At 41.4% G+C, this 288,358-nt stretch overlaps 4 protein-coding genes across 12 annotated transcripts in view; all 4 read left to right on the top strand.

Annotated features, from left to right (window-relative positions):
- Window positions 1-813: 813 nt before the first annotated feature.
- dagla (diacylglycerol lipase alpha) lies at window positions 814-183,792 on the top strand. Of its 2 annotated transcripts, XM_003224134.4 has the most exons (22): window positions 814-1,004; window positions 92,032-92,152; window positions 96,413-96,612; window positions 98,228-98,366; window positions 102,458-102,669; window positions 106,286-106,387; window positions 106,915-107,053; window positions 109,210-109,297; window positions 119,991-120,125; window positions 121,854-121,931; window positions 125,233-125,357; window positions 136,836-136,992; window positions 138,375-138,458; window positions 138,609-138,686; window positions 141,019-141,099; window positions 141,928-142,070; window positions 144,628-144,696; window positions 146,941-147,013; window positions 167,760-167,956; window positions 169,513-169,642; window positions 171,727-171,908; window positions 172,125-183,792. In XM_003224134.4, the coding sequence occupies exons 4-22, from the start codon at window positions 98,272-98,274 to the stop codon at window positions 173,050-173,052; spliced, it is 3,096 nt and encodes a 1,031-aa protein (XP_003224182.1). In that variant the 5' UTR covers window positions 814-1,004; window positions 92,032-92,152; window positions 96,413-96,612; window positions 98,228-98,271; the 3' UTR covers window positions 173,053-183,792. The 2 variants fall into 2 exon arrangements, with proteins under 2 accessions (XP_003224182.1, XP_008114077.1); XM_008115870.3 differs by lacking the exon at window positions 96,413-96,612 and having other exon boundaries at window positions 815-1,004.
- LOC134295334 (uncharacterized) lies at window positions 80,429-85,708 on the top strand. The gene is made up of 2 exons (XM_062967457.1): window positions 80,429-82,198; window positions 85,427-85,708. The coding sequence occupies exons 1-2, from the start codon at window positions 80,651-80,653 to the stop codon at window positions 85,466-85,468; spliced, it is 1,590 nt and encodes a 529-aa protein (XP_062823527.1). The 5' UTR covers window positions 80,429-80,650; the 3' UTR covers window positions 85,469-85,708.
- Window positions 183,793-202,903: 19,111 nt separating the features above from the next.
- On the top strand, window positions 202,904-203,218 carry LOC103279660 (acanthoscurrin-1-like). The gene has a single exon (XM_008115892.1). It carries the CDS (start codon window positions 202,904-202,906, stop codon window positions 203,216-203,218), a length of 315 nt encoding a protein of 104 aa, XP_008114099.1.
- myrf (myelin regulatory factor) overlaps window positions 203,041-288,358 on the top strand; it is a 121,798-nt gene continuing 36,480 nt past the window's right edge. For 2 of the 8 annotated variants that reach the window (XM_008115871.3, XM_008115873.3), the window contains exons 1-10: window positions 203,041-203,294; window positions 260,746-260,833; window positions 262,030-262,404; window positions 269,148-269,209; window positions 273,453-273,774; window positions 275,901-276,082; window positions 276,468-276,591; window positions 286,063-286,258; window positions 287,236-287,312; window positions 288,273-288,358. The exon at window positions 288,273-288,358 is cut by the window's right edge and continues 25 nt beyond it. In XM_008115871.3, the coding sequence (XP_008114078.2) occupies window positions 203,249-203,294; window positions 260,746-260,833; window positions 262,030-262,404; window positions 269,148-269,209; window positions 273,453-273,774; window positions 275,901-276,082; window positions 276,468-276,591; window positions 286,063-286,258; window positions 287,236-287,312; window positions 288,273-288,358 (1,558 nt within the window). In that variant the 5' untranslated portion in view covers window positions 203,041-203,248. Of the gene's footprint in view, window positions 203,295-219,889; window positions 220,073-260,745; window positions 260,834-262,029; window positions 262,405-269,147; window positions 269,210-269,416; window positions 269,637-273,452; window positions 273,775-275,900; window positions 276,083-276,467; window positions 276,592-286,062; window positions 286,259-287,235; window positions 287,313-288,272 lie in introns of those variants that run through there. The other 6 variants (XM_008115872.3, XM_062967459.1, XM_062967458.1 and 3 more) reach the window with 5 other exon arrangements.

The following is a 288,358-nucleotide window of genomic DNA, read 5'->3' on the forward strand; positions in this document are numbered from 1 at the left end:
TGTATACACACACACATATATACACACACACCGGTAAAAGGACTATTCACTATTTTTGAGATAATAATAATAATAATAATAATAATAATCAGAAAAGTCTGGAGTAGTGTCCTTCAACTGCTTTGAACGTTTCCCCAACTATGGAAACAGCTGGGGCTGCTTCCTTGGCTTGGCAGCTGATCCAAATAGCTGACAAGACTATTCAAGGGGAGATTTGTGGAGGTGGGTTGAGGGAGCATTTTGTGGGGGTGGGGGCAATATTTTCACACAACACACCTAGGGATTACATGCAACACACCCATGCGTCACGATGCAGTTTGGAAAGCTCTACACTACACCATACTGGCTGTGACTGTTATCGACCGCGATTTCATGACTAACTACTGTCAACCCTCTGCATTTGCTGTTAGGAATTGCAGGAGTTGAAGTCCAAAACACCCGGAGGGCCCTTGCCTGCACTAGAGCACGAATCCACTTTAAATCCGGTTTCTTCCTCCTGTAGAATTCTGGGGCTTGTAGTTTGGTGAGGCCCAACTATTTAAAGCCCCCTCCCTAACGTGGATTTTAAGTGGATCCAAGCTCGAGTGTGATGAGGTAATCACTTAACTGCATGGCATGCGTCCACACTGAGGGTATAATGTAGTTTCAAATTGCCAGTGGGGCTGGGGAAGCCTGAGGCGGCCTTCAGCCCGGCAGCGCCTTGAGGCCTCCTCTCCCTGACAGCGCTCTGGGCCTCTTTCAACACCAGGGGGCGCTGAGGAGAGAGGGAGGGAGAGAAAGAAAACCCACCTCAGCTGTCTCCATGGTTACCGCTGGGTGCGTACGGGGCCTTACGAAGCTGACGCAGTAGGCGGCCCGGCGAGCGGAGGCGGCGGCGGCGCGGGCGGAGGCGGCGTTGGAGAATCGCGAGGAGCGGGGGCAGGCAGCCAGCCCCGGGATGGAGGCAACGGCAGCGGCTCCTCTGGCCAGCCGTTGGCGGCGTCGCCGGAGACGGCGGCCAAGGGGTGAGTAGCGGCGAAGACGCCCCAGGACGGGCGGAGACCCCTTCTGGGAGAAACGGGGCACCCTCCTCATGCTCCCCTCCCAAACTGTCTTGGTGTGTGGGGCACCATGAGGAGGGGAGGGAAGAGCTGCCCTCCTCACTCACTCAGCGGGGCCTTTTCCTCACCAAGATTCAGCAGGCCGCGTTGCCATGGTGAAGGGGATGCATCCCTCTCCCCTTCCCCTCCACAGGCAAGGACCCTTCCCGCCCTCCCCTCCAAACAGGTGCCTCCTCTTGCGCAGGCGGAGGGCTGAAGGGAGGCCAGCGTGGCCTGGCGGCGGGATCAGGGGTATTTTTTTGCTGCATGTGCCCGCCTTGGCTGCTTGCTTCCCGGCTCGCCCCTCTTCCCAGCCTCCGCCTCTGCCTGTGCTCCTTCTTCTCGCCCTCGCTGGGGCGTTATTGCGGGATCCAGTGCCCGGGGGAAGCCCAGAGGCGCCTCTGGAGCAGCCTTGGGTGCCTTTCTTTCTCTGCCTCCCCTCCTCCGCGCATGACTGGGTGTGTGCAAGCAGGAATGGGTGGCCTTGGGTCTTGAAACATTCTTCGCTACTCTCAACCTGGAGGGTGGCTTTTTTCCTGTTTTCTTGAACGAATTGGTGACACTTTGCCGTTTGAGGTCTTGAAGCTCCCTCTGTCTTTGAATTCAGGAGGGATTGGGCGTTGTGGGGGGAATGTCCTTTGCTCTTTGAATGTACATTCTGGGAACCGGCTTTCTGTGCGTTAGCGTTTACTTTGCACCATTCTAGGAGATCTTCCTATATTTTGGCAAGAGGAGGGGGGGTTGTCATTCCTCTCTGAATAATCTCTCTGTTAGATCAGAATATTATACAGTAGACTCTCGGGCCCCATCTGCACTGCCACATAATGCAATTTGAAACTGCTTTATATGGTCAGTGTAGATTAGTGGTTCTCAGCCTTTTTTTGACCAGGGTCCACTTTGACCAAGGACCACTTAACTGGGGACCACTTTGACCAGGGACCATTCTTCAACATTAGTAAAGGTAAAGATTTTCCCCTGATGTTAAGTCTAATCCTGTCCGACTCTGGAGGGTGGTGCGCATCTCCATTTCTAAGCCGTAGAACCGGCATTGTCCGTATACACCTCTAAGGTCATGTGGCTTGCATGACTGCATGGAGCACTGTTACCTGCCCGCCAGAGCAGTACCTATTGATCTACTCACATTTGCATGCTTTCAAACTGCTAGGTTGGCAAAAGCTGGGGTTAACAGTGGGAGCTCACCCTTCTCCCTGGATTCAAACTGCCGACCTTTAAGTCAACAAGTTTAGCAGCTCAGCGGTTCAACCCGCTGTACCATCAGGGGCTCCCAACATTAGAACCAAAAGGATTACAAATCAGTTTTTGGTCAACTTAGATTTGGTTTAGTTATTTGGGGTGCTGATTCAGAAAATTGCATTGGATAGACCACATAGGCTCTAGTTTCTAATACAGAACATATGCCATCCAGTAGTTGCCATCTGCTCTCCCACAAAAAAAAACCTTAATTAATAATCTAGAGCTGATGTGGTCTATCCAATGCAGTGGTCAGTTCTGCAGAAAGGAGCAGAAATAAAATAAACCAATCCAAAGCCAATTCCAACTATATTGCATGAATAATTGTGCTGGTAGAAATGCTTGCATTATAAGTCTTCACTGATCATATAATGCAGTTTGTAGATAGGGCCTCAGCTAACCAGAACTCAAGCAACCAAAATTCTCAAGCAACCAGCAAATACAGTAGAGTCTCGCTTATCCAACGTTCTGGATTATCCAACGCATTTTTGTAGTCAGTATTTTCAATACATTGTAATATTTTGGTTCTAAATTCTTAAATACAGTAATTACTACATAGATTACTGAGTATTGAACTACTTTTTCTGCCAAATTTGTTGTATAACCTGATGTTATGGTGCTTAATTTGTAAAATCATAACCTAATTTGATGTTTAATAGGCTTTTCCTTAATCCCTCCTTATTATCCAACATATTCGCTTATCCAACATTCTGCCGGCCCGTTTATGTTGGATAAGTGAGACTCTACTGTAATAAGAATAACAACAAAAACTTTATTTTTAACACACCCCTCTCCCCGAAGGGATTCAGGGCGGTTTCCATAAATAAATAAACAAAATCAAAGAAATAATACTTTTTACCAGAAATGTTCCATTGAGTTTTATCTTTATTTTTCTGTATTTTATTTACTGCATTTCAATATTAATATCAAGTCAATACAGAATGTATGGTATGATATAGTATGGGGTAAAGTATTAGGGATGCTTTTAATAGTAACTCTCAAGCAACAAGAAATTACATTTATCCAGCATCTACCCATCCCCATGGGTGTCAGCTGACTGAGGGCCCTTCCACACAGCCATATAACCAAAATATCAAGGCAGAAAATCCCACAATATCTGCTTTGAACTGGGTTATCTGAGTCCACACTGCCATACATTCCAGTTCAAAGCAAAAAATGTGGGATTCTACTCAGCTGTGTAAAAGAGGCCTGAGAGTGTACTGTATAATATTACTGCACAGGACACAATCTATGGAAAGTTAGGTGTGTTTAGATATATTGAAATCAATAAGGTCTTGTCATATGTAAAAAGTGTCTATGCATGTTTATTAATAAATAATGGCAGCAGTAGGAAATTTCACCCTGCTGACTGGATACAGTATGGCTTGTGATGGTTTTAAATAATGGTTTTAATGTGGAGATAACTGATTTTAGTGTTTATGTACATTTATGGTTTATTTTATGTTACGGCATTGAATTTTTGCCATATATATGTTGTTCTCCGCCCTGAGTCCCCCTCAGGGTGAGAAGGGCAGAATGTAAATGTTTTAAATAAATAAATAAACCCTGCTTAGTTCATTGGTACTTTTTGGAGCGTGCATAGGATTGCAGGCTTATTTTCCTTGATTTCACTGGAACTTAAGCATGTTTGGTTTTTCACAGGATACTGTATTTCTGTTTGGATGGTTGCCTAGTGGTCAGATAGTGAGCTGGAAATGACAGATTTTGCAACAAACTGCTTCAGGGGATTTATATCTTAGGAAAATGCAGACAAAATTGGTAAAAGGGCATAAAGGGATAAGCCTGTAGCCAGCTTACCATTATGTGCCATGTGTGTGCCTATCACCCTTGCTGTGTACTTGACTGGGCATTTCATATTCCTCTTAGATGTGCTTACTAAATGAAACAGTTTGGGATGAAATGTATGGATCTGAAAGCAGGTAATGTAAGCCTGTGAAAATGTGCATATATTGGATGGCTTGGATTAGAATTTTATTGGATGGAGTTCCAATCCAGTGCACTGGATTATCCCATGTTTTTGGCTGAATATGAAGTAGTATTCATTGAGATAATCATTCTCGGAGTGGAAATATATAGTAGATCTCCTCGCTAACGGTGTTAATAGGTGACATTGGATGCAGTGGTGACTGCATTAGATTAAACTGTGTATCACAGTTGAGGATTTGAAACAGTTGATTAACTCAGTTAATCAAACTATTACCAAGCAGAGCAGATAATGAAATTCAGTATTACAACACCTAATTGAGAAGACTATGAATACGGCGTGTGCAATTGTGCCAAGTCTCACAAACCTTATGAATTTACATTTTGCTTCATTCATCTGTTACAAAAATATCCCCTTTGGGGAAATAAAGTGAAGTATAAATAAATAAACATAATAATAATAATAATAATAATAATAATATTCTTATGGTGATATTTATCTTTGTGGAGCCGTTTATTTTTGCCTTCTTTAAGCATGTCTCTAAGGATTGTACTGTCAATTATGCTATATCTATGCATATAAAAATGGAAAGCATTTGGTATTTATTTCAAGCCTTGACAACGTTATTTCTGCCTCAGTTGCAAAGTGGCATATAAGGTCCATGAGAATGACCTGGGAAAACAAATCTCTGCCAATTTGTTATTCTGTTTTCAAATCATTCCATGTTGCAGAGTGAAATGCATTCAGACCTGTTGGCAGCAACAAAATAACCATGTAAAGTTTAGCAGTTCTCTTCTACAGGACCTGTTTTGGATCCTTCAAGTGGTGAAATACATTTTCAAGTACTGATTAGGGTTAATTACAACATCTACTACATTATACTGTGATGTCATTAGAAAAAGTTTTTCATACTCTTTAATTGTTCTAGTTGTTGGCAGAGACAGTCCTGATTAAGACTCTATCACAGGCATGGGCAATTTGTTTTTGCTTTGGGGCCACATTGTGGGTCCAGCTGGGAGGGCTGTTCGCACGCTGGGTGGGACGGGCCCGTGAGGAGAGGGCAGAGCCAGGAGGAGCCAGGGCAAGGCCTGGGTCATCCTCAGGTTGTCCTCATAACATAAGGATGGGGATGCCGAGGAAAAAGGGAGGACATGCAGTGACTGCCCAGGTCCTTCTCCCCCGATCCTCAGGCTGTCCTCTTGACATTATGGAAGGCAAGACAGGCGGTGGCTGAGAGTGCTCTGGCAGGCTTTCAGCCATCACGCGCCTTCCTTGAGCTATCCTCCCAGCATAAGGATGCGGCCACTTGCACCGTCCTTATGCTGGGAGGAGGGCGAGACATACAGTGGCTGAGAGCGCTCCAGATGGCTCCAGCTGCTGTGGGCTGCCATGTCCTTATGTCAAAAGGACAGAGTAAATGAGGAGGGCCTGAGGTAAAAACACCTTGGAAGCCACATCTGGCCCCTGGGCCTTAGTTTGCCCATGCCTGCTCTATCATCACACTTTATGCTTTTAAAACAGGCATGGGCAAACTTGGGCCCTCCAGGCGTATTGGACGTCAACTCCCACAATTCCTAACAGCCAGCTGGCTGTTGGCAATCGTGGGAGTTGAAGTCCAAAACACCTGGAAGACCCAAGTTTGCCCATGCCTGTTTTAAAAGGTCTGAATTTCTCTCTCCTTGCCCGCTTTCCTCCTTTGTCCTTGTCTTATTTCTGTCCCAGGCTTAGCTCCAAGCACAAAAGTAAACTCTGTAAACTCCATCTACACTGACCGAGTAATCCAATTTCTGAATGCAGATTATCATCTTTATACTGGATTATATGAGTCTACTCTGCCATATAATCCATTTTAAATCAAACAGTCTGCATTCCACTAGATTATATGGTAGTGAAAATGAGACCTCAGTGGGGGAAGAGGGCAGGGGCGGAATCTTGCCTTTCCTCATAGTCTCTGCAGCATTTATTCACTTGTGTGTTGTTCTTTAGTAATAGCCTTCTTTTTGGCAATACATATGTTACTTGACCTCATAAGTCCCCATGACCTGTTGGAGAGCATAAGTTTTTTTGCAAGATATTTTGGGTTGTAATCATAGTCCCATACCTTTTTTTAATCATTCCCAATATTAGTTCCTCCTATTCCTCTTGGTGAATGTCTTCTTAAAAATGAAAACAATTTATTTAAACCTACTCCCCTGCCATAGTGTTATACGTAAATGAGACCATACCCGGGGCTTAATTTCTTACAGGCTCAGTTCTGGAATCTGTTTTTAGTACTAGGAGTACTGATGTTGTGGAGTAGGAAATCTTCTGTAAATTTTAATTCAGACAAGAGGAACTATCCAGAGTTCTGATATTAACTACTGGTTGGGGTTTAACCTCTTGAATTGCTACTTTAAAGTTGGGAGTGAAATCCAAGGTAGATTCACCACACCTCTGATATAGAAGGTGTCACTCACTAGGACTGAGTCTTGTAATATGTACTGTAATCCATGTTATTGCTTCTAAGCATGTGCTTTTACATCAGTACTAGGAAGGTTAGTACTTGAATGGGGGACTGCCAACAAATGTCAGGTGCTGTAGGCTCTATTTCAAAAGAAGGAAGTGGCAAAACCAACTCTGTATTGTCTAAGCTTAAGAAATTCATAAGGTTACCATAAGTTGACAAGGTAACTTGAAGGCACATATACATACAAAATAATGTACAATTTGTACTACATATAGAATATATCCACGCTATAGTCTTATTACAGTTAAATATCATTTTAGTTGCCATAGATGAGAGCTTTGTATTGTCTGTGCTAACAACTTCTATGATACCTTGATTTAATCAGTTCTTTTTTTCAAGGTATTTTGGAAACCATATCTCAAGCAAAGCCATTAAGGAATTTTAATTTTCTGGTACCTAATACTCTGCAGGATGGACCCATGACTGGTTGAATGGTATCAAAGTGATAAATGTCTCGTGTAGATAACACTTTTAGGCTTATTGCAAGGATCCCATCCAAGCTTATGTCTGAGCCATTAATCACCTTGGTCACATGATTATTAAGAGATTACAAAAATTTGGCTGTGATTGATTGACAAAAATTTCAATTGATATTGAGACAAGCTACAAATCTCTTAATGCGTATGTTATTATTTACAACTTATCATCTAATATAAAAATGGAATCCATTGTGCAGTTTTTAAGCTAACTTCCTCTTTATTAGTGTTAGAGCATAATTTACTGCTTGATGGGTAATTTTTATTAACAATGGTAATTTCTCTAAAATATTGTTACATACATGTTTTTATCTACCAGTTATCATAATTAAACCTGGACTTTTTGCATTAGACATTTTAAATTCATTTTCTTATTATGGAGTAAATCTCCCTTATCAGAAATGCCTGGAATCAGAAGTTTTTCATATTTCTTTTTGGATTTTGGAATACCTGTATTTCCTATGCAAAGTGAATGAGGAATACCTGAGGTTTTTTGTAGTTCCTCTTTGTTCCTTTGCATGGCTTCAAGCAGATCTTATTCTGTTTTCATTTAATTGGGATCTAGAATTGATGGTACCTATGGGTTTGTTTGTGAATTAGCCAAAATAACCACTCAAGGCCTGAGGCTGCTTTCTTTGAACAAACCATGGTTAAACCTAACCACCATTTTCTGAGTTTGGAATCAATGACAAATGGTGGCCATGTTTCTGATCTCCCTTTGCAGACAAAAGAGGAGTGTGTAAACATAAAACTTAGTGGTCTAGTACTACATGTTAACCAATACATTAACTATTAGGATAATATATTTATACTCAAACTTAGGTCTGATTAGGAAATGTCTGGATTAGGAAATGTTATTTATTAGAAATATTATTTGTTTGGTTTTGCAATTGATGTAGTAGGAATACATATGGCTCTCTGGAAGTAGGATATACATCAATGGAAAGTACTGCAAATCCCACCATCCCCGAAACTGCACCAGGATGTAAAGTGGGTCATGGGGGTTATGTGTGCCAAATTTGGTCCAGTTCCATCGTTCGTGGGGGTCGCAGTGTCCTGTGGAAATGGGAACCAATCAGAAAGCTGCCACATACATACATACCCACCCACATACATACATACAAATATACAAACACTAACTTTTATTATATAGATAGATAGGTATAGATATAGATGAGGTAGTCAAGCTGTTCTTTAGAGTGTGTTGATGGCTAGACAGCATGGTTGAAATACGGCCTATGGGCTGCATATAGCTCCCAAATCAAGCTGCTAAATACCCTACATTCAGAAGGAAAATAGATCATTACCATTGATTAATGTCTGCATTTTCATTTATCCAGGTCTGACAAAATATGTCCTCTAAATATTTTTAGGTTCTCCATTACAGTTCTATGATATTCTTGGGTTAGAAGTCCTTCATGTCAGAAAATACATATAATTAATCAAAGGAAAGACAAGTATCTGAATAGTTACACAAAACAAGACTGGAATAGGAAATGGTCTATTTTAATCGACAAAACAGATGGAAATGATAGGTATAGAGCTTTGAACCCGGTTTTCCACACGGTTAAATCAATGCAATGATATCATTTGGAATTGCTGTTCCAGGTGGGAGGGGGAAATGAGAGGGGAGGGTGTATATATCCAAGGAATATATAAAATGCTAATATTGCAAAGCGACACTTGGAACACTGTCTGTATTGTCTGTATCGCAAAAGCCTGTTAAATGTTTTGATGTATCAATAAAACATTTTTTAAAGAAATCCTTCATATCAATAGGGTTCACTGTCGTCTGCAGTTTAGTTTATTCCCATGAAATCCAGTAATGCTTCCATGGGTATGGGGATTGCACTGTATTTCTGTACTTAAAGAGTTTGTATATAAATTAGGAGGTCCATATTTATTGAAAATGTTTATTCATAATGTTTTGTTGCAAACTCTATAGAACTTGCCTATTAGAAGGCCAAATTCATATTCTTGCTCACCCTTTTCTATGTGGCCTTGGACTGTTAGTCTGGCCAGCCTCACCGGGTTCTTGTGAGAAAAAAGAAGATCGTCCTTTTAAGCTCCCCTGAGCTCCCTTGAAGAAAGGCTCCAGGGATTTTGAGACAGAGAGAGCGAACATGGAAGATGAGAAAGTTGTCTTACTTCTCAAAGCCATTATCCAGTCTTTCCCTCAATATGCACATGCCCTTGCAGAACTGCTTCTCATACTTTTCTGTACTTCTTTTCATGGTGCAGCTTGGAGTGCTATTGAGTATGCAGAAACTGAATTGGTCAAAGACTATAGTGAGATTAAATAAATATAGATCATGAGGCAGTGAAAACTATAAAATGCTATGACATTTTCCAAAAGCTGTTCCACAGAGAGCTGATGCTAGAATTATCTCATGTGATAACGAGATTGTTGCATTTCATGTCAAGTAGAAGGAGGAACCATCAGTGTTTGCCTCATTTTGTTGTAAGTTAAAAAAAAAAAGTGAAACGTGGCAGCAGAGGGATGACTGAGCCACAGGACGTCCTTATGAAATTCTGTTGGTGGCTTTGTTAAATTTGCAAGTACAAATTATTGTTTTTCCTATTATTTGCATTTTTTTTGCTCCAACTTAGTAACCAAATGATGTCATGGTCAAATGAATCAGTGTTTTTCTATAACTAGACAATATGGTTGGAGGCATGATCTACAACACTCAGTCTGCTATTTCAGGAGGTGCAGATTTTGTGCTCAGCTGGAATGTAGGTTAATGTTTTTAATGTTTTGAGATGCAGTGGGTATACAACTTATTGTTATCTCTGTTTAGGCAGCAGATATCATTGCAGTGAGAAAGTATCTTCTTTTCCATACCAAAGCATGATGAACCTCATCTGCTGGATCCAAACTTGGAGGCCTCTGTTGGAAAGGTTGAAGTGCAGTTAACTGACAGTCTTATTAAACCCTAATATTGAGCTCTAATCCAAAGTAACAAACTACTCTGCAAAAATGAAACCGTTTTGTATTTGGAGCAAGCCTGTTTCCATCCAATTAAATGCCATGATTCCCTGTAAATGAATTAAAGCTTAAATGTGAAAAAATACATTGATATATTAAGATATGTATAGCATTAGTTTATTCTTACTGAATAATATGAAGTCAGTAGTCATAACTTCTAGAAATCACAATTACATGTAAGATTGAATATGCAAATAATATGACAGTTGAACACTTGGGACAGTAACTTCATTTCTCCGTTACTGAAGAGAAAAATACTTCCTCAAATGATTAGAAATGAGAAGTGAAAAACGCAGAGTAATTAGGGTGAATGATGACTCAAGCAGATATGATATCTGGATATATAACTTTCTGTTATTAGATCAGAAGTGATGATGATAAATGGGTATTGAAAACATCTCCCACTTTTTGTAAAATAAATATTAGAGTGAAGACAAATATGATATTCAGTGTATCAAATTATTTTAGAAATGACTTTCTAGTATTATGCTAATGGAGATGTTGAGTGTTTGCTAAGGTTAGGCACATGATTTATTCCTGCATATATTGATGTTTGGAGTTGAATATCATGGGGAATATCATGATATAGCAGTGTTTGTCAGTCAGTCATGTAAATATCTGTTCTTACTGAAAGCTAAAAATAAAAATTGAGTAACTCTGAGTCTCTTTCAGACATTTTCTTAAAATATTGCATACAAGCAGTAGCAGAAACTTACCTTAGAAATTCGTTTGGTCCTTCTGAAAGTGAACAGTGTGGTGTTAGTAGTATAACTCAAGTCATCTTAACAGTCTAAAAGTATTTGTTAGAGTATTGTATTAGACTCCAAGAAACACATTAACATGGTCCCTTAGAAACACCAAGGTTAACAGCCTAGGCTCAAGTGAAATGGAAGGTAAGTCTTTTCTGCATGTTTTACTATGAGAGTCCTTCTGGAATGATTGTTGAGGCAGTGCACACAGAGAGAACCCATGTTGAAATTGGTAATCAGTACAAAACAGGCAGTTCTCAAGTTATGAACAAGGTAAGTTCTATTGTTGAAGTTTTTTAAGTCCAGAATTATTGGAGTGTTGTATGGTTTCTGGGCTGTGTGGCCGTGTTCTAGCAGCGTTTTCTCCTGACGTTTCACCTGCATATGTGACTGGCATCTTCACAGAAGCTGAAGCGATCAAGAAAAGGTGGCGAGAATATACAGAAGATCAGTATAGGAAGGATAATAATATAGAGGATAGCTTTGATGATGTGGTGAGTGAATTAGAACCAGACATCCTGAGGAGTGAGGTTGAATGGGCCTTAAGAAGCATTACTAATAACAAGACAGCAGGAGATGACAGGATTCCCGCTGAGTTGTTTAAAATCTTGGAAGATGATGTTGTAAAGGTGATGCATGCCATATGCCAGCAAATATGGAAAACACAAGAATGGCCATCAGATTGGAAAAAATCAATTTATATCCCCATACCCAAAAAAGGAAATGCTAAAGAATGCTCAAACCTCCGTACAGTGGCACTTATTTCCCATGCCAGCAAGGTAATGCTCAAGATCCTGCAAGGAAGAATCCAGCAATACATGGAGCGAAGTTGCCAGATGTACAAGCTGGGTTTAGAAAACGCAGAGAAACAAGAGACCAAATTGCCAATATCCGCTGGATAATGGAGGTAGCCAGGGAATTTCAGAATGTTCTTGGTGGTATGGGGATACCAAGTCACCTTGTCTATTTCCTGGGATATCTGTATAAAGACCAAGTAGCCACAGTCAGAACAGACCATGGAACAACAGATTGGTTCAAGATTGGGAAAGGAGTACGACAGGGCTGTGTACGTTCACCCTACCTATTCAACTTGTATGCAGAACACATCATGCGACGTGCAGAGCTTGACAAATCCAAGGCCGGAGTTAAAATTGCTGGAAGAAACATTAACAACCTTAGGTATGCAGATGATACCACTCTGATGGCTGAAAGTGAGGAGGAGTTGAGGAGCCTTATCACCAAGGTGAAAGAAGAAAGTGCAAAGGCCGGGCTGCAGTTAAACATCAAGAAAACCAAGATCATTGCAACCAGACCGATTGACAACTGTCAAATAGAAGGAGAAAGCATGGAGGCAGTAACAGACTTTATATTTCTAGGCGCAAAGATCACTGCAGATGCAGACTGCAGCCAGGAAATCAGAAGAGGTTTACTTCTTGGGAGGAGAGCAATAGCCAAACTCTACAAAAAGTGAAAAGCATAGACATCACACTGGCAATGAAAGTCCACATAGTTAAAGCAATGGTATACCCCATAGCTATTACTGTATATGCATGTATGTGACTAAGTTTCTGTGGGATCACTACTTGTGTAAGTGTGTGTTAAGAGAAAAACACCTGGTCAATTACAACTCATGGTTGAGTAATTGGAACAATCAGGGCTAACAGGCTTGAGCCACTCCCTGAATGGGGTATATCTGGGAAATGTTTGCAATGTCTTTTGGGGACTTACTGGGGACTTACTGAATGCTTGCTGAGAGCCTACTATGAAGATGCATGAATTTAATGCAAGAGACTTTATGTGAGTTTTTGTTGCTGGAAGTTTTATTATGATTTTTGACTCTGCTACTTAAGAGTAAATTTTTGATTTTTTCTCTTCCATTTTCGTGGCTTGTTTTTCTTTTGCTCATTGTGGATACAACAAAGGACTGGATAAGTGTGGACAGGACTGCACGCAGTTTGTTTTTCTACAAACCTGTAACAATAGCAACCTATGGATGTGAGAGCTGGACCATAAGGAAGGCTGAGCGAAGGAAGATAGATGCCTTTGAACTGCGGTGTTGGAGGAGAATTCTGAGAGTGCCTTATACTGCAAGAAGATCCATCATGAGAAGACAGGAAAGCTTGGAAAAGATCATGATGCTGGGGGAAATAGAAGGAAAAAGGAAGACAGGCTGACCAAGGGCAAGATGGATGGACGGTATGCTTGAAGTGACTGGCTTGAACTTGAAGGAACTGGGGGCGGCAATGGCCGACCGGGAGCTCTGGTGTGGGCTGGTCCATGAGGTCACGAAGAGTCAGAAACAACTGAACAAATGAAGAAGATAGATAGATAGATAGATAGATAGATAGATAGATAGATAGATAGATAGATACAGTAGAGTCTCATTTATCCAACATTCACTTATCCAACGTTCTGGATTATCTATCGCATTTTTATAGTCAATGTTTTCAATACATCATGATATTTTGGTGCTAAATTTGTAAATACAGTAATTACTACATAGCATTACTGGGTATTGAACTACTTTTTCTGTCAAATTTGTTGTCTAACATGATGTTTTGGTGCTTCATTTGTAAAATCATAATCTAACTTGATGTTTAATAGGCTTTTCCTTAATCCCTCCTTATTATCCAACATATTCGCTTATCCAACAATCTGCCGGCCCGTTTATGTTGGATAAGTGAGACTCTACTGTGTGTATGTGTGTGTGTGTGTATGTGTGTGTGTGTATATATATATATATATAGAGAGAGAGAGAGAGAGACAGACAGACAGACAGAGAACCTCACTTCCTGTCTCTGTAATAATTGATTTTCTAAATTTGGCTTGTTGTGGAAACAAGGATTGATGAGAAAGCTTCAGTGGAGGCACCTTTTCAAACTTTCTCAGAAGAAATTGGAAGCTGGAGTATCTTACTCACAATTAGGCAGTCCCCAAGTACAAACATCCAACTTAACAGATGACTCATAGTTACAAATGGGGGTGAAACAAGATGTGAGAGAAATCTACCCCAGGTATTTTGATAACTCTTCCAGGGGTGAATTTCCTTTCCTGGGGTAGATTTCTCTCATGTCCTGTTGTCTCACCCCTGTTTGTAACTATGAGTCATCTGTTAAGTTGGATGTTTGTAAATTGGGGATTGCCTAATTGTGAGCAAAATACTCTACCTTCCAGTTTCTTCTGAAAAAAGTTGCATGAAGAATCAACTGTAATGCAATTAGAAATAGAGAAGCTTACATCAAAATGAATTGGACTCCCTTTAATGCAATGTTGAAACCCTTCAAAGGTTGTCCTCCACAGTGATGAGTGGAAGTTGTAGTTCAATCCCCATGATTCGAGTTGGAAGATGCTGCAAAGTAAGTGTACCTTTGTTTTCAAAGAAGATAAGTATTAGGGAAGGAAGAGGGCCAACATTGGACCCTTTCATTCAAAAAGATGCAAGAGTTGCCTTCTACCTAATCTGGGCTCCCTGGTCAGCCTTTCACTTTAGGGACATGGCTGGGCTTGTATTATACCGGGACTGATAGCCTACCTAGAGAGGGACTTGCTTTGTTGTTTGCCTCAACTGAGTTTGCACTAGTTGTGCAGGGGTGTTTTCTTATGTTAAATTCTTGTGAAATCCCTAAACAGAATATATGTTTACAAAAGGATGTGTGCTGAATGTTGGGCTTTCTTCCTTCAACTCCCCTTACAAAAAACAGTGGCACAGATATTAACGGGTACAGCAGATTTCCACAAAAAGGAATTTCATGTGTATTTCATTGCACCATCACAAAAATGCTCTGTATAAGTGTGACAATATTTCTCTAATGGCATTAGTTTTTTAAATAGCTGACTCATTGTAAAAGTAGCAGATCTGCATCCGATTAAGGCAACAGCTTGAAGAAATGTTAATACAAGTTGAACATTCCTTATCTGGAATTACAAAATCCAAAATACTCCAAAATATTTGTTTCATGCACAAAATTATTAAAATATTATTTATAACACTAGCTGTCCCCGGCCACGCGTTGCTGTGGCTGATGGGAATCATTTGTTGACCAGGTGGAATAGCAGTGAATAGCCTTGCAGCCTTAAAGTCTGGGTGTTTTTTGCTTACGTGAATCCTTGTTTGGTGGGCTGGAATACAATGGAATAGGTTTGGTGCTTGGAAGGCTGGGTAGTTGCGTTGTAGGGAAATGGTTTTTTAGCCAATTTGAATTGCAGTGAATAGCCTCGGTGTTTGAAAGACTGACTGCTTTCTACATAGGGGTATCCTTTCTTGGGTAGGTTGAATGAGACGGAATAGCCTCATGGCTTGAAACCCTGAGGGTGTACTGTCAAGGGGAAATGTTGCTTGGTTAGGTTGAATTGCAGTGAATAGCCTTGCTGTTTGCAAGCCTGGTTGCTTCCTGCCTGGGGGAATCCTTTGTTGGGATGTTAGCTGGCCCTGGTTGTTTTTCTGTCTGGTATTTCCATTTTCAGAGTGTTGTTCTTTATGTAATGTCCTGATTTTAGAGATTATATTGTTTTGTATTATTACACCACAGTAATTTTAGGTATTATATTTGTTGCCTGAGAGTACAGGCAGGTGGCTCCTTTTTCCAATCCCTGGAAGAGAGAGAGAGGCCCAGGCAGGTGAGGGTGGGAAGGTAGGGCCCTCCTTTGAAGAGGGGAAAAGGGGAGGGCGGGGGTGTAAGGAGTCAAGGCCCTGCTTCCGGGTGGCCCTGCCTAGGCCTTCACGGCCTTAGGCTGCCGTTTGACTCTGCAGGCCTGGCCCATGTGGCAGGGCTGGGCCCTCGCCAGCTCTTTAGGGCCTTCAGGACAGGGCGGGGGGGGGCTCTTCCCGGCCTTGCGGCCACCCCTGGCTCTGCCTCTGCAGGCCTCCATTTCAAACAAAAAAAACCCCAAAATCTTGGGGCCTCGCGGCCTCCCTCTGGCTCTTGGGGGAGGGGGGGCGGCGGGCCCGCCTTTTTGGAAGGTCCCCCCCCACCTTCGGCTCTGCAGGCCTGAACGTTAAAAAAAAAAAAGAAACCTTGGGGCCTCGTGGCCTCCCTCCGGCTGGCGGGAGGCTGAGGTGGCTCTTCGGGGGGGTGGGGCGGCCTCTCTCCGGCCTGTGGTGCATGGAGGAGGCCACGGTGGCTCTTTGCGGGGGGGGTTGTTCCACGCCTGCTCGGGCCCCGCCACGGCCCGACAATTCTTACTCCGCAGCCCTCCTCTTTGGCAGGCGTCACAGGCCCCGCCGCATGGAGGCTCCTCCTCCGACCACCTTCCGGCCAGGCTGACGGGTAGGTTTTTAAGGCCCAGTGGAGGTTCTTGACGGGATTTTTTGTTGTATCAACCTAGAGGCGTGGATAATGGGTTGTGTTGTCAAATTTCAAAGTTGGGGGGGCCTTTAGTTTTGTTGTTTTGCTCGGTGCCGCGATTCCATCACTCTTTTATATATATAGATTATCTTCAGAATATGTGTATAATCTATATCTATATAATATAACAATATAATAAAAGTGAATATATGTATGTGAGTGATGGTGTATGTATGTTTGTGACTGATTTCCCATTGGCTTCCACTTCCAGAGAGTCCTGTGACTCCCACCAATGACGGATATGGACCAAACTTAGCCCCCCACCCCACCCCCACCCGTAACCAACAGAAAATATTGGAGGTATTTGGGAGGCATTGACCTTGAATTTTAGAGTTATAGTTCACCTACATCTGGAGAGCACTGTGAACCTAAATGATGATAGACCAGGAACACACTTGGCACAAATACCTGACATACCCAAATTTGAATACTGGTGGGGTTTGGGGAAATTGACCTTGAATTTTGGGAGTTGTCATTCCCCAAAGTTTGGATCTGGACCATACTTTGAATACTGGTGGGGTTTGAGGGAATTGACCTTGAATTTTGGGTGATGTAGTTCACCTGTATCCAGAGAGCACAACGATGGATCTGGACAAACGTGGCACGAATACTCAGCATGCCCAACTTTGAATGTTGGTGGGGTTTGGAGGGAATTGACCTTGAATTTTTAGAGTTGTAGTTCACCTGTATCCAGAGAGCACTGTGAACCCAAACAACAACAAATCTGGACCAAACGTGGCACACAGACCCAACATGGCCAACTTTGAATACTGGTAGGGTTGGAACAGTGACACATGTTGATGGGAGTTGTAGTTTACCCATATTCTTATACATTTTCTAATGGGCCCATTCTTAAAATCCAAAATTCACCAATGAATAATAGTGTGTATATAAAACATATATGAATTTTGTATTTTGATTTAGGTCTAATCTCGAAGTTATATACATACAGGCAGTCCCCAAGTTGTGAACAAGATGTCTTCTATAGGTTTGTTCTTAAGCTGAATTTGTAAGTCAGAACAGGTACATTCTGTAAGTTTAACTCAATCCATATATATACGCATTGTGGATAGTATCGATAAGGGTTAACACCCCTGCGATGTTTGTTTTGCTTTCTGTGCTCCTGTTCAAAAGATTTCACCTCATTTTCTATCCCTGTGATAATTGGATTTTGAAAAATTAGGCTTGTTTTAGAAACAAGGATTGGTGAAAAAGCTTCAGTTGAGCCACCTTTTCCCCGAAATAACGCTTTCAAGAGTTAATTTCCCTTCCTAGGGGTAGATTTCTCTCACTTTCTGGTGTCTCACCCACATTCTTAACTATGAATAGTTTGTAAGTCAGATATTTGTAACTCGGAGTGGACTGCCTGTATATACAATAATAATAATAATAATTAATAATAACAACTTTATTTTTATACCCCGCCTCTATCTCCCCAAAGGGGACTCAGGGTGGCTTACATGGGGCCAAGCCCGAATAAAAACAATAGCAATATAACAATATAACAATGTACAATTACAGGTATTCAAAAATAAAAAACACAACCAACCATTTTGGATAAGGGATACTCAAGCAGTTTTAGAGACCATGATGAGGTATCATACATAGATATGTTGGCTCTTGGAATTGTGTCAAATAGGTTGGTGCTGGAGAAGGAACACAGATTTGTCCATAACGTGCATTTTATTTCAGTCACTTACTTAGACAATCTGTTCCTCAGCTTTCACTCGGATCAATATATTCTCTAATCACCTAATGTATGTATTTCGAACACGAGTTGACCAGTGTACCATTGTACGACCATGTTTGTCTCTCACATTATACGCCATACGGACTGAATCAGACCATCAAGTGGAAGGACGACCAAAAGATCTAGTCCATCCCCACGGGTACCACATGGCATTGTTTCAGCACCCATCTGTTCTGCGCATCACGTGGCCTGCAAATTTGGGCAATGTGGTGTAGAGGATCTTTCACTTTTGATATTTTTGAACATCCTTGTTGTGCAGACTGTGTTCTCTCTGCGTTCAGAGAGACATCCCAATGAGCCATCTTTCAAGAGAGGCATGCGTGACCCATAGTTTTTCCGAGACAGCCTTCGTCATTGTCTATGTCTCTGCACCATAACATAGGGCAGGTAGCACGGTCAAGTCGAACAATTGAGCTCGTGGAGATGTACTTCTGGTTGAGTCTGCAGTGGCTTTAATGGAATTTTAAGCGGCCCATCCTGGTTTCCTGCGTCAGTTCAACTCCGGCTTCAGTTCATTTGACTTTATTCAATTTATTTCAGAGGCATAGAAAAAGGCTCCTGCCCTAGAGCAGGAGCAGAGCTCTGGTAATCATAAATATTTGGTTTGGCAAGGCCATATAAAATATATGGACCCCTGCCAAACATCCTTTTGTTCTGTGTGTATCTTCTTTACTTGGGCCAGTGAGTTTGATTCCCCCACCCTCCTTACAAACATTTTACATCTCCGTCCATTTCTAATTTTTCTCTTGTTCCTGGTGTATTTGTTTTGAGAGAGAAGGCAGTTAAATTCCCAAGGTTCTCTTGTAGTTCTTTAAACAGTTTTTCAGATAGGGTAATATAGTAAGGTGTGCAATTGCAGTGCTGTCAACACATGTACAGCAAACTACATAGCAGCAAAAACTTTTAGAAAGCAGATAACCTTTTTCTGTCCAGGTACTACTAGAAAAGTGCAAAAGTTAAAAATTGATTTCGTTTTGGACTAGGAGGAATTCACCCATTACTAAACTATTATAATCAAAGTATAGGTGTACATCACCTATACTTTTGCAAAGGAGGTTGAAGGAACAGCTTATAACTTTTATTTCACTTCACCTGTCATATGTTAAAACATCAATGTTTCTTGGATTATGTAAGATCTATACTATAGTGATCAGATAGAGTGGCGGGGTGTGGGGGCGCGACGGCTTGAATCTCAGCTGTAAGATACATGCAAACCAGAAGATAGTGATATTACGTTTCTCATACAGTTGAGTCATTTTATGTGATTAGTCTATCTTTTCTTGTAAGATTGGTGCCAGTATGTGAACATTGTTGGGGGGCAAATGATCCCTGGAAACAATTGCTAGGGAGTTTACAGTCCCCCTTCTTTCGTTTGATGTGAATCAGTGCTCTGTGACATGAACATCAATGAGAAACTGCTTGGAAAATGTAAAGAGTGATTCTATTTTATGATTGAATGACTTCTTACATAACATGCCAAAAGGAAGCTTCCTTGAACACCTTGAACTTTAATACAAGAGTGCTTTTCTCAGAAAATCACGTGGGGTTGGCAGGTGCTGTTTAAGCAGTCTTATATATCAGACAGCATTTGATATACTTAATATGCACCATGGAGGTTACCCTTTTCTTTCCTCTTATAGTCTGTTCTGCTATGGCTTTAGGTATGAAATGGAGCAAGTATTCGATTGAATCTTTAAGATCTTTGTGTACTCCCACTGGCATTTCTTTAGAAACCATTGAAGTATATTCAGAATTTGAAGTGAACAGCATCATTTCATTTGGGCAAGCAGTAATGGAGAAGAATAGTCTAGTCTTAATGTAGGTAAACATGTATGTTTAAGATTTGTTAACTAGCTGTTTAGAAAATATTTTAATTGGGGAAGAGTGCTGCCTTTTTATTATTGCAGATTAAGCATCCTTTATCTAGAATTTCAAAATCCAAAATTTTCCATAGTTGTCCACATGACTGGCTGACACAATAACACCTTTGTTTTGTGATGGTACAAACTTGTGCACAAACTTTATTTTAACAAATTATTACAAATATTGTATACAATTACCTTCAAGCTATATGTGTATATGGTATTGTACTAAACGTACATGAATTTCATCTCCGAGTTATCTCATTATATATGTGTAAGCAAATACATTTATTGAAATCCAAAACACTTCCGGTCGCAACCATTTTGCATAAGGGATATTCAACCTGTATTTTAACTGCTTTTAAACATTTTAAATGGTTGTTGATTTAATTGCAAATATCTATACAGAGTGAATATCCCTAATCTCAGAGTTTCTCAAACTATGCTTCTCCAGATGTTGTGGAGATGTTCAGCTCCCACAATTCCTAACAGCTGGAATGCTGGCTGGGATTTCTGGGAGCTGAATTCCAAAACACCTGGAGGAGCACAGTTTGAGAAACACTGCCTTATCTGAAATGCTTGAGACCAGAAGTGTTTTGGATTGCAGATCATTTTCAGATTTTGGAACACCTGTATTTACTATTTACATATATGTACATAATGGGATATCTTGGAGATATCGCCCACTGTGAACAAAGCATAAAATAATGGAAGGAATCATAATCACAGCAGTAATCTGTGTTTGAAATAAATCTATTACCCTACTAGCCTGGCTGAAACTGGGATCCCAAAAATATAATCGCATTTAAAAAAATCGAGTTGAGACTGCGCATGTATTTGTATGTGTATCTTCAAGTCACTTGACAGAGACAAAGAAACAACATCTTATAGAAAAGATGAGCCAATGAAACCCTTTTTGTCTCATTGGACTCCTTGGAGATTGGAAAAATCAAGAGCTTAATATTCTTGGTATTTATAAACTAAAGACGATGACAGCGTGAGGAATTTTAAGGTCTCCTTCATTACTGTGATTTTGGCTTTTTCTAAGTTACTGGCTGATTTACTTTAGTGTGCAGCCAGTTTCATTAAACAGAAATCTATACTAAAATATTTAGAATTCCAATTTTATTTTCACACATTCCCAGAGTATACAGTTGGTTAATGTTTTCATCTATACATTCAACTATGTGATTGCATGCAGTTCGATATGAGTGATAGTGATAGAACGGCCAGTAATTATCACAGATAAATATTTTAAAGTTTTGAAAAAAGATCTGGCAAAAAAACTCCTTCTTTGGTGAGCTAACTATGGTAGTCACTTCTGTGTTCCCATCTTGCATTCACAGCTTAGAAATTTCAGGAGCGAAAATTTCAGGTACCTCACAACCTCTGAGGATGCCTGCCATAGATGTGGGTGAAACGTCAGTAGAGAATACTTCTGGAACATGGCCATACAGCCCGGAAAACATACAACAACCCTGCAATCCCAGCCATGAAACCCTTCGACAGCACATTGAAAATGTTGTTGTTGCTGAGCAGCAGAGATGGTATTACTGAGGCAACATAACATGATGGACTAAAACATTTTTGAGTCTCCTTTGGGGTTTTTTCTGAATAATATATTTCTGTCATGACTTTTTGTGTCATATTTGTCGTAAAAGCGTGTAATGAGTTCTTCAAGGGAAAGATGCCTTCCTAGTCCAGGAAGTCTTCCCTCCTGCTGGCACCAGAGTAAATGTTCATAAGAAAGATGGGAAACAAATGGAAATTCTTTTTCAGACCAAGAACTCTACGTAATATGCTTAACTTCTTGCATCCTAATAGCTCCAGGATACAGGTTTTCAAACAGAGCTTGATTAATTATCCAAGCAGATGTCTCTGGCACTACCAGTCAAAAGACATTGAGTAGCTCTTCTGTCTTTTCCTTCTTAATTAATTTTATGCAGCAAAAAGGAGGGTTGGAAATGGAAGATGTTGGCAGCTGGACGCTACAAAATATAAATGAATGAAGCCGGGCAGTTGCATAGTAGAAAGCTTGTATGGAAGGTACTTCTCTGGAGGAATTTACCTCCAAACCAGTTGTTTTCTGTTACTACATTAGTGATCTTTTTATGTTTTCTGATTAATACTTTGTAACCGCCAGCACCAAATTCTAACAATGTGGTGGTTAGACAATAGTTACTAGGGATGTACAATCCATAAAAATTATTCAGAAGTCATTACAAAACTGGGTGGCGTTTCATTTCTAAAGTGTTTCTAAAGTATAGTTAGTGAAAAATTTGTTACTATAACGAGAGTAACACAATTTAATTACTATTTTGTTACAGTAATTGCTCATAATTACAATTACAATAATTAGGGAAACTTCAGGGGCTCCTTTCCCCCTCATTTTTATAGCTGTTGGGGTGAAACTCGCGACAATGGTACAACAAATTTTCTACTCTTAGTCCACCAGAACATTTCACTTAGCCATGAATTTTTGGGGAATTTTCAAAGTTTTTATGAACAACTTTTTAAATAATAAAGACAATATGTTCCTAGTTTGAAAGTATTATTTCCTGGTTAGTTGTGTATTCCTAACTTTGAAAGTAGTGGTCCTACACTGAAAATTTTGTTTTTGCACCAAAAACTTTGTTAAATGGGTGGATGACAATGTTAAATTGGTGGACTGGATAGCAAAACGTGCTATAACATGATGTCCCTCATGCAAAGACAAAGTTTTTGCAGTTTAATAAACTTTCACCATGTTTTTATGGTAGAACCAATTAGGAAATGACATTTATAACCCAGGAACAAAAATAGTATAGAATAGTATAGAATAGTATAGAAACCATCAAAGCACCCCTGACAGATGGCCATCTAGCCTCTTAATAATAATAATAATAATATCAGGACCGCAAGATTGAACTTCAAAGACTCTGGCAGAAACCAGTACAGGTGGTCCCGGTGGTGTTCAGCACATTGGATGCCATGCCAAAAGATCTCAGCCGGCATTTGGAAACAATAGACATTGACAAAATTACGATTTGCCAACTGCAAAAGGCCACCTTACTGGGATCTGCGCGCATCATCTGAAAATACATCACACAGTCCTAGACACTTGAGAAGTGTTCAACTTGTGATTTTGTGATACGAAATCCAGCATATCTATCTTGTTTGCTGTGTCATACAATGATAATAATAATAATAATAATAATACACAGTCCTAAACACTTGGGAAGTGTTCGACTTGTGATTTTGTGATACGAAATCCAGCATATATATCTCATTTGCTGTTTCATACTATATAATAATAATAATAATAATAATAATAATAATAAAGAAAACATGTTCCTAGTTTGAAAGTGTTATTTCCTGTTTAATTGTGTAGTCCTTACTTTGAAAGTAGTAGTTCTAACCGGGAACTTTGTTTTTGCACCCAAAACCTTGTTAAATGGGCAGATGACGATGATAAGTTGATGGACTGGATAGTATACTACAACAAATTGTGCTATAACACAATGTACCTTGTGCAAAGACAAAGTTTTTGCAGTTTAATAAACTTTCATCATGTTTTCATGATAGAACCAATTAGAAAATGACATTTATAACCCAGGAAAAAATCATAGTGTAGAATATTAAATTTATTGGAACTCTGACTAGCTATGTCGGAGCAAATCTCTCTAATGCTGAGCAGTGCACTGCGTTCTGGAAAATGCAGTTTAGGGCACGGCCTTTTGAATTCTGTGGCAAAGGGTTTTTCCCTTCTCAGACTACATTTCCCAGGCTACATTTCTGTTCTGTTCCCAGCAAACACTGCTCCCTCTTTTCCCCACTCCTAATGGCGAAACGCCATTAATTTATAGAGGAAAGGCAAGGCACTAAGGCAGCTTTTTTAGCTTTGCTTTCTTGCACAGTTGCATTGAATATGAAACTGACTTTGGGAGCCTTCCGAGATTTATAAAACTAAAATGAAAAAGTATGGGGTAAGTTTCAATTCTTAAACTTTTGGCGCAGGCCACACCCATGTATCAGATACTGCCTCATAAGGATGAATTCAACAAATTTGATATGACTTACGAGGACTAATGAAAAAAATTGTACACCTCAATGTTTACTATAACTATCCAAGCATAAATGGAACTACAGTAGAGTCTCACTTATCCAACACTCGCTTATCCAACGTTCTGGATTATCCAATGCATTTTGTAGTCAATGTTTTCAATAAATCGTGATATTTTGGTGCTAAATTTGTAAATACAGTAATTACTACCTAGCATTACTGCGTATTGAACTACTTTTTCTGTCAAATTTGTTGTATAATATGATGTTTTGGTGCTTACTTTGTAAAATCATAACCTAATTTGATGTTTAATAGGCTTCTCCTTAATCTCTCCTTATTATCCGACATATTCACTTATCCAACATTCTGCCGGCCCGTTTATGTTGGATAAGTGAGACTCCACTGTATTGCTTAGCCCTGAGAAACCCTGCAGATTTTGAATTAGAAAAGGAAGATTCCCACCCAGTTTTCCTTTATTAAAATGTCTGTTCACAACATATTTTTATTACATCATCAGGGGACCTTTAGGGGCCAAGAACCATTGGTAGGTGGTCTGTTGGTTCGATACTCAAAGTATGTTTTCATAATCAGATTTTCTTTTAATACTGCCACCCTACCACAAATTTATTTTCAAGCAGATATGTACTCTTAATTGATTTCAAAATAGAATTATATGAAATCTAGTATAGAGCACCAAACAGTTAAGGCTCGTTAAACGATCAAGAGTTTCAGTGTAACCCAAATTAAGCTAATAATGTTTAAAACACCAAATGCTTATATTGTATATATAAAATCAGACACATAATATAAATACAGGATAAAATAATTATATAAACATGTCAGATACATTATCGGTAATATATTAATCATTTTATATAGTTTGCATATAGTTGATATTTCTTGTATTTTCACTTACATAACTAGTATATACCTTTATGTACATAAAGATAATCTTGTAGACACTCTTATTCTACATTTCATGTGTCTGCTTGTGATGCTTTATTTTTAGTCAATTGAGTGCCATTTTACAGGAGTAGGAGAACCAAAGGAGAGTTGGACAAAGGTTTCTACTGAGGAAAGAACAGACGTGTTACCAGTTTTGAAGAAAATTCATGCCTTGCTCCTACAATTGTCTTCCAGTATTACACTTACTATGTCCTTCCACTGCAGTGTTTCTCAGTCTTTTTTTAACCCTCTGTAATCTGTCTTCTTGCTTCTATTTCCAAAAGATGAAAAGAAAAAAGAATTTAAGATTTTTTCTGGCCTTACAGCAATAAGCTCTTAGCCTAATTAAAGCAAGCTGCAGAAATTGGCACAATAAAGATTTCCAGAAGCCCTGTAGAAAGACTTTGCATTTGGGAATGGGGCTGTGGGAATTGGCTTTCTCTGCCATAGTTATGTGTGAAAGGTGAATTAATACTGAATTTGAAGTTATGCATTTAAGAGTCACTCCTACTTATTTAAGAGTCACACCCTTACTTTCCCCCTCACCCCTCTCCCTCATGTTACCCTTGTTGTCTTATATGTGTTTTATTGTATCGAGAAATGAGAATCTTTGTTGTAATAAGAAATGTATGGAGTTGCTTGGAAACCTCTCAATAAAAATGATAAAAAACAAAACAAAAAACAAAACAAAAAAAGAGTCACTCCTACTGACTATATCCCTATTTTATGTACTACACTAGTTTTGAGCACGGCTTTACTGTTCTACTTTACAAGGTAATTACGTGTAGTATGATGAACTATGCTGCTTTACAAATAGAGATGTTGGTACTTCATTGTTAATTGTTGTTTTAATAATTTATGTTTTAATTGTTCAGTTTTAACTGTGTTTATTGTAATATATTTGTGTATGGCATCAAATTACTGCCTGTTGTAAGACCACCTTGAGTCCCCTCTGGGGTGAGAAGTGCGGGATACAAATGTGGTAGTAGGTAAAGGTTTTCCCCTGACGTTACATCCAGTCATGTCTGACTCTGGGGATTGGTGCTCATCTCCATTTCTAAACCGAAGAGCCGGCGTTGTCCGTAGACACCTCCAAGGTCATGTGGCCAGCATGACTGCATGGAGTGCCGTTACCTTCCCGCTGGAGCGGTACCTATTGATCTACTCACATTGGCATGTTTTCGAACTGCTAGGTTGGCAGAAGCTTGAGCTAACAGCGGCCGCTCCCACCGCTCCCAGGGTTTGAACCTGGGACCTTTCGGTCTCCAGCTCAGTGCTTTTACACACTCCGCCACCGGGGCTCCGGTGGTAAATAAATTGGATTTCTATAAATATATGTTGTATTTTCAGTATGTGTATATTTGTACCATAGGCTTTGAAAGTTGGCGGGGGGATATGTTATCCTAAAGCAATTGTTTACTCTGAAAGTACACTACTCTGAAAGCTATATATTTGTTCTGAGAGGGATATGAGACTAAATCTGAGGTGCTTGCTATTCTCTATTCTCTTAAGACAGTTTATTATAGATTTGCGTTCAGCTGCTTTTCGGAAGATTGGTTTTAAGAGGTACATGTATAGTTTTTCCAATTCTGGCAGTGGAGTTTATTATATGAAAATTTTAAGCAACATTTTATATCACTGTGTTTCAACTCTGATATGTCTTTTTAAAATCAATTGAGTCATTTGAAAGATTTATTATGCAGAAACAGATCCATCAATCACTTAAGCCCAATTATAAATAATAAAATACAGTATTACACATTTGCTCTAAATCAAGTTTATTTGAATTGATATTCTTGATTGAAGTGTAATATTTTCCTTGATTGACATTAGTTTGAGGACTGCTTTTCTTTATTTTAACCTGGCATTTGCAGGTTCACAAGATGTGCATAAATGAGAGACTATAGACATATGTCCCGTGTTCTGAAACATGGATAAGGCAAACCTGTCCAGCATGCAATATTGTTGTGAATGTCTGTGACCTAGATAATCATGTTTTGTTGCCTTCCCTCTTATGAGATAGGGAGGAGAGAAAGAACCAGGCAGGCATTCTTCACTGGAGAGAGTGGGTGGAGGGAAGAGTATGTGTTTGCTGCAAGACATGTTTTTGCAGCTAAATGATGGCTGATGGTAGCCTATTATATAGTTGTACTTTTGAAAAAGATATGCACAGAGTGGTGCACAGAACATTTATCTAAAGCCTCTACCTAATTTCTGGAGAGCTGAATATGTCCTGAAATTTGCTCACTATGGGCATTTTATTCCCATGCAAGGAAGCACTAATATAAACATAGGTAGGGACAAGTGAGTGAGACATTCTTTGTGGGCAGGTGGTGACAGTATTCAGTATCTCATGAAGACATACATATTTGTTTTGACTATTTTGATGATAATGGAGAAGGTGTTGATCATGTCAGCATCTGCATTTTCTTTGTATGCTTTTTGTATTGCTTTGCATGCAGGTACCTTTCTGTACTGATATTCTCAGTCTTTTGGTGTGCTTGTATTGAGTGGATAGATGCAGAAACAAAAAGGACTGCTAACCTTTGATTACCTCCAAAGAAGAAATGACACCTAATTCATCCTTAGGCACTATTGACAAGTTGCACTTGTTAAAATTCTCCATTATGTGCAAGGAACAGAAGATTGGGTTTTGTTTGTAATTTATCACTCTTAATTTTCATAGATAATATTTTGTACTGTTCCCTTGTTTGAATTTCACAGAATGTGTGTAGAGGTTCATGCAGTTGTGAAAGGCTGCTTCATACACTGAGGTCTATTAGACAGAAACTCTTATCTGCTTTAAAAATGTTAAGGCCATTTTGTGTGGTCTTTGAGCTTCAAAATACATTGTTCACCTTTGAAAAAGAAAATTGAAAAAGAAAAAGGAAAAGGAAAAAGGACTTATTACAAAACTAGCATGTGTTGGCTTCGACGCGGTCTGAATTAAGGCTCTTGTATAAGGTCTGGTGGATGAATGGCATAAGCACTTTACATTGTTTTAAACTTTGTATATTGTATTTTATGACTGTTTTAACTGTTTTAACGTTTTAGTTCATTGGATAACAGTGTAACGGCATCAATTGCCATTTGTAAACCGCCCTGAGTCCCCTCGGGTGAGAAGGGCGGGGTATAGATAATTGAAATAAATAAATAAATAAATAGTAGGGGGAGAAGTAACGGTGTCACAAGATGAAGAGATAAGAAGAAAATTTAAGGAATTTTACGAAACACTTTACCAAAATGATCAAATTAACAAGGAAAATGTAACACAGTACCTATGTAAAAATAAGTTACCAAAAATAACTGAAAGCCAAAGGGAAGCACTCAATAAAGGAATAACAGATTAGGAGATTGAAAAAACAATACAAAATCTGAAAATTAACAAAGCACCGGGCCCAGATGGACTATCAGCGATATATTATAAAGGAACTAACACCCTATCTGAAAAAATTGATGAATGAATTAAGAGAGAAACAAGATATGCCAAAATCATGGAACCAAGCAACTATATGTGTAATTCATAAAGAAAATTCAGATAAAGAGAAGGTAAAGAATTATAAGCCGATATCTCTACTAAACGTAGATTATAAAATATTCAGCAGCATAATCGCAGAGCAACTTAAAAGTTTTTTAAATCAGTGGATAAAAGAAGAGCAATCAGGGTTTCTCCCCAAAAGGCACCAAAGTGGAAATGTCAGAAACGTAATAGATTTAATAGAATATTATGAACAAAAAAACCAAAAGAAAGTCCTTTTCCTCGCTTTGGGTGTGGAAAAGGCTTTTGATAATGTAAATTGGGAATTCTTCAAATTGATAATTAGTGAAATGGATATGGGGTACTACTTTCAAAATATAATAGGGGCTATTTATAAAACACAAAAAGCAAAAATACTAATAAACGGACAGGAAACAGAAACAATAAAAATAGAAAAAGGAACTAGACAGGGATGCCCCCTATCAGTATTAATATTTATTTTAACACTAGAAATATTATTAAATAAAATAAGGGAAAAAACAGAATTAAAAGGGGCATCAATACAAAATCAGGAATATAAAATCAGGGCCGATGATGCTGATGCTATAATATGTATAATTGAAGAACCAGAAAAAAAATAGGGAATTGGCTTGAGACAATAAGAGAATTTGGGGAGGTAGCGGGATTCAAAATTAATATGGACAAAACAAAAGCAATAATAAAAAACATATCAGGGAAGGAGCAAGGAAAGATAAAAGAAAAATGGAATATCCAGAGAGTCAAAATTAAAATACAGTAGAGTCTCGCGTATCCAACCTCCACTTATCCAACATTCTGTATTATCCAACGTAGTCGGCCTTTTAGTAGTCAATGTTTTCAATGCATTGCAATACTTTGGTGCTAAATTAGTAAATACAATAATTACTATATTTCATTACCATTTATTGAGCAGTTCTTTTTGTTGATTAGTTGTAAAACATGATGTTTTGGTGCTTAATTTGTAAAATCATAATTTAATGTTTAATAGGCTTTTCTTTAATCCCTCCTTATTATCCAACATTTTCACTTATCCAACATTTATGTTGGATAAGTGAGACTCTACTGTACTTAGGAATTATACTAACCCCTAAAATCTACAATTATTACAAAACAACAATATGGTAAAATGGAAGGAAATAAAAAAGACTTGGGAAATTGGAAAAACCTAAAACTATCCCTACTAGGTAGAATCGCTAGCGTAAAAATGAATATCCTACCAAAAATGATTTTCTTATTCCAAAACCTCCCAATAATAAGAAATCAAAAACTCTTAAATGAATGGAATAGAGACATAATGAAATTCATTTGGCAAAAGGAAAAAACAAGGATAAGATTCAAAGATATGATTAACAAAAGAAGGAAAGGTAGACTAGCTACCCCAGATTTAAAGCTATACCAGTGATTCCCAAAGTGGGCACTACCACCTCCTGGTGGGCGCTGCAGCGATCCAGGGAGGTGGTGATAGCCACAGGTGCTTTTTTTTGTATTACCTTTCTATTCTGAGTTCAAAAAAATAGTTTCATGATTTCAAACTTCAATGTTTCTAATTTACACCTTTCTTTACTATATTTTATGAAAAAGGTAGAAACATTAATACATATATCTTTCTGTTTAATTGCTATTAAAATTTTTAAAAAATAATTTTCAGGGGGTGCTGAGTAAAGTTTTTTTCTGGAAAGAGGGCAGTAGGCCAAATAAGTTTGGAAACCACTGAACTATACTTTGAGGCTTGCGCTCTAATGTGGCCAAAGGAATGGACAAAATTAGAAAACCGAAAAATATTAAACTTGGAAGGGTTTGATTTAAGACAAGATTGGCATTCCTACGTTTGGTACGGAAGGATGTCAAAAGAAAAAAAAATTCAGAAACCATTTTGTTAGGTTCACTGTGCTCAAAATTTAGGAAAAATACAAAAAGAAATTATATGATAAAACATCCTTATGGATATCACTGCTAGAAGCCTCACAAAGGACAATCCTAGGATGGAACAAATGGTTAGGGTATAAAGATCTAGAAAAACAGGGAGGAGAATGGAAAATGAAAACAAGATAGACAAATGAACAAGATAGACAAAAATATATCATGAACAAGATAGACAAAAATATATCATGGTACCAGTACTGGCAGACAGGAGGATATTTTTAAAAAGATAAGGAAAAAGGCTTTGCAGAACAAAACAATTTATGGGATAAAATAATGCAAACAGACAAATATATAAAAAACTATTAGAATGGGAGATGGAGAATGAAAAAGAAAAACACTATATGATTAGATGGAAGGAAAATTTAGGCAGACCAATCAAACAAAAAGAATGGGAAACAATATGGAATAAAAAATTAAGATACTGCTATGCAATAGACTTAAGGAAATTGGATAAAAATGGCCTACAGGTGGTATATGACCCCTCAGAAATTAGGAAAGTATTCTAAAAACTTAAATTCAAAATGTTGGAAGTGTGGGAAGAAGGATGGAACGTACTACCACATGTGGTGGACCTGCGAAATGGCCAAAGAGTATTGGGGAAAAATACAAAACATATTAGAAAACATATTAGAAATTAGGATACCGCTCAAAGCTGAAATATTTCTACTAGGGATACACAAATTAAATTTAGAAAAGAACCAAGACAAATTATTATTTTTATTAACAACAGCAGCAAGAATTTGCTATGCACGATTCTGGAAGAAAAAAGAAACTCCGGACGAAGACGAATGGCTAACAAAAGTGCTAGATATAAGGAACATGGATAGACTTACCTTTCTATTAGCAAAAAACAAAGGAGAAGCAATAAAAGAAACAGATTGGAGCAGAATAATGGAATACTTAAAACAAAATGAACGTGAGTAGAAGGGGAAAACAGAAAAGATTAGCTTTAAAGAAGAAAGAAAAGGTGAACACTTCAAAGAAGATGTTAGAAAGTTCTTTTTAAATATATGTATATATATTTTATCTTATTCTTTACCCCCAACCCTTTGTTGTTGTTTTTTCTTGTTCTTCTTCCCCTCCTTTCCCCACCACACCCCCTTCCCCCCTATACTTTTCTATACACCCCGACCACTTACTTTATTCCTTTGTAGACACATTCTGAATCTACTATTATTTTAACTTGTAGAAAATTACCGTATATACTCGAAGATTAGCCGAGTTTTTCAGCCCTTTTTATCAGCTGAAAAAGCCTCCCTCGGCTTATAATGGGGTCAAGATCAAGCTGGGCAGCAGAGCCTGGAGGCTATTGCTTGCAATATATGATATATTTCTCTCCTCCCTTATCAGTGTGCTAGTTTTTCCAATGCATCTCTCGCTCTTAACCAAGAGAATGTTTTGAAAAGGAAAATATGTCCTTGCAAGTCAGGAAGAAATATGAAAAAAAAAAAAAGGTAAAGGTTTCCCCTGACGTTAAGTCCAGTCATGTCTGACTCTGGGGTTGGTGCTCATCTCCATTTCTAAGCCGAAGAGCTGGCGTTGTCCATAGACACCTCCAAGATCATGTGGCCGGCATGACTGCATGGAGTGCCGTTACCTTCCCACCGGAGCAGTACCTATTGATCTACTCACATTTGCATGTTTTCGAACTGCTAGGTTGGCAGAAGCTGGGGCTAACAGCAGGCGCTCACTCCGCTCCCGGGATTTGAACCTGTGACCTTTCGGTCCGGAAGTTCAGCAGTTCAGTGCTTTAACACACTTCGCCACCGGGGCTCCCAGGAAGATATATATGAAATATTTGTTAATCTCTGCTACAGATATGTAGGCACTTTCCCGTGCAAGCCTTTGCAATCCTTATGTACCTAAATATTTGTATCTCTCTATATACAGTAGAGTCTCACTTATCCAACATTCGCTTATCCAACGTTCTGGATTATCCAACATATTTTTGTAGTCAATGTTTTCAATACATCGTGATATTTTGGTGCTAAGTTTGTAAATACAGTAATTACTACCTAGCATTACTGCGTATTGAACTACTTTTTCTGTCAAATTTGTTGTATAACATGATGTTTTGGTGCTTAATTTGTAAAATCATAACCTAATTTGATGTTTAATAGGCTTCTCCTTAATCTCTCCTTGTTATCCAACATATTCACTTATCCAACATTCTGCTGGCCTGTTTATGTTGGATAAGTAAGACTCTACTGTATATTAATTTTATATATGAATTCCCCCTCAATGTTTCAAATGTTTGCAAATCAAATACACATATAGATAGCTAAAGATTTCCGTATACCTGTATATCTGTGACTATGTATATACATTATCTATATATATAAAAGAGTGATGGCATCACGGCAATTCACAAAACAACAAAAGTACAGGCCCCCCAACCTCAAAATTTGACAACACAACCCATCATCCACGCCTCAAGGTTGATACAACAAAAAGAAAAGAAAAATAAAGTCCTAATTAGAGGGAGAGCAATATTTTTTTTATCCAATTGCTGCCAGTTTAGAGGGCTAATCTCTGCCCACTTGGTCGCCTAGCAACCAGCCAAGGGACAGCCAGGTTTCAGTTAGGGGACAGGCAGATTTAGGCCTCACTTAGACTTCTTCCACAGATTATCTAATTTGCACTGGATTATATGGCAGTGTAGACTCAAGGCCCTTCCACACAGCTATATAACCCATTTAGAATCTTATATTATCTGCTTTGCACTGATTATCTTGACTCCGCACTATCATATAATCCACTTCAGTGTGCATTTTATACAGCTGTGAAGAAGGGGCCTCATATAATCCAGTTCTAAGCAAATAATATAAGATTATCAATATACAGTAGAGTCTCACTTATCCAACGTAAACAGGCCGGCAGGATAAGTGAATATGTTGGATAATAAGAAGGGATTCAGGAAAAGCCAATTAAACATCAAATTAGGTAATCGTTATACAAATTAAGCACCAAAACATCATATTATACAACAAATTTGACAGAAAAAGTAGTTCCATGCGCAGTAATGCTATGTAGTATTTACAGTAGAGTCTCACTTATCCAACACTCGCTTATCCAATGTTCTGGATTATCCAACGCATTTTTGTAGTCAATGCTTTCAATATATCGTGATATTTTGGTGCTAAATTCATAAATACAGTAATTACTATATAGCATTACTGTGTACTGAACTACTTTTTCTGACAAATTTGTTGTCTAACATGATGTTTTGGTGCTTAATTTGTAAAATCATAACTTAATTTGATGTTTAATAGGGTTATCCTTAATTCCTCATTATCCAACATATTCGCTTATCCAACGTTCTGCCAGCCCGTTTATGTTGGATAAGTGAGACTCTACTGTACTGTATTTACAAATTTACCACTAAAATATCACAATGAATTTAAAACACTGACTACAAAAAACATTGATTATGAAAAGGCAGACTGCGTTGGATAATCCAGAACATTGTATAAGCGAATGTTGGATAAGTGAGATTCTTCTTTAATATGAAATAATTACTGGGATAGAATAATGCAGAACAATATAATCTCTAAAACCAGGACAGTAAATAAACAGGGGAATTCCACACAGGAAACAATCAGGGCCAGCTAACACCTCCCAACAAAGTATTCCCATCATCAAAGTCTGGCAAATCCTCTGTTTTCTCAGGGCCACAGACAGTAGAAGCACATAAAATATCGCAAACAACATCACTCTGAAAACAAGGGAATTCCAGACAGGAAACAATCAGGGCCAGCTAACACCTCCCAACAAAAAAATCACTCAGGGAGGAAACAGCCAGGCTTTAAAGCTGAAAGGCCATTACATCCTAATCATTTTTCCTAATTGCAGCATTCATACTTGCCTCCAACAGACAAAAAAACCAATCAGAAATATTGTATATTCACAAGCTTTAAGAAATAATATCCCCTGATGGCGCAGCGTGTTAAAGTGCTGAGCTGCTGAACTTCTGGACCGAAAGGCCACAGGTTTGAACTAGGGGAACGGAGAGAGCCCCCACTGTTAGCCCCAGCTTCTGCCAACCCAGAGGTTCAAAAACATGCAAATGTGAGTGCATCAATAGGCACTACTCTGGCGGGAACGCCGCTCCATGCAGTCATCCCACATGACCTTGGAGGAGTCTACGGACAACGCCGGCTCTTCGGCTTAGAAATGGAGATGAGCACCAACCTCCAGAGTCAGACATGACTGGACTTAACATCAGGGGAAAACGTTTACCTTTACCTTAACTACCACCAATTCCTCAATACTTTATTTCCCATACCACCAGACTTTGCCACAGCAACGCGTGGCCGGGCACAGCTAGTTTTTATATAAAAGATTTTGCCTCACATGTTTGCAAGTCTTTGCAAATCCTATGCAGATATAATTATCTATATATAGAGAGATATCTAGCTAGATATATATGAATATAGATATATAGGGCTTGGAAATACTACAAGGGAAATGCAAACACAAACATATAGAGATTTCTAGATAGATGCAGGAGGGAAATGCACATATATAGAGAGGATATACACGCGTTTTAGGGGGAAATGCATATGTGAAATTAGTATATATAATTACAGATCTATATCTAGCTCTGCATTGTTTATATAGGCATTGAATGTTGCCTGTTACTATGTTGGAAGCCAGCATGAGTCCCCATCGGGAGACAGGGCAGGGTATAAATGAAGTTTTGTTGTTGTTGTCGTTGTTGTTATGTTATTGTTAATACCATATTGTTTTTGTTGACCCTATTTTTTCACTTAGAGAGCTAGTTTACTGTTTTTCTTTGAAATATGGTAAATATTCAAAAATGTTTAACTTGCTGGTGCCTCAATTAATGTAATTTTATTGATATCTATTTACTATTATTGTCATCTCACTCGTTCAGTCGTTTTCAACTCTTTGTGACCTTATGGACCAGTCCACGCCAGAGCTTCCTGTTGGCCGTTGCCGCCACCAGTTCCTTCAAGATCGAGCCAGTCACTTCAAGGATACCGTCCATCCAACTCGCCTTTGGTCGGCCTCTCTTCCTTTTTCCTTCCATTTTCCCCAGCACCATGATCTTCTCCAAGCTTTCCTGTCTTCTCATGATGTGGCCAAAATACTTCAACTTTGCCTCTAATATCCTTCCCTCCAGTGAGCAGTCGGGCATTATTTCCTGGAGGATGGACTGGTTGGATCTTCTTGCGGTCCAAGGCACTCTCAGGATTTTCCTCCAGCACCAAAGTTCAAAAGCGTCTTCCTTCGCTCAATCTTCCTTATGGTCCAGCTCTCGTATCTATAGGTTACTATGGGGAATACCATTGCTTTCACTATGTGGACCTTCGTTGCCAGTGTGATGTCTGCTTTTCAGTATTTTATCGAGGTTGGCCATTGCTCTCCTCCCAAGAAGTAAACGTCTTCTGATTTCCTGGCTGCAGTCTGCATCTGCAGTGATCTTGGCACCTAGAAATATAAAGTCTGTCACTGCCTCTACGTTTTCTCCATTTGCCAGTTGTCAATCGGTCTGCTTACTATTATACTCGAGTATATACGAGTAATAAAGTGTGTGTGTGTGTGTGTGTGTGTGTGTATGTGTGTGTGTATATATATATATATATATATACACACAGTAGCGTCTCACTTATCCAACATAAATGGGCCGGCAGAATGTTGGATAAGTGAATATGTTGGATAATAAGGAGGGATTAAGGAAAAGCCTATTAAATATCAAATTAGGTTATGATTTTACAAATTAAGCACCAAAAACATCATGTTATAAAACAAATTTGACAGAAAAGTAGTTCAATACACAGTAATGCTATGTAGTAATTACTGTATTTACGAATTTAACGCCAAAATATCACAATGTATTGAAAACATTGACTACAAAAATGTGTTGGATAATCCAGAACGTTGGATAAGTGAGTGTTGGATAAATGAGACTCTACTGTATAGAAGGAAGGAAGGAAGGAAGGAAGGAAGGAAGGAAGGAAGGAAGGAAGGAAGGAAGGAAGGAAGGAAAGAAAGAAAGAAAGAAAGAAAGAAAGACGGAAAGAAGGAAAGAAGGAAAGACAGACAGACAGAAAGAAATTGTTCACATGGTGATGTAGCCACCTGGCTAATAATTGTAATCAGGACAGTGATGATTAAGGTTGTGCATGATAGCTGGAACATGTACGTCATGTTGCCTTTTAGAAAATATATCCTGGCTCTATAATTCAGGACTTTTGGATACATGTTAAAAAAAAGGTAAAGGTTTCCCCTTACGTTAAGTCCAGTCGTGATCGACTCTGTGGGTTGGTGCTCATCTCCATTTCTAAGCCGAAGAGCCTGCGTTGTCCATAAACACCTCCAGGTCATGTGGCCGGCATGACTGCATGGAGCACCATTACCTTTTCGCTGGAGTGGTACCTATTGATCTACTCACATTTTGCATGTTTTCGAACTGCTAGGTTGGCAGGAGGGATACATGTTAGTATGTTATTTATTTCTTGGGTTATTCTATAATCATTATTCTGCTATATCTACTGGCAAAACTGGGAGCAAACTTTAGGGAAGAAAGTTTAGGTAGTCTTAAGGCCTGTGCAAAACTAGTAGCCTATTGAACTCCATTTTCCCAGGGTACCCAGTGATAAATCAACCATTTCCAAACAACAGTGAGTCATAACCTACCTGTGAGTCATGAGCTCTGTATCCATTTGTAGGTGTTAGTGACGCTTGCAGTATAGAAAATTAAGAGGTTCTTGTTTCTGTATCAGGTGCTATGCTAGGCTGGTTCTCTGCAAAGATGAAGATAATTTAGTTAATTACTGTTAACAGTACTTCTGCTAGTGGTAGCCATACATCTTCCACTACAGACTTTACTTCTGGTAGGCCTGTCATAACTTACTTTATGTTGCTGTTTGGTACATCGTATGTTGAGAAAATGTCAGTACTGTGTTATTATGCAAACACTATATATGTTTTATGATTGAGCAAAGCTAATACAAACTCATTTGTCATTTGCAAACAAAATGTATTCAGTTTGGCCTTTCTTGACTCTTGAAAGCTTTCTATTTAAATATTTAATGCAAAAATAAAATGGTTGGCAGTGAAAATGTGGCTGCACTAAAGTTATATATGCATTGGATTGAAATAAAAGTGGTTCGACTATTTCATGGGAGAGAAACCCCAAAAAGTGTTGAAACTGAACTTACATTATTAAATGTTTACCATAATGGATTTATCTTGGTATGGATCAGAGCAGTTTGTTATATTGGGTACCTCATAGCTATTTAACAAAGATCTACCCTGTCCTCTCATAATGTCCTTCATTTTACTAATAAATTAATATCTTGCTATTAATTTAAAGATATTAATTTATATCCTATGTATACAGGAAACACACAGAGACATCACAATGAGAAGACCAAAAATTCTTGGAATGCAAATGGCAGTGGAATGACCTCACAGACAATATGGCAGTGCCATTTTTGTACAATCTGGTGTAGCAATCTCTGCAACTTCCCTCACAGAAGTAAACAACATTGAAATCTTATCTGTGTAACTTGAAAGTTGCATCATATCATCACTCTATAAACCACCTGGGGCTGATTTCTATTTTACGCCCCCAACCAATTGCCACAATCATGAAGCCCATTTTGTTGTGGGAGATTTCAATAGCCATAGCTGTGTCTGGGGCTATGACGAAGATGATAGAAATGGCGAAGCAGTTCTAACGTGGGCCGACAATAGTAGAATGAGCCTCCTCCATGACAGTAAATTACCACCATCTTTCAATAGCGGCCGATGGAAGCGTGGTTATAACCCTTATCTGATTTTTGTAAAGGAAAGCATAAGCCTCCAATGCATCAAAAGGGTATTAAACCCGATATCTAACACACAACACAGACCAATATGCTGCGTAGCATATGCAGCTGTAAGACCAAAAAGTGTCCCATTCCGCAGAAGATATAACTTCAATAAAGCTAACTGGACAGTTTACAGGGAAAGGCTATGAGAAAAAGGAAAAACTGTACAGGTCAAATTCTTCATCTGACTGAGCTTATCGAGGAAGGCTATGAGAAAGGCTGCATTACGGGAACAGTTTTTGTGGACCTTACGGCAGCCTATGACACGGTGCAACATAGAAAAATGCTGCATAAAGTCTACCATATCACCTGGGACTTTGACTTTACAAAAATTGTCCAGACCCTCCTAGAAAACCGCAGCTTCTATGTGGAGAAGGGCCAGAAAAGCAGATGGAGGAGGCAAAAGAATGGTTTACCCCAAGGCAGCGTTCTTGCACCAACCTTATTTAACATCTTCACAAACGATCAGCCACTACCACCACTCACAAAGAGCTTTATATATGTTGATGACCTTGGCCTTACAACACAAGCCAAAGATTTTGAAACAGTTGAAAAACAACTCACTAATGCCTTGAAAGATCTCTCCAGCTACTACAAAGAGAACCACCTGAAGCCTAACCCTGCCAAGACACAAGTGTGTGCTTTCCACCTACATAACCGTGAAGCCAACAGGAAACTGAAAGTTCCTTGGGAAGGCCAAGAGCTCGAACACTGTTTCCATCCTAAATATCTTGGTGTCACCTTAGATCGAACACTAACATATAGGAAACACTGCATAAACACCAAGCACAAAGTAGCTGCACGCAACAACATCCTGTGGAAACTGACCGGCAGTGCATGGGGTGCATACCCACAAGTAATAAGAACATCATCCCTGGCCTTGTCTTACTCAACTGCTGAGTACGCCTGTCCTGTCTGGCAAAAGTCTGCCCATGCGAAGCAGATGAACATAGCACTAAACGAAACATGCAGAATAATCACAGGATGCCTTAAACCTACATCTGTTGATAAACTCTACAAGTTAGCTGGCATTGCCCCTCCTGACGTGCGACGGGAAGTTGCTGCTAACTGTGAGAGAAATAAGGTTGAGCGTTATGAAAGCCATCCACTGCATGACTATCAGCCTCCTCCCACCAGACTCAAATCAAGGAAGGGCTTCATGAGAACCACCACTCCTTTTGATGTTCCTCCAGCAACAGCAAGGGTGTCCCTCTGGGCAGCTAAACCAGGCAATTCCAACTGGAAGGCCCCCCCATGAGGGTCTTCCTCCAGGGGCAAACCAAGAATGGGCAACTTGGAAGTCCCTGAACGACTCAGAAGTGGAGTGGGCAGATCTAAAGACAACTTGGCAAGGTGACACTACCTGGAGGAATCCTCCACCTTGTGTGACTGGAGCAGAACAAACAACTCCGCATATGTATGCTTGCCCACAATGTTCTGCCTCATGTACGGAGGAGGAGTTGTTTAAAGCTACGGACAATGTGGTTGCTGTTGCCCGCTTTTGGTCTAAAACTATTTAGTTGCTTGTGATTTCCTTTTTTTTCATCATTTTAAAATGTATTTGTTATGCAATGCTTTTGACACAAAATAAAGAAATAAATATCTTGCTTGGTTGTGACAGCATCCTCTGAAGCTGGTAAGTGAGTATATTCATAGAGCAAGCTCCAGCTGCAATGTTGCTCCTTTAGACCTTTTATTATTAGTACACTTGCAGCATTACTCTTCCACTTTAAAAAGAGAGAGAAGGAAACTTGCATTTTTTAAAAAGAGCTACTCTGAAACAATTTAATGCTTGAGTTGAACAAAAGACGAGTAACTGTAACCCCTCACACTGTGCTCCAGTGCTTAGAAACAAAGATTTTGAATCATCATGGTACTGGGCAGTGTTCAGTGCTTGGGCAACAAAACAGTTTGGAATGCAAGGAAGGGCATTTTCTTCTAAACCAATTCATGCAAACATGTAACACTAACATGACATGTGATGTCCTGTGGTCATGAAACAACAAAACTTTGCAAATTCAGTTTACTATGGGAGAAGATACTTTACTATCTGAATAGTTTAGAAAAGATCTTGTTTAATTTAGGGATTTTTCTAATGCATGGGTAGGGCCAAAGTATATACATACTAATATAACATATACACATGAAATGTGAAAGTTAAATTTAAGTGGTTTTGTTTCCCCACAGTCAGGGGATAGTTACATCACAATAGGGAATGGACGAACAATAAATAATTACACCTTTATATAGCAACAGTTAAAACATAACATCTATGAGTAGAAGGTATAATTAACTTGTCAGCCAATATGAAAAAGAAACTTAAGTATCTGTGGATATGTCATCATACTTGCTTCTGGCATTATACTTGGCATTGTTTCTTCCTGTTGTCTTTGTTGCCTTTTCAGAGCAGTATCTCTCTTCTAACATGGAACAGTTTGCTATTGCAGTATATTGCCACTGCACTAATAGGGTGAGAGTAGAAGGAATGCCTGCCAAAGAGTGCTAAGTATTTTGCTATATATATCAGCTAAATATATATCAGTATTTACTCAAGTCTAATGCACCACTGAATGTAATATGCACTTCAATTTTCAAAACCTGAAACAAGAACAATTGCTCTCGAATGTAATATGTTCAACAAGAGGACAACCGGCCAGCAGCACAGGAAAGGTCATGTCAGGCAGGCAGGCAGGCAGCGGAATGGTCAACAGGCACGTGGAAACCATACCCCTCTGTCAGGCCAAGGCTGGCAAACTCAACAGCTTTTGTATGGTTCCTAACTGACTTCATTCATGGGGCCTTCAAAACCTTCCCTTCAGCTGGTTTACGTGCACAAATCTCAACTGGATTCATGAAGGCCTCATGAATAAGCCAGTTGGGAACCGTGCAAGGCTGGTGTTGCCTGTTGGCTGTTCTGTTCCCTGCTTTCTTGAGATGACCTTGTCTGCACTGTTGGGCCTGTCATCTTCTTGAGTCCCTTTGGGGAGATAGGGTGGAATACAAATAAAGTTATTTGTTTGTTGAGTTAATGTACCATTGAATCTAATGTGTACCCTAATTTTGGCAATGTAATTTGGACAAAAAGGTTCATATTAGACTTGAGTAAGTATGTATAAATATAGCACAGCTTATATTTAACAGTTTGTGTTGATAGTGGTGCAAAATCATCATCATCTGAAAAATGCTGGTGAGATTTGACAAATATTCTAGAAATGGGGGCTGGATAATCTTAATATTCTATTAGAATAATAATAATAATAATAATAATAATAATAATAATAATAATAATGCTTTATTTCTATCCCACCCCTCTCCCCAAAAGGACTTGGGGCTGCTTACAACATGAAAAAACAATATACATGATATCAATCACACTTACAATTAGAAAATTAAATTAAACAAACAGATCAAAGACAAATTACAATAAAAAATAAAATCCATAATTACTTGCAACTTATAGACATCAGTCATATAAATATAAGACTTTAAACCTTCCCACACAGACCCATTCTCTAGGGTATCTGTTATCATCCCAGTCAGCCTTCCAACTGAGAACTGTACGGGTAGAGAGGTGAATTCCCTATACCATCTCTAGCTAGAAATAACAGCAGAGATTCATCCTCTTCTTCTCATCAACCCTGTTGGGAAGATCAGTGGTATATGTTAGCTCTTATCTCCAGCAATAGCTAGAGATATGAGTTTTCTGAAAGGGGAGACACGTTTTCTTTTGAGTTATTTTTGGAAAAGGTTTACAGATTAAAAAGTCCATTACTTCTGGAGAAACTATAGAATATGTGTGATTTTGTTTGGATTAAAATGTGATCATGTTTGGTATCATAAAGAATAACATAGTCAATTGCAAAATGAATTTCCTTTTAATTTTTTTAACTGTTTACAAATGGAGTTACAACATCCTGAATTATAAGAAATCTCTTTGGTTTTGCCAGTTTATTAAAGGTAGGAAAAAGCAATAAGAATTGAAGAAACTATCACCATTAGTGAAACAGAGAAATTTATAGTTTTAAACAAACATAAAATAGTAATTCTCCAGAAAAGAAAGAATAAAGGAAACAAAGACCAGAAATTACATAAAAACCTTCCCATTACACAGTTTTAAAAAATAAAATTGGAGAAGTAAATATATGAGCACCTTGTCTTAGGCATTTTGTTAATTCTTCAATTCTTCTAATTTTTCTAGTAAATAAATGATTTGAAGGGGGAGTGGGGTAGAAGGCCTTTTTTTGCTTAATGTTTCTATTTTATTTTTTGGGCTTCTGCAGCTTTCACCCATGAGATGCTCTTCCCAGTGTGGAAGTCTGTGGGTTAAGTTTTCCAGGCTGAATTGCTGGTTGCAGAAACACTTCTGCAATTTTTTGCTTAGGTTTGTGGAGGAAGTTAGTAGGATAGGCAAAAATGGAGCAAAGCTGGTTCTTCAAGCCAGTTTTGTGGCTTGAAAAATATACCATCATGAGGCATGGTAATGCCCATGATGGCAGAAGTGTGACAGCATACATCTATATGTTACTTAACCTGTGCTGAGCTAGTTGGTGAGAATGTAGCCTGAGCTCAAACTGATTCTTCCTGCTGCCTTGAAACATATGGGCATGACCTGTTCAGAGTAAGATGGTGGAGATTCCATATAGTCAAACAAAATGTGGAGAAGCTTGATGGATACCATTGCTGAATTCAGTGAACTTCACTCCAGAGAACTGAATCTTGCTGTAGTTGCTGATTCTTGTCTGTCGTACTGTGATTCTTCAGCATGCCGACACTGATAGACCAAGTGAGAAACTCAGGGCTGTTGTTCAACTAACTGCCAGGCAAGTATGAGGCCCCTGCATCTAGGTTTATATAGAGGGAAGAGTTTTCTCAAAAGGAGGGAAAAGATAGACATTTAGACACTGATAAAAAATCTAGTAACATTTGTGGGATCAGAAGTGAATTTATCTTACCTCTAATGTCTTTTCTAAGGTAATTATTCCTTCTGAGTTCTTCGTTTTAATACCTCAGTATGTCTTCTATCGATTTCATGATTTCATCTTCTTTTGGCTATTATATCATTGTGGGTCATGGACAGTCATACACATTTCTGGAAGTTACACTGAGTGCTGTCGCTACATGCCATGGCATCTCTCTGCCTGCTTGTTCCTGTTTCATGCCATTATCTAAGCCAGTGGTTCCAACCTGCGGTCTGTGGACCACCAGTGGCCCCCAAAAACTGCTGCCTCACTGTTATTACACCGTTGCAACGAGAGCGACTGGTTTCACAAAACCCTTTTTTATTTCCTAGGCAACAGGGATGCCGAGAGGGGAGAGGCTGACTGCCCATGAAAGGTGTGACAACAAGCCTCCTGGCTGCTGCTTCTCCCCCTCCCCCTCAGCAGAGCCGTTCCATGTGGCGCCTGGAAGTGGGAGCGCCTTGGTGTCTTTGTTTTTAGGCCTGTTCCTGTGGTTATTTGGGATGCTGATTTAGAAAATTGCATTGGATAGACCACATCAGCTCTAGATTTTTAAATATGGTTTTCTGTTGGCAAGCAGATGGCAACTACTGGGTTGCATTTTAATTTTTTTAACGGTGTCAGAAACTAGAACTGATGTAGTCTATCCAATTCATTTTTCGGGATCTGCACCACAAATAACCAAACCAAATCTAAAGTTGACCAAAAACGCATTCATAACCCTTTTGGTACTAATGTTAGAGAGTGGTCCCTGGTCAAGTGGTCCCTTATCAAAAAAAGGTTGGGAACCACTGATCTAAGCATTGAAGCGGGAGTAGATGCTCTGTTCCATTGTGTCTTTAGAATGATCTCATTTGCAATGCATGCCTGGTTACTGCCCCTGCTTCTTCGTTGTTATCTTCAGAAATTCCTGTCAACCTCTGCAGCTTCCTTTTTAGTCAAGCAATAGTGCCTGTTGCTAGTAAACGTATATCCATTAATCCATGCAATGAGTGCCCTTTCTCTGCCCACCCTACTCTTAACACCAGGACTTTGAGAATGGAGTATAAAAATTAGATGTTTGCTTAGAATGCTGGATATTCAAGTTCAACTTCTGTCACATGCCCATGTGTTCTGTATGTAACACTGACTTCTCAGGAAGCAGATCTTCTTTCAGGATGATACCCTCTTATCCACCTATCCTCTTATCTTCATCTACTTAAATAACTGGTAGTATGAAGGCTCAGATATGATCTTTTCCCCAATTTTTCATTTTTCTATGTGAAAGGCGCTTTTGTTTGTGGAGAAGTATTCAGTCAAGTGATCCACACCTCAATTCTTAAGAAACATGAAAGCCTTTAACTATGTCATTTAAATTGGCTTTTATTGCATCAGGGAAACAAAAGCATTTAGAAGCAAGTCTGCCTGATAGGAATTCAAATTACTAAGTTAAGTATTATCATCCTGGTACTTTCAGTGGATCTTTTAAATCATGTATTAAACTCCTCATTCAATGAGAACTAAGCCTAAACCTATACCTAGGTTTTATTTCTCCAGAATTCAGGTGCACTTCACATACATAACACACACATTTCTACATAGAAAACATGTGGAATTATGGTTTATATTCATGCTTTTTCTGTCTGCTTGTAGGTTTGATGTTCATTTTTCTGAATAAAAATTATCAATAAAAAAAATAAAAGAATTCTAAATAGAATTTCACACACGTTTTCTTAAGTCTATAATCTTGAACTGTCTTGACATTACTGGGCAGCATCTTCTCTTTGCTTGCATTTATTAAATATATCAGCTCTGCCTGGTGTACATTAAGCATGGGATCAGCCTGGCCCCTTCATATATACATTTGTTTTTGACTCTGTTCTTACATTTGTCCCTTTTCATCTTCTAGGCAGTTGCATACAGGCAAAAGCTACTCCTGGCTGACACTTAATTCTTAGATTTACATTCTTTGGAGTAGCCTTTTTTGAGAACTTAGTTGTAGCTTCTGCTACCTCTTGTTCTGGTAAAGCATCAGTATAGCACCCTTGTTGAGAATTAGTTTAAAACAGGCAGCAGTACTCTGTCCTTTTCTCCGCATTTTGTAGGGCAGACTTGTCTGGTTGCAACTTTAGAGAGCTCTCCCACTCTTTGAAAGGCCTGTCTTGCATCATTCCATTTTGCCTGCTTGGAAAATATTCTTCTTCCCACCATCTTTGTCACCCACAGGCTAAGCTGGGCAAAAGGTCTGGGAGACAAAGCAGTGAAACATAGAATTCTGTACTAATTTGCAGTTACAGGCAGCAGAGAGAGAAAGGAGTTCTTTGACTTGTGAAAAGTCTGCTCTCATGCATACATTGTGTATTTTAGAAAATAAATAAAAGAAAGAAGACACTTTTCTGGACTGTGTTGATGGTTAGGTTAAATCTCTCCATCACAGCTGACAGTCTTTCTCTTCTTTCCCTGCAGAACTTCCAGTTTATTATTCCATGGGTTGAGCAGAACAAAAAAGATTAATTAAGTCATATATACTTGTCCTAGCGCAGTACTACAGGCAGTCCTCAAGTTATGAACAAGAAAGGTTCTGTAGGTTTGTTCTTAATTTGATTTTGTTTATAAGTCAGAACATATATATTTTAATGTGTAACTCTAGCCATATAAGCTTTGGATAGCACAGGGAAAGTACAACACCCCCTTGGTGTTTGTTTTGGAGTCTGTGCGCCTGTTCAAAAGATTTCACTTCACTTTCTGTCCCTGTGATAACTGGATTTTGAAAAATTTGGCTTGTTGTGGAAACAAGGATTGTTGATAAAGTTTCAGTGGAGATATATTTTCCCCATGATAACTCTTTTAGGGGTGAATTTCCCTTCCAAGGGGTAGATTTCTCTCACCTCCTGTTGTCTCACCCCTGCTCTTAACTATAAACTGTTTATAAGTTGTATGTTTGTAACTCTGGGACTGCCTGTATATGCTGTGTTTGCTTTTATTTAAAATAATTTTTGTTCTGTACAGAACGTTATTTCTTCATAATTGGAAACTGAAATACAAGTGTCCTGTTTTGTAACAAAAAGCTAACATACAAGGTCATTTTATAAAGTGTTCTGCTAGGATAGCAAAGAATTGTGCATGGTTGTGATTTTGAATCTAGACAGTAACAGACTGAGATCTCACAAACAGGTTCTTCCACATTACACAATGGAAGAAGGAGGTTGTTTATGAAAGTCACTGTTCTTCCTGATATTCTTAACAAGAAATGCGAAAATGTCTCCAAAACTGTCATCTAGCTTGTCTGACTTGTATTAATTTTAGTATACTATACGATACTCTAGTCTTTTGTATCAACATTTGATTGAGAAAGTTATGGAGTCTCTCTACTTTTGACCACATCAAGCCAGATGCCCACATGTCACTTAAGTTTTTATGAGGGATGTTCTATGCTTTTAAGCTCTCATGGTTAAATCTTTAATTATCTGAAGTAACTGAGTGATAGTTATTAGGTTTTTTATTAGGTAGATGACCAATCTATATCTATATATATAATAAAAGTGAAATCGGAGTATGTATCAGCGTTTAGATTGGCCTGGCGGAATATGTGCTCGCGATTTGATTGGCCGCCACTATCCCAGGCCACTGAGACCAACAGGAATGACGGATCTGCACCAAACTTGGCACACTTCATCCCCACGATGCACTTTATGACCTGCTGCCATTTGGGGGAGGATGGACCATGGATGATGGGATTTGCAGTACTTTAAAACACTTTAACTCCCACAGACTACTGCAATGCCCACCAATGATGGAAATGGACCAAACTTGGCACACAGAACTCCTGCGGACCCCTTTACGTCCTGATGTATATTGGGGCAGGATGGACCAAAGATGATGGAATTTGCAGTACCTTCCCTCACTTCTTGAGACCACAGCAACTGCCACAAATCACTGAACTGAACCAAACCAGGCACACATATCCCAAATGACACACTTCACATGCTGCAGCAGTTTGACAGAGGATGGACCAAGGATTATGGGATTTGCAATACCTTCATCCAATTCACCTCCCACAAACCACTGTGATGCCCATGAATGACAAAACTGTATCAAACTTGACACGCACATGCAGGGTAGCCCACTTTACATCCTGGTGCAGTTTGGGGAAGGAGGGACCGTGGATGATGGGACTTACACTATCTTCACTTACTTCCTGGGACTACTGTCACCCCCACCAAGACCAAACTTGGCACATAGAGCCACCATGGCCCACTCTACATCTTGGTGACATTTGAAAGAGCTTGGACCTTGGATGATGGGACTTGTAGTATATTCATTCACTTCCCGAGACCACTGCCACACCCATCAATGTCTCATCAAGACCAAACTTCAAACAAACAACACCCATGACTCACTCTACACCCAGGTGCAGTTTGGAGGACGATGGGACTTCCAATACCTTCACTCACTTCCTGAGAGCACCGCGACCCGCACAAATGACTGATCAAGACCAAACATGGTACATGGAGCCCTCATGACCTACTCTACATACTGGCTCTGTTTGGAGAGGGATGGACACTGGATGATGGGACTTGCATATGGGAGTTGGAGCTCACCCGCACCCACTGAACCCAGCTGACATTGGATATAGGCTACACTTGGAACACAGGCAAACAATGCCTTTCTCAAATGACCCGAGCATCCAAGCTAGTATGATATAATTCAGAGGAAAATGAATGGAATTTGAGAAGTACTATACGTACACATAGACTTTTGTCTGGCTATTTCCATATAGAATCTCTGAATTTTTCCTCTTAACTTAGTATTAGTTTTGTTGTAAATAAAGGAGGGCAGTGGAGATTTTGCTTACTTTCAGGGCATTTGGTTTTTCATCCTTCTAACAGAATTTATTAGGTTTTTATAATATCTCTTTTTAATGATATGCTTCTATGACAGTGTAGATCTCTTTGTGTTATTAAGTGCTACTTAACATAGGCTCTAGCTTGTCAGTGTAGAGCAGGGGTTCTCAAACTACAGCACACTGGCCGAATGCACTTGCCAAGGCCATTTATCCAATCCCCGCCACCATTTTTGTGCCGCCACTATCCCCTTCACCCTGTCCATGCCACCACCCCTTTTCTCTGCCCCTCCTCTTCTTTCTGCCCCTTCCCCTTTGTTCCACCCCTTCCCTTTCACTCCGTCCCATCCTCAAAAGAGGGAGGAAGGAAGAAAGAAAGGGAATGAGGAAGACAGATGAGGGCAGAGAGTGGGAAAGGAAGGAAACTTTCTGATAGAGTCTGAAAATGTGTGCAGTGCGCATAGTGTGCCTTCATGTTTTTTTCAAACTATAATCTGGGCCCCCAACAGTTTGAGGGACTGTGAACTGGCCCTCAACTTAAAAAGTTTGGGAACCCCTGATGTAGACTTTAGGTAGCATTGCTTCATAGACCTGATTAGTATCAAATACAACATGTGTTGATACAAAGCTGGTGCTGCAAGAAAAGGAAATGTAGGCAACTGTGTAGACAACATGAGCAGTTTCTTTTGGTTCTGTATTATATTGGTTCTGAGAGTATTATATATCCTTGGTCTATTCTGAGGAGAGAGGTTTGTGATTTGTACAAAAATATGATTCGTGCTGTGATGAAGAGTAGATGGAATAGCGTGTCTTTGCCTTCATATGGGTTCCAGCATTGGTGAGGTCCTATGTCTGGAAGAGAGCTTGCAGGGAACAACTTAAGCAAAATGCATATTAACTAGATATTTTTGCTGCTGTTGTCAGTGATTGGTTCACTATTTTAAATCACATACCTGTAATGATAATTTCTGCTTTGGTAAATTGATCTAATTTAGCTAGCATTTTAAAATTTAATGTAATGAATACACATAAAATTGAATCTATATTTGCCCTTTTAAAGACTGAATATAGAAAGAAACACAAAGAAGCGCCCCTCCTATTTTAGCCATCTGCAAAGAAAAACTTGTGGCTCAGTACAAGACAGGTGGTTGTAGGTGCTATTCTAGCAACCCTTTGTTTTGTAGGAAAAACAGTTATGACAATCTGGCCAAACAAAGGTGTTGGATGTTGGAATTCTTTTAGTGCTAATGTATGTAATGTTGATAGAAGGAAGATGGTAGCAGACAGAGCAACCATGAAGAAAGTAAGAAAATGGAAAGCAGGTTGCTCAGTGCTGGCAAATTTTCCTTGCAGTTCTAGAAAATTGGAAGAAGTTCAAGTGCTAGTGTAGTGTACTAAGTGGCTTCCAGCTGGGGTGTTTATGAAGATAGCAATCTTTATCTCTGTTGTGCCTATTGGAGGAAGATTACATCAGATTTTATTGAATTTATTACTTTTCTATTTTTAGATATTGATCCCAGCCCTATAAATGTTGAATGAATAAAATTTTAAGTCTACCATGGCAGGGCTATGGTAATGTGAACGTGATCTCCAACAAAAATGAATCAGTCTTAAAACTGACTAAGGAGAAGTCTGAACTGAGGCTATATACTGTGGATCGTGGTGGAGTAAGTCTTTAGGATGTCAATAGTACTGGCAGGAAGCATTATATCACTATGGTGAGCAGCAAGAGTTGTGCTGCTTGAATTGCAGCCAGACTGTTTATGGAGGAATTCATAATGTTGGCAGAAATTATAAAACAATCAACTAAATAAACAAATAGAAAAATTTATGAGGTATCAAGTCAGAGTGGGATGACTTATTTGTTGAGATACATACAAGACATTAGTAGAATGTACGTTATGTTTTGTTACAGTTTGGGGAAATGATCCTTTTTCAGATTTTTAAAAAGTTTTACAGTTTTGAGAAGGACCCATACACGGACCAGGTTGGTCTGATTGCCCTTCAACTTCTCTGATAGATCCATGTGTTTGGTGCCCAAGTTGAGGTATAGGAGTGGTAGAAATGTTTGAGCTTGATGGAATATGTGGTACTCAAAGTCTAACAGGTGTCAAAAATGGAAAAAACCCAGTCCCTTGGGGCAGATTACTATATTCCGAAAGTTATTTTGGTTGTGCTTCAGAGTTTCTGGGATGTATTTATTTCTTTATTTTTGTTAGTTATTTAAAATATAATATCATATATAATCTATTAAAAGGGTTTGGATGAGCATTACTAAACAGTCATACCTTTAGTCTATATATAGAGGTAGTAAAATCCACTACAGCTGCAAATGAAAAACCCATTCATCCCTTCATATTTTCAGCATAAGTGACAAAGTACAACATCACTGAAATCTAGAGTGGGCGAGAGCAGGACTCACTGTGTTTATTAATTTCTTGACACAGTTCCCAGAATGTTCAAACCGTGAGGTATATATCTAATGGATAGTCTTATATAGTGCTTGGGTTTTGGTTTAGTGTTAATGCCCATATTAAGTATTTTCTTCATTGTCATAGAGATGACTGTCAGTTTTACTGTTAGATCAGAGAGTGATTTTTTAGTAATCTTGAGAGTATTTGACAATTTCTTTGAGAAGTAATGTTGATATTTCTGTAACTGAGCAGGAGTTGTTTAAAGCTACGGACAATGCGGTTGCTGTTGCCCACTTTTGGTCTAAAACTATTTAGTTGCTTGTGATTTCCTTTTTTTCCCATCATTTTAAAATGTATTTGTTATGCAATGCTTTTGACATGAGATAAAATAAATCTTTACCAACAGCTAGGTAGTAAAGGAAAGTTTTGAGATCCATAGATTAACAGTGGCCAAAGAAAATGGACTGTGCCTATTATTTCTTCTACCTTTTTTTCTGAAAAAGACTTCAGAATTGTCAACACAAGCTGAAGTTCACATGAGTATACAGTTGGCCACCCACATATGCAGATTTAACTTTTGCAGATTTGATTTTTCATGGATGTAATTAATATTGCCTTTTTTGGAATGTCCAGGTTCTCCAAAGTAACCCTGTGGTCAGCCATGGCAGATGTTGACCACAGAGTTAGTGGCACTGGTGGACCCAGACATTCCTAGAGAGGTGTTCTCTCAGGTAAAAAAAGAAGTGGTTTTTTATTAATGGGTTTTCCGCTTTTGTGGGGGTCCTGCATCCCTGACCCCAGCAAATTTGAAAGGCTGATTGTAGTATATAACCAGTAGGTTTCGCAGCCTCAGCTTCTCTGAATATGATGTTATGTGCACTGCTCTGCATCCTTCTCTTTGCCCTATCAGAAGATGTAGATGTTGCTCTAGATTCCTTTTGTGAATTTCTGCTTTCTCCAAGTGCCTAAAATGCTTTTCAAACTCTTGCTCGGAGATATGCATGAACTCTTAGTGAATTATTGATAACTTTATTCCACTAGCTTTCCTGTTTTTTTCTCAGCAAGCTTTCTATTTTGGCCAGCTAGCATGACTGTTTCCACAGTCACAGTAAGGCTTTGCATGTTAATGCTATCTTTTTTACTGCAAAACACAACTGTCATTGGAAGAATTAACATAGTGGAAGAATGAAGGAAGATAAGCTCTGCTTAAATTTAGATAGAAATCCAATTGTTGAGAAGCATTTCTTTCACCATGAAAGTAAATTTTAGCTTCGATGTGGTGTCCCTATTTACCAAGGTCCCAGTAGCTGACACTCTCACACTAATCAAACAAAACTTCCCAGAAGACATCATAGCCCTGTTTCACCATTGCCTCACCACTAGCTGCTTTCAGTGGGACAATGGATTCTATGAACAGAAAGATGGGGTGGCCATGGGGAGCCCTCTCAGCCCAGTAGTAGCAAATTTCTATATGGAACACTTTGAAAAACAAGCCTTAGAAACAGCACCAAAAAAGCCAACTGTTTGGTTCAGATACATAGATGACACCTTCACAATTTGGAGCCATGGAGAGGAAGAACTCAGCATGTTCCTGGACCACCTTAACAGCATCCACCCAAACATCCAATTCACCATGGAAAAGGAAAAGGAAAAGGAAGGAAACTGCCATTTCTAGATGTTCTGGTCATCCGCAAACCCAATCAACAATTGGGCCACACAGTTTACAGAAAACCTACACACACAGATAGATACCTTCATAAAAACTCCATCACCCAAGTCAAAAAAGAAGCATAATCAAAGCCCTGACAGACCGTGCACAAAGAATCTGTGAACCTCACCTCTTCCAAGGAGAACTAAACCACCTAAACTGGACTCTACAGGCCAATGGATACTCCACCACAGACATCAGAAGAGCTGCAAGGCTAAGAACAAGCCATGAGAGTCAAGACAAAGATCCACCCAGAGGAAAGGTGTTCTTACCATACATCAAGGGAACCACTGACCGCATAGGCAAACTGATGAAGAAGCACAACCTACAAACCATCTACAGACCCACAAAGAAAATCCAACAAATGCTACAGTCAGCGAAGGACAAGAGGGGTCCTCTCACCTCTGCAGGAGTCTACCGTATACCATGCAGCTGTGGACAAGTCTACATAGGGACCACCAAATGCAACGCCCAAACACGAGTCAAAGAACATGAAAGGCACTGCAGACTAACTCAACCAGAGAAATCAGCCATAGCAGAGCACCTGATGAACCAACCTGGACACAGTATATTATTTGAGAACACAGAAATGCTTGATCACTCCAACAACTATCATGTCAGACTACACAGAGAAGCCACTGAAATTCACAAACATGTGGACAACTTCAACAGAAAGGAGGAAACCATGAAAATGAACAAAATCTGGCTACCAGCATTAAAAAACTCAAAAATCAGAACAGTAAATAAGAAGCAACACTCTGAGACATGGAAACTAGGGGCAGTTAACAAAGAATGCCCCCAGGCAGAAAGTAACTAGCAGATGTAGCCATTCAATTCAAATTAGGGTGATTAACTGGAACATTTATGCTGACAAGAGTTCTTCCCTCACCCTGGACTTCCCACAGATATATATAAACATTCCTTGCTTAGTTTTTCCATACCTCACAACCTCTGAGGATGCCTGCCATAGATGTGGGCGAAACGTCAGGAGATAATACTTCTAGAACATGGCCATACAGCCCGGAAAACATACAACAACCCTGTGATCCCGGCCATGAAAGCCTTCGACAACACATTTATCTGTTGTTTTTACTCTGCATTTCAAACATACCATTTCACAGATAAATATTGGTAGCTTTTTGAGGTCTATGGGCTCAGTGGAATACATCAGTTGACCCAGTTGCTATATATGCTTACTTGGTATTTGTATTTGGTATTTGGTGAAAACGTAGGATATAAGTTGTTTAATGATCCAGCACAGTCTGGCTTCAGACAGCCTTGGTCTCCTTGGTGGATGATCTCCGCAGAGAGCTGGACAGGGGGAGTTCTCCTGGATCTCTCAGCGGCCTTTGATACCGTAGACCACGGTATCCTTCTGGGTCGCTTCACTAGAACGGGCCTTGGGGGTACTGCTTTGCAGTGGCTCCAGTCCTTCCTTGAGGACCGTACCCAGAAGGTGTTGATAGAGGACAGCTGTTTGACCCCACAAGCATTGTCAGTACTGTCCCCTTTGTTGTTTAACATCTGTGTGTCATCTGTACGTGGATGATGTCCAACTCTATCACTCCTTTTCTCCAGCTTCCAAGGAGGCCGTCCAGATCCTAAATCAGTACCTGGCTGCTGTGTCGGACTGGATGAGGGTGAACAAATTGAAGTTGAATCCAGACAAGACAGAGGTCCTCCTGGTCAGTCGTGTAAGGCCAAACAGGGTATAGGGTTACAGCCTGTGCTGGATGGGGTCGTACTCCCCCTGAAGGTGCAGGTTTGCAGTTTGGGTGTCCTCCTGGACTATCGCTGAGCCTGGAACCCCAGGTTTTGGCGGTGGCCAGGGGGGCCTTCGCACAACTCAAACTTGTGTGCCAACTGCGGCTGTATCTTGGGAAGCCTGACATGGCCACAGTGGTCCACGTTCTTGTTACATCTCGTTTGGACTATTGCATCGCGCTCTACGTGGAGTTGCCTTTGAAGACTGTTCAGAAGCTGGAACTAGTCCAACATTCCTCAGCCAGGTTATTAACCGGAGCACCATTCAGGGAGCATACAACTCCACTGTTGAAGCAGCTCCACTGGCTGCCTGTTAGTTTCCAGGCATAATTTAAAGTGCTGGCTTTGGCCTACAAAACCTTAAATGTCTCTGGTCCAACTTATCTCTTTAAACGTATCTCCCCCTATGAGCCGTCCCACAGATTAAGATCTTCGAGTGAGGCCCTGCTCTCGCCGTCACAGGTGTGGTTGGCAAGGACGAGAGACAGGGCTTTTTCGGTGGTGGCTCCGTGGCTGTGGAACTCCTTGCCAAGGGAGATTAGGGAAGCCCCCTCACTCATGTCTTTTAGGAAGCAACTGAAGACCTGGATATGGGCCCAAGCTTTTGGCCCATTCTAGGATATGGGTTGATATGACCTGATGTATTTGTTGGATTAATGTGAAGTTGAATACGGACTGGCTCTGACTTTTGGCTCAGTTCTATTGGCCCTGTTGTAACAGTCACACGGTGTTTTACTGTTTTAATTGGGTATGATATTGGTGTGTTCTACGATTGTTGGTTTTTACTACATTTTGTATTATATGTGGCATTTAATTTTGCTATTGTTTAAGCCCACTCTGGGTCCCCCTGGGGGAGAAGAGCGGTATATAAAATAAATAATTTGCCTTTTTGGATATAGCTGTTCGTCTTTTCTGCTTACTCTTGGATAAATTATTCCCTCCCACCTCTCATTTTGGTTCATTGATTTCAGAATCGCAGAAACCTGAGTTTATGTTGTCTGGAAATGAAGAGAAAAGCTATGTTTTTTCTTCTGTATGTATATGTGTGTGTCCCTCTCCATTGGCCTGAAGGAAGGCTAAAGCAGCTGAAAGTTCCTTAGGTGAACAAAATACCTTGAATACATCCAGGGAGGCTTTTTAGAGTTCTCCACCAAGCATTTTGCATTTTAGACCAGTTTTGAAACTCTTGTCAGGTTTAAGAATATCCCAAAGTTTTTAAAAAAGATGTGTGTTGATAAGAGCTTGTACAACTGAAGCTGGCAAAAGAAACAGTTTGTCAAAAAGATGCAAAAGATTGTGTTGTTCATCAATAAAAATCAACATAAAAATACAGAATATGCAAATTAATATAATTATTTATGTGAATAAATGAAATACAGTAGAGTCTCACTTATCCAAGCTAAACGGGCCGGCAGAAGCTTGGAAAAGTGACTATCTTGGATAATAAGGAGGGATTAAGGAAAAGCCCAAGATCCTGCAAGGCAGACTTCAGCAATACATGGAGCGAGAGCTGCCAGATGTCCAAGCTGGGTTTAGAAAAGGCAGAGGAACAAGAGACCAAACTGCCAATATCCGCTGGATAATGGAGGAAGCCAGGGAGTTTCAGAAAAACATCTACTTCTGCTTTATTGACTACTCTAAAGCCTTTGACTGTGTGGACCATAACAAACTGTGGCATGTGCTTGGTGGTATGGGGATACCAAGTCACCTTGTCTGTCTCCTGAGAGATCTGTATAAAGACCAAGTAGCCACAGTAAGAACAGACCACGGTACAACAGACTGCTTCAAGATTGGGAAAGGAGTGCGGCAGGGCTGTATACTATCGCCCTACCTATTCAACTTGTATGCAGAACGCATCATGCGACGTGCGGGTCTTGACGAATCCAAGGCTGGAGTTAAAATTTCTGGAAGAAACATTAACAACCTTAGGTATGCAGATGATACCACTGTGATGGCTGAAAGTGAGGAAGAGCTGAGGAGCCTTATCACCAAGGTGAAAGAAGAAAGTGCAAAAGCCGGGCTGCAGTTAAACATCAAGAAAACCAAAATCATGGCAACCAGTCCGATTGACAACTGGCAAATAGAGGGAGAAAACGTGGAGGCAGTGACAGACTTTATATTTCTAGGTGCAAAGATCACTGCAGATGCAGACTGCAGCCAGGAAATCAGAAGACGTCTACTTCTTGAGAGGAGAGCAATGGCCAACCTTGACGAAATAGTGAAGAGCAGAGACATCACACTGGCAACGAAGGTCCACGTAGTGAAAGCAATGGTATTCCCCATAGTAACCTATGGATGCAAGAGCTGGACCATAAGGAAGGCTGAGCGAAAGAAGATAGATGCTTTTGAACTTTGGTGCTGGAGGAAAATCCCGAGAGTGCCTTGGACCGCAAGAAGATCCAACCAGTCCATCCTCCAGGAAATAATGCCCGATTGCTCACTGGAGGGAAGGATATTAGAGGCAAAGTTGAAGTATTTTGGCCACATCATGAGAAGACAGGAAAGCTTGGAGAAGATCATGATGCTGGGGAAAATGGAAGGAAAAAGGAAGAGAGGACGACCAAGGGTGCGATGGATGGACGGTATCCTTGAAGTGACTGGCTCGACCTTGAAGGAACTGGCGGCGGTGATGGCCGACAGGGAGCTCTGGCGTGGACTGGTCCATGAGGTCACGAAGAGTCGAAAACGACTGAATGAGTGAGACGACGACGAAGGAAAAGCCTATTAAACATCAAATTAGATTATGATTTTACAAATTAAGCACCAAACCATAATGTTATACAACAAATTTGACAGAAAAAGTAGTTCAATACGCAGTAATCTTATGTTGTAACTACTGTATTTATGAATTTAGCACCAAAATATCACGATATATTGAAAACATTGACTACAAAAATGACCTGGATAATCCAGAGGCTTGGATAAGCGAGGCTTGGATAAGTGAGACTCTACTGTACATGTTAGGTTGAACTAAATAGGTGAGGAATGTATAAATAAGTATATTTTAACATACATCAAAACTAGGTTTGGTTGAAGGGTGTCAAAAGGGCATCCCCCATAGGTGCCACCGCACTTATATTCTTCCTGACTAGAGCATATGTAAGGAACATGCGGCACTTATCAGCAGGAACTCTTCATAGGACCTCAGACACCAAATGGATTTGTAAGGGAGAAGGTACTCGCTCCAAATCCTACATTGTTTAGGGCTTTATAAAACAAAAACAAAACCTGAAATCTGGCCTGGTAGCAGATAGGCAGTCATTGCACTGTTGTGTGTAGAAACCTGACTGAAACATTTGGTATTAGTTACAACTAGCCTTAACAGCAACCCCTCTAGAGCACAGCAGAGTTGGCCAGATGGGGGCATATTTTTCTAATGGATGAAAATGTCAAGTATATAAAGTTTAGAAAAGTACATCTAAAATATTCTAAGCATGGTATGCTTGATAGTACCAGTGTTGAAATATTTAATTGTAGAAAGAAACCTCTGTATTCAGGTTAAATGAAAAAGAAATGACAATCAGATACATTGAGCAACATGCAAAGCTAACCCACAAGAAAAAGTGAAATGATCAAGGATCCATAGATGAAATGCTTATGTTATAAGTAACACCCGGATATATAATTTTGGTTAATAAAGCCAGTATGCCAATGCTTTATTGAAAAAAAAGTGACTAAGGAGTCAGAATGTACATTTTTCAGAATGGTGTAAGGATCTGTCTAAGGACCTTATCACATGAACGTTGGGTTTCTTCATGCATCATGACAAATCCGTGGGGTCTCGATGGAGGGCGTGGATAACTTGTCACCCCACACTCTGCATCATCCGACTTACCTTTGGCCCCATCCCACAGGGAGAAGCTTTTGCTGCCCGGCTTCCCCCCATTGTTGCAAATGCAACACAGGAAACTTCTCGTGTTATCACCACAGCGGCATATGCCGCATCCTCTCCCCTTTTGCCACGGAGCCCCACCGGAAGTAGATGTATGTCATGTAATGGGCTCTGTGGCAAAAGGAGAGAGGAGCCAGCATATGAGGGGCAAATTAGTCCGTATGATGAGGTCATAAAGGTGGAATATAGCATTAATGTCATAGATGAAAGCTAAGAGTTACTGCTGCACCCACACCTGCTTGCCTCATTCTTTCTTTCCTTTATGAAAGCATATCACCAGACAGTGGGTAAAATAAGGATAATTTCTCTACCTCTGTGGTGCAGGAAGAGAGATACGATTCACTGGCTCTTAGATACACTATTATTAAATGTCGCCAACATTTGTGGACACCTGAAAATGACAAATTAAGTTAAAGGAGGTCAGTTTAAGGTCAGGATATGGGACACCTTTTGATACATTACTTTTGTGTGGGAGATGAAGAGTTTTGGAAAAAAAATACCTCATTGATTGCATTAGAATAGCACAGCGCCCTGAACTATATCATGAGAGAATCTGGGAATTGAAAGATATTTTTAAAAATGGGGTTATCCAATTAAATAATTAGATGAGAAACAGGTCCTAATTTTCTCCCATAATCTTTTGTGTGGAAAGAACATAAGGAGGGATTTGAAAAGCACATTTTGTGTGATAAGGACAAGTCACAGTTACATTGAGGCCCCTGTTACATGGGCTTATGCAGAAGGTAAGTGCATGCAGATTATGTGCTAGCTGTACATTTGTGCACAATGTACTGTGTGTGGGTGTTGAGTGGGAGGAGTATATGCTGCATGTTAGAAAGTGTAGTTGTTAAAGAGTCTGTATGCTATGAGAGAAGCTGTTTAGCTCTATGTTACTAAAGGGATGAATGTGCAATTTAAATATGACACATGATTGCAGGCACATTAAGCTTTCGTTACATATCTGTGGTGGGACCAAATTCTTGCCATATTCTCTTTGTTGTCAGGTTTTCAGATTGTGTGATCATATTGATTTTCTTCTCTGTCTACATTACAAGTGAATACTGATCTGGTACATAGCTGATATTGCACAGAAGAACAGTAAGATTTTGTTCATATTTTTTTTAATTGTTTGCATTTTAAATAAGTCCTGTGATTTCAAAATATTTGAAAATGCAACTAACATGAACAAAATATCATGCCAGCTGTAAAGTCCAATATTTGCTTCTAATTTTAGCTCAAAATTTAATTTAAACAATTCTTAATAAAATAATTAAAAGTGTTCTGAGAAAAATAACGGTTGGACTTTATTCTTAAAGCAGGCGCATAAGTTTAAGATAATGTGACAGACATAAGAAAAGGTCTGCCACCATTAGGGCTAAAACTCCCGGTAACAATATGAAACTGAACACAATCTATCTATCTGAGCATATCTAAATAATCATTGGCACATAGAATATGGCATTTGACTCTTAAGGTTTGGAAGGATTTACATTAAAAGGGATATATTGACCCTGGAATGCAGATTAGGCTACTGTTTCAATAAAACATTCTTTGTCTCTGATATTCTATTTCTGTGAACAGCTTGCGATGAGGATACATAAAGGACCATTTTTTCTTGTCAGCCAGCTACAATCAGCTGGGCATGACATTTGACATGTTCCATCCATAATCTCTGATGTATAGTAGGTTGGCACAGGAGAATAGTGACATCTATAATGGCATCCAGAATGTGTAAAACATTTTCCCTGGAGGTCTATCTTGCCCTTTGTTTATTAGGCTTCCATGGAACAATGAAGTTGGATTTATTTCAGGTAACCTTTAGTTTTGCTTGTGTTCAATGGTTTTGTTCCTATGGGGTCTTTTTTTTTCATTAGCTTCTGGGGGTTTTTTTGTATCTAAGTCTGGATGAGGTCTATGGAGATTCTGATAAGCTCTAAAGGTTTGGATGGGAAGTAATAATAGTAAGCAGCAGATAAGAAAGTCAAAGAAAGGACATGCAGGAGCTGGGATAATTCCCAATGAGCACAGGCATTACTCTGAAAAAAGTATGGACTTAATTAGGATCTTAAAATACCTAGGAAGCATGAAGTTCTGGTCATTACTAATGGGTTGGAAGGATTCTAAACGAGCAAACCTCTTGCAGGGAGTCTTCTCGTCAAACATTTCTGACAGCATACCTTCTGTTTCTTGGGAAAGTTCCACTTGATTTTCATAGCCTATTCACATAGAAAGTCTGACATTAGCCGGAGCAAAATGCTTTTTCTTCTTTAGTGTATTCTGTTTGAATTTTCCATCAGATTATGCCACATGCAAATATTAAGATGATGGGAATGCTGAGCCAGGTGCCCCTACCTTTTAGGATATGACTGTATTGGACTAGATCTTCAAGTAAGATCAGGGTGTTCAGGGCATGTTTAACCCACTGCACCCCCCGGGGGCCCAGGTTTAGAGTATTAGGCACATAATAACCATACATTGTCACATAAATAGAAATAGTTAACAAAGGGAAGCTGTCAAATGTGCAGCTAATATGATCAAGTTTTATCTTTCAAACTTTGTTATTTTTTTCCTTTCAAGCTCATTAGGGAACTACATGTATTGTAGAGGCAGGGCTGTTCTAATCAGATTAGTAACTTGGAAGCTATATGCGTAAGTTTCACATGTAGGCTGAAGGTTGATGTATAATATTCTAGGATGACTAGATATTGAAAGCAGCAGTAGAAGCTTTAAAACACCTCCAAGTGGGAGATGTGGATTAATCTCCTTCCTCTGATCTACCAATTGCAGGAAGGTCTGTATTAAGTAGTAGAGCCCTACTTTTGCATACATGCATTCCTTCTTTTATTCTCTCCCATCTCCAGTTAAAAGGATCGAATAGCAGACAGTGACAGGCTTCCTGAGAGAGACCCTGGAGAGAGCTGCTGCAGAGTAGATGAAGTTGCTCTGGTATAAGTCAATTTCATCTGTGCGCATGTAGAAAACAATGTCTAATATTTATATATATAGACAATATACTGGACACTGTGTTTTACTTGTGATAAAGAAGAAGTGCCAGTTTTAGTCAGTCTTCAAGAGATGTTGGAGTTCTGTACTCCTACACCAAGATTTGAAGCATGCTATTTATAGCAACTGTAAAATCACAATAAAAAGTTAGCTAAAATACTGTAATTTTATATGGAGAGCCAGTATCGTTGTCTGATTTCCATTTTAATTAGTGAATTACTTGAAGGTCAAGCTGATAATGTTAGGAGTTTCCACTGGAAAATAAACTTAATAATGTGATGAAAATTAATCAAGTCTTAAATTGTCTCTCTAACTTTCCTGTACCTATCTTCCAAGGCAATGTGCATAGCAAAGGTGAACATCCATTAAATGCGGATCTAGTTGAACCTTTGTTTATGTAACTAAAGCCTGTAACTCAATTAAAAGCAATTCCTATGTTCTTAATCATGTTTCATGATCTTTGCCAAAAAAAGATCAAGTGTAGGAGAATGTGTTTGCATATTGGCCCAAACAACTGGTCATAGTGCATATAATTAAAATATAGGTACACATTTATTTTTATATGGTTCAGTTGCCTCGTACTAAGTCTCACTTGCATAACAAGTAAGACATTTATCAAGAAAAACAATGCCAGATTGCAACAACAATTCTGTACCAGCCTTTTGGTGAATGTGAAATGACTTCTTATTTTCCTTGAATTAGATCCAATGTAAACTCTTCTATTCACAGCAGAGACATGAAAGTTTGCAGAGCAGTGTTAAATTCCTTTGTGTGCAGATGTCAGGAGGCTTGCATTGTCATTGCAAATGCACTGCAAATGCCCTTCTCTAGAAACAGTGTTTATCACCCAAACCTGCAGATCCTGCTTCCTCAGTGCTCTGTTAAGAAGCAATATGCCCTGTGATGTTGATATACAGCCTAGATTATCACAGAAAGAAACATTTTTTAAAAGCATTGTTCTGCATAATTTGGGGCAGACTGAGCCAGAACTCCAGAAAATATTGATATGTAAATTAAAATGTTGGAGTATAAGATCCAGATGTAAATTTAGAAACAAAAGGAAGGTATTTAATCGTTGTGCTCATAGCTGTAAATATAAAACGATGTTTTTGTTGTTTTTGCTGTTATTTGAATATTTATCCTCTGCTCTAATATCTAAACATCTCAGGGTAACATGCAATAGTATCAATGTTTAAAATAGTTTAGAAACATAGAATAATAGAGTTGGAAGAGACCACATGGACCATCTAGTTCAGCCTTCTGCCATGTAGAAAAAGCACAGTCAAAATGTACCCCTGACAGATGGCCATCCCGCCACTGTTTTAAAGATTCCAAGGAAGAAGCTTCCACCGCTCTATGAGGTGGAGGGTTCCACTGCTGAACAGCTCTTACAGTCAGAAAGTTCTTCCTAATGTTCAGGTGCAATATCTTTTCCTGTAATTTGAACCCATTCTTCTGGGTCCTAGTTTCCAGGGCAGCAGAAATCAAGCCTTTCACATATTTATACATGGCTGTCATGTCCCCTCTCAACCTTCTCTTCTGTAGGCTAAACATACACAGTTCTTTAAGATGCTCCTCATAGGGCATTGTCTCCAGACCTTTGTTCATTTTAGTTGCCCTCCTCTGGACACCTTCAGCTTGTCAATATCTCTTTTGAACTGTGGTGCCCAGAATTGGACACAGTATTTCAGGTGAGGTTTAACCAAAGCAGAATAGAGACACCATGACTTCCCTCGATCTAGACACTGTACTCCTTTTGATGCAGCCCAAATCCTATTGGCTTTTTAGCTATGTCCTGGCTCATATGTTACTGAATTTCTGAATTTTAGTCAGAAATTCAACCCCCAAAGCCTGGTTGACTTATCTATGGGCCAAAGTGAGTACAATAAGCAGGGTTTTTGAGACTTCTGATTTGATGTATAAGCGGATGATCAAGAAAAATCTTAATTATAAAGGGAGATATCTATTTAGTTAAATGAATGAAATTTTATTTTTTGGCTAGAGAAACATATTAACAAGAGGAGATTGAAGATGTGATAAGCGAGAGTTGTATCAGTATGTTAAAAACGTCAACCAAGGATTACTTTGTGAGGTTATTCTGATTTGTTATGCTAATTTAGAAAGATATTATGTTTATCTTGTGTGGGAGAATAATGTAGTATATGAATACACATTGTTATGAAAATGCGCTGTGTATGGAAAGAAAACAGTTATGACTTTGTTGAATTGAGCAAATTGATTATCTTGACTTGGAAAACTTTAAGGGATTATGGAGAAAGTATTGTTGGTAGAATCTGAAAAATAGTAGGGTTGAGCAATATGAAAAAGTTCATTTTAAGTGTTTTTTTTAATAGTTAGTTTTGTCCCAGCTCTCCAATCTATTAAATGTCATTTTTAATTCTGTTCCTATCCTCTGGTGTCATCTCCAAATCATATCAATATGCCCTCTTTTCCATTGATGAAGATATTACATAGCACTGGACCCAATGCAATTGACCGCTGACTTTGGGAAGTCTGCCCCAGTGAGGGGAGACTATATGATCCCAACAAGGAGGGATTGCTACTTTGGCGAGCCGGGGAAGCCCAATCTATAGATCTATTAGTTTTCCTGAGACGAAATGAAAGACTCAGCCAAAGTTGAAGGAAATGCCACCGAGGTGATCTTTATTGTGATTCAGCTGAAAAGGATGCAATTGCCTCGTCAGGCAAGGCATGTGGATACAGAGAAAAATGCCATTTTTATACAATTTTCAAAGTGAAGCCTCTTCAAATTTCCCGCCCTCTTCCTCCTGCCCACTGGCCGCTGATTGGCCGGCGCGTCCCAGCTGGGAGGAGGCTTGGTCTCCCACCTCGCTCCAGGAACCAATCACGGGCTTTCTTCGTCTCCGTGGCAGCGAATCAGGAGGCAAGGGAGGCGGGACAGGGAGAGACAATGTACTGATGAATGATTCATATGTAATCGGGCTGTCAAATCAACCCCCCGAGGCATTTGCCTACAAGGGGAGTCTAGAGTTATTGTATTTTTGGATGAGACATTGATAGGATTAGGTCCGGCTTTCCTGTCTTTAACGGTTCCTTGATCACCTACAGTGTGAGACTGGGGTGGACGTGCCATATAGAAAAGAAGCTTTTATTGTTGTGGGGATTTAAAAAAAGCTTTCCTAAGGCTCTTTTGGATCCCCAAAAAAAATGACTAAGTCTTCCATGCGGAGGTCCTTGCTGATGGACCAGCTCCGAGATCAGGAGGATTTCCTTTGTCCTGTCCCATGCAAATGTACTTTGGGATTAACTTTGTATGATAAACTGATTGCTCCCTTTCAATCAGCGGGGCGCTTCCTTCCAGGAAGAAAAAAAAGCTGAGGAGAAGGTCAAGGCGAGGTCAGGCACAAGGAAAAGAGATATTGGAATTTAGGAATATAGAGAATCATATTCTAGCAATTTCACCCCAAAATTACCGAAAAAAGTACTAAATATTAACATTTATAGCTTATTTTCCATTCCTACGCTAATAGCGCAAGGCGGGAGGCTGTTTATGCAAAGAACGCAGTTTGACAATCAGCTGATGATCAGAGAAAAAACGGTCAAAAATGATCTCCGATGGTTAGGCGATTCTAGCCATAAATATGAAAAGGGGTGATTCTTGGTGCAAAATTGAGTGAGTTATGAATGAAAGTGCATGCTGGGAGTAGGCAATTCGGCAGTATCGCGGTTCGTCTGAGGACAGGGAGGGAATTCAGATTCCCTCCGGTTTTTAAAGGGAAGGGAAAACCCGGGTTTCTCTATAATAAAATATATGTAAAGGGGAAATATATGAGTTTGGGGGTCTTCCAGGGAACCTATAGACCAAGTTACATTTGGCTAAACAGTTAATAAAAAATTGATTTCAATATTTCATAAACATATAAGCATACAGTTCATATAAAGGGGGAAATGAGAGAAATTAGAGCATTAAGACATAGTGGAAAATCCAGATCTCTTGGCAGCAGGCTGGCAGTCTCCATAGGGTTAGAAGGAGGGTGAATCCCAGGCAAAGTCCGGTTCTGTGGGGGCCCCGGAGCTGGCCCTTGGTCTACACATGCCCCAGAAAACCCATGTTTTTCTGGTGTGGGTATTCAGATTCCCTGCTGAGCTTTCCAGTAGGGCACTGGGACAGAAAACAACCCCCCCCCACACACACACACACAAGCCCTAAAAAGTATTTTTTAAAATGTATAGGTCACCATTGGCCCTTACAGCATACTTCTTAGAACGTACCAATTATGTATGAAAAGGCTGGGGGAGGCAGGAGCGATTTGGCCATCCCTCGTTTCCTCGGTGTAATTGGTACGTTCCAGGAAATACGCTGCAAGGCCTAATAGCGGCCAGTAAGTTATTTTTACTTTTAGGGTTTTTTTAGAGTTTTGGGAAGGGGGTGGGGTAATCTCACATCTTCTGGGTTCCAGGAGACCAGAAGGTGCGAGATTGGTGTATGGGCAGGCCTCATCTCCCCGTGGGCCTGTCCACACAAAGCCATAGCCCATTAGACCCAGGCCTTTCACAAAAGTGCAGGACTAATGAGTTATCTATTTTGGAATAAGGCAAGGTTTTCCTGCTTTGTCTCGAGTTAATCCTCTTTTACTGGAGGTGTCATTTGGACATCCTCCATTTTGAACCGGGAGTTCCTGGGATAAAAGTACTGTCTGGATAGGCCCTGGGTAGTAATTGCTTGGATCCTCTTTTTGTCCTTTTTTGAAGATGGGAACAACATTCACCTTTCTTGAGTCTTCTGAGGCTTTCTTTGTTTTCCAGGAATTCTCAGAGATAATTGCCAGTGGTCCTAAGATTAATTCTATAGATCCCCCTTGAATGCAGGTCATCTGTCCTTGGTGGTAATCACAGGATAATGTATGAAACATAAGGAGAAAGACCTTTGAAGTCAAAATGTACCCTGGGTCCACCGGATTGTTGTAAAGTGCTGAGCTGCACCTCTGTCTAGGTTGGAGCAACATGCATGCATCTCATGCCTAACCTGCTAAGTCATCCAGCTGAAATGAGTATGTATGAACCTGCTCAAAGAGCACAACTGGCCAAGCTGCACTAATTCTGGCTGGTGCAAAATGTGAATGTGTTTTAGTGTCCTCCATTCAGCACTTAGGATACAATTTGACAACCTAAGTTGCAAACTGTATGGCCCATTATACTCCCCCCCCCCCCCCCAGGATGCCAAGTTGCAGCTGAACTTTCCCAGTGGTTCGACAGGGTTTCCAGGATGACAGGGTGAACAGCTGGTGGCATCAGTCTGTGGCCTACCAATTGCTTTTTCCATACTTTAGTAATATGATGTAATGCATACAGCTGAGTAAATGACCCTTTCAATTATTCACAAAATGATCCTTAATTAAATTTTCAGTTTTTGTTAAGAAGTGTTACCTCATAAAAATATCAACTTAGAATTGGAAGCTTATTTAAAATTAAGCATGAAAAGAATGTAGTACTGTTTCCATAATAATATGAGTAATTTAATAGCTAAATTGGGTGTTGAATGCATAACCTACTTGAAAATTAATCCTGTTGAATTCTGTCCAGCTTACTTCTGAGCATATATAATGGGGTGGGCAGTTTTAACTCTAGATTTGTTAGACTGCAACTTCTAATGGCCTCCCCACAACTTCCACACAGATTTCTTCATCCCACAGCACACCAAAATGCTTCTCATTTTGATCCAAGTCCTTCTTAAAATGGGGACCAGATGTGACATTGTGTACTTTTGGTTATCATTTAAAGCGGTTTCCTCAAAATTCGACATACTTGAGGGGGGAGAGTGTAAGGTTTATGATATTTTCCTGCTTTTGACACCTTTACGACAATTTCTGAATGGATTTCCAGCACAAATTTCCTGAAAGTTGTACCAGTTTTTTTTCAAAATAGGATGTTTGGGAGACTAGCAGAAGGACATAGGGAAACACTGGGTCTACATGTAGGTACTAGATGTGTGATCCAAACAAGAATTGGTTCAAGCGTCATTACAAAACTGGGGGGTGTTGGTGCTTCATTTCTAAAGTGTTTCTAAAGTATACTTTGTGGAAAATGTGTTACTATAATGAGGGTAACAAAATTTTGTTACAGTAATTGCGCGTACACATAATTTAATTACTGTCATTGGGGAAACTTCAGGGGTTCCTTTCTCCCTCATTTTTAAAGCCATTGGTGTGAAACCTGCTACAATAGTAGGTCATATTTACTACTGTTAGCCTACCAAATTTCAGAACGTTTCACTTATCCACGGATTTTTGGGTAATTTTCAAAGTTTTTATAAACAACCTTTAAAAAAACTAGTAGAGCTACCTACTTGAATTCATATACAATGCACAAGATAACCAGTGTATCAATCCCAGAAGATTCAGAAAGATTCACACATGTACAGATTTTGAGGAGTTTTAAAAGTTTAGACAAAAACAATTTATCCCCCCAATAAAGCAACAACATGAATGTTTATCTGTCTTTATGACATACAACCATGTAACTTCAACTTAGCACAGATTTATATTATTACTTACTTACTGTAGTCCTCTTTGCAGATTCAATTATTTTATTTAAACAGCTGGCTGCTGCAGTGCTTTTACTTATGGTGATGGAGCCAAAGAAAAACAGGATTGGTTTTTAAAACACTTTATGTTATCTTGGATTTACCAAAGTTGCTTAATGCTTATGTTTATACTTACTTTAGTCCTCTTTGTAGATTCAATAATGTTATTTATTATTATTAAACTGACTCTAAACAGCTGGTGCCATGGGGGCTTTCTGATGCTGAGCACTGCATTATGGGAAATGTAGTTTAGGGCAGGGTCTTTTGCATTCTCTGTCCCAGGGGAACTTGCCTCCCAAATAACATTTCTAAGAATACTGTGTTCTCAGTCTCTCGCCCAGATCAGCTAGTCCTGTCCCCAGTGCCTTTGCGTATAGCGATCAAGCCAAAGAAAAATAGGAAACATTGGTTTTTAAAACACGTTATGTTCTCTTGGCTTTACCAAAGTTTCTTAATACTTATACTGAAAATTAAACTGACCTTGGGGGGGCATCCGAATGTTACAGAATCTTAACGAAAATGATTAGTGAGTGTTTCAGTTTCTAAATTCACCACCACCATCACCACCGCCTTTCCTGCATCTTTCTAATACCGATTTGTATGCACAAATCTAACAAATTTGATCCCAAAAATGAATTAAAAATGAACATTTACGCACCCCTAGTAGCTACAGCACAGCCAGGCCCGGTCCAACTTTGAAATGGCTGAAGCTTGGGGCGCACGTCGAAGCTGGGCGCTGTCGAGGAGGAAGCAGCTCAGAACAGGAGTCCTTCCTGGCTGGGCTGGGGAAAGAGAGGAAGGGAGCTTTCAGACGAGTCAGAGAGAAGGGTCTTGCCTCGCTTTGCTTTGCTTCGCCGTTTCTTTTTCAGTGTCTCTTCCCTCCCACCACTTTGGGGCATGCTTCAACCCACGTCCAGTCGTCATTTCCCAGAAAGCTGAGATTGAATCCCAAATACCAGGGAAATAAAGCTATCCAGTTGCAAGGGAGTCGGATGTCATGGGCTGGGTCGACATTGCCAAATAGTTCTGTTTGAATTGGATTATAAGGTCAGGGTAAACCTGTTTGAACCAGTTAAACCCGCCCTATAATGTAGTTCAAACTGAATTATTTAGCAGGGTCGATCCAGCCATCTCAGGCCCCTCCTACACTGCCATATAATCTGGATTATTAAAGCAGGTAATCCTCATCGGTTTTGAACTTGGTTATATGAGTCTACACTGCCATATAATCCAGATTCTCAAAGCAGATAATCCTTATTATCTGTTTTGATCTGGATTATATGAGTCTACATTGCCATATAATCTGGATTATTAAAGCAGGAAATCCTCATTATTGTTCTGAACTGTATTATATGTGTCTACACTGCCATATAATCCAGATCATCAAAGCAGGCAATATTCATTATCTGTTTTGAACTGGAATATATATGTCTACACTGCCATATAATCCAGATTATTAAAGCAGGTAATCCTCATCTGTTTTGAACTTGGTTATATGAGTCTACACTGTCATATAATCCAGATTTTCAAAGTAGATAATCCTCATTATCTGTTTTGATCTGGATTATATGAGTCTACACTGCCATATAATCTGGATTATCAAAGCAGGAAATCCTCATTATTTGTTCTGAACTGGATTATATGTGTCTACACTGCCATATAATCCGGATTATTAAAGCAGGTAATTCTCATCTGTTTTGAACTGTATTATATGTGTCTACACTGCCATATAATCCAGATTATCAAAGCAGGTAATCCTCATTATCTGTTTTGAACTTGGGTATATGAGTCTACACTGCCATATAATCTGGATTATCAAAGCAGGAAATCCTCATTATTTGTTCTGAACTGGATTATATGTGTCTACACTGCCATATAATCCAGATCATCAAAGCAGGTAATCCTCATTATCTGTTCTAAACTAGTTTATATGGATCTACACTGCCATATAATCCATATCAAAGCAGATAATCTGGATATATTAAGGCAGTATAGATCCAGGCTCAGACCCCTTCTAAAATGCCATGTAATCCAGATTATCAAAGAAAATAATCCACATTATCTGCTTTGAGTTGGATTATATGAGCCCACACTGCCATATAATCCAGATGAAAGCAGATAAACTGGATTTTATATGGCAGTATAGATCCAGACTCGGGCGCTTCTATGTTGCCATATAATTCAGATTATCAAAGAAAATAACACTTTATTTTTAACCTGCCCTATCTCCCCTAGGGGACTCAGGGCAGTTTATATGAGTCTATATTGCCATATAATCCAGATCAAATCAGGTAATCTGGATTTTATATAGCAGTGTAGAAGGGACCTCAAAGGAACAGTGGGTTTAGTGTTCAAATGTTTTTTGCCCACATTCTTCAGCATATAAAATTACATTTATTTATCTTCTTTTTTTCTTCGCAACCCTTTGCAATTTTAAATCCTACATAAAAGGGGTAAGAACTTTGGGTTCCTGTGAGTTTTCTGAGCTGTATGTGAGGTCTGTTGGAGAATAGGCAAGTGCGGTTTATATATCTGTGGAAGGTCCAGGGTGGGAGAACAAATTCTTGGAGGCAAGTGGCCACCTTGATTAGCATTGAATAACCTTGCAGCTTCAAAACCTGGCTGATTCCTGCCTGGGGATCCTTTGTTGGGAGGTGTTAGCTGGCCCTGGTTGTTTCATGTCTGGAATTTCCCTGTTTCTTTTTTTGCTGTCCTGATTTTATTTATTTATTTATTTATTTATTTATTTATTTATTTCCCATTCTTGTGGCCCGCCCTGCTCACTCCGAAGAGGACTCAGGGTGGCCTCACAACTGGCAACAACTCAATGCCCGATTGGTTTGGCGGGGGGGGGGGGGATTCTGTTCGCCTACACTTGAAATTTTCCTTGGGCCAGCCCTGGGCATAGCCAATAGGATAGCCACCCTGGCATAGCCAATAATAAAGTATTGTGTTAGTTGCAATCCATACTCTCTGGAGGGGCACAATTACTCACCTCAGATGAACAGGAAACAATTCTCATACATTTTAAGTCATTTGTTTTTTTTCCTGGCATCATTTGTAATGTTTCTAGCATATATGCCACTCTTTTAAAAGTAAATGATATCACTTAAAACCTCTGCTGCCTGGTTGAAAATTATTGAGAATAAAACAGTTATAACATTCACTTCAGATATAAAATAACTGTGCGGTATTGTGATCTATTGTAAATGTAAGGCATTTCTGAGGTATAAATTTATTGAGAGTAGGAGGTATGTTCTGGCAAATTAAAGGAACACAATGCTAGCATCCATTAGTGGTAAATGTATTAACTTAGGTGTACATTAATGTGTACCATATATATGAAAACAGGCTTGTATTTGTAAGAAAAAGAAAAACAGCCGGCATGGCCTACAAACAGTTTTGTAGGAGTTATAACTGCATTATGATTTTACAGGTGAAAGACAAAAAGGATGTTAGGTAGGTTGATATATGTTTTTGATGGGCAATGGAGAGTGGTGAAGAAGCAAACAGACTGCTGAAGAAAAAATTACATCAGAATTAAAGATTCTTCATCTTGAAATTATATATGGTACTTTTAATCACTCAAGCTGAAGGTAGAACAGAAACTGTAAATTGCAGTGGACTGTTGATACACATTATAATGGGATTTAGTTCCAGGACCTCCCATGGATACCAATACCTGTGGATGCACAAGCCTCATTATATAACAGTGCCATTGTGAAATCTTGTATAAAATAGCAATATTATGGTTGGCTTTTGGATTTAAAAAAAAAATACTGCCATGGCATGGATAATTGAATCAATGGATACAGAATCTATAGGTACTGATAGCCAACTTCATCTGCATTTACTAATATATTGAGGTTTGTTTATGTTTTGTTTGGGATTTTCTTTTGCATTAACTATAGAAGAACTTCCACATGTCTCCTTTTAATCAGATTTTCAAATACTGTATAAGAATGGGAATAAAAAACACTTGGGGTAGAAAATATTTTGTGGGCAAATCAGTGTTATAGGCTTGTATCTCAATATCAGTCTGTTCTATGATATAAAGGTGTTTAGTTGCTTGCCTGCCTCCAATAATTTTATTTTGCTGCAAAAAATGAAAAGAAAAATATATAAAGAAATTAGCCATTAACTTAATTTTTTGCTATAAAAACCGAAACTGCTGTTGAGGAAATTTAAAAAATGTTTTTCAGAGGGCAAAGGAAACTTTTTGTTAACACTGAAAAAGACCTTTCTTTGCTAAGATTTATTTGTGAATAAATGTTGAGGAAAGTTGATTACTCTCCATATGGACATTGCTGGATAATACAACATTGTAATAAATTTTGTGGTAATCTTTGCTTTTAACAAATTATGAACATTTATGGGGAAACTGCTGTAAAGGGCTCAAATACAGGAGTATCCCAAATTGTATATAGAGTAAAAACAATACTTCAATGTATTTTCACTACAATTTTCAAAAATACCTCCATTTGGAGAGCCATGGTGGTATAATGAATTGAGTGTTGACTCTGAGGACTAGGGTTTGAATTCCCACTTGGCCATTGTGTCACATTCTCTTAGCCTCAAAGAGATGCAAAGGCAAAACGCTTCTGAACAAATCTTGCCAAGAAAACCCAATGATAGAGCCTCTGTAAATTGGGAATGACTTGAGTCCCTTTGGGTTAGAAGGGTGGGATATAAATGTGATAAATAAATAAATAAGGCATACAACAACAAAGAAAAATGTTAGGATTTTCCATACTTGTCCAGCACTTTGATAATGCATGTAAGAAGGATATATGTAAGCATCTATTTTGCTCCTGGTATGTGAAATTGAAACGTATTACAACCAAACTTTAAGCCAACATCATTTTACAATCGTAATCTGTTATATATTGAGAATATATGCTAATAGGATAGTGTTACAGGGATGTCAACATGTAACATGATGTTTTTTGCTGTACTTTTATGTTATGTAATTTTGCTGTTTTTAACCATTGTACGCCACTTAATCTCACCCATGGGAGAAAAGAGGGATAAAAATAAATAAATAATCATAATAAGATCAGAGTAAGAGTAACTTGATACTGTTTTATTGTTAAGGAACTGGAGAAAGTGGAAAATTAAAAAGTTTTTAAAATCAGATCTCATATGTCTAGTTGAAAATTGCTAATAGCTGTGAGCAAATGTATCCGCAGTCCTGAGAGCAATAAATGTCAGTGTCATATTTTCAAGCCAAAATCAGTTTATTTCCTAATGGGGTGAAAGATTCTTTAAAAAGAGATTATTTTGTTAAGATATATTATTTGTTTTGTTCTATATTAAAAATTAGATATATTATGCACATGTGATATACATATATAGGTTTTTCTCAGAACTATTTCCAGATATAATTGTTTCTGGAGGATATTAAATCTTAGTAGGAATAGGATTTTAATTCCAAATTTTGTCTGTTGAACATGTCTTCACAATGTAGGAAGATCCCTGCTAGAGCAGAACATCTAGTCCAGTATTCTATATTCTTAGCGTTTAGATGAATACCTATGGGAAGGCCACAAGTCGAACTTGAGGAAAATAGTACTCTCCCAACAATATTGTCCAGCAGCTGGTAAATATATGCATATTAATTTTGTCTCTGTAAGTAACATAAGCAATTTGTAGTCATTAATAACTTCATCCTGCATTCATTTGTTTAGTCCACTTTTAAGACACCCCTATTGGTGTTCATCTAGTAAGTATCATATTTCAGTTTTTGTCAACCTGGTCATGATGGCTAGTTGTTAAGAGAATGGTAGGCCAATAATGGCAGGTATAATTTATTTATTTATTTATTTGTTATTCAAACTTATATGCCGCCACTCCCCTAGGGCTTGGGGTGGCTTAAAAGAACAGGCTAAAATCTAACAATTTAAAAACATCTTAAAAACATCTTTAAAACATCTTAATTATGTGAGGTGTGAAGAGACACTATCTGTGTCTATCTTGAATAATTTTTCATTCAGCTTCAGTGAATGTCCCCAGATACTAGCACTTGGAGCAAGTTTCTCCATACTTTTATGCCCTTAGGCCACATGCTTTGTTTAAACACTCCTTTTCTACTGAACATAAGAATTCCAATCTCATCATTATTTTGGTTGTTATTTTTCTGTACCTTATTTTTACTCTACAGTGTGTCTCCCCCATTTTGAAAGATGTCTTTGACAGCTCCTTTCTGTATAGCCACTCTCAATAATTTGGTGTCATCCGCAAACATGGTTTCTTCATCAATCACCCTTAATGAATGATCACTTCTGGTGTGTTTAATATTACCGTTCTCATCAAAGCTTTTTTATTAATTCGTGTCTTCTCTTCTTGATATAAAAGAACTACAAGTGATTGTTTTCTTTAGAAAAATAATGAGGTATATGTCACACTGCCAGTGTTTTGGGGCTGTAATTCCCTTCAGCAGAGGAAGCTCACTGCTGCTGAGTGCTATGGAGTGATAGGAGTTTCAGTCCAACAAAACATTTCCCCTCCTGGCTTTAGAAGTAAATGTCACATTCCTGCAAAACATGTTTTTTCTTGGATACAAGCTTAGTTCAAGCATTACTAATCTCAATGTTTAGTTTTCCTGTTACAGATGACAATGGGGCTTGGCATGTTGTAACTCATTTTGTGAGATTTACCAATGGTCTGCCACTAATATTATACGTAACAGAAGTCCTTTCCTTTTTGTCTACCTTTTTTGTCGTCTTCTTCTTTTTAGCAAAAAAAAAATGTGTATGGAACTAGGGCTTCTGACATTTTCCATTTTTAAGAAATGTTTTCTCATAAACACAAAATATATTATTGGCAAACAGATATATTAAATTAGCTTCCACAAATGTTTATCTGTTTTATTTCTCAAAATTATACTAAGGATATTGATAGAACAAGTAGTACAATTTTCAGGAGCTAGTCGAGTTATTATTGATGGGTGTTTAAACTCTCAGTGGATTGTCACCTTGTCATGGTGAGGGGGCTTGTATGTTCCAATGAACCTGTGGGCGTAACTGTCGGAGTCATGTACTCCCAGGAGGAGGTATAGGGGGGAATCCAGACCAAGAACAATCTGAAGACCTTATTGGCAGAACAGGTGGATGACAACATGGTACATGTTATAATGGCTGTGAAGGCGGAAGAAGGCTGCAACAGATGAGAAGCGACAGTCGTCATGATAACCATGCAACTGGATGGGCCCTTCATTCTGTGAAGACTGTGTGTTGAATGGCTGTGGACTGATCTCCACACATTTAAAAAAACCTCATCCATTAGAGATGTGCATGAAAAATTTTCCTTCATTCTATTGTTTCATTTCAACCATCCATCTACACAAAACGAATGATGACATTTTCGTAGGAAACGAGAGGCAACACGTAAATGAAAATGCACAGTCATCATGCTTGCTTTCGTTTTTCTTTCGTTTCAGCCCCATAACAATAAGCAGGTACTGATAGAGGGCTGTTTTCCCATTACAGCTGATGTGTACCAATGGGTGTTAATAATAATATTAATATAAATAACAGTAGTTATTCTGGGACCCTAAGCTGAGTCTGGGAGAGGAGTGCCTCCCCATTACATCGGATGTGTACCAATGGGTGTTAATAATAATATTAATACTCATATTAATAGCGATAGTTACTCTGGGACCCTAAGCTGAGTCTGGGAGAGGAGTGCTTCCTCATTACATCAGATGTGTAGCAATGTGTGTTAATATTAATACTCATATTAATAGCGATATTTACTCTGGGACCGAGGGGGGGGGGTGAGCCTCGGAAAGCTCTCCCATTGCAGCCAATGGTCCAAAAATTTTCTTTTTTCGTAAGCCAGACAAAAATTCTGTTCATATAGGTGCCCCATTTTCGTTAGCAGGAACAAATACGAAAATGAGACAAAATGAATGAAACTACACAAAATGAACAGCAATTCAATACAAAAGCACAATACTATCATGCATAGGCATCTTCCAAGAAAAATAAAACCAACAAAAGCGAGTGGCGATAGGGGCAGGACTGTGAAATCCAGAAGCTCCAAGTCACGAACTGGCACATGGGTGGTGGATATGGATTCAGTCATTTTACCTCAAGGTCTGAGGCAGTTGAGTAGTCTGACAGTTGTATCCATGACTGAGCATCCTTTTTTAGGATCTACTCTGCTCATCCCACACGGGAAGGGGACTAGAAAAGGTGCCCTAAACATAGTCTTCTTCTCTCAACCCTGACTGTCTGAAGCACCAGTCGGCATTAACGAATGGCTCTCAACCCTCTGAATTAACCTTGCCAAAAACCAACAGGCAACCATCATAAGTGCCTATGCAGCAACACTAGATGCTGATGAAGACATCAAGGAAAAGGTGTCAGCTGGACACCATTCTGTTGGAGATACCTAAGGAGGACGAAATCATCCTCCTGGGTGACTTTAATGTGATAGCTGGACGAGACTTCGACTTGTGGCCAGGGACCATAGGAAAATATGTGGTTGGAAACACCACCCCGCATGGCATCCTGCTTTTCACCAAATGTGCGGAACACAACCTTGTCATCACAAACACACTCTTCCACCAAAAAAAAACAAGCTTAAGACATCATGGAAGCACCCCTGGTAAAGCATTGGCACTTCTTAGGCTATGTAATTATACGTGCCAGAGACTTCCACAATATGCTCCTCACAAGAGCCTTGATGGATTCTGATGACTGTGTACAGACTCCAGGATAATCCAATTCACCCCCCAGTGCAGACTCCAAGAAAGTAAGGTAAGAAATATAAGGCATAAAATGAACATGCAAACCCTTCAAGAGCCCTTCTCCAAACAACACTGCAACTAGTTGCTCTAGCTACAGTTCAAACTGGGTGTTTCCTTGCGGGGTCGATCGTTGTCTAATTTTAATTGCTGCCGCACAAAACTTAGCAACACTGTAAGTTATTGTATTGTATAGAGTCAAAGAGCAGCAATGTGGAGTAATATTTTTCAGTGCGCCCTGGATATTTTAGAAGCCATGGTGTAATGAGATCAGTTCTAAGGTCTTTGTAGAATGTTCATTGAAGGAGCACATGCTCGGTTGTTTCTATGTTTCTGGACTCACAGGAGCATAACCTCTCCTTGAAGGGAGTCTTCCAATACCTCTCCTCCAATACAGCCAATGGAAGGGCATGGCATCTTGCCAGGGTAAAAGCCCTTTAGTGTTTAGGCACCTCCAGGTTTGTTAAATAAGTCATGGAGGCAGTGAGGTATCTATTAACTTCACTAATGATAAATGCACAGGCTAAGTCCGATTGGTGTTCTATGTCCAGGATTCGTTGCTTGATGAAATCCTTGGCTTGGTCCCATCCCATGTTTAGCCATTGTTCTTGAGAGAAGGCTAGTGTAGTAATATTTCCTGCCACTGTTTAGTCCATGTGGACTGGAAGTCAACCCTCATAGTTAGGGGTGAATGACCATGTGGAGAGAAGAACAGATGTAGCCAGTAGTAGAGAATGGCTTTCCATACTCTCGCCTCCACTTTCACGAAGCCTGTCTCAAATCACAGGGTGGCATTAGACACACATCTGGGAGCCTGTAGAGCTGATCTTAGGAATTTTGATTGAACATGCTCTAGCAGGGCATAATTTGAAAAGGGGCCAAGCTGGGTTCCATACAGCATTTGTGCCATTGGTTTAGCTTCAAAGAGCTTAAGTGCCACCCAGCCGCCTTGAGATATCTATGGTGGATGAGCTCTTTTGTGCTGTCTCTACAGCATACTCTGCATGGGTTTTCTTGCTTCTAGTGCAGTGGAGTCCTTCCAGGTATTTAAAACTTGTGACCTGCTCAATATTATGTCCATCTATTCTCTAGTAGTAATTTTTGGGTTGTTTGGCGAACATCATAATTTTAGTTTTCTGAAAATTGAGATGAAGCTGTTTTGCTTTGCAGTATTTTGTTAATGTTCTCGGGGCTCTTTTCGGTCCAACTTGAATTCTGGAAAGTAGAACTGCATCGTCTGCACAAAGCAGGGTGGATAGATGCCTTCCTGCTAGTTTTGGAGGGTGGAAATCCAAGTTGTAGAGGTGTTCCACCATGGAGGTAATATAGAAATTGAATAATAGTGGGGCCAAGATGCACCCTTACTTGACGCCTTTCTCTGTTTTGACCGCTTAGGTAAGATGGCCCTGGGGACTGCATCTTATTTTAAGTGTAGTCCCTTCATGGAGTGTGCGGATTAGTTGCAGGGGTCATCTGTCTATTGAGGTGGACCCAAGTTTTTCCCATAATTTAGTACAGGAGATGGAATCAAAAGCTGATCTGAAGTCTATGAATGCAGCATATAAAGAGGATGACCTGTGGGAGGAGTATTTTTCTATGAGGTATTTCAATACAATGCATTGATCGATGGTGGATTGACCATCATTGACCATTTTCTGTAGTGCACTTAGAGAAGAAGGCTGAGTTAAAGTCTCCCTTCTGTCTTGACACAAGCAGTGGAAAGAAGGCCCTGAGCTTAGGAGGAGCATCAGCTCTCTGAACTCAGCATCAGCTCTCTGAACTCAGTTTCTCCTTCTTTGAATTTTTTGAGGGGAGGTAATAGGAGGGCTCATTTTCCCTTTGAACATAAATCTGGAGAAATGGAAAAACTATGGAGTGCCTGAAGCTGTGCCCAAAGTCTCTCAGGATGTATCTGCAGTTTGCCTGGAGACATCTTGCCAGTGACTTCTAATGTTTAACTGAATGGAAAACAAGCTGTGCTTCTTGTTTATTCTCCTTGAACTATTATTTCATTCTTCTCAGGCCTAGAGTGTTGCAGCCTTTGGGCTGGAGCTGAAACAATGAGTTGACCCACCCTTGCATTTTCTTTTTGTAAATTGAGAGCATGTCAACCTGCCTTCCCTACTTTTCATTCCCACTATCCTTTAGGTCTGCAGGAGAGTCATCATCCAACTTGAAAAATAGACACTTCCAGTAAAATATTTCCAAATAAAGTGGCTTTCTGAAGAACTTCCTGTGGTAATTCAAGTATCAACCTGTTTGTTTCCCACCCATTTTGTAGAGCAGGCCTATACAACACCAAGTCTTGCAGGTATTTGGGACTCCAACTCCCAGAAGCCCTAACTAGTGGTCAAGAATCGTGGGAGCTGAAGTCCAAAACACCTGAAGGGATGCAAATTATGCAGGCCTGCCATATAGTAAGATTGCTTTTCAGAACTGAGTGTTCCAGTTGCATCGCAAGAATACTTCTATTGATACTTTTCTCTGGTCCCTCAAGGAGGTAGCACTGCCTGTTGTAAACAAACAAGCTAAAGGTCATTGGATATATGGAGTACCATACCATTTTGTTTCACAGGGTCATTCTTTCACTGTTTGATGAGATCTACAATATTTCAGCCAAATTTTCTTTCCATAAGCAGCAATAGATTGGAAAGCCCCTTCCCAATAAGCTCAAAACATTTTCTAAAGATGAAATCACATCCTCCAGGAAAAAACAATACCCAGATTGTGAAGATGCACATTCCAAGACATAAAAAGCCCTAGTTATAGGCTTAAAAATAACGGCCTCAAAACCGATGATGTTTTATGTGTATTATAATTGTTGGTTTCCGTTTGAATTGGGTATGGTAGCTGCATGCCATCTGGTGTACTTGAGAATACAGGGAAGGGTGCTTTGAGTGAGTGTAGTCAGGCTAGTTCAGTTGAAGTGTTCAGTCGTCAGTATCTGCCTGGCATTCTTGTAAGGTGGAGGACAATGAGTGCAGAATGGACATTGTTTGTATTCAAAAAGAGGCCCAGTCCTTTTTGGGATTAAGAGATAAATAAATTCTAATCATGTGTTTCCAATATAATAGGGTTTGTGTTAGAAAATCGTACAGTTATGAATAATAGAACATATTTTAGAAGTGGAAAGGCTTAAAGCTATTTTCAGTAAACTACAAACATTTCATTGAATTTTAAGCAAGGGACAACACCCATTTTCACCTGAGATTAGAGTGCAGCAAGGAGACTTTATATACCATATGTGACAGAAACATTGAAGTATTTTACCAGAGCTTTACACAGTAATGATGGGTGTATTTAGGTTTTTGCATCTGATTTTTCAAAGGTGGATGAGGAGAATTCTACTTTAAACCATCAAAAGATAATGTACAGTTGATCATATATAGTAATACTGCACAGTAACTCCTTTTTCCAGAGCAGAAATGTTTTGTAAGAATTTTGCAAAAGTCCTTTCAGCTCTCCTGCACAGATTTACTTTTGTGATACATTTCGAGCTCATGAATATTCATAGTGGGTCAATTTAAACTGATCTTGTATACTGCACATTTGACAAATACTTTGTTTTCTGTATTATGAATGGCTACAGTGCACACATTCTATGTATATAGCTGTAGCTTTAAGAAATTAACAACTTCATTATAAGGTTTGGCTTGATGATGACTGCCCAGGATCTGTTATACATCTGACGTACTGAGTTTCCCATCAAAATAATATTGTTGGCCATTGCCATAGTTGGTAGATAGTCCAACCTCAACAGGGTTGATTATTTTGTCATTTGTAATGTTTTAAAATATGCCACATTCAGACTAATCTCTTATCTGTAGGTGGAATGGCAAATGCATCAGGAGATATCACTTAAAAACCACAGATGTCCCTAGCATACTGTCACTTTCTGTTCTTGTGTAATTGTTGGCACTACAATGGAGCAGTGTTTTAGACAAATTGCGCTGCTTTTCTGTGTGCTGTTTTGTAAGAGAATGTGGAAGTACTTCAAAATACAAGAGGTCACAGGTAGTTGTATTCAATGGCCCTCACGCAGCTTCACATTTTTGCAAGAATCAGTGCCATGTGCACATTGTCTACAGCATATTATTACTTATATCATTTTGGGATTGGGGGATTAAAACCACAACCCTGCTCCCCTCCTGAGCAGTTATTCGGGAGCATCACATAGTCTAATGCACATTGTCTTAGCAAATAAATTGCAAAGCAAAGCAGTGCATTCTGAAGATAGCCTAAATCCTCTTAATCAGACAATAGCCGGCTCCTTATCTCAAAAGGTTTCATTGGATATGTTCAGATGTCATGGTAAACCATGGTGCTTTGAACAGTTATCTGTCAGAACCCTGCTACTAGAGCCTGGATGTGGCTCTGAGTTTCAGGGTCACTGACATTGATAAGACACCTGCGTCCCAGGACTCGGAGGAGAAACGGCTGATGGACTTGGCGGGGAATTTGCGCGGGTTTTTACTGAGCGGGAAGAGACTGTTCAAATGAGGGGGAGGGTATATAAAGGAGGGTTGGCCGGAGCCTCCCATTCTTGGCTTTTCTGATGTTCATGTTTCCTACAGTAAAAGTTCCTGGTGATACCACAAAGAGTCTCGTGTGTTCATTCAGGAGCGGCTGTGGTGAGCTGACACTAAGCCAAGAGTACGGACACCATCCCGCTGTAGCGGTGAGGTGTAACATGCAAGTGGAGGATGAAGAGCTCTTGGGCGCCGGAGGAGGAAGGTCGGAAAGGGCCACTCCCGAGACGGACGCTGAGTTCCACCAGCTGGCGGCCCTGGCGTCATCCACCGCTTATGCCCAGCCAAATGGGGTAACCCAGAGGCGCGGAGTGGTGCGGGGAGATAGCACCGGAGGAGAGGAAGGTTCACCTTCCCCAGGCCCGCAAAAGATGGTGTTTCTGGAGGAGAGGATGTCGGCGATGGAGACCACCCTGGCAGTGATGTCGAGGGCGATGGAGCGCCTGGCGGTTTTGGCGGAGCCGGAGCGAGGAAGGGAACTCCGGGCTAGCTCAATGTGGGACGTGAGCATGGGAAGCAGCCAGGGCTTTGCAGACCTCCCAGCACCGAAGGGAAGGGAAATGCGAAAGGAGCCCGGTGCCCGGCCCAAGATCCAAACGAGCCTGACGCGGGTGGAGGAGAGTGACGACGAAGGGGAAAAGCCTCAGAGAATCCCGGCTACGCTCCCTACTGAGACCCTGGTGCCCCTGGCGAATGCCGGGCGTGGCACAGGACAAAGGGAAGCAGCAGCGGGGCCCACTGGCCCGCAAGGGGGCTTGCGACGGGCGGAGGATTGGGGATTGCCACCACAGGGACCCCTACCGAGACGAGAGGAACTAAGGATCGAGTTTGGGGGAGAGTCCTCTGAACTGGATTTTTTCCTGACCACGGTGAGGGGCTATATGGAGGACAATGCCCACACTTTTAGAACGGAATCCAGCCGGGTACGGGCCATTGGTGCAGTGTTGAAGAGGGGAGCGGCCAGCTGGTACGTTCAACTACATGCGCGGCGCGACCCATGTCTGGGGTCACTCCGACGCTTTATGGGGGCCCTGGAGACCCGTTTCCGAGATCCACTGGAGCAGATCCGGGCGAGGGAGGAGTTGAAGACCGTCTCCCAGGGGCAGAGGTCGGTATCTGAGTATGCGGAGGAGTTCCAATGCCTCGCTGAAAAGGTGCCGGAATGGTCTGCAGTGACAAAGATAGAACTCTTCAAAGAGGGGCTCAGGCGGGAGATCATCTCCTGGGCGGTGCATCGTGATGAGCCTGACACACTGCGCGGATGGATTCAGCTGGCGGGGCGCATCGAGACATCGCTGGCCCAGGCGAGGAGGCACCGAGGAGGGCTACAGCAGCGGCCGCAGATGAAAGAGGGGAGCCGGAAGGAGGGATCAACCCCAGCCGGGAGGAGAACGGAGCCGACAGGGAACGTGAGCACCAGCAGGAGGGGCTGCTTCGTGTGCGGCCGTTTGGGCCACAGGGCTGCCGAGTGCTGGCAGAGAAAAGGGGAAGGCGGAGGCCCGCCCAAACCAAGAGCCGTGGCAGGGAAACGCGCCGAGGAAGAACCACCGATGAGGCACCACTCGGGGGGGTTGGTAAGTCAGGACAAAGCCATGATAGTGGTCCCCATTCAGCTGGAAAGTGGCAGCAAACAAGCAACCTGCAAAGCATTTGTGGATTGTGGATGTTCCAGGAACATCATCTCCCCTGAATTAGCCGAGGGATTGGGATGCGAAAGAACGAACCTAGAATCCCCAATAGCTTTCTCGCAGTTGGACGGATCCACAGCATCGGGATCATTAGCTAAGTACAGCGCCGAAGATGTAAAGTGTAAGATAGGGAGTTGGGAAGGAAAGGTGTCATTTGTGATATCACAAATAGCCAGCTATAATGTTATACTAGGCATGCCATGGCTGGGGCAGGCCAACCCGCAAATCAACTGGGAGGATAAGAGCATGATTTTCAGGATGAAGTTGGAAGGAGGGAGCCAGGAAGTGGAAAGGGAGCCGGGGAAAAGGGGGGAGGAAGACTCTATCAGGATTGCAGAACTGGCAGATAAATTACCCCCAGAGTATCGGGATTTTGTGGACGTATTTGATGAGAAGGAAGCAGATAGTTTCCCACCGAAGCGGAGAGTTGAAGTGAAGATAGAGCTAGTCCCAGGAGCAGAGCTTCCTAAGGCAAAAATATACCCAATGTCGGCTAGGGAAAAGGAGGAACTGAGAAAATACATTGATAAAAACCTAGCGAGGGGTTTCATAGAGCCCTCAAATTCCCCTCTAGGGGCGCCCGTGTTGTTCAGGCGCAAAAAGGACCAAACGCTGAGGCTCTGCATTGACTACAGGGGCCTGAATGCAATCAGTTCTGGAAATAAATACCCCCTACCTTTAGTGAAGGACTTGATCGCCCAGTTATCGGAGGGACAGATATTCACTAAATTGGACTTAATTGAAGCGTACCATAAATTGCAGATTAAACCAGAGGACAGGTGGAAGACGGCCTTCTCCTGTGCATTCGGATTATTCAATTATCGTGTGCTCCCTTTCGGTTTGTGCGGCGGAGGCGCCGCGTTCATGCAATTAATCAACGAAGTGTTGCATCCATTGTTGTACAAGGGAGTCTTTGTTTTTTTAGATGACATATTGTTAGTATCTCGGACTAAGGAGCAACACATAGAACTAGTCAGGGAAGTCCTGCGAAAGTTGAGAGAAGCAAAACTGTATGCGAAGCTTGCCAAGTGCGAGTTCAATAAAGACCAGATAGACTTTCTGGGGTATAGGATTTCATCCCAGGGAGTGGCGATGGACCCTGCGAAGGTAGAAGACGTGAGGGGGTGGGAAGCCCCCAAAACACGGAAGCAGCTGCAATCCTTCCTAGGGTTCGCAAACTTCTATAGAACATTTATCAAGGACTTTGCGCGCCTCACTTTGCCATTAACGGATTTGTTAAAGACTAAAGGCAGGGGAGAAACAGCCAAAGTGAAGGCCCCAGGGGCCAAACTGACCTGGACAATAGAATGCCAGGAAGCTTTCGAAGCCCTTAAAAAGCGTTTTACGGAGGAGCCTGTCCTACAGCACCCTGATATGTCGAAAGCCTTTGTATTACATTGCGATGCGTCAGACCGGGCATATGGGGCAGTTCTGCTACAGAAAGACGAGGGGGGGAACCTGAAGCCATGTGGCTATCTGTCAAAAAAGTTTAGCGATACAGAAAAAAACTGGCCGATTTGGGAGAGAGAAGCCTTAGCGATTCTAAAAGCACTAGAGTGCTGGAGACACTTCCTGGAAGGAAGTGGAACACCGTTTGAGGTGTGGACTGACCATAGAAATTTACAGTATCTAAGATCCCCTCGTAAACTATCAGCGAAGCAAATTAGATGGGCCCAATATTTCAGCCGTTTTGATTTCAAACTCAGATTCTTCCAGGGGAAACATAATATACTCGCTGACGCTCTCTCTCGAATGCCTCAGCACGGGGGAGGAATTCAGGAATCTGAAGGGAGTATTTTTCTTGATAAGCAATGGGGCCTGGCAGTACTAACTCGAGCACAAGCGGCCAAAGAAAACAAACGTACTGCCATTTCCACGGGGGGAGGAGAAATATGGGAGGAAGAGTTGAAGCGAGCGTATGGAATGGACAAATGGTTACAAACGAACAAAGAAAAGGGAGAATTGTGTGGGGATTTGGTGTTTGTAAATAAGAAATTGTATATTCCTGAATGTTTAAGACGAGAAATGTTAAGGAAGTACCATGATAACAAGGGTGCGGGTCATCTAGGCCCCACCAGGACTATTAAACTGTTGGCCAAACAATGCTGGTGGCCCGGAATGAGGAAAGACGCCAGGGGGTACGTCACGCAGTGTGAATTATGTGCAGAGGGAAAAACACTACCGGGGAAGCCCCAGGGGCTATTGCAGAAGGTGGTGGAGCCCATGAGGCCATGGGAATGCGTAGCCATGGATTTTGTAGGCGAACTACCCCCCAGCAGAGGCCACAGATACATTTGGACAATATTGGACCTATTCTCAAAACAGGCACACTTTGTGGCTCTGCCAAAACTTCCTTCAGCTGAAAAACTTGCTGATTTGTATGTGAAGCATGTATATCGCCTACATGGGTGTCCCGACAAGATAATTAGTGACCGGGGAGTCCAATTTACTGCAAAATTTTGGGGAAAATTCTTACAGCTGTTAGGAGCAGAAAGGAACCTGAGCTCGGCCTTTCATCCCGCGACCAACGGGGGGGTCGAACGTACCCAACAGACACTGTGCCAATTCTTAAGGATGTACACCAATTATAGACAGGATGATTGGGCGGACCTTCTTCCGTTTGCTGAGATGGCTTTTAACGGGGCCGTACATTCGGCCACAGGTCGTGCCCCATTCGAAATAGTATACGGACAGGAGGTGGCACCTTTCCCCAGGCTACCCGAGTGGAAGGAAGGGGAGGGCCAGACCGACGAGGAATGGCCGGCCAAAATCAAGCAAGGGTGGCAAACCGTGGTAGAGGCATTGCGGGAAACACAAAAGAAGTACAAGCTCTTTGCGGATCGTAGGCGCCGAGAGGGGGACAAATTGGGCGAAGGAGATCTGGTTTGGCTGAGCACAAAAAACCTGAAATTGGGGTTCCCATCCAAGAAATTGGCTCCACGCTATATAGGGCCATTCAGGGTAGCAAAAAGAATAAACGAAGTGACCTATGAGCTGAGGCTACCAAAGGACCTAGGAAAGGTACACCCGGTATTCCATTGCAGCCTGTTAAAAAAGTATAAAGGAACTCTGGACAGCGGAGAACAATAGTGGTGTTTAATCTTTTCCTTCCAGGACGAAGGGGAGGAGGACGCCATGTCAGAACCCTGCTACTAGAGCCTGGATGTGGCTCTGAGTTTCAGGGTCACTGACATTGATAAGACACCTGCGTCCCAGGACTCGGAGGAGAAACGGCTGATGGACTTGGCGGGGAATTTGCGCGGGTTTTTACTGAGCGGGAAGAGACTGTTCAAATGAGGGGGAGGGTATATAAAGGAGGGTTGGCCGGAGCCTCCCATTCTTGGCTTTTCTGATGTTCATGTTTCCTACAGTAAAAGTTCCTGGTGATACCACAAAGAGTCTCGTGTGTTCATTCAGGAGCGGCTGTGGTGAGCTGACAGTTATCCTGTAGCTGTGAAACATTGTGGTGCTCACAGTGGAAGCAGATGATCAAACTGGACCAATTAAGATAGAAAAATTAGAATTGTTGTTCACTGTGTACCTTCAAGTTGTTTCTGATTTATGGAGACCCTAAGGCAACGTTTTCACAGTGTTTTCTTGGTATGTTTTGTTCAGAGACGGATTGCCCGCACCTTCCACTGGGTGTGAGAGTGTGCAGATGCTCAAAGGGGCTATAAATCCTGGTGTCCAGAACTATAATACAGTTCTCAAACCACTATACAATAGAACCTTGAAGCATGGAACTCAAGAACTCCTAGTTTGAGGCACAGCTATTGAGCATGATTTTTCAACCAGTTATGGATCCAGCTGACCATGTTCCCATCAATTCCACACTTAGTTTGTTAATCACATTATGGAGAACTTTATAAGATGCTTTTCTGAAGTCCAGATGAATGACACTCCCTCCTCACATGTTCTCCAGGATTTCTCAAAAATTATGGCAAGTGGTTCAGTAGATTTTTTCAGTACTTTGGTATGCAGTTAATCTAGCCCTGCAGATGTGAGGTTAGTTATCAATCTTGATTTGCAATCCAGATCCCTTGCCAAAGTCTCTGCTGCTGTATACAAGTACACATTTCTATTTGGGGGAATAGTAAAGCAAAATAGGTATTGATTAATTTTGCCTTGTCATTGTGATCTCTTTAATATTTTGCCATCCTTATTGAATATTGCCCCCACTATCTCCTTTGTCATCCTCTTGCTTCAGCTATTTCTGAAGAAAAATATACTGTTGCTCTTTGCTTGCATAGCCAATCTCTTCTCATTTTAAGCTTTGTTTTCTTGTTATATTCCTGGTTTGGGTTGTACATCTATTTCTTTGTGATCTGTTCTTCCTTCCATCCCACATATTTCCTTTTCTTTTTATGTCCTCCTTGAGTACCAACTACTTTGATTCTAGTGACCAACTCCACCTTATTTATTCAGATCAAATCCAAGCTTGACATTCCCATTATTCCTTCCTATGCCTTTTGAAATTAGAAATTATCTGCAAGATACATCCAGAATTTATTGGAGAGCTTATGTTTGGTAAAATGCCTTAGTAATGCCTTCTTTGCCTCAGTCTTCTCACAAAAAGAAAGCCAGCCCCAACCTCAGCAACATGGAATGGATGAAGGATTAGGGTAAAATTCAACCCCAAATAGGGAAACAAGTTGTCCAGGAACACCTGGCCACTCTAAATGAATTCAAGTCTCCAGGGCCGGATCAATTACACCCAAGAGTATTGAAGGAACTAGCAGAAGTTATTTCGGAACCTGTTACACCCCAGCCACCTTTGGGTTTTGAACCTGATTCAGAAATGAACTTTGACCAGGATGAAGCTTCTTCTGACTTTTTGCCCAGTTCTCTGATCTCCTTTCAATTACAGACCCCAGCTGTGGATAGCTCAGATGCTTCCTTAATTGGGAGAGATACTGAAAACATTACTCCTGTGGTAGAACCAGATGTCCCGAGTTCCCCAGGGAATGTATCCTTTAACAGAAGGGAGTTTTTGCATTGCCAGAGATCAGAAAAACAGGAGCTTCGAAGGAGTCAACGTTTGGCATCTAGAGGGGATAATGGATAGGAGATTCCCTTGGGAACCTTTGGGGAGTTGGTTTCCCTTCACTGTGATTAGATCTAAGTTCCATAAAAGTGTCTTACACTGTGAACAATTTGTGGTGTTAACGTAGTGACTTCTGAGAACACTTCACCGATTCCAGTTCCCTGATTTCACCAAGCCAAGTCTCCTGTTCCTGGCGGCCAAGCCGAGCCGTGACTCCCGATTTAATCCGGAGTAAATTCACGTCCTTGCCTTGTTCCTGAATCCAGATTGCTTTTAGCTTAGTCTTCTGCCTGCCTTGATATCAAAGACTTCCTAGTGACTTTGGACCTTGTTATCCACTCCTGCTTTCTGGTTGTTTCCCCGCTCAAGAACTCGCCAATAGTTTTGAGCGTGTTTGGGTTTCTGGACTTTGGACAATAATATTGGACATATCTCTTCAACTCTTGGGACTAATTCATACCGTATCATAAAGGACTGTTGCTCACTCACTTTCCACTTATTCTTTCCTGAATTTATAATTGTTTTAATAAAGATATTATATGATTATTGGTCTCTGTTTGGTTTCCAGTGCTCACGCTACCTTGGGGTGCAACAGAACCACTGGCAATCATTTTTGGGAGATCTTGGAGAACAGGAGAAGTCCCAGCAAATTGGAGGAGGGCGAATGTGGTCCCTATCTTCAAGAAGGGAAAAAAGAACAACCCAAACAATTACTGTCCGGTCAGCCTCACGTCAATACCAGGCAAGATTCTGGAAAAGATCATTAAGGAAGTGGTCTGCAAACACTTAGAAACAAATGCGGTCATTGCTAATAGTCAACACAGATTTACCAAAAACAAATCATGCCAAACTAATGTGATCTCTTTTTCCGATAGAGTTACAAGCTGGGTAGATGCAGGGAACGCCATGGATGTAGCATATCTGGATTTCAGTAAGGCCTTCGACCAAGTCCCCCATGACCTTCTGGCAAATAAGCTAGTCAAATGTGGGCTAGACAAAACTACGATTAGGTGGATCTGTAATTGGTTAAGCGAACGAACCCAAAGGGTGCTCACCAATTCGTCGTCTACATCTTGGAAAGAAGTGACGAGTGGAGTGCCGCAGGGTTCCATCCTGGGCCCGGTTCTGTTCAACATCTTTATTAACGACTCAGACTAAGGGTTAGAAGGCACGATCATCAAGTTTCAGATGACACCAAACTGGGAGAGATAGCTAACACTCCAGAAGACGGGAGCAGAATTCAAAACGATCTTGATAGTTTAGAGAGATGGGCTGAAACTAACAAAATGAAGTTCAGCAGGGACAAATGCAAGATACTTCACTTCGGCAGAAAAAATGAAATGCAAAGATACAGAATGGATGACTCATGGCTCGACAGCAGTATGTGTGAAAAAGATCTTAGAATCATAGAATCGTAGAGTTGGAAGAGACCTCACAGGCCATCCAGTCCAACTCCCTGCATGAAGCAGGAAAATCTCATTCAAAGCACCCCCGACAGATGGCCATCCAGCCTCTGCTTAAAAGCCTCCAAAGAAGGAGCCTCCACCACAGTCCGGGGGAGAGAGTTCCACTGCCAAACAGCTCTCACAGTGAGGAAGTTCTTCCTGATGTTCAGGTGGAATCTTCTTTCCTGTAGTTTGAAGCCATTGTTCCGTGTCCTAGTCTGCAGGGCAGCAGAAAACAAGCTTGCTCCCTCCTCCCTATGACTTCCCCTCACATATTTGTTTATGGCTATCATGGCTCCTCTCAGCCTTCTCTTCTGCAGGCTAAACATACCCAGTTCTTTAAGCTGCTCCTCATAGGGTTTGTTCTTCAGACCCTTGATCATTTTAGTCGCCCTCCTCTGGACGCTTTCCAGCTTGTCAACATTTTGTTTCAAATGTAGTGCCCAGAATTGGACACAGTATTCCAGGTGTGGCCTGACCAAGGCAGAATAGAGGGGTAGCATGACTTCCCTGGATCTAGATGCTATAGCCCTATTTATGCAGGCCATAATCCCATTGGCTTTTTCCGCCTGAACATCACGAAGAACTTCCTAACTGTGAGAGCTGTTCGGAGTGGAACTCTTTCCCCTGGACAGTGGTGGAGGCTCCTTCTTTGGAGGCTTTTAAGCAGAGGCTGGATGGCCATCTGTTGGGGGTGCTTTGAATGAGATTTTCCTGCTTCTTGCAGGGGGTTGGACTGGATGGCCCGTGAGGTCTCCTCCAACTCTACAATTCTATGATTCTATGAAAACTAGTCTTCGATCAGATATCAGATAAATTAGCAGTTCTTGCATCTTTGAGGTTTTTGAGATTTGTTTCTGAAAAGCATTGTCCACTACTTCTTGGTGTTGTACAGTTTTATTTCTACCTAAATGCTCTCAGCTGGACTACTCTGATTCTGTACAACTGAATTTGTATTTAATATATGATGCTTCCCTCGGTTTCTATCACATCAATAATTTTTGAATAGACTTCAGTTGTAATATTCCACTCATGGGAGTCTGTAAAGTCATATTTACCTTCCTGAATTAGAACCAAGCTCATGTGCATTGGTATATAGACATTTGAAGCTTTGTTTGCTCTCACTTATTAATTTACTGACAGTTTTTCTGTGGATCCCATTCTTACCCTCAGTTTTCCATCTAGAATTCATAACCTAGTATTTAGAGATTTCCTTTGATGTTTGAATTAACATCTCCAACCTCCCCCCCCCCCCCCCGCCAACCCAATTTAGGACCCAGAAATAGGACCCAACTGCATGTTGTGTTAACGACACTACTTCAAAATGTGTTTAGGACCTTTTATTTATTTTTTCTTATCAAACTTCATCCAGAGGGGAGGGAACCAATCCTTTTGGGATTGCAGCATGGAAAACTTGTGATCCTAATCCAGACTGGAATATCACTGGCTAATAGGGGTGTGCATGATTCCCTTTGGCAATTCCAGTTATGGGAAAATTCGGCGATCCGGCTGCTGGATTGCTGAAAATGGACCAGGCAGGACCCAACTGAAGACTTAGCCTAAACAGATCACAACAGCCGGATCTTTCGGCATTTTTTGAGGAGTCGCACACCCCTACTGGCTAAAAGGGCATGACGGAGACTGCTTATTTTAAACAGTTTTTTCACTCTTCTGCTACAAAATCCATCTCTTGTGTATGATCCTTTTGTTTCTAAAATGTCAACAAAGTAGCCAGTGGCCCAAGGCCTTCCAGTCTTCCTTTCCAGCCATTCTATTTTTGGTGCCATCTGTTGAAAGGAAGAAGAGTTCTGTTATTCAGGAAGATTCTAATGTCCATAGTTATACTGTACACATTTGCTATGTGTGTACATAGTTTTATAGCTCACAGTGGAAGAAGGAAGGCAGCTTATGTGCTATTGCACTTTGCCTATAAGAACTCTCTTCTGTGCTTGCATTCTCTGTCTTTTTTCCCAAGTTTCAGAAACAGTCTTCTGACTTCAAAGACACAAGAATTCAAACATAGCTGTGTTAGCCTGGAATATTAGTTTGGAAAGGGAAATTCTAGCAATTTAGACTAATTGAGAAAACAGAGTTATAGCATAAACCTTTGGGAACTAAGTCTGCTTTCTCAGATGCTTGAAACGAAGTGCCTAGATTGTGAGTATAGTCATGAAGTGACAAATTCAACTGGATTACAAAGACAGGAGGAAATTTGTTACCTAAAGTCAACATAGAAAGATAGCCATATGAATGCTGAAGGGAGTTATCTGAGTGCAGTGTGGTGCCAGAAAGTAAATATGATAATTTAAGCAATAGGGCCCTCATGAGGCTGGGGTGTTAACTACTATCATAATATGTGTAGTGTGCCAAGAAACCATTGTCTCTGTCCAATCCACTGTCAATGGACTGGAATTTTTGGACATATTCCACTTCTGCAGTTTCTCTTTCCAATCTTCGTTGGTAGTTTGGTTGGTTGGTTGGTTTTTTGTACAAGTACGGCTGTTTTGAAATCTAAGGTAGAATGCCCAGGAAGATGGAAGCGTTCTACCACTGGGTTGTTGTTTTTTTTTGTATTCTCATTACTAATATCCGATTTTTGTCCATTTATTCTCTGATGCAAGGATGTTTGTCCATTTATTCTCTGGTGCACTGTTTTCCCAGTGTAGAGTGCTGAAAGGCATCATTGACAGAAGATGGCATATATCACATTAGAGGATAAGCAAGTGAAAGTGCCTCTGATATTGTGGTTGGTGTGATTAGATCCTGTGATGACATTTTCCAACTTGATGTGTGGGCAGAGTTGGCATCTGGATTTGTGTTAAGGTCTTGTATCTATCTCCTCATCCATGTTGTGTGTCCTCCTGTAGATAAGTAACAATTTGAGATTGTGAGACTGGCTGTAGGCAAGTAAAGATCTGCAACGCCCTTTGAAAGAGCACATAATTGTCCAGAATTGGTTCGTTGATTGCATGGTCTCAATTTGAAGCTGTATATGACCACTGCTGAAATTTTGCCATTTCTTGTTTTCAGAAAGTGGTGAAAATGTGAAAAGATTGAAGGACTCAAAGCCTTCTTTCACTTGCTTGGATCAGCTGGAGCTGAACAAATGGGGAAGGTGGTGTTCTAGAAGGAAGACGTTACACTAGTAATGGTTAATGTTATAATAATAACTGGCTTTGTTGGCAGACAGTCACACTGTTTTTTTTTTCTTTCCTGCTTGGTATTTTCAGTGGCTGCAGAGAGAACATGCTGATTCTTCCTTTACTCATGAAGCCTAGATCCATGGACATAGATATTCTCAAGAAAGTTTCTTGGGATGGAAGAATGTGCTTCTACTGGACTACATGCTATGTAAGCATATCTTATTTCCATACTTTCCAGTTTTCTGTATGATCCAAGATGCACAACTTCTGTAACAGACAAGAAAGTTGATTTTTGTAATGCACGGGCCTCTGTTCCTTCAAAGCTTGTCCATGTACTATAATATGGGTAAATGTAGTGAAACATATGGTAATCCTTTTCTGTTTTAACTTGGCAGGTCATGTTTTCATAAAAACTTAACAAATTAGTGAACCATTAATATAAATTAAGTTCATCAATGTATCCAAGTTAAAGTGTGGTAAAAAAAATTTTGTTGGTCTAATGGAGGCATGTATGGAAGTGAGATTCAGTTCTGTATTATTGATTGTAAATACAAAATTAGGGGTATTTTAGGTTAATTAATACAGGGCTAAAATGTCATTGTATGTTTGCTGCCTTCTTCTTGGACTAAGAAGTGCTGAACATCTGGGTTTTTAAAATAAGCACTCCTGTCGTTTTCTGAATTGTTGCACTTCATTTTTCTCTAACATTTGGGATATCACATTCTTTTAATTTTACGTTTGTCTATAAGTAAGGAAAAGCAACTCTCTCTTCATTATCAATTGAAAAAGTAACTATTCCTTTTTGGTTTTTTCATTATGTTCTGCAGTTTGAGCAGCAACATTCAAAAGTTTCTCATACAGAGAACATATTTTCAAAAGCAGAAAGTAGATCCAATTTCAAGACTACTTGTTGCTTCTAAATAACAGCTCTTGGCTTTCATTTTCTGTAAACTGTTATCAGTGGAAAGGGTACACGATGGCAAAATGAAGGACAGGTGTTAGATTGCAACTACTTGTTTCAGGTGCAGATCAGCAAATGTTACCTAATACTACATACATTTTCTAACTTCTATGCAGCATTATGGAAATGAACATGCCTGCTCCTCAGAAAACTGAAGTTAAAACTAATAAAACTTGTTCTTTTCTATCATAAGAATAGGCAATACTGTACAAAAAGTGTGGGACATTACATAGCCCTCCAAATATTGATGAACTGTAACTACTACCATTCCACTAGCTGCTGGGAGTTGCAGTCCAACATGTGGCCCTTTTGATATAAAGAGAGAATTAAAATATCACAAAACATGTCGCTGAAGCATTCGACCCACTCATTATAAGGTTAGCAGCTTGATAGTTCAGGCAAATGATTATCCAATTTCATCAAAATATGTCAGTAACAAATTGAGCCACTTCAACATAACTAAAAAAAATGTGGCCTTGGTTTAAGTTATTACTTCCATAGAAAAAAACATCAAGAAACCACCACTAAGTTACAACAGAATAAAATGTTGAAGGCTTACTTCTGGGTAAAAAAAAACCTGTTGGTTCAAAATTGGCAAAAAAAAAAAAAAACCACGCTGTGGGCCTAAGTGAGATGTCTTATGGATTATGTTAAGTTTCCCAGTTGAAGTGTATTGTTGGGGCTTGGTAGGGTTATCAGGGTGGAGACACTGCTAGATAGGACTGAAGAACACTGGGATGACATGAGCATCAGAAACTTTTTCTCACTTGGCAGAACCAATCTCACCTTGTTCCTCCCAGCTAAATATATACTTCTCTGTCTGGTTGTGCATTTTGTGCCTGCAAAGAGTAGCAAGAAACCACTCATGATCAGCAAAGCAAGATATGTGTTCACAAATAGAGCTATCAGCTAGAAGGGCTTGGCGTCCCACTTGAAACTGATTGGCTTTCATCTTTCAGGTCATGTGTGCATCTTTTTGTTTTATTTCATGCAGCAGGCTGGTGTTTTCCCTGCCAGTAAATTTACTCTTGAGTAGTCCTTTCAGGACTTCTGGAAATATAACAATAGGCCAGCAACACCATCTGTGATCTCTTGCAGATAGCACCATCTCCTCTATAGACACATTGCTAGTGTAAACACTTGATGTATCTTTTGTAAATTATGGGGTACACAGGGCAAAATTTAGAATGAATCCCTGGAATACATGAATACTGAAATGGCTTGCTGTAGGTCTTTACTGTACAATTGCCATTAACAAGTCCCTGAGAAAAATGGGAATGTTAGTGAGAAACAGCTGGCCATTAAGTCTCCAGAGATATTCTGAATAGGCTGCCAAATATGATCTTCAGCACGTGCTATCACCCTGTATGCCTTCAACAGCTGTGTCTAGAAGAGAACAGGGGCTAATTGAAAACTGCAGCTGCCTTATCCTTTGAAGGCATTGAGAATAGGCCTTTTAGACATTGAAACTGAATGAAACTACTATCAAATGCTGTGCTTGGGCTACTTACTGAGCAATCTCATATCAGTTCTAGCAATACAGAAAGAGATATAGGCAGAATTCTTAAGTTTGAGAAGGGAGAAATACATTACTTTCTTGATGGGACACTCAAATCGAAGAATGTGTTTGAATAGTAGATCAGGTGAGCAGAATGCTGGGTTATGTAAAAGTTATGGAATTACTGTATAGCTATTGTGGGACAATGAATAACATCTTTTTGTAGTCAGAGGAGTTAGTATAAATACTATTTCTGGGTAGAAGAAAGAACCAGATTCTGATTGTGAATCTTCCATTTCTCATGCTGAAATACTAGGAGCCCCCTTGAATGGTGCTTAGTATCTCAGTGTAACACACAAATCTGAGATGGCTGATTGCAGTGGTAATATAAATAATATAACCCAGTTGGTCTTTAAACATCTAGATCAAGATGCCTGCCACCAAAACATAATTTCTGTAGAACATCCTTCTACATTGAATGCATGCATCTCTCTTTTGTATGAGAAATCTGTTACTCTAGCCACAAAAAACATAGGCTTTGTAAGGGAAACTGTTGAACTGCTAACTCCAGAACAAAGTTTGTTTATTACTGTGGAACAACCACAAAGATTTGCCTTTCTTTGGCAAATCTTACATGGGGAAAGTGGCCATTTTATGTCTACTTATGCTATGTGACTTTCTTACTGAGATGATGTTAGGAAGAATCCTGGTTTAACTTATAAGGATAAGGTAGCACTCTTCACATAGTCAGTAATAGTGGTACTCTCAGGAATTTCAAACTTATTCTCAAAAGCAGATATCCCGACAAGAACTTGACATTCCCTTGACAGACTTTCAAATATTTAAACATGGCAATCATTTCTCCACTCAGCCTTCTCTTTTGCGGGCTGAACATACCCAGCTCTTTGAGTCTGCAAAAGGTTCCCTTCTTCATTTCTTCACATTGATCCTTTGCTTATTTTATTGCCTTCTGCAGCTGGATAGGCTAAGTTAGAATACAAACCAGTAATTCAAAAGTCCAGTGTGTAATTGCAGTCATGAAAAAAATGAAACTAAGATTGTAGATTATGTATATTCTGCTTTGGTTCACAATAGATGAAGATGGCCTCCTTGTTAGCTAATAACCTGATTGTATTAACTATTCTCTTAAGCCAGTAGCAGTTTTTGCTTTTATCACTCCAATAATGTGTGTGTTGACCTTGGGAATCAAAATCAAGACTTTGATGCTGGGCTGTTGTTGCAAATCAGCATTGTTATTTGTGCTCCAAACAATTCAGTATTGACAGTTCTGTGAACACGTAACAAAGATTTTAGTACATCTTGTCTGTCATGCCTTTAAATAATTACATACAAAACTCAATCTCATAATGTCTCCTCTGAAGCAATTCATTTTATTTTAGAGCATTTATTGTTCTCAGCCCAAAGTAGTTTGTTACCTTTATGTATTTTATATATTTTGCTTTTTCTCTTAGAAATATTTAGTTATATTACTTTTTAAAATCTTAATGCATTGATCTGTGATACAAAGCACAATCATATCCCCTTCACTTCATTTTCTTCTCATTATAGAGTGTAATGCAATAGCATGAAGCATAGCATGTACCCATATCTGAACCATTTGATATTCCTCTTTGATCATTTAGTGAGGTCACACCTTTGTAACTGTAGAAATACCTGAAATATGTAATTGAACTGCACAGGAAATACTGTTTTCCTTGTTATGTTATAATTAGAATGTAAATCAGCTATGTCTTGATTATTACCAAAAGGTCATTATAGTTATTTGTAGCTGGCTACTAAGCTCAGGAGTGGTGAGTAGAACTGACTACCATATAATTCATGGAATTACAGGCATCAACTTCCTAAAGCTAGAAAGACCTGATGGTTGGGATATATGGAAATAAGATGCACTATTAATGAGGCTACAATGGATCTCCTCCTTTCATGAGAATCATTCTATTAAAAAATGGCCACCCACTCAGAAAGTTACATTTCAGCATGTTTGACAGCCTATAGGCAGCCTGGAATTTGGGTCATAAGCACCAAGACATAGAAGTTGACTCTTCTCCAAAGAACGTCAGCTGGACTGAAATGGGCAGATCTTACATGAGAATTTGGAAGAATTCCAGAGATTTTCAAAGTATGTAGAAAGCTGATTTGAGAGCTTTGCAAGAGAAAAGACAACCAGGAATTCTTTGCATGATGGAATGTAAGTTAGTTGTAAAATGTTTATTTTCATATAAACGCTTGTGAGAGTTTTTTCATATGTAGCTGGATAAAAGCTAATCTTTTATGTCTCTGGTTGACATATAACAAATACTTTAAAACAGATTTTACTATATTCTTTATAATATAGACTGTTGGCCACCTTGGCTATCCGTTTTGTACTTTAGTACTTCTAAAAGTTCAGTCTTTTTCCTAACCCAAATTAAACTATAATTGTCTTGTATCTCCTTACCCCAAATTTTGATGCTTTTTATCTACCATGTACTAATTGTCTTGTAAATAATTACATTAAATATCCTAGTAGGTGCCATTTAAAATGTCCAGAAAGTATCAGTTGCCAAAGCAGAGCTCCACAGTAATAATAATAATAGTAATAATAACTTTATTTTTCTATCCTGCCACCATTTCCCTGAAGGGACTTGGAGTGGCTAACATGGGGCCAAGCCCAAAACGAAACATGAACAAAGTTAAAAACATGAACAAACAGCATCAACAAAACAAGTCAAAAAGATAAAACAGATTAAAACACAGTTGTATAATGCAACACAATAACAACAAGGTATCATGGTAAAATGATAAAACAAGATATATCACCACTAATGAGTAGAATGGGGGAGGTCAAGTTGAAAAATGCAAAAGTATATAATTGCAAGATCTTTAATAAAGTGCTTGGACAAAGTGCTGAAAAATTATCTAGGAGAATTTGGGGTGGGGGAAGGGAATCAAGTTGTTTCCAAGTACGATTCCATTTAAAATTGTGAAGTACAATCTAGTGTTGCATGCAGTGTGAGATTATGCACTTGTTTCAACACATATTATCGGAACATGGAATTTGAGAATGTGAATTAAGGAAGCTAGACATAGTAAAATAAGAAAAGGAACATCTAAAAATGTCAATACAAGCAGTTCCTGAGTTATAAACATCCAACTTACAAACAACTAATAGTTTAGAACAGGGGTGAGACAACAGCAAGTGTGAGAAATCTACCCCTCATAAGGGAAATTCTCTCCTGGAAGAGTTATCATTAGGAAAAGGTGTCGCAACTGAAACTTTATCACCAATCCTTGTCTCCACAACAAGCCAAATTTTTCAAAATCCAGTTTTCTCAGGGACAGAAAGTGAGGTGAAATTTTCTGAACAGGGGCACAGACAGCAAAACAAATGCCACAGAGGTATTAACCCTTCCTTGTGCTATCCAAAGCGTGCATGCATGTGTAAGTGTATATACATGTGTGTGTTTGTGTATGTATGTGTATGGTTGGAGTTACACTTTAAAATGCACCTGTTCTAACTTACAAACAAATTCAACTTAAGAACAAGCTTACATTACCTATCTTGTTCTAATCTTGGGAACTGCCTGCACATCAAGTGAGCCTGCTAAAGCAGGCAAGAATGAAACATTCTGGTTTTAAGACACATCTTCTCTTTGAGTGATGGAATTCAGCTGTGAGAAATATATAGAAAAATTGTGCAAAATCTCAGTATAGCAATTATGCTGTTGAAGAACAAAAATGTAGCTATGGAGTTTGTTCCTTTTCCTGTGGTACATGGAAATAAGTTGCTTTATTGCTGTTATGGCTGTTTGTTTCTCTTGTAGGAGGTGAATGTTGTGCCTGGCGATCCTCCTCAGACCCACTAGCCATGCCAGGGATTGTGGTGTTCCGGCGTCGCTGGTCTGTGGGCAGTGATGACCTTGTTTTGCCGGCCATCTTTCTGTTCGTCCTTCATACCACATGGTAAGTGAAACCATACCCTTTAAAAGACATCTTTTGTTTTGCTACTCCCATTTCCAGTTGTTAGTAACATCCTCCTCCCACTATAAAATGTTCAAAATGTGGCATTTCCATATAAATGTGCATTAAAATGTATTAGCTATGTAATTTACTTATTTACTTCATTTATATCCTGCCCTTCTTGTTCCGAAGGGGACTTAGAGCAGCCTTACAAGATAGGCAGCAATTCGATCTCATAAACATACATACAATAAAATAAACAGTTACATTAAAACCAAAGACATTAAAACAACACAATTTAAAGCCAATTATTAAAATTACACCATCCAAAATCATGATCCAAGGCCGTTCCCTTTGTCATTTCACTATTCCTTATTCTCTTATTTCACTAAAAACTTGCTATCCAAAACCTTAGTCCCATAACCATGTTTTTATTTCTTCCTGAAGATCAGGAGGGAGGGGACTGCTCCAATTTTGCTAGGAAGGGAGTTCCATAGCCAAGTGGCCACCACTGAAAAGGCCCTGTCTCTCGTCCCCATCAGCTGCACCTGTGAAGGAGGTGGGACCGAGAGTAGGGCCTCCCCAGAAGATCTTAATATGTTTGGACAGGTAAGCTGGGGCAGAACTGTTTAAGGCAGTGGTTCTCAACCTGTGGGTCCCCAGATGTTTTGGCCTTCAACTCCCAGAAATCCTAATGGCTGGTAAACTGTTGACAACCACTGGTTTAGGGTTTTATAGGCTAATGCCAGCACTTTGGATTATGCTCGGTAGCAGACTGGCAGCCAGTGGAGCTGTAATACATTTCTAAATCATGCCTCCATTCATGGAGTGTGGTAAAATTGTGGTAAAATTTAAACACAGTAAAATACAACAATTCCAAACTAAATTGGAATGGACAGAATATACACTATTACAGTAAAACAGAAGGCTCTATTTTTTAATTTAAACTTCTCCATAACCAATTAAACATCTGGAAGAGCAAGATAATTTCTACAAATTTTCTGAAAGCTAATAATGAAAGAATTACTATACAGACTGACTTGTCTGAGATCCCCAGCAACTTCATCAGGTGGTACATGTAACAGGGTTTTAGAAGGAAATTGGAAGCTCCATGAAGGTTCATACAGATTGTGCTGGTCCCTTCCATAACACGATACTTCAATCTGTATAGGATGTTATTTTAAAAAGCATCCCAAATAAAATGCTTATGTTAAGGGCAGAGTTGACCAAGTATGTGAAAAAGGGCTCTTTCTGTGTGTGTGTGTGTGTGGGGGGGGGGGGGGTTGGCTGTGTATGTGTATCAGGATATGTGCTAGTAATATATTCTGGTAAATACTAGAGACGTGGTATAAGGGAAGAGATCAGTATGCAGTGAGATTTAAAGACAGGCTTTTGAAAGGAGTCAGTGCAAGTACGAAAACGTTTGAATGATGGATTTTTCTTTGCATTACTGTACTTATCACTCACATAGTACTGAGTAAAAGATTGTAGAAGGGGAATAATATACAAAACAGTTTTGCAAATGTTAAGAGACTGGTCTTTGACCTCACTTTGGAATTATTACTTATTTATATATGCCACTTTCACAATTACTGTAGAGGCAACAGCAGTATTATTAACTACTGTCAAAAAATAATACACATGTGTACATGATACTAGCTGCCATCAATTGTAGAATATATCCTCATGAAATATGTGTAAACATGTAACTTTTAATAAAGATAGAGCATGCTTCAGGGCAAATGCAAACATTTGTGTCACTGGAATAGTTCCATATTGTTTGCAGGAAGGGTACTAAAACACCACATTTATTCCTGTACCAACTAAAACAATTAAAAAGCAAGCAATTCACTAACACAATAACAATAAAAATACTAGAAATAGCATGATATCCATAGCCAAATTTCCCCAGTAGATTATAAATTGTCCAGAAATTATTGGAAAATAGAAAGGTTAAATCCTTTAAAATATAGATTTGGTCCAAATCACTCTAGGAAAGTTTCCACCTCATTGGTGCCATCACTATAACCTGAATCAAGCTGTTAGTGACAACTAGTCTAGTCACTGAGTTAATGGAATTTACAGAAGACTTAGTAGGTTTTCATTGATTCACTAGATCTACTATGGTATGTACTTACAAGCAACTAGAGGCCCGAGAAAGCCCTTCCCTTGATTCCTGCAGTTTTTTTCACTTGGCAAGAAATAGCCTCTACTGAGGCCCTTCATGCACTGAGAGCCTTTGTACAAAGAGAAGGGAGTCTCAAGACATCCATTAGGTCATTATGGATTTAAGGCAAAATCACCACTTAAGCAGGCACTCCAAAACAAATTGGAAGCTGCTGTGGGTTTTTCAGTTTGCAGCCACGAAAATGTTTTTATGAGTTCTTTTCAAGATAAGATATGTTTATATTTCTATAATGGTTGTTAAAATGGTTTGCTTAAAAAGTGAAGTTTAAGTATATAAATGAAGTAGGATTAAGTGTGTTTTTAGCAATCTTTTAAAAATAATTTTAAAAAGCACCCCCTTTTAAAATGTATTACAGTAATCCTGTAGGGAGGATACCAAAATATATGTGGCACTGCCTACTTGGTGCTTTTGTGGCACATTGTTTATTTGGATGGCCATCTGTTGAGATTGCTTTGTGTGTTCTTACATGGCAGAAAGTTGGTCTAGATGGCCCTTGTGTTCTCTTCTCGTGCTAGGATTATGTGATTCTACATACACCAAGTTATATTGACTAAAAGCATTTGTAATTGTAGATGCCACTTTGAATACCCAAACCTTTAGCAAAAATACAGTAAAGCTAAAACAAGTAACTGCCTGCCATTATCTTCTCCAAATGAGATTCAGTTCATTCACACTCATCAAATTATTAAATTTACTCTTAAATCAGTATTAGTTTTGTGAAGAGACTTTGTCTTTCTCATAAGTAGCTATTCTTTCTCACAACTGCCAGTCTTAATGCTGCATTCCAATTTAGAAATACTACTTATTGCCATAGCCAGCGGTTAGTAATCACACCAGCATTTTTCTATCCTTTGCTTTAGGGAAGAGCAGGAGATCTCTCATATACTAAAGGGCTTTATGAATGCAGAAGTAGCACAGGAGTGTTTCAATAGTTTCATTGTTGATAGACAATTGCTGTGTTGTGTTGATTGAACAAGCAAATACACATTCTACATACATGGTGTTAAGCTTGGGAATTCTTGATGCTCTGAGTTTAAGCAGTTTCACCTTTTATAAATGTAGGCATGCTTTCACATATCATGTACATATTCTTGTTCTGGCAAGCATGGCAAAAAGCATGTTGGCATAAGAACATTATAATTTTGATGTTGAATTTCAACAGTATCTCAGCCACATTTTCTTCTGCCCTCTGGTGGCAACTTGGGAAATGTGCAGGCTTCTACTGTTCTTTTCTAGGTCTCTTGATTTCACCATTGCCGAAGTAGACAGATCTGTTAAAAGAGCCTCTTTTTTTCTCTGTTGATATAACGGGACACAAAGTAAGTTCTGGGATGCAATCCAGAACTCTGTGTGTAGGTGGAAAGTGGCTTCATTAATTTACCATCATTAACTTACTATGAGCAATATATCAATATGATGTTGTTGTTGTGCCTTCAAGTCATTTCCGACTTAAGGTGAAACTCTATTGTGAGGTTTTCTGAGAGTGTGAATTACTAAGAGCTACTCAGTAGGTTTCCATAGCCTAGCATGAAATTGAACCCTGGTCTCCAGAGTCATAATCTAGAACTAAAACCACTACATAACATTGATTCTTGTGGTACAAATGTATTTCACAAATAAATAGATGTTTGGAAATCACAGCTACATTATGTCATGAATAGATATTAACAGTGCAGCAACACCAGAAGCCAATTGTTTTATTCTGGCATGTGCTTGCACTGATTACTGTATATTTGAATAGGGCTTAAGATAGATACTTTCACAGAACTGGAATAAAATACCCTTTCCTTCTCAAAGGGATACATTTAAAACACTGCCAACATACAGAATACTGTCTCCTTACATCTGTTACCATTTAGTGATTAAAATGTTTCAAGATTTATTGTATGCAGCTTCTTTGTGACAGGTTTATAATCCTTTCTGTTGTGCTGTTTGGACTGGTATACAATCCCAATGAGACCTGCTCTCTCAACCTGGTGGACCACGGCAGAGGCTATCTGGGCATCTTGCTCAGTTGCATGATCGCTGAAGTCGCAATCATCTGGCTCAGCATGCGTGGCAGTATCCTGTACACAGAACCCCGGGACTCAATGCAATATGTACTTTACGTTAGACTGGGTAAGTACAGTGACAAGGGGACTTTATAAATGGTTGACCTTCATGCAGCCATCTGTCACGCTCTCAAAAGATTTTCCTTTCAGCACACTGATATATCAACATAGACACTAAAATCATTCTTTCAGCTGCTTCTACCTACCATTAATATTTATTCCTTTCAGAATGTTTGTATTGCAGAGGAGAATCCAAAATGTTTATTGACTTACTTGTCTTACTACTCATGGATACTCTAATTAGGTGCACTAAGGACACTTTTTAATCTGGGTGCATTCCATGAGAATGAGGTTAGATCAAAAGGAGTATTTGAATGGTTGAAATATGTCTACCCTGTCTTATATCAAAAGAATCTCATGACAGTTTACAAAAAAGAAGAGTACAGGTTAAAACAGTGTAAAACAATAAAAAATAATTTAAATAAGGCAATAACACGTGCAACAAAATAATGAATTTAAACATGTAAGAGATTGATATAATTTAAAGCCATGTACATTAATACTTTCATGAACATCCAGGTTTTAATCTGGCACCTAGGTGCTTGCCATTAAATTTCCTAATCTAGGGATGGAGGTGTGTCAACTACTTCTGGATGGGGTTAACTCTTTTGTCCACAGTGCTCCTGGATCTGCCTCTCAAGTTGATGCGACAATCAGGAGTGCTTACTATGAACTCCGGCTGTGCCCCTCCTTAGAATATGAGGACCTAAATCTGGTAGTGCATGTGCTACCTGTAGGAGTGAAGCTACAGCTTGAAACATTTTTTTGTGCTCCAATTCCCTAATACAGTAGTGTTTCACTTATCCAACGGGCTGGCAGAATGTTGGATAAGCAAAAATGTTGGATAATAAGGGGGGATTAAGGAAAAGCCTATTAAACACTAAATTACATTATGATTTTACAAATTAAGCACCAAAACATCATGTTTTACAACAAGTCTGCCAATTGTTTGGGAGTGTAGCTGCACTTGTGTTGTTGGGCGTGTTGGTCTACTGTGTGTTGCTGCCTAGAGAAACAGCTGTGGATCCGGGAGGGAGGCAGACTGTGTTGTATAATACCTTTAGATAAGCAAAGGTTGGATAAGCAAGACTCTACTGTACTACATTTGTAGAGAGGCCTGTGCATGTCCCAATATGCAGACAACCAAACCCCAAACCGTCTGCTTAAACATTTCTTCTTAGAATCATAGAATCATAGAGTTGGAAGAGACCTTGCGGGCCATCCAGTCCAACCCCCCTGCAAGAAGCAGGAAAATCTCATTCAAAGCACCCCCGACAGGTGGCCATCCAGCCTCTGCTTAAAAGCCTCCAAAGAAGGAGCCTTCACCACTGTCCGGGGGAGAGAGTTCCACTGCCGAACAGCTCGAACAGTGAGGAAGTTCTTCCTGATGTTCAGGTGGAATCTCCTTTCCTGTAGTTTGAAGCCATTGTTCCGTGTCCTAGTCTGCAGGACAGCAGCAAACAAGCTTGCTCCCTCCTATGACTTCCCCTCACATATTTGTATATGGCTATCATGTCTCCTCTCATTATCATGACACAAAATCAGATTCTGAAATGTGAATTTTATGATTATTGGGAGCATTTCAGGTGATGTGTATGGGGACTCCTCTGTGGGAAAATGCAACTTGTGCTTCAGGCAGTTTCTCAGCCAAGAGGAAATGAAAAACACACAGCAGGGTTCTTATAGCACTCCAGGCTAAGCTGCTGTAAGAGCCCTGCTTGCTAGGTTCTTACAGCACTTTAGCCTAAAAGGCCAGGACTAGTTCTAAGAACTGACTTTGTTGCTCTTGCTGTAACTGTTGCAAGTGGATACAACATATTGGCTACAATAAGCAACACTTGTAATCTCTCTCCATTTGATAATTGGGATATTGGCAGTCCTACCCTACTGCCGATGTTCTTGAAAAGTAAGGCATTGCTAGAAGGATCCTTGTACCGTTCCTTTCCTTTCCCATCTTTTCTTTTTATTTAGGGAACACGTTGTGTCAAAAGTAAGTTAAGTCAATTTGTAAACAATATTTTAAATACTTCCTAAATTGTTGTGAGCATCAAATAGAAGGAGATGAATGGTGTTGTTTATAGTAGTCAATATGTTGAATCCACGCGTCAGTTCTTGGAAGTAGTCCTGGGCTTTTAGGATAAAATGCTGTAAGAACGTAGCAAACAGGATTTGACCTAGTGGTGAAAAAAAAACTTTTTAGTGGTGAAAAAAAAATGAAGAATCACATTTTAAAATTATTATGCACATTTTGCAACAAGCATTTCAAGTTTCTAAAATTATCATCTGATCATAAGCTCAAGAGAGGTTCACCATTATCTCTGTGTCTATGATGCATCTAGCCAGTTATTGTACACGAGATTTTGGTTCTGGTCACCTCCAAAATTTTGCCAGAACTAGAATTAAAAAGCATGACATGCTCATGTGTTTCTTTTTGCAAGTCTTGATAGCTGAGGAGAGATTTAAGTGTATCACAAACCAGAATAGACAGTGGGGTGTAAATGCATTTCAGATTTGCCAGATTAACATTTTGAATTTAGGGTCTCTTAAATTGTCAGTATTTATCAAGATTAATCTGTTTTCTCATGGCTGGTGTGGAACACCGAAAAACAGATGTTTGAGATAATTTAGAGCAGGGGTCCTCAAACTTTTTAAGTGGAGGGCCGGATCACGGTCCCTCAGACTGTTGGGGGGCCGGACTATGATGAAATAGTCAAAAATTAGGATTGTTTTTGTGTGCCTTCAAGTCATTTCAGACTTAGGTCAACCTAAAAGGCCAGGTAAATGACCTTGGAGAGCTGCATTCGGCCCATGGGCCTTAGTTTGGTGACCCCTGATCTAGATGATCTCATAAGACCATACGTAAGCAAAGAGACCTCCAAAGACCATCTAGATGGTCTCATAAGACCATAGGTAAGGAAAGGGACCCTCAAAAGCCATCTAGATGGTTTCATAGGACTATAGGTAAGGAAAGGGCCCCCCAAAGACCATCTAGACAATCTCATAAAACCATAGGTAAGGAAAGGGACCCTCAAAGGCCATCTAGATGGTCTCATAGGACCCTAGGTAAGGAAAGTGACTTCCAAAAGCCATCTAGATGGTCTCATAAGGCCGTAGCTAAGCAAAGAGACATTCAAAGACCATCTAGATGATCTCGTAAGACCATAGGTAAGCAAAGAGACCTCCAAAGACCAAGTAGACTTAGGTCAACCTTAAGTCTAAAGTTTAGGATGGGGCCAGGTAAATGACCTTGGAGGGCCGCATCCGGCCCCCGGGCCTTAGTTTGGGGACCCCTGATTTAGAGTGTCTATCACGCTGAAAGGGGATGAAGGATAGGCATTTAAAATCTTTGCCTATTTTCTCAAACATTCCGTTTTAAAAATCTGAAAGTTATCTATTTAAATCTTTTCTCCTAAAAGAGACATATGCATAGTGTTATATTCAACTTAGTTTTGAAACACACTGATCTTTCCTGGAGTGAATTATCAATCACTGTCTGAAACCTGCTGATAAGAAATGTTATGAAGGGATTGACAGCAATATGAATGTCTCCAATATGTTTTGAAACAAAGTATTATTTTATTAGAATAATGCTACTATTCTGCACCATGTTCTTATTGTTTCAGCCATCTTGGTGATTGAGTTTATCTATGCTATTGTGGGCATTGCTTGGTTAACCCAGTACTACAGTTCCTGCAATGATGTTACTGCCAAGAGTGTCACTTTGGGTGTGTATTCAAAAGTTCCTGTATTATACATAAATGTTCTCCTCCAAATGCTATTTGCAGACATAAATAGTGCTAATATACTCTATATGGATGGAAGCACATTAACTCTGTCTCACTGTCATTATCCTGCCTAAACAGATAACTGTTATCCATTATTATAACAGCTTTGGAAAACACCACAAGTATTAATTGGACAATCTCATAGTATATCTCTAAGTAATATAAGTCCCCAGCACTATCCAATGTTTTGTTCAGTTATGTTTGGTTTTGAGATCTCTGGTATTCCTGTGGTTGTAAAATATCTTTAGAAATTGCTCAGTGCCCCCCCCCCCCCCAAATTGCATGGAGAATCTCTTAGGTAATCCGAAGCTTTATACAAAAATTGCTTTCTTGTGATTTGTGAACGTTAGAGCGTTACTGCGGGGGGGGGGGGGGATGTAAACACAAAGCTTTTGTAAACTGAGCAAATGACTCACATCTGCTACATATGGATCACACATTTGAATCTTTCCACTCTCTTTTACTAGGAATGGTGGTCTGCAACTGGGTTGTGATTCTCAGTGTCTGCATCACTGTCCTATGCGTCTTTGACCCAACAGGCCGAACTTTTGTCAAACTGCGGGCCACAAAGAGGAGACAACGTAACTTGCGGACATACAATTTGAGGTAAAGAATTTGTAAAAGAAGCAGTTTGGCGATAATGGAAATGTGACTCTTGTATGCATGCCTCTTTCAGATACTATTTTTCCTGTTTTGTTTCATTGTTTAAACTGAGTCTTTGTGATCTTGTGAATATGTGTATAAAAGGGATTTAATTCTTTTCTACTAATTGCCCATCTACCATATATACTCTAGTATAAGCTGAGTTTTCAGCCCTTTTTAGGGCTAAAAAAGCCCCCCTCGGCTTATACTCGAATGAGGTTCCTGCCCGGCTTATATTCGGGTCGGCTTATACTCGAGTATATAGGTAATCAGAGTTGGACAGTCTTATCTTAAATCACAGTTTTATATAAATATTCAAAAATATTTAACCTACTGATTCCTCAATTAATGTAATTTTATTGGTATCTATTTTTATTTTTATTTTTGAAATTTACCACTAATGGCTGCATTTCCCACTCTTGAATTATACTCAAGTCAGTAAGTTTTCTGAGTGTTTTGTGGTAAAATTAGGTGTCCTGGCTTATATTTGAGTCAGCTTATACTCAAGTATATATGGTAATTCTGGATTGTTTTTAAAGGAGTTTGCAGTACGCTGTGTGGTGATGTTTATGTTTGCTAGGGGAAGGATGGAAAGGAAAACAGTTTCTTCCATCCTCATATATAGTGAGAGAGAGACCTCACAAAACTTAAGTAACAACAAAAATACTCATCCATGCGCAACAAAAGGACTACTAGGCTTTGCACAGAAGAAACAGATCTTTGGGGTTGGGGATTTGTGGAGGGGGAATACCATAATAATCTAGTGAAAACTGGGCATATTTAGTACCAATAGAGTAGGGCCATGTGATTAAAAGTGGTCCATACTAAAACATTTTGTTACAGATTCCATTTGTGCTTCATCGAGGCTAGTGGTTAACAGTCATATCTTTTGTTATGCAAAAAAGTGAAGCTTATTCCTTTTGATGCTGTTTTCACTGTTGGCCTCATGCCATTTGAAAGTTAAAGTTTTGACTTCTTGAGTAGAAGGACTTGAGTAGAGTAGAAGGAGTAAATGTAGCCCATGTACTGCACTTCTTTATCCCTGGCTTACTATTATCACTCATTCAGACAATGTAATGTGAGATTCCTTCTTCTTGTGACATTTCTGGTTACTAGTGACAAATGAATTCTCCCCACCTTTTAGGCACACTTAATCTTATAGTAAGCTGTTTTGAAACCTCATTGTTAGGAAAAGTGTGTGTGTGCATGCATATATATATCCAAAATCACTATACAGTAGAGTCTCACTTATCAAACATACACGGGCCAGCAGAACGTTGGATAAGCGAATATGTTGGATAATAAGGAGAGATGAAAGAGAAGCCTATTAAACATCAAATTAGGGTATGATTTTACAAATTAAGCACCAAAAGATCATGTTATACAACAAATTTGACAGAAAAAGTAGTTCAATACGAAGTAATGCTATGTAGTAATTACTATATTTATGAATTTAGCACCAAAATATCACGATGTATTGAAAACACTGACTACAAAAATGGCTTGGATAATCCAGAACGTTGTATAAGCGAGTGTTGGATAAGTGAGACTCTACTGTACTTACTTGCACTGCTAATGTTTGGTCTATAGTTTGAAGGATCCTGTAATCTGCTCTGACAAGTGTCATTATTAATAACAAACATGTTGAAGTGTTAGAGTAATCAGTATGTTCATTATATTTTTACATTCGTAATATCTGCTGTTTTTGGGTGCTATCTTCCACCATCTTTCCAGAACAGGGTATGAATCTCTATAAAGCAGTGGTTCTCAACCTGTGGGTCCCCAGATGTTTTGGCCTTCAACTCCCAGAAAGCCTAACAGCTGGTAAATTGGCTGGGATTTCCGGGAGTTGTAGGCCAAAACACCTGGTGACCCACAGGTTGAGAACCACTGCTATAAAATATTTGTAGAGTGTAGCTAATATCTCTCATTGCTTTCAGAATAGCTTTGTGATGTTTTAGGGGCAGATACGGTTCAGAATTCATTCACAATTTATGCCATGCTATGCTCAGTTCTTTTTACAGGTGTTAATGCTGTTTTTGTGTTTCTTTGTCCCTTTTGTGTGGATGATAATGCACTTGACTATCAATTTATAAACTTTTCCTTTCTGCTTATTTAAGACATCGCTTAGAGGAAGGGCAGGCTAGCAGTTGGACCCGACGGCTTAAAGTTTTCCTTTGCTGCACACGAACAAAAGATTCTCAGTCAGTAAGTAGCAGTTATCTTTACATCAAAGAGCAAACATGTAAAACAAATTGCATTCAAATTTTCTAAGACCATTGGACTGTAAGAGTGAATGAGATCAGTGGCATATTTGTTTTAGATAATATTTTATGGAACTCTTACCTAGAACATAGTCACCCAGTTCTCTGTGGTCTCATGCACACATATATTTCCTGATCTCATGTATTAAGAGATCTCAAATGGTTCTTAATGCCTAGTTATGCTACCTCCTGTCGATGTCCTGGCTGATCACTATAATAGTGAGCTAGCAAGGGCACTGGACACGATCGCTCCCGAACGTCCCCTCTCGCTGCGTAGAGTCACGTCAACTCCTTGGTTCACTGAGGAGCTGGCCGTGATGAAGCGTACGAGGAGGGGACTAGAGTGCATCTGGAGGAAATCTCAGGATGTGTCCGACCAAGCACGGGCTAAAGCCGCTATTAAGGCTTACTCCGTGGCTCTGCGAGCAGCCAGGAAAGCTTTCACGACTGCCCGCATAGCGTCTGCAGCCAATAGGCCATCGGAGTTGTTCCGAGTTGTTGGGGAGCTCCTGCGGCCTCCTGAGGCCCAGGAGCTTCCCGATGACTTGGCGACTCGGTGTAGCGATTTCGCACACCATTTCGCAGGCAAAGTTGCTCAGATACGTCGTGAGTTGGACTCCAGCTTGACTGTGGTTTCAGCGGAGGTAACCGAGGCACCTGTCGGTTCGATCTTATGGGATTCTTTCTGGCTTGTTCTTCCTGATGACGTGGAGGGGATTCTTGGGTCTGTGAGGGCGACCACTTGTGCTCTGGATCCTTGTCCCTCTTGGCTGGTTAAACTGGCCAAAGATGGGTTGTTGGAGTGGTTTGTGGCTATAATAAATGCCTCCTTGGGTCAAGGGTCATTTCCATCCTGTTTTAAGCAAGCGGTGGTAAAACCGTTACTAAAAAAGACCTCGCTAGACCCATCGGTTTGTGACAATTACAGACCAATCTCCAACCTCCCATTTTTGAGCAAGGTTCTGGAGCGGGTGGTTGCCACGCAGCTCCAGGAGTTCCTCGGTGACACTGATTTTCTGGACCGCTCGCAGTCGGGCTTCAGGCCTGGGCACAGCACCGAGACGGCTTTGGTCGCCTTGGTGGATGACCTCCGCAGGGAGCTGGACAGGGGGAGTGTGACCCTGCTGGTTCTCCTGGATATCTCAGCGGCTTTCGATACCATCGATCATGGTATCCTTCTGGGGAGGCTCTCCGGGATGGGGCTTGGGGGCACGGTTCTGCTGTGGCTCCAGTCCTTCCTGGAGGGTCGTTCTCAGATGGTGAAGCTGGGGGACACCTGCTCGGACCCCTGGCCATTGACCTGTGGGGTTCCGCAGGGGTCTATTTTATCCCCCATGCTATTTAACATCTACATGAAACCACTGGGAGAGGTCATCCGGAGTTTTGGAGGGCGTTGCCATCTCTACGCAGATGACACGCAAATCCACTACTCCTTTCCATCTGACTCCAAGGAAGCCCCTCGGGTGCTGAACCAGTGCCTGGCCGCTGTGGCGGACTGGATGAGGAGGAACAAGCTGAGGATCAATCCTGACAAGACAGAGGCCCTCCTGGTCAATCGTGCGTCGGATCGGGGTATTGGGTGTTGTCACGACCCAGGCGGCAGAGGCACCAATAACCATACACAGAGGCCAGAATCTAACTAATATCTTTATTGAAGGAATATATAAAGTTAATAAAAACAAGTATAGAAAATAGTCCAGAATTAGACCCTTCAGGAAAGGTCAGAATTAGTCCAAAAAAGCAATGTCCAATAAGAAATATTAAGGTCCAAAGTTGTAATCCAATAACCGAAACACTCACTTTGCCAAGCAAAGTGAGGGGAGATGACAAGGTCCTTTAGTCCATAAAACGTGAACGTGGCTAGGAAATAACTTGACACTTGAAACAAGGCTTGAACGTGGAACAAGGTAACTAAGAACAAGAACAAGGTCCGTGGAATAACTTGGTAAAATCCGTGAAACAAGGCAAGGATTAGTCCTGGGAAACAAGGCAAAGTCCGTAGGTAAACAAAGGCTGGGAAGCAAGGCGAAGGCTGGATAGCAAGGCAAGGCTTGAGCTGAAGCGAGGCTTGAATCGGAGCGCGCTGTCCAGACACAACTCGCTCCGTAGGCTGACGAATTGACTCCGCGAAGTTGCTACGCGGGCAAAACACCTATATAGAGTCCAACTTCCTCACCAAAGCGGTTCTCTGGGAATCAGAAACGAAAGCTAAACTCTGAGACCAGATGTTAAACTCCTCAAAGATTCTCACGAGAACCAGTGTTAATTGGCAACATTCTTAGCTGCTATCCTCGCACTCCTGCGCGAAGCTGAATCCAAACTTCTCTGTTGTTTACAAAACTCCCGGCGCAAGAACACGGGAGAAGAAGGCTCTGGGGTTGTTTGACATACTTCTGGGGCACAACTTTCTTGCAGGTGCAAGGTTCCCAGATCTGCCTGGGAAAGATCAGGCTGAGAGGAATCCAGTTCAGACTGGGAAGGTAAAAAACCCAAGTTTTCATCTTCATCAGGAATTGCAATGTCCTGAGCAGGACTACAAGGCCCATGGTTCATCACACTATCCCCCTCCTCAGGGCCCCTCCCAAACTGGGGTCCTCTCCCCGAGGCGCGAGGTCGCGGTTTGGTGGGATAGGTCAGATGGAAGCGACGGGTTAGATCAGGAGCATGGACTGTGGAGGCGTCTTCCCAAGAGCGTTCCTCAGGGCCAAAACCCACCCAGTCAATGAGATATTGTAGGCGGCGGCGATGAAAGCGAGAATCCAAAATGTCCTCAACCTCGAACTCCTCCTCCCCATTCATCAAAACAGGAGGGGGGGCCGGTTGGTCTGTATCAGGACGCACACCATCCGCCGGAAGGAGCAGGGAACGGTGAAACACTGGGTGAATGCGCATTGAACGCGGAAGTTGGAGTTTGAAAGTCACGGGGTTTAATTGCGCCACCACTGGATAGGGGCCAATGAAGCGGGCATCTAACTTCCGGCATGGGCGGTGGGAGGGCAGGAAGCGAGTGGACAGAAAAACCCGATCTCCTACCTTGATTTCGGGGCCCGGCTGGCGGTGTTTGTCAGCGTGGCGTTTATAGTCCTCCTTGGCTTGGTCCAGTTGCTGGAGCAAAAGTTGTTGCACCGCTGTGAGTTCCTGCAGCCAATCCTCTGCTGCGGGAACTTCTGAAGTTTCAATGACAGGGGGGAAGAAACGTGGATGGAAACCGTAGTTTGCAAAGAACGGCGTTTCTTTTGTAGAAGCTTGAACTCCATTATTGTAGGCAAACTCAGACAGTGGTAACAGAGAAGCCCAATTGTCCTGTTGGTAGTTTACATAACAGCGAAGATACTGCTCCAAAGTGGCATTGGTGCGCTCCGTTTGCCCATCTGTTTGGGGATGATGAGCTGAAGATAAGCGAGAGTCTATGCCCAGTAGTTTTTGCAGTGCCTTCCAAAAACGAGAGGTGAATTGAGATCCACGGTCTGTGACTAAACTCTTGGGCAATCCATGTAGTCTGAAAACATGCTGAAGAAATAGATCCGCAGTTTCTTTGGCCGTGGGGAGGCCTTCGCAGGGAATGAAATGGGCTAACTTGGTGAATAGGTCCACCACCACTAAGATCGTGGTGAATCCACAGGAAGGTGGTAGGTCAGTGATGAAATCCGCGGAAATTATTTCCCATGGGCGAGATGGGGTAGGAAGGGGGTGCAAAAGCCCTGAGGGCTTCTCCCTTCGTATCTTGGAGCGCTGGCATACTGGGCAGGTGTTGACATATTTTTCCACATCCTTGCGGATCTTGGGCCACCAAAAATCTCTTAGGATCAAATGCATGGTTTTAAATAGTCCGAAGTGTCCTGCTGGTTTGCAGTCATGACACAGACGAAGCGCTTTTTCCCTGCCCGGTCCGGGTGGGATATAAACATGATTTCTATAGCAGAGCAGCCCATCTTTAAGCGAAAAGGGAAAATGCAGACCTTGGCGAAGTTGGTCCTGCGCCCAGGCATCTGCTTGCTGACTAGCCCTGATTTCTTGAGCACAGATGGGTCCTGGAGTAGGAGAAGTTGAACCAATGGGACTGGATTTGGTGTTCCCCACAGTGAGCGTGGCAAAGTTCTCAGGTTGTAGCAGTTGGGATTCAAAGGTCTCCTTGCGTCCTGCAGCGTATTCCGGTTTACGTGACAGGGCGTCTGCTTGCTTGGTTTGAGCTGGGGTCACATAATGGATCTGGAAGTTGAAACGTTCAAAGAATAAAGCCCAACGTTGCTGCCTCTGATTTAGTTTGCGGGCAGTTCTTAGATGTTCTAGATTACGATGATCAGTGTGGACTTCAATGGGGAATTTGGCCCCTTCTAGCCAATGTCTCCAAGTTTCAAAGGCTGCCTTTATGGCCAGTAGTTCTTTTTCCCAAATGGTGTAATTCCTCTCTGGTGTGGTTAGTTGACGAGAATAAAAGGCACAGGGGTGGAGGTGATCTCCCACCGGTTGTAAGAGTACAGCCCCAATTGCCACATCAGAGGCGTCCGCTTGCACCACAAAAGGGGTTCCAGGATTTGGGTGCTGTAGAATTGGCTGGGAGGTGAATAGTTTCTTCAGTTGCTGGAACCCTTTCTCTGCTTGATCAGTCCAGCGGAAAGGCTGCTTTCCACGGATGCAGCTAGTGATGGGGTCGGACCAGCGGGCAAAATCTGGAATGAACTTGCGGTAGTAGTTCGCGAACCCCAAGAAACGCTGCACCTCTTTCTTGTTAGTTGGCGCCCGCCATTCCAATACTGCTGAAACTTTGGCTGGATCCATGGTAAGCCCTAGAGGCGAGATGCGGTAGCCAAGGAAATCTACCTCTTGTAGATCAAAAGCGCATTTTTCTAGCTTGGCATAAAGTCCATGATCCCGCAATCGTTGCAACACCAATTTGACGTGGTTCTCATGTTCTGATTGTGATCTGGAAAACACCAAAAAATCGTCCAGGTAGATTATCAAGAATCTGTCTAGATAGTCCTGAAAAATATCGTTGACAAAATGCTGGAACGTTGCGGGAGCTCCGCATAAACCGAAATTCATAACTCGGGACTCGAATAATCCGAATTTAGTCTGGAAGGCGGTCTTCCACTCGTCCCCTTCTCTGATGCGAACTAGATTATAAGCCCCCCGAAGATCCAGCTTGGTGTAGACCTTGGCTCCTCGAAGTCGGTCCAGTAGATCCGAGATTAAGGGCAGGGGATAGCTGTTCCGCTTGGTGATATTGTTCAATGCTCTGTAGTCCACCACCAAGCGTAATTCCCCTGACTTCTTCTTCACAAACATCACTGGGGAGGCGGCTGGGGATTGAGAGGGTCTGATGAACCCCTTGCGAAGGTTTGTCTCTAAGAATTCCCTGAGAGCTTCTTGCTCTGGTTCAGTCAGGGAGTAGAGATGCCCTCGCGGGATCGGGGCCCCCTCCACCAAGTCAATGGCACAGTCATAAGGTCTATGTGGGGGTAATTTTTCGGCTTCTTTCTCATTGAATACATCCCAATACTCGGAGTACTTCTTTGGCAAGGTGATGATGGGCTCGGAGTCTGTGGCATGGCATACCTTGGCTACGAGGCAATGGTTTTGGCAGTACGGTGAAGCAAACTGCAGTTCTCTGTTGGACCAGGAAATGTTAGGGTCGTGAAGTGTCAGCCATGGAATTCCCAAAATCACAGGGAAATGGGGAACCTCGGTAACAAAGAAGGAAATCTCTTCCATATGTTCCCTTATCCACATCCTGGTGGGTTCCGACCACTGGCTTACGGGGCCCGTCTTGAGGGGACGGCCGTCTATGGCTTGCACCACACGGGCATTCTTGAAATCATGATATTGTAATCCCAGAGAGTCGGCATACTCTCTATCGATGAAATTGTTGGTAGCTCCAGAGTCTATCATGGCGTGGATCATGACGGGTCCCCTTTTTGCTGACCATAATGTGACCACGAGAAGGAACAGGACCCCGGTTGGCGGCTCTTGGATGGATTTTTTGACCGGGTTGGCGAGCCTCTCTACACCCGGTCGTTGGCTTCCCCCGCCGGCTGTGTGCCAGTCGGCTCAGACGCCTTCGACTCCGTGGAGGACGCCGCCGCAAGACGGGCGGCAGGCTTCCCTTTGGCTGGGCACTCTCTGGCGAAATGGCCCCCGTTCCCGCAGTACCAGCAGAGGTTCAAGCGTTGACGACGGGCCTTCTCGGCGGCATCTAGTCTGGGACGCACATTGCCCAACTGCATCGGCACCTCCTCGCCTCCTCTGGGGTATGGGGTTGGCGGCGGGGGTCTCCACACCGGACGTGGCTGAACACTGGCGGGAGCGGGGGGTTTTGCCCCGGCTCTACCGCCCTGGCCTCGAACCCATTGTTTTCTGTTGGCAATCATGACTTCAGCCCGTAAACATTGATCAATGAGTGCCTCGAGGGTCTGGGGAGGATCCACCTTGGAGATTTCTTCCAGCATTTCAATGTTGAGACCCTCCCGAAATTGTCCTCTGAGGGCTACATCGTTCCAGCCGGTGTTGTGGGCCAGCACGCGGAACTCGGCTATGTACTGAGACATGGGTCTGTCTCCTTGAAGGAGGCGCCGGAGTTTGTGACCGGCTGCCTCCAAATTGTCCTCGATTCCCCAGGTCTCCTTAAGGTGATCCAAGAAGCGTTGTGCTGAATTTAGGTGGGGGGAGGCTTGATCAAACAGGGCCGTCGCCCAGCTAGCCGCTGGTCCATCTAGAAGACTGTAGACCCACGCCACCTTGATGTCTTCTTGGGGAAACTCGGCATCACGGGCCTCTAGATAAGCTTGACATTGGCGGCGGAAAACATGAACCTTAGCAGCTTCTCCAGAAAACTTGGTAGGCAACGCCATGGCCGGGAGGCGAACTCCGCGCTCCCTCAACCCTTTTATTTCTCCATCCTGCGCGTTGAGTCTGTCACGGATGCGGTCCACTTCGTCCTTGCTGATGGTGTAGCTGAGCGGCTGTCCAGCCGGCGCGGCTCCGGTAGACATCCTGGCCTCGGTTAGTTGGTGCTTATGGGTGGCGGAGTCAAACTGTCACGACCCAGGCGGCAGAGGCACCAATAACCATACACAGAGGCCAGAATCTAACTAATATCTTTATTGAAGGAATATATAAAGTTAATAAAAACAAGTATAGAAAATAGTCCAGAATTAGACCCTTCAGGAAAGGTCAGAATTAGTCCAAAAAAGCAATGTCCAATAAGAAATATTAAGGTCCAAAGTTGTAATCCAATAACCGAAACACTCACTTTGCCAAGCAAAGTGAGGGGAGATGACAAGGTCCTTTAGTCCATAAAACGTGAACGTGGCTAGGAAATAACTTGACACTTGAAACAAGGCTTGAACGTGGAACAAGGTAACTAAGAACAAGAACAAGGTCCGTGGAATAACTTGGTAAAATCCGTGAAACAAGGCAAGGATTAGTCCTGGGAAACAAGGCAAAGTCCGTAGGTAAACAAAGGCTGGGAAGCAAGGCGAAGGCTGGATAGCAAGGCAAGGCTTGAGCTGAAGCGAGGCTTGAATCGGAGCGCGCTGTCCAGACACAACTCGCTCCGTAGGCTGACGAATTGACTCCGCGAAGTTGCTACGCGGGCAAAACACCTATATAGAGTCCAACTTCCTCACCAAAGCGGTTCTCTGGGAATCAGAAACGAAAGCTAAACTCTGAGACCAGATGTTAAACTCCTCAAAGATTCTCACGAGAACCAGTGTTAATTGGCAACATTCTTAGCTGCTATCCTCGCACTCCTGCGCGAAGCTGAATCCAAACTTCTCTGTTGTTTACAAAACTCCCGGCGCAAGAACACGGGAGAAGAAGGCTCTGGGGTTGTTTGACATACTTCTGGGGCACAACTTTCTTGCAGGTGCAAGGTTCCCAGATCTGCCTGGGAAAGATCAGGCTGAGAGGAATCCAGTTCAGACTGGGAAGGTAAAAAACCCAAGTTTTCATCTTCATCAGGAATTGCAATGTCCTGAGCAGGACTACAAGGCCCATGGTTCATCACACGTGTCAACCTGTGCTGGACGGGGTTGCACTCCCCCTGAAATCACAGGTCCGCAGTTTGGGGGTCCTCCTGGATTCAGCGTTGACGCTTGAAGCACAGGTGTCGGCGGTGGCCGGAAGGGCCTTTGCACAACTCAAGCTTGTGCGCCAACTGCGACCATACCTCGTGAAGTCTGATTTGACCACGGTGGTCCATGCCTTAGTTACCTCTAGACTGGACTACTGTAATGCGCTCTACGTGGGGCTTCCCTTGAAGACGGCCCGGAAATTACAATTGGTCCAACGCTCGGCTGCCAGATTAATAACGGGGGCAAGTTACAGGGAGAGATCCACTCCTCTGTTTAAGGAGCTCCACTGGCTGCCGTTCATTTTCCGGTCCCAATTCAAGGTGCAGACTATCATCTATAAAGCCCTAAATGGTTTGGGACCCACCTACCTCCGTGACCGTATTTCCTTCCATAAACCTGCCCAATCTTTACGATCATCCGGGGAGGCCCTGTTATCACCACTGTCTTTATCCCAGGCCCGCCTTGTGAGTACAAGGGAGAGGGCCTTTTCTGCTGTGGCCCCCCGATTGTGGAACTCACTACCTACTGAAATTAGGCAAGCTCCCACGCTGTTAGCTTTTAGGAAAGACTTGAAAACATGGCTCTTCCACTGTGCCTTTGGTGAGTAATTTCTGTTACTTCTGTGTTACTCCCACCCCGAACATCTATCCTCTAGATTACCCCACTTCCATATGTCCCTGCCCGCAGTGGAGTACCCCTATGTCCCTCTCACTCCAGGTTTTATCTTTGTGTTCACGTGGCCTGCCACTGTTTTTTGATTTCTTGATGTAATGCCTATTATCATTTATTGTATTTTTAATGGTGCTATGTTATGTTGTTTTATATTTTGTTATATTGTATTGTTCTGGGCATGGCCCCATGTTAGCCGCCCCGAGTCCCCGTTGGGGAGATGGTGGCGGGGTATAAATAAAGTTTTATTATTATTATATTATTATGGCAGTATTTTGTTCATGACAATTTTTTACACATGGATAGTGCACATACAATGAAATTAGCCATATCTTATTGTAAGGAAAAGAACGCAAAGGCATACATCCAGTTCCAATATTTTAGTTATGGGCAGTAGTACATCTGCAATAGACCAGAAGAAAAACACATTATTTTAAAAAAATATCTGAGCATTGTCTTCATAGTTATTGCAAATTGAGCCATGTATCTAAATTGTTTATCCAATTGCAAGGAAATAAAAGTTGTCCTAAAAGTAGTACAGTGTTCCCTCACTACTTTGTGTTTCACTTTTTGTGGATTTGCTGTTTTGCGGATTTTCAATAAACTCTAAAAGACTATTATAAATTATAAAAATTACAATTTACAGCCTAAGGAAGGAGAAGCCAAAGGGAGAGAAAAAGAGCCCAAGCGGCAATGGGAGGAGAAGGAGGCAATTTATCAACACACGATTGGTTGATAAAGACTTAAAATAGTGTATAACTACTAAAATAATGTATAAATATTAAAATAAATATAGGTCCCTACTTCGCGGACTTTCACTTATTGCGGGTGGTCCTGGAACCTAACCCCAGTGATAAGTGAGGGAACACTGTAAAACTATGCAAATTAACTGCAGGTTATAAACAGTTGAGTATAATCATTTTAAATCGTACAAGTAAAAGCATTAAAAGTGGTGAATAGTGAAATAATAAAAAAGTGTATTCCTCTCCCAGAATTAGAGCGGAATTTCCTAAAGAGAGTGATAAATTCAAGATTCTGTGAAACACAAATATATAATAAAAACAGATTAATTGTTATTAAGTAGGGTTTTTTTGTGTGTGTCAGGAGCAACCGGAGTTGCTTCTGGAGTAGTAATCTATGTAGACATTTTTGAAAAGTCGTACCTTATTCAGGTTTCACAGACCTGGTATTTGCTACTTGGTACATAATTATGCAAATATGTTTTTTACCTAATATATGTGCTACAGAAATCATGAGTGTATGCCATTGGTTTTAACAACCATGATTGCTGTATGAAGTGTGGAACTGCCCCGACTTCTGCCTGTACTGTTTTTTTGGGTACTGCCCATGTAGTTCTCAAGGACATCTAGTTTGAGCCAAAAAAGTGCCCTAGATAGATGCTTTATACATGTGAGGCATCAAACAGAGCTTTGGATAAATAGAACCTTGAAGCCCTGAGATCAAATATCTTTTTAGCTGTTAAGCTTGATGGATGCCATTAAGTGTCATTCATATGACTCTAGTTGTTAGTAATAATGGAAGTATGAATATTGACTTACCATATTTCTGTTGATTCAGTACATCTCCTACTAGCAATTAAATATAGGCCATTTCACTTCAGCCCACTTCATAGTGTTACTCTGATAAAATGAAGGAAACTTCTGTATACCACCTGGATCTCCTTGAAGGAAGAATGTTAGAACAGTATGATCAACAGATACTGCAGCTTTAGAAGGAATCAGATAATAACTTACAGGCAATACATTTCAGAGTGAATATTTTGGAAGAATGCCTTGAATTATTTTTTTAAGGATCAGGCTAATGAGTAATTACAGTTCTTTATCTGCTGATTATTGCAAATTCATTTCTCCTTTTTCCCTCTTTGGATTATTTTAGGATGCTTACTCTGAAATTGCCTATTTGTTTGCTGAGTTTTTCCGAGATCTCGACATAGTTCCATCTGATATCATAGCAGGCCTAGTACTACTACGTCAGCGGCAGAGGGCAAAACGGAATGCAGTACTGGATGAGGTGAGTATGCAGGATACTACTTGCACTTTTTTTCACTGGAGAAACACTGTGAATCGGTTGTGATGGGATTTAGTTCTTGACACTCATCCCTAAGGTGTAATACAAAGTGACCAGCTGTCGCCATTGCTGTCATCATCATCAACACCATCACATGCAGATCCTTTCTCTTTCTCTTTTCTTTTTTGCTTTTATCCTCAATTGTTCATTGCTGGTACAAAAAGGATAAGTTAAACAAAGACTCCAATAATCATATAATTAGATTAAATCTTCTTACAATATGGAAGAGATACAAAGGTGGGATGCCAACATCCAAAGAAGAAATATGATCTTATAGGGAATATCTATTTAAAGAAAATGATCATTGGATCCTAAAAGGGAGGGAAGAACTAGGTATTATAGTTTGTTTTTGGTTTCATCAATTACACAATAGATTTTTTTTAAATGCTAAAGTAGGGTTTGAGGAAAAGAAATCTAAATTGGAGTGCATTTTTGATATGGGAAATAAGAGCCTAATCTCCAGGTTATATAAATGCAGTACATTCTAGAATATGCCTCAAGGGGAACTATTTAGGGAACTTATAGGGGTAGGTATTATAAGGTATAGATATCATACTGAGCAGGGATGGAAGCCCACAGTGGGTGGAAGGATGGCGGGAATGTGTTGTCTACTATGTATGTTGCTGTTTTTGTATGTTGTGTGCTTTGTTTGGTTGTTAATGTATATCACTATTTTTCTTTTGTGTTTAAATAATACAAATTTAATTTAAAAAATTATTCATTGCTAAATTGATACTGCTTGCGAGACCTCCAAGTAACCCAATCATCAAACCCTGCTTAGGTCTTGCAGACTCATAGCTTGCATTGGGTTAATGCAATGGTCCGTCCTGTAGCTAATGCAATCTCTGATGTCCCCTTTCTGAAGGATTGGAGTGTATATAGTGTGCTTCCAGTCTGTGGGCTATTGTTTTGTTTTCTGTCTTTGGTGACAGATTTTAATTGGAACTAGAGTAGATTTTGTCTCCATAGCTTAAAGCATTTCTGGTGGTATCTGCTCCTGCTGATTTATTCTTCCAAGTGCAGCTACCACTTCACTCTATCAAATTGTGGGTTCATCTTCAGATGGTTCTTTCCTTGGATGAATTTGTTATCCTTTCATCTTTTTTAATATAGATTTTCAGATGTATTCTTTACATCAGCTTCTTGGATCATGTGATGTATTCACCTGCAGGTTGTTTAGCTTCCCCACTCATGGTTTACATTTTCCTTTAATTTCTTTAATCTTGTGGAAGAGGTTGCTTATTCTTTCTTTTATTTCTCTACATAGAAGTTACTCCTTGTTCTAGCACACATGTCACTGAACAAGTCACCAATCACATTGCACTCTGAATTCTGAACCTATTTCTGTCTCCTTTACTTCTCATCTGCCTTTAACTGCTTTAAGGTTTTTATCAGTTATTCACTGAAGCTTTGCTTTCTTTTTGACTGCATATAGTGTCTTTTTGTATCTGTTGCTGGCTTTAGACTAGAGTTTTTCTGGTTCCCAGTCAATTAAGCTTAATAGTGCAAATCTTTTTTTAAAAGGGGTGGGAGTTGAAGCTAAGGTAGAATGTTGTAAGAATATTCCAGTTCCAAATGACAGTCCATGGAGCAAATACGTTTTTTTTTTCTTTTGTAAAAGCAGGAAGATATCACTTGATTAGCTAATTCTGATTTGTGTTTGATTTACAGGCAAACAATGATATCTTGGCCTTCTTATCAGGAATGCCAGTAACCAGGAACACTAAATATTTGGATCTGAAAAACTCAGTAAGTATCAAACCCTGATGTGAGGTGGATGTAACAGCTGACACTACAGCAGCTCAGTTGGAATCAGTTATCTTTTCTTTCATGTGAATATTTATATTTGTTATAAAGGTCAAATATGAAAGGACATTAAGATATTAAAAGATAACAACACCCACACAGTTTGCTTAAACAGATGTTATTGCACTGTCACCAAACTAGGATACTAGTTCTCCTGTCTAGCAACTTGCCAGCCCCATACCCACTTGTGCCTCCAAAACATCACCTCATTTCTATCTAGATTTCCAAAGTTGGCAACAGGAATTTCCCAGTGTTTAATGTCACAGCTGAACAATTCAACATAGGGTTAGTGTAGTCTTTGAAAGGAGGAGTAAAATACCTATAACCAATAACGCTTTTCATTGTGTAGTTAATCTTGAAATATCTTTACATGGTTATATTCAAAGTGCCCATGTAGGTCAATTTTTCTCTCATATTCACATCTTTGAATTGTTTTTGGTGAATCATTATGGGCTCATTTCTACAAATAACTGTGTGTAGGGGTAGTGAAACATGAAGCTGCAAATTTCCGATGCATCCCCCATTTTTCCTGATTGATGGAATAAAAAGATAGATCTTGCACAAGGCTTTTGTTTCAGCTCAATACTACTGGTATATGTGAGATAACTAAAATGGGGAGGTGTTTGCAGAAGTAAGGAGCTGATTGGTTTTTCGAACAAGCTCTGATATACGTATGTTGTATTTACTCAAATCTAATGCTTATCTTTTTTGGCTAAATGACCTTGCCAAAATTGTGGTGCACATTAGATTTGCATCATACAGTAATGTTAGCTATGAGCCAAAGCTAAAGGGGGATGTGCTTCAGGATGTGCATCTGGAGCTCCTCTTTGAGGGATGTCATCTCTAATTAAATGTCCAGGGCTCAATGCTGTACAATCCTGGGATTTGGAGTTTGGTGTGGCACCAGCATTCTTTGGCAGAGAAGGCTCAAAATCTTGTCAAACTTCACTTTCCAGGACTCCATTGCATTGAACCAAGGCAATTAAAAGGCATTTATTCTACAGGATAGATACACCCCAAAGTTTTGTTTTCCATCACTGGAAACTTGGTGTTCTAACACAATTGTTTATAATGAAGGAATTTTAAGCAGTAAACAACAGTAAAGCATACTTTTTTGGCCAAATTACAAAGAGCACATTTTAATGCTGCTATTCATTACATTCAGCAGCAAATAATTTTTTTTGGTTTCAGGGTTTTGAAAATTGAGGTGTGCAATAGATTAGATGGCACATTAGATTCGAATAAATTCATATAGGTATTGTGTGACACACACACATGCACATGTACAAACACACATACATATAGGCTTTTCTTGGGCTTGTACTTTTTTATTAGTGTCTTGGAAAGGCAAATACAAATTTAGTTTGACTTAGGAACAGCTCTTAAGTAGCTCTGAAACCCAGATTCTTTGGGTCTTTTCCCATGTGATGCTTGTCCTTGGCTTCTGCATTCCTCATCCTCCTCTGACATGGAAGAAATTGGGTGCTTTCATATTATTATTATTATTATTATTATTATTATTATTATTATTATTATGTTTGTTTATTTATACCCCACGCTTTCTCTCCACAAGGAGACTCAGAGCAACTTACATTAAAAGCATTTTAATACAATTTAAAATCTAAAAATATACAAACATTAAAACAGAATTAATTATAAATGGTATTTAAAATGACAGTTGAAATTCATAAAAACATAAAGCTAAAAATTACAGCACCCCTGATTAGATATTTAAACCGCCTTCTTTGAAAGCCTGCTACTGGAAGGATTGCAGGGAGGGGGCCATTCTGGCTTCCCTGGGCAGGGAGTTCCAGATTCAAGGGGTAGCCACTGAAAAGGCCTGCCCTCCTTTTCCCACCAACCAAGTCTGAGATGAAGGTGGGACTGAGAAGAAAGGCCTCTCCTGAAGATCTTAGGGGCTGAGCAGGTTCATACGAGGAGATGCAGTCAGCCAAATAGCCTGGACCTGAGGAATCGAGGGCTTTAAAGGTCATACCCAACACTTTGAATTGTTCCCGGAAACAAACTGGCAGCCAGTGAAACTGTTGCAACAGGGGGGTTGTCCACTCCCTGCAGGCAGCCCCAGTTAGCAACCTGGCTGCAGCTCTTTGGACCAGCTGAAATTTCTGAGCACTCTTCAAAGGCAGTCCTATGTAGAGTGCATTAAAGTAATCCCGTTGGGATGTAACTAAGGCATGTACCACTGGTCAGATCCAGCTTCTCAAAGAATGGGCACAGTTGGCACACAAGTTTTAATTGTGCAAAGCCGCTCCTGGCCACCGCAGATACCTGGGCCTCTAGGTTCAGTGCTGATTCCAGGAGGACTCACAAACTGTAAACCTGTGTCTTTAGGGGGAGTGTGACCCCATCCAGCACAGGCTGGATCCCTATTCCCTGATCTGCCTTCCTACTGCCCAGGAATACCTCTGTCTTGTCTGGATGAAGTTTCAGTTCGTTTGCCCTCATCCAGTCCATTATTGATGACAGACACTGGTTTAGGGTCAGGACAGCTTCCTTGGCTTTAGATGGAGTAGTAGAGTTGGGTTTCATCTGCATATAGGTGGCACTGTATTCCAAAACTCTAGTTGACCTCTCCCAGCGGTTTTATGTATATGTTAAATAGCATTTTTTGGGAGGGGGGGAACAGAATCCACAGGACAATGTCCAGGGGTTCAAACAGGAGTTCCCCAGCACCACCTTCTGGATATGACCCTCCAGGAGGAACAGAGCTGTTGTAAAACAGTGCTTCTCAGTCCCATCCCAATGAAAATGGCCCAGAAAGATCCTGTAGTCGAAGGTATCAAAAGCCGCTGAGTAACCACAATTCCTCATTACATCTAACCTTACTAACTATGAGTAGTAGAATCTATTCCAGGATCAGATGGGTAGCTTCATTATCCTGGCTTGTTATAGCTTAAACCAACTAGAGTTGCTACTGTTTGGAAGTAGCGAGGCACTCCAGTTAGTTTAAAAACAAGTAAAAGCTTCCATTCTCCTCAGTAGTCCTGTTGAGTGGACGAGGAGGGAGGCACACAAATCTAAGACTTTGTTCCATAGCAGTAGTCACTAAGGTTTAATGGGTCATTGGCTGCTGATTCTTTTTCTTCATTCGAGAAGACTGTTAGCATGAAGTACTCAGTAGAATTTGGAACTTAATCTAACTTTACATTCATTTTTTGAGAACTGATATTGAATGACTGAATGAGTCATCTTACGTAATGAACATTTCTTTTGTTTCTTCCAGCAAGAAATGCTTCGTTACAAAGAAGTCTGTTACTATATGCTCTTTGCACTGGCTGCTTATGGCTGGCCAATGTACTTGATGAGAAAGCCTGCTTGTGGACTCTGTCGACTGGCTAGATCTTGCTCGTAAGTGTTCATCCAGGCTGTCTCTCTTGTCTTCTGCTTTATTTGATTGCTTCTTTCTCCCTACTTCTCATGAATTCTTCATTTATTTTCATCTTTTTCAGTGATACTTTTTCTCTTGAATGTGCTTTTCCTGGTAATCTTCCTTTAGCATCTCTGCCTATCCTGTAAAATATTGTTCCATAATATCTACCTAAGTCTGTGCTTGTTTAAATGCATTGGGCTCGCTTCACTTTTTGTATATTTAAGAAGCTATTGTATTTGATACACATTTAACCCACTGTACACTTCACATATTTCTTTTACGCATTTACCTGATCATTCTTCCTTAATAGATCTGCATATTTTACAGGTCAATCATATTTCTTTACTAAGAAGAAAGTCTACTGATTTTAGTATGATTTACTTCCTAAGAGCTGTGTAGAGGATTATAGTTCTTGTACTCAAAAAAGACTTGGGAAGCTTTATTATACATGTGGACCACACAGACATAAAATTAGTGTAACCTCTGTACATTAAAATGTGGACTAGACAAAACTACGGTTAGGTGGATCTGTAATTGGCTAAGCAAACGAACCCAAAGGGTGCTCACCAATGCGTCATCTTCATCTTGGAAAGAAGTCATGAGTGGAGTGCCGCAGGGTTCCGTCCTGGGCCCGGTTCTGTTCAACATCTTTATTAACGACATAGACGAAGGGTTAGAAGGCACGATCATCAAGTCTGCAGATGACACCAAACTGGGAGGAATAGCTAACACTCCAGAAGACATGAGCAGAATCTTAACAGACTAGAGAGATGGGCCAAAACTAACAAAATGAAGTTCAACAGGGACAAATGCAAGATACTTCACTTCGGCAGAAAAAATTGAATGAAAAGATACAGAATGGGGGATGCCTGGCCCGACAGCAGTATGTGTGAAAAAGACCTTGGAGTCCTCGTGGACAACAAGTTAAACATGAGCCTACAAAGTTTAAGATCAATGAGTGGCTCTCAGTGCCACCACTACACCTCACTGTTGGGATGGAGTTCTCAGGGTCATGAGCAATGTGGTTCGACATAACACATATAATTTTATACCAGGGTCCCAAAAATTCACTTACATCTCATCAGGCCAGAACAATTCTAGAAATAAAACCCTGTTTTGGTCTGCATGGGACCTGCTGATATCTTGTGTACATCAAGATATAACTATGCCAATAAAATCAGTGCCATTTCCAGATTACAATTCAACGAATTGTGGAAATGTCAAGATGGAGGTAAATTACTTCTGCAAATTTTCCAGGAATATCCACTTTTTGGGCTGAACTTTAAAGTTCCTGAAAACAAATAACTAATAGCACAAATGTATCAACTCCCTCACAGTTGTTTTGTGAACCTGAAAATTTCAAATCAAATAAATGAAAAGTCTTACATGTTGAATTAATAAATTAAAAGTATAACAGTATTAATTTGTGAATCTTGTTACTTGCTGAATTCTAGTAAAGTTATTTTAAATAACATATTAAAACACTACAAAATGCAGTCAGATCATAAATTGAATGATGTTTCCATGCAATCTATTTTTATTTTTTTTGGAAACATATAACATTAATCTTACTGGTTTTTGTAATAAATGAACAGATCATTAAAACTAATTAGTATTCAACTTTGATGAGACACAAGAAGATCCATAAATCTTAATCAACATTATGTTCTCCATGAATTGTTCTTGGTACATTTGAACATACCTAAAGGCACTGTAGATAATTGCTTTTTGTAACTGCAGCTGTAGCAAACTTAAACCCATAGGGAGATGGGAACTATCTCAAGAAAGAATTGCTTTTTTCTGGTAGAAGGTTTTGTGAGTGAATTAGCATACCTAGAAATCCATACAGGGACTTTAACAATCTCCATGGGGATGACTGCTAATCCAAAATAAATAGGTTGGTATAAGTTGTGCGGAGTCTGTGGTGGCGCAGCAGGTTAAACCGCTGAGTTGCTCAACTTGCTGACTGAAAGGTCAGTGGTTCGAATCCGGGGAGTGGGGTGAGCTCCCGCTGCTAGGCCCAGCCTCTGTCAACCTAGCAGTTCGAAAACATGCGAATGTGAGTAGATCAATAGGTACCACTCCGGTGGGAAGGTAACGGCGCTCCATGCAATCATGCTGGCCACATGACCTTGGAGATGTCTACGGACAACGCTGACTCTTTGGCTTAGAAATGGAGATGAGTACCAACCTCCAGCGTTGGACATGACTAGACTTAGTGCCAGGGGAAAACCTTTACCTTATCAGTTGCACAGAAGTCCTCATGCCAAAACAACAGCTTATCTTGATAATGGTGTTGTTTTAAGGTAAGATCCTGTAGATTGGAATTCAAGGACAAATATGTCCTTGAATCCCAGTCCACAGTCCATGGATTTTATAGAACCATCGAGGCTAACTGAGAAAAAGAATGGTTAACTGACTCTCGACAGCATCAGTGCAAACCATTACCATATACTTTTGTTTGGTGACCAGTTCTAAAGAAACTATTGTGTAATTATACAGACAAACACCTATTTTAATGAATAGTTTCCATTTCTGCTTAAAATTAAGTGGTAAACTTCATGTGTTCAGCTGTTGGACATGCAAGTTTATTTGCTCCAAGCTTTCAACTATAAGGAACTGGAGTTTGCAAAGAAACAGATTCAAGGAAATGCTTGTTCTGGCAGTTAGTTGTGGCTGAAAAGTTCAGCTATAGAAAAGCAGATATTGACATATTTATTCTTCAAGTGTTCTGTGACTTCCTGTTGTGTTCCTGTGCCGTTCGCCAGACAATAAAAAAACTATAAAGCTGAAACGTGCCGTCCTTTATCCGGGCGAACTGCAAATCCCTATAAGCTGTCCTAAAAATATTGAACGACTGAGTCTGGAAAACTTCAAAAAAGGATGTTTATTCATACAAGGTTGTAAACCTGGCACAGATCTTAAAGTTACAGAAAATGAAACAAATTTCTATAGGTTTTAGTTGCGGAATTATCCCTGGTTCCAGAAGGCAAAGGTGATTATAAAACCACTATACCCTAATCACGCTGTCTATATTAGAAGGAGAAACTCTTTCCTTCCCTATCTTTACAGCAAAGATTAGTTCTAGAAGCGACGGAATAACCCTGCTCCTCTAACTAGATTTCCTATTCCAGATCAGTATAATTCAATACTTATCTAATTTGGATAGGCTTAGATTGGCCTGGTTTTGAGGATGATTTGTCCCAGTTAGCTTGCACAGCTGCAGCACGTTGGAAGACTATAGCCAAAATGAGGCTCCAAAATGGAGACTAGACCCTGGTAAAAAAGGGCGGTCCTAAGATGTTGTACTCTTTGACCAATCATTGCAAAGAAAACTGCAGCCAGCTCTTGCAGACTCCAAGCCACTTTTCCTGGGCTTTTGCAGCCAGAGGCTGAAACAAAATGTAAGGCAAATCATCGTCCTGGGGGACGGAACACTCCCCGCTTAAATTCCCAGGATGTGGGAATTTACCACTCAAAAACATACAAACACCTTTGTATACACAACAATAAAACAGTATAAAACTTACACACTTTGGACAAGCAACACGAGATTGCTGGTTGGTCTGTCTAGGACAGACGTTTTGTCCTTACTATTAGTCTTTATCTGAACTTTCCTAACCTTACCGTCAGGGCAAGGAAAGATCTTTAGTATAATGCCCATAGGCCAGGCATGGCGGGGCAAGTCTTTGTCCTTTAGCAACACAAGGTTTCCCACCTTGACATTGTCCTTTGGGGTTTGCTAGAGTCATCTGGTTCGAAGCTGGCTTAAGTATTCGGCCTTCCACCTCTTCCAGAAGTGGTTGGCTAAGGTCTGCACATGCAAAATTGGTGCCACAGTCCGACCAAATTGACTTAATTGGCCCTCTGAGGGCTATGAACCTTTTCAAGGCATTTACGAATGATGAAGTGTCCATTCCCTCTGCAACCTCTATATGGACAGCTCGTACTGACAAACAAGTAAACAAAACCGCACATCTTTTGTTATTTACAACACCACTGGTTTTTCTTGTAACAATTTCCCAAGGACCAAACACATTGATTCCCACATGGGAAAAGGGTGGGTCTGTCAAAGTCCTATCCTGAGGTAGTTCTGCCATTAACTGACTTTGACAGTTTCGCCTAAGGCACCTGCATTTAACACATTTGAAAATACAACTGTTGACCAACCTTTTGGCATTAACTACCCACAGACCTTCATTTCTAAGGGCTGCCTCAGTTAGAGTTCTACCCTGATAATGGATCCTTTCATGGTGATGCCGAACGAGCAGCAATGCAGTGTGACTATTAGGGGGTATGATGATGGGGTTTTTTATGCATACCTTGAGTTTAGCCTTGGCTAACCTTCCTCCAACTCTCAAAATACCCTCCTTGTCTAGAAATGGGTTTAACTCATTTAGAAGACTTTGATTAGGGATGTTGAGCCCTTGCTCTAGCCTAGCTATTTCCTGCTTGAAAACAGATCTCTGCACTGACTCGAATATGACGCTCTTAGCCTTTATCATATCCTGGACCTGTAAAGGCTCACTATCTTTGCAAGCTAAACGATGTATAAGCATAGCAACTGCTCTAAGAAGACTGTGCCACTCCGAAAAACGTTCAAAACGGTGTGGTTCCAGGCAAGATCTTTGGCCCATCTTGATTTCTGTGGTTGATTTGCAGGCTTTCACCTCTGCACTTCGTGAGACTTGAGCATTCATAATGTCCAAAAACCTTTGCTCATCTTTCGAGAGCGCTGTGGCTTCGTCTCTCTCAGAGACTTTGAAGATGGAGGAATACTCTGGAGTTATTGCTTGGCAGTAGACTGAGATGTGACTTAGGCAACTGCGCACAAGTGTAGGACGTCCACCTTTAAGCACGTGTGCTTGATTGGAGTCCAACGACGATGGTGGGTGCATCCTGTCTATGCACACCAGGCCTATAACTGTCCAGCCTAATGGCAGTTGTTGTGCGATGGGTGCACCTGGGGGTCCTTTAACTTGGTCGTTCACACAGAACAAGCTCGGGCAGTCCGAGCCAAGCAAAAGGGCAATGTCCACATCTGGCTGAAAGGCTGGTATAGCATTCTTTAACCGTCGCAAATGTGGATGAGCCTCCACAACTTCTTTAGTTACAATTTGCTTTTTGTTCCGAGGGATGGAGGAGCACTCAATCAGGTCTGGCAGCTTGAACTGTCTCTTCTGGTCGCAAGAGGAGACAACAAAGCCAGATGCTATGCGACCCTGCAACTTCTTTTTTCCTGCACACGTAGTCATAGTGTAGTCGACCATCTTGGTTTTAAGGTCAAACATGCGGAAGAACTCTGGAGTAGCCAGGGAGGCGTCGCTCTGTGAATCCAGGGCCACATAGAGTCTCATTCTAAGCCAAGGGCTCTTGGCTGGATATGCATCCGCTAGGCAGATAGGATGACAAACTCTTAACTGTTGCGAGTCAGAACACAGCTCTGTACAGGCGACTGCTGAAACCTCCACCTGCATCTCTGGTACGGCTGGCTTGTCGGTGTCTTCGACTGCTGACTTTTCTTTTGGTGAAGCGTTCCCTTTGGGGTAGGAGATGACACTGGAGTTGTGCATTGCAGTGCAATGCTTGAGGCTGTTGCATTTCTCACACTTGACGTTTTCTTTGCAGTTGGATGCAAAGTGTGGAGTTGCTCCACAGCATCTAAAGCAGATTCCCTGCTTTTGAACTAGCTGTTGCCTTTCTTTGTATGTCTTCCTACTAAACTCCCTGCAGTTGGCCAAGCTGTGAGGCTTTTGGTGAATAGGGCAAAGCAACTCTTTTACCTCTGACCTGGGTTCGTCAGTCTTGTGTTGAGTTTCGACTGCCTTTACGCTGACAGGTCTATTGGCCTCTCTAGGTGGTTTCTTGTCCACTTCAGGTGCCTTCCCTGGATGGATCCCCTGATATAAGGTGGGCAGGCCCGTCTGTGGATCATTCCTTTCCCTGGCCGCTCTGGTGATGAACTGGACCAGATGGGAAAACGGTGGGTACGCCTGAGAATGGGCCTCCTTGTAGTTAAAAACCTGTTTTCCCCAGTCTTCCTGCAGGGCGAAGGGAAGTTTGCCCAGAATCTGCCGCTGGGACAGATGCTGATCGAGGCACTGCAGTCCAGGCAACTCTGGATTCTCCTTGGCCGACTCTAACTCTGCAAGAAGATCACTGAGGTCCCACAGGAGCTTGCAGTCCTTGAGCTTCAAGGTTGGGAACCTTTGCAGCATGTCCATTAGAGATGCTTCAATCTCCGTGCTAGCTCCATACCGCTGATGTAATCTGTCCCAAGCCTTTTCCAAGGCTTTGTCGGGGTCAGCTACATGGGCTGAATATATTCTCTTAACTTGAGAAGATGATGCTGGACCCAACCAGGCGCCTAGCAGGGTCAGCTCTTCTTCAGGCAACAACTTTAAGTCTCTAATTGCCCTCTTGAAGGTAACCTTCCAGAGAAGGAACTCTTCAGGCTTGTCTGAAAACTTTTCGACTCCCTTGTCCTTGAGGTCTCTTTTGGGACTTCTAAGGATCAAGACGAGTTGGGATTCTGGTGTTGACGGTGTCTTATGTGGCGTTGGCTGCTGCAGGGAGAAATCCCGTGCTCCTGGTGTCGACCTTTGATCCTTTGGAGGGAAGGCATCGTCTGTAGACGAACAGATGGTTCCTTTTGGACTTGCTTGTAGGGCCCAATTGGTGATAGGCTTTGATGGTTTGGCTGACTGCTCAGGAATCTTAGTAGGAGGCACAGGCAAACTGAGCAAAGAGGAGCTCCCCGCTATGACGCTTTGAACTTCCGGCAGCCTGAAGGCAACTTTAGGGCCCTGTTCTGACCGAACGGAGAAGTCTTCATGTTCCTCGTCAGAAAGCTGGCTGTTTAAGCTATTAAGATGCACAAGCACCTTGGAAGAAGGGTCCTGCTTCGGCAACTGACTTACATTTTCTTCTGTGAGTTGCCCACTTAGGACCTTGGCCAAAGTCTCAGCCTTTACCTTTTTGGCAGTAGCATCCATCCTTATTCTAAGCATTTCTATTTCACATTGCCTTTGGGCCTGTTCTATTTGGAGTCGCTGTTCCTCCTCTTTAAGGTGGAAAGTGTGGTCAGCTGCTTTTGCATCAGCTTCCGCCTCCGCAACCTTGCTCTGTAGCTCCAGACGTGCAGCCTCCTTAATGTGCAAGGCAGCTAGGGAAGAGATGGCACTCCCAGCAGCAGAAGACTTGCTAGAGTGGCTGTGTTTAGACGATGCACACTCCCTTAGTTTAGATACCTGGCTAGAGCGGTTGGACTTAAGACTAAGTGCCACAGCAGGTGATTTTAAAAGATTGGTCTCATGGCTGCATAAGGAAGCTAGGATTGCCTTCACCCTATTTTCTTTCTCATTAGTGTCAGCTAAAACACTCACTATTTCTAGCTCTGAATCCTTGGCGTTAATGCGCTCGAGGACCTGGACTATCTTAGACACCAAACCCCTCCAAAGACCGAAGGTCTCTTCAAGGTCTGTCTGTAATATGGATGGCACCCTTGTAATACCCAAGCTCTCTATTCTGCCCATTAATGTTACAATGCGCTCCCATGCCGAACCTAACCTCACATGGAGGAGCTCCTTTTCATCTATTAGATGGGCTAGCATCTTGGCTGAAGGGTGCTTTATCCTTTGGGGCCTTTCATTCCTAATTTCAGCCTCAGGAGGAGATATACCATCTGTATCATCTTGAAATTGCATAGACATTATATATTCTTAGTAGCAAGTAAATTTACAACAAAGGCAAATGCAATATACCTGCAAGTAAATTTACAATAAAAGCAAATGCAATATATAATACAATGCACAGCACTTAACCATAGCAATATATATCACTAAGTAACTATACTTTACAAAGATTGTGACCTTTGGTGCCAGACTTTGGTGGGCAAGCTGCAAAATGCCAACTGACAGCAACTTGCCACTTGATACCTCCCTTGCCCGAGTGACGTAAACTGCCAAAATGGCGACTTCGCCAAATTTTCAAGCACCTCGTGCTCTGCGGCTCGAGGCCTGCCGCCGAAGGAGCACCGAGGCTGGCTTTGGAAAGGAGGAGAGAAGAGACGCCTCCTCCCCGCTGTGAAGGGAGGTCACCACCGCAGGACGATGAGACAGGTTACCGCCGCAGGTCGATGAAACAGGTCACCACCGCAGGTCGATGAAACAGGTCACCACCGCAGGTCGATGAAACGGGTCACCACCGCAGGACGATGAGGCAGGTCACCACTGCCGGACGATGAGGCAGGTCACCACCGCCAGGCGACTGTCCCGGCCGAGATCCTAGCCACTGTGAAGACTCAGCCAGAACTTTCTTTCGGAGTTGCCAGGCTTATCTGGGTCCCGGCCTGGTGCTTCTGGACTCACCACCTCCGTGTGAGCCCAAAGACTACTGCTGGAGCTCCGCGGCTCGATGCCTGCCGCCGAAGGAGCTCAGGGTAGATTGCTGGGTTTTGCACAGCCGTGCAATTGCAGAAGCAGCCGCGGGGCTACTCGCACACACGCGAGGTGAAGAGCAGGATACTGCAGAGGCTGAAGGAATGGAGCCCCACTCTCTCACTTGCCTATCGGCCTGGCAGCAAGCTTCACTGCAACAGACCAACAAAATCAAAGTCTCTATGGCCGTGCAGGCTAGCTCAAGCGGAAAAACCGCTGATCGAACTCAAAACTGTGCCGTTCGCCAGACAATAAAAAAACTATAAAGCTGAAACGTGCCGTCCTTTATCCGGGCGAACTGCAAATCCCTATAAGCTGTCCTAAAAATATTGAACGACTGAGTCTGGAAAACTTCAAAAAAGGATGTTTATTCATACAAGGTTGTAAACCTGGCACAGATCTTAAAGTTACAGAAAATGAAACAAATTTCTATAGGTTTTAGTTGCGGAATTATCCCTGGTTCCAGAAGGCAAAGGTGATTATAAAACCACTATACCCTAATCACGCTGTCTATATTAGAAGGAGAAACTCTTTCCTTCCCTATCTTTACAGCAAAGATTAGTTCTAGAAGCGACGGAATAACCCTGCTCCTCTAACTAGATTTCCTATTCCAGATCAGTATAATTCAATACTTATCTAATTTGGATAGGCTTAGATTGGCCTGGTTTTGAGGATGATTTGTCCCAGTTAGCTTGCACAACTGCAGCACGTTGGAAGACTATAGCCAAAATGAGGCTCCAAAATGGAGACTAGACCCTGGTAAAAAAGGGCGGTCCTAAGATGTTGTACTCTTTGACCAATCATTGCAAAGAAAACTGCAGCCAGCTCTTGCAGACTCCAAGCCACTTTTCCTGGGCTTTTGCAGCCAGAGGCTGAAACAAAATGTAAGGCAAATCATCGTCCTGGGGGACGGAACAGTTCCTATACAGTTTCTTGTCTTATTTCTCAGGGGTAAACTAGATGTGATATGGGAGACCCAATAACTCATTCTTTGATAAAAAGCCATTGAAAGGGGACGTTTTGCTTGAAGCCATGGTGCTGTGTGAAAGGGGTTAGCTCTTTCCACCTGCATCATTTCCTTGGTTCAACCTCCATCTTTCCAGTTTAATCTTCATTTAGCCTAAAAATAGTTACCTATTTTCAAACCCACTTCTCCCAAGCAAGACATAATGGGATAGTATCCTTCACACACTCCCCATTATAGTATAGCCCTGTGTCCATGGGACTGCTATCTGTGATTCCATATATCCACATCTGAAAAAGTATGCCCTATAGACAATTTCTGGGACCTCCGATGTAGCTCTGTGGTATTCTTTGGTCAAAATCCTTCATTCTGATTATCCACATGAAATCTGGGATCAAATACTTCGTGGGTGTGGGGGTTGTTCATTAACTGTTAATTCAAAGGAATACTATATCTTTGGATGTAATACAGAACTATCACAAATAGTAGCCTTCTATACACTTATCTTCAGAAAGTTTCCATGTTACATCTGTCTTTGTTTTTAGTGCAGCAATAATTATAGCCAGATGCTGTATTCTTGCTCACCTTTCTTCTTCCTGTCTAAAGCACACACTACTTCCTCCATTTCCTGTTTGTATAATCATAGCCATATTATGTGGAACTGGTCAAATGTTGATTAGTGCTAACCAAAGTTGTCTGTAAATAAAGGATTGTATGTTATGGGCTGTATATAGTTTAATAGAGCTCAAATTTCACACCTAGACACCTCCCATTGAAAAAAAAAATGAGCATACAAATTTAAGGGTGGATTGGAAATTTGGGAGAACTGATTACAGCTAATAACATGAGAAAATGTGACTGAAGGCCTTTCTAATCCAACATCCTGTTCCCTCAATTAACCAGGGTACATGGACAACTTTAGCTGGACCACTTTAGCCTAAAAGATTAGGAAGAGAAGAAGCATTGTGGCAAATGCTGGGATATTTTATTTTGCATGGAGACCTCTGGGTTTTGAAAAATGTTGATATCAACAGAAGGTTAGAAAAGGTCTTTGCACTCCTCAAAGTAGTTCACACCTACTCTATACCAATGACCCCATTTGAGTCCCCTAGCTAAATTTGGAGGTCGTGAAAAATTTGTGTAAATTACCACTTAGTAGCTGTTTTAGCCATTTACAATTTTACATGACTCCAGGAGAAAAGGAGAGGCAACAGAGTATATTCTGCCACTTGAGGTTGCAAGCCCAGCATGCCACTGTGACATGAAAAGTGTTGAAGATGTCTACATCCTGCTGTATCAAATATTTAGTCAAGATTTAATTTGTATCTAAAAATAAGCAAGCACATCCATCTTGTTAGTATGCATCTTTAATAAATGGTAAAAGGATATGTATAGCAAAGAATTGTTTTAAAATAAAATTCTTTGTGATTACACTATGTAACGTGAAAAAATGTCTGTTCCTGGTTTGAAAGTGTTGTTCCTGTTTAATTGTAAGGTACTTACTTTGAAAGTAGTTGAAACTTCATTTATAACCCAGGAACAAAAATCATGTTACATATTGTTATCAATAAATGCTGGATTTGTATACCTGTTCTATATACCTATATACCAGAAATCGTGTAAAGATTTCTCAAGCGAAAATGGGTCATAGGTGGGAAAGGTTTAAGAAGCCCTGCTCTATACCATAGTTTGGCAACACTTTTTGGCTGGATCTTATTAAGAAAGGCTGGTGAATTCTATCAGTGAAGAAGAGAAGCAAGAAGTAATGGGGCCCACAGAGACAAACTCTGATACCTAGTTATGATTTGCAGGAGTTGGGAATGTAAAATTGGTATAGAGCTTATGCATCAGTCACAGGAGAATCCTGTTTCTCTTTTTGTGCTATGTTGAACTAAAGGAAGTGTTACTAATGTACAATCTTAATTGCTATGACAATATTACCTAGAAACTGTATGTTGTTTTGTACACAATAGATTCTTCTCTTGCTTTTTTGTTTCTTTTTTTTAATATTTCTGCTTTTTTTACACATATTTACCTATTGTTTTCCTTTAAAGATGCTGTTGTCTTTGCCCTGCTCGACCTCGCTATGCCCCTGGTGTCACTATTGAGGAAGATAACTGCTGTGGCTGCAATGCTATTGCCATCCGTCGCCACTTTCTGGATGAAAATATGGCCTCTGTGGACATTGTATATACTTCATGTCATGATGCGGTAAGGACTGTGTGAACAATTGCTTGAGCTCAGCAACATTTTGGGGCAATTTAGAGCCACATGCTAAAGTGAAACTGTGATAGAACCTTTTAGAAACTGTTCAACGAATTAAAAGTTAGTATTGGTTGCATACATATGGATAGATGGATTACATGTGGATTGAAATGGGATCTCTCTTCATGTAAAGAAAAGTGGCAGCCTATCTTATAGGCAAGAGCCCCGGTGGCGAAGTGTGTTAAAGCACTGAGCTGCTGAACTTGCAGACCGAAAGGTCGCAGGTTCAAATCCTGGGAGCGGAGTGAGCGCCCGCTATTAGCTCCAGCTTCTGCCAACCTAGCAGTTCAAAAACATGCAAATGTGAGTAGATTAATAGGTACCACTCCAGCTGGAAGGTAACGGCGCTCCATGAAGTCATGCCGGCCACATGACCTTGGAGGTGTCTACGGACAACGCTGGCTCTTCAGCTTAGAAATTGAGATGAGCACCAACCCCCAGAGTCGGACACGACTAGACTTAATGTCAGGGGAAAACCTTTACCTTTTTATCTTATAGGACAGTGAAGGGCAACCTTTTGCGCTTGGTGTGTCAAAATTCACCAAAAAACCTAGCATGACTTGGGTGGTGTGTCACTTCAAGAAAAAAAAACATAATTTCACAATATTTTTAGTTTAAATAACAAAACTGTATAATTGTGATATATAGCTGTATTTAATAAATCAAAAACTATTTAACTTACCTGCTTAGTGACTTCTTTGTCCATCCGTCAGTCAGTTTCTTTTGTTGGTCTTGATATGATTTAACTTGTGTGGGGTGCCGTGAACTAAGATAAGTGAGGAGGAGGCGGAATTCTTTAACTAACCTGCCTATTAATGACTTTTTTGTTGCTGAATTTAATTGGCTAAATTTTCAATTGAAGGCTGGTATTTTGTACACTTCAAGCCCAAGCAAGCGCTACTAACTTCATCTGTCCATCTGTTTCTTTTGTTGGTTTTGAAATGTCATTCTCGGCATGTGGCCGCGTGTCATCAAAAATGGCTAGGCGTGTCAGTGCTGACACGCATGTCATAGGTTCGCCATCAGGGTTATAGGACAAACCTCTTAAATTTGGTTTGTAATGGAATTCTCAAATATAGTTCTAATCAGACCAAGATTTCGGAGTATAGCATGTGATCATGCCAAAGAAGAAAGGAAGAAAAATGTCCAGTGGGGAAAGCATGAACATTTCAGTGAATCTATTTATCTATGTACGTAGAATTAATCTCTGGCTTTGCTTTTCTGTTAACCTTCATCCATCGTATGATTCTTTTCTTCTTATAATTTGAGATAGGGCAGTCCATTACAGTAAGATTGTATGTTTTAACATGGCACTGCATTTTCTTCAGGTCTATGAAACTCCCTTCTACGTGGCTGTTGATCATGAGAAAAAAAAAGTGGTTATCAGTATCCGAGGAACTTTGTCTCCAAAGGTAAAAGTGTGTTGCTCAGTGATATTTGCTCAGTGTGTGCCATGTTATGTTCTATTTCTAAGATTTTGCAAATTATTAACAAGTGTATTGTTAAGATTCCTAATATTGACTCAGACTTCCATCTGATTAGTCATCCCTCTCCTTCCTTAGGATGCACTGACTGATCTGACTGGAGATGCTGAGCGCCTCCCAGTGGAAGGGCATCATGGAACCTGGCTTGGGCACAAGGTAGTTATAAGATCAACTGGGTCTTCCTTGGCTAATACGTAATTTTATTTCTCTCTCTTTACTTAAAAGATATATTTATTTTAAAAGATTTGGGAACCTGCTACTGAATTTCCAAAAAGTCTTGAACTTATTATACCAGTTGCAAAGGAATCTTGTAGTACCCTTCAGATTAACTATAAGAAAGAAGCTAGAGGCATAAGCTTCATAGACTAAAGTCTGCATTAGCAAGTGAATGGAGTGAAGTGGCTATAATTCTAGTTGTTAGTGAAACATAAGAATGAACATTTAAAAAGTAGCATCTAGTAATAATCTTACACAGTTCTTCTCACTGTCTAGTGCAGAATTAACCTCAAACACATTTTTTTAAAAAAAAAAAACCAGTATTCCTGTAGTACTCTGCAATATTCTGGTACTGTCATGGGATACAAAATATCTGCCAGTGTTGCAGCCACTTTCCACCCAAGACGTTGTATTTGTACAGTAATTTGAAATGGCTTCAAATAAAATTAACAGTATTGATCTAACCGTAAAGAAGACCACCACAAACTTGTTTATAGATGATAAATGGTGCTAGTGAAATTATATATAATACTAAATAGAGACATGAGAGAGAAGAAGCAGACTTTTGTGTAAAGTAGACATGGTAAAATTAGGAATTATGGAAGAATACAAGTGATACACATTGTAGGATGTGTGGTTTACATAAAATTATACAAATTTAAGGACTTTCTGAATGTAAGAGTGATAACTCTTCTGCTAATGGCTAAATTAAATATGCAGTAGGTTGAAGATAGGAGAGGTATTAAATAATAAATCCATGGTTTTGGAAAAAGAGTAGGGAAAGAATTGGCATTCCACTATCATCACACCAGGAAAAAACTATTATTATGCAAGAGATCACTCTAAAATAACAAGATGGTGGCCCCAACCCTGGTTTTTGTGAGCCAACACAATTACATGTGACAGCAAAAGTTATCGTGGAAGGCAGTGGAGTGAATGACAAGGGGCAAGAAATTGATTCTCAACATCTGAATGACTTGCAGAGAGGCAAAGGGGGGAGTGAACAAGGATGTAAGGAAGGAGGAGGAGAATAGGGCATTCTATGGAGGAGAGTAAGAGTTATACTAGTTTAAAAAGTTTGAGAACCTGACAAAAAGGCTAGTATTCTGAAATGGAAAGGGGCTGCATCAACATAAAATTTTGGGCAAAAAATTATTTATTTCTGAGAGAGACTTTTGCATCAGGCTATGACTGGTAGAAAACAAAGTACATCCACCAAATGTGAAGTCTGTCTTTTGTAAGGATTATGCACAAACAATTTCAAGACACCATTTTAAATGCCATCCCATGCAGGCATTCCTACAATTCTCCACTAAGTATTTTCCCCTCCCTTTGGAATTTGGCATTAGTATTTCAACCAGTGCATTCCTTTGCCTTAATAATTACTTCCATCTGGTAACTATTCCAGTATCAGGTTATACTCATCACCAACCATTCTCTTTTGTCCGTGGAAAGCCCTTCTGTCACCACATAATTGTTTTAGATATGGAAGAGGCTAATATATTTTTATCCTTTATTTTTAGTTTGTGAAATTTAGCAAATTTATTTTGCTGTCAGAATTGTAAGCTTATAGTTCAGTAAGTAAATTCATAATTGAGAACACTGTTTTTCTAATTCCTTAAGCTATAAGTATAGTGATGCTACAATATTGCTTCTTTCTCCTGACCTCTGAATGAAGTAAATTGAAAACTTCAGTGAAAATCAAATGTTTTACCCTTTTCAGAGTAACCTTTGTAGCACTGGCATGTGACAGTGCAGTTGCAGTCATTTGGGTGGTCATTAAAGGTGTTTAGGGCAGGGTTGAACTGCCTCTGTAGAAGGAAAGAGGAGCTCTTTTGGTGATAGTGGTGGATGCTAATATGTCCACAGCATGATCTATTCCATTGTAGGGTGGCTTTGATCTATTTGGTCCCTTGATTCACCAAAGAAATCCCCGTTCTTCAGCATGAAACTGGCACAGTTTATTCTTCCACCACTGGCTTTTAGGATTTTTTTAAAATTTAAAATAAATAAACATCCACTGTGTTTTCAAACTTGCCAAGAGTTGTTCTACCTGTCTCCCACTCCAAGTCAGCATAATCTGGCCAGGCTGTGGAAATAGTTGATACAGTATTTTCTAGTTTCAATATTGTTCCTTCTGCCTTTTCGGGAGAATGAAAAGTTTGAAAGGTTGTGGTTACTTGTAATGTTGGGTGTTATTCAGGGTCCTAACACAGGTCGCTCAGTTCTGTTAAAGATCTTGTTTTCCCTGCTCCTTTCTGCCTCCTTCCAGGGAATGGTGCTGTCTGCTGAGTATATAAAAAAGAAATTAGAGCAGGAAATGGTGCTCTCCCAGGCCTTTGGTCGTGATTTGGTGAGTCTCAGAGGAGTTCATACTTTCATCTGTGTTTTCCTCTTACAGCCTGTTCCATGATATATCATAATTACTGGAAACACTGTCAGCTTCCCAAAGCTTCTACCAATTATAGCTGCTCTTGGCCACTAGATGAGTAATCCGTTGTTCTGAAAAAGAGTTGCTGGAAGCAATACTTGGAAAAATTAGGTCACTGAATTTGGGAAATGAAAAGAACAGTCTCAGGATGCTAAAAATAGAGCCAAGATTCAGGTGAAAACCATATTCACATTGATGGCTCACTTGGGCTTTGTTACAAAGTGGTGTCACATACTTGCCTCATCTAAGAAATGTATTTTCTCTTTTCCTTCAGTTGTACTACAGTTTATGCTATCGTTATGTATGTAATTCTTTGCTAGTCTATTATATCTGTTGCCTATACTTCAGCTTTTTTAGGACAGTTCTGAAAGAAAACAAGAATCCAATGTAGATATGCTTGCAGAATTTGTTTTTTTCAAATTCCAGTACAAATACAAAAGCATATCTGTGTTTGATTTTTTCTTTCTTTCAAAAGGCCCTAATTCATAGGAGAAAGGAGGCTTCCAGAATCTCCCATCTACATTGGATCATTGGATATATGCTCTTGTCTCTACAAAAGTAATCCAGTCATTAGAGGAGGATCTTGAGAATGCCAGTTTTGTGTAGTAGATGTCAGTGTATGTATATGTGTGGATGGACTAGGTATGTGTAGGTTGGGTGAAGGAGATATTCTTTCCCTAAGTCAATAACGAAGGTATTTAAGAACAATTATCACAAACTATAGGCATCTAATTGGCTTTTGTTTTGCAGGGCAGAGGAACAAAGCATTATGGCCTCATTGTGGTTGGGCATTCCTTAGGAGCAGGCACAGCTGCCATTCTGTCTTTTTTGCTCCGTCCACAATACCCAACTCTAAAGTGTTATGCTTATTCTCCCCCAGGTGGCCTTTTAAGGTAAGTGTTTGTATTTATTAAACAGGAAATTTGGCAAAGTACCTTCTGAGATTTTAGCAGGGCCCCCCTCCCCAATTTCTATTATTTTAAGTATGATCAATTTATTAAGCCATTGAGGGTGAAGTATAATCTTACTAAAAGGAAAATGAAACTATTCCTCAAGAGTGTAAAGAACATTTATCTCTATTTCTGTACATCACTAGCTTTATACATACAAAAATCCATTACAAAACATTGCAAGATTTGGAAGCCAGTAGTACATTTTAGCTTAGATGATTCACTGTGTCTCATGTTGATCACAAATGATCAGCCACTGCCAGAAGGGACTGAAAGTTTCATCTATGCTGATGATTGTGCCATCACTGCTCAAGCAGGGAGCTTTGAAATGGTTGAACAGAAACTCTCCAAAGCTTTAGGTACTCTTACAGAATCATAAAATCATAGAGTTGGAAGAGACCTCATGGGCCATCCAATCCAACCCCCTGCCAAGAAACAGGAAAATCGCATTCAAAGCACCCCTGACAGATGGCCTTCCAGCCTCTGCTTAAAAGCTTCCAAAGAAGGAGCCTCAACCACACTGAGGCAGAGAGTTCCACTGCCTATTACAGAGAAAACCAGCTGATTCCTAATCCATCTAAAATGCAGGCATGTGCTTTTCATCTTAAGAACAGACAAGCATCTCGAGATCTGAAATAATATCATACAAAAGCTGACTGACTCAACCTGAAGATCACAACCAGATACAGTGAAGACATCTGCCCTTGCACTTTGCTACTCTGCTGCTGAATACGCATGCCTAGTGAGGAATACAGATCACCATGTTAAAACAGTGGATGTGGCTTTTAATGAGACATGCTGCATTATCACAGGATGTCTACACCCTGCACCACTGGAGAAATTTTACTGTTTAGCTGGTATTGCACCACCTGTTGTCCATTGGGAAGTAGCAGCCCGTAATGAAAGGACCAAGGCATTGACATCTCTGACCCATCCTCTGTTCAAATATCACCCAGCATGCCAACGTCTTAAATCAAGAAATAGCTTTCTAAGATCTATAGAGAGAGACTCAGGAACACCTCAGCAAGTGAGAGTCCAAAAGTGGCCCTCAATCAGTGGCTGATACCGGATAAGAAACTCCCTCCTGGGCACACAGAAGACTGGGCTAATTTGAAGGTGCTGAACAGACTGCACTCAGGTACCACAAAATGCAAAGCTAATCTTAAGAAATGTTGCTACAAAGTGGAGTCCACGACATGCAAGTGTGGAGAAAAGCAAACAACCCTGAAACCACAGACCACTTATTACAATGCAGTCTGAGCCTGCTACATGCACAGTGGAGGACCTTCTTGCAGTGACACAAGAGGCATTCGAAGTTGCCAGCTTCTGGTTAAAGGAAATTTAGTATAATGCCAAGTTTTTAACTTTTGTGCTTTTTCAGAATTTATTATTTTTTATTCTGTCAAAAGCAAATTGAGAATACAGTAATAATGTATTTTAAAAAACCACAAAGTTAAAAACTTGACATTATGTTAAATTTCCTTTGACCAGAATTGATATATGACAATAAATTAGATTTCTTTAAAGACATCTGTAGGAAGAAATCTCTGAAACTGGATTCTTAGGATTCAATCAAGAGAAGTATGTCAATATTGTCAGTAGTCCCTGAAAGTTGTTGTGTTATACTGTATTTCTAGAATATGCTGCCAGTGAAATCTCTTTTTAAGTTAATTTATAGACATTTTGAAACCAGACATATTTCCATTCTTAATCTATGGTTCTGTTAAATCACAATAGCAGTTTAAAACTGTCAAATAGACAAAAATGAGAACTGAAATGCCCAGGATGTTTTCTGCTCTGGATGTTAGGTTCTTCAGTTATGCAATTAGGCTGGAGAATAGCTCCCTCTTGCCATTAAATTATAGAATAGGGAGAGACCACACGAGTCAAGGACAATATTGCCCACCATATACCATGGAAACTTACATATAAATGAAGGGAATCATGTTAGCATATTTTGACTGAGAATCACATGAAAATTATTCACCAAAATTAATTCTGAAAAGACCAGGCTTTTGGATATTTTCTTTTTCATTCTTCTTCTTGTGGATAAGGACCTTTTTTAGACTTATGTTCACATTTACACTTAGAGACTTCAGAACAAAGGATTTTCTTACTGATCCTGAAAACTTAGGTTAAATATTGTTTTTAGTGGTTTTTGGTATTGTCATTCTCATCATCAGATATTTCCATCTCAGTAATGAATGAGACAGACGTTCTTCAGTTTCTACTGTTCTTGTATGATTTTCACCAAATAAAATATACAAAAGATACACTGATGATTCAGTACATGCTTTTAGCTTTACATTCCTGAAGTAGTTTATCAAGTTTTGAGCCTGGCATAGTAATGTTAGATAGCTTCAAAAAGCAAGCACTATGCTAGCTGTAAGCATTTGTAAATTGGGTATTTGTTTATTTGGATTATTTTGTGGATGTTAAATTTATCTTTCTTTTCAGTGCAAGCATACCAACTTCTTTTTGCTTCCTGTTTCTGTTCCAGTGAGGATGCCATGGAGTATTCCAAAGAGTTTGTGACTGCAGTTGTTCTGGGTAAAGACCTAGTCCCCAGGTAAGTCAAAAAAATCTAGTATTCTGTTTCTCGTTGTAGATTTGTTCTATTTCTAAGCTCTGGGTTTCTCATGTTAAAAGTTCCAGTACATTAGTCTTGTTTCTCATTTATCTGTCCTCATGTGCTTCTTGCTCACCACTCCCTTCCTAGCTGCCTAAATACAAATTATATTCATGTATCTTTGACCTGAACATATACAATGATGTGTCACATCCCTATGAATTGGTATATCCCTCCCCTATCATTCAACTTCCGATATTACTGAAAAAGGTGGATATGTTGGCTCCACAATTGTGTTCCTTTATGGCATCTAATATATATTTTCCATCTCCTAAGTTACCTGCATTGTCATTTACACATTTGTACTCTCTCTCAGGTCACCTCTTCTGAGCCATCTTACACCTGTGAATTGTCTCCTGGCTATGTCTTCCGTGTCATCTCCAATCTATCTTGTATCTTGACCTATGAGTGTTGTCACCTCATTCCTGTCTAGCATCCTTGTATTATGTGAGCTCTGTTGTCTTACAGTCATGTTCTGTGTACTGTGGTATTCATATCCTTCATTTACTTGTGCCTTTTCATCTCATACTGCTTCAGACATATGCATGATTTTCTGGGCTATTTGTTATTTTATCATCGCACGTCTTTTACAATCTCCTTGTCATGGAAAATAGATTGCAGGTATGAATTATTTTGTGGTACTTACAATTTGTAGAAGCAAGAGCACTTCCAAAATCATTGTCCGGTAGTTTGGAAATTCAGTGTATGGTTATATTACCTTGTTGTTAAAAAATAGTAGTAAAGCAGACAAGAGGCAACTTCTGTTGTAGTTTGTAGTTGCAAAGGGAACATTCTTCTTGGCCAGACTTTTATGAGCTACTAGGACTTTTTTGGGTCTATACTATCCTGGTGCTTGTGAGCAGAAATCAGTTTGCCGAAGTCTACAGAGTAGCAGGTTTCATTGAGTTTCAATAACAACTACATTTCCACTTTCTCTGTTGAAGTGGAGATACCCACGCCTTTCATTTACCATATTTTCCGGCATATAAGACAACTGGACGTATAAGACGACCCCCAACCTTTCCAGTTAAAATATAGAGTTTGGGATATATTCACCGTATAAGACTACCCCTCTTCCAACACACACAAAAAAAGACTATCAGAACGGTAGGGCAAACACGCCTCTTTCACCCATCTGGCCCACCCTTGTATCCTATTACCTTACCTCCTTCTCTGCCTCTCAGATCTCGCACATGTGCGCCTGCGGCGCTTCACTGCAGTCCTCAGGAGTGAGATCTGAGAGGCAGAGAAGGAGGTATGGTAATAGGATACAAGGGCAGGCCAGATGGGTGAAAGAGGCATGTTTTTCTGGGCACAGCGCTGCTCTATCTCTTTTTTTCATACTCTGGACACCTGCAGCTTGCTTCGCCCTTCACTTACACCTTCCCGGTGAGGCACCCCCTCACCTCGTCATCGGGACTGCATTAAGTCACTTCTTTCCATGAATCCTGGTAAGTGGATTTTCTTCTACTGTACTTGTACAGCGCCACCCTTGCTACTTTTAATACGGTTGCTGTATATGGCGGGGATGCGGCCATGGCCATTTTTGAGCTCCCCCAACCATATGCGGCGACCGCAGATTCTCCAGTCCGGCTCTTAAGTTTTAGCACCCGGCGTATAAGACAACCCCTGACTTTTCAGAAGATTTTCCTGGGTAAAAAAGTAGTCTTATATGTCAGAAAATACGGTATGTATCTAGTTCACTTTAAACTGTGGATGAAAATACTGTGAGCTAATTTTTGTTGCCTTATATAGAAACATCCTTTGCTTCTGTATATCTTGTGATCTGAGTCATGATTCTTATTACCTATATATAGTTTTCTCATTTTGTCTGTTTCATCTGTGATGTGGGACCTACACTTTTCAGTCATTATTTTTGGTTCATGACTTATGCTACCTTGTCTCCTGTTAGATATTGATCTTTCACATATCTACAGACAATTTAGCTTGTCTATATTTTTAATTCAATACCGTGTCTATGATGTTATGCCCTTACTGGTGGGTTTCTATTTGATTATCTTTATTATGTCTCCTCATATTTCTCTAATGGGTTATTTGCTATCCTGAGTATATATGCATACATTTCCCTAGTATTCTTATGGATTAGTCTTTTCACATTCTGTCACTTTGGTTGTTGTAATAAATATATTTGCATCACTGTATCTGATTCTTTTTATCATTCAGGATTGGCCTTTCACAGCTGGAGGGATTTCGCCGACAGCTACTTGATGTTCTGCAGAGAAGCACCAAACCAAAGGTAAAATTACAAGTGTAGCAGAAAATAAATGGTTTGTCATTTTACATCCAAAATGTCAGGACCCAGGTTGCAGAGCACCAATAACCATACACAGAGGCCAGAATCTATCTAATATCTTTATTGTAGGAGTATATAAAGTTGATAAAAACAAGTGTAGAAAATAGTCCAGAAGTAGACCTTTCAGGAAAGGTCAAAATTAGTCCAAAGAAACAATGTCCAATATGAAATATTAAGGTCCAAAGTTGTAATCCAGTAACCGAAACACTCACTTTGCCAAGCAAAGTGAGGGGAGATGACAAGGTCCTTTAGTCCATGAAACCTAAGCAAGGCTAGGAAGTAAACTTGATTCTTGGAACACTAGGCTTATTTCAAGGCAACAAGAAACGAGGAGCAAGAACAGGATCCGTGGTAAATTCGTGGCGAGGTCCGGGAAGCAAGGCAAGGTCCGTGGAGCAAGACAAGGTCCTGGGAAGCAAGGCAAGGCTGGAAACGGGATCAAAGGGCTTGGACGCGGGAGTAGCGTAGTCCACACACAACCTACTCCCGAAGCTGACGAATTGACTCCGCAAGATTCCTACGTGGGCAAAACACCTAAATAGGGTCTCGTTTTCCCGCCAAAGAACATTTCTCTGGGGAACCAGAACCGAAAGCCATTCTCTGTGTCCAGATGCATGACTCCCTAAAGTTTCCCATGGGAAGCAGGCTTAATCAGCTGAATGCCTGGCAGCTATCCTAGCGCTCCTGCGAGACGCCTCCTGAGCGCCTTTCTGTTGTTTATAATAATCACGGCGAGAAAATGGGGGAGATTTCGGCTCAAGGCTTGTTTGGCCGACTTCTGGAAGGCAAATCTCCTGCAGGTGCAAGGGCTCCAATTCTGGCTGAAAAAGCTCCAATTCTGGCTGAAACGGTGGGAAACCTAAGTTTTCCTCTTCATCTGTCACAACAGTGCTAGGAACGGGACTACAAGGCCCATGAGTCATCACACTATCCCCCTCCTCAAGGCCCCTCTCCAAAATGGGGCCTCTTCCCAAGGTGCGGGGCCGCGGCGTGGCGGGGTAGGCCTGGTGGAAGCGGCGGACTAAGTCGGGGGCATGGACCGTGGAAGCATCTTCCCAAGAGCGTTCCTCAGGACCAAAACCCACCCAGTCAATGAGATACTGAAGGCGGCGACGGTGGAAGCGAGAATCCAAAATGTCCTGAACCTCGAATTCCTCCTCCCCGTCCACCAAAACAGGAGTGGGGGCCGGCCGGTCTGCATCAGGGCGCACACCTTCCGCCGGAAGGAGCAGGGAGCGATGAAACACTGGATGAATGCGCATGGAGCGCGGAAGTTGAAGTTTGAAAGTCACGGGGTTAAGTTGCGCCACCACTGGATAAGGACCAATGAAACGGGCATCTAGCTTCCGGCAGGGACGGTGGGAGGGCAAAAAGCGAGTGGACAAAAGAACCCGATCTCCTACCTTGATCTCGGGGCCCGGCTGGCGATGAGTGTCAGCGTGGCGTTTATAGTCCTCCTTGGCTTGGTCTAGTTGCTGGAGCAAAAGTTGTTGCACCGCTGTGAGTTCCTGCAGCCAGTCCTCCGCTGCAGGGACTTCTGAGGTTTCAATGACAGGAGGAAAGAAACGTGGATGAAATCCGTAGTTTGCAAAGAACGGGGTTTCCTTAGTAGAAGCCTGGACACCATTGTTGTAGGCAAACTCCGACAGCGGCAACAGGGAAGCCCAATTGTCCTGCTGATAGTTTACATAACAGCGAAGGTATTGTTCCAAGGTGGCATTGGTGCGCTCAGTTTGCCCATCCGTTTGGGGATGGTGAGCTGAAGATAAACGTGAGTCTATGCCCAATAGTTCCTGTAGTGCTTTCCAGAAACGAGAGGTGAATTGAGATCCACGGTCTGTGACCAAACTCTTGGGCAATCCATGTAGCCGGAAAATATGCTGAAGGAATAAATCTGCAGTCTCTTTGGCCGTGGGGAGGCCATCGCAGGGAATGAAATGGGCCAGTTTGGTAAAAAGGTCCACCACCACTAGGATCGTGGTAAATCCAAGGGAAGGTGGTAGGTCAGTGATGAAATCTGCGGAAATTATTTCCCATGGACGAGATGGTGTAGGAAGGGGGGTGCAGTAGCCCTGAGGGCTTCTCCCTTCTTGTCTTGGAACGCTGGCATACCGGGCAGGAGTAGACCTATTTTTCCACATCCTTGCGGATCTTGGGCCACCAAAAATCTCGTAGGATTAAGTGCATGGTTTTAAATAATCCGAAATGCCCTGCTGGCTTGCAGTCATGACACAGACGAAGTGCCTTTTCCCTGCCCGGTCCTGGAGGGATGTAGACGTGATTTCTATAGCAAAGCAACCCATCCTTAAGTGAGAAGGGAAAATGTAGTCCTTGGCGAAGTTGATCTTGAGCCCAGGCATCCGCCTGTTGACTGGCCCTGATTTCCTGAGCGCAAAGGGGCCCTGGAGCAGAGGGAGTAGATTCAATTGGAGTGGATTTGGTGTTTCCCACTGTGAGCGTGGCAAAGTTCTCGGGCTGCAGCAATTGGGATTCAAAGGTCTCTCTGCGCCCTGCAGCATATTCTGGTTTCCGTGATAGAGCATCTGCTTGCTTGGTCTGAGCTGGGGTTACATAATGGATCTGGAAGTCAAAACGCTCAAAGAATAAAGCCCAGCGCTGCTGCCTCTGATTTAACTTGCGGGCAGTTCTTAGATGTTCTAGATTCCGATGATCAGTATGGACCTCAATGGGAAATTTGGCCCCTTCTAACCAATGTCTCCAAGTTTCAAAGGCTGCCTTTATGGCCAAAAGTTCTTTTTCCCAAATAGTGTAATTTCTCTCTGGGGCTGTCAGTTGACGGGAGTAAAAAGCACAAGGGTGAAGATGATCTCCCACTGGTTGCAAGAGTACAGCCCCAATTGCCACATCGGAGGCGTCAGCCTGCACAACAAAAGGGGTTTTAGGATCTGGGTGCTGAAGGATTGGCTGGGACGTGAATAATTTCTTTAGTTGCTGGAACCCTTTCTCTGCTTGCTCCGTCCAGCGGAAAGGCTGTTTCCCACGGATGCAGCTGGTGATTGGATCAGACCAGCGGGCAAAGTCTGGAATGAACTTGCGGTAATAGTTCGCGAACCCCAAGAAACGCTGCACCTCTTTCTTGTTGGTTGGCGCCTGCCATTCCAATACTGCTGAAACCTTTGCCGGGTCCATGGAGAGCCCTAGTGGCGAGACACGGTATCCCAGGAAATCTACCTCTTGTAGATCAAAAGCACATTTTTCCAGCTTGGCATAAAGTCCATGATCCCGCAATCGTTGTAACACCATTCTGACGTGGTTCTCATGTTCTGATTGTGATCTAGAAAACACCAAAAAATCGTCCAAGTAGATGATCAAGAACCGATCTAGATAATCCTGAAAGATATCATTGACAAAATGCTGGAACGTTGCGGGAGCTCCACATAAACCGAAATTCATGACCAGGGACTCGAATAATCCGAATTTAGTCTGGAAGGCGGTTTTCCATTCGTCCCCCTCCCTGATGCGAACTAGATTATAAGCCCCCCGAAGATCCAGCTTGGTGTAAACCTTGGCCCCTCGAAGCCGGTCTAATAGGTCCGAGATCAAAGGCAGGGGATAGCGGTTCCGCTTAGTGATATTGTTCAATGCTCTATAGTCCACCACCAAGCGTAGGTCCCCTGACATCTTTTTCACAAACATCACTGGAGAAGCGGCTGGGGATTGAGAGGGTCTGATGAACCCCTTGCGGAGGTTTGACTCTATGAACTCCCTGAGAGCTTCTTGCTCTGGTTCAGTCAGGGAGTAGAGGTGTCCCCGTGGGATCGGGGCCCCCTCCACCAAGTCAATGGCACAATCATAAGGCCTATGCGGGGGCAGTTTCTCGGCTTCCTTCTCATTGAAAACATCCCAAAAGTCTGAGTATTTCTTGGGCAAGGTGATGATGGATTCAGCGTCTGTGGCATGGCAGACCTTGGCTACAAGACAATGGTTTTGGCAGTATTTAGAAGCAAACTGCAGTTCTCTGTTGGTCCAAGAGATGCTGGGGTCGTGGAGTGTCAGCCATGGAATCCCTAGAATCACAGGGAAATGAGGAACCTCGGTAACAAAGAAGGAAATCTCTTCCATATGTTCCCTTATCCACATTCTGGTGGGTTCAGTCCATTGGCTTACTGGACCTGTCTTTAGGGGGCGGCCATCTATGGCTTGCACCACCCGGGGGTTCTTGAAATCGTGATATTGTAATCCCAGAGAGTCGGCATACTCTCTATCAATGAAATTGTTTGTTGCTCCTGAGTCTATCATGGCATGGATCATGACGGGTCCTTTTTTCGCTGACCACAAGGTGACCACTAGGAGAAATAGGACCCCGGTTGGCGGCTCTTGAGTGGGGTTTCTGACCAGGTTGGCGAGCCTCTCTACGCCCGGTCGTTGGCTTCCCCCGCCGGCTTTGCGCCAGCCGCCTCGGCCGTCTCCGACTCCACAGAGGACGCCGCCGCCAAACGAGCGGCGGGCTTTCTTTTGGCTGGGCACTCTCTGGCAAAGTGGCCCCCGTCTCCACAGTACCAACAGAGGTTTAAACGTTGGCGGCGGGCCTTCTCGGCAACGTCTAACCTGGGGCGCACATTGCCCAATTGCATTGGCACCTCCCCGCTTTCTCTGGGGTATGGGGCTGGTGGCGGGGGTCTCCACACTGGACGTGGTTGGACGCCGGCGGGAGCGGGAGGTTTTGCCCCAGCTCTTCCACTCTGGCCTCGGAGCCATTGTTTTCTGTTGGCAAGCATGACTTCGGCTCGTAAACATTGGTCAATAAGTCTTTCAAGAGAGTTCGGAGGATCCACCTTGGAGATTTCTTCCAACATCTCGATATTGAGACCCTCCCGAAACTGTCCTCTGAGGGCTATGTCATTCCAACCGGTGTTTTGAGCCAGCACTCGGAACTCGGCTATGTACTGGGACAAGGGCCTGTCCCCTTGAGAAAGGCGCCGGAGTTTGTGGCCGGCCGCCTCTAAATTGTCCTCGATCCCCCAAGTCGCCTTAAGGTGATTCAAGAAGTTCTGCGCGGAACTTAGGTGTGGGGAGGCTTCATCGTACAGCGCCGTGGCCCAATTGGCCGCGGGGCCGTCCAGGAGACTGTAAATCCACGCCACCTTGATGTCTTCTTGGGGAAACTCGGCATGACGGGCTTCTAGGTATGCCTGGCATTGACGACGGAAAACGTGAACCTTGGAGGCTTCTCCAGAAAACTTGGTTGGCAATGCCAGGGCAGGGAGACGGATTCCGCGTTCCTTCAAGCCCCGTATTTCTCCCTCCTGCGCATGGATCATATCACGGATTCTGTCCACTTCATCCTTGGCGATGGTGTAGCTGAGTGGCTGATCTCCCGGCCCGGCTCCGATAGACATTCTGGCCTAGGTTGATTGGTGCTTAAGGTGGCGGAGTCAAACTGTCAGGACCCAGGTTGCAGAGCACCAATAACCATACACAGAGGCCAGAATCTATCTAATATCTTTATTGTAGGAGTATATAAAGTTGATAAAAACAAGTGTAGAAAATAGTCCAGAAGTAGACCTTTCAGGAAAGGTCAAAATTAGTCCAAAGAAACAATGTCCAATATGAAATATTAAGGTCCAAAGTTGTAATCCAGTAACCGAAACACTCACTTTGCCAAGCAAAGTGAGGGGAGATGACAAGGTCCTTTAGTCCATGAAACCTAAGCAAGGCTAGGAAGTAAACTTGATTCTTGGAACACTAGGCTTATTTCAAGGCAACAAGAAACGAGGAGCAAGAACAGGATCCGTGGTAAATTCGTGGCGAGGTCCGGGAAGCAAGGCAAGGTCCGTGGAGCAAGACAAGGTCCTGGGAAGCAAGGCAAGGCTGGAAACGGGATCAAAGGGCTTGGACGCGGGAGTAGCGTAGTCCACACACAACCTACTCCCGAAGCTGACGAATTGACTCCGCAAGATTCCTACGTGGGCAAAACACCTAAATAGGGTCTCGTTTTCCCGCCAAAGAACATTTCTCTGGGGAACCAGAACCGAAAGCCATTCTCTGTGTCCAGATGCATGACTCCCTAAAGTTTCCCATGGGAAGCAGGCTTAATCAGCTGAATGCCTGGCAGCTATCCTAGCGCTCCTGCGAGACGCCTCCTGAGCGCCTTTCTGTTGTTTATAATAATCACGGCGAGAAAATGGGGGAGATTTCGGCTCAAGGCTTGTTTGGCCGACTTCTGGAAGGCAAATCTCCTGCAGGTGCAAGGGCTCCAATTCTGGCTGAAAAAGCTCCAATTCTGGCTGAAACGGTGGGAAACCTAAGTTTTCCTCTTCATCTGTCACAACAGTGCTAGGAACGGGACTACAAGGCCCATGAGTCATCACACTATCCCCCTCCTCAAGGCCCCTCTCCAAAATGGGGCCTCTTCCCAAGGTGCGGGGCCGCGGCGTGGCGGGGTAGGCCTGGTGGAAGCGGCGGACTAAGTCGGGGGCATGGACCGTGGAAGCATCTTCCCAAGAGCGTTCCTCAGGACCAAAACCCACCCAGTCAATGAGATACTGAAGGCGGCGACGGTGGAAGCGAGAATCCAAAATGTCCTGAACCTCGAATTCCTCCTCCCCGTCCACCAAAACAGGAGTGGGGGCCGGCCGGTCTGCATCAGGGCGCACACCTTCCGCCGGAAGGAGCAGGGAGCGATGAAACACTGGATGAATGCGCATGGAGCGCGGAAGTTGAAGTTTGAAAGTCACGGGGTTAAGTTGCGCCACCACTGGATAAGGACCAATGAAACGGGCATCTAGCTTCCGGCAGGGACGGTGGGAGGGCAAAAAGCGAGTGGACAAAAGAACCCGATCTCCTACCTTGATCTCGGGGCCCGGCTGGCGATGAGTGTCAGCATGGCGTTTATAGTCCTCCTTGGCTTGGTCTAGTTGCTGGAGCAAAAGTTGTTGCACCGCTGTGAGTTCCTGCAGCCAGTCCTCCGCTGCAGGGACTTCTGAGGTTTCAATGACAGGAGGAAAGAAACGTGGATGAAATCCGTAGTTTGCAAAGAACGGGGTTTCCTTAGTAGAAGCCTGGACACCATTGTTGTAGGCAAACTCCGACAGCGGCAACAGGGAAGCCCAATTGTCCTGCTGATAGTTTACATAACAGCGAAGGTATTGTTCCAAGGTGGCATTGGTGCGCTCAGTTTGCCCATCCGTTTGGGGATGGTGAGCTGAAGATAAACGTGAGTCTATGCCCAATAGTTCCTGTAGTGCTTTCCAGAAACGAGAGGTGAATTGAGATCCACGGTCTGTGACCAAACTCTTGGGCAATCCATGTAGCCGGAAAATATGCTGAAGGAATAAATCTGCAGTCTCTTTGGCCGTGGGGAGGCCATCGCAGGGAATGAAATGGGCCAGTTTGGTAAAAAGGTCCACCACCACTAGGATCGTGGTAAATCCAAGGGAAGGTGGTAGGTCAGTGATGAAATCTGCGGAAATTATTTCCCATGGACGAGATGGTGTAGGAAGGGGGGTGCAGTAGCCCTGAGGGCTTCTCCCTTCTTGTCTTGGAACGCTGGCATACCGGGCAGGAGTAGACCTATTTTTCCACATCCTTGCGGATCTTGGGCCACCAAAAATCTCGTAGGATTAAGTGCATGGTTTTAAATAATCCGAAATGCCCTGCTGGCTTGCAGTCATGACACAGACGAAGTGCCTTTTCCCTGCCCGGTCCTGGAGGGATGTAGACGTGATTTCTATAGCAAAGCAACCCATCCTTAAGTGAGAAGGGAAAATGTAGTCCTTGGCGAAGTTGATCTTGAGCCCAGGCATCCGCCTGTTGACTGGCCCTGATTTCCTGAGCGCAAAGGGGCCCTGGAGCAGAGGGAGTAGATTCAATTGGAGTGGATTTGGTGTTTCCCACTGTGAGCGTGGCAAAGTTCTCGGGCTGCAGCAATTGGGATTCAAAGGTCTCTCTGCGCCCTGCAGCATATTCTGGTTTCCGTGATAGAGCATCTGCTTGCTTGGTCTGAGCTGGGGTTACATAATGGATCTGGAAGTCAAAACGCTCAAAGAATAAAGCCCAGCGCTGCTGCCTCTGATTTAACTTGCGGGCAGTTCTTAGATGTTCTAGATTCCGATGATCAGTATGGACCTCAATGGGAAATTTGGCCCCTTCTAACCAATGTCTCCAAGTTTCAAAGGCTGCCTTTATGGCCAAAAGTTCTTTTTCCCAAATAGTGTAATTTCTCTCTGGGGCTGTCAGTTGACGGGAGTAAAAAGCACAAGGGTGAAGATGATCTCCCACTGGTTGCAAGAGTACAGCCCCAATTGCCACATCGGAGGCGTCAGCCTGCACAACAAAAGGGGTTTTAGGATCTGGGTGCTGAAGGATTGGCTGGGACGTGAATAATTTCTTTAGTTGCTGGAACCCTTTCTCTGCTTGCTCCGTCCAGCGGAAAGGCTGTTTCCCACGGATGCAGCTGGTGATTGGATCAGACCAGCGGGCAAAGTCTGGAATGAACTTGCGGTAATAGTTCGCGAACCCCAAGAAACGCTGCACCTCTTTCTTGTTGGTTGGCGCCTGCCATTCCAATACTGCTGAAACCTTTGCCGGGTCCATGGAGAGCCCTAGTGGCGAGACACGGTATCCCAGGAAATCTACCTCTTGTAGATCAAAAGCACATTTTTCCAGCTTGGCATAAAGTCCATGATCCCGCAATCGTTGTAACACCATTCTGACGTGGTTCTCATGTTCTGATTGTGATCTAGAAAACACCAAAAAATCGTCCAAGTAGATGATCAAGAACCGATCTAGATAATCCTGAAAGATATCATTGACAAAATGCTGGAACGTTGCGGGAGCTCCACATAAACCGAAATTCATGACCAGGGACTCGAATAATCCGAATTTAGTCTGGAAGGCGGTTTTCCATTCGTCCCCCTCCCTGATGCGAACTAGATTATAAGCCCCCCGAAGATCCAGCTTGGTGTAAACCTTGGCCCCTCGAAGCCGGTCTAATAGGTCCGAGATCAAAGGCAGGGGATAGCGGTTCCGCTTAGTGATATTGTTCAATGCTCTATAGTCCACCACCAAGCGTAGGTCCCCTGACATCTTTTTCACAAACATCACTGGAGAAGCGGCTGGGGATTGAGAGGGTCTGATGAACCCCTTGCGGAGGTTTGACTCTATGAACTCCCTGAGAGCTTCTTGCTCTGGTTCAGTCAGGGAGTAGAGGTGTCCCCGTGGGATCGGGGCCCCCTCCACCAAGTCAATGGCACAATCATAAGGCCTATGCGGGGGCAGTTTCTCGGCTTCCTTCTCATTGAAAACATCCCAAAAGTCTGAGTATTTCTTGGGCAAGGTGATGATGGATTCAGCGTCTGTGGCATGGCAGACCTTGGCTACAAGACAATGGTTTTGGCAGTATTTAGAAGCAAACTGCAGTTCTCTGTTGGTCCAAGAGATGCTGGGGTCGTGGAGTGTCAGCCATGGAATCCCTAGAATCACAGGGAAATGAGGAACCTCGGTAACAAAGAAGGAAATCTCTTCCATATGTTCCCTTATCCACATTCTGGTGGGTTCAGTCCATTGGCTTACTGGACCTGTCTTTAGGGGGCGGCCATCTATGGCTTGCACCACCCGGGGGTTCTTGAAATCGTGATATTGTAATCCCAGAGAGTCGGCATACTCTCTATCAATGAAATTGTTTGTTGCTCCTGAGTCTATCATGGCATGGATCATGACGGGTCCTTTTTTCGCTGACCACAAGGTGACCACTAGGAGAAATAGGACCCCGGTTGGCGGCTCTTGAGTGGGGTTTCTGACCAGGTTGGCGAGCCTCTCTACGCCCGGTCGTTGGCTTCCCCCGCCGGCTTTGCGCCAGCCGCCTCGGCCGTCTCTGACTCCACAGAGGACGCCGCCGCCAAACGAGCGGCGGGCTTTCTTTTGGCTGGGCACTCTCTGGCAAAGTGGCCCCCGTCTCCACAGTACCAACAGAGGTTTAAACGTTGGCGGCGGGCCTTCTCGGCAACGTCTAACCTGGGGCGCACATTGCCCAATTGCATTGGCACCTCCCCGCTTTCTCTGGGGTATGGGGCTGGTGGCGGGGGTCTCCACACTGGACGTGGTTGGACGCCGGCGGGAGCGGGAGGTTTTGCCCCAGCTCTTCCACTCTGGCCTCGGAGCCATTGTTTTCTGTTGGCAAGCATGACTTCGGCTCGTAAACATTGGTCAATAAGTCTTTCAAGAGAGTTCGGAGGATCCACCTTGGAGATTTCTTCCAACATCTCGATATTGAGACCCTCCCGAAACTGTCCTCTGAGGGCTATGTCATTCCAACCGGTGTTTTGAGCCAGCACTCGGAACTCGGCTATGTACTGGGACAAGGGCCTGTCCCCTTGAGAAAGGCGCCGGAGTTTGTGGCCGGCCGCCTCTAAATTGTCCTCGATCCCCCAAGTCGCCTTAAGGTGATTCAAGAAGTTCTGCGCGGAACTTAGGTGTGGGGAGGCTTCATCGTACAGCGCCGTGGCCCAATTGGCCGCGGGGCCGTCCAGGAGACTGTAAATCCACGCCACCTTGATGTCTTCTTGGGGAAACTCGGCATGACGGGCTTCTAGGTATGCCTGGCATTGACGACGGAAAACGTGAACCTTGGAGGCTTCTCCAGAAAACTTGGTTGGCAATGCCAGGGCAGGGAGACGGATTCCGCGTTCCTTCAAGCCCCGTATTTCTCCCTCCTGCGCATGGATCATATCACGGATTCTGTCCACTTCATCCTTGGCGATGGTGTAGCTGAGTGGCTGATCTCCCGGCCCGGCTCCGATAGACATTCTGGCCTAGGTTGATTGGTGCTTAAGGTGGCGGAGTCAAACTGTCAGGACCCAGGTTGCAGAGCACCAATAACCATACACAGAGGCCAGAATCTATCTAATATCTTTATTGTAGGAGTATATAAAGTTGATAAAAACAAGTGTAGAAAATAGTCCAGAAGTAGACCTTTCAGGAAAGGTCAAAATTAGTCCAAAGAAACAATGTCCAATATGAAATATTAAGGTCCAAAGTTGTAATCCAGTAACCGAAACACTCACTTTGCCAAGCAAAGTGAGGGGAGATGACAAGGTCCTTTAGTCCATGAAACCTAAGCAAGGCTAGGAAGTAAACTTGATTCTTGGAACACTAGGCTTATTTCAAGGCAACAAGAAACGAGGAGCAAGAACAGGATCCGTGGTAAATTCGTGGCGAGGTCCGGGAAGCAAGGCAAGGTCCGTGGAGCAAGACAAGGTCCTGGGAAGCAAGGCAAGGCTGGAAACGGGATCAAAGGGCTTGGACGCGGGAGTAGCGTAGTCCACACACAACCTACTCCCGAAGCTGACGAATTGACTCCGCAAGATTCCTACGTGGGCAAAACACCTAAATAGGGTCTCGTTTTCCCGCCAAAGAACATTTCTCTGGGGAACCAGAACCGAAAGCCATTCTCTGTGTCCAGATGCATGACTCCCTAAAGTTTCCCATGGGAAGCAGGCTTAATCAGCTGAATGCCTGGCAGCTATCCTAGCGCTCCTGCGAGACGCCTCCTGAGCGCCTTTCTGTTGTTTATAATAATCACGGCGAGAAAATGGGGGAGATTTCGGCTCAAGGCTTGTTTGGCCGACTTCTGGAAGGCAAATCTCCTGCAGGTGCAAGGGCTCCAATTCTGGCTGAAAAAGCTCCAATTCTGGCTGAAACGGTGGGAAACCTAAGTTTTCCTCTTCATCTGTCACAACAGTGCTAGGAACGGGACTACAAGGCCCATGAGTCATCACACTATCCCCCTCCTCAAGGCCCCTCTCCAAAATGGGGCCTCTTCCCAAGGTGCGGGGCCGCGGCGTGGCGGGGTAGGCCTGGTGGAAGCGGCGGACTAAGTCGGGGGCATGGACCGTGGAAGCATCTTCCCAAGAGCGTTCCTCAGGACCAAAACCCACCCAGTCAATGAGATACTGAAGGCGGCGACGGTGGAAGCGAGAATCCAAAATGTCCTGAACCTCGAATTCCTCCTCCCCGTCCACCAAAACAGGAGTGGGGGCCGGCCGGTCTGCATCAGGGCGCACACCTTCCGCCGGAAGGAGCAGGGAGCGATGAAACACTGGATGAATGCGCATGGAGCGCGGAAGTTGAAGTTTGAAAGTCACGGGGTTAAGTTGCGCCACCACTGGATAAGGACCAATGAAACGGGCATCTAGCTTCCGGCAGGGACGGTGGGAGGGCAAAAAGCGAGTGGACAAAAGAACCCGATCTCCTACCTTGATCTCGGGGCCCGGCTGGCGATGAGTGTCAGCATGGCGTTTATAGTCCTCCTTGGCTTGGTCTAGTTGCTGGAGCAAAAGTTGTTGCACCGCTGTGAGTTCCTGCAGCCAGTCCTCCGCTGCAGGGACTTCTGAGGTTTCAATGACAGGAGGAAAGAAACGTGGATGAAATCCGTAGTTTGCAAAGAACGGGGTTTCCTTAGTAGAAGCCTGGACACCATTGTTGTAGGCAAACTCCGACAGCGGCAACAGGGAAGCCCAATTGTCCTGCTGATAGTTTACATAACAGCGAAGGTATTGTTCCAAGGTGGCATTGGTGCGCTCAGTTTGCCCATCCGTTTGGGGATGGTGAGCTGAAGATAAACGTGAGTCTATGCCCAATAGTTCCTGTAGTGCTTTCCAGAAACGAGAGGTGAATTGAGATCCACGGTCTGTGACCAAACTCTTGGGCAATCCATGTAGCCGGAAAATATGCTGAAGGAATAAATCTGCAGTCTCTTTGGCCGTGGGGAGGCCATCGCAGGGAATGAAATGGGCCAGTTTGGTAAAAAGGTCCACCACCACTAGGATCGTGGTAAATCCAAGGGAAGGTGGTAGGTCAGTGATGAAATCTGCGGAAATTATTTCCCATGGACGAGATGGTGTAGGAAGGGGGGTGCAGTAGCCCTGAGGGCTTCTCCCTTCTTGTCTTGGAACGCTGGCATACCGGGCAGGAGTAGACCTATTTTTCCACATCCTTGCGGATCTTGGGCCACCAAAAATCTCGTAGGATTAAGTGCATGGTTTTAAATAATCCGAAATGCCCTGCTGGCTTGCAGTCATGACACAGACGAAGTGCCTTTTCCCTGCCCGGTCCTGGAGGGATGTAGACGTGATTTCTATAGCAAAGCAACCCATCCTTAAGTGAGAAGGGAAAATGTAGTCCTTGGCGAAGTTGATCTTGAGCCCAGGCATCCGCCTGTTGACTGGCCCTGATTTCCTGAGCGCAAAGGGGCCCTGGAGCAGAGGGAGTAGATTCAATTGGAGTGGATTTGGTGTTTCCCACTGTGAGCGTGGCAAAGTTCTCGGGCTGCAGCAATTGGGATTCAAAGGTCTCTCTGCGCCCTGCAGCATATTCTGGTTTCCGTGATAGAGCATCTGCTTGCTTGGTCTGAGCTGGGGTTACATAATGGATCTGGAAGTCAAAACGCTCAAAGAATAAAGCCCAGCGCTGCTGCCTCTGATTTAACTTGCGGGCAGTTCTTAGATGTTCTAGATTCCGATGATCAGTATGGACCTCAATGGGAAATTTGGCCCCTTCTAACCAATGTCTCCAAGTTTCAAAGGCTGCCTTTATGGCCAAAAGTTCTTTTTCCCAAATAGTGTAATTTCTCTCTGGGGCTGTCAGTTGACGGGAGTAAAAAGCACAAGGGTGAAGATGATCTCCCACTGGTTGCAAGAGTACAGCCCCAATTGCCACATCGGAGGCGTCAGCCTGCACAACAAAAGGGGTTTTAGGATCTGGGTGCTGAAGGATTGGCTGGGACGTGAATAATTTCTTTAGTTGCTGGAACCCTTTCTCTGCTTGCTCCGTCCAGCGGAAAGGCTGTTTCCCACGGATGCAGCTGGTGATTGGATCAGACCAGCGGGCAAAGTCTGGAATGAACTTGCGGTAATAGTTCGCGAACCCCAAGAAACGCTGCACCTCTTTCTTGTTGGTTGGCGCCTGCCATTCCAATACTGCTGAAACCTTTGCCGGGTCCATGGAGAGCCCTAGTGGCGAGACACGGTATCCCAGGAAATCTACCTCTTGTAGATCAAAAGCACATTTTTCCAGCTTGGCATAAAGTCCATGATCCCGCAATCGTTGTAACACCATTCTGACGTGGTTCTCATGTTCTGATTGTGATCTAGAAAACACCAAAAAATCGTCCAAGTAGATGATCAAGAACCGATCTAGATAATCCTGAAAGATATCATTGACAAAATGCTGGAACGTTGCGGGAGCTCCACATAAACCGAAATTCATGACCAGGGACTCGAATAATCCGAATTTAGTCTGGAAGGCGGTTTTCCATTCGTCCCCCTCCCTGATGCGAACTAGATTATAAGCCCCCCGAAGATCCAGCTTGGTGTAAACCTTGGCCCCTCGAAGCCGGTCTAATAGGTCCGAGATCAAAGGCAGGGGATAGCGGTTCCGCTTAGTGATATTGTTCAATGCTCTATAGTCCACCACCAAGCGTAGGTCCCCTGACATCTTTTTCACAAACATCACTGGAGAAGCGGCTGGGGATTGAGAGGGTCTGATGAACCCCTTGCGGAGGTTTGACTCTATGAACTCCCTGAGAGCTTCTTGCTCTGGTTCAGTCAGGGAGTAGAGGTGTCCCCGTGGGATCGGGGCCCCCTCCACCAAGTCAATGGCACAATCATAAGGCCTATGCGGGGGCAGTTTCTCGGCTTCCTTCTCATTGAAAACATCCCAAAAGTCTGAGTATTTCTTGGGCAAGGTGATGATGGATTCAGCGTCTGTGGCATGGCAGACCTTGGCTACAAGACAATGGTTTTGGCAGTATTTAGAAGCAAACTGCAGTTCTCTGTTGGTCCAAGAGATGCTGGGGTCGTGGAGTGTCAGCCATGGAATCCCTAGAATCACAGGGAAATGAGGAACCTCGGTAACAAAGAAGGAAATCTCTTCCATATGTTCCCTTATCCACATTCTGGTGGGTTCAGTCCATTGGCTTACTGGACCTGTCTTTAGGGGGCGGCCATCTATGGCTTGCACCACCCGGGGGTTCTTGAAATCGTGATATTGTAATCCCAGAGAGTCGGCATACTCTCTATCAATGAAATTGTTTGTTGCTCCTGAGTCTATCATGGCATGGATCATGACGGGTCCTTTTTTCGCTGACCACAAGGTGACCACTAGGAGAAATAGGACCCCGGTTGGCGGCTCTTGAGTGGGGTTTCTGACCAGGTTGGCGAGCCTCTCTACGCCCGGTCGTTGGCTTCCCCCGCCGGCTTTGCGCCAGCCGCCTCGGCCGTCTCCGACTCCACGGAGGACGCCGCCGCCAAACGAGCGGCGGGCTTTCTTTTGGCTGGGCACTCTCTGGCAAAGTGGCCCCCGTCTCCACAGTACCAACAGAGGTTTAAACGTTGGCGGCGGGCCTTCTCGGCAACGTCTAACCTGGGGCGCACATTGCCCAATTGCATTGGCACCTCCCCGCTTTCTCTGGGGTATGGGGCTGGTGGCGGGGGTCTCCACACTGGACGTGGTTGGACGCCGGCGGGAGCGGGAGGTTTTGCCCCAGCTCTTCCACTCTGGCCTCGGAGCCATTGTTTTCTGTTGGCAAGCATGACTTCGGCTCGTAAACATTGGTCAATAAGTCTTTCAAGAGAGTTCGGAGGATCCACCTTGGAGATTTCTTCCAACATCTCGATATTGAGACCCTCCCGAAACTGTCCTCTGAGGGCTATGTCATTCCAACCGGTGTTTTGAGCCAGCACTCGGAACTCGGCTATGTACTGGGACAAGGGCCTGTCCCCTTGAGAAAGGCGCCGGAGTTTGTGGCCGGCCGCCTCTAAATTGTCCTCGATCCCCCAAGTCGCCTTAAGGTGATTCAAGAAGTTCTGCGCGGAACTTAGGTGTGGGGAGGCTTCATCGTACAGCGCCGTGGCCCAATTGGCCGCGGGGCCGTCCAGGAGACTGTAAATCCACGCCACCTTGATGTCTTCTTGGGGAAACTCGGCATGACGGGCTTCTAGGTATGCCTGGCATTGACGACGGAAAACGTGAACCTTGGAGGCTTCTCCAGAAAACTTGGTTGGCAATGCCAGGGCAGGGAGACGGATTCCGCGTTCCTTCAAGCCCCGTATTTCTCCCTCCTGCGCATGGATCATATCACGGATTCTGTCCACTTCATCCTTGGCGATGGTGTAGCTGAGTGGCTGATCTCCCGGCCCGGCTCCGATAGACATTCTGGCCTAGGTTGATTGGTGCTTAAAGTGGCGGAGTCAAACTGTCAGGACCCAGGTTGCAGAGCACCAATAACCATACACAGAGGCCAGAATCTATCTAATATCTTTATTGTAGGAGTATATAAAGTTGATAAAAACAAGTGTAGAAAATAGTCCAGAAGTAGACCTTTCAGGAAAGGTCAAAATTAGTCCAAAGAAACAATGTCCAATATGAAATATTAAGGTCCAAAGTTGTAATCCAGTAACCGAAACACTCACTTTGCCAAGCAAAGTGAGGGGAGATGACAAGGTCCTTTAGTCCATGAAACCTAAGCAAGGCTAGGAAGTAAACTTGATTCTTGGAACACTAGGCTTATTTCAAGGCAACAAGAAACGAGGAGCAAGAACAGGATCCGTGGTAAATTCGTGGCGAGGTCCGGGAAGCAAGGCAAGGTCCGTGGAGCAAGACAAGGTCCTGGGAAGCAAGGCAAGGCTGGAAACGGGATCAAAGGGCTTGGACGCGGGAGTAGCGTAGTCCACACACAACCTACTCCCGAAGCTGACGAATTGACTCCGCAAGATTCCTACGTGGGCAAAACACCTAAATAGGGTCTCGTTTTCCCGCCAAAGAACATTTCTCTGGGGAACCAGAACCGAAAGCCATTCTCTGTGTCCAGATGCATGACTCCCTAAAGTTTCCCATGGGAAGCAGGCTTAATCAGCTGAATGCCTGGCAGCTATCCTAGCGCTCCTGCGAGACGCCTCCTGAGCGCCTTTCTGTTGTTTATAATAATCACGGCGAGAAAATGGGGGAGATTTCGGCTCAAGGCTTGTTTGGCCGACTTCTGGAAGGCAAATCTCCTGCAGGTGCAAGGGCTCCAATTCTGGCTGAAAAAGCTCCAATTCTGGCTGAAACGGTGGGAAACCTAAGTTTTCCTCTTCATCTGTCACAACAGTGCTAGGAACGGGACTACAAAGCCCATGAGTCATCACACAAAATGATTGGAAATTTTATGTCCCCCCCCCCACACACACACACACATTCCAGATTTGTTATCGACATTTTCGATTTTTCATGTGTTTGCAACTGCTCCTCCAAGCTTCTATCCCTTCTTCCAAAACACAAGGTAAGTGATAACGAGAAGTCTGGGAGGGCAACTGGGGTAACAGGTGGAAAGCCGAGCCTCTGCTATCTTCCTCCTCCTCTCCCTGCCTTTCCACCTCTCCCCTACATCTGGAGCTCAGGAAAAAAAATGTGAGCAGGGCATTCAAGCCTCTTTCCGCCCTCCTCCTTCCCCCTTGCACCCTGACACTCTCTCCTGCAGCCAGAGCTCACATAGAGGCTCCAGTCACATCAAGGAGAAGGAATCTGGGAGGACAGTTGGGGAAACATGAGGAGGAGGGAGCTGACAGTCTTCCTTACCTCTTTTCTAGGCACACTCCTACCCAGACTACTTAATAATAATAATAATAATAATAATAATAATAATAATAATAATAATAATAATAATAATACGGCTGCCGTTTATTTTCCGAGCCCAATTCAAGGTGCAGGTTATCACCTACAAAGCCCTAAACGGTTTGGGACCCACCTACCTTAGAAACCGCATCTCCCCCTATGAACCCGCATGGTCTCTTTGCCCATCAGGGGAGGCCCTCCTCTCGCTTCCACCACACTCGCAGTCGCGGTTGGTGGGGACGAGGGAGAGGGCCTTCTCCGTCGTGGCCCCCCGGCTTTGGAACTCACTCCCCAGGGAGATCAGGCAGGCCCCCACCCTCCTCTCCTTTCGGAAGAGCCTGAAAACTTGGCTCTTCCAGAAGGCCTTTGATGATTGACCCTGGTAGGTTTGACCTATTTGCCCACTGAGCATAGACCCATATGTATGCCTCCTCAGTATTACACTCAGCACTTTAACAACTACGTCAGCTGGGTAACTACCCCTCCCTCATGACCTTGACATATTCTGCACTTTGGCCCAGATCCGTGAATTCAACTCACGTTTTTAATACCTATTTTGTATGCTGACTTTTTATGACTGTTTTTATCAATATTGCTGTTTTTATTGTTGATTGAATTGTTTTATTGTATTGTGTGCTTTTATATTGTTATGTCCGGGCATGGCCCCATGTAAGCCACTCCGAGTCCCTTCTGGGAGATGGGGCGGGGTATAAGAATAAAGTTGTTGTTATTATTATTATTATTATTATTATTATTATTATTATTATTATTTATTTTTGTATCCCACCTCCATCTCCCCGAAGGGACTCGGTGTGGCTCACATGGGGACAAGCCCAACCACACAAGTTAAAACACAGAACAATCCATTGTTCTCCCTAATAGATCCAGTGCTAACAGAGGAGGGAGGGAAGAGGCATGGTTCCTTCCTCAACAGAGGCACACATTTCCTCAGTCTTCTCCTTGCTGTGACCAGAGCTGCCTCATGAGCTGTGGTTGCAAGGGAGAGACAACACCCCTTCCCTCATAGACTCTTTCCCACTGCTTGCAGAGCCTCCACAAATGCCCCCATAGCGGAGAAATGGGGCAGGGAGGGAAGGCAGAGAAGCCCCAGAGGACTGTGATAGTAGTGGTAGTGGTGTCGCATTTCCCCTCCCTGTGGAGGGCCAACTGTACTTTTTATGATTCATCTTCTGTATGCCATTTGGACTAGTAGGCTTCTGACATTGTTAAAAAAATAACATTGTTAGAATAAAAAAGGACCTATAATTATACTGCTTGAATTTATGTTGTCTAAAAACACATCATACTAACATTAGCCATGTTGGCACAGTATGTGATGTCTCTCTGCCCCTAACTTTTCCTTCCTGTCTTACAATTACTACATACTCTACCTTTGAAGGTGATGACATTCTCAGCTAATCTTGTTTCCAAGATCATTGCCCCCCCCCCCCAAATTTGTTGTTTTCATAGTAATTCATTTCCATTAATATTCTATTATGGCCACTAGCCATCATGATAGGTTTTTTTAAAAAAAAATACATTCAAAGGTGATAAACCAATAATTAGGCTTTCAGCCTGCCAGATGTAATTATTATGTCTTCCTTCTTTCTTTTCTCTCTCCTCCCCCCCTCTATATATACACACACATATACATATATAGCAGTGTTGGAAATAGTAACCTTCTCAAGTCTCCACTAGTTGTTTGATATGTATATAATTGCTTACTATATTGTATGTGTGTATTGGTTTGCAATTTTACCTAACCTCTTTGTTGTGGTTAGGGGGGGCTGCAGACCATGCGATCAGGTCTAAACATGTTCAGGACTAAGACTCCATTTTAGAACAGTGTTTGCTTTGAGAAGCCATATAGAGAACAGTTTTTGCAGACTCTTTGAGAGAGTAGAAGCCATCAGTTTGCATCAGAAGCAGTAAGTATAGTTATACAGTTTAGACTTCAATACGATCTATGCTTAAAGATTCCATTGGACTATGGACTATTTTTTCTAAGGAAGATACCCTGTGTTACCTACACAGAGAACCTACTCAAAATCCTATTGTAACTGGATTCATAAGCAAAGTGCCTGTATGCTGTATACATGATTTTTGTGAGTAAACCAACTCTATTACAATACTTATAAAGAAGAATGTTTATTTTGTTTCCTGAGAGCAAATATATTCTAAGGGAGAGGCAAATAAGGGAGAGCAGATGTTTTTTGGGCAACTTCAAGGAACACTTCTGAAACTCTGCTGAATATATATGTTTTTGTGCATGGGCATATCTTTGTCTCTCACTGTTCAAAGAAATATTTAGGATATTAGTTTAACAGCTGAGAAACCTAACTGCCTTGCATAAATGCTGGTGAATGTCATTTTCTGAAAGGGTTATGACTCTTAACAGGTCATGCTTTTTACCAAGAGGTTTTGGCGTCATTTTTCAAAAGGTTGTGACTTCTAACAAGGTCATTCCTTTCCAAAGATCATTACATTTCCAAAGAGGTTCTGGAGATTTCCTTTTTCCAAAAAGCAGATGCCACATCTTCAGCTCTACTGTTAGACAAATGTCTTCTCTTAAATGTTAGGCTTTCTCTACTGGACATTTTTTCTTTCCTTCCTTCCCATGCCCATAATGCCACACTCCGAAACCTTTTTCTGATTTGAAAGATATCTGAGAATTCATTTACAACCCAAATTTAAGAGGTTTTGTCCTATAAGATAGGTTGCCACTTTTCTTTGCACTAAGTAAGACATTGAGTGATTTTCTGAAGTCTAGCATTTTCTTTGAATGGCACAACCTTAGAAACAAAGTTAATGCATAGTGTTAAGAATAGCTATAGGTCACCTTGCTATTTTTTAAAGGTGAAAACCAAGGGAAAATGTGTGGTAGTTTTATTTTCTACATCATCGAGACCTATCTGAAGCTCATCTTTCAGATTTATCTTTAAGATTGAGTTTAATCAGTCATTAAAAATACTAATATGAATTTTCCTAATTTCTTCCCTTTATACTGTGATGTTATTTGTGTCTTGCATTTAATGGCATTAACTCAGAGTCCTTCCTTGCTTTCTCTTCCCTTCAACAGTGGAGAATCATTGTGGGTGCGACAAAATGCATACCCAAGTCTGAACTCTCTGAAGAACCCGAAGCAAATTCGGTGACCAGTAACCGCCTCTGGACTCATCCAAGTGACCTGACTATTGCCCTGTCTGCCAGTACACCACTCTACCCTCCTGGTCGCATCATCCATGTGGTACACAATCACCCAGCTGAGCAGTGCTGGTAAGTGCAACTAAGAATTAAGATGAATGAAGTCAGCTCTGGGATTTTCAGCTTTCCCAGATAAAATTGTATGTTTTTCATGCATTCTTTTATAACTTGTAAGGCTGCGCATATGTGCGAGTTGTTCCCCTTTGATCCTTGAAGTTTGATGTTATCTATTCTTGCATATGCTCCATGGAAGAAAGTGCCTGGAAATTTTAATTAAGTCCCTTCCCACAATAAAAAACAAAAAACAAGATTTTTTTGGGAAAAAACAAAATACGGTTTTAAATCTTCACGAGATATACCAGCCCCTCCCCCCCAAAAAATTGTAATAAGTATTTCCCAAATATCTTAAATATTCAAAGGTTGTTTTGTCAGGAAGGTTGGTCAAGTAATTCACATCAGTCAGTGACTTTTATCAGATATAAGACCATAAAACTAAACAGCTTATGTTCATCCACATGCTTGTTTTGCCTGGTTTGCTGAATATCTACAAGCAGTATTTCATCCAGTATTCCAAACATGGATAGAACATCTGACGGTTCCATCCTCAATTTGTTATTATTATTATTATTATTATTATTATTATTTCTTACCCACCACTCCCCATTGCTCGAAGCCAGTTACAACATAGCTAAAACACATAGTCATAACCACTGTATAAAATACACATATTAAAACATATTTTTACAAAATACATATATTAAAATACACAGAACAAAGATTAAAATATAGTGAACACAAAATGTGAATTTAGAATTCATGATTAAACCAGACTGGATAGGTTTGCCACAAGAGATAGGTCTTTAGATGTGTTTTAAATTCTGACAGCTCATATAGCTGTTGGATCTCTTCTGGCAGGGCACTCTACAGTCTTGGGGCAGCCAGCCAATGAAAAGGTTTTCTAGGTGACTGATACCAGTTGGGTTCTGACTGGTTGGAGTAGCAGACCCCAGAAGACCAAAGTGTTTGGGGCAGATTGTACGGGAGAAGGCAATCCTGTAGGTAACTTGGACCCAAACTATGTAGAGTCAAAACCAACACTTTATATTTTGCCCGGAAACTAATTGGTAGCCAGTGGAGTGACTTTAGTATGGGTGTAATATGTTCACTCCTGGGTGTTCCTGTAACCAATCTGGCTGCCATATTTTGAATTAACTGGAGTTTCTGAACTTGGTACAAAGGTAGCCCAATGTAAAGTGCTTTGCAGAAATCCAATCTTGAGATTACCAGCATATGCACTACCAACTTTAGATAAGTAATATAGGTGAGCTTTCCAGTCTGAACAAATTCAAGGTATTTTTAATGGCATAACTCATCTGAGAATGCAACTATGCTTAGTGGTTAATGATTGAAAAGCATCTGAACATTAGCACTTGAATGATTCTGCAACTTTGAACTGAAGGGTGATTTGTTCAAAACCACTTCCCTTATGACATCATTAATTGCACTGTTGGGTCCTTGGAATTACAGTATTCTCTTGTATGTGGCAATGTATTTGTCCTGAAGTTGTTATTCTCCTCTCCAGTATTCTTTCTTTCCCATGACTATACTTCCCCTGACATATTTTTCAGCTGCTGTGATCAGGAAGACCCAACATATTTTGCTATTTGGGGAGACAACAAAGCATTTAATGAAGTGATAATTTCCCCAGCAATGCTTCATGAACATTTGCCATATGTAGTAATGGAGGGTCTTAACAAGGTAAATAATGTACTTCTGACTATGGAATAAATGGAAAGGGTAAAAGGAGAATCTGAAATATGGTGCTGATAATCTTATTGTAAATCAGTTGTACCAAAGTTTGAGACTGCAGGAAGGGATGGTGCTGATTCTGTGATTTACAAATGTAAAGGGAGGCAGACATAGTATTGGAGAGGAATTCTATACATATATTGCAATCCAGAAATTTGTGAGGATTGCTTGTAATATCTGTGCTGAAATTCAAACAAATCCCAGTGCATCATTCCAGAAGTTTGCTTTAGGCATATTTCAGAGCTTGTAATTGCAGTCGCACTGTGGAACTTTCAGCTTTCTTTCCTTGGAACGTTGAGGGCCCTAAAATGTCTTCTTAGAAACTGTTTTGGGAGCTCTTATTATATTTTAAATATCCTTGCCTTACTTGGAAATGCAAAACTGAAGAAGGGGAAGGGATGACAGCCATCATTTGAGAAACAGGTTGAAAGAAAACCCTATGTGTGTAGAGCTGGTCATGTGCTCTTCTAGGATATGTCAATGGTTCCAGTGTTGTATTGGAGCAAGCTCTTATAGAATAATGTCCTTATAGAATAATGTCCTTTGCCACTACTTCTAGCTTCTCTGTTCCTCTTGATCTTAACTACAGTTTCACAATAGTTGAAAGGAGAATTGGATTTTCCCAGCAACAATACATTATTATGTTTTAATGCAAAGTATATTTAGGAGTGGTGTGGTCTTTAATAGAAATTAGGTGGTGTGGAATTCGGCAAAAACTTGTGCCATTTTTGGTGCCTGGTTTTCAACTGCCCCTTGTTTGGTTTTTAGGGAACATCCTTTATTCAGGTGTGTGTGTGTCTGTTTTTATGCCAGAAAGATTTCATCCATTGTTGCCAATGGAGAAACTTTAGAGGCTCATTTCTCTATGATTTTTAGGCCTATTGGCATGAAACTCACCTCACTTGTAGGCCACATTTACTTTCACAAGCCTGCCAAGTTTCAGAAGGTTTCACCAATCCACTAATCTTTTGGAAATGTTAAAAGTTTTTACCATAACATTTTTTAAAAAACCAAAAACCACAAGAGGAGGTTCTGGGAACTGTAGTCCCAAGCGCACACCACAAGAGGGGAGGAAAATGGAAACAGTCAACCAGGCCTCTGATTGGCTAAGAAAAAAGTGAGAAACAAAATAGAGAGAGAAATCTCAACTCCCATCATGCCCCAGAAGAGAGCACAAAGCTCCTTCAATGCTTGCACTGGATAAAGTGCTGCTGGGAAAGTAAGTTTCCATTTGCCTCAAATGGATGTGCAGGGGGAGGGCCTTCGGGAATGGATGGAGGAGCCTGCCAGGAAAGAAAGCAAAGGAGAGGCAGCTTTCCAGATTTGCGAGGCTGGCCTGCTCACACACCACCGCCTCCGCCTCAGGCCCATTGGTCCCCATTAGCCAAAAAGATGTGGTTGCTGTGATCTGTATTGACTAAGGCTTTGGCTACCCTGCACCAGGGTCGTTTTCATGGATTTGGCAACTGAAGCAGCCAAACCATCCAAATCCAGTACACAAAAACGAAATGGGTCTCCACAAAACAAATTTTCATTTTCATTGATTTTCCATCTATGAGACCAGGTGTGGGGAGCAAAACCATCTTGCAATAGTTTTGAACATGCTGGCATTTTAGTACCAAAATCAAAAATCACATTTTGAGAGGGAGTCTGAGAGTTCCAGAGTATAATTCAGGTGTCTAAGAACTGGGGGGAAAAAAGGGGGGGGGGGGGTTGAGGGACCACATGGGAACCCCAGGCTGAACTTCTTTCACTTCCATATAGGTCAACAGAAGTCCCTGCATTCTTGAACTCTTCACACTACCATCAAGACTGTCAGGATAGTGTCTGCATTTCAAACCTTACTATAACATCACTGCTGATTCCTCCTTGTTTTACCTCTGTCAAGATTTTGTATTATCATTTATTGGTTGCTGGTGATACACTTACATTGTCTGTCATCTTTGTTGATCCACAACGTTGAGAAAGATGAAGAGGTTAAAGTAGAAATGTTAACTAGACAAAACTGTTATCTACTGGTTTACTTTGCATAGGTCCTGGAGAATTACAACAAGGGCAAGACAGCGTTGCTTTCTGCAGCCAAAGTGATGGTGAGTCCTACAGAGGTGGACCTCAACCCGGAGTTAATCTTCCAGAATCAACCCCTGCCCAGTAGACCTTCTGTACAGATTGGAATTGGAGAAATTGCAGTGGACAGAAGGAACAGCAGTGCTAAGTAAGGATACGGCTCTGATTTTTTTCTAGAAAGATCTACCAAAGGCTGCCGGTACTGTTATCCCTTCCTGCTGTGTAATAACTGCTATTGTGTTGGTGGATGTCGTGATGTCATAAACAAGGAGTCCTGTCTGCAGTGTGCCCTGCTGTGGCTTGTTCCAGGAGATTACAGGGTAGCTTTGTATTAGTCTCACATTTCTGTATTCTCCTTTTGCAGGAGTAAGCCTCAGACTGAAATCAATTTGGAAGGGTTTTATGAGACCAAGCTTCTGTCTCCAGTGCAGAAGGATCCTGTGGAGATCCTGCTTCTCGATACCAAGGAGCGCCTTTCTGTAGAACTGCAGGACCGGCGTGCTCCTCTTGCCACAATGGAAAGCCTGTCTGATAACGAATCCATCTACAGCTTTGACTCAAGGCGTTCCTCTGGTTTCCGTAGCATTCGTGGCTCACCCAGCCTCCATGCAGTTATGGAAAAAGATGAGACTCACTGTTTTTATATTGATCCAGCAATCCCTGAGGAGAACCCCTCTTTGAGTTCACGGACAGAGCTGCTTGCTGCCGACAGCCTCTCCAAACATTCACAGGAAACTCAGCCTCCTGAGGCCATGCCCAACAGCGGGGGCACCACTCCTCAGCGGCAGTGCAGTGATGAAGAGGCTGGCAGTGATACTGACCACATTTCCTTCACTCCTCGGGAGGAACTGACCCTCCAGAATGGGAGGCTCAGTGATGACCCTAGTCCACAAGTACTGGAGTTTGCAGAGTTTATAGATAGCCTCTTTAACTTGGATAGCAAAAGCAGTTCCTTTCAGGACATCTACTGCATGATGGTATCAGACAGTACCAGCGATTTTGCCGAGATGCCCAAGTCTGTCAGCGATCAGGAGATCCTACTAAGAGCACAGTATGAACCTAACTTAGTTCCAAAGCCCCCTAGGTTATTTGCAGGCTCAACAGATCCTTCCTCAGGCATATCAGTTTCTCCTTCTTTCCCCCTGAGTTCTTCTGGAGAACTAATGGACATTACGCCTACCGGCATGAGTAGCCAGGAATGCCTGGCCACTGACAAAATCCGGACTTCTACTCCCACTGGCAATATGACCAGCCCTGCCAAACATGAGGACCTTGTTATCTCAGCCCTTTAGTAGAGGAGGTGGGGAACTAGCTACTCCCATACAGTGAGTCATGGGATAACACTTGGAGGAGCTGGTCACTTGACTAGTGAGAGTTGGGGAAAAATACGTAGGGATGGGTGGTGACCCTTCCTAAGTGCTACATTAATGGCACCAAAAGAATGTCAGCATGAAGGATGCCGTAACTTGGGTCATGTTCTTAAGTTAGGAAGAAGAAAAATCACTGCCTAACACAGCCTGCTGCTTTTTGAGGACCTTGTTAATTGAAGTTAGATGGTTGGTTTCCCTACCTCAGCATATTTGTTCAACAAGAAGGCAGATTTCCTGCCTTTACTGCTGAAATTAGGATGTTACTGCCCATAAGCTAGAGAACCAGGATTATTGAAGCTGATGGGTCAGATAATATTCCTATAATCTTGGCAAAATGAAGGAAATTGTGACTTTGAGCCCTATTGCACTAGCATGTCATGTTTGACCCAAGCACTTGTTCTGGTTGTCATCCTTGTGATATAATATTATTTCTGATTAGACACACACTCCTGTTTTATAGCAATTAAGCTGTGTTCCAGAGGAATGCAGCCACCTCCTCCCAACCTTAACTGGGTGCAGTGAGAATTGGGATGGGGCTGCATGTGTTGCTCCCCGATTCAATCTGTGTTCAGTGATAAACCAGACTTCTTCTGAGAAGAAAGTTGTTACATATGCCGGAGATCTGCAGGTCATTCCCACATTTCCTCACCCACTGGAGGGGTGAGAGGTCGCCATTACAAATCACAATGAGCTAGTGACAATCTTGCTCTCTGACATAATTTTCATCTCTGTTGGCATGGACTGATTGGTTTAAACTTTATTTGTTATTCAGGAGGCTTGCTGATGTCTTTCGTTATTCCCTGTATTCTTATGTCCAGAACCACTTTGTCCCTATTCATGACTTTTCACTAATCTGCAGTGTCATGGCAGACCAATCCTGGTCTGTCCCTGAGTTCAGGGAAAAGATGGACTTTTACTGCATGTTGAAGTCTAATGTATGTTTACAGAGTTATTAAGCATTTTAGGAGGTATTTATTTAAGCAGATGGGAAATTCCTATCTTGAAAAGCATTCTCTCTGCTCCTTTGTATCCCTTCCTCCCAAGAAAACAATGGGATGGGCAAGAAAAATGTTCTTCCTATTCCTTATTGGAGAGTAAGGACAGAGTGCCTCTGTGTATGCATCCCTTCAGTCACCATTCATATTAGGGGCTTCTCAACATTGCCCAAAAGTTCAACAGCAGTTCATGGAGTTGCATCTCGGCCCCTCATCCTGGAACTTGGTGCTCATGATTAAGAGAACTTCAGTAGTCACGATGGGATGTTGTCACTGTAAAATCACAGGTATTTTTCATTGGCAAATGTAGGAGTAAAAGAAGGTTACGCATACTGTGATCTGCCATCCTTATATTGTACTGAAGTATCATAACACATCGGAATGTGGTATTAATTCAAAGGAAAACTCTTACTACAGGTCTGTTTCTGGGCTGTGCACAACTAACTAGCTATGCATCACTGCCCCTTGGGTACATCCTTGATCCAGTCCCCTAGCTTTGCAGCCTCAGGTCACAAAGCAGAGTGCCAAAACAGAGGGGGCTCTCCTGTGCCTGTGGAGCACCAGTAAATGGCTGGTTCAATGTGTGGCTTGGAGGCTTGGGAGGATTTCTGCTTTTTTGGTAACTAAAAGTGCCATTGTGTGCATATCTACCTGGACATAAGCCCAACTGCATTCGTTCAGTGGGACTTTACTTGCCAATAGGTTGATTAAAGTTACAGCCTTAGTTCAGTTACCCAAGGAGATTCCAAAATCAAATTGTTGTTTTACATATTTTAACCGTTCTGTGTTCATTTAGAGGGAAATCAGGCTTTATTAAACTCTGGAGATTTCTTGGTGGGTAAGCATACCTTGAACTGGGCTACAGATTTGGGTGTGTAAATCAATGCACCCATATTGTATTATATAAATGGCCCTACGGTATGACAGGGTGTTAGTTAATTGGGGACTTGTTAATTGAAATGCCAGTGTTGAATATGAAAACATAAGGGTTAATCCCCTTTTCTGCCTTGAAGTCATAATTAGTTGGAAACACAAAAGTTTTCATTTATGAAATCTTAGTTTTCAAAATGTGAATTTTATTATTTAGGATTTAATGTTTTAAAGGTTCCGCTTTTAAATGTCCACTTATTTTCAACAGTTTTGCAGTAAGGAAGAATTATTTCCCTCTTCTGACCATTTTTTTTAAATGTATGTGTGTTTTGTTAAGTAATTAGATACTGTTTTTATAGTTGCAAAGTTGGCTCACATAATGGTCTTAAGGCAACTGTTAGTCCCAATGAGGCTGATAAGGCAGCCTTCTTCACTGAAGACACAGTGGAGAATTGTGAATGGCTCAAAGCAGAACCAGAAAAATTTTTAGATCTTAGATTTTTGAAGAGAGCACAAAATAAATTGCAAAATTTCTGATGAAATTAAGGAAGATGTGGTTGTTGCCGAGTTTACATTGCAAGTGCTTTGTGGTAGAATAGAGTGGCCAAACGGGGTTTTCTGCTTGGGGATCTGTAACAATCCAAGCAGTCTGTTAGTTTTGCAGGTTCACAGCCTTGTGAATGATCCAGTGCTAATAATTAGCACCCAGAGAGCGCTTTAAATTTCAAAGCACTTTATAAATACATTGAATGAAGCTTCCCAATGTTTGTGGGTCATGAGAATGTGGGTGGGGGAAAGGAAAGGGTGTGTGAACGTGTATGTGTGTATGCATTCAGCTTATCTACTGTATTTCTGGATGGAGGTAGCACTGTCTCCAAAAATCTAACTAGGCTATTTGAATGCAGTTTCATATCTTATTAGATTTAGTTTAGGCTTGAACTGTCAAGCTGTAAGAATCCTGGGGAGTTGATGCAGCTTTGCTTGGGGATCTATTAATTTGTTGTCTCAGTAGTGGTCAGACTGTGATTGATGAATTAAGCTATTGCACTACAGTGTCACACCTGACCTGAGCAGCAGTTCAAAGTCATTTCATGGGGTTTTGCTAGCTTTCTTTCCTTTAAAACCAGTTTCGTTTTTATTACAAGAGACTGTTTTTCCCCTCTTCCATGTCAATGTCCAAGAGAAATCAAGACAACTGTAATTTTTTTGTTCAGCTCACCTGTATGTTGTGTAATAATAAGGCGGTTGCTCAGAAGAAAAATACACAAATTTTGGGGGCTAACACTTTTGCACTGACTAGATTAAAATAGAAGTTGACTTGGAACATCTATTTGCTATACAACCTTATAGTATCCTGCCTTGCCTATTTAACATCTCTTAGCCTTTGTTCTTTCTAAATATAAGAAATATTTCAATGTTTCTCCAATACACCTTGGATTTCTTCTTTCCTTTTTGCAAACATATATCCATTTCAATTATAGTAAACAGCTCAAAAAGCACATGTTGCTGACACAGAAGTTCTTCCAGAGACATGGCTCCTAGTGCTATCAGTCCAACAGCACTTTGCAGCTATTGCATACTTCTCTTCTTTAATTAGATAAAATTAGTAGTGAGAAAACAAAATAAATTACAGATTTACATTTTGCATCACGTGTCAGATTGGCCCGATCAGTCAGTTGCAGTGCAAAAGCCTCATCCAGAAGCACCCATCCACCCTGGATTCACTATTCGGCTTCATGCCTAAACATATTGCTACCTCTTTCAGCCATGCTACATCCTACGGCTTATCATGTTGATTCTCTTTGTACTTTGATGGGCTAGTTTTTGGTCTCTTCTGCCATCTGCTTACTCTTTCAACTCATCCAGGATTACTGAATTTAGGATGGGATTGCACCATTCTGCTGTAGGTTTAGAAAAGAGTAAGGCAATTAATTTACACTCAGAGGCTATGTTTTGAGCACTTTAAAATAAAAACATGTCATCAAAAGCACTTCACATTTCTAATTCTGCCAGGTTAACTCTCCTTCTTCAAACTTCTCCTCATTCATCTTTTTATTCCCTTATCTCATTATCCTGATTCCAAAATGCTCTATTTCTTTGCTTCTAACCTTTCGTCCTAGTTATCACCGAGGGCATCTCATTGGTCAAAATGCTTGCTTTCATGTACCTAGACTTTGCATTTCAAAGTGAAAGGTTTGCGCCAAAGGAATGTTGTTGCTGTATTTTTCTAGCACTCAAATTATAGGATGTTGACGTGGTAAAACATGGTCCCTCTGGCATAGTGATCTTGATTATCAGGTTCAATTCAGTTGCAAGCATCACAGGTACCTGTGAAGTAGTACTTGCAAGAAGCACACAATTCCCCCTTTGCCCTTTTTGGAAATGTCTAGGCTGGTCGGTGGCATTTAGTTCCTTCACTCTTCTTAGTCTACAGCTGCACTGCTAAAACAATTGCTCTTGGACAGAATATGCACACATGAACACACACACGTCAAAAATGAGCAAGACAGGTCTACATCTTAGTGTTTTACTATTACTCTCATTTCCGTAACCCTTAACTGTTTCATTTTTTTTAAAGTGCTGTGTGCTTTCTCACATTTCAGAGCCAACCCTGTCAGTTATCAAGAGCTGTTCACATAAAATGGGTTATGATGGACAACAGTTTGGGATTGAGTGTGAAAAATGCTTAAAGATAAAATCCTGCATAATTCATCCTGTGAGGCTGCCTTATACAGAACTTGGTTATAGTACCTGTCCATCCATCCCAAAATGGCCTGCCTTAGCAATGGCTCTTCAGTGCCTTAAGCAGAGTTTTTCTGCCCAATATCCTTTCTAATTGGAGATGCCAAGGACTGAACTGGCCTATAGATGAAGTGTCTATTCGACCATTGAATTCTGGCTCTTTATAAATCCTTTATTTGATGTCTGTATGCCCTTTAGCTGAAACGATAAATATCTTAATTTTTTTCAGTGGAAATATTAGGCTTTCTTGCCTTGTCATTCTAAAGAACCTAATAAGCAGTATGTTTATCAAAGCCTTGAGCTTGACCTGCCAATGTGATGGAAATCTGCATCTGCTTTTACAGTCTGTTTGGTGGTGTGCCTTGTTTGTCGTTGAAAAGAAAACCATTTTATATTTTGATGATTTGTTCTCCTTGTTTCCTTACACTAAATTAAAAATCTCTTTAGCATCAAGTACTCTGTTTGGGGAAGAGTTTCTATTCTGTTTAAGGTCATTCTTTGTAGTAGTTTTCACTTGTCACCACTGAATGTCTGAATTGGCCCTACCATACAGCCTCATAAGATATACTGTAGTAACATTTTAATACAGAGCAAAGACAGAGCAGTTATTTTCTATCATATCAGAGCAGTTAGTTTCAAAAAAATTCAGTCTCAAAATTATTCCCAAAATTTGGATAGGTTATGAGAGCAAGAAAAATTATATGGATCATTTGTGGGAAAACAGCCTTTTGTACTCTATTCCCTTTTGCCTCATTTGATAAGACAAGAAATGTATGTGTGTTGCCAGCTACAAGTCATCCCTTTACCCTCAGAAGACAATGTCAGTAGACCTAACTAGAAGTAAACTTTAGTGAGCACTGTGAGACCTAAAGTAAACCCTGCATAAGGTTGTTCTGTATGAGACCTACCCACAACCCTATCTAATGTTTTCTCCCATGTAATAGTTAAAAGCTATAGCCATTTCATTCTGTTTTCAATTAAAATAAAAAAAGTGAAGGAGAATGAAGGAATAAAGAAATAGTTTAGAGACTGATTTATTTTATCTTGAAATTTTATGGATATAAGTCAACTTCAGATGCAGAGCTTGTTGCTTGCTCTCCTCTTATGTAGGTAGCTGAAAACCGATGCTATTTCTTTTAGTTCTAAATTGCTGAAATTCTGGTTGCTCTTTTACATATCTCTAACTCTTATATCTTTCTTTGTCTCTCTGGTTCTTTTTCATATTCTTTCCCTGACTCTGTTTTCCAGCTTTACTTACATACATTATTTTATTTTTTTCTGCCATTGTTTTGGCTAATCATACAGGGAATAAAGTTCTCTTAACTTTGTTTTTACACTTAATCTTCCAAAGCTGAACTTTTACATGTCTTGATAATATCCCTTTGCCTCTCTTAGTCAGAGCATCCTATCAAATAAATCCTTATTTGCCAACTCCTAAAACTGAGCACAGATTGAAGGTATAATTCCTTCAAAAATACATCCGTTGTATGCACTAGTTTTTTTTATGTACTCCTTAAAGCATAATATGTGACACACCTTTTTATGTACTAGCATGATGTTATAAATGGATATATGAATATAATTTTGTGCACCCATTTCCACTCATTCATAACCTTGATTTCCCCCGTGCTCCATATACACTTGGGTTATGCATGTGATAGTTGCTATGTAAAGGTACTTTCTAGTTACTCGTGTGATACCATACTCGTGTCTTTAAACTTACCCCATGTCACTGAGGTCAAACAGAATAACCTGTACAGCTTAGCAAGACTGAAACAAAATTGTGAGATATGAAAAAGTAACAAAAGAAAGAAGTTACTCCAACGTGCCATTTGGATGTGTGAGAGCCATGGATAAACAAGTACTTCTGCAGTCTCGTGACATATATTATTGGAAACATATTATCAATATACTACAGTTAGATTTGGCTTGTGATAAGGCTGGAAAAATACTCGTGTATTTTGTTATGCTGTGTTTTTCTCTAAAATCTGTTTCTCATTTGGATGTATTTTCTCTCATTGTGTGATGAAACAGAAGATGAATGCTCACTTGTTCATGGACCTTTTCTTTCTCCTAAAAAAATATATGTAACTTTCAACTGTCTTGAAATTTTTTCACTGTCTTGAAATTCTAAGTCTTCAGATACTCTCAACAAATCCATCTTGCAAATTGAAATAACTTCTTTCTTTTGTTGCTTTTTCATATCTCACAATTTCTTAAGCTGATGCCCAACAAAATCCAATACTAAGATTATTAGGAGTGCACTACAAATATTTCTACTCTTCTGTGAAAAAAGAGCAATGGGATGATATGGTAGGGATCTTTTCATGAACAAAAACATTTCTCATTACTTGTTCTTGGATCTGTATTTTGAAAATAAAGTCCAAGGATAATTTCTTGGTGTATCCAGCTAAAAAATCTAAGGCTAGCGGTGCTGCGAAAGGCATATACCAGAAACCCTTAAGAGTATTACTGCCTTTCAGAGTAAGCCAACAGTGGTCTGACTCCATATACATTATCTATTTATGGTATTTTTGTACCACTCATAAACAGGTTCTATGGGTGGTTTATTTGGGGAGACTGCAAACCATGAAATATAAAATCATTCAAAATAAAGAACAGATTAAAACTGTCATGATAAAACCATTTACTACAGAGCACAGTTGTGCCAAAGGCCTTAAAAAGTACTGAAATACGATCAAGAAAAAAGGTCACTTGATGCTTAAAAATGACAGTGTGAGGAAGTAAGCCTCTTTGAAAGAGGACATTCCACAATCATGGTGCTACCTCTGAAAAGGCCCTTCATTTAGTAGCAACCCATCTCATCACATCTATCAGGTACATCCAAATAAGGGCCTTTGAAAATGCTCTTTCTGATATCTTTCTGATAACCTGGCTGTTAAGTCATTTAAAATTTAAATTTTAATATCAGCACTTTCACTTAGGGCTGGAAACAGAGCACCGCCTTCTACCATAGGCCTTTGCCAGCTTGCATGGTAGAGTGTCTCCCATCCAAAAAGGGAGAAGAGTACATTGATGAGTCTTCTGTACTGTGGGACAATGTTCCAGGAGCAATAGATGGGTATAGTAAGATCTGTAAAAATAGGCTGGGGACCACAAGCAATACTGTTGTCTCCACCTTCAATATCTTAGCATATATTTCAGATCTGAGGTACCTATTATGAGATGAAGATAACATGAATAAATTATAACTCAGCAGGTTCTGATCAGTCACTGGAAAAGCAATGAACAAGATACATCGGAAAGAACTACAATACACATTGACTGCATACAGACTGTTCCTGAGATATTGCTGCATCACTTCAGTGTTTTGTTTTGTTTTGTTTTTTGGTTTTTCCACTGTCACTCACTCTTCTGTTGTGCCTTTGTTTCTTTTGAGATGCAAAAAATATAAAGGGACAAAGAGACCAAGGTCCTACCCCAAGCAGGTGGGGGGATAATATTCCATCCACAAAGTTACATATCCTACTCCCGCACATAGTCATTTAAGTCCTTTTTAAAAATATTTTGGATAGGGCACAAGAGGCTATCTGCTGACCCCCTGTGCCTTTCCCAAAACCTCCCACCCCCCGAAAAGGTTAAGCCCCAGGAGGGAGCCACTTCTGGCATTTCTTCTTATGAATGCAACAGGAATAAAGCGGGGAGGCAAATGAAATGTTGATAAATTTGGTTTAGAGTGCAAAAGAAATGTGAGAGTACACACTGGCTGAGTATCCCGTTCTATCCTTTTCTCTTTGCACTAAATTGGTTGGGATGCTTTCCTGCTCTCTTCCAGTAAGCAAGAGCATGACAGTTTAGGGGAAAGGGAGTTTGTTTCACAAAGGGCTACAGAATATCACCTTGTGCTCCATCCTGGATCACATATGCATGACTGAGGCAACTTCCACACAGCTGTATAAAATCCACGTTGAACTGGACTATATGGTAGTATGGACTCAGATAATGCAATTCAAAGCAGATATTGTGGATTATCCGCCTTGATATTCTGGGTTCTATGACTATGCGGAAGGGCCCATAGTCACACTTCACTCCTGCTTATGTCACTCAGAGGATTTTGGCCAATATCACTTGGCTTCATTCCTTTTATCTTCATGTATTGCTGCCTTGCTTCTCTTGTAATGTGCAGGAGAGATGGCACTTGGAGTCAGTCTTCATCTTTGATGTTGTTGGCTTTAGCCAGTTATCCTCCTCACTCAGGCTGTCTTAACAAGTGCCAATAGTGGTGCCTCATTAATTCAAGTAGGTATTCTCCAGCTTACCTACACTATACATAAACAGGTTAGTCTGTGAGATGAGACTGTTGATCTTTCTAATCTAGGAAAGCTCTCTTGACTGGAGACATGCTTGGAATTGACTTGAAGAAGTGATACTGGATCTATTCAATATGCTTTCATTTTTCATTTGAAATTATATCTAAAAATGCTTCAGTTCTGATTGTTGGGAACAACATCCTTTCAAAATGGCAAAACTGACTTTGTCCTTCCATCTAAATTGGACTGCAGCACAATTGGAGTACTTTCCTTTCATAATCAGGTGTTTGTAGTTTTGGGGACACTTTATTTTTAACTCCCAGTGTTTCATTTCTCTGTTAAACATCACCTGATTCTGTAGTCTAACTTTTCTCTTAGCATAAGTGAGTTCCAACCAACTTTCACGTCTGGGCCTCGAAACCCAACAACTGACTACACACTGGATGGAATAATTTTAAGGAAAATATGCTGCAAACAAAAGCATTGGGGCTTGTGTGCACCCGTTGTTCATCACAACTTCAGCAGGGCCCAGATGTTCAAAATCCTGAGTTCATGCTACATGAGATGCTACTGAAGGGACTCATGCCAGTCCCAAGTGTCATGTTAGCATTCAGACTGTCTTACTGGTATTTAACTGCATGGTCTGACATGTGTTTACCCAGTTTGGATGTATTGTGTGTGTAGTGCTATTGCACAGGCGATAAAATTGACAGTGCACTATCACACATTGTCATTATTATTGGTGTTCATATCAGCATGTCACAGGTGCCTACTGGCAGCTGCTACCTTGCAGAAAAAGTGTCTTATCTGAAACTATGACACGGTAAGCTGCACTTAATTCCCTCTCCTAAGTTGCTATAGTCCTAGAAAAGAGTTGTTTTAAAGCAAAAAAACTCATACCTTCTTTCCCCTCTATTCTGATTGTTAACTTCATTGACTGATGCCCACCTATCACATATTGGTGGCCAAGTGCTTTCCACCGCCTCTGTCTTTCAAATGCTGGGCATGGTGGGAGGGATGTCATCTTTTGCACTCCTCTGCATTAGCCTGAATTTACGTTGGTACACCTATAATGTTAACTGCCTGCCTAGCCTCTGGATTCGTATGCAGGTGCTCACTTGTTGTGCAGATGGAAGACACTTACGTGGATTCAGTGTTATGAAGCACTCACTTTATTTATGGAAACTTGGGCTCTTGCCTGTATGAGGGGCATTACCAATTATTTTATTATTCTGTAACAAAACTCTGTTATTCTGTATTTGTGTACAGAAAATCACTTTACTTCCTTCAGCAACAGTTACAACTATTTTGTGTAGGAATGTTCCACTGCTTTTATCTCTCCTTATTTTTTTAAATATCTTCTGCTGGGGTACGTTGGAGCCAGGCGTTTACCAGTAGACTCCTGCTTCTTGATAGTTTAATTAAAACTCTTCTTCCCTTTGCAGGAGAAAAGTATCCTTCCTATGCCTCTGATCCTGCAGTCCTCTGATTCCAAATCATGGATTCCACAAAAGCCTTTTAATGCAACCATTGGAAAGGCAAGTTAAGAGTCCATGTGCTGTTGCCACTTGCGACACCATTCATTCCCCCCTCTTCCAGGAATGCTATCTGTTGGATCCCTGCTCTGATTCACCCCAGCATGAAGGCTCTAGGGAACTCTGAGCACTCTACATGTGCCATTCTTATGTGACTTTTTTACCTATGTATGAAAGATATGAACTAATATTGCTGTAAAGAAAGATACAAATTATTATAACATATTATATAAATATATATGTATATAACCGTTCTGTATATTGTATACCTCAGTGCATGAGATGATTGTTGATGTGTGATTGGAAGACACCGTGTGGTCCAATCCCTCTTAATATCTATAAAGCTGAATAATGATTAGACCTAAGTGCAACATCTGTAGTTACCATATTCCAGAGAGAATGTGCATGACTACTTATGATGCACCAATACTTCATTCAATCTATCATTATCTCCAACTCTAAGGGTAGCTAATCAGGCACCACTGAGAAAGACAAAACTGAACAACCAAGCTGCATTTTAAATGGAAAACTCTTCAGTCACTACGATAGAAACTTTGTTTGGTCAAGTTCTGCCCCACACATGCTCTCAGTTTTGTAGGATTGCTGCCTCTGTAAACCTTTAGAGCAGAGTTGCAAAGTGTGCCCTCCATAACTGAGTTATAGATAAGAGCTAAAAAGGCAAATTTTAATTTACCTCAACCCTGGAAAACCTTGTGTTAGGTTTGCATTAGGGCCACAATAAATCGGAAAGCTTGAGCACACACAACAATAAAGTAATACAAGCTCTAAACATGACTTGATGGCATGCCCTGTAGAAAATAAATAATCAGTCATATTTTCTGGTGATGTGGGGTTAACTAAGAATATGATAAAGACATGGAGCACTGATGATGAAGCAATTTTATTTTTATTGCTTCACAGAGTAGTACTCAGACCCTGTAAGATGGATAATTCTCCTTTGACAAAGGTTTGCAAACATGACATATTGTAAAGTGCATTTCCTGTATTGGAAGGCAGCTGAATGAGATGATTTAACTCTATAGTTCTATGATGCTAAGACACTAATCATAATGGAAAACAGCACATGAGAGTGCCTGCAAATTGTGGTAATAAACTTGAGTGCTAAAAGTGAGTTAAAAGTGAAAGGGAGTTCAACAGTCTAGTATTCCTTAACAGTGAGGAGTCACATAATGGCAAGGTAGAAAGAGGCTTGCTAGAAAGACAAATATGCTATCACAGGTATCTTTGAAATTGGTTCAGAGAACAACGGTGATATCTCAACAGGCATTAGATCTCCAGGAAGAATATTTTGTCAATCATTTTAGTGATGAATAATGATGAACATAACTTGGGAAGAGAAAATCATGCCTGCGGACTTACATATACTTACTTCTAAGTTCCATTGAAGTGGAGCTTACATCCAGGACTACACCATATATTAAGTGACACAATAAATGATAACTGAAATGAGATATAGGGATGTACAAGACGAATAAATGCATGCTAATTTACAAACCTTTAAGAAGTACAAGAAGCAGAAAAAGGCTCTCCTGTAAGATTCTCGGCAGAAGAAGTGGGTCAGCATATCCCTTAGGGTAGTTAACCAATGTCATAATTCAAATAATAAAGTTGGACATAACCTGAACTATTTATGACAAACCTTCAGGCCTAAGGCCATTTGGTATGTCTTTAAAAGTAGATAACACATCATAAAGCACATTTAAAGCTAACAAATTATACTTCTAAAAACGAAGATACTTAATGAATAATATATCCACATCACAGAAAAATAAGTTCCACTAAGCAAAGCATTGCAGTATATGGGAAAGCCATTTTCAGCATTAAAAAATGAAGGTTACAGCAAAAAGCAATTTTCTGAGAAGAGTGAATGCACAGAACAATACATAATCTTAGATTCCGTTGGCAATTCATCCCAGCAAGAGCAGACTAACATGAGTTAATACATTATTAGATTATGCTAATTTGACAAGTTGCCATTCTAGCTTTACATATTTAAAAATGCACTTCACATCATTTCTGATTATTATGATTCCTTGTTTCCAAAAGAAAAATGGAGGTTTGGTGCTGTGTGAGCAGATTCTAGCTACCCTCAGCGAAGCAGGATTTGAAACTCTGGTGTCTGGGATGCAAATTAGAGACGTTGCCTCTTGGATTTTACTAAATATCTAGTCATGAAAACTTAAAATATGCATATTGTTACTGAACAAAAGCTGTTTGCCAGGGCTGCTAGATCTCTCGGGCTGAAGTTTCACCTAGTTCTGGGATAAAAGTGCCAGGGCTCCTTGGTGTCGTTGGTCTTGAGTACTTTCATAGAGCATAGCTTCTGATCAGAATACACACAAACTCCTGCCTGTTCCTCTCCTCACATTAGTTTGCCATTTTTTAAAAGTAATGTTTACAAAGTAGTAACAAAGGGCACAATACTCTCCATGTTAAATGCCTACAAATGGTGTAGGGTTCCTGATTCACGCTTTATTTGACAGTGTTATACTAAAGTACAACTGCGATGCTTACAGTGATACAAACACATGTTCAGCCCACTGCAGTGATGTCAGAGGCTGGAGGCAGGGATCATCTCCACTCAAAAATCAGTAAGAAAAATGATTATGGAAAACTTTTTCTGATAGACTATAGGTATGCTCCTCTGCACATCTACTGAAAAGGAAGTTCCTGGAATTCAGTGGGTGTAGCAATGGAGACTCGTATTCCTTAGAGAGGAAGGATGAAAAACCTTTGGCCCTCCAGATATTTTGAACCACAACTCCCATGATCTCAAACCATGTTGAGTGGTCATCTAGGACTTTAACTCCAAAATCTTTGGTGGATTAAAGGTCCCCATTCTTCTGTCGTAAACTATATATTCTAGTAAAACATGGCAAACATTGAAGGATGGAGCCCCCAGTGGCGCAGCATATTAAAGCACTGAGCTGCTGAACTTGCAGACCAAAAAGGCATAGGTTCGAATTCGGGGAGCGGAGTGAGCGCCTGCTGTTAGCCCCAGCTTCTGCCAACCTAGTAGTTCGAAAACATGCAAATGTGAGTAGATCAATAGGTACCACTCCAGCAGGAAGGTAACGGCGCTAAATGCACTCATGCCAGCCACATGGAGGTGTCTATGGACAATGCCAGCTCTTCAGCTTAGAAATGGAAATGAGCACCAACCCCCAGAGTCGGACACGATTGGACTTAATATCAGGGGAAAACCTTTACCTTTACCCAATTGAAGGATGAAGAAGGACCTAAACTGACATACTATTGGCACCTTATGCTGGTAAAACAACACTGGCTAGGCAAAAGCCTCAGGTGGAGCAGCTATGATGGCATTGAAGAGTGTACATTGCCAGTTAGAAATTCATTAAGGAAGATCAGGTTGTGTTCTCAGTTTACCTCTCTTTTTATATACGGAAATATAGTCTGCTCAAGCAGGCTCTATGCAATAAAATTTATTGTTGTGATTCAATTTGCTCTTTAATATCCAAGGCTGTATCTGGATATTCCTTGCACAAATACATATGTGTTTATCGTAGTACAATATTACCTCCAATAAAGCAAATGGCATAGTGGGTATGTTCTTGATAATAGATGCACCCATTAGTAGGGTTACTTTCTTGGTAAGTATAACTCTGCAGTTTAAGGAAACCACAGTCTTCATGAAAAACATTGCCAGAAAGTTGATCATTTCAATCAGCTGAGATTCCTGTAATGTCACAGGGATGTATCGTCTGTTGAAAGGGCAGAACCCATACTTAACACATAAAGAGAACTCTCGATGGAAAGAATTCAGAATTGTGCTGCCCTCATCAGACCTTCCAGCTTGGGAGTTGCAAAGGAAGAATTGCTGTAAAACATTAAAAAAAAGAAAAAAGAATGTATGCATATAAACACGTTTTCTTGCATCATATGCTTCTATGATGACCTCAAAAAATCATTCTAAACCGTCCAAATTTCAGTCAACAATTTTGTATTTCCCCCAGGAAAAACAAAGGTTTAAATTTACATTTGATTTCCAAATACTTTCCTCTGATTTTCGGTTATTATTTTAATAGTTTTTAAAGATGGAACATGCCAATCCAAAATGCAATTTAGCATGTTAACTGCAGATGTGCTTTGACTTCATTAGAACAGCCCAGAGAGCCAACCACTAATTATAAACAGGCTAGCAAAACCAGACCAATGAAAGGCTTTGGTCAACCCCACCTGAGGTTGCCAATGCTTAAAATGGACTCTAACTTGGACTGGGAATGTGCCTGATGTAGATTTAAACAATATCTAATAGCAATTCCTATAATGTTGCTCAGAGGTATGTGAAAAGTACCTCCTGATACTGAACATGGAAACTACTTTTCAAAAAAGGAGATTCAGACTGAACTCGAGGAAGAACTTTCTGAAGGTAAGAGCAGTTTGATATTGAACATGTGGTGGACTCTTTCATTACAAGTTTTTAAACAGAGGTTAGATGGCCGCTTCTTAGATGTGTGCTTTAGCAATAGATTCCTGCATTGGCAGAGGGCTAGACAAATTATTGGGTTTCTTCCAGCTCAATCTGAAAGTCTTCCTTTTAAAATATTTTACATCCAAACAGAACACCCTGCTGTGCTTATTAGTATCTGCCTGGATCTACCTTTTGAGTATTTGGGGGAAGGACTGATCCTTCTCCATGACAATGTCTCAACAAGCCATCTAGACCTCCAGCGCCACACCCAAGACTTCTCTCAAGTCCTCAAGAAGAAGGAAACCTATGAGAGGGAAACGGGCCTCCAGATAGAAAGGCAGAAAGACAGATTTGGGGTTATTATTTCTAGCTGGTGGGAAGACCATTATATTTAACAGAGTTCCCCACCAGTGGGTTTTTCCTTTTTTTAATTTTTTTTTTACTCTTGTACTGCTTTACCTAATTCTGCCCCTAACTGCCTAGTAATAAAAGCCCTTTAAAGGGAAAAACTGGTAACTGATAAAATGTCTCGGTAAAGCCGAGCTGAGCACTCCTTTTAAGTCCCAGGTGCCCTTCATCCATATTCAGAGGCAGTACTTCTCTCTCACTGGTTGAAGATGTTATACCCCTTGGTGATGGTTTGCCCTGGTGTTTTACTATTTTAATACAAATATTGCCCAGATATTTTCCTCATTTGAAGACAAGTAGGAAGACTCCAGTACATATTGTTCTTCTGTGGCAATGAAACAGAAACTGGTACAATAGGGGTCTTATCTTTCCTTGCCAGCAGGTGGAACCCTTTCCTTCTGCTACTTCTCTTGTTGACTTCACATAATTCTTTTTGTGACTCATGATGTTTCTTGGAGCTCAGAATCCCACTATTTATTTATTTTTATTTCCATCATTTATATGCCACCATTCTCACCTGATTATTATCTTCATCCTCCCTTTTCTCCAATCTGGGACTTTTCAGTTTACAAATATTTAAACGGATAAGGATAAAATATACATCATACAAAACTTAAAATATAATTAAGCTATCAATTTAAAAACTGTTTATAACTGTTTAAAAGAACAACAGTTTTGGTTAGAGAAGAGCACCCAAAATGATCAAAGGTCCAGACCTTCCCCAGGCCTTCTGAGGAATGGCTTGGGGAAATAGTTATGTTTAGCTTAAAGAAGAGAAGGTTAAAAGGAAGCGTGATAGGCATATCTCAATATTTGAAAGGATATCATATTGAAGATGGAGCAAGCTTGTTTTCTGCTGTTCCGGAGATAAGGGGACACCGAACAATGGAATAAAACTACACAAAGTATGCCATCTGAACATGTGAGTGAGCACAATGATCACTGGTGGTGTTCTTACGAAATGGAAATTGGTTCATGAACATGAATCAGAAGTGGGAACTAACAGGTGCAATGGAAGGATGCAAACATTAGGAGGACATAGAGCTGGTGTAAGATATCAAGGCCCTGCAACTTAGACTCAGAGGTGGTAGTGGAGACAGTTGCTTCCTCCATTGGTGCTCCCTGCATTAACTTTTTCTGAGCCATATCTTTGCTTTGGTGGCTTTATATCAGGCATGAGCAAACTTTGGCCCTCCAGGTGTTTTGGACTTCAACTCTCACCATTCCTAACAACCTTGTTTCCAATTTATGGCAACCCTAAAGTGAATTTATCACGGTGTTTTCTTATCAATATTTCTTCAGGAAGGTTTTGCCTTGCCTTTCTATGAGACAGAGAGAATACATCTTTCCCAAGGTCACCCACTGTGTTTCTGTGGTTGAGGAGGGTTTCAAACCCTGGCTTCCAGAGTCATCGAACAATGCTGAAACCACTACCCCATGCTGGTTCTTATCCATTTTTCTTTGTACCAACCAAAACATCACACAATTGTGAGCATGCTTTGTGAGATCTCTAGAGCTCTTTCTCAGGCTGTATAACATTTGAATTGGGGTGTGTGTGTGTGGGGTGGGAGAGATAAGAGTAGGCCACAACATTAAAATCAATAGATGTCTCATTTTTCTCACATCTCTATTCATATCAAAGTTCAGAGGTGTAATATCATCACATAAGGTCTCACGCCTTCAGTGAAAAGGGACAAAAGTTCATGCTAAAATTAAAAACAAACTACTTCCTTTCATCCTCCTCATTATTGTTAATGTCGTTGTTGTTGTTATTATTATTATTATTATTATTATTATTATTATTATTATTATTGACACAATGACATAGTATGACACAGCAAACAAGATAGATATGCTGGATTTCGTGTCACAAAATCACAAGTCAAACACTTCCCAAGTGTTTAGGACTGTGTGATGTATTTTCGGATGATGCGTGCAGATCCCAGTTGGGTGGCCTTTTGCAGTTGGCAGATCGTAATTTTGTCAATGTTTATTGTTTCCAAATGCCAGCTGAGATCTTTTGGCACAGCACCCAGTGCACCGATTACCACCGGGACCACTTGTACTGGTTTCTGCCAGAGTCTTTGAAGTTTGATCTTGAGGTCCTGATAGCAGCTGAGTTTTTCCTGTTGTTTTTCATCAATTCGACTGTCACCCGGTATGGCGACATCAATAATCCAAACCTTTTTCTTTTCCACAACTGTGATGTCTGGTGTGTTGTGTTCCAGAACATAGTCAGTCTGGATTCGGAAGTCCCACAGTATCTTTGCGTGTTCATTTTCCATGACCTTTGCAGGTTTGTGATCCCACCAGTTCTTTACTGCAGGGAGGTGATACTTGAGGCATAACTTCCAATGAATCATTTGGGCCACATAGTTGTGCCTCTGTTTGTAGTCAGTCCGTTTGATTTAATTACAGCAGCTGAGGATATGATCAATGGTTTTGTCAGCTTCCTTGCACAGTCTGCATTTTGGGTCATCAGCTGATTTTTCAATCTTGGCCTTAATTGCATTTGTTCTGATGGCTTGCTCCTGGGCTGCAAGGATCAGGCCTTCTGTCTCCTTCTTCAGTGTCCCATTTGTGAGCCATAGCCAAGTCTTCTCATCAGCTTTTCCTTCAATTTTGTCAAGGAACTTTCCATGCAATGCTTTGTTGTGCCAGCTGTCGGCTCTAGTTTGTCCTTTTTATCCTGGGCAACAACCGAGCCAGTATAGACTTGGTTTTGGTTTGTTTCTCCATAATGCTAATGGGTAAGGTGCTCTTAGTTCCACTCCTCAGCTGAGACCTCTCTGGCTTGGTTGGACCTGCCGGTAGTTACACTACCGCCAGCACAGCTCTCAGCATCCTTGGAACAGTTAAGTCGCCCCACCACGACAAGATGGCACCTATGGGGGGATTATTATTATTATTATTAGTAGTAGTAGTAGTAGTAGTAGTAGTAGTATATGCCAGGAGTTTGGTTTGTTTGGTTCTTTTGAAATGGAAGAGTAGAACTTTGAATCATCATGCACTTTGGGGATGGTTTTATTTATTTACTCTGTCTCTCACCTTCCAGGCAAAAGATTGACAAGCATTTTTCAGGAAGCAAGCAATTGCATCACTGATGTTGCAACCACAACCATTAAAGTCAATAAAAGTCAATGACCTAGGAGTGAGTGACTTAGAAGTCTAGAATATGAAGGCAAGCAGCTATAAATTGCCACAATATACATCTCCTCTTACACAGGTTACTGAATGAACAGTTCTGTGAAGATAAACAGATATTTTTAGCAACACTGTTTTGTCCAAAGGACACTGGAGTAACCTAGAGTAGCAGATATTTCTGTCAGCGTAGCTGTTTATAAGTCTCCCCACATCATGACACCACCTCTTGTAAAAGACATGCAAACTATTCCCATCCCCATCTTTTTGATGGGATTTCACTGTTCACCAAAACACAGTAGAGTGGGCTTTTGATATTCGTTGGGGTTCAGTTTCAGAACCCATTGTAGATAGCAAAATCTGTTGATGCTCAAGTCCTATGATATACAGTGGCATAGTAAAATGGTATTCCTTGCACAAAATGGCTTTTTGGATGTTTTCTTCCCAGTACACCATGTAACAAAATTTGAAAAGTGTTCTGTTACTGGTTTGAAAGTGTTGTTTCCTGCTTCATTGTGCAGTACTTACTTTGAAAGTAGTTATACTCCAGAAACTTTGTTTTTGTTTTTTATCCTTCTGTTACCTGAAACCCAAAAGTTTTTCATTTTCTTTTATGAAAATATGCAATGTTTTAACCTTTCAAAACAAAGTTTTGCAGTTTAATAAACCTTTTCCATGTTTTTATTATTTAGGGAATGACATTTATAACTCAGGAACAAAAATCGTGTTACATAGTGATATTTGCAAGCTGTGGATGGTTGAATCTGTGGATACAAAATCAATGGATATGGAGGGACAACTGTATGCTTTAAGCTCCATTAAACCGCAGGTTCAGGGCCCAGCATGCCTGGCTTCCAAAAGATAAAATGAGACACAGATGGGTTGAAGGCAAAATCAGAGGTTTATTTTCAATTGTCAGAAAGGATATCAGTGGGGAAAGCACTCCAAAGTACTGACATACTGCAATTGCAAATACAGAGCATTTTGATTTAATTCTGACAGCTATTTAAGAAACCTGTGCAAGCTCCTGTTTGGTTTAGAAACTGTCCAGCTAGGATCACATACTGAGTGGCTCAGAACTCTGTTCGACATCATCATTGGTTGGTCCTTCATAGTGGCAGGAAATGTAATAAGCTATCATTAGAGCATTTGAAGTGTCAGTCTGTTTACTGAATCACCTAGGAGAGGGGCGCAATTGAGAAGTAATGCGGTGTGTCTGGTGATAATGGGCTGGGTTGGGTCAACTTATTTTCAGTTCCAGTGTGGACAATGGTGTTGGGCTTAAAAAATTGGGTGCTTCAAGGTGTTGGCCAAGTCAATAGGTCTCTCCATAGGGGTCCAATACTGAGACTTGGGAAAAGGAGCATTCCCAGGCTAGCCAGTATTGTATCAGGTAAAACAGGCAAAGGGTACCTAAAGGTTCTGACACAAATTCATTGTGTGTGTCCCTCCCATTCCTCACAGTACATTGTCTGAAGATTATGATAATTTCCTCTGGGTGTGAGTGGGTGAGGCACCATTCTGGGAAATTTCTTAGAAAGATTACTGTAGGGCAATGAGAAATAACCATGTGACTACCTATATTTCCCAATGGAGCCATGCCTCATAATTCATAATTTTGGGATCTAATTTTTGATAACACAACTGTATAGCACTGTACCTACAACCCAGATTCTGATATTCTTAAGCAGGCTGTTTCAGTATTATCTGCTTCATTGCAAACAGTCCTTGGCAAATAGCACACAAGTCACAGTGATGCTTCTAACTGAGAGATGCCACTCTTTCTCTCTCAGTTTTTAATAGGAAGCAATTGTTGCCTCAATGGATACAGGAAGAGGAGGCTGATCACAATGTGGATTTGTTACTGGGGAGAATCAGGAAAGGCTGTTGGAGACAGCAAGGGATTGCTTCAACGACCAAACTCTTAAAAGCAAAGGGGTGATGGAGGGGTTGGGTCATTGTAAGAGGTACAGAGCAAAAACAAGAGGGAAAATTGGAGAAGGCCATTTGAAGGGGAAAGGAACAGTGAAACTTTATGAAACACAATTAAGTTGTAGTAATATAAAGTACCGTATATATTGGAACAAGGTTGAAACAATCACTTTAAGGTAACCCTTCTGAATTTTCTCCATAATTGTTTTTCCCATTATTGGGCAGGTGGTGCTGAGGGCATAAAAAAAGACCTTGCCAAGTTATACATAGCCTGCGGGCTGCATCATTCTTAGCCTATGGAAAGAGATCTTGAGACTGAGATAAAGAAGTTGATAGCATTTGGTTCTGTACATTTAGGCCCCAACTGCACTGACATATAATGCAGATTGAAACTGTGTTATATGGTCAGTGTAGACTCTTCATCAGATGCATGAAATGAAGTGTTTAGGGACATACATTAGTTCTTACAAATGAGCAGGTTGTGTGAGTAAATAGCAATTGAAATGTTGAGCAGGGTAACTATAGGTCATTCGTGAATCTCAACACTTTTGGGAGGTCTCAACGTAGGCAGCAGAGGATACTGAGAGAGGAAGTCCAAAACACCTTGAGAAATACAGTATTAGAATCACTGCTCTAGACCAGTGTTTCTCAACCTGGGAGTCAGGACCCCTGGGGGAGCTGCGAGGGGGTGCCAGAGGGGTCGCCAAAGACCAGCAGAACACACATATTAATTCACAGTGCTCTCTGGAGGTAGGTGAACTACATCTCCCCTAAATCACTGTCAATTCCTCCCAAATCCCTCCAGTATTTTCTGTTGGTTGTGGGGGTTCTGTGTGGGAAGTTTGGCCCAATTCTATCATTGGTGGAGTTCAAGGGGCTCAATGATTGCAGGGAAACTATAAATCCCAGCAACTACAACTCCCAAATGTCAAGGTCTAGTTTTCTCAAACTCCACCAGTGTTCACATTTGGGCATATTGAGTATTTGTGCCAAGTTTGGTCCAGATCTATCATTGTTTGAGTCCACAGTGCTCCCTGGATGTAGTTGAACCGGAGCCTCTGGTGGCCGAGGGGATAAAAGCCTCGTGACTTGAAGGTTGGGTTGCTGACCTGAAGGCTGCCAGGTTCGAATCCCACCCGGGGAGAGCGCGGATGAGCTCCCTCTATCAGCTCCAGCTCCATGCGGGGACATGAGAGAAGCCTCCCACAAAGATGGTAAAACATCAAAACATCCGGGCATCCCCTGGGCAATGTCCTTGCAGACGGCCAATTCTCTCACTCCAGAAGCAACTCCGGTTGCTCCTGACATGAAAAAAACTCCAAAACTCAAGTTCAATGCCCACCAAAGCGTTCCAGTATTTTCTGTTGGTCATGGGAGTTCTGTGTGCCAAGTTTGGTTCAATTCGATTGTTGGTGTTGTTCAGAATGTTCTTTGATTTTAGGTGAGCTATAAATCCTAGCAACTACATCTCCCAAATGACAAAATCAACTGCCCCAACTCCACCAATATCGGGTATTTGTGCCAAATTTGGTCCAGTGGAAAAAAATACATCCTGCATATCAGATATTTACATTACAATTATAACGGTAGCAAAATTACAGTTACGAAGAAGCAATGAAAATAATTGTATGGTTGAGGGTCACCACAACATGAGGAACTGTATTAAGGGGTTGCAGCATTAGGAAGGTTGAGAACCACTGGTTTAGACACTACCGGTATTTGCACAGATCAGAACTGGATGAAATGCGGCTCCTCCAATGTTGCTGAACTGCAATTTGTTTCGACCCTACACAGCATAGCCAATATTGAGGAATGCTGTGAATTATACTCTACCTTGCTTACATTAGTAGACAGTAAAACATATTGACAACCTTTCTTCTCAAATGCTGCTGAGAAAACATGGATAATGGGAAAGGACATTTGGGCCTAATAGCTCCTTTATAATATTCTCATATTCTTATAGCTTCAGGCTGTAGCATGAATATTATTCTTTCCATGTTCAAAAGAATTAAAGACTTTGGCTCACAGCTTCAAAAGGGGGGCGGAAAGCAGCAACTACACTCTCCATTTCTCAGTTTGAGGAAATGTTTGTATATATGGAATTGGGTTCAGATCTACAGCTGGAATGGAATAAACCAACAAAAATGTTTTGCTTCCGACCCAGATGCCTGAAGTGTGTCTTTATGAATGGAAGGGAAAGGGTAAAAGATAACAATTGTCTTAATAGAAGGAGTTGGTTAGAAGAGGGAGGGTGTGGGTGTGGAAAAGGCTGTTGAGCTTTTGCTTTCCAGTCCTGAAAGAATAGCCCTATTACTCTTCCCAAACCTCAGCCCCCGCCTGTTCTCTTGTCCCCTCCCTGGAGAAGAACTGGTCACAGCACAGCTGTGAAAGAGAAAGATATATATTTATATATGTGTGTGTGTAAGTGAATCTGCCCTTCTGAATTGGTTTATGGGACTGGACAAAACCTCATTGTGTGCTTTATCTGCTCAGAAGAGAATGGGCCCACAGTCTTTGCCTGGCATTAGCTCTGCCTTTGGTTAACTGTGGTCAGATAACTGTAACTTCATTTAGATACTGTACTTTGTGTGTGAGTGTGTGTGTGTGATTATTATTTATTGTGAGCACATCTGGAGAAATACACAAACACTAATCCTCTTGCTGATCTGTTGAGGGAGGGAGTTGACAGATTTTTAAGAACACAGGTTAAATATCCAAATCAACATCAGCTTATTTAAGACTTTTTGTTTTGTTTGTTCCTTATGTGTACCTAAAGTTTTATCACTAAGGGCCCTTCCACACAGCCATATAACCCAGAATATCATGGCAGAAATCCCACAGTATCTGCTTTGAACTGGGTTATCTCAGTCCACACTGCTATATATTCCAATTCAAATGGAAATGAGGGATTTTATTCAGCTGTGTGGCATAGATGCACTATTAAGTAGATGTCTAATAAACTTGGGCAGGAAGGATTTTTATTCTGCTGCTGTTTTTGAATCTCAACCTTTTTATTCAAAAGTAGCTTCCAGCGAGTTCATTAGGATTTACTCTCAGGTGAGCACACTTGCTGCTATGTAACACAAACTGTGAGAAATTTATGTAGCTGTAGCTCCTTTTGAAGTAAATGGGATTCTCTAAAGTTGGGAAAGAAGAAAGACACGTTGAAACTATTTTATGTTCTCATGATCTCCCCTTTCTTTCTGTATGACACACCAATATGGAAGTGTACACAGTGAATAATAGTCAGGATTTCCCTTAATGGTAATCCCAAGGTATGTGAAACTGCTTTTCTTTCTTAGGACTTTCTCTTTTGGAAATATAAACTTGATTTTGAGTTATTCCTGAATAGCTACACGTCTAAGCTGTATTTTTGCTGCCACATACTCTCCAACATTTCCTGGATGAAAACCGGGGTATATGTTACAAGGCATCACCAGGGTGTGGTCAAAATGTCTAAAATGATTAGTGAGGAAGAGGCTGCAGCAGTTTGCTTTTACCCGAGCTGATTGGGAACAGCAAAACTGCTCTCCTTACCCTCCTCTCTTCTTCTGTCTTCTGACTTAATGCAATACAAACTACTTTCCCCTTTGAATTTAGTTTGCTGTAATTGAAGTCAGATGAAGACAAAGAGGTGATTTAGATGAAGGGCTAGAAGGCATGATCATCACTTCTGCAGATGACACCAAATTGGGAGGGATAGCCAATACTCCAAAAGACAGAACAGAATTCAAAACAATCTTAACAGATTAGAGAGATGGGCCAAAACTAACAAAATGAACATCAATAGCGACAAATGCAAGATACTCTACTTAGGCAGAAAAAATGAAATGCAAAGAAACAGAATGGGGGGAGGCCTGGCTTAACAGCAATACGTGTGAAAAAGATCTTGGAGTCCTCAAGGACAACAAGTTAAACATGAACCAACAATGTCAAGCAGCAGATTAAAAGCCAATGGGATTTTGGCCTTCACAGTGTCTAGAAGGTTCTATTCTGCCTTGGTCAGACCACACCTGGAATCGCACTGTGTCCAATTCTGGGCACCGCAATTGAAGGGAGATATTGACAAGCTGGAATGTGTCCAGAGGAGGTCAACTAAAATGATCAAGGGTCTGGAGAATAAGCCCTATGAGGAACGGCTTAAAGAGTTGGGCATGTTTAGCCTGCAGTAGAGAAGGCTGAGAGGAGACATGATAGCCATGTATAAATACGTGAGGGGAAGTCATAGGGAGGAGGGAGCAAGCTTGTTTTCTGCTGCCCTGGAGACTAGGACACAGAACAATGGCTTCAAACTACAGGAAAGGAGATTCCACCTGAACATTAGGAAGAACTTCCCCACTGTGAGAGCTGTTTGGCAGTGGAACTTTCTTTCCCAGAGCATGGTGGAGGCTCCATCTTTGAGGCTTTTAAGCAGAGGCTGGATGGCCATCTGATGGGAGTGCTTTGAATACAATTTTCCTGCTTCTTGGAAGGAGGTTCAACTGGATGGCCCACAAGGTCTCTTCCAACTCTATGATTCTGTGATCTATGATTCTATGATTCTTTATGAAAGGAGGATAGCAAAACCAGGGCATTGTAAAAGCAACTGATAAAGTGGGATGGCAAAAAGTTAATTGAAACAGTAGAAGGATATGTTGTTGCCGCTGTGACCTTTTCCAGTACTCTTCCATATTCTGTGAAAGTGGAAGTTTGTTTTGTTCCTTAATGTGAACAATATGTATGAAGAAAACAAAATTATCTCCTATATACGAATTTTTACTTTGAGGTGCTTACCTATTTGCATCGACATAAATGCGGCCCCTTCTACACTGCCATATAAAGTCCAGATTATCTGCTTTGAACTGGATTATATGGCAGTGTAGATACATATAATTCAGTTCAATCTGGATTATCTGATTTAATCATCTGGATTATATGGCAGTGCAGAAGGGGTCTGAGATAATTGCCAAACAACATCCCAGCACTTATGTCAAAGTGTGCAGAATTAAGTCTTACTTGTTTATTTATTTGGAAGCTTTACAGCCTTTTATCAACCCAAGTTTTCAAGGCAATTTGCAACAGAGCTTCAAAATGACAAAACAGAGAAAGGCAAAAGGATATATATCAAACTGCATTAATTCTACAGTGTAGGTTCACTCATAGTCTCAGCAGGTATAGTCTTCATCTGCACAGATACAGGATATACTTCTGCTGAATTTCTCCTTGATAATCAAGTACACGTCTTTCCTCTCAAGGAAGGAGAAAATGCCTGCCTTCCCAGTTAGGTAAATACCCACCCACACACTCCATTGATAAATGCTCCTTTTCCTTAACAGCATTTAGTGTGAAGTTGATTCAGAGACACGGCAGGTGCACAACGGTTCAGCGTCATGGCCAGGTAATTTCAGACTCTGGACCCAATGGCTGGGGAAAGTCTGGCAAGTGTGATCCTTCAGTTGTGTATCACACAACTCATCTTTTCCTTTCTTCCACACTTTAGGTTCCTGGCACAATTATCAACTGTGATGTAGGGAGAAGAAGAAAGAGGAAGCGCTCCCAGCATATGCAGTGCAATCTCATATTCAAGTTAATTATTATTTCATTTACTAAATAAATACACTGTCATGGTGGAATTTCCTTCTCCTGGTCTTTTGGAATGAGCACTATTTTATTGCACAGCAGATAGCCGATATTTTTAAAGTTAAAACAAATAATGTATTTGTAATCCAAAGCTCTATCTATCTATCTATCTATCTATCTATCTATCTATATCAGTGTTTCTCAACTTGAGAGTTGGCATCCCTGAGGTGGTCACGAGGGGGTTTCAGGGGGTCACCAAAGACCATCAGAAAACACATATTACTGATGTTCTTAGGAACCCCTTTGGCAGAAAAGGCTGAATATCTCTTCACTTGTCCTTCTCTTCCTTTTTGGAAACAGATGGCGAATCCTCCCACCAATAGCCCAATTTGCCCAATTCTATCGTTGGTGGGGTTCAAGGGGCTCTTTGATTGTAGGTGAACTACAGCTCCCAAATAACAAAATCAATCCCCCCAACCCCACCAGTGAATGAAAATACATCCTGCATATCAGATGTACCATTAAAAATAATTTTATGGTTGGGGGTCACCACAACATGAGGAACTGTATTAAGAGATTGCAGCATTAGGAAGGTTGAGAACCACTGATATGTATGTGTGTATGTATAGGGGAGTCCACTTACACAGACAAGCTCCTGCCTTCACAAACAGCAATACTCAAGCCACTACTCAGGAGACACGAATTGCCTTCCCTCCAATGACATTGCAGGTTATAGTGAGTACATATTTCTGATGGGACATGAACATGTAAAAGAGCCCTGCCAATGTCCTCCACAAACACCATTCTGCCCACCACCCAAAGCTTTCATACGGGGACAATTTCATCCTAGATTTTCTATTTTTCCTCCACCACAGACATCTCAGTGTTTCTTAATTTCTCAATTGGTGTGAAATTTGCATGACCCCACCCACTGTCTCTCCCATAACCCTTTCCTATTATTTTCTAGGGCACACAGCAAACAGAGGAATTGATCAGCATTTGAACATACAGTAGATTCTCACTTATCCAGCCTTCTCTTATCCAGTGTTCTGTATTATTCAACGCAGTCTGCCTTTTAGTAGTCAATATTTTTGTAGTAAATGTTGTGACATTTTGGTGCTAAATACGTAAAAATACAGTAATTACTACATAACGTTACTGTGTATTGAACTGTTTTTTTTCTGTCAAGATGTTGTAAAACATAATGTTTTTGTGCTTAATTTGTAAAATCATAACGTAAATTTATGTTTAATAGGCTTTTCCTTAATCCCTCCTTATTATCCAATATTTTCACTTATCCAACATTCTGCCAGCCCATTTATATTGGATAAGTGAGACTCTACTGTACTAGAGACGTTTGGGGAGATTTCACTATGATTTATAGGAGTTGTATATACTGGGATGTACAGTTCCCCTGCACTTTAAGAGCACTCTGAACTCCACCACCAATGGACCTGGAACTTACTCGACACACAGAATCCACCATGACCAAGAAAAAATACTGGAGGTCTTTGGAAGGATTTATAGGAATTGTAGTTCACCTACATGGAGTGCACTATGAACCCAAACAATGATGGTTCTGGACATCTTGGCATGCATACCCATATGCTCAAATTTGAATACTGGTGGGTTTGAGGGGAATTGGCTTGGACATTTTGGAGTTGTAGGTACTGGGATGTATAGTTCACCTGTAAATCAATGAGCACTCTAAACTCCACCAAAAATGGAATTGAACCAAACTTGGCTCACAGAGCCCGCATGACTGGCAAAAAAATATTGGAGGTCTTTGGGGAAAATTCCCCTTGATTTGGGAGAGTTGTAGTTTACCTACATCTAGAGAGCACTGTGAACCCAAACACCAATGAATCTGGACCAAACTTGGCCCACATACCTGAGATGCCGAAATTTGATTACTGAAGGGGTTTGAGAGGAACTGACCTTCGTTTCTGGGAGCTGTAGTTCATCCACAACCAGAGACTCTGTGACCTCCACCGATAATGGCCAAACTTGGCACACAGAATCCCGACTAACTCAACCTACTGGAGGGGTTTGAGGGGACTACCTCACCATAGTGTCGTGGTTCTCAGTCAGTTTACCATCTGTTAGGATTTCTGAGAGTTGAAGGCCAAAACATCTGGGGACCCACAGGTTGAGAACCTCTGCCCTAGTGGGAGTGGTAGCTTACCCTGCAGCCAGAGAATACACTGAACCTCACCCATGATGCATCCAGAGCAGCCTTGCCCAACATAACAAACTTTAAGTACTGATGGAGTTTTGGGGGTTTAACCTGGCATGATGTGAGTTGTAGTATACCCATAACCTTATGCATTTTGTACAATTAAAATTGGATTTTTTTCAAATAACCTGGACAATGCCAGGTACCCAAGCTAGTATATGTATATATGTATGTATGTATGTATGTATGTATGTATATGTGTGTATGGCTGGAGTTACACTGCAAAAATGCCCCTGTTCCGAATTACATACAAATTCAACTGAAGAACAAACCTACAAAACCAATCTTGTTCATAACTTGGGGGCTGCGTGTAGTTGCTGTTAGCATGTAGTTCTGGCATGGGCAAACATCGGTCCTCCAGGTATTTTGTTTATATGTTTTAAATGTATTTGTGCAATTGTATTTTATTGTGTATTGCTGGATTTAGTCCCCATGGGAGCCGCCCCAAGTCCCTTTGGGGACATGGGGCGGGATATAGGAATAATAAGAATAAAAAAGATTTAAAGATGGGCTTAAAGCCAACCTTAAAAACTGTGGCATAGGCACTGAGAACTGGGAAGCCCTGGCCCTTGAGTGCTCTAATTGGAGGTCAGCTGTGACAAGCAGTGCTGCGGAGTTCAAAGAGGCACGAATGGAGGGCTTAAGGGAGAAACGTGCCAAGAGGAAGGCCTGTCAAACCAATCCTGACCGGGACTGCCTTCCACCTGGAAACGGATGTCCTCACTGCAGGAGAACATGCAGATGAAGAATAGGTCTCTTCAGCCACCTAAGGACACACCCCCAAGACACCAGAAATGGAAGACAATTGTCCTCAAACTACGAGGGATTGCTTAAAAAAATAAAAATATAAGAATAAAGTTATTATTTATATTATTATTATTAAATTATTTTGGACTTCAAGTCCCAGAAATTACAGCCAGATTAATGGCTGTTAGGAATTGTGGGAGTTGAAGTATAAAACACCTTGGTGGGCTGAAATTTGCCCATGGCTGGTGTAGTTGCCAGAACCATAGCCAGAAAAAATGGGGGGGGGGGGGGGAGTTGAAACTTTTTTTAGTGAATCATGAAAAGTAAGGTAAAGATAAAGGTTTCCCCTGACGTTAAGTCCAGTGGTGTCCGACTCTGGGAGTTGGTGCTCATCTCCATTTCTAAACCGAAGAGCTGGCGTTGTCCGTAGACACCTCCAAGGTCATGTGGCCAGCATGACTGCATGGAATGCTGTTACCTTCCCGCCGGAGCAGTACCTATTGATCTACTCACATTGGCATGTTTTCGAACTACTAGGTTGACAGGAGCTGGAGCTAACAGCAGACGCTCACTCCGCTCCCCGGATTTGAACCTGGGGCCTTTCCTTTTCTCCCTGCAAGTTCAGCAGCTCAACGCTTTAACACACTTCGCCACCGGTAGTTCCATAAAGCAAAATAATTTAGAAATCAGGCTCCATGGATAAACTTTAGTGGACACTCAAAGACTGATAAACTTCAGTGGACACTCATGGGGATTTGACTAAACAGTTAAAATTCATGAGTAAAACCTGAAAAAATTCGGGGGGGGGGGGGAGTTGAACCCCTAACACACACACACACACACACACACACATCCTGGCTACAGCTCTGGTAGTTGTTGTGATGATGGTTATTTCCATCCTCGTCCTCTCTGTCCCATTACCAGCTTGCCCCGCTTCCTGCAGTACCGCTTCGGGCCGGCAGAGGGCGGGGCCCGGGGCGGCAGGAGAGGGCGGCGCGGAGGGGGCGGGGCGGGGGCGCCCTCGGGAGCCGCTCGGGTTCAGAGCCGAGGCGAGGCGAAGCGAGGCGCCCGGGGCTCCGGAGGAAGGCAGCGCGCCGACAGGGGAGGCTGGAGGGGACCTTCGCGGGGCCCAGAGCCCGGGAGGAGGCGGCGGACGAGGAGGAGGAGGGATGCCCGGCGGCGTCGGGCTCGGCGCCTAGCCCCCCTTCCGCCTGGTGCATGGCCCGGCCATGGAGGTGGTGGACGAGACGGAGGCGCTGCAGCGCTTCTTCGAAGGTGAGGACGGAGCGGGGGTCGGGGGGCAGCAGCCGTGCCTTCCGAAAGCAGGAGAAGCCAAGTCGAGCGGGAAGGCGTGAGGGAGAGCTTTCCTTTGGAAGCCTTGGCCGAAGCGGTCCCTCACCTCGGGCCGAGTCTCAGCCAAGGGGAGGAAAAAGCCGCCTTATCTCAACCAATGACATGGCTGGTGATCCACAAGTCAAGACAGGACGGATACATCCCAAGAGAGTGTGGATGAGAAGGCGAGAGAGAGAGAGAAAGAGAGGAACTAACCCGTCGCGCGTTGCGTGTCTGCCAGGCATGGGCAAACTCGGGCCCTCCAGGTGTTTTGGACTTCAACTCCCACCATTCCTCACAGCCTCAGGCCCTTTCCTTTTCTCCCTCAGCCGCTTAAGCGGCTGAGGGAGAAAAGGAAAGGGCCTGAGGCTGTGAGGAATGGTGGGAGTTGAAGTCCAAAACACCTGGAGGGCCCGAGTTTGCCCATGCCTGCCTGGTGTCTGCCTTTTCAGGCACGCTCGCCAAAGTGGGCACGTTGGGTTGTTTGTGTTTGTGTTGTCGAACGCTTTCGTGGCCGGAATCACTGGGTTGCTGTGAGTTTTCCAGGCAGTGTGGCCGTCTTCCAAGCAGCCAGACCTTGAAGCTGAAAGGCTATTCAATGCCAATCCAGCAGGGACCTCATCACACTAGAGCAGTGGTCCTCAATCTTTGAAAGCAGAGAGCTGGTCCATGGTCCCTCAGAGTGCTGAAGGGCCGGAAAAAATATATGAACAAATTCCTATGCTCACTGCACATGTCTTAATTGTAGTGCAAAAAAAAACCCCAATGAAAAAACAATACAATATTTAAAAATAAGAACACTTTTAACCAATATAAACCTACCAGGAGTTCAGTGGGAAGTGTGGGCCTGCTTCTTGCTGATGAGATAGTCAAGTTAATTAGGATTGTTGTTGTTGTGTACCTTCAAGTCATTTCATACTTGGGGCGAGCCTAAGTCTCAAACTGAGGGCAGGGGCCAAATAAATGACCTTGGAGGACCGCATCTGGCCCACGGGCCTTAGTTTGGGGACCCCTGCACTAGAGCTTGGATCCACTTGAAATCCACTTTAGGGAGGGGGCTTTAAATAGCTCAGACAGGTCCTGGGCCTCACCAACCTACAAATTCTGCAGGAGGCAGAAACCGGATTTAAAGTGGATTCATGCTCTAGTGTGATGAGGCATCAGGGGCCAGTTGCAGCATTCACACCTGCCTCCAACATACAAGAGTTCTTTCTCCCACCTTGGACCTTCCACAGATATATATAAACCCCACTTACTTAGTTTCCAAACGTCCTCACAACCTCTGAGGATGCCTGCCATAGATGTGGGCGAAACGTCAGGAGGGAACGCTTATGGAACATGGCCATACAGCCTGGAAAACTCACAGCAACCCAGTGTTTGTGTTTGGTTTTTTGGTGAGCTGCCTTCTGGGCCCCACTTCGGGCATACATTTAAATACATGAAAGGAGGTGAAGGCTTTGTTCAGAAGAGAGGGTCGAAAAAGGGAGCAAGCTTCTCTGAGCCTCCAAACATTCCCCCTTCTTCATATTCACATATTCATGTTTTACCTGTTCTTTCCAGAGCCAGAGGCTTTCATCTGATCCTGTAGAATGAATGTGGTTCCACAGTAATTGGAATGTGATGGCTCTGCTATGGAGTCCTGGGAGTTGCAGTTCTTTAGCCTTCTCTGCCAAAGACAGGTCTCAGCACTGCTCAGCCTTGATCTCTGGCAGTTCAAGTGATGCCACGCTGCCATCCTTCTACAGTGTGGATCAGGCAGGGGCAAACTTCGGCCTGGCTGTTAGGAATTGTGGGAGTCAAAGTCCAAAACACCTAGGAGGGCCGAAGTTTTCCCATGCCTGTTCTGGATGCAGCCCTAGTTTATGTTTATGGCCTGAAAGCCCTCAAGGAACACTGCCCAACCAAGATGTAGATTGAGCAGGTGGAGAAGCAACAGTTCTTCATTCACATATACATACATGGCCACAGCAATTCCTGCGGAATTCAACATATTATAAACTCCACAACCAAACCTACCTATTACATGGTTGTGCCCTGTCACTCACACAACATGCATTTATTTATTCATTTACCATACTTGTATCCCGCCTTTCTCAATCCCAAAGGGGACTTACAAAATGCAACAGTTCAATGCCGCATGCATACATACATCAACAAATAAACAGAAAATATTAAAACCAACCCATTAAAACATAACAGTAAACAAGAATTGAAACCACATAATCCAGGTCATATTCCAAGGCCAGTCCAGGTCATCATTAAATTAGTTTATAGTCTATTATTGCACTGCGGCCATTATTTACCAAAAGCCTGATCCGAAAGCCATGTATTTAGGGGTTTTTCTTCTTCCAAAGGACAGGAGGAAGGGGCCGATATAATTTCAACATAACAATCCCTGACAAGTGTGATAAACTCTAGAAACAAACTTGCCTGTGGATGTGGATGGGCCATGTCACTCTCCCAAACACAAACCCTGGCAAATGTGTATGAACGTCAAAACTGAATGTGACTGATCTGTGGTTGTATACGTCCACACACTCACTTGTATACACAGACCAACTCCTGCTAAATTAAGCACATGATAAACTCCAAACCCAAACATGCCTGATATATGGTGTATAGTTTTTTCTATTTTTCAATCAAAGAGGCTTTCCCCTTCCAATCCAGTGGGGCATCTCGTGTCTTCCTAGTTCAAGGCCTTTTTCCTTTCTGATTTCCATATCTTTCTGCATTGTGCTTCTTCCATCTCCCTGTATTTTGCATTCTGTTTATGGAACTACCCTGTTTCCCCGAAAATAAGACATCCCCGAAAAATAAGACCTAGTAGAAGTTTTGCTGAATTGCTAAATATAAGGCCTCCCCTGAAAGTAAGACCTAGCAAAGTTTTCATTTGGAAGCATGCCCAGCGCCTGCCAAACAGAACACCAGAGCATGCAGGATTGGTAAATGCACATACCAGTTATACATGGAAATAATGGTTATAACAAGAAATTCTTGATAGGATTCACAGTTTGTCTGGTTATGCTGGTTTGTGATGACAACTACGGTACAGTATATAATAAATGTTCATTTTTTTTGTTCAACAATAAATGTGAATTCTTCTTCATGGAAAAATAAGACATCCCCTGAAAATAAGACCTAGCACATATTTGGGAGCAAAAATTAATATAAGACACTGTCTTATTTTCGGGGAAACACGGTAGTTTTGACTGAAGAGCAGTGTGTAAAAAATACACTTCCCTGCCATATAAAGTAAGGCACTCACTACCATGTCTTGTGTTGTATAGTTCTAGTTCAGGAGTTATCTTGGTTTGAACTCATCTCAAAGTCATTCCTTTGGCACAATGTTCCCTTGAATCTCTTGTATGCCTTATACACAGTGCTGTACGATTACTACAGCATAATGAGTCTAGAAAAGAGCCTGAGAAGTGTAGGAATTAATTTACAATTAATTAATGGCAGAAAGTCTGTTTCTTGGTAAACAGTTATGAAGGCCCTGTGTACAATTATTCTTAACTGCATTCCACTGTGTAACCATTATGCCGTCATATTTTGGGATAGGAGAAATTACACTATATAACAAAATATGAATAATGTTATGTTCCTGGTTTCAAAGTGTTATTTCTTGTTTAATTGTGTGATACTTACTTTGAAAGTAGTTGTTAAATTCCAGAAACTTCATTTTTGTGGCTATGTTGAAACTACGCTGAACTATGAGATATTCATTGAAAAACTATAACAAGATGTGCTGCAGAATTTCCCATAAAAACAAAACTTTTGCAGTTTAATAAACCTTTTCCATGTGTTAATAATGATAGAACCAATTAGTAAATGACATTTATAACCCAGAAACAAAAATTGTACTAAGTTGTGTTATCTTCTACATTATATGTCTCTCAAAATTACATAGTCCACAGAAAACTTCAGATCTGTTCCTCTCCCTCAGGAATTGTTCTGTGAATTTTATTGTGGCAAATCTGTATTTGGCAAAGACCACACATTTAGCAGGAAGCTGCAGTTCATTCGGATTCTCTTAGTGTTCTCATGGAAGTAGATATATCAGACACGTTCGTGTTATTCATATTTTTATGTGTACACTTAAAAAATAACAAAGAGTCCTGTGACACCATATAGAGTATCACATTTTAATGGCACAGATGTTTAAGAATTCATGTCTAATGCCAGAATACATTGTTTAGTCTTTAACCAATGTATTCTTGTTTCTTAAGTCCTCAACAGACCTTGGAAAACAGCTCGTCTTGCCTTTGTGAATCTCTCCCCTACGACAAGATCTTTGCTTTTTTCTCTACCTTTGTGTGTATGTTACTTTTCTCAGTCCTTCCCTACATCTCTCTGGTTCTTGATTATCTTGCTTTAACATCTCCTTCTGACATTATTTTTTAAAATTTACGGCTGCATAAAATTGCCTTATCTTGCAATCCTGAAGGAGTAAGCCGACATTCATCCAATGGCATTTCAAACAGACATGTAAAGGATTGTGCTGTTATTTTGCTGAGAAGGGTTCTCCTCCTGTCACACATTTAAGTGTGCTAAAACCCAACATTTCAGATCTAGATGCTTTTAGCAGCTGACCCTATTATGGAAAAGGATAAGGCAAAATCAAACAGGGATACCCTATATAATTCTCCAGGCACACATTATTTACATTTCTGTTGTTGACAGGCTGAATGGCAGTACAATATTCCCTATGAATTAACTAAGTCTGGCATCTGGTCTCACTTTTCACTCCACTTTTAAATTTCCATGTCTAGTGTTCAGAGCCTGGAAAAAAGTTACTTTTTTGGACTCCAGCCTGCAAATCTACCAGCCAACATGACAGTGTCAGCTATATCGTATAGTGTTGATGTGGCAGACAGGCTGAAATGGAAATGATAGCAAAGTAAAAGAATCATCTGTGGATGGTTAAAGAAGAAAATCCACCTCACGTACCTAAATCACAGCTCACCCTTTTGCAGGTGACCTGTTGCATTTATGGCTATCAAATACAGTGAAACGGCGAAGAGTATAAGCCAAGGAAGTTCATATCACATAGCGCTACCCCAATCTCCTTGGATTGCCTGTCCTAGTTTCACTTTCATGGAGAATATGTGCGCAGCACTCATTTGAGAGTTCTCCTCCAAGGTACACTTACATGGTTTGGAAGAACTCGAGCCTAGGGAAGAGAAACCTGATCACTCAATAGTTTAATCTGAATGCAACCCCTTTTACTTTATGTTAGTCTCTTGTGAGACCTCTTTCGTTCTTGAAATGCACCTGAAGGGTGTTCAGACGATCCATAGTCTGAATTTGAGAGGTTGTTTTTGGGCCACACAGCTTCTTGTTTGATCCACAGTTCATTCTCAAACTCCCTATCTCTTTGGCCTCTAGTATCAGATCTTTGTGTGTGTGTTTTAATTCTTGGAGTTATTGTGCCTGATTTTGAAGCATGGTTGTGCTTCTTTCAGACCGATGTAACAGAAACATTTGGCAGATGTTAGTTACCTTAAAAAAGCCAAAGCAGTGAATTGATACAGAACCTTAGCAGGTCTGAAATAAAAAAAACCAAAAACCCATTTAATCAGATGTTGACAAGCTGGCTTAAACCTTATCATTTTAAGGTAGAATCATATACATATTATACAACTGCATTATGTGGAGTTTACTCCTGAGTAAACTGGCACAGGATTTTACCTCTAGGATTTGGATTTGTTCCCTTGACCTACTTGCGGTGACTGTAGGTTATATTTCCCAGATTCTACCTTCTAAGGAAATAGTTTTGAGTTTTGCCAAATGCTACTAATCCGTATATTACCAAATTGAAATACTGTGTTTCTGTTTTATTTGTGCCGAGGATGGAGATTATGACAAGTAGGACATTTTTAGCCTCTGCAAGTCACTTAATTATATAATTTTCTTTTTTAAGTATGTGAATTCCACAAATTCATCTTGTTTCTAATGAATTATATTATTATTGTTTGTTCATTTGATTGATTTGAACTGAGACAGTTCCTGCATGTTCCCGGTGAGAGGAAAATGTTTAGCAGAAAAAGAGAAAGAAAGAAACATTGTGTGTGGAGAGCTGCTGAAATGAAGGATCTGCTCACTTTCATGTATTTATATCTTTAATGCACTAATCTCTATTTGCAAGCTGTTCAGGTGACTGGTTTTCTTAAAAAATATTTGACTTTGTTGGGATAAATATTGTGTCTGTGTTTAAATTATGCTGAATTCCCAGCAGCTCTTGTTCTAGGTCAGTTTGGGCCCCTTGACACTTGGAGTTAGGATCTCTAATATGCTGTGTAACCTAATGTAAAGGCTTTATAGAAGCAGTCCTCATGCTTAAATGGGATCTTAAATTTCTCACATTTATTTTGTGAAAGCTTACATTGGCTAGAATGAATGCTTGTTTTAGAAATAAGTCCTCTAACACAACATTCACAATTGAAATATGTCAAATATGGGAACTCTTTTTGTATAACTTTTGAAAACAGCCTGGTTCAGCTTTCAAGAAGAATCTGCATTAATGGCAATTCATATCTAATATGCAACTTTCTTTGGAAATGATTCTGGTTAACATTCACTTGCATTAGCATCCACATTGGAGAAAATGACCAGTATAGGGCAGCAGTTGAAAATCCATCCACTCCCTGGTTACACAAATCCAGTTCACTAAAGAAATATTTAAAATTGATATAGAGTAGAAGTTTTCCATCCCAGCTCATTCAGCTGCCTTGCTTTGTCCTGGCCAATCCCAGAAAGTTTATGAGCAAACCTCTCTGCTTTGTCACACTTTCCTAAACCAACCTTAGTTTTGGAATAGGCCCTCCACTATCACAAGTATTAGGAGCACAGGGCCCTGTGAAAGTGGGAAAATATGATTTGAAAAAAGCTAGAAACACAATTTCTAGAAATTTAAAACATCATCATCATCATCATTTAATTACTTATTAATCGCCCTCCATCCACGATGCTCTAGGCGATTTACAAGATAAAATTGTAAAGGATAAAAATACATACATACAAATATTGATAAAATTAACATAGATTAAAAGCTCTAGTAAAGAGCCAGGTCTTGAGTGCTAGGGTAAAAACATGATGATGATGATGATGATGATGATGATGATGATGATGATGATGATGATGATGATGATGATGTTGATGATAAAGTAGGGTACTGCCATGTCATTAAAAGACCCCTCTGGAGTAACCAGTTTAAAACTCAAAGCCTGTCTCAATAAAAAAAAGTCTTTAAATAAGGAAGACGAATTGAGGAGGGTAATCTAGACTTCCTTGGGAAAGAGTTCTTCAAGGTGGGAGCAGATTTGTAGTTGTGAAAAGACTCCTCCATAGCAAAGCATGTTATTTGGTAGAACTCGTTGGATCTGGTAATCTTGGGGAATATAGAGTGGATTCAAATGTGCGCCTTGTGATCAGGGTAAGGAATGAGCATTCGAGTTAATGATCACCTCTCTGATATCGAAAACAGCCAAGTTGGTTTAAATTTGATTGTTCAAATCAACAAGATGTATCTCTTTACCTCAACAAGCAAAGCAAACGAACATAAACAAATGCATGACAGTTCTTTGCACAGATATATGCAACACATGGATACACTTCCCTTCTTTCTCCAAAGTTGCTCACAGGAGGAGAGAGTGGGCTTTCCATTGCTGGAAATTTTCATGCAAAGGCTGGATAGGTATTTGTAGAGATGCAAGAGTTCCAGCCAACATAACTATTCCTGTATTGAGCAGGTGGTGGAGTAGACGACCTCCGCATGCCTTCCAACTTTATGATTTAGAGTAACAAAATACCAGCAAATAGTCCAGAGGTAGCTCTGTCCTTTCTGACCTCTTTATACGCTTAGTATCGTGACTAATATATGGGGATCAACATTTTGAAATTAATCAGCATCCTAAGAGTGCTCTAGGTATTGGTATTCACTGCCACTGGATATGGAGGCTCTTCTTAGTCACTTTGGCTGATAATGATTTAGGTTCCTCCTGTTCCAAAGCATGATATAAGATACAATTGTCATTGTGTGTCATTTCTGACTTATAGTGACTCCAAGTCAAACCTAGCACAGGGTTTTCTTGGCAAGATTTGTTCAGATGGACTTTGCCCTGAATTTCCTCTGAGGCTGAGAATGTATGACTTGTCCAAGGTCAACCGGTACATTTCCATAGTTCAGCAGGGCTTTGAACCCTGGTATCCAGAGTCCTAGTCCAGCACTCAAACCAGTCCACCATGCTGAACAGAATAATACATGAAAATAGCAAAATAAAAAGAAAGCAGCATAAACATTATATAGTGTTATGAGGGCAGTTAAAAACAGGACTTAAAGGTATGGTAACCAAAAAGTTTGGAAAAATATAAAAGGCCATTGCCTGGCTCTAGAAACACAGTGGTATAGGTTCAAAATGAGCATGTGTAGGGAGTATGTTCTAGAGTTGGCATAGTACAACTTCTGAGTCCCTTGTCTCACTTTTTTAGTCCACAGAACAGAGCCTGGGGAGGAGCTTCCTTGGCAAGTAGTCCATCTCCAAGATTTAGGACAGCAATAAGGAATCTTTGGTGTACTCCATGATTTGGATTATTTCTCTGACAATGCTGCATGAGGTTTGAGGAGGTTGTAGCTCAAAACATTGAGCTATAACTCCGCTTATGGTCATTAAAAGTGAAGATGTGTCATAAATTGGACTTGGTATTGATTGGGAGTCAGTGTGGTGGTGGTGGTGATAGTTTTTAAAGTAAAGTACAAACCCCATATCTGCAGGTGATATGTTCTATATTTTGACTATACTTCAGCTGGATACTTACCATAGAATTGCAGTGGGCTACCTAGAGAGCTCCACAAACACTATGGAAAGGTATTTTTTTGGAGCATGAGTAAGTTAAATCACAAATATTGAGTCCAGGGATAAGACTGTCATCTTATATAAAGTGTTTCTTGTGCATTGTACTGCCTGTCATTTCTGAACTGCATGCTATGACAATGACTCCCAAGTATTGGTTTTGGATTTCAATTCCCAAAGTATTTGACCATTGACTATTCTATCTGGGACTCCTAGGATTTGAAATCCAAAACAACTGGTGGATTAAATGTTGAGCATCACTGCTTCAGGGTAATGCCATGTAAAGCGCATTTTAGTAATCTGTCAGGAGGTAACTTATGGCCCTCTAGATGTTGTTGGACAACAGAGTCCATTATCCTTCTCCATAGACTGATGAGTGTTGCAGTTCATCTGTATTTGGTTCTTATTTCTGCAGTAATCTAACAGAAATATTAGCAGAATGTAAATAATTGTGTGCAATCTATTCCTGTCTAAAAGAGGTAGATAAGTATTTATATATAGTATTTATATGATGAAATGAAATCTCTGAAGTGATTTGCAGTACAAAAACAATAAACATAGTTGTTAAGAAACAATTATGTCTGTTTAACCCTGGGAATATATCTAGCATCCATGCATATAGCCCTTTTAAAGTAAAGTCGCCTGAAGATGTGTTTGTTTCTACATGTTGCAATACTGAATTCCATAGTATAGGTATGGAAAGAATATTCACAAAAATTCACAAAATGGTTGAAACATGTGTTTTTTGATTATTGAGAAACCTTACTCAGAAGAATACTGGGCTAATGGGAATCTTCCTCATCTAGGACTTTTTCTGCACAAAATCTGCATTGTGGTTGTTTTGCATAAAAAAAGCATTTGCTGCATGGAAAGCAGCAGTTTTTGAACAGAAAATTCTGCTTTCTATGAAAAACTGTCATTTTGCACAAAGTAAGACCTGAGTTGCGAATAATCTTCAAAAACTGTTTGAAGACTTTCTCACAATAAAAAGAAATTGGTTAAAATTACCATTTGCTTCCTTTAAGAAGAAACTTTGTCATTGTCTAGATTTAGCCCACTGTCAGTCAGATGGAAGATGTATACTTCTATGTGGAAATTGTATTATAAGCTTAATTCTGAGGGAAATAATACTAACTCCCATTTTGAAGAGTCGTAATTTATACCAGCACATCAAAATCTACCAGTGTTGCCCAGTTGCAGACCCTGCAGTGCAAAGATCTGGTCAAGGTTTTGCAGAGAGTATAACATTGAGGACCACCTCCTGGTGACTCATGCACAGAGGAAGAACTGTTTAAAGCTATAGACAATAGAGTCGTCCGTTTTTGGTCCAAATCTTTTAGCAGCTTATGATCCCTTTATTTTATCAGTTTTAAGCTTATCTATATATGCAATGTTTTTAACACAAAATAAAAATAAAAAAACTTTCTGATTTCTCTATATTGGTAGTTGGAGGCTGGAAAAGTTCTTTGCTGGCTGTGAAATTCAAGATTTTGTAGTCCCCAAAATAACTTTTCCAAGTTCTGGTTAGGGTGAGGGGGTAGCATGCAAAGAGGTCCTTGGGTTGTAATTATTGGTTTTGGGAGATTCTTAACAGTGTAGCAGCTGCCTTGTTAAGTGAACCAATCTATACAAATTGTCAGTCCTTTTCTGAATAGAATTGGACATTGATACTTCTGGTGACCGAGAGTTTTATAGGGCAACCACATTCTCTCTCTCTCTCTCTCTCTCTCTCTCTCTCTCTCTCTCTCTCTCTCTCTCTCTCTCTTTGTGTATGTTCAAGAGAACATTGGTTGTTTTAAACTGGATGTCTATTAATATCCTGTTTGTGGTGGTGGTTTAATTAACTTTTATTAAGTGCTTACTAATTACAGTAATTTTCCCATAAATCAATTGTGCTAAAATAATTTTAGGGATTTAGTTAGGTCAGAATCGAGTTGTTGTCATACTCATTTCTTTTATGAGTATTAAGTCTATTTCCAATGTGGATGCCCATATATTCCTTGAAGACATAGGCTCCATGTTTCTGCTCTGCATGTGTGGGAAAAGGTTAAGAAATACAACATCTTGGTTATGAAGCAACTCACTAAATATTTTCATGAGAATTCTGGATAATAAATAGAAACACTTAGTTTCTATTAGTTTCCAGAGGAGACTGCTCACGTTTGGATGTAGTAGACTATGTGCTCTCTGGCTCTTTTCTTTTGTACTCTTCAGCCTTTTTGGGTATAAGAATCTTTTGCAACATGAGATCCATTTTAAAGCATAACAATTTGTGTCCCTTCTCATCCTTCTTCAAGGCTACTGACTCAAAGGAGTATGGACCTTCTATGTATCTCTTAACAAGTTCAAAGAAGGAAGTTTATTAGATGTACAGTGATGCAGGGACAAAAAAATCACCTACATCTTTTGTACCCTTATTAAAGCATGGGGTACGTAAAGTAATACTTGAGGGTCATGTGCAATTCTTGTGATCTCTAAGTGCAACCACTGAGGGTTATTACCTGGATCATTTCAGCACTGCCCGGGGGCAATATCACCGACTTTGGGAAACACTGCTCTAGATCATTCATTGGTATGGAAAACGGCTTCTTGTTTTCCATATGTTTAGCATAGTTCTGTGATAAAAATGCAAGTGAGGAAGGAGAAGTGGACATATTTGCACCGCTGCCTCTTAAGTGGAATGGTTGTCCTGTGTTTTTAAGGAAGACTGAGAGAGTGACAAGACAATATATTTCTGAGATCTAGGAGGCAGGCCTGTAAGGGTGTGTGTGTTAGGGATTCAACCCCCCCCCCCCCCCCGAATTTTTTCAGGTTAAAAAAAAACCTGGTTTACTCATGAATTTTAACTGGTTAACCAAATCCCCATGCTAAGTCTATGAGACGCAAAAAATTAAGAATCCCTCCAGGCACTATCTCAAGCAGATATTGACAGGTCTGTAGCAGGGGGGCAGGGGTTCAAACCCCTCTCGGGAAATTTTCAAACCTCTCCTGAATTTTTTTTCTGGCTACAGCCCTGCTAGGAGGTGTTTTGTTTTCTACAGGAAGATGGTGCTTTTATTGACAGGATGAGTGAAAATATTGTATTGACCATGGCATCGTAACCCTGTTCCAGATTAGCTCAACTTTGGGGAGTACTTGCTGGCCAGTTGCCTAGCTTTTGACGAGAAACAATCCAGAAGAAGAGGAATGTTTGGAGTGGTAAAGAGTGTTGTGTTTAAGGCTTTCATGGGGAAAGTCAAGCAGTTAATTTTGGCCTGTCCATGGTGTTCGGGGAGTGTTTACATAGAGCATTTGTATTTTATATCAAAGAGAAGGTGGGGAGTATTGGGGGGGAGGGGCATGACCCTTGGCTGGCATTCTCTGGAAACCCTACCTTCCTCTCTGCCTAACATTCATGTAAGGGAAACTGTTACAACAGAGCTTAGCTATTCGGGATCCCATTCGCTCTTTTGGCTAATTTATGAGATAAGGGGTTGTTAAAGAATGCATATTGGGAAAGATGGGCAGAATAGCTTAGAAGGAAGAACAGATGTGTAGGGGGGAAGGATGGAGTTGGACGGGTGGCTTGGCAGCTGCTGGAGAACTTTAATAAGGCAGAGAGGCGGTGATGGCGGAGACAATTAAAAACACAGAGTGGAGGCAAGCAATGCAGAGAGGTGAATAAGAAACGGATGTTGGTAAAACTTAATAAAGTTTCAGTGCACCACTGAAGCCAAGAATTAAATCGATTAAATACAAAGGAACTATGTCTCTCCCTCATTTGAAAAGGTGGAAATGAAACTGCCTCCTTTCATGAAAAATTTGTAATGCATAGCAGTTGGGAATTTTGGCACTCAATTCGTTTTGTGGAGGTTAAAACAGATAAAGGACTTGAGTCTGAGTGTCTCAGGTGGTTACCTGTGGTAAAATGGTTGTTTTTACTGCCTCTTGTTACTGGGGCCAGGAAGTCTCAGAGTATATACAACATAAGCATTTTATTGTTATATGACGATTAATGTTTGTTTAAGCACATGATAAGTTTGTTTCTGGAGGCGTGTGGGTATTTTGAGGATAGTAATAATCTGTAGTTCTTACTGTAGGGGTTTTTGTTTAGCAGTTGTAGCATCACTTGTTGGATTTTGCAAATGCATTTGCATTTTGAGCAAGGTCAATAAGGATGCCTTCAGATGACGCTTTCATTGTGAAATTGTTTTGGCTCACTTATGAAGGTCTAGATTATGTGTAACCCTCCTTACCACATGAAAATTCATTGAGAAGAAAAAGACAGAGGAGTGACACAATGCTTTTTGGCTGATAGACCTAGGAAACATCCATTTGGAAACAATTTGGAAATGTACACCTAATCTGTTTGAACACTTGAAAGGCTGAAGAAGCCAATAGTTTAGATCAGTGGTTCTCAACCCGCAAGAACGAAAATCCGGTCCATGAACCTCCTCCCTCTTTATTTATTTATTTATTTTTAATTTCTGCTCCTTTCTGCAGAGCTGACAATTGCATTGGATAGACCACATCAGCTCTAGATTATTAAATATGGTTTTCTGTGCAGATAGCAACTTCTGGGTGGCATATGTTCTGTATCAGAAACTAGAGCTGATGTGGTCTATCCAATGCAATTATCTGAAATAGCACCCCAAATAACCAAACCAAATCTAAAGTTGACCAGAAACTTTTTCATAAACCTTTTGGTACTAATGTTGGAGAGTGGTCCCTGATCAACGTGATCCCTGTTCAAGAGGTCCCCAGTAAACGTGGTTCCTGTTCAAGTGGGCCCTAGCCAAGTGGACGCTGGTCAAAAAAAGGTTGGGAACCACTGGTTTAGATAAATGTACTACTAAAATATATATTTAGAGTAACTGGTTTTGTTCTTTGTCATTAAAACAGTGAATGATTCCCACATTTTAAACAAGATATAGACAAGATGGAGTGGAGTGGAGAAGGATAACAAGGATAATAAGAGGTTTTGAGAACAAAACATATGATGACATGTTGAAGGAGCTGGCCATCTTCAGCTTGGTGAAGAGAAGACTGAGGGATGACATAGCTGTCCTCTTTAAATATCTTAAGGATGTGTCAGAGGAGAGGGGATAGGCCTGTTCTCTCCTGCCTCGGAAGGTAGGACCAAATTTAATGGTTTAAACTAACAGGAAAATAGATTTTGATTGAACACAAGAAGGAATGTCTTGATGACTCAGCAGTGGAATCAATTGTCAAGAGGGGTGGTGGGGTCTTCTTTTCTGGACATCTGGACATCTTTTAAAAAAAGAGGCTGGAGACAGCTGGAGACAGCTACTTGCTAGGATTGCTTTAGATGTTACCCAAACTCTAGTCTTTTAAGAGTTTTAAAGTTCAGCTCCTAGAATCCTAGATAATTGGTCAAGTCAGCTGAGGATTCTGAGAGTTGAAGTCCAAAACATTTGGAGGACTAGAGTTTAAGAATCACTTCTTTAGATAGAAATACTGCAAGAGGTTGGACTTCATGCTCCACCATGCCTGTTCCAACTCTATGATTCTGTGATTTTACCTCTAGTTCCACTGGGGCAGAGCATATTCTTCCTGAATCTCATTTTCCTGCTTTCATCCTGTTTAGTGCCAGAATAGCGGCTTACCCTTATCCTGTGTTAGGTATGTCTTCTTTACACAGTTCAGAACCCCAGTTGAACTTAAATGCAAGTCATCTGGCAGTGGTTTCTTTCTTTAGTACATTGGTATGGGAAATGTGCTAATGCAAACTTTATATTTTCTAGCTTGTCTGGGCTTTCCCTGAATATATTGATTAGAATTCATTTTCTTATCATTCTTATTTGCTCCCAGGCGGCACATGCATTGACTAAGATACCAGTGTGTACCTATGGGGGTGCGGTTCTAATGGCAGGATATGAGATCAGGTGCAGTTGAGTGGGAAAGCGGGGCAATCCCTCAGTAAATTGGTAAATAGCAGTCGCAGTTGTTACAACTGCATTGAGAAAGGTGTTTCTCTACATCTTCCTTGAAAAAAATGACATTGGGTATCTGGTTGGAAAGGCAATGCGGGTAAACAGAGATCTGGGAGGATACGCTCATATTTCCTTAATTAGGGATCTATGCCAACCATCTATATTCCAGGCTTCCTGTTCCAGTCATACCTATATCCTGGAGCATTGGCATAAACTTCAGGAACATGATCTTTCCTTAGGGGGAAAAAACTACATTTCACTTCCTTCAGGAGGTCCTGAACAGAGGTGAGGACCATGTAACCCCCAAATGTTGTTGAATTACCAGTCCCAGTTCCCTAGCCAGCGTTGCCATTGATGATTAATGTTGGGAATTACAGTCCAACAACATTTGGAGAGCTGTATAATTTTTACTCCTGCATAATAGCATTTTATGGTGGTCAATGCTGGAAGGTTGTTTACCCAGACTGTTTGGCTTTGTAATGCCTTTGACCATAATTTACTGGTTTGATGGCCACCTATTTAGAGTGCTTGGATTGTGTGTTCCTCTGTGTCAGAGGATTGTACTAGAGCGGGCATGGGCAAACTTTGGCCCTCCAGGTGTTTTGAACTTCAACTCTCACAATTCAGCTGTTAGGAATTGTGGGAGCTGGAGTCCAAAACACCTGGAGGGCTGAAGTTTGCCCATGCCTGGACTAGAAGGTCCTTGTGGTCTCTTTCCACCCTATGATTCTACTTAGGTCCACACTTCCCTGAAAATACAATTTTATAAATAGAATCTGTTTAATTAAGCTATCCTTTTGAAGATTAATAAATACCAAGATTACTAGTTACCCATCATTATCAATTATAATGCTTAAGACTACTGCAATTAGTTTTATTATTTAAATGCATTAGGACCTTAATGTTGTAATTAGTATTATTATTCAAAAGCACCAGGACCTTTCATTCCCACAAGCACTGCAGGGTCTTAGCTTGATGTGCTTCTAGTCATGGCACAAACCAGCCTTTTCCTCTTAAAGACAGTGATGATTCTTTTGTGGTTAAATACCTTTTGCATTCTTATTCACAATGCCAATCATTCTTCATTTCCTTAGGCAGGGTATTTCTTTCAGAGACAGGTGCTTTACTGATTCCATTCAGTGATGTACAGCAGTGGCTTTCGCCACTTGACCTTATAGCTTAGAAGTCTTCTCTTTTAACCTGCACTTAAAGTTTTTTTTTTGGGTGAATCTGTTGTTCTTTAGTTGCCACACTGGACAACATACTAGCTGGCTTCTCACACCTTGCTCACGTAACCTCTTTCTTTGCTACTAAGAGCAATGAGCTTCTAGGTAGGTTCAGAATCAGTTGTCTGATGTAGTTGCCAAGGTGCCCTAAGGGTCTGGAAGCGAGGAGATGGAAGCTTTTGCATGTGGTGTGGCAGAATTTTGCTGAATTTTAGCAACTTGCACTCAAAAAGCATGCTAATGCATATTTCAAATTCTCTTTTTGGGGTTCAGGTCTTCTGAGTTAACCTTTTGTGATTCTTAGAGGTCCTCCTTTGGCTAGTGCTGTGTCAGGAACGTAAGAGGCTTTTCTGCAAAGTACTTTGCTTAGTGGAGGAAGCTGGTGACAGAAGGGTCTTGGGGAAGCTGGTACAGTACAAACACATGACTGGCCCCTCTCGGTAATCCCTTTGCAAGCCCAAATCCCAGTGTGTGCCTAATCAGACTGAGATGCTGTAGAGAGGTGGCAGCCTCCCTGCCTGACAGTCACCTCCACACTCCCCCTCCCTGCCTCTCTGAAAAGGAACGGAAAAGCCTGGAGGTAGCAATGCTGTGATCCAGACCAGACCTAAGAAACAGCATAATGGGATGGTAGAGTGGGATACTGAGGACGTGCCTGGAGTGTGACAATTTGGGTGTCACTGCCCTCAGAATGCGTTGGATCAGAACAGGTAAATACATTGTGTAACGTGACATGTTCCTGGTGGACCTCCAGTACACAACATTGGACTGTGCTTCTTTTCTTGCTCCTTTCTATCTTTCTCTGGATCCTGGCTAGTTCTGGGGAGGGAGGGAGGGAGGGAGGGAGGGAGCAGCATGTACTCACTAATGTAGACCCCAGGGCACTTCTGAAAAAGCAGGGACTGTGGAAAATGACAGAGGACATGGAACCTTCCATGAAGTATCTGATTCACAGAAAAGGTTGCATATCATCCATTTTAATGATGCTGCAAGGAGGAGATCTTTCAAGAAAAGGCTACAGGGAGCATATGCTGATCAAATATGTAGTAGGGTTGTAGTTCAGAATGACAGGAAACCTTTTCCTCATGTGTATTGTCACATCTCAGGGCTAGTTGACTTACAAGGATTTTACTTAATTGGGATTGATGGAAAGGAAGGAGGATTGTGGAGTCATGCTGTAAATGCTGGCAGGAGAAAAAAAAAACCTCTGAAATTTGGTGGAAGCTGTGTATGTGCAAAAATAGGACATGGTTGGGTTAAGAAAGAAACATACATCCTTCCAGCAAGATCCATTGGGCAGTTCATGCTGGAAGGCCTGGGGCATGCCCTAGCTGAGTTATAGAAGATCTTTGGCTTTTAGAAAAGTGAAATGGAATCCCATTAGTAGAGGCTTTGCTGATTGAATCATGCTTATAGTACGTTGAAGGTGTATGTTTTATAGGAACAAAAATGCATGAAAGTCATTCTCAGAGTTAGATTTTGCTGGACAACTATTTGCAAGAAAATATTGACCATGCAAAGGAAGGTACTTAAGTAAACTCTTCCTTCTGTGGGATTCTCTCCTGCCCACCCCTGACAACTGCAGCCTTGTTCATGACTGAATTTCCAAAGAAATCCCTCCAGCTTCTTCATTAGAGTTCAAAGCTGGGGTTCATTGTTTGCCTCTTTTTCACAGGTAATAGTTTTGAATGATTCCCTAATTAAAGGAACCCTTTCTACATAGGTTTTGGTTGCCAAGAAAAAAACTCCTACATGTTGTGGAAGTTTCTGGGAAATTATGCCAGTTGGACTATTGAGTCAGGTTAGTCCTCAGAGTGTAGTTTGGAAGCATCTGCTCATAGGGCATCCAAAATCTTCTGATCCCCAATGAAGGATAAGATCCCTAGAATTCAGTGAAAATTGGGTGTGTTTGATAGAGAGTAGTGCAGGATTATTTTAGTTGCAGTTTTTACTTTTTTGCTAACCTGTGTAATAACTATTATAAATACTTCTTGCCTAGCCACGTATATCCCCCACATCTGACAAACCATTTCTGCTCTTTTGAGAAAAACCAAACCAAACTCTCGGTCCAGCCAAGTTGGCACTTTCTTAGATGTGGGATGCTGGCTTGCTATAGCTTCAGACAAAATTATTTTCCAGTCTTCTAAGGAAATGCCAGGTATTGGACCAGAGCCTTTTGCAGGCAAAGCATGTGCTCTTCTGTAGAGTTATGGCCCTTTTCCAAGCTTATATAGGAAACTACTTTAGACCAAGGCACATGATTGGTCATCTAGCGCATTGGTGTCTGTACTGGTTGATGGTGGATCTCTGGGATTTTAGACATGCTTTACCTGGGACCTCATCACACTAGAGCTTGAATCCACTTTAAATCCACTTTAGGGAGGGGGCTTTAAACATCTCAGCCAGACAAGTCCTGGGCTTCACCAGACTACAAACCCCAGAATTCTGCAGGAGGCAGAAACCAGATTTAAAGTGGATCCATGCTCTAGTGTGATGAGGAGATTTTAGGGATCATGTTCTGATAGTAAACTGTTATTCTTTCCCATGATAATTCAAATTCATTGCCAAAAATGCCAAATTTTGCACTGCTTATTGAATAGTGCAAACAAAGTGGTTTTACACAGATGCTCCTTTGCATAATTTATTATGTTTCTATTCACAATTTAGTGAACCCTACTCTTACATCTTGAGAGACCCCTGACAACACTGAGGAGACTTTTCTATGTGTTTTCAAAGCTGTAAGGACTCAGAGCTTGCCTAGCAGAAAAAACTGAGAGATTCTCAGATTCTTCTTGGCAGGGGGTTGGACTGGATGGCCCATGAGGTCTCTTCCAATTCTACTATTCTGTGATTCTAGAAGTAATAGAGCAGGGGTCTCCACACTTTTTAAGCAGAGGGCTGGTTCATGGTCCCTCAGACTGTTGGGGGATTATAGTTTGGAAAAAACACAAATGAATTCCGATGCACATTGCACATCTCTTATTTGTAGTGCAAAACATATATATATTAAAGAACAATACAATATTTAAAATGAAGAATACTTTTAACCAACATAAACTTACCAGTATTTCATTGGGAAATGTGGGCCTGCTTTTGGCTGATGAGATAGTCAAGTCAATTAGGATTGTTGTTGTTGTGTGCCTTCACATCATTTCAGACTTAGGGCTATCCCAAGCCTAAAGTTTAAGACGGGAGCTGGGTAAATGACCTTGGAGGGCCACATCCAGCCTGTGCTCCTGTTTGGGAACCTCTGTATTAGAGTATGCATTTTTTATTTATTGGCAAAGTCCTATTCTTGTTCCTTTTTCACATTCTTCTCTGACTTCTTATATTAGAAACAGAGGTGAAAGGGTGTTAAATGAACACGGTTTTCTTGCAGATATACTTTTTAAATGGAACCTCTTAACTTACAATGTGCTCTGTACTTGAATTGGTATATATTATTGTATAGAAACAAAGCAAAAATAGATGCCCCTGTACACCTTCATGGAGTGAAAATGATGCAAGATGTTTTTTCTTAAATATATTTTGGTTGAGAAGCTGTGATTTTGTCCTTGACATATGCACAGGGCTCCCTTGCTGGTGCCTGTGGTAGAAGGAAACTAGTTATAACTGGTTTCGGAGTTGCTTGCCCTCCACTGACAATCTCCTTATTATAAATTCTGCCTGGCAAATGGCATATCCAAGACATCAAAGAAGGAGTTATGGAATTAAGGATCTTCTCCTTTAATTAAAATGCCAGTGTGTCTGTAAACAGCATGGCTGCCATTCCAGGTGGAATATATGCTTCCAGCAGTTATTGATTATATATCCAAACACACAAACGTCATGCTGTTGGTGTAATAATCCCGCCCCGTATTTTTAATCCTGAATGGACACCTGTGAGCTTATGTGGCTGGTAAGGTATTCTGGGTAATTCTGTGCTTCCTTACAAAGATGTTGTTGATTGGCTGGGTCTTTGCCCTTGGACTTTGTTCTCTCTCTGATAAGAACCCCAATGAGCTAAATGAAACTGAGGAATGATTAACTCAGCGACTACGGTGACAGAGAACAGGAGGGAAAAAGGAGTGGCTGTCCTGAGACACATACAAGACCCTAGTGTTGTTATTGCTTACAATTTCACATAGCATCACCCCGCTATCTAACCAAGTTTGCTTTCTAACAGATGCTTCTGGAGAGCAAACCATCCCTCTATCATTCATTTGCTACAAGAGAAAACATTAGGATTATGTAATGTTACAAGATCACCACGTAGATAAAGGGGGTCAAGGCCACATGAGAAGGGCACATGCAAGGAAAGAAATGCATTTTCATCATCTTTACCTTCCATGTCCTCTTGGTTTAAGTAGACATTTTGCCCTGAATTATGGTACTCTTCTCTGCTTGGGCAAACACAATTCTAGTCACCTTATTAGGAAGATTGTTCTGCATTTCCCTAATAACAACAGTATGTGACTTGTTTCAAGTACTTCAGCATTTGTTTAACAGAAAACGTTTAGATTTCCAGGATTCTCTTATGCCTAATCTTATAAGAAGTATTATAGTATGAATTGTTATATTTAGGCAAGGTCCTATTCTTCTTGGTGTCTAGAGCAGTGGTTTTCAACCTGTGAGTCCCCAGGTGTTTTGGCCTATATTCTCCCAGAAATCCCAGCCAGTTTACCAGCTGTTAGGATTTCTGGGAGTTGAAGGCCAAAACATCTGGGGACCCACAGGTTGAAAACTACTGGCCTAGAGTGAGTCACCATCTAAAGTTGTATCCCTTCTTCGAGTTACTTCATTCTCCTTTCCCTGACCCCAAGGAAAGGACATGGAAAACCAAAGCATAACTGTATTTTGTTTCACATATTAACTTGCAAAGTGCAAATTTGGGCAGTTGTTATCAGAATGCAAACTAAGCATAATTCCTCACCATACCTATATACTGAATACTGTCTCCATGTAGCAGTTTAACCACAGCTTGAACATAGGATTTTGTGCAATGGGATTTGCTTGTCCAATGAACAAAGGCCGAACTGGGAAAGATAAGCAAAGGCAATAGATAGGTGATCTCACACATAGCAACCATGTTGGCAAAATGCAGTGTTGTTAACGTGGGGTTCCTGTTGTCACTTTTTTATATTGTGTGCTGGCCAGACAAATCTTGTCTTTGTAGCAGAGAAGCCTGGATTGTTCAAATACAACTAGCTGTAGTGCATATACCAAATCCTAGTCTATCCTTTAGTTTAAGTCCCTGTGAACTGTTGTTGGACCAGTCATCTTCCACTGAGCACTGACCTACAGTAAACTTATTGTAGATTACTGGGTGGGTTATTGTGTGTCCTCCTGCTAATTGATTCTGCTAAATTACAAATGATAATATCTCTTGCTGATGAGCAGTGGTTTACTCTGGATAATTTCTGCTGCACGCTCTAAAGAATGAGGAAGCCGTGTGTTGCCAAAGAAGGGATACCCACTCTTTTATGTGGAGTTGTAACATGATCGCTCACATTGGCTGCTTATCTAGTTGAACTTTGTCTGATAACAGCATCATGACTTGAAATGGCAGGAGAGAAAAAGGGAGTCTCCAAGTCTGTAGCTGTAAAATACAAGTGCAAGTGACTGCTTATTTTGTTTCCTTGTTTTCCTTAGGGATGGAGATGTGTACATGGGTGTGTGTGTGAAATGTTTTAAAACCTGCACTGGATTTACTGCCACAAAATATCTATATCTGATATTCTGTAAATACTTAAATCATTGTCAAAATAAAAGCCAAATAATGACAGGTTTTATCATTACCCCCTCAGTTTACTTTGTGTGTTATATAGATATTGGAAAATTTTCTCTCCATTAAGTTTTATTTGGTAGCCATGAACTGAAATGCTTAATTGAAAATAAATAAATGAAGTGCACCTTGTGGTTTCCATTTTTCATACAAACAAATTCAGACTGGAAATTGTTTTCATTAAAACATTTCATCAAGTCAACACTGACTTGATGGCAGTCCCTATCCTAATATCATCTTGGCAAGATTTGTACATAGGAAGTTTGCTCTTGCCTTCCTCAGGGGCTGAGAGAGTGTGACATTCCCAGGGTCACCCAGTGGGTTACTGTGCCTGAGCAGGACTTTGAACCCTGGTCTCTTGGAGTTCTAGTCCAGTACTCAAAACTCTAGACAATCTGGTCCTCTTCATTGGAAAGATTTTAAATATTTTGAACGAAACATCAGTAGTATACATTAGAGCCCACCCTGTCCCATAGCAGTCTGTTCCACTCCTGTTGTTAGGAAATTTACTCTGAGGTTTAGCTGAACTCAGCTTTGTTGCAAGGTTGTGGGTTTTTTTGGGAGGCGGGGAGGGGGGGGGGAGGATTCGATATATGAAGACCCTCAGTCTTTTTCATAGGCTAAGTATAACCTAGCATTTTTAGTTGTACATAATAAACCTTGATTTCTAGGTGGTTGAAATGATTAGCGCTCTTTTAAAATATCCAGAAAGGGTTTGTACCCCAGAAGAAGACATAGGAGTGGGCAACGTGTGGTCAGTAGACTGTACATGCTCTCTCAACCAGTATTACTTCCTGTGGGCTCAATTGGTGCCCCCCAAATCCCCACTCCCATACACAGAAAGTGGACCAACATTTTTTACAATGCCTAAAGGCTATTTCTGGTTTCTCAGGAGGCCCTCTCACACTACACCAGTGGTTCTCAACCTGTTAGTTGCCAGGTGTTTTGGGCTGCAACTCCCAGTAATCCTAACAGCTGGTAAACTGGCTGGGATTTCTGGTAGTTGTAGGCCAAAACACCCACAGGTTGAGAACCACTGCACTACACAGTTATAGCACCATGATTCTAGTTTGATAGCTGCAACTACATCCTGTGGAATCCTATAGTTTGTAGTTCAATAAGAGGCACCAGTTGAGCTCTGTGGCTGAAGATTTCAAATGACCCTCCATAAACTGCAAATCTGATTATTCCATAGAACGAAATGATAGCAGTTAATGTGGAATCATAATGCTTTAACTCTGTAAAATATGATAACTGAATCTACAAAACCAGTACTCACAATTTCATTTTCCATGTCCAAAAAAAATCTCTCACGACATGTTTCTGCCAGAAGCTGGCCATGCAGTCATACTGGAGGACCTAGAAAACTAAAAAAGTGTTCTTTTAAGACATTTTCTAAGTTGTCCAGCATGATTCTTTGATTTTCTTCCACCAGAAGTGGATTTGTTGTTATCCATGGTTTTGCATTTCCACAATAAATCCAGGAATGTACTGCCATGAATACTTTAGTGTGAAAACATCCGGAATCAGAGGATTACCTGGGAAGGAATCACACTGGAGCATTGTAGCACATCAAAATACTTGGGAGTTACCCTGGACCATGCTCTGACTTACAAGCAGCACTGCTTAAGTATCACGCAAAAAAAATGGGTGCTAAAAATAACATTGTATGAAAGCTGACTGGCACAACCTGGGGATCACAATCAGACACAGTAAAGATATTTGCTCTTGTGCTTTGCTACTCTGCTGATGAATAGGCATTCCCAGTGTGGAAAACATCTCACCACGTTTAAACAGTGGATGTGGCTCTTAATGAGACAGGCCACATTATCACAGGATGTCTACACCCCACACTACTGGAGAACGTATACTGTTTAGCTGGCATTGCACCACCTGACATCCACCGGGAAGTAGCAGACAGCAATGAAAGGACCAAGGTATTGACGTCTCCATCCCATCTTCTGTTCAAATATCAGCCAGCACGCCAACGCCTCAAATCAAGAAATAGTTTTCTAAGATCTACAGAGATACTCGCAGGAACACCTTAGTAAGCGAGAGTCCAAAAATGGTGGGCTAAAACCCAGAACCTTAATCAGTGGCTGACGCCGGATGAGAGACTCCATCCTGGACACACAGAAGACTGGGCGACTTGGAAGGTACCACAAGATACAGAGCCAACCTTAAGAAATGGGGCTACATAGTGGAGTCCATGACATGTGGAAAAGAGCAAACCACAGACTACCTATTACAATGCAGTCTGAGCCCTGCTACATGCACAATGGAGGACCTTCTTATAGTAACACCAGAGACCCCAAGTGGCCAGCTACTGGTCAAAGGACATTTAGTATAATGCCAAGGTTTTTTAACTGTGTGTTTTCAAATATATTACAACTTGTACCCTCGGTTTGCTTCTGACATGATAAGTAAATAAGAGGACCCATTCCCCTAAACAATGGAAAACGTGAATATGGAAATGACATCTGATTACTTGACTTTTTATATATGGTGTTTTTCATGACCTGCAAATGGTCAAGAGGATGAAAACTGGCTTCTAAACCTCCTTGTTTGCCGCCTGCTGCCTGCTGCCTGTGCTAGAGAAGCATCCAGAAACAGTGCTTCTCTTCTCTATCAAGATGTAAAACCTTTCTTTATTGAAATTAGGGGGGTTTTTATGGGGATTTTTTCTTTCTAAAATTGGAAGTGAATGTCTTATTTCTTATGGTTTTGTGATGTTGGGAAGACTCCCTCCCTTACAGAAATTTAGATGTGAACCCATACTGGCCCCACAGAAATTTTCTGGTAATACAGTAGATAATAAGCAAAATACACATTTATTTGTAGTTGGCTGTGGTATGCAAGAAGTCTCAGCCTGGCATTTCTCCTTTGCACATGCAGCCCTGGAGAGCATGGCTGTACTATGTCAGATACTTTAGATGGAACATTGGCACTTCAACTAAACTTCCCACATAGTCTGCTGAAATGTTTATGAATAACTGAAATGTTGAAATTAACAGTTAATAAAGCAACATAGAAAAACAGTGTTAAAAGGTGAAGATTTAATAAACTGCTAACTGTACCAAGTAGGTACTTATTTCAAGGGTATATATAAAACACACATTTGAGACCCCTCACTGCTTAACTTCAGAGCTCTATCTTTTACCCTCCTGAATTTCTGAAAGAGGATTTTTGAGGGTGTACAGTTACCTTAATATTACAATTTAGAAAACATAGCGCAAAAACATGTTTTGATCTAATAATGAACTTTTAGAAGGTATGTTTCTTACTTAGAATGTGTGCATTTATACATCTTCACACCCACAGAGATACCGATACAGTACAAACCAGTAAACAGTATTTTAAATCTGTCTGTATATTTGTCTGTCTATCTCAGGCCTGGTCTATCTATCTATTAATTATCTTTCACATTTTTAGTAACCAAAGATCCCTGGTTGGTGCAAGTACGAGAATAGACATAAATTCCCTATTAGGTAATAAGAAAATAGCCCTAAGTAAAATAAGGCCTAGTAAAGTATGTAAGAAGGGCTTAGTATAGCACAAAGAAAAATTAAATAAAACCACCAGTGCAAATTGCTGGGATTTAAAGCAATTGAAACACAGATATATTTTTAAAAGTTTTCCTTCCAATAATGCATTTATCTTGAAGTAAAACACACAATTATACATTATTCTTTTCAGACATATTTAAAGGCTGTTTTTAGGAATATGAGCGTCTTTTCCTGAGAAGGAAAAACAATTTTTATCATGTCAGGAGCGACATGATAAACTGCAAGTCGCTTCTGGTGTGAGAGAATTCCCTGTCTGTAAGGATGTTTCCCAGGTGTCGCCCGGATGTTTTAATGTTTTACCATCCTTGTGGAAGACTTCTCTCATGTCCCCGCAAGGGGAGCTGGAGCTAACAGAGGGAGCTCACCCGCTCTCCCCAGGCCCAAACCTCCTGACCTTTCGGTCAGTAATCCTGCCGGCACAAGTATGTAACCCATTACGCTACCAGGGACTCCAGAAAAACAAATAGGAAGTAGTGAATTAATTAAAGAAATTGAGAAGCACAAAAGGATGTCTATAGATGGTAAAACTAAAGGTAAGTCATATAAAACATAAGTAAGTGTGCTTTAAGATGAAAGACCATCTGTGTGTGTTATTTTTTTTTCGTGTCAGGAGCAACTGTGTGTTATGAAAATATGTAATTAAACTTGAATTGCTAAAATAATCAATTTCCTACTATCCTTTTGAGAGGCACAGAAAATATGGTGAAAACAGCAACTATTTCTTCAAGTACAGTAGAGTCTCACTTATCCAAGCCTCGTTTATCCAAGTTTCTGGATTATCCAAGCCATTTTTGCAGTCAATGTTTTCAATATATCATGATATTTTGGTGCTAAATTGTAAATACAGTAATTACAACATAACATTACTGCGCATTGAACTACTTTTTCTGTCAAATTTGTTGTATAACATGATGTTTTGGTGCTTAATTTGTAAAATCATAACCTAATTTGATGTTTAATAGGCGTTTCCTTAATCTCTCCTTATTATCCAAGATATTTGCTTATCCAAGCTTCTGCCGACCCATTTAGCTTGGATAAGTGAGACTCTACTGTATTAGTTATGCAAATTCAATATCTAATATTAAAAACTATTATTTCTTAGAGTGCATATTTCCATTCTCATGGCTGAGATTGCATTTGCTCTAGGGGAAAAAAACAATGTAGTCTGTGGCCCTGATCCATATGCACTTCTGGGTTTGCGCACAAAAACCAATCAATCCCATCAATTAGTTGTTTGTGAGAAGGAAGCAGTAGGGACCAAGTCCAGATATCAATTCTCCCTCCTCCCAAACCACAGTTGTGCATTAGTATCTGAATAACCTCACCATATCAAGAGCACTTTCCACCATTTTCCTAATATTTCTTTGAAGTGGAACAAAGAGCGAGTAGTAAGAAAAGAGGTATTTCTGGCTATGTTTTGTATGGAATATAAGCTTTTTTCCTAGGAAATGGTAAGTCGTGACTTGTTTTCTTTTCTCCAATAAATTACTGTATTCAATTTTAATACAGTAGAATCTCACTTATCGAACATTAACGGGCCGGCAGAATGTTGGATAAGTGAAAATGTTGGATAATAAAGAGGGATTAAGGAAAAGCCTATTAAATGTCAAAGTACATTATGATTTTACAAATTAAGCACCAAAACATCATGTTTTACAGCGAATCGACAGAAAAAGTAGTTCAATACATGGTAACGTTATGTAGTAATTACTGTATTTATGAATTTAGCACCAACACATCGCAATGATTTGAAAACATTGACTACCAAAAACATTGGCTACTAACAAATTGACTAGAAATGAAGATAGAATTGCATAAAATGAACTTACAGTAACAACATTGTTGGAAGTTAAATCCGTAAAAAGTTCAGTCCTTGCTGCCTAGAGAAACAACTGTGGATCTGGGCAGGAGGCAGAGCAAGACTCTACTGCATAGGCGACCCATCCAGGCTGGTTTACACTCAAAGAGGAGGAGTGGTAAGCATGTGTGTTGGGGCATCATCCTTTCCTGCAGCCCATGATAGTTATTTGTTAACCTGTCACTGTTTTGAAAGAGGCACCCATTACCCCCAAGCATTATTGCCACATTTTGAAGAAATTGTGGCTTCTGTGGCTGAGTATACTGGAAGTCTTCTTCACTGAGTGCTCCGTAACTAGCAGTAGCCAAATCCATCAGTTTTGTTTCCTCCCATGTTTGGTTATTTCAACACTTGGTTAATTCTGATCAGATGAAGTATAACAAAAGTTTCACCTGCCTCTATCCATAAATAATCTTCCCTAGCAGATGAAAAATTAGGACGGGGGCAGGAAGGGCTTGCATCTCTCATGCCACTGACTCAATTCCCTTCATATAGTTGTTAATCTATTATATAGGGTTGGCTAAATGTTTCTTTTTCTTAGAGCTTCTTGACATTGTTTTAGTATCAGCATTATGAAGACTTAAAATATACTCCACTCTTCTTCTGCCACTTTCTCTGCCTTATCTTTTACCTATTGCAGTGCTCTTTGCTGTATGGACAAACTGTTCCAACATTTCCATGACTTCTTGTCCAGTCATTGGAAGAGATGGCTGCTGACTGTGAATACTGAATCCTCTCCATGGAGTTAGATGATGAGTAGAAGGCTGCTGAAAGCAAAGGGAGCAAATTCCTTTGGTGTATAACTTGTGAAAACTAGTGACAGTTACAGGACCATGGACAGCAGTGTTGTCACTGATGAGCTTCTCCAAAAGTAACTCTTTTTTTTTTTTTTACAAACAAAGGAAATAAAAATATATGTTGGAAATGACACTCAGGTGCTTATTTCTTTGTGGTACCTTACCTATAGATATTGAACCTTTTGTCCTTAGTAGTTTAAGCATTGAAATATTTCCTTACAAACCTATTGGGTTATTTTTTGGTTATTCTCATCAGATGTCCCAATTTTCATCATATTTAATTACTTTATCTAACTTGTTGCACCAAAATCAGGAAATTACATTTGCAGTATTTGTATTTTTATCAATACTCATGAAGAAGAAAAGATTGCAGTTCAAGCTGGTGTATTAATATGTGCCCCCATCATATTACAAATCAGGAGATCAGCATACCTTACATAGCCCATAAGAGGGGGACCAATATCTTTGGCAAACCGTCACAAAGTATATATGACAGTTTCCCCATTCCATTACCTTGATACTTCTCCTTTAGGTTACATCTAAACTTAAACCTGCAGTCTATGGTTATATCTCCCACACAAACTATTTGTGTTTATAGGAGAGCCAGGTTTAGGCAGAAGTAAAGGAGTTTCACTTAGACCAATGGTTCTTAACCCAGATGTTTTTGGCCTTCAGCTCCCAGAAATCCTAACAGCTGGTAAACTGGCTGGGATTTCTGGGACTTGTAGGCCAAATCACCTGGGAACCCACAGGCTGAGAACCACTGACTTAGACTTCTAATTTCTGTTGTCAGTGTATTCTCTCCATGCATACACATGCGTATTAGTGAATTGAGTAGGGGTATGTCTTAACTGTTGATTTTATGATATTATATTATTGTATTGGGCTTGCCCCCATGTGAGCCGCTCCGAGTCCCCGTTGGGGAGATGGAGGCGGCATACAAAAATAAAATTATTATTATTATTATTATTAGGGGGGCTTTTTTGTGGAATCCTATTGGAATTCTATTAACCCATGGTATGTTGGATAGATGGTGCACTGCCTATCCACTCTTTTATACCAGCCCTAATTACAGCTTCACCACTTAGTTTCCTTGTGGGATGGTTTGTGCTTTCCTAAAGAGATGCTAATTTCCACCAATCCAAAGGCATCATGTTTGTCTCCAGTGGCAAACCAGATACCCTTCATCCCAGAGGCAGTATTTTGGCTGTCAGAAATAGTATACATTGATAGGCAAGAAATTGCTTCATCCTGTTTTAAAGATGAAAACTTAAAATAAAACGAGCTTAGATGCTTCTGAAATCTGCATCCATCTGTCTGAGTCATTCCCTCTTCATAACTTGTTGTAATATCTGGACATATCTGGAAAAAGCCCCTGGGAAAGTTGGTGGAGGAAAAAGACTTCCCCCCTCTTTGCTATTTTGTGGTCAGAATGCAATTTTTTTCTTTATCCCTTGGTCTTTCCCATTTCCAGTAACCCCTTAAGTCCTAATATCATTCTGACATGTTTCTTACTATTTCTGTCATGGCAGCTGTTATACTGTGGATCTATAGCTAGAAAAGGCACATCATGGCTGAGAATAATGCTGATTTGTGAGAAGGCAGAAAAATTCAGCATGGAAATGCTATTTGCAGAGCAACAGCATTGTAATTCAGTCATGCCTGAATTAGCTGAAAATCATAATGTCAGAAGGCCTTTTGCTCACTTCTGCCATATGTTGTATTTAACCATTGAGTTGGCTTTATACCCTAGGGCTTTATAATCTGCAGTATGCGTTTTTGGAAGGAAAGCTGGAAAATAGCTTTTAAACATGGCAGTTCGCTTCCATTTTTCATCTGGCTTTCAGATCTATTAAAGCAAACCAACAAAACTTTTAAAATGGCAGATTTTGGCTACATACTAAAAGCTGAAGTCAAATAATGTCCAGGTTACCAGAAAAGCACTGTGGCAATCCACCAGGTAAAGCACAGGCAAAAATGGCTCCCAGTGAAGTTTTCTTGGAGCTACTTGTAATATGGTCAGCTTTTTGCTATACAAAATACAGTTACAACATACCTTTTTAATATACGAGTTGAAAGACTTAAATCTAAAGTAATGCACAACATATTGAAAAGAATATAATAGGTTTACCAGATTCTTTTTGATATTGGAACCTGAACAGGTTTAGCCTCAATTAATACATGGATGGTAGATCACCAGGCGATATTGAGTACGGTAGGCTATGTTTCAAAGAAAGCCAGTGGAAAATTACTTCTGAGTCTTAGGCAAGGAACCTAATAAAACTTGGAGGCACATGCACATATATAGTACGACGTTGATTCTTCACTATGTATATGAAATATTTACCTAACAATATTGTCTTGCTGTAGCTTCGTTTTTTAACAAAGGCTCAAGGATCAATGATATATTTTTCTTTTAGAGTGGGATGGCTCAAACTGTGGCACAATAATTTGCCCAAGAGGTTGTATTTCAGTATCACAACCAAGTCCAATTGAAACAAGCAGGTGAGAGAATGTATGCCTGTGGTAGAAGTGGAGTTTGAATCCTGGTCTCCTGTATCTAAATCATAACTGTCCAGTAGGATTATACTGTCTCTCAGCAGTGTCACTTTTCAAGCTAAATTGGATAAGATGCTAGACAATGTGCTACAGTGACGAGTCATGTACTGACAATGGAGAGTGCTACTGAATTAATTATTTAAAATGTGTTCTCTAATGACTCATTCTTCTTGTGTAATTTCCCTTCTTCTCCTATTATAGTATTGCAACTCAGCTCTTTGTTACAGCTCCACTCATTGATTCTCTGCCCTCCCCCTTGCTATTTTAGAAGCATTTAGCTTTGTGTGTATCCTTTTCGTGGTTTCATTGAGCTTCAGATCCGTTGTGACTAGATAAAGGTGGTTTAAGCAGCCCCAGAGTGTCTTCACAGTAGTAATGTGAAGGCTGTCTCACACACAAGAGTTCCATACTGTAAGCTTTAATGTTCTAATTAAAATCAGATTCAAGCAGATTTGAAGGGTGAAAATGAGTGACCAGTAGCCATACCTGGATGTGAAATTTCTGAGTGGTGGTAGGGAATCCAATGTTTGACTGCCTTTTAAAGTAAAGGGTTTCCCCTGATATTAAGTCCAGCCATGTCCAACTCTGGGGATTGGTGCTCATCTCCATTTCTAAGCCGAAGAGCTGGCATTGTCCGTAAACACCTCCCAGGTCATGTGGCCGGCACAACTGCATGGAGTGCCATTACCTTCCTGCGTGAGCGGTACCTATTGATCTACTCACATATGCATGTTTTCGAACTTCTAGGTTGGAAGAAGCTGGGGCTAACAGCGGGTTCTCACTCCACTCCCCAGATTCGAACTTGCGACCTTTAGGTCCGCAAGTGCAGCAGCTCAGCACTTTAACATGCTGTGCCATTGGGGGCTCCTCGACTGCCCTTTACATGCCACATAAAATATTCTGTGAATGTATAGAAACACCATGTTACAGAGGAATGCTAGATTAGCCTTTACTTTCTCCCCCTGGGTATTTGTTTGAAGAGAATTAGCATTTTGTAGTGGTTTGAGTGTTGAAATAGGCTCCTGGGAGACCAGGGTTTGTTTGAATCCCTGCCCAACCAAGAAAATCTACTGGGTGTCCTTCGGCAAAGCATATTCCTAACCCACTTCAGAACAAATCTTGCTAAGGAAATGATCACTATAACTCAGAGACAGATTGAAAGCATTTAACAATTAGGTTTTTTATGGTAAGCAACTGCTTTTAAAACATGTAAGGTGCATTCAAGCTGACCGTCACCAATCCAAATTAGATGGAATGGTGCATCTCCTTGTGTGCTCCATATAGCACACAAGGAGGGGCAGAGTGACTTCTGCTTGTCTGTTTTAGCTCTGAGTCAATCTGGCAAGCCATTCCAGGGCTAAATAGACAGTTGATTTAGTGCACAGTTGAATTGCAGCATAACTGAAAACATCTGGGAACATATCTTTTTGGCAGTAAGAACCTGTGTTGGTATGATACAAAGTGAACCTGCTTACAGAGAGGAATGTGAAACCATTAGATCTTGTAACCATGATCCAGCCATCAAGGAGATGTGAGCAGAGCTGATGGTATATTATGTAGTCTGCCTGAATACAGTAACTAAAACCACTGGGGATTGGATCCAAGGTGGCATCCAGGTGGTATGTCAGAAAGAGAAAAGAGTAGCTTAAAGCTTGGGTAGGAAGGGCAAAGAGCCTGAAAGGTAAAACCAAGCTGGTCTGCTGCTGAAATGAAGGTTTTGCTTTGACCTGGAAGCCTTTACAGCAGTGGTTCTCAGCCTGTGGGTTCCCAGATGTTTTGGCCTTCAACTCCCAGAAATCCTAACAGCTGGTAAACTGGCTGTATTTTCTGGGAGTTGTTGGCTAAAACCCACAGGTTGAGAACCACTGCTTTACAGGACCAGAGTCACAAGTCTCTAGTCAGATATTGTGGACGGGAGTGATGAGAAAGAGCTAAGGTCTCTGCTGATAATGATCTGCAAATACCTGTCATTTAGGCATGTTAAAAGCTAGGTAGTCAAGGTTTCCTGTTCTCTACCTTGGGATGAAGATTTATCTATCCATGCATCTATCCTTGCATTTCCTCTTCTGTTGTTTTCCTTAGGGCTAAAAGTGTCGAGTCTGGCTGGAGTAGTGTGCAACTGGCAGTATATGTGTCAACTTTGGGCTTCCATGCTAATGTCCAGACAAAAGAATAATCCTGGGATTTCTCAGCAGTGGCCCCTTGTATATGACATGAATATATTGGGTAGAAAGTAGCCATAGTATCTGAGGAATGAGCATGCTTGCTTGCAGCTTTCCCCATCTCGTATCCTGAGACAGAGTACTGGATGTTTTGGTGTTAAACAGTGAAGACTATGAAAATGAAATCGATTTTATAAATGAGCCAATGAATGCTCCCAGGCGGGCACCTTCACAATAACCAAATGCTGATGTTTGTATGTGCTGTGATGATTTCCTCCATCTTAGTGCATGAATTGACAAGTAGGCCATTGACGGCCCTAGCAGAGGGAGGGTGCACTGGGAAGCGTACAAATGCTCTACTGTGTTGCTGCTCACACCTTCCCCTCCTCCTCTGTCCCAGTGTCCAAAAGACAATGGCTCCATCCAAGCCAGTGTTCACAGCTGGCATGGGTAGAGGCGAGGGCAGGGGAAGGGCGGAAAGACTAGAAAGAGCAGTGCCCAGCAGAAAGGCCAGAAGGATGAAGATGGAGATGTGAGGGTGTTCAGAAATAAGTGAGGAGATGGTCCTTAGACGGTGGGTGTTGGTAGAGGAAAAGGTTGAAAGTAGAATCATTTATCTTTACACCCAAAATATGGAGTCGATGAGAATTTGCAGTGTTGGCATGAGTGATTTGAAACTTATCCACATATTTCTTTTATAGTATCCCATGATTGCAAATGTAAAGAGAGGTAAGGCCATATGTAATGAAGCAGATTCCCCTTTGTTTTAAAAGAATGTTTTGAAATAATAGTCTAAAGAGCAACATATACATTAAACTGCCGTTGACTTATAAATAGCAGCATGGAAAATTCCTGCATAAAGAAATTATGTAAAGCTGTTGTTGAAATCCTCAGACTTGTATCAGAATAACTCCCCAGAGGGAGCTTCAGTCTTTGACATATTTCAGGCCATTCTCCTTTCCCCATTTGTCCTTATTTTTGGGTTTGGCGAGTAGAGAGCACTTTCGAATTTAATACTCAGGGAAGGTGCAGATGGTAAGTTGCCCATATCCTTGAGTTCTCCAACAAGGGTTTTTGTAACTTTACTTATGTGGAGCTGGAAGAGGGCTTCTGTCATGATAGTCATCACAATTGACTTGGCATTGGGGAAAACATTGGAAAGTGCAAGGTGGAAGAGTATGCATTAAAGCAGGGGTCCTCAAACTTTTTAAATAGACTATAGTTTGAAAAAACACAGACTATAGTTAGAAAAAAGCATGAATGAATTCCTATGCACACTGCACATATCTTATTTGTAGTGCAAAAAAAAATGAAAGAACAATACAGTATTTAAAATGAAGAATAATTTTAACCAACATAAACTTACCAGTATTTTGATGGGAAATGTGGGCCGGCTTTTGGCTGATGATATATTTGTTGTGTGCTTTCATGTTGTTTCATACTTAGGGCAACCCTAAGTCTAAAGTTTAGGGCAGGGGTCAGGTATATTGAAGGGCCGCATCCGGCCATGTGGGCCTTAGTTTGAGGACCCTTGCATTAAAGCAATGCATCCCAACTTACCTGATTTTTTTTGGGGGGGGGGGGAGCTGTTAGAGACCACTATCATATTTGTTTTCATTGGAAACTCACTAGAGACCAACAGCCAATGCTCCAGGATCTGGCACTGGTTGATTGTGTCAGGACCCAGGCTACAGAGCACCAATAACCATGCGCAGAGGCCGGATTCTATCTAATATCTTTATTAAAGGAATATATATAGTCAATAAAAACAAGTGAAGAATAAAGTTCAGAAATAGACCTTTCAGGAAAGGTCAAATATAGTCCAGGGAAATAATGTCCAATATGTGATATTAAGGTCCAAAGTTATAATCCAATAACCGAAACACACACTTTGCCAAGCAATAGTGTGGGGAGATGACAAGGTCTTTTAGTCCACTGAAGCTTGACAACAAGGCTGGAAAACAAACTAGATTCTTGGCAAAACAAGACTTGATACGAGGCAACAAGAAGCAAGAACAAGGTCCGTGGCGAGGTCCGGGGAACAAGGCAGGCTTGGAACTTGGTCCTGGAAACAAGGAACTGGAGTTGCGTAGTCCACACACGATCTCACTCCTCAAGCTGACGAGTTGACTCCGCAAGGTTTCCTTCGCGGCAAAACACCTAAATAGGGTCTCGTTTCCCGCCAGAAGAACACTTTCCCTGGAGAACTAGAAGTGAAACCCAACTCTGTCCAGATGCATGACTCCTTAGAATTTCCCAAGGGAAGCAGACCTAATCAGCTAATTGTTTGGCTGCGATTCTGGCGCTCCGGCGATTCGCCTCCCTAGCTCCTCTATCTCTATTATAATTGTCCTTTCGAGAAAACGGGGGAGAATTCTGCCCAAGGCTTGTTTGGCTAACTTCTTGAGGGCAAACATCCTCCAGGTGCAGGGGCTCCGATTCTGGCTGAACCGGTGGAAATCCCATGTTTTCCTCCTCATCTGCCACAATAGTACTAGGAACGGGACTACAAGGCCCATGAGACATCACAGATTGTCAGGGATTCCTCTTCTTCAGAAGAAGAAGGGGAGCAGGAAAGTGTTCATGAATCTGAGGAAAGGAAACAGAACAGAGATGTCATTCAGCTAGATTAGCTACAAGAAATGCAGCTGAATGATTAGGAACTGCCCTAACAGCTGTGTGGGGACCCAGAGCTGTAAAAGCAGAAGCAGGTGCAGCCAGCTCTTGCTGGTAACAAACTGACTCTAATGCCTTCACTCTCTGTGTGCCTGCTCCAGGTCTGCATCTGGATTTATGGCTGTTTCTTTGTCTGAAGTAAGACTTCCTGGCTTTCTTTTGCATTATTTCACTGAATGTACTGTACTTTATGTTTTGCTGAAGTAAAGCAGTTTTCATTTACTTACCACAATGTCTTAAGGCTGTTCTTGAAAGACAAAACAGGACATTGATGGACCACCACTTTGAGTAGCACTGCTTTAAATTACCAGAGAATCCAGTGGTTGCACTGAGTTTACAGGGCTGCAGTAGTAAAATGTACTTCCTCTCCATCGGGCAAGATGGATGGATGGTATCCTTGAAGGGACTGGTTTGACCTTGAAGGAGCTGGGGGTGGCAATAGGAGCCCTGGCATGGTCTGGTCCATGAGGTCATGAAGAGTTGGAAGCAACTGAATGAAGAAGCAACACAAAATGGGGAGCTGCAAAGATAAATGTGCATTCACCTGTTTATTAAACGGTGTGCCTTGGTAGATCCTTGCTCATGGAATTAAGGGGGGAACACTAAAGACAATTTTATCAATCTTATCAATATTGTGAGAGGGCATAAAATCTATGATAGGGATCAAAAAAGCAATGGACAGAGGAGATGCATTAGTTAAATTGTAGTTTAGATAAAATATGAAAAGTCAGTCGGTGAAACACTGTGGATAAATCTCTAATATTGAACATATATCTGTAGGGAATCACAACTTATACTTAGAGAATAATGATCAGAAATATGGACTTTATAGACTGAATGGTTTAAATGGCTTTTTGAGAGCACACCATGAAGTTAAGTGTTGTTGGAGGCCAGAGTGCATTCCATGAGTCTTACTAATTCTGGTTTTAATGGGAAGGTAGGTATGAATGTGCATGCATACATGTGGATTATATTATTGTTTTGTGGAATTTTCCTCATTTCATCCCTAAATTAATTGGACCCCCGAGCAGATGCCTGCAAGAGCTAATGGCCTGCAGAAGTGATACTCTGGGTGGTCTGAAAGGATTTTGAAAGGGGGTGGGAAGAGTGCATTGGTGGTAATGGAACCTTTCAGGTTATAAGAGCTATGCTGCCTCCTCAGTGTCACTGGTTAATTTTACAGTGAGGTAGTAAAGAGTATAATGAATTAGGAATGCTTGACTGCATGTCTTTGGGGCAGGGGGGGTGGCGGCGGCACAATCAACATTTGGTCTCAAGGATGCTACTAAATTCTTCTACTCCCCCTTTCATTTCATAGTAAAATAACCTAATATGGCTATGTCCTTGAAAACTATTGGATCTTGTGGCATTTGAAGAGTTGAAGTTGCCTCTCTAACCCTTTCCTGTAGCTCTGATACAAGGAGGAATCTCTGCCCAGAATAAGAACAGATTGGAGACCATTCGAGGCAGGGATGGGGAATACAGTTGGGGAACTCAGGCGGTGACTGCACAGACCTCTTCATCTATGAATGAATATCTTCAGTGTATGTTTGTGTACATCTGGTGATAAGTTATTACAACACTAATTCTAGGTGACAAAGAAGAAGAGATTGGACATAACACCCTGTTTTCTCCCTGCCTTTTCTGTGCACACCCCCTCCCCTCTGCCCAGTGTTTAGTTAGGAATCTCTTTTGTAGATTCTTCAAACTCATGGCTGGAGAGCAAGCCAATCGCTACCCAGGGAAGTATAAACATGGAGGAAGAACGAGGAGGGAGAGGAGCACAGTGAGTCCCTGGGAATGTGCCGATGCTGCAGGCCAATGCTCTGATTTCACAACTCATTGCATGTATTCACTGAAACCTACTGGCAGTCACCTGGCAAGATAGACATTTGAACTGGCATCCCTCCGTGCTGATTGTATGTTTGGTGATGCTACTGGAACAGAAATAATAATGCCTAGAGTTCTCTGCAATGATTAAATTCAGAGAAAATAAGCAATATGCCCAATTGAGGGAGGGGCTTGAGACCCCTGTGTCACATTCAGCCTCAATGGCTGGGGAGAAATTACTTCTCTTTGAATCTTCTGGTATAGAAATATGTTCTTTATGCATTGGATCCTACCCTTCACCACAATCATGTGACAGTTTGGAAAGCCTGTGGGTGGGAAGAGAAAGCAAGAATACATGCCATAGCCGGATAACCTCTGGATATTGTTGAATTTCAATTCCCATCAGTCCCAGACAGTCAGGCCTGTGTTGCATGATGATACCACTAGTAGTTTATCACATCTAGATGCTGGGATCATTTTGTTTTGGACATCTGGAGGGCTACAAGTTCCCAGCTCAGATATAGATAGTGATTGCTGTGGTACTTTCCTTTTGAGTCACAGAATCATATTTCAACATACCAAATGAATGAACTCTGAAAACTTTTTTAGTATGCACCCTAGGTTTTCTTTGGGTACATAATGGTATGTGACCCCACATAATTTCATTAATTTGTATTTTCGTACTTTCACTTCAGCACAGTTTCATGTATCTGAAGGTTAAATATTTTTAAATGCAGTGATGTAGTCCTTTTTGGATATTTGTCTTATTTAAAATGCAAAGGAGTACCCATTTCTCTTCCAAACTCCCCATACCCAGAGATAGCCCAGGTTATCGATCGCTCTGTAGTTGCTTTTGTCTCTTGTTGTTCTGTTTTCTCTGGTCTCTTCTTCCTCACTCATCCCACTATTTTTTGAAAGTGGCTGACCCTGTCATCTTTCCCAGGTTCTTGCATCTGGTTCCAATTAAAAGGGTTTCCAAAGATGCAGCTCTTTCTGGCAGTTCCTCTGCTCTCCCCCACTTTGTGACCCAGGAAGGATTAAGGGTGATTAGAAAATGGGCAACAGAGCAAGGATACACGAGGGGAGGCATTTTTATAAATAGAGATACCATAAACCTATCAGTCTATCACTCAGTGTAGATACTCTAAGCCTTGTAAATACAATGAGATGGAATACCGGGATTCCTTTCGTTTTTACAGAAAGCTGCAAAAACCAAACAAGCCCATACTTCTCCATATATAAAAAGGCCAGGGAATGTCTCAAAACAGGGCTCTTATGGATCAAGTTTTGAGACATTCCCTGGCCTTTTTATATTTGGAGAAGTATGGGCTGGTTCAAGATTGGGAAAGGAGTACCGCAGGGCTGTATACTATCGCCCTACTATTCAACTTGTACGCAGAACACATCATGCGACTTGACGAATCGAAGGCTGGAGTTAAAATTTCTGGAAAAAACATTAACAACCTTAGGTATGCAGATGATACCACTCTGATGGCTGAAAGTGAGGAAGAGCTGAGGAGCCTTATCACCAAGGTGAAAGAAGAAAGTGCAAAAGCCGGGCTGCAGTTAAACATCAAGAAAACCAAGATCATGGCAACCAGACTGATTGACAACTGGCAAATAGAAGGAGAAAACGTGGAGGCAGTGACAGACTTTATATTTCTAGGCGCGAAGATCACTGCAGATGCAGACTGCAGCCAGGAAATCAGTTGACGTCTACTTCTTGGGAGGAGAGCAATGGCCAACCTCGATAAAATACTGAAAGCAGAGACATCACACTGGCAACGAAGGTCCACATAGTCAAAGCAATGGTATTCCCCATATGGATGCGAGAGCTGGACCATAAGGAAGGCTGAGCGAAGGAAGATAGACGCTTTTGAACTTTGGTGCTGGAGGAAAATCCTGAGTGCCTTGGACCGCAAGAAGATCCAACCAGTCCATCCTCTAGGAAATAATGCCCGGCTGCTCACTGGAGGGAAGGATATTAGAGGCAAAGTTAAGTATTTTGGCCACGTCATGAGAAGACAGGAAAGCTTGGAGAAGATCATGATGCTGGGGAAAATGGAAGGAAAAAGGAAGAGAGGCCGACCAAGGGCGAGATGGATGGAAGGTATCCTTGAAGTGACTGGCTCAACCTTGAAGGAACTGGGGGCGGTGATGGCCGACAGGGAGCTCTGGCGTTGACTGGTCCATGAGGTCACGAAGAGTCGAAAACGACTGAACGAGTGAGACGACGACGATGGACTAGTTTGGTTTTTGCAGATATCTGTAAAAAACGAAAAGGACAGGGAATGTCTCAAACCAGGGCTTTTAGGATCAAGTTGGAGCCCCTGGTGGTGCAGCAGATTAAACTGCTGAACTTGCTGACCAAAAGGTCGGCAGTTTTGATCAGGAGAGTGGGGTGAGCTTCTGCTATTAGCCCCAGCTTCTGCCAACCTAGCAGTTCAAAAACATGCAAATGTGAGTAGATCAATTGGTACCATTCTGGCGGGAAGGTAACGGCATTCCATGCAGTCATGCCGTCCACATGACCTTGGAGGCGTCTACGGACAATGTTGGCTCTTTGACTTAGAAATGGAGATGAGTACCAATCCCTAGAATCGGACGTGACTAGACTTAATGTCAGGGGAAAACCTTTACCTTTACCTTAGGATCAAGTGTGTGAAACGGGACACACAAAATGAAATTTTATTTTATTAGTTCCCACCCCCCTCCCCACCTGATCATAAGTGTTCATGTGTGCTGAATTCACATAGTAAAGGTAAAGGTTTTCCCCTGACAGTAAGTCTAGTCATGTCTGACTCTGGAGGTTGGTGCTAATCTCCATTTCTAAGCTGAAGAGCCGGCGTTGTCCATAGACACCTCCAAGGTCATGTGGCTGGCACAACTGCATGGAGCGCCATTATCTTCCCGCTGGAATTGTACCTATTGATCTACTCACATTTGCATGTTTTTGAACTGCTAGTTTGACAGAAGCTGGATCTAATAACGGGAGCTCACCCTGCTCCCCAGATTCGAACCGCCGACCTTTCAGTCAGAGGGTTCAGCAACTCAGTGGTTTAACTCACTGTGCCATCAGGGGCTCCCTGAATTCACATGTCATGTATTAATATAGGGCCACTTTGCCTTTAAAAGTTTTGCCACTTTTATCGCCCCCCTTCCCCTTATTTCCCTTCTTAGTTACCCCTCACTGTCATTTGTTTTTAAAACTATGTCTATGTATTGCACTTACCCTTCAATAAAAATTAAAAAAAAAATTTTTTTGCCACTTTTATCTTTGTAAATATCACCTTTTACATAGTATAAGAAGGGTTATTCATAGCAACCTTTAGTCACACGCTACGAATGGGGAGTGAAGTGAGTGGGAACAGGGCAATTCACTCAAGGCCAGCCAATGTCTCCTAGGTCTAATTCCCGACTATATGAAGTATATATCAGAAATGGCCAAAGGCTTCCAAATCTCTATTAAGCCAAAGGCAGACCTATAAGCAAAAGATAGTGTCCTGTCTGGTGACCATAGTACTGAAGAGGGGAATGATTATTTTTCCTGTTAGATGTGTTTGGCAGCAGGGAGATAAATTTTAATACAGTGAATACAAAGATGGTTGGAGGTAATGCTGGAAACTTCCTTTGGACATTGGCCAAGTTTAGACTTTAGGTCTGGCAGAAAAAAAACAGTCCAAACAGTAGAATTCCTGACATTCTCCCATGTACAAAAGGACTCAGCTCTTCCAGCTCCCTCTTCTTTTATTGAGATGGGTGATTGAAGTAATGTTTTCATCTCTCCTGCTTCTTTCAAACAAATGCCTCCGCTATTTTCTTACACTTTTCAGTAATCCCATTGTGAACAGAACCTAAAGTACTGTAGTGTGGTAGGTGGGGTGCTGGATTTGGTGTCTTAAAACCCAGGTTCTGTATCTTATCCAGAAATAAAGCTGTGTGGGTAGCAAGGTGGATAAAAAGTGTTGCTATTTTTAAAATAGCAACAATTATTAGATTGTAATATTTTAAATTACTTTTAATTTGTGTGTGTGTGTGTGTATGTGTGTAATTGTAAATGATAGGCATGAACAAATACTCCAATTTTGGTTTCACAATAAACTGCACCGGTTTGCCAGAGAACCACCAGAATGTACTTCTACTTGAAAAGAATCTGAACATAATTGAGCAAAGTAAAATGAAACAGAAAGAAGCTACGTTGGGAAAAAGAGGAAGCGGTGTGGATGTTATTACATTTTCATATTGTAATTAATGAATGCAAACAACAACAGCAATTGTGTGTGGACATTTTAAAGATATTCCCTTCATAGCATAACACACACACAAGCCTCTGAGAAATGTATTTAATGAAATGCACAAATGCAAGGCTGTGTTGTAAGAAAGTAACAACAATGTAAACAATACTCTGTTTTGTTGTAAATTAAAAAATTATAGAGCCCCCAGTGGTGTAGCAGGTTAAACCGCTGAGCTGCTGAACCTGTTGACTGAAATATTGGTGGTTTGAATCCAGGGAGCAGGGTGAGCTCCCACTGTTAGCCCCAGCTTCTGCCCTGCCAACCCATCAGTTTGAAAACATGCAGATGTGAGTAGATCAATAGGTGGGAAGGTAACGCCGTTCCATGCAGTCATGCCGTCCACATGACCTTGGATGTGTCTACGGACAATCCTGGCTCTTTGGCTTAGAAATGGAGATGAGCACCAACCCCCAGAGTCAGACACGACTAGACTTAATGTCAGAGGAAAACCTTTACCTTTTGCCTAACAAACTGTATTGGTTAGCTTTGTTTCATTACTTACGAAATATATGAAAAAGTATAATTTGGAAGTTTGACTTAAATAAAGCTTTCTTTTCACTGACTGAAATCAGTTTATCATGGTGGCTGTTTGGGCATGTGTCTTGTTTCAGCCTATCTTGTCTCCCAGGGCTTTTGTGAAGCTAAAATCCCACAGGTGTAGCTCACTGAAGTACAAGTAAAAAGAGTACAGATATAATAAATAAAATATGATTTGGAGAAATGTTGTCAAAAGTTTAACGAACATGTCATGGAGGAAAAAAAGATAACAGCAATTATCTCTTACCTTCCTCTCCCAGTGGATTTTAACTTCAAAGGGTTAGGAAACAAAAGTAATTCTGCAAAGCTTTTTGTGTATACAAGACATGTTCTTCCCTGTTTAATTATTTTTGCCATGCTATTTATTCATCATATGTATGTCAAGCCTTGCTTATTGTTGAACTTGAGGCAGAATATATTATGATGCCAGGAGGTGTCTATCCCAGGCACTGCTCAGACCACAATGTGTTTGCCTTTCCTGGCCACACAAGGTGTCTTCACACCACAGTCCTGAAGTGTGTACATCTGTGCTATAAGGCAAGGTACTTTCCAAGACTACTGTCATGACTCTAGATAGCATAAGCAGCTGAAGTGGGTTGTCAGATGTTGAAGATTTGGGTAAATACTGTAAGATCCAACTGATCTTGGAAGAAAAACAGGGTCAGCCCTGGTTACTACTTGGATGGAGGACCGCCAACACATAACCTGTGCTGTTAGCTATATTTCAGAAAAAGGAACTAACAAAACCACCTCTGAGTATTTGTGCCTAAGAAAACCCTATGAAATGCACAAAGTCACCATAAATTGACTGGCAATTTCAAGGCACATCCATACACATTGAAAATCTTCCATGTGTTCATGACTTAAAGTCGACTGAAGGCAAGTGGTTTTCTGTTCTGGACCCCAGGGCCCCTTTGGAAGCCTAATGGGCGATCCTGGATCAGAAGGAGTAGAAATGGCAAACAGATTCCCTGAAATAGATTTTTCTTCCATTTGCAAAGATGCCACCCCTCCGAAAAAGCTAAAACACTGCTGTTCCTCATGGCATCATGTTAAAATGCAATATAGGGTTGTTTTTGGACTGCTTCCAAAAGCATTTTAATATATTTCAAATGTTTCATAATTGTACTGTTTTCTATATCACCTTGTTTGCAAGTCAATATAGAACTATATTAGACATGTAGATAATGAAAGGGAGAACATAACCTCAACACAATACAACACTTTTCCCCAAAAGTTCATAAACCTCAGATACTTTGATCAGATGCCTTTTATATGTACTAAAGTACATCTTTTGAGATCTCCAGGATTCAACTTGACAAAAATGTGGAGCAGGGCTATATGTATTTACTTTGCCTGCGATATGCATCTGTGAATACTCTGTTAACTTGTTTTGTTGCTCTTCTATCAGCATTTTGTGAAAAATGGCAAATAGAAGTTTGATGTAAATACTTGGAATCTCTGAAGAATCATATATTATGTGTAGCTTTGAAAGAATCATAATGCTATGGTTCATCCTCTCCATGCACACCATTTAAATGGAGGGCATATTTTACATTATGGCAATGCATCAAGTGAGCTTTGTAGTGGCGTACAATGTTCAGTTGGGCAAAGACCTAAATAGTTTGTAATCCATCTTATTTTAAGGCAAGAGTTGGCTGTTTTCTCCAGGATTTAAAATTCACTGAAGAGAGATTTGAGGTCTAAAAGAACAGAAATGGGAAGGCATGGAAGTTCAAAGATGGCAATACTGAATGAAAAGACCCTTAATGCTGTGACTGGTTAGAGTAAAGAGTGCTAGTAAGAAGGCTGGTTAAGAGGGAGGGTAAAGTATGAGCCTAAGGAACTATTCGTGATGGAGAAATGGAGGAGAGAAAAGGAGAAGTGAAGGTAAAAATTGGGATTAAAGCAAAATAATACTTATAGGTACTAGAGGGTGAAGCAACAAGCTTTTAATCCATCTGTTGCCTGAATGAGTGAGTGTCTCCTATTATTATTATTATTATTATTATTATTATTAGTAGTAGTAGTAGTAGTAGTAGTAGGAGAGTTGTGGACCAATGAGAGGAGCAGGGGGTTTATCTACACTGCAGAATTAATGCAGTTTGATACTAATTTAACTGCCAAGCTGTAATGCTATGAAATCCTGGGAGCTGTAGTTTGTTTTCTGAATTATTTCTACTTAATTCTAGGATTGGTAGTTTGGTGGGGTACCAGCTGTCTTTGGCATTTATTAGAGTACAATTATGTGCTCTCCATGGAGCTGCCCTTGAAAACTGGAGGCTGCAGCTAGTGCAAAATTCAGAAGTCAAGAGTGGTATTGAGTAGGCATTTTAGAGACCACATGTATATAACAGTGGTCTTGTAAAAACTGTACTGGTTTCCAATTTGCTTCCAAGTTTAATTCAAGGTGTTAGCATTTAACTTTTTGCCATTTTAAGATAAACTTTCTGGCCAAGTGTCCTTGCAAAAACTCTTTTTTAATATATTGTAAATAGTACTGTATTTCAATGTTGCACCAAAAATTAAAATGTAAGCATGTAGACTTGGGAATCTTTTAGGGAAAGGAGCATTTATGTTTCTCTGGATCGTCCTGCTGGCTTCTAATCTCTGGGAGGGAAGGAGAGGGGGCCGAGGGGCATTGTTTAATGTTGTTAGGTGCTCGTGACTCCAAACAGCGGCATTAGCTTTAGATTAATCACCTAAGCTGGCTTTTGGTAACAAGTCTTTACTGAATAGAAGTTTCAAGCAACAAGATGCTCTTAAGAGCTCTCATTCGGCAGCAGACATTCCAGGGATGGTGTTTTTTAGAGCGAGAGAAAGCAAGGAGGTGGGGGAGAAAATCAAAAGGAGCTGTAAAAAGTCAAATGCAGAACAAAGGTAGAAAACAATTGTTTGGAGTAATTCGGAAAAGACACAACACAACACGAGAGGGGCCCCACTGTTTTGTGTTTTATTGAGCCCTAGAGAGAAGAGTAGAAAACAATCCAGCCCATGGGTAATACAGAGCATGTTACTTAACTGTGACTAGTGTGTTACTAAAACTAGGCTAGCTGGCTCAAGAACCTCTATCCCAAAAAGCCGAGAAAAGCTCTTCAGAGGATTTGTTTATTTTTAGAAAGAAAATAATTTTCCTGTCCAAACCACCCGCAACCACTTACAGGAACTGGCACCTCTTTCTGCTTTTTTAAAACAAGGTTTCTTATCAGTTTTGTAACTCCTCTAATAGCTCAGCTGACGTATGGTTGCTTATCTCACTTTTGCTTGGGTGTCTCTTTGAGAGTAAATGAAGGAGACCTTCAAGGCAAGGAGGTGAGAAGGACAAAGCCACAATGGCAATGCTATGGAAAACCACAGCTTTCTTGACATGGAAGGATGAAGGGAGCCAGCTTCCGCCATTCACTTGTCTACAACGGATGCAGTTGCAACTCCATTACAGGAATAAGATCAAGTGCATTATGTATTACATTCTGTTAAGCTGGAGAGGTCTGTGTCCTTTGAGATGAATGTGCACATATTTAGCCAGATCTTCATTGGATGGTGAATTAACAGTGGGGTTTAAGGTAAAGGTAAAGACTTTCCACTGACATTAAGTCTAGTCGTGTCCGACTCGGGGTTGGTGCTCATCTCCATTTCTAAGCCAAAGGGCCGGCATTGTCCGTAGACGCCTCCAAGGACATGTGGCCGGCATGAGCGCACGGAGCACCGTTACCTTCCCACCAGAGTGGTACCTATTGTTCTACTCACAATTGCATGTTTTTGAACAGCTAGGTTGGCAGAAGCTGGGGCTAATAGCGGGAGCTCACCTCGCTCCCTGGATTCGAACTGCCGACCTTTCAGTCAGCAAGTGTGATGACCCATGGGCCTTGTAGTCCTGCTCAGGACATTGTAATTCCTGATGAAGATGAAAACTTGGGTTTTTTACCTTCCCAGTCTGAACTGGATTCCTCTCTGCCAGATCTTTCCCAGGCAGATCTGGGAACCTTGCACCTGCAAGAAAGTTGTCTCCCAGAAGTATGTCAAACAAGCCCAGAGCCTACTTCTCCCGTATTCTTGCGCCGGGAGTTTTGTAAACAACAGAGAAGTTTGGATTCAGCTTCGCGCAGGAGTGCGAGGATTGCAGCTAAGAATGTGGCCAATTAAGACTGCTTCTCGTGAGAATCTTTGGGGAGTCTCACATCTGGTCTCAGAGTTAGCTTTCGGTTCTGATTCCCAGAGAACTGCTTCGGCGGGAAACTAGACTCTATTTAGGTGTTTTACCCGCGTAGTAACTTCGCGGAGTCAATTCGTCAGCCTACGGAGCGAGTTGTGTCTGGACAGCGCGCTCCGGTTCAAGCCTCGCTCCTGCTCAAGCCTTGCCTTGCTATCCAGCCTTCGCCTTGCTTCCCAGCCTTTGTTTATCTACGGACTTTGCCTTGTTTCCCAGGATTAATCCTTGCCTTGTTCCACGGATTTATCAAGTTATTCCACGGACCTTGTTCTTGTTCTTAGTTACCTTGTTCCACGTTCAAGCCTTGTTTCAAGTATCAAGTTATTTCCTAGCCTCGCTCAAGTTTCATGGACTAAAGGACCTTGTCATCTCCCCTCACTTTGCTTGGCAAAGTGAGTGTTTCGGTTATTGGATTACAACTTTGGACCTTAATATTTCTTATTGGACATTGCTTTTTTGGACTAATTCTGACCTTTCCTGGAAGGTCTAATTCTGGACTATTTTCTACACTTGTTTTTATTAACTTTATATATTCCTACAATAAAGATATTAGATAGATTCTGGCCTCTGTGTATGGTTATTGGTGCTCTGCAGCCTGGGTCGTGACAGTTTGACTCCGCCGCCCTAAGCACCAATTAACCTCGGCCAGAATGTCTACCGGAACCGTACCTGGGCCGAGCGGCCAGCCGATTACCTACACCATCGACAAGGAAGAGGTGGACCGAATCCGTGATAAGCTCAATGCACAGGATGGAGAAATAAGGGGTTTGAAGGAACGCGGAGTTCGTCTTCCGGCCATGGCGTTGCCAACCAAGTTTACTGGAGAAGCTTCTAAGGTTCATGTCTTCCGTCGCCAATGTCAAGCTTATCTGGAGGCCCGTGCTGCCGAGTTTCCCCAAGAAGACATCAAAGTGGCATGGGTTTACAGTCTTCTAGACGGGCCAGCGGCCAGCTGGGCGACGGCACTGTTCGACCAAGCCTCTCCACACCTAAGATCAGCGCAACACTTCTTGGACCACCTCAAGGAGACTTGGGGAATCGAGGACAATTTGGAGGCAGCCGGTCACAAACTCCGTCGCCTTTTCCAAGGAGACAGACCTATGTCTCAGTATATAGCCGAGTTCCGAGTGCTGGCCCACAACACCGGCTGGAACGATGTAGCCCTCAGGGGACAATTCCGGGAGGGTCTCAACATTGAAATGCTGGAAGAAATCTCCAAGGTGGATCCTCCCCAGACCCTCGAGGCACTCATTGATCAATGTTTACGGGCTGAAGTCATGATTGCCAACAGGAAACAGTGGGTTCGAGGCCAGGGCAGTAGAGCCGGGGCAAAACCCCCCGCTCCCGCCAGCGTTCAGCCACGTCCGGTGTGGAGACCCCCACCGCCAACCCCATACCCCAGAGGAGGCGAGGAGGTGCCGATGCAGTTGGGCAATGTGCGTCCCAGACTAGATGCCGCCGAGAAGGCCCGTCGTCAACGCTTAAACCTCTGCTGGTACTGCGGGAACGGGGGCCACTTCGCCAGAGAGTGCCCAGCCAAAGGGAAGCCTGCCGCCCGTCTTGCGGCGGCGTCCTCCACGGAGACGAAGGCGTCTGAGCCGACTGGCACACAGCCGGCGGGGGAAGCCAACGACCGGGTGTAGAGGGGCTCGCCAACCCGGTCAAAAAATCCATCCAAGAGCCGCCAACCGGGGTCCTGTTCCTTCTCGTGGTCACATTATGGTCAGCAAAAAGGGGACCCGTCATGATCCACGCCATGATAGACTCTGGAGCTACCAACAATTTCATCGATAGAGAGTATGCCGACTCTCTGGGATTACAATATCATGATTTCAAGAATGCCCGTGTGGTGCAAGCCATAGACGGCCGTCCCCTCAAGACGGGCCCCGTAAGTCAGTGGTCGGAACCCACCAGGATGTGGATAAGGGAACATATGGAAGAGATTTCCTTCTTTGTTACCGAGGTCCCCCATTTCCCTGTGATTTTGGGAATTCCATGGCTGACTCTCCACGACCCTAACATCTCCTGGTCCAACAGAGAACTGCAGTTTGCTTCACCGTACTGCCAAAACCATTGCCTCGTAGCCAAGGTATGCCATGCCACAGACACCGAGCCCATCATCACCTTGCCAAAGAAGTACTCCGAGTATTGGGATGTATTCAATGAGAAAGAAGCCGAAAAATTACCCCCACATAGACCTTATGACTGTGCCATTGACTTGGTGGAGGGGGCCCCGATCCCGCGAGGGCATCTCTACTCCCTGACTGAACCAGAGCAAGAAGCTCTCAGGGAATTCCTAGAGACAAACCTTCGCAAGGGATTCATCAGACCCTCTCAATCCCCAGCCGCCTCCCCAGTGATGTTTGTGAAGAAGAAGTCAGGGGAACTACGCTTGGTGGTGGACTACAGAGCATTGAACAATATCACCAAGCGGAACAGCTATCCCCTGCCTTTAATCTCGGATCTACTGGATCGGCTTCGAGGAGCCAAGGTTTACACCAAGCTGGATCTTCGGGGGGCTTACAACTTAGTTCGCATCAGGGAAGGGGACGAGTGGAAGACCGCCTTCCAGACCAAATTCGGATTATTTGAGTCCCGAGTTATGAATTTCGGTTTATGCGGAGCCCCCGCAACGTTCCAGCATTTTGTCAATGACATTTTTCAGGACTATCTAGACAGGTTCTTGATAATCTACCTGGACGATTTTTTGGTGTTTTCCAGATCACAATCAGAACATGAGAACCACGTCAAAATGGTGTTACAACGATTGCGGGATCATGGACTTTATGCCAAGCTGGAAAAATGCGCTTTTGATCTACAAGAGGTAGATTTCCTTGGTTACCGCATCTCGCCTCTAGGGCTTTCCATGGATCCAGCCAAAGTTTCAGCAGTATTGGAATGGCGGGCGCCAACTAACAAGAAAGAGGTGCAGCGTTTCTTGGGGTTCGCGAACTACTACCGCAAGTTCATTCCAGATTTTGCCCGCTGGTCCGACCCCATCACTAGCTGCATCCGTGGAAAGCAGCCTTTCCGCTGGACTGATCAAGCAGAGAAAGGGTTCCAGCAACTAAAGAAACTATTCACCTCCCAGCCAATTCTACAGCACCCAAATCCTGGAACCCCTTTTGTGGTGCAAGCGGACGCCTCTGATGTGGCAATTGGGGCTGTACTCTTACAACCGGTGGGAGATCACCTCCACCCCTGTGCCTTTTATTCTCGTCAACTAACCACACCAGAGAGGAATTACACCATTTGGGAAAAAGAACTACTGGCCATAAAGGCAGCCTTTGAAACTTGGAGACATTGGCTAGAAGGGGCCAAATTTCCCATTGAAGTCCACACTGATCATCGTAATCTAGAACATCTAAGAACTGCCCGCAAACTAAATCAGAGGCAGCAACGTTGGGCTTTATTCTTTGAACGTTTCAACTTCCAGATCCATTATGTGACCCCAGCCCAAACCAAGCAAGCAGACGCCCTGTCACGTAAACCGGAATACGCTGCAGGACGCAAGGAGACCTTTGAATCCCAACTGCTACAACCTGAGAACTTTGCCACGCTCACGGTGGGGAACACCAAATCCATTCCCATTGGTTCAACTTCCCCTACTCCAGGACCCATCTGTGCTCAAGAAATCAGGGCTAGTCAGCAAGCAGATGCCTGGGCGCAGGACCAACTTCGCCAAGGTCTGCATTTCCCCTTTTCGCTTAAAGATGGGCTGCTCTGCTATAGAAATCATGTCTATATCCCACCCGGACCGGGCAGGGAAAAAGCGCTTCGTCTGTGTCATGACTGCAAACCAGCAGGACACTTCGGACTATTTAAAACTATGCATTTGATCCTAAGGGATTTTTGGTGGCCCAAGATCCGCAAGGATGTGGAAAAATATGTCAACACCTGCCCAGTATGCCAGCGCTCCAAGATACGAAGGGAGAAGCCCTCAGGGCTTTTACACCCCCTTCCTACCCCATCTCGCCCATGGGAAATAATTTCCGCGGATTTCATCACTGACCTACCACCTTCCTGTGGATTCACCACGATCTTAGTGGTGGTGGACCTATTCACCAAGTTAGCCCATTTCATTCCCTGCGAAGGCCTCCCCACGGCCAAGGAAACTGCGGATCTATTTCTTCAACATGTCTTCAGACTACATGGATTGCCCAAGAGTTTAGTCACAGACCGTGGATCTCAATTCACCTCTCGTTTTTGGAAGGCATTACAAAAACTATTGGGCATAGACTCTCGCTTATCTTCAGCTCATCATCCCCAAACAGATGGGCAAACGGAGCGCACCAATGCCACTTTGGAGCAGTATCTTCGCTGTTATGTAAACTATCAACAGGACAATTGGGCTTCTCTGTTACCACTGTCTGAGTTTGCCTACAACAATGGAGTTCAAGCTTCTACAAAAGAAACGCCGTTCTTTGCAAACTACGGCTTCCATCCACGTTTCTTTCCCCCTGTCATTGAAACTTCAGAGGTTCCCGCAGCAGAGGATTGGCTGCAGGAACTCACAGCGGTGCAACAACTTTTGCTCCAGCAACTGGACCAAGCCAAGGAGGACTATAAACGCCACGCTGACAAACATCGCCAGCCGGGCCCCGAAATCAAGGTAGGAGATCGGGTTTTCCTGTCCACTCGCTTTCTGCCCTCCCACCGCCCTTGCCGGAAGTTAGATGCCCGTTTCATTGGCCCCTATCCAGTGGTGGCGCAATTAAACCCCGTGACTTTCAAACTCCAACTTCCGCGTTCAATGCGCATTCACCCAGTGTTTCACCGTTCCCTGCTCCTTCCGGCGGATGGTGTGCGTCCTGATACAGACCAACCGGCCCCCCCTCCTGTTTTGATGAATGGGGAGGAGGAGTTCGAGGTTGAGGACATTTTGGATTCTCGCTTTCACCGCCGCCGCCTACAATATCTCATTGACTGGGTGGGTTTTGGCCCTGAGGAACGCTCCTGGGAAGACGCCTCCACAGTCCATGCTCCTGATCTAACCCGTCGCTTTCATCAGACCTATCCCACCAAACCGCGACCTCGCGCCTCGGGGAGAGGGCCCCAGTTTGGGAGGGGCCTTGAGGAGGGGGATAGTGTGATGACCCATGGGCCTTGTAGTCCTGCTCAGGACATTGTAATTCCTGATGAAGATGAAAACTTGGGTTTTTTACCTTCCCAGTCTGAACTGGATTCCTCTCTGCCAGATCTTTCCCAGGCAGATCTGGGAACCTTGCACCTGCAAGAAAGTTGTCTCCCAGAAGTATGTCAAACAAGCCCAGAGCCTACTTCTCCCGTATTCTTGCGCCGGGAGTTTTGTAAACAACAGAGAAGTTTGGATTCAGCTTCGCGCAGGAGTGCGAGGATTGCAGCTAAGAATGTGGCCAATTAAGACTGCTTCTCGTGAGAATCTTTGGGGAGTCTCACATCTGGTCTCAGAGTTAGCTTTCGGTTCTGATTCCCAGAGAACTGCTTCGGCGGGAAACTAGACTCTATTTAGGTGTTTTACCCGCGTAGTAACTTCGCGGAGTCAATTCGTCAGCCTACGGAGCGAGTTGTGTCTGGACAGCGCGCTCCGGTTCAAGCCTCGCTCCTGCTCAAGCCTTGCCTTGCTATCCAGCCTTCGCCTTGCTTCCCAGCCTTTGTTTATCTACGGACTTTGCCTTGTTTCCCAGGATTAATCCTTGCCTTGTTCCACGGATTTATCAAGTTATTCCACGGACCTTGTTCTTGTTCTTAGTTACCTTGTTCCACGTTCAAGCCTTGTTTCAAGTATCAAGTTATTTCCTAGCCTCGCTCAAGTTTCATGGACTAAAGGACCTTGTCATCTCCCCTCACTTTGCTTGGCAAAGTGAGTGTTTCGGTTATTGGATTACAACTTTGGACCTTAATATTTCTTATTGGACATTGCTTTTTTGGACTAATTCTGACCTTTCCTGGAAGGTCTAATTCTGGACTATTTTCTACACTTGTTTTTATTAACTTTATATATTCCTACAATAAAGATATTAGATAGATTCTGGCCTCTGTGTATGGTTATTGGTGCTCTGCAGCCTGGGTCGTGACAGCAAGTTCAGCAGCTCCTAGTGAGGTTTAACAGACATTAAATTGACAGCAGGGCCAGTCCAGGGCCTCCCTGTCTGAAATCTTTTCTGAGAGAAATTACTTGTTGGATAGCAACTGATGGTCTCCACTTCTGCCTCCCCACAGTAACGTATTTCAGATGCTCCTGCTTCCATTTAATAGCATTTTGACTATTATTTCTTTTTAATTTGGTTCTCTTTTGTCTTAGAGTGCAGCCACACTAGAATTAATGCAGTTTGACACTATTTTAACTGCCATGGTTCAATGTTATGGAATCATGGAAGCTGCCATTTTACAAATCTTTTAACCTTCTCTGCCAGAGTCCTGGTACCTCACCAAATGACAAAACTCAGGATTCTATAACATTGAACCATGACAGTTGAAGTGGTGTCAAACTGCATTAGTTCTACAGTGTAGATGCACTCTAAGCCTCCTCCTTAGGATGCCTCTCTATTGTGAAGCTGTTGTATTAGTAACAGTTTAGGTAAGGAGATATTTAGGTGCCTCAAAACCATTATGATGCTGAACCTACTATAATGTTTAGGCATTTAATAACAATTTAGCTAGTAATAAAAAGGTAGGTAAAGGTTTCCCCCTGACATTAAGTCTAGTCGTGTCTGACTCTGGGGGTTGGTGCTCATCTCTATTTTTGAGCCGAAGAGCCAGCCTTATCCATGGACACCTCCAAGGACATGTGGCCGGCATGACTTCATGGAGTGCCGTTAATAAACATTTGCATGTTTTCGAACTGCTAGGTTGACAGAAGCCGGGGCTAACAGCGGGAGCTCACCCTGCTTCCCAGATTTGAACCGCCAACTTTTCAGTGAGCAAGTTTAGCAGTTCAGCGGTTTAATATGCTGTGCCACCAAGGGCTCTCTAACTAGTAATATACATGATGTAAAATATCTGATTTAAAATATTGCTATGGAAGACTTTGCAATCTCCAGACGGTTTTTTATTTATTGAAACGTTTCAAAAGATACAATGTTGATTTATCATAGACTTATAATCAAACGGTTTCTCCTCCCATTCATGTATGAGCAATGTTGCAGTTGTTCAGCCATAAACAACACAGATTCTGCATCTACAAATTCAACCATTCATGACTTGAATAAAAATTAAAATCCAAAAAGCTAATTTTCATTTTGCTTGTTATATCAATCTTCTGCATACAGGTTTCTCAAAATTTCTTATGTTAAGTAATTTTGATGGATAACTTTTAAAATTACCTATTTCCTGGGACATGTTCTGTAGTCCAAAAAAAAAAAGTAGGCTTTGGTTTGAGCCAGGGGAGATATAGCGATTTGAGTATTGAACTCTGGAAGACCAGAATTCAGTTACCCATTTGGCCATGGAAAGACACTGAGTGATTTAGTGCAGGTCATGCTCAGTCTCAGAAGAAGACAAAAACAAACCTCCTTTGGAAAAAAGAAATAAACTAGTGATAAGGCTGTCTAAGGGATATTGTAAGTAAAAAAACAACTTGAAGGCACACACCAACAACAATATACTGAGTAATGACAAAATCCACCCAGAGGAAAAGTTTTCTTACCATACATCAAGGAAACCACTGACCGCATAGGAAAATTGATGAAGAAACGCAACCTACAAATTATCTACAGACCCACTAAGAAAATCCAACAACGGTACATTCAGCAACGGACAAGAGGGATCCGCTCACCAACTGCAGGAGTCTACCGTATACCATGCAACTGTGGACAATTCTACAGAGGGACCACCAAACACGGCAATGCCCAAACACGAGTCAAAGAACATGAAAGGCACTGCACACTAAATCAACCAGAGACGTCATCCGTAGCAGAGGGCCTGATGAACCAACCTGGACACAGCATATTATTTGAGAACACAGAAATTCTGGACCACTCTAATAACCACCATGTCAGACTACACAGAGAAACCATTGAAATCCACAAGCATGTGGACAATTTCAACAAAAAAGAGGAAACCATGAAAATGACCAAAATCTGGCCACCAGTGTAAAAAAAAACTCTAAAATCAGGACAATAAATAAAGAACAACACTCTGAAAACAGGGGAATTCCAGACATAAAACAATTAGGGCCAACTAACATGTCGCAACAAAGGATTTCCCAAGGCAGGAATTAGCCAGACCTTGAGCTACAAGGCCATTAAAGGCTAATCAATGTGGCCAATTGAAGCATTCACACTGGACTCCAACAGACAAGAGTTCTTTCTCCCACCCTGGACCTTCCACAGATATATAACCCCCCCCCCCCCACCTTGCTTAGTTTCCAATATACCTCACAACCTCTTTTTGTCCCGTCCCCCCCCCCCCAAATACTTTTTCAGAAACTTCTACATGTCCCCAAGCATGCTGATGCACCATTCTTATTTCTCAATAGCCCTACTTGACCTACATTCACTTGTGAATTTATTTCACTGGGAGGTTCCAAACTTGGTGCTACAAAATTCTAAAAGTAGGATTGTTCATTACAATTTCATTACATGACATTTGACAGAATTAGATTGTATGACTTGACAGAGATAGGAAGTACATTTGAGGTTAACAGAAATTTTATGTATCTGTGAGAGAAACACATGGTAAACTTTTTAAAAATTATTATTAAATAATGTTTGGGAATGAAGGAAGAATATTAACAGTTTTAACAAAGGCAGGATGTTAGATAGAATTAAGAAGTGGATATTGATGCAGGACAATAACATAAACATGGGAAGTGATGGGACACCAAATTTGGAATGTTGTGTAAAGTTCTAGGGGTTGCAGGGAGAGAGATGTTCATGAATGAAGATGAACATTTCTTTTTTTTTCATAATAAATACTCTGTGCTGTGTAAACCTATTTAAGCCATATTTTCCCTCAGCTGATATATCCTCAATGTGACACCAAAATTTTTATATGCTTCATTATAAAATTTCATTAGTGTGGCCAAAAAAACCCCCTTCCCTGCCTTGACTCTCTCTTTCCTCCCCCACCCCACCCACCATTCCTTCTGGCAAAATTCCTCCCTGGATTTATTTCTGCTGATTTGCCTGTCTTGGTATGAAAGGGATTTTCACAAAGTAACATTCTGATATGTCCAAACCCTCTTTTCCACCCCATTTTTTTTCTTTCTGGTTGGTTGACTAACCTTTACTCAGAATGCGTCTAAGTGGGGTGCGGGGTGGGAGACGCCTTTGATTGCGGGTGTCCTAGTCTGGTGAGCAAGTGACATATCATTTTAATCTGAAGTGATTGAGCCATTCAGGAAAAGGGTAACCTTTTATTATCGGAGGATTCTTCCCTGAAAATACTTTGGAACTCGGGAATAGCGCACAAATCCCAGAGTGCAGAATCCTCAAGAAATAAAGACAACTTTTTATAGCAACAGATCCAAATCATTTTCCAGTATAAGAGAGAGGATACAAGAGAGAAGGAATACAAGAGGGACAGAGAAAAAGCAAGTTCAGCTATTTTCCTGACTGAGCTATGAAGTGTGAAGAGAAAGGATATGGAGGTGAGAAAAGATGGTATTTGTTCTAAAGAGGTGAAGAGCATTTGTTAGAAAAAAAGGGCAAGTGGATAAAAGTTGGTGGGTGTAGGCTTTGACTACAGATGTTTGCAAAATGATCAAAAACTTGTTTTTTGACTGTTGAGAAACCTCAAGAAGAATTTTCACTGAATGAGAATCTTCACAGTTGAGGACTACTTCTGCACAAAATTCACACGTGGTTGTTTTTCTGCATAGCAATTGCTGTTTTCTAGGCAAAAGAGCCATGTGCATATTTTCAACAGAGTAATTACAGATACGTTTTTGGTGATTACTTGGATGAAGGATATTTGTGTGTGTATGCGCCTTCAAATTGTCCACTTACGGCAAACTATGAATTTCATACAGTTTTCTTAGCCAAGAAATAATCAGAAGTAGGTTGCTGTGAGTTTTGCAGAAACATTTCCTCCTGACGTTTCACACACATCTATGGCAGGCATCCTCAGAGGTTGTGAGGTCATCAAAGATAGTTTTGGCAGTTCCTTTATCTGGAATGTAGTCTACAGCGCTGGTATTCAGTGGCAGTCCAAGTACTAACCAGGGCTGACCCTGCTTAGCTTCCAAGATCTGGTGCGTTTAGGGATCTGGGGTCTTTTTTGTAATTAGAAAGTTGGGCATATTTATCCAGCATATCTGCCCAGCAGTTTATTTGTTAAATACCAAGTTTATACAATAAATAACAATAACAATAAAACCAATAAACTATAGTTTATTGTTGGATCTATGGACTCATTCATTCCACCTTCTTCCAGCCCAGATGTGAGAAGATAGAAAGCTTTTGCTTCTATTGTCAGTTAACAATTTAGTGCTACATCACAACCCAGATCTATAATTACATAACTATAATTTATTAAAATAAAATGGCTTCATGAATCACTCTTTGAATGTGACTTGGTTCAATAAATTATAGTTTAAACATACAGTTCATTTTCATGTAGATGTAGTACAAAAATGCAATCAACCCAAAATGGAAGCGAATGTTCAACAATAAATGAGAGTTGCCTCCTTTTTGCTAGAGGAGGAAAGAGGTGTACACTATATGGGGACAAGGCTTACTCAGGTTTATTCATGTAACACTAAACCATGGCTTAGCATTATGATCAAATGAAGCCACACATATGTAAATAATTATTGCTTCTGTTTCTTGTTAAAATATTGCTGGTTGGTGTCTTATTTGATATGGATGCTTCTAGAATAATCTGATATTCATAAATACATTTTCTTCCACCAATCTGACCAAAATTTCTTTGCTACAGCTGAGTACTTGTGAATTTCTACTGGATTCCATTCTTCTGTTGTCCATCTCCTGGATCCCAGCTGATGGTTTTGGAACAATAGACCATTATTCAGTTTTTACCCTTTCAAATTCCCATTTTTAAACAAACTCAATCCCTTGATTTTAATCCAGTATTTTTCTTCTGGGGAATTTCCGTCATCAGACCTCTTTCTGGCTGTGAGAGAAGAGTGGCACTTTGTCTAACGAGTTTTGCTAATAGCTTTCCCTCTGCAACCTGTCTTTTTTCAGGTCATGATATCAATGGAGCTCTTGAACCATCCAATATTGACACCAGCATCCTGGAAGAATACATTGGCAAGGAAGACTCGCCAGATATGTAAGTGCCTTCTTTCCATCTGTATTCCTGATGAGAAATGATAGTCACATGCTATTTTAGCACAAGACGGTTGCATTTTGAAATGGGTGGTGTGGTTTTGGTTCATGTTGTGGTGATGTACTCAATTATATTCCTTTCCTTCCTGTCTCTGAACCTTCTGTACTTCCACATTATTCTTCTCAAATCCTTCTTTATTTGGACGAACCACTGGAGTTTTTTATTGTTTTTAAAAGTCTGCATGGCCTTATAAAAAAATCCAAATATCTGATCTTGATTTTCCAATTGTGCATTATCTAAGGACTAAGTAATGCTTACCAAGACAGAATGCTGTCTGTTTAGTAAACATGTTAGTGGTTAAAATCATAAGGAATTGAAACAAATTCTTAGTACTTAGAGGGTATAGTTTCTTGAGTTTAATTGTTATGGAAGAAAATAATATCTTGGGTGCTTTGATATAAAGAGTTGTTTTACTGGCGTATACATACCTCTTACATGCTGCATTGAATATCTCATGTGAGCATACAGCTACTAGCAGCCTTCCAATCGCACTTTATAAGCCAGGAATCTTTGAAGAGAAAACTATATTCAGAACTGGTAAATCAGAACAATATTCAGAATTGGTAAATTATTTTTCCTAGACCTCAGTGTAGTTTTAATAGCACAGCAGGATTATAATGCATATTAAAGTAAAGTAGACAACAACACCACCACCATCCATTGTGTCAAAGGCATGGCTGTGATTCTCTCCAGTTCCCTCATCTTTCCATCTTTTTTATGGTTAATATAATTAATTAATTAATTAATTATAATTAATAATTTTATTCTATTTGTTGTGGGTCAAATGCATTTTATTTTCAGAATTCTATGGTCTCGGTCCCTGTCTCTGTCTCTGTCTCTCTGTCTCTCTCTCTCTTGGACTTTACCTCCCAGAATCCCTGATCTTTGGCCAAGGCGGCTGAGGTTTCTGGGATTTGAAGTCCAAAGCCCCTGGAGAACTAGAGATCAGGAATCACCAATCTCGACCAATTCTGCTGGTATCTATTTTTGTATCATGAGCCAAAAGCTTGAAATCTGTTTCTGAAGATATTATACAGTATGTACGACTTCTTAAGGCTGCTGCTAAAAGGTATATAATACATCATAACACATATTATTCCAGCTATTTAACTGTCAACTGTTTAACTCCTTTCCTCCAGCTCTGATTTGGACTCCATCACCGACATCTCAGCCTCAGCTGGCTACCCTCATGCTCAGCCTTCCAGCTCTGCCAGTGTGAATGCCTCTCTCTCCAGTGCTGGCCATGTGACTAATGCTTTAACTAGTGGTGCCCTCCATCATGCTCCCCCAAACACCCCAATCCGGCACAGTCTCCATCATGGCCCTCCAAGCACCCAAGTTCCAATCCGACATGGCCCCCCTTTGCCTAATCCATGTGGACCCAGCTACAGTGCTCACCTCAACTGCAATAACAACAATGGCATGGTGGTGCCCAAGGGCTACCTCGGTGGACACTGCCTGACCAACATTCCCCCACCAATCAAATCCGAGCTCAAGGCCTCCTACGCACCTGGGTAAGTGAGCGAAGGAGGAACATGAGTATGGTTGTGGAAGATCCTGTTCCCAGGTCTGAAGGTGATTGATTGCATTTGAACCATTCATATTCCCTCATAAAGTTGTGACACAATAGAGGAAATAGAAGAGAAGACTTGTATGTCCTAACAAATAAACATAGAAACTATCTTTCAGGCTGTAAGGGGAAGGATGGCAACGTAAAGAGGCCAGACTTGAAGAAAACTTGGAATGAGATGTTCAAACATGAATGCGAAAATTAGGAACTTAGAACTGTATTTACCAGTCTAAAATATTCATAGTTTCCGTGGAATTAATTAAGATGTTATTCATGCTGAATTGTGTCAGTTTTAATTTCCAGTACTGGAATTTAATTGTATGAATGTTACAGGAGAGAATAGGAGAGTGCCAGTAAGAAGAAGAAAATGCAGGACTTGCATTTAGGAATTTCTGTGAAAAATTGGTCAGGGTGCAAATTTAAAAGTATCTTTAATATCTTCCACTGGGAGAAAGATGTTCATGTCAAGAAACTATTCCAATATCTTAATCCCAATATTTAATTCATGTTCTTCATCCAATATCTGCTTGTGACACTCCAATGGGGAAGCAAGGAAAGTGGCCAGTGGACATACTGTAAGATAACTCTTGCAAAGCATAGGAAACACGGAATACCAGACTAAGTTCCCATATGGTATGTCACCACTTCAAAAAAATATATAGAAAGATAAAGGTTTTTAAAAGTTAAGTGAATTTAAGTGAATGATATGTTTCTTGCACTCTGCAAATGATTGAATATAATAATAATGAAATCATTCCTAACAGAACAGAACAGGAGGGGTTCATTGCTCTGGCAGCTTGATTGGATTTTGTGGGAATCATGCAGTTATAGAAACCATGAAGGGGCTTTTTGCAGTTAAGAGGAAATAGATAATGTATAGCAAGAGGAGATAAATTTGTCATGAAGAATTAATTGCAAGGCAGAAATAAACCACTATGTACATACAATGCTGGAATTACTTACTGGCTGGAAATCTGTTGGTGATGAATGCATATATAACCTGGAATTATGGATATCAATTTTTTTAGAGTTGTTGTACAAAGAGGTATCCTGTACCAGACAGCACAATGTCCCATTCTCCCTCTCCAAGATTGCCTCAAAGGGCAAATTCACCTCCCTCAGCCATTTGGTGAACAAGGGAGGATAGAGCAACTATTTACATTTAGCATGCCAGGAGGCCATTGAATTTCCAGTCTTCAACTGGAAAGCTGGCATTCACATGCAGTGGAAGGAGCAGCCTGCTAGAGCTACAAAGGTGAACATTATTGTTGAGTGTTAATGAAGACAGTGGACCCTCAGTATCCACATGGATTTGATTCCAGGAACCACTCTAGACCTACAGATTCTACATCTATGGATTTCACCATCCAAGGCTTGAAAATATGCCCCCTCCCCAAATATTCTAAATTGCAAAGCTTGATTTTACTCTTTTATATAAGGAGAATTATGCCACTTGATATAATGACACTTGAATATCCACAGATTTTGGTATCATGGGTCCTCAAACCACCACAATGGATGCCAAACACTCACTGTACGTGGAATTTTGAAATAAGGTCTTTGCCTTATTTAAACATGTATGCATATATCTGTGACTATCTATGTTCATGCTTCACTACACAGCAAAATAGCACCTCTTGTTCACAATTCTTTTTTACTTATTATTTGAAATGCTGGCTTCCATCATTTTACTACATGTACAAGTAATTGCTGCAAATGTTACTTGATTTACTAAAAAGTAATTTGTTAACTAGACTGAGTTGCTGGATTTTTCATTGTTAAAACATGAGCGAGTAAAACTTGGATGCTAGATTTCAGAGTGACAAGTATATCATAAAAGGTGACTATTTGTGTATTCTGCCTGTCTAAAGAAATCAGAATGAACAACCTGGAATGCCATTGTTTCATCCTTAATTTGGCCTTCCAGTAAGACAGCACCTTGCCTGCTTCAAAATCCAAACCAGAATTTAATAAACTTCTAATTGTTTCTTACTTTTTGGCCAAAATTGTGGATATCTCATTGTTCTGAGAGCTTCCCCCCTCCCTTCTAATGCAATTTCTGCCTCCTACTGCAAGCTTTCTAGTCACACCTCTGGATCTAAGTTTGCAAAACAAGAAGTGATTTGTTTTTCACTCTGCCAGACGGGCTTGCTTAATACATTGGTCCAGCTCAACTATGTGTTAGGGATATACACAAATACATTTGTAAATATTTGGTTAAGAAACTGAAAGATTAGAGGGCAGGGGAAAAATGTTAGACAAGCAGAAAGAGAAAGTATTTCAAAGCAGGGATAAATGGTGCCATGAGTGGAAGGAATGGTCAGATGTTGAATTTCAGAAGATGCAGGTCCATTAAAGATCATAGTCTCCACAAGAAGCTTTTCAAATGAGCTTTTGAATAGGCTATCCACCTGGCCAACTGGACTGAAAGACCATGAAAATAACGGAAGAACATAGCTGCATCTAGATGATAAGGCAAGGGAGGTTACTATCACAGAACGTTCATGGTGTGCATCTACATGGTAGAATTAATGCAGTTTGACACAACTATAACTGCCATGGCTTATTTTTAAGGAATCATGGGAGTAGTAGTTTTACAAGATCTTTAGCCTTCGCTGACAAAGCTCAGCAGTGTCTTGCTAAGCTATAAATCCTACAATTCCAGAGTATTGAGCCATGGCAGTTAAAGTGGTGTGAAAATTCTACAGTATAGATGCACTTTAAGTTAGATGCATTAGATACTGTAGTTTCATAGGGAGCACAGGAGTAGATGGGCAGTTTTGAGAGTAAAGGAAGAAATCCATGGTCTAGTTCCCTGGTTCTCAAAGACCAGATAGGCCCAGGTTCTGTTTTTATGTCTTAGAAACATTATGGAAAGTTTGTTTGTTTGTTTGAAATGTTTTATGCTGATGATCAGAACAGAAAGCCCACCTAGGGCAAGGTTGTTGTGTGTTTTCTGGGCTATATGGCCATGTTCCAGAAGCATTCTCTCCTCACGTTTTGCCCAAATCTATGGCAGGCATCCTCAGAGATTATGAGGTTTTTATCTCACAACCTCTGAGGATGCCTTCCATAGATGTGGGCAAAACGTCAGAAGATAATGCTTCTGAGACATGGCCATACAGCCCGGAAAACACACAACAACCCTGTGATTCCGGCCATGAAAGCCTTTGACAACCCATCTAGGGCAGTTTATATAAAAGCATAAAATGGCCCAGCAGTTACATGCACCATTTCAACAATGCTGCATGTAACTGCTTCACTAACATGTTTCATCCACAGAGACAGTAGAGACAATTATGGCTGCAGCTAGCCTCATTCTGGAGGCTAATGCCAACATTACACAAGGCACTGGAAATGCCCACATCTGCATCTTTAGTGGGCATAAGGACTGAGGCTGCGTTGTTCAGCATTGGCTAACGTAATCTATGTGGATGACTGAGGAAATGACTAGGAAGTATATATGCAACTGATCATCATGTCTGATCATTCTCCCAGTAGAGGAACAGTCCTGTACAAAAGCAATTCTGTGACTCCTTCGGGATTTTGCAGAAGTCCCAGATAATGATGTTGTTGTCATGTGCTGGCTATCAAAACATAGCTAGTGGCAATCCTCCTCATTCAGCTGCCCTCACCCTCTTGCTGGTCACAAAATGGCTACGTTGAGGAAGGCAGGAAAAAGGTTAATCTGAGTCAGAGGAATAGTCTAGTCCAGCAGTTCTCAACCTGGGGTCCCCAGATGTTTTTTGGTCTTCAACTCCCAGAAATCCTAACAGCTGGTAAACTGGCTGGAATTTCTGGGAGTTGTAGGCCAAAAACATCTGGGGACTTCAGGTTGAGAACCACTGCTCTATTTGAAGACTGGGTGAAGAAATGATGAAGGAGCTTCAGAAGGATTCTCATGGATTCATATTGCAAGAAAAGAGATTTCACCTAAATAGTTGAAGGGAATTTTTTGTTTGTAAGTACTGTTAACTGTGGAATAGATTGCATCAAATCTTGGGGGACTTTCCATTGTTAGAGGTCTTTGAATAAAGGGCAACTGAGCATCTTTCAGGAGTGCTTTACATGTATGTTCCAGGCATGGCAGGACTAGGGACTAGGTGGCCCTTGAATCCCCTCCCAGTGAATAAAAGTTATGATTATTTTTGTTAGAGAAATGCCCCTTTTTGTTATTCTGCTGAATCTTGGTATTGTTTCCACCCATATTTCCCTCCATATTCTCACCCTGCTGATAGTCAGACCTGAGAAGGACCTCAAGAGCAGTGAGTTTCTGTTAAAATCTCTTCTTCCTCTGAACTTGTGCCAAGCCAGCAAAAGCCAAGCCGACCTTTGGAAGGAAGTGAGATTTGATTGATTGATTCCAGCATTGAAGAATTCTGTATTTTGGACTGCTTCCCCAAGTTTGCTCTCTATATCAGTAATGGGTCATTTTGCCTGCAAAGCAAATAGATGATGTGTTCCTACAATATACTGTTGAGACAGAGCTGTAAAACAAAACAGGTAGAGATCCTTGAATAGGCAGGTCATAGAATTATGAGCATTCTACACATGTTGATATATTGAAATTTACATTTTTTTGAAAAGTGACATGCTGTGTTATTGAAATTTTATTGTCTATAGTTGTATACTTTTATTTAATGGCTTTAGATGGGCTCCTCCCTCCCAAATGGCAGCTTAGAAATATTTCAGACAAATAAACAAGCAGACCATAGTCACATTGATGCTTGTCCAAAGGTGACAAGAGTTGCTTTATGTCTAAGGTTTCAACTGGTAAGCAATTGTTGCAGCCACTTTCATTCTAATGACATAAGTAGCATTGGAAAGATCTGTAGTGAGCTACTCTTCAGTGAATTGCCCTGATTAACAGCGCAGGTGGGACGTTTGGTGTTGTCCCGAAGTGACCCTTCATTAGCTCATTTATTCTTGGCTTTGTTACACTTTGAAAACCATTTCCTCCCATGCAATTCAGTCTCATCTTGCTCACTTTTGTTTACTTGACCTTGCCATTCAGCATTGATAGCAGTTGCTATCAGCTACTGGCAGCAAGTATGTTTAGAATTAGACTTTTAGATTGAGGCTGACCTCATTGACCTGCAAAGGGCTTTGCAAGGCCTTGTAGTGGCGACGGGGTTGGATTTGATTTGAAGGAGATAGGGATGGTCACTCTTTATCTTGAGAGCTAAATAGTGAAAGTTAGTCAGCCTAACTCAGTTTAAGAAAAATCCATTAAAGGTGGACAGAAAATCACTTCCCTGCATGGCTTTTGTTACTATATTTCTTTTTACCCTGCTTTTTTTCTGAGCTGCCGGTGTCGCAGCATGTTAAATCGTTGACTGCTGAACTTGCTGACCGAAAGGTTGGTGGTTTGAATCCGGGGAGTGGAGTGAGCTCCCATGGTTAGCCCCAAATTCTGCCAACCTAACAGTTTGAAAACATATAAATGTGAGTAGATCAATAGGTACCTCTCCATCGGGAAGGTAACAGCGCTCCATGCAGTCATGCCGGCCACATGACCTTGGAGGTGTCTATGGACAACACTGGCTCTTCGAATTAGAAATGGAGATGAGCACCAACTTCCAGAGTCGGACATGACTATACTTAATGTCAGGGCACACCTTTACCTTTTCTCTCCACAAAGGAGACTCAAAGTGATTGTTCCTCTGCAAGCCTATTTGTAGCTTGATGGTGCTAGTATAAGCAATTTTAGATGGTTGTTCTTGATGACTAGTAGAATTCCCAGTTGTGTATCTTTTTTCCTTTTACATGGTTGTGGCCAAATTCTTCTCTTCAGTAACTTCAGTGGGGTTTGCTTAATATATAATTATAGCCTTAGGTTATATGGTGATAATACAGTCTGGCCCCTAAACTTACAATTTTTTCCTTTGATGGGCCAAATTTGGGAACAGAGCCAGTCTCCCCAAAAGTCTCCTCTGTATCTGCGATGATCTTTTTCTGGGGAACAGATGCATATCTGTTTGGGCTTCTTTTATCTAAGGAGAAGCTGCTGGGCAAAGAGAGGAGTCTTTTTAGCAGACCAACCAAATGGCCATGGAATGAGATGTGTCTGTGAACAAAATCAAAGGGCTCACTGTGGGGGTAGCATAGGCCAGGCAGCAGGTGTGAGAAGATACCGGCTGAAATAAGTCACAGGCTCTGTTTTTGGTAGGCTCTGGCATGAAAAGTTTAGGGCATTAATTGTGGGAAGCTTCTGATGCTTTGGGGCTGGGGGCTGGCTGGGCTTATGAAGAATTAGTGTTGTGGGAAAAATTACTCTTGAAGATTACAGCTTCCAGAATCATGAGCACTTAACACAGTGGTTCTCAACCTGGGGTCCCCAGATGTTATTGGCCTTCAACTTCCAGAAATCCTAACTGGCTGGGACTTCTGGGAGTTGTAGGCCAAAAACATCTGGAGATGCACAGGTTGAGAACCACTGACTTAATATGTGTCTTATGGATTCTGGCAGTTGTGGTCCAAAAAAAAACCTTTTCTAACTTCTCCTGGAGAGAGGCCATGTTGACTTTCATCTTTATAGTGAAGAAAAAAATCAGAAAAAAGTTGTCTATGATTTTCTTATTTTTCCCCACACCTTATAATTTTAAGAATGTTTTAGATCCTTTGCCTTATCAATTTTGCTAGATGCTTGCTTGACCTTTTCCTCTGTTTTTCTCCATTGCTTTTCAGCACTTTACCGGACTCTCCCCCGGACTCTGGATCAGAAGCATACTCCCCCCAGCAGGTGAATGGTAAGTGCTGAGATTAAAGCTTGAACACACCAGCCTTACCCCCCTCTTTAGTTGGCGTTAGTGGTTGGCTCTGAAATCTTTATCGGACAGGGGAAAAACAGACTGCTGCAATACGTGAAGAGATTATCAGTTAGTAAATATTCCTAGACTTTCGGCTATTGTTTTTCGGCTTCCTTTTGCAAAGAGGGTGGGCGGGTGGGAAGGAACAGGAACACAGGAGGTGTATGAAGAGAGGGAGGGAGAGGTACAATTTTACCTTATGAGAGAAGAAAATGGAAAAGGATTCCTAGCGAGGACATGAAACGGAGCATTTGAGCTTCATTTTGTGGGTGACTTTTGTCGGACACCTTGAAAATTATATAACCACAAATCGGTGTTGGAAATGAAGACAAAAGCAAGGAGATTGACATGAACTTGCTATTAGGTGGTAAGTACACTCAGAGCTTCCTATCATCTTTTAGTGGGATCTATCTGATGTCCTGGACTCTCCCTTTTTTCCCTGTGACAGACTTAGATTCATCACAGATGGTCTTCTCCTCCCCTACCTCAGCCATTGTTGGGTTAGGGCAGTTTTATTCTGTCCCTCTCTAAGTTTATACGCATGGAGGGAAGTGGGAGGGAAATATGTGAATATAATCAGGTCCCGCTAGCTTTGTTTGCCATTCAGGAATGAGATTTTTGTCAGAAGATTTCACAGTTTAATATGCAAGCGAATTAGTAACAGAGGTGGGAGAATTGGGTGGTGTTCGTTGGAACATTCAGAAGTTTCCCCACCGGTTCCTTCCTGAAAAACCTCAGTTCTGTTCTTAATGGAATGAGCTACTTCTCCTTTCTCTGTGGAAGAGGTCAAGAGTTGTGTTTATCTCGCTACAAAAATCCCTGGAATTCCTCCTGGCCCTTCTTTAAATATAGCAAAGAGGCCAGATCACTTGCCACAGAGTGAGCTGCTTTCTTTCACCACAAAAGCCGCAGCACCATCCCAAAAGAAGAAGGGGAACCTGAGTGGCTTGGTCCTGTTTTCGTCATCTTAGGGAGGGGAAGAAGTTGACTCTCAGGCCTTGTGTAGGGCACAAGATCTGAGTGAGTCTGGCTTGGGTAGATATGCAGAGAGTGTTTTTGCATCTTCACTTCAGTGGCCAGAGCCCCTGATAGCGCAGTGGGTTAAACTCTTGTGCTAGCAGACTTGAAGGTTGGTTTGCTGACCTGAAAGTTGCTGGTTCAAATCCAACCCAGAGAGATGGATGAGCTCCCTCTATCAGCTCCAGCTCCATGCGGGGACATGAGAGAAGCTTCCCACATAGCTGGTAAAACATCAAAACATCCGGGTGTCCCCTGGGCAACGTCCTTGCAGACAGCTAATTCTTTCACACCAAAAGCGACTTGTAGTTTCTCAAGTCATTCCTGACATTAAAAAAACTTCAGAGGCCTTCTGGTTCCCTGAGTTTTTGGACTTATTGCAGAGGAACTTGCTCAAAAGCCTAGGATCCTTTAGAAGTGATCATTCTTAGCAAGGACATGAAACAGAGCATTTGAGCTTCATTTTGTGGGTGTCATTCACCTGAACGCATCTTCATCTGGAGCCCCCAGTGGCTCAATGGATCAAACCCTTGTGACAGCAGGACTGCTGACTTGATGGTTGAGTTACTGACCCGAAGGTTGCCAGTTCAAATCCGGGGAGAGAGCGGATGAGCTCCCTCTGTCAGCTCCAGCTCTCCATGCAAGAACATGAGAGAAGCCTCCTACAAGGATGGCAAAACATCAAAACATCTGGGCATTCCCTGGGCAACGCCCTTGCAGACTGCCAATTCTCTCACACCAGAAGTGACTTTCAGTTTCTCAAGTAGTTCCTGACAAAAAAAAGACATCTGAAATGCCGCCCTTTCTGTTGTGCTATCTGTAGTTCCACTCAAGCAAAGGAAACCTGATCATAATGGATGATGGGAAGTTTTCTGTTATATTCACACATATACAATATTCACTCCTCTCACATTATTTCAAAATATCTCTGTAACAGAAAGAATAGTAAATAAAATTATATACAGTGTACCATCATCATGGTAATTTCTAGTCTTTTTTCATTTTCTTAGTTCTTTTTATTAGAATGAGTTTATGTCTTCTTGGCACCTTAATGGATAAGAGACGGTTTCTTCTGTTTTATTGGCCTGTTCCTCATAAATCTGCAAAAGCAAAGAGGTTCCATACAGTTACGGATATTATAGCTGCAAAAAAGTAAAAAAGTAAAATTGATTTGTAATTATGTTCTCTAACAAATTGTTCTTTTAATATATCAAATGCACTTTAATACATCAAATATAATCATTTCGTTTCAAATCTAGTTATCCATAATGCATTTTATATTCCTGAAGTAACATTCCTAAAGGGTGTTTATAGTCCAAAAATGTTTTGGACTATAAGACAAGAAATTACAGTGATGATTACACATGTATATAACCTTAACTAATCGTCTTTTTCCAAAAACGTTTTGGAAAAAGCATTTTCCCCACGACTTCAAAATTTCCATACATTTTATATCTGTTTCAAGAGACAAATAAAGAGATTTTGAAGAAAGAATTTGAGTCAGTAGTTGGTAGCTGTCCTTGGGTGCATCTATATTGTAAAATTAATAGTTAGACACAACTAAAGACATTCTAAAACCACAATTCCCATGAGTCCATAACATTGAGCTATGGCCATTAAATTGGTGTCAAACTGCATTAATTCTGGAATGTAATGCAGCCTCTGTCCATGTATCTAGAGGGAATCTCTTACCATAACCCATACAGGGCTCAAGATCATTTTGATCCTGGTTTTGGTTGTAACCCCTAGTGCTATAAGCTGAGGGTGCTACCCCTACAGTCTGGCTGAGTAGATATCTGTAATATGGTTTGAACTTCCAAATCAGATTTCAAAGTTAAGTAAACTTTAGTTTTGTTTTACTAAGGAGGGCTGTGAACTTGAGTCAAGGGCTTTTCTGAATTCCCTACAGCCTATTCCAAGATATGTAAAATGTGCATATACTCTGGTCTTACTTGTCCTGCATCATCTCTTCTGCATTAAAGAAAGAAAAAGCCTACAAAAAACGATATGCAGTGTAGTTTTGCCTTTAGGCTCTAAATGTGATAATGTTACTATTTAATTCTCAAAATTATAATATCGTCAAGTTGCTGAAATACCTTACCAACAACAAAATTTGGAATTAAATTACCGTAACAGCATCTTAGTCATACCTTTTATAAACATATTTATACTTCAAATACATGAAAGCTGCACAGATCTGCTGTAACTGTTGGCTGTCCTTGTTTAGACATATACTGGTGTGTGAGTCTTTATTTTCTTAGTTGTTTGATTATTAAAGGCCTACATATTGGACTTCACTCAACAAATCTGAAACTTGGTAATGTGCAAACATACATACAGGAAATATGTGGTTAGTCTCTTATAAGGCAAGATATCTTTTCTCCACCTATATGTACCAAATCCAAATAATATTTTTTCAAAAAATCTCAGTTCAGGTAACTCTTAACCAAGAAGCAGATACATTAATTTTGGTACAGATCAAAGAATATTAATGTCTCTCGGGTGTGTACCAGTAATTCTACTTTATTGCCACAACACTAAAGGTTTTCCCCTGACATTCAGTCTAGTCATGTCCGACTCTGGGGGTTGATGCTCATCTCCATTTCTAAGCCAAAGAGTCGGCATTGTCCGTAAACACCTCCAAGGTCATGTGGCCGGCATGACTGCATGGAGCGCTGTTACCTGCCCGCTGGAGCGGTACCTATTGATCTACTCACATTTGCATGTTTTCGAACTGCTAGGTTGACAGAAGCTGGGGCTAACAGCAAGAGCTCACCCCACTCCCCAGATTTGAACCTCTATCCTTTCGGTCAGCAAGTTCATTAGCTCAGCGGTTTAACCCGCAGCGCCAAAGTTAGATATTATTATTTTTTAACTCTCACTGGACAATGAATAGAGATTTAATCTACCACACACCCATGTGAATAAAATATATAGCGATGTACTTTTATACATAAAAAGCTTAAAATATAAAGAAGGTGACTGAAATATCCCAGATGTGGCCATTCCCCTGAAGGACCATGTCTATAGCCCTGTGCAAACTTGACTGAGAACAGAATGAGATTGCTGCCTAAGATAATAGGAATATTAAAGAAGATGGCTTTTATGTTGAATATCTGGCTATGCACGAGACTCAACTTCACCTACTATTGTTTTGTGTCTTTAGATCCTCACCTCCTTCGAACGATGACTCCTGAGAACATGTGCCACATGACTCCCCCTTCACGGCTGGAGCACCCACCACCTCCACCACCTCCTCCACTCCCTCCACCATCCCATCTCCAGGGACCACCACCTCCACCGCCACCACCTCACCCACACCAGCAACAACACAACCATCACTATCCCAGCATGCAGCGGGACATGTACATGAAGGCAGAGCCTCTTCTGCCACAGTTCACCATTGGACAGGGCATCTCACCTGGGGATCTTCACCATGCACAGCAGTCACAGATGCTTCATCAGCTACTGCAGCAGCATGGAGCAGAGTAAGTGCTTGGGACTGTGACACTAGAAAGGTGAAAGGGGAAAAGAATCATTACAATTGCTTTGAAGCTCCTTTGGCTTCTTTATTTTGATGCTTTTGTGATGTAGCACTGTAGAATAAGAAAACTTTGTGTATCTATTGTGCAGGCTCTAAGTTGCAGTTGTAGGAGGCTGAAGCATGATGGTGCTAACTAGTGGGGGCTTGTGATGTGTTGTGGAAATGTAAATGATAGTCAAAAGGAGCAAAGCACAGTGAGAAGTAGACCCACCTGAGTTGTAGTTCGGTATACTGTCATAGATTCCTTCAGTGAATCATTCAAATTGTAGAAATCTGTCAAAGGAAGTGAGAATTCTGTTCAGAAACCCTTTCTGGGTTCCTTGGGGAATGGGAATGAGTGTAAACCTAGTCTGTGATGACGGTATGTGCAAACACCCCATTGCTGTTCCTTTTTTTTCTTGTGTTCACTAAATCTAGAGGGAACCTTCCCAATATTATTTCCCAAGAGTCTTGCTAACATGTACCTGGATATCAGATGCTTGTTCCAGTTCTTCTTAGGTTACATCTGATTCCTGTTTGTCATGCTATCTTAGCACTTTCTGGAGATGCCAGAACTTTGTAGGGATTCATAGTCTTGATGGATTTATAATACAAGATGAGCTAGAGGTCTCATCACTTTGTTTCTCTCCTCCCCATCCCTATGTGCTGCAGTTCACTCAGGGTTTCCTACCTTGGTTTAAAAGAGTTGTAGAAAACAAAAGGTCAACTATTTTTCTTTTTTCTTTTTATAACTAGATTTATATTAACAGTAGCAACAGAGAAGTACATTTTTAAAGCCAAGTTTATAGCCACATTTAACTGTACATTATATCTTGGAGTCCCTGGTGGTGCAGCGGATTAAATTGCTGAGCTGCTGAACTTGCTGACTGAAAGGTTGGTGGTTCGAATCCAGGGAGTGGTGTGAGCTCCCGCTGTTATCCCAGCAGCAGTTTGAAAACATACAAATGTGAGTAGATTAATAGGTATCGCTCTGGCTGGAAGGTAACAGTGCTCCATGCAGTTATGCTAGCCACATGACCTTGGAGGTGTCTATGGACAACACTGGCTCTTCGGCTTAGAAATGGAGATGAGCACCAAAAACCCCTAGAGTCAGACACAACTAGACTTAATGTCAGGGGAAAACCTTTACCTTACCTAACATTGTGTCTGACAAAAAATTTAATGAGTTCAACAAACCTCTGACTCCATTCTTCTCTTCTAGATTCAAAAGGAGTGTTGCTCTTGGCAGTGGAGACTAAGAGGGTGTTTTACTTATTTTCTACCCACTTATTCTACAAACCCAACATTTATTTGGAACTTCAAGAGCTGGCGGGGACTTTTCTATTTCACATTGACCTCTGCAAAACACCCTGCCCCCCAGGGATGCATACTTCAAACTATAGGTGGAGACTATCATGACTCATATACATGTTGGCTCAGTGACTGGCAGGTTTTCGCACTGCTCAGCACCAAGCTGGCCTGATACCTGATTGGATTCTGCATGGCCTGGTGGTGCTGACCCACCATTCTTACCTTCCCATGGCCAGAGCAATGACAGTAGAGAGGGGAAAGGACGAAAGAGGAATCACTCTCTCCTCCCTTCCCCCTTTTCCAGTCATGGCATCCCTCTGGCTAGCGTCAGTGGATGCGATGAGTGTTGACCACTGCCAATTTCGTGCCTAGCAGTCACTGCTATGCCAAGGACAATGGAGGAAGGTAAATGCCATCCCTTATCCCCGAGCTGCCTGAACCTGGGGAAAGCGGGATGGCCATGTAAATACGTGTGGCCATTTCTTAATAGGAAGTGGCCTAACTGTTTATACTGCCACAAAGTGCAGGTGACTTTTTTAAAAAATGCCACAATGCCTTCATAAGCAGCCTTCCCCCAGTTGGGATGAATTGACCCCATAAATCATATGGATCCCAGAGTCCATTTACCCCCTTCCCAACTCAATTCCCTGTGCAGACAGGCTCTTTGAGTGCCTAGTTTATCTTTTAACTCTTCTTATCTTTACCTTCATGGGCCACATGAGCCTGGAATGTTCTCTTGCCAGCTTATTTCTGTCTTATTATCTGTTTTTCTGTGGTTAGTCCCCACAGCCTTCCAGTGCACCCTGCCAAGAAGAGGAAACACTCAGAGTCACCCCCAAATACACTCAATTCCCAGATGCTCAATGGGATGATAAAGCAGGAGCCAGGTACAGGGTCTGTGCCACTCAACCCTGACCGAGTCCAAACTCCTCCATGGCACCAGCAAGGGCCGCTTTCACCAGGTATGTGGTCTTTCCATCAGAACTCACAGTATTGTTAGTGTTCAGAGATTGCTGATATTCCAAAATGAAATATATGCCTCAAAATGGTGGTAATGGTGGTGATAGTGGGATGATAAAATGGCAGGATCATCTTATATAGTGGGGTGCCTTGGGTAAACATCCTGTTACAAAAAGACTAGGAACAAAGTTCTCAACATTTGAAATGAACAGGGAATGAAGACTATTTATTATCTCTTGGATTAAAAAAAACAACAGACCAACCCCGTAAACAAAAATAAAGATGTTTCATATTGAGCAAAGCATGGAAAGATCTATTAAGACTAATAGGAAGAGTTTGCATTGTGTTGTAGGCATATGTAAAGATACCATCTTCTTTTTGTTACAGGTCTGATCCAAGACAATGACAGCTTGAATGGCTCCTACTTGGATCCCAACTACCAGTCTATAAAATGGCAGGCACATCAACAGAACAAGTGGGCAACTCTGTATGATGTCAACTACAAGGAGCTGTGAGTAGAGATAATAATATAATAGCTCAGAATAACATAATGCACGTTTTACCCCGAAAGGAATTGGAAGCTGGTTTATATGCCTATCTTTGTCCTTTTGCCAAATCTGCACCTTTTAGAATTGCTCCACTACACAAACATAATTTACTACTGCTACTAATATTGGTGGTAACAATAGCAATCATACATTGTTTATTGCATCTGGATTTGAAACTGGAATGACTTCTGCTAATGCTTTAAGTTAAAGTACATGTTGAGTTAAGTTAAAAGTGAGTTGACAAAGGGAATTGCCAGTGTCACATTGACACTGTGGAGGAATTTCTTGATCCAACAAAATATATCTATACTTATTAATTTTATATCTCAAAATTAAAACTTCATCCTGTATGAGCACCCTTGTTCCTGTATTGGTGGGCCCACAACCCTTTTAATGGGCAAACAATCAAATTCAGTATTCTTTCTTGCAATAAGGAACAGAAATGCCCTTATGTAAAAGTAGGTGACAAGTAAAGTTCTCTCACCAGCACCTGGTCAACAGCTCTCATTAATGCAGTGGTTCCCAATATTTGATCCTCCAGATGTTTTGGATTTCAGCTTCTATGTTCTCTGTCTACTAGCAAAGTAGGCTAAAATTTCTGGGAGTTGAAGCCCAAAACATCTGGAAGACTACATGGTATTAATCAGTGGTTCTCAACCTGGGATCCCCAGATGTTTTTGGCCTACAACTCCCAGAACTCCTAGCCAGTTTACCAGCTGTTAGGATTTCTGGGAGTTGAAGGCCAAAAACATCTGGGGACCCCAGGACAAGAACCACTGTATTAAGGGGTTTGTGACATCCTTTCCCCTAGCTGGGCAAAGTAGTGATAGTGAAGAGAAAGTATTTACAGGCCAAGAAAAGTAGCTTGCATGGTAGAAGATGCTCAAAGAGATGTGAGTGAAGTTCCCTCACATAGTTAAAAGAGGCAATCCCTTGTGCTGTTTTTAATCATAACACAATAAATACCTTTTATATCTCAAAACACAAATAAATAACTTTTCCATTGACCTCCAGAAAGATCCCAATTGAGAAATTAGCAAATATTTAGACTGAGGACTAGTGAATCTGCTGTCCTCCAGACTGAATTACATCTTTAATTGTAATTCATCCAGGCTTATGGGAACTTGAATCCGACAGCATTTGGAAGGGTTTCAGTGGCAAATGCCAGGAGGGAAAATGAAGACTAAGGCTTGTAACCAGTGGCAGGGATAAGGATAATGAAAGACATAGATTGCTAGACTTTGGAGCATGGAGAAAGATAAAGAAAGAGGAAATGAGGGAGGAGTTTAGGCATATTATTTATTCCAATATTTGTCAGCCACACAGCAGGGACTTCTCTTGGACAAAAAGTGGAGGTATGATATTTTCAAAGCTACATTTTTTTCCAGCATATACAGGAGGAACCTGGAGAGCTGGGTTGGTGGGAAAGTATTGAGAAGTTGGGCACATGGTTTACAGGAAAGAGGAGGAGGTCAGCTGAGGTTCCTGGTTTGGAGAAAGCTGCACTGAGACAAAAGAGGGCTGCGGGAGCCACATGAGATGAGAGGCAGAGGCTGAGAGGGGCAAGTGAACACAGTTTAGAGGCCGAGAGAGACATCTGCAAGGGAAAAAAGTGCTGCAGATCCTCCCCACATTCCATAAAGGTGATCGAGAACTGGCAAGCAGCCGGACAGATTCCAGGAATGGCCTACTCTTGAGAACACTCTCCGCCCCTTCGCTTCTATGCAGCTTGTATCTTCATTCTGGCTCCATTTGGGGAGACACGGAAAGGCCCTTGTTGTCTGTCATACAAAATAAAATGAGATTATTATCTGGCTTCATGGGAGCGATGTGGAGAGAAAGGGCTAGTGATCTACACTGAAGCCAGCTGTGGTATCAGAGGGAGTCTGCTCTTGGATGGGCTAGGATGCCTACGCAGAGCACTTTGTCCAGGGCTGCCTCTCAAGGTCTTGCAGAGCATGATTTATCTGAGTTCCTTCACAGCATATAATTGGAGTATTTTATTTAGGGCACCAATCAAAGGCTGTATCTGTAAGAGGGACCCTAGTAATTGCTTCCTCCATATTATTTCTTGAACTAAAAATACTATTACAGAAATAACTGCTATTTATACCCCAGATAATGTAACTGAAAATAAAGTGAATTGATTTTAATAGAAATTTTAAATAATAATAATCACACAGGGATGGTACATTTTAGCTCAGGGGTCCTCAAACTTTTTAAGTGGAGGGCTGGTTCATGGTCCCTCAGACTGTTGAGGGGCCAAATTATCATTTGGGGGGGAAAAACCGAACAAATTCCTATGCACGTGTCTTATTTGTAGTGCAAAAAAAAACCCCAACAACATTTATTTATTTATTTATTTATTTATTTGCTACATTTATACCCCACCCTCTCTCACCCCGAAGGAGACTCAGAGCGGCTTACAAGTTTTATGTAAATACGATATATTATATTATTAGCATAGCACAATATTAGCATTATATATTACTATATTGTACTATACCAGTATACTATAATATTATTAGTAATATTACATTTAATATATAATTAATATTATTATATTGTATTATTATTAGTATTATATTGTATTACATGATAATATTAGTATCAATATTATACGTATACACAGTATGTTATATTAATTACCACAGTACAATATTAGTAAATGAAAGAACAATACAATATTTAAAAGTAAAAACAATTTTAACCAACATACAGTAAACCTATCAAGATTTCAATGGGAAGTGTGGGCCTGCTTCTGGCCAATGAGATACTCAAATTAAATAGAATTGTTGTTGTTGTTGTGTGCCTTCAAGTCATTCCAGACTTTGGGCGAGCCTAAGTCTAAAACTGAGGGCGGGGGCCAGGTAAATGACCTTGGAGGGCCACATCCAGCCCCCGGGCCTTAGTTTGGGGACCCCTGTTTTAGCTAGTCAGTCCTTCCTTCTTTCTATAGAACTTTTAGGTTAACTTCCAATTCATAGACCAGGTGTCTTAGAATAGGAAGGAAACAGTAGGAAGAACGTCCTGATGGTAAGAGCTGTTCAGCAGTGGAATATGATGCCTCAGAGTGAGGTGGAGTCTCTTTCCCTGGAGATTTTAAAAGGAAGGCTGAATGGCTGTCTGTTGGAAGTGCTTCAATTGTACATTCTTGCATGGTAGGACATTGGACTGGATGGCCCTTAGGGCTTCTTCCAACTCTGATTCTATATGCCCTCACAGTAATAAAAAAGGAAGAGAGCACAAGCTATTGTATCCCTTGCTCTTTCCCTATAGAATAAATGCTTTGCTGTTACATAAAACTGGTTCAGTAACCCAGTATCTGTTTGCCTGCTTCTGCATACTATATGGATTTAATGAGTTTTTTCTTTCTTTCCTTTTCTCTATACTTATAAGGTATTATGCTTTCAAATTTTAAGATTTTTGTCTGGCATAATAAACAATAATATTTGATTCAAAGCATTCTTCCACTTCTCTCTCTTCTCTATCCCACTCCCCTTAATATATCTGTTCTCTAGAAGCATTGCAGTAGCATACTAACATCTTGATGTTGACCAGTCATGGAGATGCCAGCTCATTGTCTTGCCGTAGCACATCTTGGAAATAATAAAAGAAAGCTAGAACCAGGGGGAATTGTATGTTCTAAGAAAGACATGGTCTCCAACATCTGGAGAGGCCCTGCTCGTGATCCCGCCTGCATCGCAAGCGCGGTTGGTGGGGACACGAGACAGGGCCTTCTCTGTGGTGGCCCCCCGACTCTGGAACACCCTCCCCAATGATCTCAGACAGGCCCCTACATTGGCAGTCTTCAGAAAGAACTTGAAGACCTGGCTGTTCCAATGTGCCTTCCCAGATTAATAGGAAATCTCCAATACCAAGTCCCATAAGCACTTTATTAGAACTAAGATCGTATATCGCACTCTGCACTTGCCCTATAAGCCTTATATATCACCTGTCACATCAGCACTTTTAATCTTGTACCCATTACTCTGGCCCGGCCCAGTTTTATTGTGTTTTAGCGTATTGTTTATTGCTTGTTGTTTATACGGTTTTAATTGTTTTTAATTTGCCTTTTGTTTTGTATTGTTATATTGTGTGTTGAGGCCTTGGCTTTTGTAAGCCGCATCGAGTCCTTCGGGAGATGCTAGCGGGGTACAAATAAAGTTTAATAATAATAATAATAATAATAATAATAATAATAATAATAATTTTCTCTGAATATTAACAGCATATTTATGTTTTGTTTGGCACCTGCCAAAGTTTGCTAAGTGTGGAGTTGCCATCTGAAGTCAGATCTAAGGCAGTTTGTGGACTGAAATGTGAAGAGAAAAAAGCGGAAGAGCAGTGTTAGTAGCATTGCCACTGTCTTCTGTAATTCCCTACTGTTGATGGGCAATGAATGATGTGAAGAAAATGTGATCTAATATAGTTTGCATGATGACATCATGCCCTGTATTATGTCTAGTTATGCATCAAGAGAAGGAGAGGACAGAACAGGGGCAGCAATGTCCTTGTTCTGTCAAAGTCAACCATCTCCTTGTTCAAGTACAAGCAAGTAAACCATCACTTTCATCCTGGTTAGTCATTTGATCATTAAAAAAGCATTTTACCCTAAAATGTTTTACCCTTGTAATCTACAATTTACTATGTCCTCCAGATGATAGCTGAAATGAATGCAGGATCAGTTTTAAAATTGCAATCCTTTAGTACTATTTCTTTGTCCCCACATTAGAATAACATTTCTCAGAATTCATATTGAAAACTATTTTAAGGTCAATTATCAATTTTGAGGGCCAACAGTTCCTAAAACAAACCCCTTTAGGCATTGGTGTACCATTGTAATGGTATTATATAGATTGTTAATCTCACACACACTTCTGGAAGGGTTGGGTGCAAACTGAATTGTTACAAGGAAGTAGAATTTGCCTTGGAACAGAATTTCTTCCAGAATCTAAATTTTTTAAAAAAGAACAGAATATATGTATAAGCGTATACATTTCCTGTGCCCCTTAAAGGGACTTGAGCATATAATACTATCTTTGAGAAATGAGAGCATGGTTCATTGAATTGTTGAGGATCACTAACTTGTTGCCTTTGTCTCCTGTCCAATTTGCTACTGTTGTACTTCCTTGCTTTTTCGCTTTTCCAATGCTGCTGATCTCATTTCTTTTCTGCCTACTCTTCATAGTCCCTTCAGTATTCCACCAATTCATTCCTTCTGTCTTTTATATCACCCAATTGATTTTGTGGGTATTTTCACTGTAATTCCAATGTGAGCAAAGGGCAAGCTGTCCTTTGAAGTCCTCAGATCACTTGAAAAATAGAATGATTTTTTCCTCCTGAATTCCCCAAAGTGGTGCAAAACACAATAGAAAAAGTCTTAACCCTTTCCCTATTAGCTAATTTCATCTGTGAACAGAAGTTGCATGGTTTGACTAGAGTAGTAGCTCAAATTCCTAATTTAGTGATGGGCAAAGAGGCAAATGATAGGGAAGGAAAGAAGCATACCTTATTCCTTTCTCCATTTCTTGTATGTTCAGAATGATTTGTTCTTATTTTTAAAGAAAAAAAGCTTTCCCTCTTTCTGCTCATACATGTATTCCATTTGCAATGGATGATTTGCTGTCCCTTGAATTCAGACCAACTATTTTAACTTTGGCTGCAGATGAAAACCTGTCAACAAATCTATCTATTGGCTGTTCTGAGCACAATATCTACTTTTTTCATGGTGGGACCTGGAGACTGATGTGATACTAGGTTTGGTCCAATACTTTTTCAGATTGGAACATTCTTGGTGAAACATTTCAGTCTCTTGGTTTAAACCGCTTGCTCTCTTTCTAAAGTGGAAGTTTGGTTTGCATTCAGAACAGTTGGTTGTGCAATATCCTAGCTAGCAGTCAGAAAAGCTCTCCTGAGAGCTATGATGAGCAGAGGGCCTGAATCATTTGTTTTCCTCTGGGTAAAGGCATTCCCATGTCTCTTAGCAGAGAAGGGGCTGCCCCTTCTGTTTCTAGGCACATGTTTGGCAGCTATTCTCCTGAGTGAACATTAAACAGAAGTTATTTGAGATGTTCCTTTTTCCTTTGACTTCCTTTGCTCTTTGCAGTAGTTACTTTATCTCATGTATTTTTCTTATGAGTGGATCCATAGCCACTTTAGCGAAGCCTGAAGAAAGCTGATGTGAGGTGACTTAAGGCTGAAAAAGAAGGGTGCCTTTTGCTTTCTGGGCAATAAGAGTAAAAAGGAATTGGCTTTTCAAAAAGTGTTCAACAGCAGAGCTCTGTAAGGAGGAAGGGACAAGCAAATGAATCACCAAAATGAGAGGAAAAGGGATGAGAGGGGGAGAGAAATTCCTCTCATACTTTTTGGCAAAGGTAGCTTGCTCTGTGACCACCATCTGGTTTTTGTTCAGGGCACATCTCTGGCAGTTCAGGGTCCCCCAAAGGCTGTGAGGGAGAGCTAAGCAGTGCATTTTACAAATCCTGCCAGGATCACTCAATCTGAGGGTGCTGACAGTACATAGAATTTAGCCAGTTCTTACTGGCATATCTTAAGGAGGATCATCAACAGACATGGGAACAGTCAATGGACTTTTCAAAACCAAAACAAGACATTAAAATAAAACATTATGCTGTATTATTAAATTAATGACTATGGTGGATTCTCTTCATCTATCCCACTTGTTTTTGTGGTCAAACAATCACCAAACCACCATCTTTCCTGTTCTCTACCATCCTTCCTTTTTAATTTCTCATTATGATGTCAAACCAGTCTGGAAAAGAATTTGCTTCAGTCTTTTCCTTTATGTTTTTGTAAAGCCTTAGCCATTAAAGATACCAGCAAACACTACATGCGTTTCTGAAGGTACAGCAGATCCATCAAAAACCCATTGCAAGAAAAGGCTTAGTGGACTGCAAAACATTTATGGCATTTGCAAGCATGCAGTTAAAGTAAAGGTAAAGTTTTTCCCCTGACATTAAGTCTAGTTGTGTCCGACTCTGGGGGTTGGTGCTCATCTCCATTTCCAAGCCCATCTTTCCTTATCTCCATTTCTACTACTGCACGTAGTTATGGGTGGGTTTTTATAGTAAAGAATACAGACCTTAAAAACTTTCCCTGAGTATGTTGTATCAGAGGCCATCTTTTTATATTTGCCTATATTAAGAAGAGAACCAGAATGGAAGCAAAGAACATTTTACTTGCAAATTTGGAAGAAAAAAAAAAGAAACAAACAGTGCTGAAGTGTAGATTCCATAGACGAATACACAAGATGTAATTCTACCGGCATCATGGGATTTGTCAGCATTTAACTTTATTTCTACAACAGGATTTTACTTGAACTATAGCCCTTCAGGTTGCTGTTTCTATGTGCGTGTCAGTCTGTGAGGCAATCTCTTTCAGAGAGACCTTCCCCACCTCGCAGTCCAGGCATCTCAGGAGCCAAGGGTTGGGGAAGGGGGAGAAACATTAGGGAAAGCCACATATTTTCATTGTTTCCATGACAACTAGTCCATTAAGGAGACAGAGATTAAACCTGCCCAGCTGCTACATCGGTCCCCCACCATTCTGAGCTGCAGCGGCTGCTTTGTATCCTGAGTACATAAGACTTTGAATGTGCTAATATCAGGAAAGTGATGAGGGAGAAATGGTTGTAAATGGCAAGAAGTAAATCTGCTCTCAAACCAGATTTAAGGCAGTCATGTGAATGTAGCTACATATGTGTGTCTGCAACAGTCCTGGATTTCATCTGGAAATGTCTTATGTGATTCATCCCCACCCCAAAATGTCCATCTGAAGTGAGAGGCTGTGCAGTCCTAGGACTTACCAGAAGATAAACCTGATCACTTAATTGAGCGGATGGGCTGTGTCAGTGCAATTAGTGGACATGATACTGGGGGGGGGGGGGGGGGACCAAATATTTTAAAACACTGGATGGTTTCACATCACTCCTGATTGTATGTTTGTTTTTGGTACTATTTCTAAATCAGTGGTTCTCAACGTGTGGGTCCCCATATGTTTTTGGCCTTCAACTCCCAGAAATGCTAACAGCTGGTAAACTGGCTGGGATTTCTGGGAGTTGTAGGCCAAAACACCTGGGGACCCTCAGGTTTAGAACCATTGCTCTAAATGATAAAATAGCTAATCTGTCATGGCTCTCATCTCAGTTCGTGCTCCCCCATGTTTCCTTAATCCGAGGATTGCCAGGTGAGACGCATTGAAACTATGAGATCCTGTACCTTTCATGGTTGTGCAAAAGAGGGAAATGCAGAAGATGTAACTTCTGTGACAAGTGCTAACTGCAGAAATTCCATTTTTATACAGTTACAGAAGTTACAGGAGCCTTGTCCTGTTATCACTTGGAAATCCTGCATCAATCCCAAGTGTATGAAAGTCTGAAATCCCCTTTCCTGTCACAACCATGGTAGTGTGGTGGACAGAGTGTTGGAAGGGCCATGAAGATCCAGATTTGCATCCTCATTCAGTCATATAAGGCACTGGTCGCTATTGGCTACATGGAGATAATGAAATCAGCACCAAATGTACTGAGATATGAATGAGTTTGGTGGATCTGGACATAACTACAAGTGGGAAGACAAAGAAGAAAGCTGGACTTAATTCTAGGTTCCCGTCATGAGCAAACCAGGGAACAGTGGCTTCCAAACAAATCAAATGTATAGAGCCAATTATACTGTATGAATAGTGACTTCCCTGGCTTGTTTCCCCGGCCCCTTCCACACAACCCTATATCCCAGAAAACTCCACATTATCTGAGTGTGGACTCAGATAACCCAGTTCAAAGCAGATATTGTGGAATGTTCTGCCTTGATATTCTGGGATATAGGGCTGTGTGGAAGGGCTCCCCATTCACATGGAAGGAGAAGTTTATTCACAACTTGGCTTATAGATTGGATCATCTAAACACAAGCCCTTTTGGACAACTATTCTTACCAAACTTGATTATTGTAAGGATAACTTTAGAGGGCATCACAATGCTCTGAGCTTTTTGAGAAAGGTCAAAACACAAATAAATTTACAGTATATTCCAAAAATTACATAATTGCTCCCTGCATTTGTACAGGGGATTCCTTTTCCTTACTCCCACTTTCTCTCTCTCTCTTTGCACTGGTGTTTGTCTTATCTCAGAAGAGACATCTTGGGATAGTGTTTAATTCCCGGAGTGATTACCAGTGATGCCTTATGTCCAGCTGATGAATTGTGTAAAAAGAAATCCATTGTTAGCCTTCTAATGTAGTTTCCAGAAGAATGTTGAAGGCAGAAGTAGATTGTACAGTTTGTGATTATGAGAACAAGCATTCATACGTAAATGACATTGTTGACACATCTTGTACACATTTTCATGTGCTCCCAGTGTCCCTATTTGTCCTTTTGCCCAGTAAATGTTGTCTTGTCTTGTTCCCCTTTGGTGACAGACCAATGCCCACATACCGGGTAGATGCAGATAAAGGCTTCAACTTCTCTGTGGGTGATGATGCTTTTGTGTGCCAAAAGAAGAATCATTTCCAGGTCACTGTCTACATTGGCATGATTGGAGACCCTAAGTATGTCAAGACTCCCGAAGGCCTGAAGCCATTAGAATGCTTCTACCTGAAACTTCATGGCGTGAAGGCAAGTCTAAATACTGGGAAGTTGCAATAGTTAAAGAGAAAGAGAAGCATAGTCTGCTGGGAGGTGATAAATACTGGTAACTGTGTCTGGCATAACTGTGAATATCTTGGTTGTGAACCATGTATGTGATGATATTGATAGTGTAGAAAATGTATGTCTTTATGAACATCAGTGTGTCTGTTGTCCATTAGTCCACTTCCTTCTACTAAATTAGCTATAGGTTAAACCTGGCAGTTCAGTGATGTCAATATTTAGAAACTTCCCCTGGTTTTTAAATGGAACAGCACAAAATGCCACCAGCAGTTTTTGAGAAACACACTCTTATCTTTCTGCCAATTATTTGCCACCCATCACAATATCTAATTCAGGGAAGTTTACAATCACGTCCTTAACAATAAAATATATAATAGCAAAATTAAAATTAATAAACAACTAGCAAAATTAAATATTAATATCTAACTTCATATTCAGCAACTGTCTTATTGGCACAGCTGTGTCTGAATTTAAGCAAAGGGTTTCTTTCTTTCTGAAAAAGAATAGTGTTGATTGTGTGATTATTTTCACATCTCCGTGTTTACTCACAATTATGAACATCATGTAAGTAGAGCCATCTGGATCAAACCGGAGGGCTTATCTAAACTATGATGAAACTGATGCTGCATCTAAAATCCACAAAGGAGGACATGAATCCAATGTCATCCTCCCACATTCATATTCCTTAGCAACTGCTATTGAACGTGTACTTTTTCTGATATGGAGGAACTACATAGCCATAATAATCAGTACTATTTATAGCCTGACCAAGCTCGAATGTGTGTAAGCCACCTTCAAACGCATCTACATTTGCTACATCTTCTTGCAGTTTAATTATGTATTCTATGACATATATCTATGAATCTGACTTAAATCTTCCACCTTTTCTGGCATGATCCCCAGAAAAAGCCTCTCCTCCCAAAAAGTTTGTTTGTTTCTTCCAGCTGGAGGCCTTGAATCAGTCGATCAACATAGAACAGTCACAGTCCGACCGCAGCAAACGGCCCTTTAATCCTGTCATGTAAGTACTGTTCAGGCATCAGGGAGAAGCTGGGTTGTTCAGGCCATTGGGGTTAGAACAAGAGTCATCATATTATTAATGCTTCTCCATTAAATGAGACTTGAGTATCCATGGACTTTGGTATCTATGAAGGGGCCATATACCAATTCCTAGTGGATGCCAAGGGCCCAATGTACTTGAATGCCAGTTCCCCCTGCTAAATGAAGCAGCCAGAACTCTGACTTCTGTGTCTACATTGCCATATAGTCCAGAATACCAAGGCAGATTGTCCACATTATCTTCTTTGAACTGGATTATCTGAGTATATACTGCCATATAATCCAGTTCAAAGCAGATAATTTGGATTGGAGCACCTGGTGGCACAGTGGATTTAATCCTTGTGGTGGCAAGACTAATGACATGAAGGTTGTGTTGTTGACCTGAAGGTTGCCATTTTGAATCCTACCCAGGGAGAGTGCAGATGAGCTCCCTCTGTCAGCTCCAGCTCTATGTGGGGACATGAGAGAAGCCTCCCACAAGGATGGGAAAAACATCAAAACATCCGGATGTCCCCTGAGCAACGTTCTTACAGACGGCCAACTCTCTCACCCCAGAAGTGACTTGCAGTTTCTCAAGTTGCTCCTGACACCAACCCCCCCCCCCCCAAAAAAAACCTGGATTTTATACAGCTGTGTAGAAGGGGGTTTAATTGCAGACCTCGAAAAGTTACTTTTGGGAGAATTTGGTTTTCATAGCCCCCCAAATTGCCAGGATGACTTATCATCATGGTGCCTCAGGGATTCTGACGAGTTCTGCTTCCTCTTCATAACTTCTCTTATAGATTGGATTGTTTAAATACGAGTCTTTTCTTTTAACCCTTCTTACCTCACTTGGTTCTGCTTCATTTTCCCTTCTCATAAGGCAGAGTTTCATCTTGGGAGGTGCAGATGCATACTTAATTTTGCATCTTTCCCTTTTCAGGGTCAATTTGCCTTCAGAACAGGTTACAAAGGTCACTGTGGGACGACTTCACTTCAGCGAGACCACAGCAAACAACATGAGGAAGA

This window comes from Anolis carolinensis, chromosome 1 (genome assembly GCF_035594765.1).
Source record: "Anolis carolinensis isolate JA03-04 chromosome 1, rAnoCar3.1.pri, whole genome shotgun sequence".
Lineage (NCBI taxonomy): Eukaryota > Metazoa > Chordata > Lepidosauria > Squamata > Dactyloidae > Anolis > Anolis carolinensis.

What these genes read in the sequence shown, in the direction of transcription:
- LOC134295334 (XM_062967457.1), top strand. Translation starts at nt 80,651, where the DNA reads ATGTTCATGTTTCCTACAGTAAAAGTTCCTGGTGATACCACAAAGAGT. An exon ending in GGCACCACTCGGGGGGGTTG is followed by an intron (nt 82,199 to 85,426) that starts GTAAGTCAGGAC and finishes TTTTCCTTCCAG; the next exon opens with GACGAAGGGGAGGAGGACGC.
- dagla (XM_003224134.4), top strand. Translation starts at nt 98,272, where the DNA reads ATGCCAGGGATTGTGGTGTTCCGGCGTCGCTGGTCTGTGGGCAGTGAT. An exon ending in CCCCCAGGTGGCCTTTTAAG is followed by an intron (nt 142,071 to 144,627) that starts GTAAGTGTTTGT and finishes TTTCTGTTCCAG; the next exon opens with TGAGGATGCCATGGAGTATT. An exon ending in AGAGAAGCACCAAACCAAAG is followed by an intron (nt 147,014 to 167,759) that starts GTAAAATTACAA and finishes TCCCTTCAACAG; the next exon opens with TGGAGAATCATTGTGGGTGC.
- LOC103279660 (XM_008115892.1), top strand. Translation starts at nt 202,904, where the DNA reads ATGGTTATTTCCATCCTCGTCCTCTCTGTCCCATTACCAGCTTGCCCC.